Genomic DNA, 252,571 nt, shown 5'->3' on the forward strand with positions numbered 1-252,571 from the left:
GCTTAACCCCTTTTAGCAAATGGGTCAAGTCCAAGTGTGCAGACTGTTTCCGTTTACTTCAGCTCTGAAGCAGGAGACCGCTGCTACCTGAACCTTGAGGGACAACCCTTTCTTCATACCGTCCTGTAGGAATTCCAGAATCATGGGGATCTTGGCCGTTCGTGGGGGCACCCCACAGTCCTCGCACCAGGCTTTGAATATTCTCCAGATTGGTATGCCAGGGAGGTTGAGAAATTCCACACGAGGAGCAAGGTGGCAATCACGGCCTTCGAGTAACCATGTTTCTTCAGGTGAGTCCTCTCAAGGGCCAGACTGAGAAAGAGAGAATTGAGACAGATCTTTGTGAAGTATCGGGCCCTGCTGGATATGGTCCCTGTGTGGAGGGAAGTACAGAGAGCTCCCCGTAAGGAGTCTTTGCATGTTTGCATACCACGGGCGTCTGAGCCAGTCCAGAGCCACTAGGAGGACTAGCCCTCTGTGGTGTTCTATCTTGCAGATGATCTTGCCCAGTAGAGGCCATGGAGGGAAGGTGTACAGTAAGTCCTCTTTGGCCAGCTCTGGACGAGGGTGTTGATCCCTTGGGAGTGCTGCTCTCGTCTGCGGCTGAAGAACCAGGGGACTTTAGTATCGCAAGATGTGGCCAGTAGATCCATGGCCGAGCAGCCCCAGCAATTTACTATCTGCTGGAAGCCTCTGGTCGACAGCGCCCACTCCCCCAGGTCCAGGCTTTCCCTGCTGAGGAAGTCCACTGAGACGTATTTTCCTGCGATGTTGAAAGCCGAAATCCCTTGTAGGATTACCTCTGCCCATTCCATGAGGGGGTCTATCTCCAGAGACACCTGCTGGCTCCTGGTTCCTCCCTAGCGTTTGATGTAGGCAACCGTTGTTGCTTTGTCTGACATCACTCAAATCGCTTGCCCTTGGAGCCTGTAGCTGAACTGCAGGCACGCTAGTCTGACCGTTCGAGCTTCCAGGTGGTTTGTGTTCCATTTCGCCTCTTCCTTGGTCCATTGTCCCTGGGCCGTTGGTTCCTAGTAGTGGGCTCCTCACCCTCGGATGCTCACGTCTGTAGTGAGTACAATCCAGTTCAGTGGGGATAGGCTTACGCCTCTGCTTAGGTGGTTTTCCTGTAGCCACCACTGGAGGCGAGAGCATACCTCTTTTGGTAGGTGGAGACGAATCGAGTAATCTTGGGACAGTGGGTTCCAGCAGGACAGTAGGAGCATTAGAGTGGCTCCAGGTGAGCCCTTGCCCATGGTACTACTTCCAGAGTTGATGCCATGAGGCCTAGGACCTGAAGGTAGTCCCATACCTTGGGTTGCGATCTGGTATCAATCTGCGTACTTGTTCCATCAGTTTTCTCCTCTTGGGGGGGGGGGGGGGGAGACCTTGTTCTGCTTGGTGTCGAACTGGGCCCCCAGGTACTCTAAGGACTGAGAAGACTGTAGACTGCTCTTGTCCATGTTTACGACCCAACCGAGTTCCCGAAGGAGGGTCCTGACTCTATTGGTCACCTGAAGGCTCTCTTCCGGTGACTTTGCGCAGATCAGACAGCCGTCTAAGTAGGGGTGTACTAGGATCCCTTCTTTTCTCAGTGTTGCTGTCACGACCACCATAATTTTGGAGAATGTTCTGGGGGCGGTTGCCAGGCCGAAGGGTAGAGCCCGGAACTGGTAATGGCGGCCCAGTACCGCAAAACGTAGAAAACGCTGGTGGTCTTGATGGACTGGAATGTGAAGGTAGGCTTCAGAGAGGTCCAGAGGTTAGGAACTCTCCTGGTTACACTGCCATTATTACGGACCAGATAGTTTCCATGCGGAAGTGTAGTACCTGTAGATGACAGTTGGCGCTCTTGAGGTCCAGGATGGGTCGAATGACCCCTCCTTCTTGGGCATGATAAAATAGATGGAATAATGCCCCGTATTTAGCTGGGATGTAGGCACCAGCATTATAACCTTCAGACTGAGTAGTCTTGTCAGTGAGGATTCCACTGCCAGTCTCTTGAGGTGGGAGTGGCAGGGTGATATCAAACTTGTCTCGAGGGATGCTGTGAAACTCCAGTGCATAGCCTTCTCATATGATCTTTAATACCCATTTGTCCAACATGATCTCGACCCATTATTGGTAGAAGAGGGAGAGTCGATCCCCTATTTCCTCTTTCTGTGAATGGGTCCGCCCATTCTCATTGGGAAGTTTGGGTTGAGCCTGCACCCAGACCTGTTTCTCTTTTGGGTTGTTGGTTCCAAAAGGACTGAGACCTCCGGGAAGGTCATGTTGTCTGGAAGGATGGGTTTCTGTAGGGCTGGAAGCGTTGGGAGCCCCTGCCCCGGGGCCTCCTGGGAGAGGGACGCTGGGATCTCTTTTCTCTGTCTTCTGGTAGATGAGGCACTGGCGATTCGCCCCACTTACTGGCTAGTTTCTCCAAGTCGCTTCCGAATAGGAGAGCTCCCTTAAAGGGCATTCTTGTGAGGTTCGCCTTAGAGGTTGCTTCTGCTGACCAGCTGCGCAACCATAATTACCTTCTGGCCGCCACTACTGAGGCTACTCCTCTGGCTGAGGTACACACTAGGTCTGAGCTTGCATCTGCCAGGAAGGCTGCGGCAGGCTTGATCACCTCTCCGGCGTATGCTCAACTGTCTCTCTCTCTCTCTCGAAGCAAGTAACCAGAGCACAGCAGGAAGTGATTTGCAGTGTCACTGCTGTCACGTCGAAGGCTTGCTTAAGGATGGATTCTAATTTTCTATCTTGAGCATCCTTCAACCATCCTCCCTCAACGGGCATGGTTGTTCGCTACGAGACGGCACAGACCATGCATCCACTTTCGGGAAACGCAGGCATTCCTTGGTCGCGGGTTCCAGAGGATACATGACTTCCAAGGCCCGCCCTCCTTTAAAGTTAGCCTCCAGGGCATCCCATTCCAGGTCAATCAGTTCCTGGATGGCTTCCAGCATCAGGAAATAGCAAGAGGCCTTATGAAGGGACATCAGGATGGGGGTTCTTCTTTGGTTTCACCATAGGGTCCGTGCCTGGGATCCCCAGGGTCTTCACAGTCTGGGAGACAAGGGCTGGCAATTCATCCCTGTGGAAGAAGCGAAGCATAGTTCTGTATGGTTCCAGGCCTGGAGGTATTTCTCCTTCCTCCAGTGAGCCCTCATCGTCATCTGTGGTGTCTGGGTCCCTGTCAGGGATACTCTTGGTGAGGCGATGCATGTCTCCAGGCCCCTGCACAGGGCCAGGGAGATCAGGTGCCCCCGGCTGGGGTTCCACCCGGGTCGTGACCAGGGCTGACTGCGCCTGAACGAAGGCTTGTGGCCCCTGGAAAAATTCTAACCAGAGAAGGCCCCTGGGTCCATGTTTATCCCTTGGGGAGTCGGAATAGGAGTTACTGAAGAGCCCTCTTGCGATGACACCATCTCAGAATTGCTCAGTTCTGGGGAGCTGTCGGATAAGGTAATTGCAGACCCATCCTCTGATTGGGATGGACCAGACTTTGAAAACTTTTGAGAATCTAGTCCTCCCTGGGCTTCCTCAGTGTTGATACAGGCAGAACTCCACATCAGGCTGTGCTGCTCTGATGTGGCAGGCCACGCAAAGGGAGTGTCGTCTTAGCTTCTTTGCCACCGGGGCCATCACCTGTGTACTTGGATCCAGCACACACAGGTAATGTGCCTGGATATGTGTGCGCGCGGCTATGCACTTGCAAATGTGCACGTTGTGTGCCCAAGAAGCCAGCCTGCCCAGCGAGTACTGACAGTCGAAGGGGGGGGGGGGGAGGGAATGGCACCATAGCCCACCGTGTGCAAAATGGCACCGCCAGGGTTGCCACATGGCTGACTCACCGAACATGGGGCCTAGCTCATCGAAGGCTGCTCAACCCATTTGGAGCACCCCCTTTTTACCTCGCCGGGATCAAGACATAGTCGGTACGGCACATCGAGCAAGGAGACCAGAGAAGACTCGCCAGTCCTTCTCTGGATTTAAGATTTTAAAACTTACCTGGTTTCAGCACTTACCGGCAGAGTGCAGAGACTGTCTCCAGCTGCGGCGGGGCGGGGGGAGGAGGGCTTTGGCCTTCACTGCCATGCTTAGCTTTGCACCCACTGCTTTTCAGCCGCTTCAGCAGCTAAGTCCATGCCAGGAGCCGGCTACCGGACCAAGGCACATCTAAGGGATCAGAATCACCTCAGGAATTCTTGACTGGGAGAGGGACCCTTAGTTATCAGGAGAGCAGGGCTAAATATTAAGGTAAAATGCTTCTTTCCTTTTTTTTTTTTGGTAATCCCACTAGCGAGGGGATAGTGTCTGCATCTGCTAGGGAGAGGGAGAGATACTGAGGTCACAGCAGGGGTAGATCTAGGGTGACGTCAGCTTTGAAATCTGACTCAAGTCACCCATCTGCTAGCAGAGGAGCACATAACCCACTGGTTCTGAGTCTATCTGGCTGCACACCAGGAAATTTTGATTAATATCCTCCACTAAATCTCTCCATTTCTTCTGCCTGCAATGGAGCTCTGTTTATGGGAGACCATGTTTTGTAAAGACTAAAGATTAAGTATGGACCCTTGATAATGTGTTTTATAGACTTGCCAAAGTGATACTCTGGAAGATTGCTTTGTGCATCAGTAATTATCACCATAAAGTTGGAATGCTTATAACTCTCGTTCTGGATCAACAATGTTGAATTTGTGACCAGCACCTATTACCAGGATTCATTTATAATTTTATTCCTCACACTTCCATTCTGATTTGTACAACATTGTGAGGTAGCGATATCCACTTTGGAACTTTGCTATTCCCATTCTGTATATTAAATCAATATTACAAATGTTCCATTTCCTGTCCAGATTAACGCATAATGCTGCTTCCTTACCTTGTAAGCCTTGCAGTTGTTGCTTTAAATTTATATATATATATATATATAACCTTTAGCTCATGCATTTTCATTAGTAGCTCAAGACAAGTTATATTCAGGTACAGTAGATATTCCCCTTTCCCCTAGAAGACATACAATCTAAGTTTGTCCCTGAGACAATAGAGGGTGGTATGACTTATCCAATATCACAAGGAGTGTCAGCAGGATTTGAACTCTGACTTCCATGGTTCTCAGTTAGCTCTAACCACTTCTTCCTCCACTTCTCCCTTTCTTCCTATCCTGTTTTTTTTTTTTGTATACCATCTTTATTGAAGGGTTCTATACACCACAGACATAGCAAAGGAATAGACAAACATATAAGATTCAAAACACATTTTGAAACAGCACCGATTCATCAGTGTATTAATTCAAACATTTCATGTAACTGTCAAGAGAATGTATGGACACTGATCAGAACATTTCAACACAGCGTGTGTGAGCTGTGCAAAGGCTATGGCTGTCTGCGCCCCATTTTCCAAATCGTACAATATAACCAACTAGTTAAACCCCCCCCCTCCAGTTCTCTTCCCAACCCCCCCCCTCCCCACTGTTACAGAAATACACAAATTTAATATAGGTACAATTATTTTCAATCCAAGTTCAATAATTGTGGTAGTCCATCAGTACACAAAGACAATAACCATTCAGCACAGTGAGAAAAAGATACTCCTTGTGTATAAGGTGGTTCACAGGTGTTTTTACTAGTATTGTGGTAATACAGAAATCAGCTTTGGGTCACTGAACAATTTGGACAGAGATCTGCATGATAGAGAGTCTTCAGGAATGTGCAGAGATTGCCCCCAATTGTTTTTCTATGGAGCCTGTGTGAATTCCCTCTGATGCAGGCTAAAGACATTCCTTAATAGAACCAAGTTTTGTCTTATCACTAACAGGCCAAAATTGAAAAATGGGTTCGGGCCTCCTACTCTTAAGATATACGGTTTATTACTGCTACCACAGGGTAATAACTAATGGATTAGAACTCTGGGTTAAGTTTGGAGAGGCTCTTGGCAGAATCAGGCAACAAAGAGGTAACATAGGGCAGCCATATCAGCCATGTTTCCTCTCGCTTCTGGCCATAGAGAGCCTTGCTGTCACGCATTCCATATTTAGTTTTAATAATTTCTGTTCCCATAAAACAATGGAAGGGGGATGAGGGCCTATCCAGTGTGCAAGAATGGCTTGCTTTGCAGCTAAGCTAACCTTGCCAATGAACTGGTGGGTGACCTTAGCCTCTGCAGCCATGTGTGGCTATTCTTTGCCCATCAACCAGATAAGAGGATTTAGAGAAACGTCGGTTCGTGTAATACAAAAAACCCTCTTTCTCATTGCTTCCCAAAAGGCTTGTATCAGAGAGCAGGCCCAGAAGCTATGAAAATAGTCATTAGGAGATGCGGAACACTTTTCACACATTAGAGAGAGTCACAATTTGGATTTAAATGCAAGTGTTTGGGGTAGATATAATTGCCAAATTAACTTGTATTGTAATTCATGCAATAGGGTATTCTCAGAAGTTTTCAGGATTTGAGTGAAACATACTTGTATGTCAAATATAGAGGTAGAGGTGGTGGTCCAGCGAGCCTATCGTGAATAAACCAGAGGTAGGTACAATGTGGAGATTAGGTTTCATAACCGTTTTAGCAAAAACTGCACAAGAGGTGTTTTGCGACATGAAAAAATGAAGATAAAGCCCCGACATCCCCAAAACTAGGGTTTGTTGCCCTTATTGTGTTAATTTAGTGGTGAACCTGTAAATAAGCAAAAAAATCCTTGTGAGGTATATGGTAACTAGCTTGCAGCTCTTCGAAACTGGCCACAGTAGTTGAGTGGAGTTGAAAAATCTGATGAATGTGAGTAAACCCCAGACATCTGGGAGAGAAATCAGGGTTGGAGCATATTTCCAGTAATGCTGAGCACTGATTGGAGATTTAATTTTTTGCACAAAGCAGACCATGCTGTTCTGCAAGAAGCTAAAATGGAGAAAACTGAAGTGAGACACGAGATAGTTTTATCATTGCATTGAAGCAATGCCACAAGGTCAAAACCTCCGAGCCAATCCCTAAGTAGAGCATATGGAGAGTATGTGGATGATTTATGGAGCCAGTTGTGAATAATGCGCAACATACATGCTAAATTATACTACCTAAGATCCGGGCAATTTAAGCCACCTTTAGACCATGGAGCCTGCAATATATGGTGGGGGCCGTGCTCTTTTCCCTTGCCAGATAAAGTGGGAGTATTCTCTTTCTATTGCTCTCAAATGCTTTTGGAAAGCCAAATTGGTGCCATGTGTAGCAAATATAGCCATTTAGGGAGCTCGATCATTTTTAAGAGATAGATTCTGCCAAAAAGAGAAAGAGGTAAGTTCATCCACCTTTTAACATTTTGGCATAGAGTTAAATAAAGTGATTGGACATTGGCTTTGTAAAATTACAAGAGGGGTGGGGATATGGATGCCAAGATATTTCATACTAGTAGAGACCCATTTAAGAGGGAAGGTTCCAGGCCTGGAAGATTGGAGTTTGCCGGTGACATCTGGAGCCTCAGATGTGTCCTGATTCATTTTCAAACCGGCGAAACTTCCAAATTGCCTTTGATGGGTCAATATTTTCTGTAGGGTGTAGATGGGTTTATTAAAAAAAATAAGATCATCCGCTAATGCAGCTACCTTAAAGGAGGCGGATTCATGCCCTAGCCCTCCAATAGAGGAGGCCTCTGCTAGTTTCCTGAGAAGCAGGTCAATGGAAAGGCGATACTGTAAAGGGGAGAGCGGACATCCCTGACGCACTGTGAGACCCACTAAAAATGGCTCCAAACAGTCCCCATTAGCTAAAATGTAGGATGTAATGGATCTATATAAAAGAGCGATATTACGGATAAAGTCTCCTAAAAAACCAAAGTGGTTGAGGGCGGAAAACACGTAAGACCAGGAGACCCGGTCAAACGCCTTTTCTGAGTCAAAGCTGACCGCTAAGGCCAGAATCTCTTTGTGCAGTATCTTGTATAGCAGTGATGAGTTTACTAATATGGGATCCAGCTGTCCTACCTTTCAGGAAACCTACTTGATATGGTGAGATAATGGTAGGTAATACTAGGCTTAGTCTGCTTGCCAGAATGGCGGAGAAAAGTTTCAGGCCACAGTTTAGTAAAGAAATTGGTCTGTAAGAGGCAGGGAGAGTAGTGTCCTTTCCAGGTTTTGGAAGAACTGTAATATGGGTGTCCGTAAAGGCAGCCGGGAACCTTCCCATTGAGAAAGCCTCTTGGTAAAGAGCCTGTAGAGGAACTGCGACTTTTTCTTTTAACAACTTATAATAGTCAAAAGGGAAGCCATCTGGGCCTGGTGCTTTGCCTAGCTTGCTGTTGGATATGGTTCTCAATATCTCATGGGTTTGGGTGGGTCCATTCAGATATTCTAGTTGTTGCGTTAAAATGTGAGGTAGAGTCAGATTTTGAAAGAGGACTTCCTCGTTTTCCTGCGTACCTATCTATCCTCCCTATAAAATTCAGTGTAGAAATCTTTAAAAGCATTACATATATCTTTAGGTTGGATGGCCTGTGGGAAATATGCGCTTGCCAGCAAGCCATTTCATCAGGGTTAAACACTAACTTCCCTTCTCCCTGACATTTGCCTGAATAAAAGCATCACTTGTGCTTAAGCCTCTCTGCCTAGGAGAGGATACCTGACCATGTATTTCTCTGGCCTATAATTAATCCTGTTAGCCTGAAAGAAGGGCTGGGTTTTCCCTAGTCAGAGGCAGGACAAAGTCAGGAGGTATAGATTTCAGCAGCCAATGATATGATCCGTGCACACCCCCTGAGCCAAAGCCAATGGTGTAATGACTCTTCTGTTGCTATGGGAAAGTAGCCAATCATGTAATGACACATCATCTGCCTTTGTATGAATGTACAATAAAAGGAAGAGGCTCGTGAGGGCAAACCCTCTTTGCCCTCTTTGCCTTCTCCCTCTTCCTGCCTGCCATGAAAGCTGCCTGAGGCCTATTCATTACTCCTATATCTGGTGACCCCGACGTGATGATAAACCCCATGCTTATTTCGGCTGGTCATAGCTTAAAGGTACGTACCGTTCAACAGATCTGCTAATCGTAAGTATATTAAAGTACTTTTTAGTATATTTAAGTATTTTTTAGCAAGTTTGTTCCCCACACTCGTGAGCAATGGGAAGTGATTTATCCATGCAGCAGAGGCTACATGCCAAGCAGCTGCAGAAAATCATCAATAATCATTATTTCATCACCAGAAGAAAAATAGCGCAAGTCAGCCTGGGGGACTTAGAAAAATTAATAAGTGAAATAGCTTGCCGTTGCCCTTGGTATTCGATGGAGTCTGGAACTCTAAATACCCAGAATTGGATTTCAATCGGCAATTATCTTCATACGGCTCCCAGAGCTCCCATAAAGCTAAGATTAATCTGGCAAAAATGTACAGAAGCTATCGAACGCACAGAAAAAAAAAAGGTTTAAAAACAGCAGTTTCAAACCATGTGCTTTTAGAAGCAGGCAGACATACCCTTCCCCCATCTTCTCAGTCTTCCTCAGAGACAGCAAATTCTTTGTATCCTCAGCTCCCCATACCTACACCCAAAGCACAAGCAATTCACACCTTCCCCATCTCTTCAGAAAAGCAACCCTTGAGAACAATAGAGCCACCACCTGGCCTGGGTGGGGTGATTAGCATTGAATTTCAGCAGAAACTGCAGAAAGAAAACTTTACAGAAAAAGATTTGTTAGAAGGACTTCAAGCCTTCCCCATCACAGAAAAGAACCATGAACAAAGGGGGACAGAAAATGAAATAGAACATCTGGAGACACACACTCACATGGCTCCTGTGGCTTCCTCTGCATCCACCTCAGAGAAAAGACCCCAGGAAATAGAAAACACTGAGGTCAGAAAAACTAGCCTTCCTCCATCTTGCCTGCAACCCCCTTCCCCCACTAACCACTCCCTGAACCCTCATTTGCCTTTGCCTGAGACAGTCATTAATTCTGCATCATCAATTTGTGCAGGTAAATTACTATCTCAAACCACTGCTCCCGGTAACAATTTATGTGCAGCGGTCAGCATGGGATTCCACCTAGAACATGGAAATCTCACAAGGGAGGAATTATTGAAAGGGATTCAAGCCTTTCCCATTACAGAAAGAAACAAAGAACTAGGTGTGGCAGCAAGTGCCATGTGCAGTGGCTATGCCCCCAGGTCTTCAAAGAAATCAGCGTATAAGACCTTGGGCCAAGCAGCTGCACTCCTGCGTTACAAGCAAAGAAAATATCAATATGAAAAAAAGGATTTAATTAGACTCCTGCGTTACAAGCAAAGAAAATATCACTATGAAAAAAAAAAAATGGTTTTCTCTTTACAAACAGTACAAATTTGGAAAAAATGGTTTCTCTTTACAAACAGTACAGATTTGAAAAAAAATGGTTTCTCTCTACAAACAGTACAAATTTGGAAAAAATGGTTTCTATTTGAAATTCAGTTACAAAAAATCTGCATACTTTGAGAGTATTTTCCCCCACAAAGTGTATGCACAACCTTATGATAAAACTGTACTGAGATTTGAATAATATTCTGTGTAAATTACATGTGAAAGTTTCCCTTTTGCAAAGTTTATTTGGCTCACATTTAAAATGACTCCATTTCTCTGAGATTTAAGTTTATAGTTTGAATTGCTAGCGTACAGAACTTACTGTGATTCTCCCTAAAGTAAATTAAAAAATAGTATCTGTCTGCAAAGAATCAGCAAATCCTGGGCCAGCCATTGTCTGTGGTCAATTGTTAAACAATGCTATCTTTAAGTTTCTATTGACTGAAGGATTAACTCCTTGGGTGTAGTTCTTTTCTTTTGAGAAACACTGCTCCTCCCCCCCCTTTTTCTGTAACTCTTGCTAGCCACTCAAGGGGGAGGGAGGGAGAACTTTTGAAAAGAAAAAAACTGGACTTAGTACTGCAGTTTCTCTCTCTAGTTTATATATGTTATAACTCAGACAGATTAATAGTAGTTACAGTCACTTTAGCATGCAGCAGACAGAGCTGAGCAAACAGCGTGTTTAATTTCCTATTCTAATAATTATATGAAGAAATTCTATTCTGATATTCAACATTGAATTTAAGCTCAGAGTATTATTGATTGCAACCTGGAACAATAGTTGCAATCTATAAAGTAATGATGGGGTCTCCACTAGGAGGCGCTATGCTATTCTACGAGTTATATTAGATTATTGTTTTAATAATTCTGTTGTATAATAGTTTTTATTTTTCAGGCCTACAGACCTTCTGTATTAAGGACACTTCAGTTTTATTTTCTTTTTCACAAAATTTATACAGAATTCTGAACCTTTAAATTTTTACTGACAGAGGTTGCTACATCTAAAGCAATCCCTCCCAAACCTTTTCTTGCAAATCCAAATTGATTTTATTAAATTGAATAATAGAATTGATTCTTCAAGGTTAAAAAAGTAAGAATTTCACTTTAATCCTTACCTTAATAAATTTTTTGCTGTATGCCAGTTTTTAATATTTTCCAGATTTACAGCCTTCCTGCCATGAAGAGATGTGAAGATGGACACTTTGCAGTTTATTTTAACATTTTTCTAACACCTTTTGACTTTTGATTTTTGATTCTTGATCTAATTTTGTTTTTGATAACTTTTTGGTAAGATTTTTAGCTCATATTATGTGTTATCTGTTGTCTGTCTTGATGCAAGAAATTTTTGCAGGATGGATGAATATGTGTCAGTTTTGTGTAAATTAATATTTCCAGGATGAATGAATATGAATATATGTCAGTCTTGTGTAGCATATGTTTAATGTAATGTCTAATATACTTGTCATTTGATCCTGCTTACTGCAAATGACTTTTCCTTTAAATGATTAATTTACATTTATGCTAATTTACTGAATGAAAATTGATCACTGCATAAAAAATTCTTGATAATGGGGCTACCCTCTGTCCTGAAAACTGATAATGGCTCCATTTACTGCAGCCATTCCTTTACATGAATTTTGTCAATAATTGAACATTAAATACTTATTTGGCACCCCTACAACACCACAGGGCAAGCCATTGTGGAGAGAGCCAATCATACCCTTTAGAGCTCTTGAAAACAAAAACAAAAAGGAGGGATATTGCCCCTGGATTTTCCCCTAAGAAGGACTGGCTGAACAAGAACAAAGTATTGTTTTAAATTACTTTAAATCATCTAAACATATCAAATTTAAGACCACAGCCATGAGTAATCATTATGGGACTAGGGTTAGTCACCCACAGCCATCAGTTTTGTATAGAATATTTAATGTCTGGTACGGTCCCGTCCCCTTATCAAAGGAACGAGGATATGTTTCTCTGCTTGCTTCCACAGAAATCAAGCCGTGGAAAGATGGAAAGGTGTCCAGGTCTACAGGACCCGATCCCCAACTTCTCCCTGAGCCTCCACAGCCCTCAGAAGGACAGAGACCGGACTCCTTGCAAAAAGCAGCACCACATGACCTGGGGACAGATCAAGGTCCTATCCAACCAATCTGCACAACTCTTAGAACAGCAAGGCCTTGAGAAAACTCCAGAGAACTTATTAGCCGCTTTTTCTTGCCTGAATGCCAACTCATTAACAATTGTGTTCTGCATCCTCCTCCTTTGCCTTATTTCTCCAGCTATGACGATTTCAGAACAAGGACTCTGACAGAACAACATGCACAGAACTTTTCACACCTGTTGAGTCGAACAGACTGTTGGATCTGCACACACATGCCAACCCAAGCCTGCGGAGAACTACTGATGCATGCTGTACCATTTAACCTTACAGTATGGACTGATTATCCTTTACAGAGAGGTGTTTTCATTAACTCTCCAGTTAATAATACCATACTACACATTGGTAGCTGTATTCAAGAGACTGCCGCTCTTTGTTGGGACTATGATACAGGGGATGGAAAGGGAATTCAGGTGGGAAATATCCATATTGTAAGCGAACATTTGTATTAATCACTGAACACTTGCATAGTTATACCATATATGTATGCAATTGGCAGATTTCAGGATGTGCAGTGGGAGACCCAAGCAAGTACAGAAAGTATAGAGGGGATGAAGGATTTACCCTTTGTAGTTATATAGCCCAAATGATAACCAATGACATGTCCACTAATCTGTTAGGAAACATATGGATGTTATGTGGGTGTAGAGCATATATGTACATTTCCCCAAGATGGAGAGACAGATGCACTTTAGGCTACATCCTCCCCTCATACTATGCAGTCAAAAATGTACCCAAAGCAAGGCTCCGTAACAAAAGGGAGGCGATAAATAATCCCATAGAAAAGTATACAGAAACTCAGATAGCTAGAAGCCTGTTTCCCCCAATGGGGACAGCTATGAATTACAGAGACTTACACATCTTAGCTAACTGGACTACTGCCCTATTTAATCAGACAGTCCATGCATTAAAACTACTCACAACAGAAGTTTCTCAGATTAGAGAAGTAGCATTACAGAACAGCTATACCTTAGACACTATTTTAGCTTTAACATTAGAAACCATCTTAGCCTTAAAGGGTGGTGTTTGTGCATTAATTGGATCTCATTGCTGTGTGTACATATCAGACTATAAAGCAAACCTCACACATACCACAGAGCAGATAGAAACCATGGTTGCTGATGCACCACTTTCAGACAGAATACCAACTTCTCCATGGGACTGGCTATGGTCCTGGCTCCCTGATATTTCTGGTCTCAAAAGGGTGATTTCTATTATAATTACTGTAATTATCTTAATTGTTTGCCTGTGATGCTGTATTCAGTGCATACCCAACCCTCATATCCATATTGAAACCTTGCTCTCAGCCCGGATACAAAGATGTCTTGTAAGATGCCTAATAGGGAATCCGGAGCCCTGCAGAGTTGGCACACCACCTGCACCTGCTCTGGGTGATATGGAGATTCAGAAGCTCATCGACAGCTGGCACACCACGTCGAATTACAGCTTTCTTCTCTCCATAATCCCTCTTCCCCTATTTCCAGCCCATACCAAGACACAACAGATTTCAGTAAGGGTCTAAAGCTTTACTGAGCTGCCTAAACAAAAACAGAAAGGGTGAGATGTGGGAAATATGCGCTTGCCAGCAAGCCATTTCATCAGGGTTAAACACTAACTTCCCTTCTCCCTGACATTTGCCTGAATAAAAGCATCACTTGTGCTTAAGCCTCTCTGCCTAGGAGAGGATACCTGACCATGTATTTCTCTGGCCTATAATTAATCCTGTTAGCCTGAAAGAAGGGCTGGGTTTTCCCTAGTCAGAGGCAGGACAAAGTCAGGAGGTATAGATTTCAGCAGCCAATGATATGATCCGTGCACACCCCCTGAGCCAAAGCCAATGGTGTAATGACTCTTCTGTTGCTATGGGAAAGTAGCCAATCATGTAATGACACATCATCTGCCTTTGTATGAATGTACAATAAAAGGAAGAGGCTCGTGAGGGCAAACCCTCTTTGCCTTCTCCCTCTTCCTGCCTGCCATGAAAGCTGCCTGAGGCCTATTCATTACTCCTATAATGGCCCAGTTACCCTGGCCGGTTCTTAGTTTCTCAATGTAGAATTTTCCTTTGGCGATTTGAACAGTATTAGCTAATAATTTACCAGTTTTATTTCCAAAGCGAAAGAACCTGTGTTCGTAATGGTGAAGATATTGGGCTCTTTGGTGTAAATATGTATTTAAAGAAGCAAGGACGGTGTAGGATGTTCAGTTGGTTTCAGTAGTCAATGTATTTATCATTTTGTGTTTGGCTACCTTCAATTGCCCTTCAAGGTCTAAAATAGCTTTACTGATCTTATTGTTTCAGCCTTTCACATGTGCTATAAGTTCCCCTCTAAGCACAGCTTTGCTCTCCTCCCAGAAAAGAGAAGCTTGGTCTCTATGGGCCTCATTGTGTTGTTGATGTGCCTCCCCATTTTACTAATAAGAATTTAAGATTTTGATCATTGTATAAAGAGGCGGGGAATCTCCATTGTCGGTAAGTTTTCACATTATCTGTTATAATGTCTATCCAACAGCATTGGGACCTATTTCAGTTCTAGTGACATGTTGAAAATAACAGCTAGCATCCAGTATATAGTCTATTCTTGACAGCGAATTGTGCACTCGGGAAGTGTGTGTGTAATCTATGGAAGTGGGATGTAAACTTCTCCAATAGTCTATCATTTGTAACTGTTCACAAAGAAACAGGATACTTCTAGATGAGTCAGGAACTTTTGAGAGATTTTGTGAGGGTAGCCGATCAATTGAGGGGTCTGCCACACAGTTCAGATCACCGGCAAGCAACAAACAACCAGCCTTGCTGGTAAGTCAGGAGCAATTATGATAAGGATAGAAAAAATTCCTGTTGATGGTTGTTTGGTCCAAAGACATTGCATAATGTAACTGTGCGACCGTGGATGGAACCAATCAGTATTAAATAACGACCCTGTGGGTCTTTAATCTCGAGAGACCTTGAACGCAAGAGATTTGTGGATAAGGGTAGCTACTACCGCTTTTTTACCCTGCGCATTAGAGAAGTGACAAGACAGCATAAGAACATAAGAAATTGCCATGCTGTGTCAGACCAAGGGTCCATCAAGCCCAGCATCTTGTTTCCAACAGAGGCCAAATCAGGCCACAAGAATCTGGCAATTACCCAAAGAGCCAACCCAATCTCTCAAGTTTTTTATGTTCCAGCTCTGAAAGGTGAGTTTCCTGGAGGCAAGCTATATGTATTTTGTGCCTTTTTAGAAATTGTAAAATTTGAGCCCTTTTTATTGGTGACCCCAAGCCATTTACATTCAGAGAGGCCATTCCTAGAGGATCATCCATGAACACCAGATAAAATCCATGGACGAAATAGTTTACTAATGTAATACCATCCCTGGGTTTCCCAGCTAGAACTCAGGGAATAGTATGCCGAGCACAGGTTAAGGATATACTGAATTTTCCAAAGGAGCAACAGTAAAGTATAACAAAGTATTGAATGAAATACATAAATCTTTTCTTATGGTACTGAGAGTAACAGTCATCTTACCCCCCCCCCTCCCCCCATTCCCAATGTGACATTTTCACCATGAGCTAAAAGGCTCACAGAGAGGTACTTTAATGTGTGAGCACCAGCAACCAGCAACCTTGAAGGTATAGTCATTGTGTCCAGAACAATTGACTCAGGTTGATTCTTTACACCTGTTTCTCCCCCCCCCCCCACCCCTCCATTTCACACTTCCTACCTTCTTCTTCCCTCCATCATAAACCCGTACCTCTATCATACCACTGCAGAAATGGTGTGAGGTTTAGCGCTCTTATGTCTCCTGTCCCCACTCCCCCTAAGAGAAAAGAGAAACCCAATTAAAGATTTTGAACCCGGCATCCAAAGCAGCCTGTAGCCCTCACGGAGACACAACGCCAGCGATTGTTAAGAGTATGAAAGTTCAAGCTGAGTCTTCCCGTTCTGAAGTTATTACTAAGCTAGAAAGCAGGCACTGCAAAATAACTCGATCAGTCCAAAGTTGGGGAGGTGCCTGGACCACCTCCGGATTCTAAGTGGTAGACTACAGGGACTTCACTGGTCCTTTGAATAGAGGGCGGTCATCACGTCAGCGTCTGACCCACTGATGCCGGGCTTGAAAAAAAAAGAGAAAAAGGAAGTTCAGGGAAAGGTCCCATACTGCCGAAGAAGAAAGGCAAGGGTTGGGGCTTCCTCACTTTGGGCTGCAGCGCCAAAATTACATCATTGGGTCACAGGTTAATGCGGCAGAGGGAACGTCAGGATGAGATCAGGAGAACTTTATTAATACTTGCCATAACAGACAAAGATACAGTCTTTGCTTTGGGTTAAACAAACGCTTTTTCTTTTTTTTTAAGTTGTGAATATGAATGAATAACCACATTTCCCATGGCCCCTAGAACTCACTGCGGGACCAGTGAGTGGCCGGATGCACCAGCGACCCACAATTCGCTCCCTCAGGCCAGTCGATCCAGGAAAGCTTGTGCTTGTGAAGGTTCCTCAAAGAAATGAATCTTGTTTGTATACCAGACCTTTAATTTAGCCGGGAACTGCAGTGTAAATTTTACTTGTTTGGCCACTAATGCAGAGCACATTGGGGAAAATAGTTTCCGGCTGCTAGAGACAGTGGCTGAATAATTCTGAAAGAGCCGTACCGTATTGCCCTGGTAGTTAAGCTCTCTACACTGTCTGTAAGCTTTCAAAATTTCCTGCTTGTGAGCTCCATTTAGAATCCTGGTGATAATTCTAGGCCGGGGGTCATCAGGCTTTTTGTTGCCTAGCCTATGGGCTCTCTCAATAAGGAAAGAGGTTGCCAGAGAAGTCAGATCTAAGGCTTCTGGTAACCATTTTTCCAATTCCGTAGCCAGGGCCGTCTCTAACAGACTCCGGGATTCCTGTAAAACGCAAATTATTGTGTCTAGATCTGTTCTCTAAGTTGTCCAATTTTGCTTGGCAAGTTTTAAGTTGCTTTTCCAATGCCTCTAGCTGCCTTGCTGTCGTGTTTGAATCATCCTCGAGAACTCATCCATAGCTTCCATTCTGGGATGTAATTCATCCAACAAATTTTGTAAAGTAGTGATCTGAGAGGATAGGTTATCAGATTTGACATTTAGAGCAGCTACAACCGCCATTGTGACTTTTTCTGTGAGAGCATCTTCAGCAGCCGGAGATGGGTCTACTGCCACTAGGCCGCCTGACTCCTGGTTTTGTCTGTCTGGTGCAGGCCTCATTTTTTCTTTATCCTTTTTGCCGCCCTTAAGTGCCATGGTACTTGGCGATTTGTTCATATATCTATGGACATAAGTGTAACAGAGTCCAGTACAAATCGAAGGTGAATTAGCATGGATGGCTTTGATAAATGTGGATGAAAGGTTGCTGGTACTTGGAGCTCAGGAAGACACGTCTTCTTAATTCATCACTTCATGTTACCTCCCAACCTGTCCTTCTTGAAAAGATTGAAGCAGATATAACTATATTGCTGTCATTGATATCCTTGTACCATATCAGCTACTACATCTAAGTCAGCCTCTAGATCCTGGACTTTATTTCCCATACTATGCATTAGTATACATAGGTTTCCAGGGATTTTCACTGTGCAGTCAGCTTTACTTTTCTGTTTTTTGGATTTTAGGGACTAACCAAGATTCAGATTCAAGAAACTTATTCATGAGTGGGTAAAGCAGTAAAAGGAAAGAAAACCAAATATACATACATACATATATATATACACACACAAACACATACTCTTCTCATTAGTAACCCTAAGGATGTAGAATGCATCCAAGCCTGCTGCTGAAGCTCAGAATAGTGATGAGTTTGTGTTAAAAAGCCATCACTAGGGCAGAAAAATCTACACTTACTGCAGGACCCCACTATAAGCTACATTTCTTACAGGGAAGACTTCCTTAAGCTTAAAAAGATAACAGAGCACTGTGTGCCAAAGATTTTAGAAAAAACCTTGCAACTATTCTGCAGAAGTTTACTGTTTGATTCCATATTATCAATTATGTTCTTTATGTACAGAAATATCAATTATGTTCTTCTAGCCTCTGTTTTCATTGTGAAGTTGTATGTTCAAATGTTCCTGCCATCTTATTTGGAATGTATTTCAAACCAGCTTTACCATTTAAATGCTAATCCCAGGAAGCATTTTAAACAAAAAAAAAATTCACTGCCATGAAACCAAATGTAAAACAGTGAATAAAAATAACTGTTTGCAAGAGATCAGTATGATGGGAAGTTGAGTTGATAAAACAGAAACCCCAAATTTTTTCCACTGGCTTACATACTGCTATGGACCTCATCTTATTCATTTGCTGGTCCTTCAATATTTCCTTTTAGTTTCATATGAATATTATATTCTGCCTGAATCACATCTTACATGAGTAAGGACACAAAGGCAGGTATTCGCAATCCAAATGGATTTTTCTTTATTCAAACAGGGGTAATCACTGGTTAGTGCAAAATGCACTCTTGCCTTTACCTGAGGGAAATCTACATCTGAACAAGGCCTCCATGAACCCCTTGTGGAAGCGGCATTCCTCCATTTGATGCATGGACTCAGAGGTCCAGGCCTGCACTCCTACCATATCTAGTGTCAAGTAACAAAAGCAAAAACTATACTCAGTAGAATTTTTTTTAACTCCTAAAATTTCTGGTATGATCCCCTTCTATCCTCTCTCCCAAAACAAAGAACTATTTAGGAGCAAGGAGTTCAAACTACCCCTCTTCACTCCCCCAGTGCCAACAATAACCCTGTTCTTAAATTAAAAAATAAGCCAGCATACATAGTAGAAAATTTCTCTTAAAAATTTCACAATTTGTAAATGTATATTTTTATCTCAACATAAAAGTTTACAATATATGGTAAAAGAAAAGGCTCAGGGAAATATTTTTCAAAACAAAAAAAAAAAAACAAAAAACAAATGAGCCAGGAAACCTGAAGTGTGTAATTAAAGCTGCAGACAGTTTTAAAACCCTGTAGTTTGGAGCCAGTGACTTTGCTGATGGGTTAGAGAAAGAAAGATTGAAAAACTGCAGTCCAAACACCGACAGTCTTTCCTTCAAAATCCATCCTGCCCACAATGGTTTCATCTGGGCATGCCCATCAAGTAGGTGATTGTCACAAGTTCCCAGCTTTGGAGTTATTGATGTCAGCTGTTCCCAGATCTCCTACTGTGGACAGAATTCCCTGAGGTGCTGCGCTTACTAGCGTCTGTAGGGGTGAAATCCTTGTACATTATGGTTCTGTCCTCGCCCAAAACCACTGCCCCCTGCAGGTGGGCCACCCGATGCTGGTGCAGAGGGTCCTGCTGTGTATGAGGGGGGCTGCTGGCTGGCATCGGTGAAACTTTGTCCAAAACCACTCATGTCTTGTCCATAACCTGCTAAAAGAAGATACTAGAATTAAAATCAAACTACTATAATACAGGAAAGCATTAGTGATCCTGTATTTTTGGAATCTGCCATGAAGATACAGCTATCAAACTCAACAATCCCAAGTACACTCCTCCCTCTAATCCAAAGGGTCAGCACTACCCCATACAACTAGGAGATGCAGCAGTTTCTTTCGTTTGATCCAATAAAGGTATTCCATCTTGCAAAGAATTAAGGGTTCTCTCTCATTTTCATTCCAGCTATTTTCCAGTTTATCAACCACTTTCCCAGCCCCAAAGGACTGTCCAAAGCTGTGTACAACAATGTAAAAATATAAAAACATACATACATGATGCATAATAAAACCAAAACATACAAAAAATAAATTACCAAGAACAACAGATCTGGCTGCCAAAGAGACTTTACCCCACAAGTCATATTCAAATCTGTAACTGACCAGTAATTATAAGCAGAAACCACTGAAAACCTGACAGCTATCATTAAAAAACAAAAAACAAACGTGTTGCAGTGAAAGCTGGAAATGCCTGCATTGTGAATATCTGTGTGACTTAGCTGTGACAAAACATTTCTTTAATAGAAGACAAAAACAAAGTACTCTGGTACAGTCCTATCCAAGCAAGCAGTACTGCTCAGGTGTTTTCCCTGTCCTGACAAAGAAGAAACTGAGCACAATAGAGCATGATGCATTTCTTGTCATGTTAAGAGATACAGACAGGAATCTGGGTGTCCAAATGATCAAAGTCTATCCCATCAGGAATGAACTGTGTGCATCCCAACTCTGTCCTGTGTATCTAGCACAAGTTGTTTTCTGCAAGTCTCAGAAAATATGCATGATGCTGGTATACAACAGTGCAAGATTCTACGCTTGGGTCTGACTAGACAACGGTGCACTGCTGACTGCATGAAGGTATGAATTGGCATGCTCAGTTACACTTTAGATCATTTTATCTTTTGTACTTTTCTTCCACCTAGGACACTGGATGCCCAAGGATGAATACCCCCTTCCTCAACTGATCACCTACAGACTTGTGGCACTAATGGGTGCAGAAGCAAGGAAGACATAAATAAGAACCTATGGGAACTTACAATTACATATACTATGGGCAAAGAACTCATTTTGAATAAAAGTTCATATAATCAGAATCATTTCTGTAATCTGTAAAAATGTTTTAAATCAAGACAAGTATACCCACTGGAAGGACTGAATTATTCAATGACAGTAGCTCCAGCGAATAGTTTGCTACTATTCGGGTAGCTAGGCTCATCATATGAAATGTCACTGCAAGGATAAGAGCTTACATCTTGGTTGGCCTGGTGACTCAGTGATAGTGCTATGCACTGCCATTCAGGAGACCTGGGATCAATTCCCAGGTCAGGCTTCTGTGTATTGGGCTGGAGTTGCTGCAGAGGAAGTGTTCACAGCCCTAGGATGTTCTAACCCACCACAAAACAGCAATACCTAGTGGCTAATGTTAGCCAGTATCCAGAGAGAAATGCCATTTGTGGCCCTGGGCCAAGAAATATATTGACTGTCTGTGCCAAATTGAGGGAGGGATATAAAACTATGGTGAAGATCCTTGGGTATATATGAATAAAGGCTCATGATGCTATATCCCAGCTCTGGCTCCAACTGAGCTGGAAACCTAAAGGAGCAGAAGTAAATTGCCAGACAGGAAAGAGCATTCACCTCCAGCAAGGTTTCCTTGGAAACTCTCTCATATCTCTCAAGATCTTAATAGGTGTTAATATGTAGTCTCCCAATATGCACAGAGAGACTGACTTCTTAAATGTACAGCATGCTTACTACATATGTACTTCAGAAAATGTAAGTATTTCTCTGTAAATCTCTCCATATATTTAGCTAGATTATCCACTTGGTCAATCCTTAGCCTCAAGCAGGTGGCAACTCCCTGACGAGCTTCATAGTGAGCTGGTATACTGCCAAGAAGGGATTACAAGTTCTCTCAAGTCTCTCTCTGATGGTATATTGTAATGCTGTATACCTATGAGAAGTACTGAAACCATGCCCACAAGCAATGGCCAAGGCTTTATTGATAAGAGCAGTATAACCCAAGCTTTAACTCAGTCAGCACTTTGAGTAAACATTAAGATAGCCCATTTTCTTATTACTGTTTTCTTCCCAAAGTAAAATCAATACTTGAGTTGGAGATCTGCAATTCTATAGAATGGGGTAAATACGAGTTCTTTCTTTATATAATTTTCAGATGATTTTGTGTGTGTTTTAACTTTGTAAACTGACTAGACCCACTATGTGTGTATATGCGGTATATAAAACTCTTAAATAAATAATAAAAATAAGTACTATGTTACTTATCCAGTACCACCCACCAACAAAGTCAGAACACAAGGGTCATACATTTTATTTAAACAAATGTGAATGCCAGATATAGAATCTTTGTAGGGAAAAATAGGAAAACTAGGGAAAGGAAAAGATCAATGGGGGACCAAGCAAGCTGCTACTTTTACCAGTGTTGCTGCTTTAATTTTCCTAGTAACATGTCAGACAGCTAAGCTCTCTCACTGAAGGCGCTCTAAAGTTACTTCACAGTAAACCTTTTTTGGATCTGGTCTAGAAACTGCTCTACCTCCCGGAGAGGCATCCTGGAAATAAGAGGGAGTACAGTATTAGCCCAGTAAGAATACATTAATTAAAAGAAAACCAGTAAAGTAGCTGGGGGTAGCTGGTACATTTAAAAAGCTAATCAATGTTTAAAACTGCAAGTTCCAGGGCTGCCAAGAGCTTCACTGTACTGCTACTGTTGGAACTATAGCACCCCCGCCCCCCCCCATTAAATTTGGCAGGCTGATTATTAACACCCTTTAATCAAATGACAGCATCGGATCACTCATCTGCTGAAAGGAAATGACATCTGTTATGCCAGATAATTAATAAACCAACCCTAACCATGTGACCAAAGTACTGTTAATAAACATTTGTATTTGGACATAAGAAATGCAAATCAAAGGCATTCACCACAATTAGATCATCCTTGTACCAGCAAAAAACAAAACATATCACATATGAGCCCAACTTCTCCACAGTATGCCCCTTCTTGCCCTCAGAAAACCCCAACCTTGCAGGATCACTGGCATGTGCTCATAAAACAATTCTGTCTACCTTCAATACAGCTGGCTGAATGCCTGGTAAATGTTGACAGTGGGATAATTAACCCTATAAGAGCCTGCAGCAGAGTGTTCTGGGGAAGGACAAGAGATACAAACCATTTCAGCGACATTCAAGGACAGAAATCCCAGCAAATGAACCTGGCTCCAAACTCTTGGATTTTTAAACACAATATTCTCTGTTCCCTTAAGTACAGTCAGAACTAGGAAGGAGGCCTCAGTGCTTACTGTAAGTTAAGAGATCTCCTGAGACTTGTATATTCAAATCCTGTTCCTCCAGTGTGACCTTAGGCACAGTCTCAGATTACCCAACTGTAACTGCTCAAGTGCCCCACTTTGGTTTGGTTTTGTTTTTAGCTGTACGGCAACATAAATTTGTAGCCTCACTTTAGTAAAAAGACAGCTGCATGTGTTTCATGTTATTTTACCATTTCAAAACCTGATGGAAGACATCTGGATTAGAAGGCATTATTTCAATCTAAATCATTATAGAACTAGTTAATGGACACTTTTCAGCAAAGCGATAAAGGAACCACTTAGTGCAGTGCTCAAGGCTCAGATCAGAGAGCTGAGAGAGGCTTGGGCATTTATAGCAGGGGATTCCCTCATGCAAACTCCACCTGCATGGAAAGCTCTAAAGATCTTAGAAAATAATGGAGAAAAAGTAAAACCAATTTGTGGGGCTTTGGTTTAACACCTGTGACAAATGATCCTCTCTCTAACTTGCTACCTTGCAAATACTCTTATCACATCCTCGGCTACCATAAAGGAAGAATTTAAAAAGAAAGAAACTAATAGCCCTCCTAGGATTAGAAAGGAGTAAAGTGTAAGAAACGTGCTGTAGGAGAGGTGGGAGGCAAGTACAAAAGTGATAGATGGAGGATGCTTTAATTTATTTAATTTGCATTTATAAGCCGTTTATCAAATCCAAACCTCTTTAAAAGGCTTTGGTTTAGGAATGGAATCCTGACTTCCCAGGGCCATTTTCCTAGGTGGTCCATATAATCTGAATTGAGGTTTTCAGGTCCTTCATTCACATTACCAGATGGAAGTGCCTTGGCTTTGTATAGTCTATACAGTTATCCTAGATAATCCTGGAAAGATTTCTTTGGACGCTAGAATATACTGATGGTGTAACCAGCTCCCGTTAATACACTGTTAGTGGACTGATGGCTCTTAAATAACCATTTTACACTATGTTAGATTAAAAAAGCAAACAACTGGTGGGATTACAGCCTGCAAATTAAAGCAAGTCTGTGTTTACCCCACACAAGTTGTAAACTGCTGGTAGTTTTTAAAAAGCAAATAATTACTATCCTCATAATTGACAGAGCAGCAAATGGAAGCTGCCTCATCTAAGAATATTCTGCCAACTACCTCAAATGCATAGGTCACCTACAGTAATGGTTGCCAACATAAAACAGCCCCAGTACCCTAAAAACTACATTCTGCCCAAACTGGCAGGAACGTTCTGCTTCTGTGTCTGGGGGTTTTCTGCAGCCTTTCAGCATGTGCTAGCTCACTATGCTAAAACAGACAATGATCATCAGTGGTGGGCTAGAAAGGATGATCTAATTCTACCTACCGTCTCTTACCTTTTTTGGCCTTCTTGGCAACTTAGAGATCAAATCCATTCGGATAATTTCACAAAGCAGGCATTTCCTAGAAAGAGTGATTTCTTCAGGCTTTTTATGTGGGAATGGATTAGGCATGCACTACAAACGCCCGCCATGAACACCCACTCCAGGCTGTGATGCTACTGTTTCCCCAACCCAGTGAGAGAGGAAAGAAAGCACACTGTCCCAGCAGCAGGACATAGGGCCCCTGGTCTCCAGGGAGCCAATGTCTGGGGGCTAAGGCTGTATCACGTGCAGTGCCCAGACAGAACCAGATCACAACACACACGCTCTGCAGTAACTGAAACGGGACTGGCTGTGAATTACTACCAAAGTGGCTTTTCATATTTGACCCCTCTGAACCAGAAGGTCCAGTGCTCCCGTTGTTAGCGCAGATGCGTTCCACAGGAGGCCAAGTCAGGCATCCCTGGCTCCCAGTAAGTAAGAGGTTTCAGAAAACAAGTTGGGATGGACGCATTCCACTATATCTTTCCTCTGATAAGAATACATACCATATTGGCTGAAGGGGAATTCTGGCTGAGCTGTTGGGGGTTTGTTCATGTCCTGAGCTTGCTGAGATGCTGGGGGGTAAGCCAAAGGTGTTGCTCCAGGAGTTGCAGGTGGAGGAGGAACTCCAGGGGGGGCAAACTGATCAGGTGGAGGAGGTGGAGCGCCATAACCAAAACCTGAGAGACAAACAAAGGTAACTGCATTACAAGCTGAAATCACTTTTCTCCCTCCATTGCAGAGGCAGAAAGATTCCACAAAGCTAACACTGGTTGCAAGTAGAAAACTGGTGTCCCTCAGGGCTAAAAGGAAAACTACTGGATATAGTACAGTGCTTTTAAGGATCGGAAACAGGCAGAAACAGTTCCTGTATCAATTACAGTTTTCACCAAACCTCAAAACATTCACCACTGATTCTAAGAAAGGATCCCTTGAGCGCATGTCCCACACTACAACATATAAAGAGTCAAACACCGAAGGCAGTGTGTAGGTCCACATCTACAGAGCTTTGATGTGCCTGAAAAGTGGAATATAAAGCAAATATAAAAAATAGCATCAAACTTCAACTATCAATAGGACTAGAAAATCAGGGCTGTGCAGGACATGGATGGGAGCTCTGTAAATAAATAGCCTTATGACATCCACAATGGCGTACTTATAGCACTATTCTGTAGAACTGTAGTGTAGTAGCTTAAGAAAGTTTTAAATAGAACAGTGAATGTAACAGATACAGAAAATATTAGTTAGCTGGTCACTGATTTAAGGGGCTGAAGGTCTGGTTTTCCTTCAGCTATGCAGCCAACACTCAAAACAAAGAATGGCTTCTGGACGAGGACTCAGAACCAAACCAGTTCTATCCTGTTCCATTGCATTCTGAGTCTTGTTTCTTTTTTTGATACCATTTCTTAGGAAATTATGCCAAGGATTAAGGCCTGCAGTAAGTTGGAGAGGAGATAGAGATGGGCAGACTGGATGGGCCTTAAGACCCTTATCTGCTGACATGTCCCATACCTTCTCTATCTTTTTCCTTTATGTTAAACATCTAGAAGACATAGGTCTACATACAAATTTAAATTCTGGCAGACTCAGTACAGATTCATCAGTGCAGGTTGATAAGATTCCAGACTGAAGGGGAAAGGCCATAAAAATCCTGCGAGGGCAACACTGGCACAGTAAGCTGTCAGCAACTACAGCAAACAAGACCACGGAACTGAGAAAGCTGCAGCACAAAGCTCAAGGATGGACAAGATTGTCAGCAGAAATCAACCTTATTAAACTGGGCAGAAATTAGCCATGCATTTACTAAGAAACCATGGATAACATCTTCAGAGAAAACACACCCAAACACACCTAGAGCAGAGAAAACTGTACTGAACAAAGACAGGTTTTCTATTGATAAGAGCACTTACTGAACGGTGGAGGGGTGCCATAGCCTTGAGGGAAACCTTGGGGTGGAGCAAATCCACCTGGTGGCGTTGAAACTAGATAGGAGGCAAAGGGTGGTGGAGGTGGGGGTGGTGGTCCTCGTCCTGCGGGTGGTCCAAACCCACCTAAAGACATTTAATAAAATATTAAGACTGCATATTCACAGCAAGGAAAGCAAAGCTTCACAGAATCCAGCTAGGGCACAAAAACATTATACAGAAAACTTGTCCCATAGTGCCCTTGGTAGAACATACATCTGCAGGCTGTAAATAAAACTGTTCGAGGCAATGACAAATAATAAAATATGCATATAACAAGTTCTGCAAGCAACGAAAAAGATACAAATTTAAAAAAATGTATAGCAAGTATTTGCTTTTTCACTGCTCTACAGTACTTACCAATAGGCTGTGCTGCTGGCATCCACATTCCTAAAAGAAAGAAGAATAATTTATGAAAGCTGCTCACGAGAAAGTGAAAAGAAAAAAAAAAGCTGGCCTTAACTCCTCACCACCAGTAACCACACCCTATCTCTTGGACACAGGGACTGAGGGAAACAGGTGTACCCTGGGTTGCCCCAGCATAGCATTTGCTTGTCTTATCTGGCTCCCCATGACCTAGCCCTCACTGATGAGACAAACAGCACAGTTTTCAGGGGAGAAGACAAGAGAGATCAGCAGTTGGAGTGGGGGGCTGAGAGGGAGAGGATGAGAAGCCTTAAGGGATACAACAGAGGAAGAACTATTTTTTTAAACAATAAAATAGAACATCTCTTCATGTTCTATAATAAACTAACTTCTTTGGTGACTTTAAAGTTGAATACATATTCACTTAATGGAAAGCAATATTCAAACTGGAGCAAAGATATTACCCTGTGGACCAAATCCTGGTTGCCAAGGTGGAGCAGGCTGCCCTGGCCAGCCATTGGCATTTGGCATGGCCCTGCCTCCCCACTGGCTGGCACCTTGCTGGCCTGGAGCTTGGCTTTTGCTATCTCGAGGCTCTGCTCGCTTCACCTCCACCTAAAAAAAAAAGAGGATGCATTTAGAAGTGGAGTCACTTGCTATGCATCCCTCCCCCCCCCCACCCTCCTGCATCCCCATAGTTTATTCTATACTTAGCACCTTAAGACTTAAGACTAAATACTTAATTAAAAACTTATTTAAGCTAGTAAAATTTAATAAAATGTTTCTCAGGTACAATAGTTAGCAACTATAAGACACCAGAAGCCCTACGTGTGGACACATATACAAAAAAAGTTATGTTAAATCCATTACTGGAAAAAACCTCTTCATATTAAAGCTGCAGCACCCTCTTTAAAGAACTGGTGCCAAATTACATTGCAGCTAAATGCCCCCCCCCCCCCCCCCCCCAGAGTATCCTTAGGACAACAAAAGCAATGTTTTGGCTAGGTTTATTCCTCTCCTCTTAGCTACCTAAAAAGGGAACCAATACTTTAAGTGTGCTGTTTCATTATGGAGTCTTCTTTAAACCCACCCTATTATCAACATAGTCAGCTCCTCTCATACCTGAGAAACACAGACTCTCTTATTTGTTTTGTCTTTTTTTTTTTTGTTTACTTTGATTTTATTTAAATATCTAAATGGAAGATAAAGACTTACCTTCCCCATGCTAACGCTTAAAGAATCTCAATTTAATTAACTCGAAAATAATGTCAGAGGGAATGGATGTGGTAAGAGAATCTTACATTACATCTAACAAAAAAGTAAAAACATGCAAGTAATACAAAAAATGGACAGTTTCAATCAATAAGAAGCACAACTTCATACTGTGTTGCAAGTCTGTGACCCAGAATCCAAACACTTTCCCATCAAAAACATTTCATGTACAGTGACTGGCTTTCATTTCACAAAATCCTCAAGTTCATTTGCTCTGTCCTCTCAGGCAAATAAGCTCTTACTAGCACTTTCCAGTCTGATTTTGGGCCAGTTTTAAACAGCATGACTCAGAAGTGACTCAAGTGCTAGAAAACCTAATTGCTCCCATTCATATCAAAGCACAAACTGGGCTTTTCTCTTTTCTGCAGATCTGTCTAAACTGAAGGCCTTTCTAACAAGGTAATCATAAACTGTCAAAGTCTCCACTTAAATGTTTTTCTTCAGTTTATAAATTGAAAGTTAAATTTATTATAAACATATTTGATTATTATAGGAGTTAAAACAATGCAACTGTCATCTGTTCTAAAGGGCCCAAGATAACCTGACAGAATACTGTGCTCTACATCATGGGTAGAGGTGTTGGTGTTTAACTCCCTAAATGAAACAACCAACACCCCCAACTTCATATCTTATCATGCTGGAAGATCAGTGCACTCTGCTAATAAAGGCCTTTTGGATGCTCTGTTCTTTATTTTATTTTTGAGCTTTTATTTTATGAAGATATTTTATTTATTTTGTTTGACTGTCTTAAATTTCTTTATTATGATTATGCATGTTTCACTGATCATCACCTAGGCCTTTTGTGTTGGGCGATTCAGAAATGTTAATAAATGTAAAAATGTAAATGTAAAACCATCATTATATGATACGCAGCTAGATGATATCAGGGATCGGGCCTTTTCAATTGCAGGATGGATCTATTCTTTGGAATTTCCTCCTGAACAGTTACATCTAATTAACTGTTCTAGCCAACTTCAAAAGCAGCTAAAGACATTTGTTTAAACAAACCTACTCCATATGATAGATTTATGTTATGATTTTTCTTAAATTTTATCTGTTTAATTTGTCATTGTATTCTATTATGAATATTTTATTTTAATAGCCACTATAAATACAGAGATATGTGTAGGATATAAGTTTTTCAAAATAAATAAATACATTATGAACATTAGCTAGTCCACTTTTGGCCAGGTTTGGCCTCAAAGTAGATTACAGAAATTAAGACAGACAAGTATAGCATAGTTGAATGTAGTTAAAACTGAGTGTACTGTATGGCATAAGGACCAAGTGTGGGAAAGTAATATTCCTAATAAGCCTGGTTGAATAGTCATGCGTTGGCTTTTTTTTTTTTCTTTTAATCAAATACTATGGAGATAACCCTCTACTAATAAAGCACAAAACCACCACCCATATCTACCTGCTTCTTTATATACCTGGGCAAGGGAAGGCACAGGCCAGGCTGCTCCAGCATCGCTTTCCTACATTAGTTTCAGACTGGATAAAAGGACTGTATTGCTACCTCTACAGGGAGTGGACTTGGACTGCTGCATACCATTCACTAAGCCCTGAGGGAAACCAGAAACTAGAACAGCCAGAAGTTCTTTTTCTGCTTCAATACAGTTCAATTTCTATTTGACACAACCCTGATGGAATGAAGACCATGGGAAGACCTGGCACAAACTTCTGGCTGTGCTATGAGATAGACAGCTTTGTGCTAAATGGAATTGTTTGGCAGCATACAGAGTTAGATCGGTGTATGTTCTTAAGGCACATATTTTCTCTCCCAGGCATATACTGGGAGATATCCATATGAAATCTAGGACATGTGATACTGAATACATTTCTGGTGCAGGAAGGTGTATTTGTCATATAGCTCAACATTTCATAAGCAGCAATTATAACCATCAGTGCAGACATCAGGTCTGAAATTTTTTAAGCTCCTCCCTTGTACTGCTGGAGGTACATATGTTAGCAAGAGTCACACAAATCACATCACACACTGCACCAAATGGCCATGCTTCAGAAGAGTCACACAATGCATAAACCAGTCTCATACTGATGTGCAATGTAGTATGTGAAACTCTTCCTAACATCTTCCAGGAGTACAAGGAAGCAGCTTCAGGGAATCAAACAGTAACTCAGGGCAATAGTAAATTGAAACAATGAGAGTTATTGCTTGCTGCAGCACATACAGCTTATGGGAGAGTAAGATTCTGCTCAGAGTCTTTGTACGTTTTCAGTGGCAAGTGAAGCAAGGGGTCATGTTATCCCTCTCACTTCTAGCTGCCACCATTTCTTGAAACTATACTGACTTCTATACTTTGTTTCTTTGTATTTAGTCTTGCCACTGGCCTTCCTTTATCCAGTATTAACTGGCATTTCCAGAGGGGTAAAAATCCCTTCAGAACCTACAGGAAGGTACATAATTTTTCACCCTCTTGACCTGACAACACAGTATGAACAGGAGGTCACTTAACTGCATGGTAGTTTAATACTAAGAATATGTGGGTTCATACTAAAGTTTCACAGTAAGTGACCCAATTAAAAATATTACCACCAATCCTTCATGATGTATTTCTATATTCTTTTTTTCTGATTTGATTTGTAGATATGATTGTTTAAAGAGGTTCACCAAGGGTAAGTTAGGACTACAATTTGGGCCTGAACTGCACATCTGAAGGAGTGGTACTTTAAACCAAATCTTAGGCAGCTTAGTAGATTTTCCTGGTTATACAGAAAAAAGTTTCCCCCAAAAGAGGCATCTCCACAGCAGCAAAGTCCCAAATCAGGGCATTCTCACAATCTGCTCAAACCGGAGCTCTTCCAGAATCAGCAAACATCAGCAGAGGAGTAAAAGTACTCTCTGACAAGACCACAGGGCCTCATGGGAGCCATCATGTCTGCTGGAATAAGCAATTAGAGACTCCAAACCTGATGCATCCTCCCCCCAACTCACCCGAAACAGATTACACTACAAGTACAGCCCACATCAACTAATTGTTCTGAGCCCTCAAATTCTACCACTGACTGCCAGTGAAATCCACAGATGCCCCAGACTTGGTTTCATCTTAAGATAAAATAAAACTACAACTACACACTTTTTTGCCCATGATGTCGTGAAAATGCATGTTGACAGCCTGGTCCACTGATTGTTCGTCCTCGAAAGTTATAAATCCAAAACCTAGCCAACGACGAAGAGTGAATCAAGGTAGCAGGGTGTTGTGACACAAAACAGGATGATGAACAGTATTAAGGGCAGACCAAGGGTTCAAAATGGGTTTCAGATATAAGCCATACAAAGAGTTAATCTTGGAAGCAGCAGTTGCAGTAAAGAGCTCCCCAGTCACAATATACTCAGAGGGCAGGCATGGATGTGACTTACAATCCTGAAGCTTGGATAAATACAACAGTTACAATGTATCTATCAACTAGTTCAAATCTGTAATACAGCTGGAGGTGTTGTATGATAAGCAAACCAGTGGCTTCTTTTTTCTTGGGGGGAGGGGCAGGCAGGGAGGAACAGATTTGCTATTTCACACCACCCAGAATTTACATTATAAAACACAAGGCTCAGATTAGAGGAAAAAACTTGCAACTTAATGCACGGAAAAAAAAAAAAAATCAGACCCAATAAGGGCTGCATATTCCACTTCAAATCTTTAAGAAAAGCAGCTTTTCTGAAAGTCCACATTTCCCCCTTGGTTGTCATTTTGCTTTGCAGCTAGTGCTGACAGCAGCCATATATTGCTCTAAAGCGTTAAACAGAAATACAGTACTTCTAACAGTTAGTGTCTCTAAACTTATCCAACAAGGTTGGGTAAGCTCAAAGAGGCCTATGGAGAGGATTATATATAATACACAAAGATACAGGCCAAAATAAATTCCAGCAGCTCAAATTCTGCTGTCAGCAATAAGAGCAAGAGACATCACTGAAAGAAATTGTCAAAAGTACTAAAGGAAAAAAAAAAGGAGAAAAACCTTTTACATTTCCCAGGCAGGACTCCAGCAGTGTAAACGAAGTTCTTTAGGAATGCGACTAAAGGGGACAGCAGCCCTCCATTGCACTCTCTGCTGTGAAGACAGGCACCTAATCTTTCTATTCAGTCCTTACAAATACAGAGATCCCACTTCCTTTCTATGGAATACCACTTCTTGACAGATGGGGTGATGGGAAATTTGTTGAGACTGGGATACTAAAATAATTTAAGCAATGGGCACACAGAATTTCAGATCTCACAATTACCACCACAAAACGCAAGGTCATTCCTCTCCATGGTCCTTCAGTACCATAGGAAAGTGGGGACGCTGTAGCCCACTGCCCTTTGGTGGTGGTTGGGAGGGGGGGGGGGGGGGCGCAAAACAGTTAATCAGGGAGTATGTCCCTGCACCTTTCACTGCTCTATACCACTAAGCAAGGCACTCTCTGAAGTTCTTCAGCAAATAACTACCTTTTACAGATTAAAAGTTACACCACCTACAGAGAACTACTTGTTGCATTTCAATGGACATTGTATATCTGATCTTAAAATGGTCAAGGCTCCATGTAAATTCTTCTGTCTGAACAAAGATAACCCATGGTATCCAAAACTATCATGGAAAGAAAACAATGAAGAAATACTGAAACTTCGTTTACACCCTCACTGGATAACAAAGCCTGTCCCCTCCTCTGCCTCTGGAACTGGCCTGTACCTGTGTGATTTTGCTTATCAAATACCTAAAGAAAAGAAATCTAAAGAGAGATCGTTAATCACAGTCAAACAAATCACAGAGAAAAGAAAATACTTAACATTACTGTACTTTACTATGAAACACTTAAATATGGCCTTAAGGATGTTATATGTCTAAATAAAATAAAAAAACAACCAAGACTTAATAGCTTAATAAATATGGAGTGAAGTTTATATTTCTTGATAATGGCATCAGAAAAGAAATGAAAGCTTAGATGGCAAACTATTCTGCAGCATGTAACGTGGCAGAGGATCAGAGCAGCTCCGAGGATTCCAATGTTCTGGGCAAAACGTGAGGTGCTGCAACAAATGTGTATGGAAGGTGGAGAATGCGGGAAACCATGCAGCAAGTCAAATCAGTTCATAAATGCAGCCACTATTAGCAGATGTAACTTGTTTCTTTGAAAAGCTGATATTGCACAGTTTAAGGGATGCCCAGTTTCAAGTGCTTACTCCTTTTATCCTGCTATACAAAGATTTGCTGCTGTGTATGCTTATATCTGCATTTCCCTGCAGTTGCAAGTTTTAAAAAAGCACAGCTATATTTTGTAAGAAAGCTGCACCCATATTTGAAATACTGAAAAACGAGAACAGCGATATACTCTTCCTCTTCACCCTAAACTGGAGCATGTGTTTCTTCTGCCAATACATGCCATGCTGTGAAAGGCTGTGGGGAAGCACATGTCTGTGACAATGTACAACATGCTCGGAAGCTTCATAGGCAATGCTCCAGAAAAAATTATGCCCTTTTAAGAAGCTGAAACATTTTCCCCCATCAAATCAGTCAAAAATGCAATTCATGGTGACTCATCTACATTCTCTGCTGATGTGAAACTATGATCTACACAACCAGCACAAGCAGACAAGAGTGAGCAGACCGAGAGCAGATATACAGGCAGGAAAGAGCGCTAACAGAAGTCATAGGTTTCCAATACCATAGCTAACAGGAAGCAGACTAAGAGCATGCAAATTAATGCTGCAATATAAAACAGACATACCTAATCAGAAAATTAAAAGCTCAATGATGAACTTTTTACAAGAGACTTTAGATATGGGAACACACACCTTGAATAAAATGTGCAAATTAGGAAAAAAGAAGGGAGAAAAATCACCCTAGCAATACAATGTGCTATTAAGTAGAAGGCTGATTGTAGGAGAATGGGGGACATTCCATGGGGCTGGATGAAAAGTCTAATGGACTACTCAAAACTCTTTAGAGTCTTCACCGATGCAATGTAAAAAATAAACCTTGCAAATTTTCTGATGGTGTAAAATAGTTTGCCATCTAAATAGAGAAGAAGAAGAAATTTTAAGGACAAACTGGTTCAGCATTTACCTCGAGGCCTCTGTTTCTCTGCATCATAGATCATTACTACTTCAGTGACCTGGAAGAGAGAAGGGAAATTCAGCAATGCTGATGGCAAACAGCAGGATTATTAGTGACTGTAGAAACCCCCCAACCACCACCACCACACTTGATACAAAATAAAAATGCAAAACATAAGCTGGAACAATTTTTTTGAAATAATAGATTTGCTTATATATATTTTTTAAATAAAATATGCAATCCGTTTTGTATTTTATTGATCCAGGAACATGAGTAGTTATTATAACAGATTCTCTGAGGAAGACGTTATATTTTATGTAATATGAATGTTAAGTTACATGTAAGTAATGCCAGGAAAACCACAAGGGTAAAACACACAGTATTAAAAAATTACAAGAGATCACAGAAAGAGTAAGACAGGCAACAATATCTGGAGGAGCTAAGGGAAATTGTAAAAGCAGTCAGGAGAGCAAAGGCAGAAATGAAAGAAAAATAGCTAATACAGTAAAAAAACACCAAACAAAAAAAAAAAACGACAACTAAGATGTGTCAGGCAGAAGTGAAAAAAATGAGATTTTCCTTACCTGTTCATTTCCTTTTCATCAGTTCTGCTAAATCAGCCCAGGCAATGTGTGGGCTGTTTCCCCCCTATCAGCAGAGAACACTTTTCCCAGTATGACATTCAAACTGCTTAGGGTTGATGCAGCTTGTGAAATTTCCAGTACACAACTGTCAAAGCTCCAGGATCAGACTAAACATCTTTAAAAGAAACTGGACCATAAAAAGCCTTTTTTTTTTTTTAAACAGTTAAACCTGGGAAGCAAATTCTCGGTCTCCTCGCCCCCTAACGGAAAGGAAAAAAATTATAACAGTAAGGAGGACAGAAGCACAACTAAACACATCTAGACAGCAATTAGAAGACTAGTTGTACATGACCACAACCAAATACACCATGTTTCCCCGATGGGTCCTGGACTGGTGTAGCAGGATTAATGGAAAGAAAATTAACAGGTGAGGAAAATTTCTCCTTCTATGTTATCCTGCTACATCAGTCCAGGTAACACGTGGGCAACACCAAAGCCCTACTAACTCGGGTGGGAAGAAGCAAGGGCCTCCTTGAGAGCACCAGCCCTTAAAGGTCGTGTCCTCCTCAGCCAAAACATCAGCCTTTAAATCTTAACAAAAATATGCAGGGAAGACCAAGTGGGCTGTCCTGCAAATGTCCATAGTCATTACTACATGCACTTTAGCCCAAGATGAAGACTATGCTTGGAGGCCCACAGGAGGCCTCCTGTCACAGATGATGTGGTCAGAGACAATTGTCTCTTTAATCCAACAAGCCAGGGTGGCCTTGGAAGTGCCATCCCCTTTACATGGTCCCCGAACAAGACAAAGTGTCAAACTTGCGAAAGTCACTGGTCACTTCTAAATAATGAATGAGCAACCGGCGGACATCCAAACATCTCAGAAATCTGATTTCATTCCTGCACTCTTCCCAAGAAAACCTTGGAGGAAAACTTCTTCTTAAAAGGACATAATTTTTTCTGGAGTATTGGCAGAAAAGGCAGCAAATGATTGCATTTGAGGAAATCACGAGGAAAGGATCAGGGCAAGAAAGGGCTTGAAGCTCCAAGATGAGTCTAGAGGAACAAATCGCTAATAAAGACTGCCTTCAGAGAGATCTGTGTATGAAATATGCTTCAAGAGCTCAAAAGCAGGTATCACTAGTGCATTCAGCACCAGATTAAGATCCCACTGAGGAAAGAATGGATGGAAAGGTGGGCACAACCTCAACACTTTGGAGAAAATGAAGAACATCAGAATGTGCTGCCACCAATATGCCACTTAGCTGTCCTCTGTAGCAAGATATGGCGGCCTCCTGCACCTTTTGATAACTGAGGGTCAAACCCTTCTCCCAGCTATTCTGGATGAAGGCCAGCATACAAGAAATCTCTGATCTCCAAGGAGAGACTGAACACTTTCCACAAAAATTCTCAAACAAGTGCCAAATTCAGATGTAGGCCAGAGAAATGGAAGTCTTCCTAGCCTTCATGGATATCACAGAGGCGGAATATCCCCTTCCACACAAGCATCTCCGCTCAAGAGCCGAGCCGTAAGACAATATCAAGCTGGATCTTCCATAATCACCGGGCCCTAAATTAACAGACCTGGAGCCCCTGGAAGATGCAGGGGGCCTCCTTGGCCAATCCAGAACTATGAGGATACCTGATTGTTTTCCATCTCCACTCTGCATAGAACCCTGCCTATAAGATGCCGTGGAGGAAAGACTTAAAGGAGTTCCTCTGCTAGCCATGACCGAAGCAGGGCAATGATGTCTAGTTCACTGAACTCCTTTCAGCAGACAGAGCTTGGAGTGTTTGTGGGTCACCATTAGATCTATGTGGGGGGAGTCCCCACTATTAAGTGATGAGTTAGGCGGCTTCCTGATTCAGCTCCCAGTCCCCTGGGTCCAGAAGAGTCCTGCTGAGGAAATCAGCTTGCATATTTTTCGACCTGCAATGTGGACCACAGACAGTAGCCGAAGATTCTGCTCTGCCCATGAGAAGAGCAAGCTCATCTTTGCCGACATTCCACAACTCCTGGTGCCGCCCTAATTATTCACATAAGCCACTGCTGTTGCATTATCCGAGAGAATCCTTACCGCCTTGTCTTTGAGGATAGGAAGAAAGTGCTGTAACACTAACTGGATTGCTCTTGCTTCCTAGTTGCTGACAGACTATGAAGCCTCCACCAGAAACCACGAACTCTGAATTACTGCTGCATGCAATGAGCCCCTCAACCTGTCAGGCTTGCATCTGTCATTACCACGTTCCAGGTAGGCGTCAGATTGATCCCCCAGAGTACATGAGAAGGCACTATCCATCAGCAGAGGGAATCTATCCCTGATGCCGGTAACGGAAGCTGGACCCTGTAAGCCTGTGACTGAGGAGACCATTACTAAGGAAGGGAGGCTTGCAGAGGTCTCATAGGCCATGGCCCATGGAACGAGGTCCAATGTCTCAGCTCATTAGGCAGAGAATGTGCAGATAGTCCCAAGTCTTCAAAGCGTGTTGAGTAACGAATGACTGCTGTACCAATTTGCTCACTCTCAGTCACATGACCTATGTGTATTGAAATGTGCCCCCAAATACTGCAGAGATTGGGTGGACTGGAGATTGCAAAATTGATGAACCAGCGCAAATTTTCTAAAACTTGAACCACTTGGCATGACACGTGAAAGGCTTCCAGATAGGTCTTTGCCCGAATCAGCCAGGTGTCCACATATGGCTGGACTATAATGCCTTTGCACATCCAGAAGACGTCAACCACCACCATTATTACCTTGATGAAGATCCGTGAAGCAGTCCAAAAAACAGCACCCAAAATTGGAAATAATCCTGCAGAACACAAAAACGGAGAAACTGCCGATCCTCTAACTGGATGGGAATGTGGAAATAGGCTTCCAACAAATCCAGAGAACACAGGTAATCTTCCAGACTTACTGCCATGAAGACAGACCGAAGTGTTTCCATCCAAAAATGGGAGACATGCAGACAGCATTTCACCCTCTTTGAGATCTGTGATTGGCCAGAAGGTCCTGTCCTTTTTGGGTACCACAAAACAAATTTGAGTATTGGCATGTGTCTCACTTGGAGGCTGATATTGGGATCAGTGCCTGCAACAGCTGTAGTTTCAGAACAGTCTCGCTGACTGCCTGCTGCTTGATCGGCAAGGAACAGGGAGAAATCAAAGGCATCAGGCACTGGGTGTCAAGTCCAGAGAATACCTGAAGCGGATTATTTCCAGAAGCTACTGATTTGAGGATAATCGGGCCTACTCTTGGTAAAACCCCTGTAAGCAGCCACTTACTGCAGTTACCAGAGAGTTAACCCACCACAACTGATTGCAGGGCTCTTCTGGACCCCAAGGCAGGGTTTGAGTCTAATCTTGGCTTCTAACCCTGGAAGACTGAAAAGCATAGGGCGAATAAGGAATAAGATTGCTTTCCCAGCCTATAACATCTATAATCCCAGAACTGAGCTCAACCCTTGCTGGCTCTATAAAAAGAATACCCCTTGTGCTCCAGAAGACATTGTGGCTTTAGATCTCCCAAATTCTTCAACAACTGCTCCAACCATCCCTGAACATCAGACTACACTTGAATTATAGCTTACTCAAGTGCACCTTGGACCAAGAATCTGCCTCTTAGTTGTGTAGCCAAAGGAGCCTCCAAACCGCAAAATACAGGGCCACAGACTGGGAAGAACTACAGAGCAGATCATACAGACACAGTCCACCAGAAAAGCTGCAGCTGACTCCATTCAGGCCACCTCCCCACTTTCTGGGAGTTGTTGAATTCAACACAGAAGGGTCTGTATCACCAGGGCCAAACAGAGGGGTGGCCAGAAGTGCTTTACCCCTTTTAGAAAATGGGCCATGTCTGGATGCGCGGAGAGGTGGGTTCCATTCACCTCGCTTCTGAAACAGGAGAGCGCTAGTACTTGGACCTTCGAGGAGTTAAGGGACAATCCTTTATTCAAGCTGTCCTGTAAAAATTCCAGAACCAGAGGGATTTCGGCTGTCAAAGGGACAACAACGCGTTCCTCACACCAGGCCTCAAAAATACTCTCCAGATCCGCACATATGCTACGGACACAAAGAATTTCTGTGCTTGTAGCAAGATGGTAGTTACTGCCGCTGAATATCCCCGCTTCATGCATAAGACAAAATAGAGTCGGATCCTCGTGAAGGACCGGACCTTGTTAGAGCAGGTCCCTATGTGGTGGGAGGTATGGGGGCTCTGCACCAGAAGTCTCCGCTTGTCTGCATACCACGGGTGCCTGGACCAATCTGGAGCCACTAGAAGGACTAATCCCGTGGCGCTCGATCCTGCAAACGACTGCCCAGCAGTGACCATGGAGGGAAGGCATATAGCAAGCCCTCTTCTGGCCAAGTCTGAACAAAGGCATCAATCCCCAGGTATTGCTGATCTCTTCTGCGACTGAAGAATTGAGCAACCTTCGCATTGTGAGATGCGGCCAAGAGATCAATGGACGGGAGGTCCCAGTGATCTACCAGCAGCTGAAAGGCTCTGGCGGACAATGCCCATGCTCCTGGATCCAGACTCTCTCAGCTTAGAAAGTCTGTTCTGACATTGCCATTTCTTGCGATATGGGAGGCAGAGATCATCTGTAGATTCAATTCAGTTCATTCCATAAGGCGATCTATCTCCCGAGACACTTGCTGGCTCTTGGTTCCTCCCTGGCGGTTGATGTAGGCTACCATTGTTGCGTTATCTGACATCACTCGGACCACCTGACCCTGGAGTAAGTGGCTGAATTGTAGATATGCTAATCTGACCACCTGGACTTCCAGGCGGTTTATGTTCCAGAGCGCTTTTTGGTCCAATGTCCCCGGGTCGTCAGTTCCTGATAGTGAGCTCCCCAACCCCGGAGGCTCGAATCTGTCGTGAGTACCAGCCAGTTCGGCGGGGACAGGTTCCCACCCCTGCCCAAATGAGCTTCCTGAAGCCACCACTGGAGCTGAGAACGTATTTCCATCAGAAGGTGAAGGTGAATCGAAAAGTCTTGAGACAGTGGGTTCCAACATGACAGCAGGGAGCGTTGAAGTGGCCGCATGTGTGCCCTCGCCTACGGTACTACCTCCAGGGTTGACACCATCAAACTGAAGACCTGAAGGTAGTTCCACACCATGGGGCATATTGTGTTCGTCAACCAACACACTTGGATATCAACTTCCTTATCTGCAAAGACAGGAGGAAGATCTTGCCCTGCTTGGTGTCAAACCAAGCTCCCAGATATTCCAAGGACTGGGAGGGCTTGAGGCTGCTTTTGTCCACATTTACGACCCAACCAAGTTCCTGAAGCAGGGACATCACACTGCTGGTCACCCAGAGATACTCTGCCCATGACTTCGCCCGGATCAACTAGTTGTGCACCAGGATTTCCTCTTTCCTACAACCACCATTATCTTGGAAAATGTTCTGAGGGTGGTGGCCAGGCCGAAGGGCAGCACCCGGAAAAGAAAATGGCGGCCCAGTACAGCAAAGCGTAGGAAATGCTGATGTTCTTGCCAGATTGGAACATGAAGGTAGGCCTCGGAGAGGTCCAGGGAGGTTAAGAACTCTCCCAGTTGTACGGCCATTATCACGGAGCGCACAGTTTCCATGTGGAAATTAATTACATGTAGGTGTCTGTTGACACTCTTGAGATCCAGGATGGGGTGAAAAACTCTCCTTGGGCACGATGAAATAGATGGACTAATGCCCCATATTTCCTGGGGCACAGGTACTGGGATTATAGCCCTCAATTTGAGGAGTTTTATCAAGGTAGACTCTACTGCCTGCTTCTTGTGCTGGAAGTAGCAATGAGACATCATGAACATGTCCCGAGAAGTGCTGCAAAACTCCAGTGAATATCCTTCTCATATGACATCCAGTACCCATTTTTCCAACGTGATCAACATACCACTGGTAGAAGAGGAATAGTTGACCCCCATCTCCTCGTTCCGTGGATGGGCTGGCAAAACATTTTTGGAGAGTTCGGGCTGAACCTGCCCTTCTCTTGGGTTGAGACCTCCCTGAGGAGAGAGGCCTCTGAAATGTCGAATTTCTGTAGAGCCGAAAGCATTGGCGGCCTCTGGATCGACTCCTCATAGGCGAGGGGCGCTGTGACTGTTTTCTCTTATCTTCCTGTAGGCCAGGGCCCTGGAGATTCACCCCTCTTACTGGCCAGCTTTTCCAATTCGCTTCTGAAAAGGAGTGATCCCTTAAAGGGCATCTTTGTGAAGTCTGCCTTAGAGGTCACATCTGCTGACCAATTTCACAACCATAGCTGTCTTCTGGCCACTATCACTGAGGCCGCTCCTCTGGCTGAGGTATGGACTAGGTCAGAGGCTACATCAGCTAAAAACGCAGCGGCAGGATCCATAGCTTCTCTGGAATATGCCCGAGCCATCCACCTCTCTAGAGAGGTGCAGGCAATGGCGAGCCACCAGGGCACAGCAAGAAGCCATCTGTAAGGTCATTGCTGTTGCATCAAAGGCTTGCTTAAGGATGGATTCCATCTGCCTATCATGTGCATCCTTTAAGGCTGCTCCTCCCTCCACGGGGATAGTTCGCTTCAAAAACAGCACAGACCAGCGCATCCAATTTAGGGAAGTGCAGGCGTTCTCTCATCGCCGGATCCAATGGGTATAGAGCTTCTAATGCTCGACCACATTTAAACTCACAGAGGTGCGCTACTGATGTCGCCATGGCCCTGACAGAGTGCTTTTACACGATCTTGCAGCGGAATGCCTGCTTGCAGGTAGCAAAAAGAAATGCAGTCCGCTAACCAGGAGGAGAGGGTCTGCTTTCCCACAGGATTTCCCAATTTGATGGTATCGAAAGAAACAAACAATTGAGTGGATTTCCTATGGGCCGACGTGCAGTCTAGATAGAAGGCTAGGGCATGTTTGCAGTCCAAGGAATGCAGAGCCTGTTCTCCTGGGTTTGAATGGGGCCTGGGAAAAAAGGTAGGTAGGATAATAGATTGATTGATATGAAATTCCGACACTACCTTTGGTAAAAATTTAGAGTGAGTGCGGAGCACTATCCTGTCATGCAGAATTTTAGTGTAAGGCGGGTAGGTAACTAATGCCTGCAATTCACTAACTCTGCGAGCAGATGTGATAGCGTGAAGGAAAACTACTTTCCATGTGAGATAACGGAGATCACAGGAGTGGAGAGGCTCAAATGGAGGTTTCATGAGCCATCCCAAAACCACATTAAGGTCCCAAGCAGGGGCAGGAGGGTGCAGTGGAGGTTTTAAATGGAACAAGCCTCTCATGAAATGTGATTCTTTTTTTTTTTTTTTTTTATTACATTTTATTTTTATTGAAATTTCAATTCAGATTACATTGGAAAACATTCTCACAGAAAAAGAAAGAAATAACAGGCATTGCCCTTCATAATTATATCCCCAAGAAAAAAAAAAAAAACCATCCAATTATATTAAAGGCAATATGGGGGGGGAAACACTTATTAAGCGGATAAAGGAAAATATCTTATCAAACCAATTTAACTGTATCACCGTGTATGCTCCAGATTACATTTATAAACACCACCTGGATTTAAGTAGACGCGCAATTGTTCTGGCTCTGAAAAAATATATCTATCATTATGAAACACCAAAATGCATCTACAGGGGAACCTTAAATAAAATGTGGCTCCCCGAGAAATAACTTCACCCTTCATCATCAAGAAACTTTTTCTTTTCTCCTGCATTTTCTTAGTTATATCTGGGAATATCCTTATTTGTTGGCCATAAAACAACAAGGACTGCTTGCGAAAGGAGAGTCTTAAGATGTTATCTCTATCTGACTGTTGTACAAAAGTCACCATCAGTGTAGCTCTGGAATCTATTTTGCATTCAAATGACTTTTCCAATATCTCTGTGAGATTATCAGGAGAAGTATTATGGTTATCCAATTTTTGTAAATTTTTCTCCTCTTCTTCCTTTCTTCCCGGTAAGTAGAATATTTTAGAAATCGATGGTAATAATGTCTCTGAGAGACCCAGAATATTTGTAAGATAACTCTTAAGCAAATCTTTAGGTGTTATCCATCTGGTTTTGGGAAAGGTAAGTAATCTTAAGTTGTTTCTTCTTAAATCATTTTCTATTAGATCCATTTTTCTCAACATCATATTCTCAGATTTAATCAGGTTAACTTGAACCTCCTTTACTTTATTTATTTCAGTCTCTGCCTTTTTCACTGAGCTTTCCACCGATTGGATCTTACTGTCCAACCTATAAGTATTTTCCAAATTCTGTTTTACAGCGTTTGTTAAATCATTAATAGCACTGTTCATATTCTTTAGCACCTTCCAGACCTCTTCTAAGGTGATCTTATCAGGAGTTTCCAATACCGGGTTCAAAATTACACGTACCTCCGACTCTTTTTCTCCCTTCTCCAAGGAACCAGCCTCTCCAATTACCGAACGTTTAGCCTCCTCTTGCTCACCCTTGGAGCCTGGACTCAGCAGGCTCACCGAAGACGACGGCAGTATTCCGTCTCCTCTCGGGGTTTCACAAGCCGTTAAGGGAGCTGGTTTCGGAGGCATTAACGAAGGCTGTTGTCCCGGTCCCTCACTTCCAGATGACTTGTATTGGAAGGCTGGTGCTATCGGTGTGCCGGGACGGGGGAATATCTCCTCAGCCATGGCGTCTGGCGACCGCTCTCCACCATTAACACCAGCGGCTCCTCCCTCCGGCCTCTGGGGCATATTTCCAAAAGCTTCGTCGATCCGTGGTTGACGATTCGGAGTGGAAGTAAGGTTTTCACGGATTCGCGCCTTCCTTTTGGTGTGAGGCATCGAGGTAAAAATATTTTTCAAGAAATTTGAGAATATTGGAAGGGCTACTAAACGTTCACCACGGAGCCGAGCTGCTTTCGGTACTCACGGTGTGGCAGCCATCTTGTTTCCCCCTGTGTGAAATGTGATTCTAAGGGTTGTATTGAAATGGAGACATCTCCTATACCCTTATGGTATGCAGACACTGGACTAACATGCACCCTGATAAAGGAGGTTTTTAGGCCTAACTGACAGGTGCCAGAGATAGTCTAGGAACCTTGCAGTGGAACAAGTGAAGGGGTCTATGGACATGGAAGTGCACCAGACCGTAAACCTCTTCCATTTCGAGCAATAAGACCTTCTCGTTGAAGGCTTTCGTGAAACCACCAGGACTCGGGATACCGACTCTGAAAGGGTAAGAGGTTGGAGTATTAACCTTTCAACATCCAGGCCGTCAGACAGAGCCTGGAGGTTGGGGCGATGCAGGTACCCTTTGTTCTGAGTTATTAGAAGGGGATCCTTTCCCAGAGGAATGTGCTGGCGTACTGATAGGTCCTGGAGGATTGGAAACTACACCTGGCGTGGCCAGTGGGGAGCTATCAGGATAATTAATCCCTTGTCCTGCTGGAGTATCACGAGAGTTTTTGAAATGAGAGGAAGTGGAGGGTACGCATAAAGGAGACCGCTGGCCCAGGAGAGGGCAAAGGCATCTCTTGGTTGCAAGTGGTGACTGCGAATGAGAGAGCAGAAGTTGTCTACTTTGTGGTTGTGGGCCGACGCAAAAAGGTCTATGCGAGGGTAACCCCAGTGTTGGAATAGTGTGTCCGCTATTGTGGGGTTGAGAGACCACTCGTGCGGATGGAAAGTGTGACTCAGCTTGTCTGCCAAAAAATTGTCCACTCCCGGAACGTAGGTTGCTTTTAGGTACATCGAGCGGGAAAGAGCCCATGCCCATATCTGTGCAGCTTCCTGACACAGAAGGTAGGAGCCCGTTCCTCCTTGCTTGTTGATGTACCACATCACAACCTGATTGTCGGTTTGAATCAGGATGGCCTTGTTTGATAGGCAATCCTGAAACGCCTTGAGGGCATATCTGATCGCCCGTAGCTCCAGGAAATTTATCTGGTATTTGGCTTCCTCTGGAGACCAGGTTCCCTGAGTCTGCAGGTCGCCTACATGTGCACCCCATCCGAGGTTGGATGTGTCTGTTAAGGTAATTTGAGGTTCTGCAGCCTGAAATGGAAGGCCTTGAATGAGATTGGCGTGGTGCATCCACCAGGCTAGTGACAGACGGAGCTGTTTGGTAACCTGGATAATGCTGGATATTAGATGACAAGCTTGAATCCACTGGTATTTTAAGGTCCACTGCATCACTCTCATGGCTAGGCGAGCCATTGGAGTGACATGCACAGAGGACGCCATGTGACCCAGCAGTATGAGGAAGTGACGAGCAGTTAAGATACTAGAGTCTGTAGGTGATGCGCCAGAGATGTTATGGTGAAAGCGCGATCCTGGGGGAGGAAGGCTTTCGCCTGTATAGTGTTTAGGTTGACCCCTATAAAGAATAGGGTTTGGGATGGAACTATCTTGGATTTGGGATAGTTGATTAGAAACCCTAAGGAGATCAGGGTGTGGATAGTGAGATGCAGGGAGTCTAGTGCGCCCTGCTGAGTTGGAGCCCTTATATCAATCAGGTCGTCGAGATAAGGGTAGACAAGCACACCCTGATTCCTGAGGAAGGCTGCGACCACCACCAGGCACTAGGTGAATACTCGTGACGAGGGCCGACCAGGAATCACAGGTACTTGCGATGAGATGGAGTAATTGAGATGTGTGTGTAAGCGTCTTGGAGATCTAGAGAGCATAGCCAATCTCCTCTTTGTAGAAGGGGAAATAGAGAGCCCAAGGTTACCATTTTGAATTTTTCTCAGCAAGAATTTGTTTAGGGCGTGGAGGTCCAGTATCGGGTGCATGCCACCTGACTTTTTTGGAATTAGAAAATACCAGGAATAAAACCCTTGTCCCTGCTGGGAGAGGGGCACTGGTTCTATTGCTCGGGATTTGAGGAGGGATGAGATCTCCTGTTCGAGCAAGGGAGAGTGGTCGGACATCCTCCACGTCAGCCGATGTGGAGAGTCCTCTGGAACAGTCAGGAAATTTAGGTGGTAACCCTGAGTGACTACTGCCCGTACCCACTGGTCTGTGGTGACTATATGCCAAAACGCTGTTGAAGTGGCAGAGCCGGCCTCCGACCGGTATGGATGGAAGAGGAGGTTGGCTTACACTCTCTAGGAAGGAGTCAAAACCCTGATGCTGGTCAGGCTGAGACTTTTGAGGCAGAGTCTGCTTGGATTGACCTTTTTGGTAAGGCCTGGAAGGGCATCCTCTAGAAGCCAGAGGATAAAATTTCCTTGGCTTGTAGGCTGGCCGCTTAAGAGTCACGCCTGAAAGTTCTCTTAGGGGCGGAAGGAAACTCAGACGGCACAGAAGAAAGCTGGCGCAGCGTTTCATGGTGGTCTTTCAACTGCGCCACGGTCTCTCAGATCTTTTCCCCGAAGAGATTATCACCCACCCAGGGTAGATTCACTAACCTGTCTTGGACCTCTGGTCTTAAGTCCGAGGATTTGAGCCAGGCCCATCTTCTTGCACTAATCCCCACTGCAGACACTCTAGAGGCAGTGTCAAAGTTATCATACACAGCGCGGACTTCGTGCTTTCCAGCATCCAAACCTTTTTGAGCCAGAGTATGAAGTTGAGCCTGGAGTTGTTCTGGTAAAGACTCAGAAAAATCCTGGATCCTCTTAAAAAGGTCTCTGTTATACTGTGTCATGTATAACTGATAAGAGGCAATGCGAGATATGAGCATCGAGCCATGCCAAAAGCATCCAGGGAATTTTGTTCTTTCTCTGGAGGTATGGAGGAATGAGGTTTTGAATGTCATGCCTTCTTCTGGGCTGATTCAACAACAGAGTGATGATCCAACTGTGACTTTTAGAATCCAGGAGCTGACTGCACAAGATAGGTGGCATCTGCCTTGCGGTTGACAGGTGGAACCGAACCTGGGTGTTCCCAGTTTCTCTTCAAGAGATCAAGCAGGATTTTCATGAATAGGTATAGACATGATTTCCTTAGGAGCATCTAGAAATTGGAGTACTTCCAACATTTTGTGCCAAGAGTCCTCTTCTGCCTGAAGTTGAAAAGGAATGGTTTCAGACATTTCCTTGATGAAATTAATAAAAGAGATCTTCTGGTGGAGAACTTCCAACATGGGGGAGAGGGCTCTGATGGTAGATCATCTGTATCTTGGGACGAATCATCGGTCCAAGGATCACTGGGCTGATCTCCAGCATCTAGTGGGTCTCCAGCAGGGAGAAATGGTGCTAATCCTGAAGGACCAGTTCTAGGCATCAGTGACACCGGAGGTGGCACCGACAGCATCAAAGGAGGCACCGAAGGGGCCAGTGACATCGATGGTGCTCTTGGTTCCAACAGTGGAAGGGCACCGATCAATACATCCAAGTCTACCCAGTAGCGGTGCGAGCACTACGGGAATCGGATCGGTGACTGGCACCAGCATCGATGGAGGTTGGAAGCCCTGAAGTGCTTTGATCATCCGATCCAATTCCTCGCGGAAGCCTGAGGCGTGGAACCCTGGCTCTGGAGTAGAGGCAGCACTGGTGTAGCTGGAGGGTCCACCGTTGAAGGTGGAATCGTGGATCCCGGCACCACTGAAGGTGGGGGAACGCCTTGGTGACCTGGTCATAGAAGGGGATGGGTCCTTTTCTGGACAGGGCTTCTTTGCCTAAGGCTCTGTCAATGCCGATGCCAAGGGCTTTCCGGGATCGGCGGACTGAGCCTTGCAATGATGGTGTCGACGGCTGTCTCTATCTCCTCGGTCCTTTTCTTGAGAAGGCAAGGAGGGAATTGACACCTTTGGAATCGTTGACGCCGATCGGGCAGCAGCGGTGTCCCGGTGCTGGCGAGGGGGGTCGATGGCACCGGCTCAGACGAAGTTGAAGCTATTGATGGAGACGCGGTTTTCGACTGAAAGAGAAACTCCATTTTCCCTAAACGAGCCTTACGGCCCTTCGGTGTCATTTGGGCACATTTGGTGCAAGTTAGGACATCGTGGTCAGACCCCAAACACATAACAGACCCCATGCGGGTCAGTTATGGACATTGTTCGAGTACAGTTGGGGCACTGCCGAAAACCCGACGCCATGACTCCATCAAAAAATGTAGCCGTGGTGCAGTTGATGGCCAGTAGGCCCCGAAGGGATAACTCGACAGGAATCGACCGCAAGAAGGGTAAAACCTTACCTTTCGACCGCGAAGTATGGATATCGACAGGGAGACCCCTATGGGGTAGAATTTTTTTTGAAATTTGTGAAAGAAGTTCCGTGAGGAAAATTCCTGTCAGGAATCTCAAGAGAGCTCCTTAACCCGCGTGGCTACTGCTGCGCAGAAAAAAGAAGACTGAAGGGGGACCCCTGCTGGATGCAGGGTCAGTGCATTGCTGGGCATGCCCAGTAGGTGCCAGTCAAAATTCTAGAAACTCTGATAGTGTTCCGTGATTGGGCTCCATCCTGATGATGTCACCCATATGTGAGGACTACCCATCCTGCTTGTCCTGTGAGAACAGAATATATAGGAACCCTTACTGTTCCATAACATCAAAACTAAAAAATACATATGTTCACCAGTTAAGTCCACAATATAGATCCCAGGTAATTTTTGTTTATACTATATTACTAAGGAAATATAATTGCAAAGATAGCAAAATTGGGAGTAATATCCATATACATAAGGTAGGACAATCTTAAACGTATTTAAGGTTTCTAATCTGAGACAAACTAATCTATCTTAATCAACTAACACTTTTATCACTTAAAACTGTATTAATTGTGGCAGGTGAAAAAATAGAAAGGATTTATCCCTATATAGCATTTACAGGGGAATTTAAGCATGAAAGCTGCCCTGTGATCTAAGTGTCAAAAATTGTTTTCTTTTCTTCTGTGTAGTTTTCGAAACATCAGAAAATATCCTAACTTGCATTCCCATAAAATTTTCCATATGATGTTCAAAGAAGAGCTTTAAAAGCCATTCCTTATCTGACGCCAATGCTAACGTCACAATCAAAGTTGCAGACACTGCTTGGTCTGTAGCTGATGTTTCAAGAAGATCAGTCACATTCAAATTATTTTTTCAGCTCTATCTCCCCCGGTACTTTCTACAGATCTCAAGATTTTTTGCTGTGATTCTCCAAGGAGAGTTCCTTTCATTCTCTCATCCATCATTACATAAAATATTTGAACTAATGGTGGAATTAGCTCTTGCCTCACTTTCAAAATTTCAAAAAGATATTTATTAAACATATCTCTCTGTAAAATATATGGAATTCTGGAAAATTCACCAAATTTAGATTTCTATTTTTTTGTACATTCTCCATATTTTCTATTTTATTTAATAAGGCTAAATTATCTTTAACCATAAGATCATTTTTACTCTTTACATAATTCACTAACATTCCTAATTCAGAATTTTGTTGATACAAAACCTTCGTTGTGTTTTCCAAGATTTTTAAACGATTTTTATGTACTTCCATTTTTTTCGGCTACTGGTTGCAGTTGAGTAATGATCAATTTCCCAAGTCCCTCAATAGCCTCCCAAAGGGATTCTAAAGTTATTAAGTTTGGCTTAAATAATAAAAAAACCAGGACTTATCTTATGTGGTGTTGAAGAACTATCTGGGATACTCAGATCAAGTCCTCCTCCATTTGAGCTGCCGGCGCCCTCCTTAAGGAAAATTAGTTTCTTACCTGATAATTTTCATACCTGTAGTACCACGGATCAGTCCAGACACCTGGGTTGTGACTCCGCACCAGCAGATGGAGACAGAGCAAGACCTGTCGGACTCCCCTACATATAGTAAGGCGCCACCCACAGCCCCTCAGTCTTACGTAATGTCAAAGCAAAATTGAACAACCAGACTATCTAACTAGACCGCCCTAAACCAGGGCCGATTCAAACAACCCCCAGCTGGAACAGAACTCCCAGAACCAGAGGAAAACACAATTACAACCAATTTCAACAATTGAATCCAACCGAGCGGACTCTGTTACTTCAGAACAAACAGTACAGACAACACAGACTACGCGGGCGGGCTCCTGGACTGATCCGTGGTACTACAGGAACGAAAATTATCAGGTAAGAAACTAATTTTCCTTTCCCTGTACGTACCTGGATCAGTCCAGACACCTGGGATGTACCAGAGCCAATTACTGAGGGTGGGAGCCAGAGAGTCTCGCTCGGAGTACTCTCTCTCCGAAACCCTCCGATTCTGAGGCCTGAACATCCAGCCGATAATGTCTAGTAAAAGTGTGCAACGACTTCCAAGTCGCCGCCCTGAAAATTTCCTGAGGGGACACCTGAGAGGATTCCGCCCACGAAGTAGCATGTGATCGTGTCGAGTGAGCCCGGAGGCCCCCAGGAACAGGCTTGCCCCGCAGAATATACGCCGAAGCAATGGCCTCCCTGAGCCAATGCGCAATCGTGGTCCGAGAAGCTGCACCACCCCTCTTAGGGCCGGAACACAAAAAGAGGTGGTCTGAGATCTGGAAAGGGTTCGTAACCTCCAGGTAACGGAGGAGAACCCTGCGGACATCGAGTTTCCGTAGATCTTTTGCCCCAGTCTCCGAACGCTCCCCTTCAGGAAAAGCGGGAAGCTCAATCGACTGGTTCAAATGAAACGCCGACACCACCTTCGGTAGAAAGGAAGGAACCGTCCTTAAGGAAACACCTGAATCCGAGATCCGTAAGAACGGCTCCCTACAAGACAGAGCCTACAACTCCGAAACTCGTCTCGCCGACGCGATCGCGACGAGAAAGACCGTCTTTAGAGTAAGATCCTTTAGCATCGCCCGCTTTATCGGCTCAAACGGCGACGCGCACAAAGCGGAAAGTACCCAATTGAGATTCCAGGACGGACAAGGATGACGTAACTGAAGACGTAAATGTTTAGCCCCCCGAAGAAAACGCGCTACATCCAGGTGAAGTGCCAGAGACACCCCTTGCACCTTTCCCCTGAGACAACCGAGTGCCGCTACCTGGACTCTAAGGGTACTACAAGACAGCCCTTTCGAAAGCCCCGCCTGAAGAAAAGCGAGGATATCGGACACGGACGCTAACATGGGATTCACCCTACGAATCCTACACCAGTCCTCAAACACCGCCCAAACCCGAACGTAGGCTAAGGACGTAGATTGTTTCCTAGATCTCAACAAGGTGGCTACCACCGCATCCGAATACCCCTTATCCTTCAAGCGTTTCCTCTCAAAAGCCATGCCGCGAGAGAAGTGATCCGCATCCTCCAAACAGACGGGTCCTTGACGGAGGAGAGCCGCGGACCCGTGAAAACGAAGGGGAGGTTCCACTGCTAAGTGGAGTAGATCCGCGAACCAAGGCCACCGTGGCCACTCCGGCGCTACCAGAATCACAGACGAATGCAGCTCTATCCGCCGAAGCACCTTGCCTATCAGGGGCCAAGGAGGGAACACATACAGTAACACGTCTGTGAGCCAGGGAAGCACCAGCGCATCGACGCCTTCGGCCCCTCGCTCTCTCTGTCGGCTGTAAAACCGTGAAGCCTTTGTGTTCTGAATGGTGGCCATCAGATCCATGTGTGGCGGTCCCCACCTTTTGCAGATGAGGTGATAAGCGACCTCTGCCAGTTCCCATTCTCCTGGATCCAGCTGATGGCGGCTGATGAAGTCCGCTTGGACATTGTCGACTCCGGCGATGTGAGACGCCGCAATGTTGCTGAGATTCCGCTCCGCCCAGCGCATCAAGCGCTGTGCCTCCTCCGCCACTAGCTGGCTCCTCGTCCCACCTTGGCGATTGATGTAGGCCACGGTAGTTGCATTGTCCGACAACACTCGGACCACCTTCCCCCGAATCAGCGGGAGGAAGGATTGCAGCGCTAGTGTCACCGCCCTGGTCTCCAAGCGATTGATGGACCACTGTGACTGAGCCCTGGACCACTGTCCCTGCACCGAGCGTCCCAGACAGACCGCTCCCCAGCCAGAGAGACTGGCGTCCATCGTGACTACTGTCCAATTGGGCATGAGCAGGGATACTCCGCACGTCAGATGGTCGGAATTGAGCCACCACTGAAGACTGGACCTCGCCTGGTCCCTGAGCGGGAGGTGAAATTCTTCCAACGCCGGCTTCCATTGGGAGAGCAATGCTGATTGCAATGGACATAGATGAGCGAAGGCCCAGGGAACCAAAGCTAGCGTTGATGCCATAGAGCCTAAAACCATCAGATAATCGCACACCTGAGGACTCCGTAGGGACAATAACGTCTCACTTGACTCTGAAGCTTGCACACACGCTCCTTGGAAAGAGAGACCTTGCCCTGCTCCGTGTCGAATAGCGCTCCCAAATACTCCAAGCACTGGGTGGGGTCCAAACGACTCTTGGTGAGATTGACCACCCATCCGAGGGAGCACAAGAGCTGTAGGACTCTGGCGACAGCCTGTCGACACAGTATCTCGGACTTGGCCCGAATGAGCCAATCGTCCAAGTAGGGGTGCACCAGAAACCCCTCCCTCCGGAGCTGGGCTGCCACCATTACCATCACCTTGGTAAATGTGCGCGGAGCGGTGGCGAGACCGAAGGGAAGAGCTCTGAACTGATAGTGTCTGCCCAGAATGCAAAACCTGAGGAACCTCTAATAGAACGGCTGAATGCCAATGTGAAGGCACGCTTCCGTGAGGTCCAACGAAGCCAGGAATTCGCCTGGCCGAACCGAGGCTACCACCGACCGAATCGTCTCCATTTTGAAGCGTGGAATGCGAAGACACCTGTTGACCCCTTTCAAGTCTAAAATTGGTCTGAATGTGCCCTCCTTCTTTGGTACGATGAAGTAAATGGAGTACCGGCCCTTTCGTTGTTGCCTCGGTGGCACGGGCATTATCGCGCCCAGGTCTTCCAGCCATCGAAGAGTGTCCCTCACCGCTACACACTTGACTTGACCCTTGCAAGGTGACACGAGAAACTTGTCCGCCGGAATCCGTGCAAAATCTAAAGCGTAACAGACTTATCACGCTGAGGACCCACTGGACCGATGTTATTTTGGTCCATTCCTCGGAAAAAAGCACCAACCTGGCTCCTACGTTTGGCATGACCGACGGGATCTGCCGCGAGGAATGGACCGTCCGCGTTTCATTGGGAAGCCTTAGACCCCGCTCCTGACGAGGGTCCACCTTGCCTCCCAAACTTTTCCCCCCGAAAGGACTGAGGCCACGAGGACGACCTGGAGGAGCCGGAACGATAAGAGGAACCGGACGATCTCTGCGGACGCGATCTTCTACTCCCCCGAAAACGGGACCTATTGGTGAAAGAAGTCTGAGCTCTGGGCCTGTCCTCAGGCAGCTTGAAAGCCTTGTTCTCTCCGAGCGACTGCATCAAGTCATCCAGCTGTTTACCAAATAACTTCCCTTTAAACGGTAACGAGCCAAGGTGAGCCTTAGAAGACCCATCTGCCGCCCAATTGCGGAGCCAGAGGAGACGGCGCGCGGAAACCGCTGAAACAACCATGGCTCTGGCCGACGTCCGCAGCAAGTCATTCAAAGCATCCGCACTGTAAGCGATCACCGCCTCCAGGTGATCTGCCTGCGTGGATTCCTCTTCTGAGAGACCTGCATTGGCCTGGAGCACCTGAGCCCAGCGCAGCCCTGCTCGCAGGGCAAAGTTACTACAAATAGCCGCGCGGACCCCCAGAGCCGAAACCTCAAAAACCTTTTTAAGTTGTAGCTCCAGCTTCCTATCCTGAATATCCTTGAGTGCCGTGGCACCTGTGACCGGGATCGTGGACCTCTTCGTTACTGCTGACACCACTGCGCCCACTCTGGGGAGGCGAAGGAGTTCCAGCGCGTCCTCTGGCAGTGGATACAGCTTATCCATAGCCTTACTCACTTTCAGGCCCAACTCCGGGGTATCCCATTCCCGGAATAGAATGTCCGACGCCGAGAAGTGGAACGGGAAAGCCACTGCCGGACCCGTAAGGCCCAACAGCACCGGGTCCATTTTGGCCCCCGGCCGGGACTCCACAGGTGGAGCATCCACACCCAGCTCCGGAAGAATGGCTGGAATAAGCGGTGCTAGTTCATCCTTCCGGAACAAGCGTACCACTTTCGGGTCATCACCATCCACCGCCTGCGTTCCCTTGCCGGTACCCAGGTGGACTGGCTCCTCTTCTTCCTGCCCGCTGGCCCCCCCCAGGGGCCCTGCGGACGGATCCGCCTCATCTGAGGATGTAGAATCGGTGTCAGTGTCCTGCGGGATACCCCGTAAAGGGCGCTTCTCCCTAGACGGGTGCGAGGGCTTCCGGGACCTATCCCTAGCTTTCCTCTTCCGGGGTTCTGACTGACCGTCCGAGCCCCCCGTAGACAACGCCCTCCCCGCCTTCCTTCTGGATTTTTTATACTTCAGCACCTTGCTTAGAAGAAGCGCAAAATCAGAGGAAAAAGAGGCCTCCGAACCCAAAGATGCCTCCTCTAGACTCTGTTCCGCAAGCGATGCAGACCCCCCGGGGGGCCGCTGCTGTGGGGAAAGCGTGGGAGGCATGCCGCCATTACCAGCGGAACTTCCGCATGGCCTCCCGAACTGCACCCAAAATGGCCGCCGTTCCCGCGCTGAGCGGGAACGGCTCAGCACTGCCTTCCTCGTTCTGCCCGGCGCGTGGCGGCGATCGCGCCGGCCAAGACCCGCCCCCCCCCCCCCCCCACAACCTCAGACGGCCCCTCACCGCCCGACACACAATTTGAACAGATACCATCGCGCGGCAAGAAGATCCTCTCAGCATCCGCCGACGCGCCAAAAGCAGAGTAGAATTAAAATTAAAGGCCCCGAACAGCGAAAGGACGACGACAAAGTACGGAGAGTCGGCGAGGCTAAGAATAAAAAGCACAGTACTTCATTTTGTTTTGTTTTTTTTTCTCTACTTGCCGCCGCTGTCCCTGGTCCTGATCCTCCTGCTCCAGCGGGGGAGAGTGAACCGGGCTCCCCGGTGTCACCCCCGACGCTGCTACCAGAAGAGGGCCGGGTCCTCGACCCTTAGCAGCGGCCTCAACCAGTGGGGGGATGGTCCCCTCAGAACCTTCCAACCCCCCTGGGAGGCTCCCAGGACGAGGGAGTCTTTTTCTTTACTTCTCCTCTTCTTGTCTTCTTTTGTCTATATATTTTTTTTTTTTTTTTAAACTTGTCACCAAACCAATATTCCTGACTAACTAACAATGCTACCCAGGGATCCCAGAGGCTGTGGGTGAACCTGCCCCATCTGCTGGAGACAGAGTAAGACTGAGGGGCTGTGGGTGGCGCCTTACTATATGTAGGGGAGCCCGACAGGTCTTTCTCTGTCTCCATCTGCTGGTGCGGAGTCACAACCCAGGTGTCTGGACTGATCCAGGTACGTACAGGGAAAGCCTCACAGGCTGATGTTCCGAAGTGTAGTCATCCGGAGGCAAACTCCCTGTCCGGCTTCCCCCTTTTGCATCTCCAATCTGAGTCATCGGGTTTTCATCCAAGATTCTTAACATTGCAGGGTTCGTCTGTGTCTGCCTCACCATCGGGGATAAAGTTGTTTCAGAGTCTGGCATGGAACCTATCTCCTCCTTTGTGGTTCCATGCCCCAGTGACTCAACTCCCGATGTTAATACCCCCCTAAGAACTTGGCTATCCATAGGGCCTGTCCGAGGCGTCTCTGGGAGAGCCACAGGGATGGCTTTTTCCCTTGCTCGTCTCTTCCTGGCTGTATGGGGCATTAAAGCAAGAAAAATAAAGCTTAAAAAAAAAAAAAACCTTCCACAGAAAAAAGTGCCACTCTTCTAATAGCTATCTCTCCACTCCAACTTGGGATCTATAATGGAGGCTTTAAGATCCAGAGAGAGAGAGTCAATTTTCATAAAAATAAACAAAACTGCTTAGCAAAATTCCAATTAGGCAGAAATTGTAACAAAGCCCCATACCCCTTTGGAGCCAAGCCACAGGAAGGTCTGTTTTATGGGCCTTTGGCATCCCTTGCAGATGACGTCAAATTTCGGGACCCGGCTGTTACCTCCGTCGGGGCTGTGTCTTGGCGCCAAAACCCCCGGATTAGGCCTCCTGGCTCTCTCCTCTCTCTCTGTATCCTCTGAGTCTCAGAAACTCTCCGCACGAAGGCTGGTTTTATGGGCCTTTGGCGTCCCTTGCAGATGACGTCAAATTTCGGGACCCGGCTGTTACCTCTGTCGGGGCTGCATCTCGGTGCCAAAACCCCCGGATTAGGCCTCCGGGCCCTCTCCTCTCTGTCCTCTGAGCCTCCAAATCTGGGCTTTTTCAGCTTTTACAAACTCTATTGGGATATTGTAACTTACTTGATTTGTCATATCCTTTGAATATATCTCTCTCCAAACCATGCACCGCTGATAGACTATTTGCTTTCCCCCCCATGTTCTAGTTTAAAAGCTAATTCTCCTTTTTAAAAGTCAGCACCAGCAGCCTGGCTCTACTCTGGTTGTAATAGGCTCCCCCTTTCCCCATAATATTCCCCTCATCTCACATGTATTGAGACTCTGGAGCTCAGCCTGCCCTGGAGTCCTGTGCATGGAACAGAAGCAATTCTGAGAATGCAACCCTGGAGTTCTGGATTTCAATTTCCTACTTAAGAACCCTATGCCTAGCCTCCAGAACTTTCTTATGTCATTGGTACCAACATCTACCATAACAGCTAGCTCCTCCCAAACACTTTCTAAAATCCTATCTAGGAGTCGTCTAAGGTATGCTACCTCTGCACTGGGCAGGCAACTTACCAAGAAATCCTCATGCCTATCAGCCACCCAGATATCTATTTTTCTAATGACTGAAACACCTACTACACTTCCCACCTGTGCATGGACCCCTAAAGATACATTATTGGTGCAAGAGGTTAAAGCATCACCTGGAGGGAGGGCAGTATCTAGCTACGGATCACTTCCTGCCATACCAAGAAGGTGGTCTCCTCCTAGATTAGGCTGCTAAAGTTTGGAACCACTCTATATTGATCCTGAAGGTCTCCTACATATTCTTGTCTGACACACCGCTCCTCTAGGTCTGCCACTTTGACCTCCAGAGACTGGACTCATTCTCTAAAAACCAAGCCCTCTTTGCACTGGGTGCAAACATGAACTCTCTCATCAGCAGGTTTCATGTATGTACCTGGTGCAAAAATCTGGAGAGAGTCTCCATTTTGCTGCTGGGCTTCTATCTTAATTTGCTGAGTAGCTAATATCTTAAAAGCTGATTAAGGAGTATGTCTCAATTTAAGGGTTAAATTTGAGTAGGGGTTTTTAAAATGTATTTATTATGTGTCTTAAACCTATGGTTTTAAATTTGATTACTAGATGACTGTTAGTAATGAAGACCAGTAACAGGGCTAAAATCAGGGTTAACTTTCATTTGCTGTTGGTGAGGTGGACTTACTTTAACCCTCCAAGAAAAAAATTCTCTCAATTAAATGCTTTTTCCCCAGTAAGTCCACCTCACCAACAGCAAATGAAAGTTCCATTGTCAGCACTCCCTCTGAACTGAGGTTTACTCCGTTCTTGCTTTCTGATATATCTCTGTTTTGAAGGCAATTACTTCAAACAAAAATACTTCAAAAACAATCTCCTGAGTGATTCACACTGCAAGTTGATTAAACTCTGCTCTCTCAGCTAATGGGTCCATCCATTCCTGATAACATCTTTGTAGGTGATCGTCTACCGAGACCACCATGAAGGGGACCTGCTGACCTTCACTGTGAAGACAGGGTAACCCCTAGTTATGTGTCATTCCTTGGCTTTCTGGTCCCATGAAAGCAGATTCCTTCCTATGAATTTGTCAGTCTGTATCTTCTGGCCTCCCTAATACGACCACTTCCTCTATTGGCCTGTGAGGATGAACAGACTATGTTCTGGAAGCTTCTGACTAACTTTCTGAAGTCTTCTCCAAACAATTTCCATTTACAAATAAGCCTTGAAGACCTTATTTTTCAAGCAGGCCTTTGATATTGCACATTAGAACCTTCAGTAAGTTCAGTCTTATTGCTCCTGGATTCCACCTAACAGCACAGAGAAATTAGTTTGTCTTGCTATATATTATCTATGTTTTATTATGCTTATTATATATATGACTTGTACCCCACCCTGAAGTATTCTGCGGGTGTGGGCCATAAATATTAAATAAATAAAAAGTTTGCTAAGTCAGGTTCAAGATCAGTATCTGTTGCCCAGCTATGCAGCCATAGTCTTTGAGCAAAAAAAGGGAGGCTACTGACAAAGAAAACCCTGATGAGGTCATACAAAGCATCAGCCAGAAAGGCAGTCCCCTGCCTCTTAAGCAAGCTGCTTCCAGACTTACTGGCAGATGTAGTACTCAGTGCCGTGCTGTCTGAGCCACATATCCCTCACAAAAGGACACTTAAATACATTTTTTTTTTCTTTTCAAGAGTTACTCAACCTACCCTATCCTGCAGATCCATAAGGGTCATACCCCCTTCCACTGGGAGAATCTTCTTTTCTTTTTTGCCAAGATGGAGACCAGGGTGTCAACTCATGGCATCCTGAAAACAGCCTCAGATTTCAGCTGGCAGAGGACAGAGCTTGTTCAAGATCTTAACATCTTTGTGGGGCATGCCCCCCGAGAATCCCTTGCTGACCAGACCATACTTTGCACTTCCTGATAGGGAAAGTTTTAGATGGCTTATGGCCTCTTTCAACGACAGAATCTCATACAAGAGTTTCAACTGTGGAATGAGAAATTACTACTTAACTGATAATTTTTAGACCAGACAGATGAATTCAGAACCAGTGGGTTATGCACCTCTATCAGCAGATGGAGACGGAGCAAAGTTGACATCACAGTATAAATACCCCTGCAATGACATCAGCCTGCCAGTATTCTCTTCAAAAACCAACTGTGGACAAACTAGCAAAAAACTTGATTAATAACACTGGTAAACAAATTTCGGGGAACATTTTGTTTCCTCCACAACCTTTGGTGAAACAAGTAGATTTTAACAAGCTGAATACAAATATGCATTTAGTATGTCTGTATCACGTACCGTTTGGCAGAAAAGTGCAACATACATTCAACATTGTTACGTGTCTGTAGCGACAGGCTATAATGGCAATGTTGGCACCAGAAATAGTTATATGATCTTTCTGTTCCCTCCATATCATTGGGATGGCAAAACGGTATGGATGGTCGCACACCTTTCAGCCAAACTCGCAGACTACTGGTGCAAGATGCGCATCATATATGAGGTGTTGCGTTGGAGGTGGACCCTTGGGCCAAGGTGGGGTTGACGCAACCCATAGGTGAAGACTACGGGTCCCCACAGTCGGCAGGCGGAGTGGGCTGAGACAGAGGCCAATGGAGCTTCACCTATACCAGCCCTCGTTCCCCGCGGGTTGAGCTTTTGGCTGCTGAGGCCGGCATGATTTTAGGTGGGCCTCTGTATGTAGTCGAGGTATGAGTTGGTTCAGCCCAGAGACAGCAGGTGATAGTACAGTCTTACTCTGGACAAGGTAGTGTCCTGGAAATTAGGGCGCCAAATGGAACAGAGGCAGACAGAGAGCGCTCAAGCAAGAGCAGGCCAAAGCTTGAGTAAACCATGTCCAGGAAGTACGCCGGAGAGGCGAACAGGCTTGAGTCAGGGCTGGCGACAATCCAAAGGCAGTGGCAAGCAAGGCTGAGGTCTGATCACAGAGATAGTCAAACGTAATCAAGCGAAGCAAAGGTCAGGGTCTGGCGATAGGTAATAGCATAGTTAGAAGAAGCAGAGGTCTGGGTCTGGAGATAGGCAGTAGCGTAGTCAGGCAAAGCAGACGTCCAGGCTTGGAGAAAATCAATGGCGTGGTCAGGCGAAGCAGAGGTCCGGGCTTGGAGAGAGTCAGCGGTGTGGTCAGGCGAAGCAGAGTCAAGTCCATGTAATCAATTCGAGGAATGAAGCAAGGTAGGAACAAGGAGACAGGAACCAGGAACAACGAGGAACAGGAACGTAGAGACGAGATGAATCTCTAGGAGGCAACAAGTACTCGACCAGCGAGGAGACCTGTTGCAAAGGCAACGCTAGGGAGCGGAGCCTGCACTTAAAAACTGTAGCTGAGTTGACATCATCCGGGGCCTCAGCTAGGTTTCCGCCGCAGTCCCTACTTAAACATCAATGGTGCGAGCGCACGTGCCTAGGGAGGGGTGCGGCGCGAGTAACAGCGTCTCTCTGCGGGCCACGCGGAGAGGCCAGACGAGAAGTGGTGGCTGAGCCAGGAACACCAGGAGCTGCGGCAGGGCCGGCAGCACTGAGAGAGGCCCGATGACAGAGCTGACAGCCCACTGCCAGCAACGAGGAGAAACCAGGAGCTGGAGCCAACTTAAAAAGGTGAGGGGCTGTGCCGCGGACAGCATGCGTAACATGAGGAGCCCATGCTCTGTCCTGGTCACCAATTTTACACCCGAAGTATAACTCGTATGCCTTTTTAATGACTGCAGTCATACTCCTTTTCTGTGCTTTCAGAGTAAACTCACCACAGATTAACAAAACGTGCCATGGCTATTACGGCATTGGTGCAACATTTCATAAGGTATATAAAATTAAATCCACAAGCTTTAAACTCAACAGTTTTAGCAATGATTCGCTCATTCACACAGACGTTGCATAGGAGACTACTCATTGCTGCTGCTTATATAAGGCTGCATCGTCATGGAAACAAGTTGGAATCTTGCAGCCGAGCTGGGGCTTGCCCAAGCAAGTTCTGGCATGATCAGGCAGAGTTTCTTGGTGTATTTTTAAAAAAGTTAGTAGTCTTTGTTACACGTTATGTTGCTTATGGCCGTCAAATATGACATGAATTTTAAAAATCATAAAAACTACTGTCCAGCAAGAAAATATATGTACGTGAGATTGTTTTAAAATTTCACAATTATTGTAACACAAAACTGGCTGTTTCTCAAAAACCTTACGTGATGTACAAATTTCGAAGTAATATCTGTGATCAGCATCAAAAAATCTATTTGGAACACCAAAGCCAGAAGGAAACAAAAACTTTATTTACCATTGTAACAGATAACCATTTCCGAACTCAGCAAACAGGAAACACGGTCCACACAGATGAATCCAGATCCAGTGGGATGTACCCAAGCTACTCCTGAATAGGGCGGGAGGCTGCCTGCAGTCCAGACAGAGCTGCAGGTGCAAAGGCTGCGTCCTCCTGGGCCTGCACATCCAGATGATAATATCTGGAAAAGGTATGTAAGGATGACCATGTTGCAGCTCAGCAAATGTCGACTGGAGACAACAATCTAACTTCCGCCCTAACCTGACTAAGTAAAAGCTTTTCAGCATCCAAATACGTGGCTGTGACTACCTATTGTAGTCCGCGAAGCTGGCTCGCCCTATTTACCTCGACCATAGAGGAAACAGGCGATCCATCTTCCAGAAAGGTTTAGAAACCTCCAGATACCTTACGATAATTCTCTTGACATCCAAGGGCCGCAACAGGCGATATTCCTCCACATCTTTTTTCCTATCCAGAGACAGCAGGGATATGGACTGATTCAAGTGAAAATCCAAAACCACTTTTGGCAAAAAGGAAGGAACAGTAAAGCAGCTGTATCGCCCCTGGAGTCACCTGAAGGAATGGCTCCCGGCAAGACAAGACCTGCAGCTCGGATATTCTATGCGCACAACAAATTGCCACAAAACACAGTTTTCAATGTCAACAACTGCAAGGAAAGGTTACCCATTGGTCGAAACCTAGGGCCCGCTAAGAAACCCAAAACCAGAATAAGACTCCACAAGGGCACAGGTAACTGCAAGGGAGGACCAAGATGTTTCACTCCTTTCAAGAAATGGGCGACATCTGGATGAGCTGACAAGGGTTCACCATTCACCTGACTCCTGAAACAAGCAAGAGCCGCCAACGCTTTATTCAATCTATCCTGCAAAAAATTCCAAAATGAGTGGGATGTTAAACAAGGAAGCACCCCCTCAATCTTCACACCAAGCCTCAAACACTCGCCAAACCTGCACATAGGCTAAGGAAGTGAAGAACTTTCTTACGCGTAGCAAGGTGGCAATCACCGCAGCAGAATATCCAAGCTTCAGCAAGCGAGCCCTCTTCAAGGGCCATACCGTAAGACAAAATAGTGTTGGATCTTCATGAAGAACAGGCCCTGCCGCAATAGATCCCTGTATGCCAGAAAATGGAGGGGGGGAGTACACCAGGAGCCTCCGCAATCTCCATACCATGGTCTCCTAGGCCAATCTAGTGCCACCAGAAGCATCATCTCTCTGTGACTCTCGATCCTCTGATCCATTCTGCCACACATGGGCCATGGAGGAAAGGCATACAAAGCTTGCCCTCCGGCCATTCCTGCATGAGAGCATCGATGCCCGATGACTTCAGATCTCTCCTGCAACTTAATAATAATAGAGGAACCTCCACACTGCGAAAAGTCATCAGCAGGTTCAGAAACAGAAGGCTCCAGCAATCCACTATTAACTGAAAATGCCTCATCTGACAATATCCCTTCTCCTGGATCCAGACTCTGCCTGCTAGGAAAGTCTGCTCTTAAACTGTCTTTTCCTGCAATGTGCAAGGCTGAGATCTCCTGAAGATGCACATCCACCCATTCCATAAGTTGGTCTATTTCCTGCAACACTTGCTGGTTCTTTGTTCCTCCCTGCCACCTGATATAAGCCACTGTTGCATTGTCAGACATTATCCGGACTGCTCGACCCTGCCGAACTGTAAGCATGCCAAGCGGACCGCCCGGGCTTCCAGCCAATTGATGATGTTCAAGAGAGACTCTTCTGCACTCTATTGCCTTTGTGCTGTCAGTTCCTGACAATCAGATCCCCAATTCTGGAGACTCACATCTGTCATAAGTACTAGCCACTCCAGTGATTTTAGGAAAACCCTCTTTCTTAGATCTGTTTATAACCACCACTGCAGTTGAGAGCAGACCTCCATTGGCAGGTGGAGCCAAATCGAACAGTCGCAAGACTGTGGGCTCCAACAAGACAGCAGGGAGCGTTGAAGAGGATGCATATGTGCCTTCACCCATGGCACCACTTCCAGGGTTGCCGCCAAACTGAGGAGCTGTAGATAGGACCACATTGTCCGGCTTAGTGTGTTCAGACGCACCTGCACCAACAACTTTTGAATACTCCCCTCCAGCAGGAAAACCCTGCCTGTTTTGTGTCGAACCGAATACAGAGATACTCTAGCAACTGGGATGACTGAAGATTGCTCTTGGCCAGGTTCACCACCCAACCAAACTCTTGCAATAAGGAGAACACATTGCGCATCACTAGGAGGCTCTCTTCCACAGACTTGGCCCGAATCAGCCAGTCACCCAAGTCTGTGTGTACCAGGATCCCATCTTCTCTCAACTCTGCCGCCACCACCACCATAGCCTTGGAAAAAGTTCTGGGCGCAGTGGCCAGATCAAAAGGCAGTGCTCAAAACTGACGACAACCCAAAACCATGAAATGCAGAAAAAGTTGGTGCACTAGCTGGATGGGAATATACAGAACACCTTGGACAGATCCAAGGAGGCCAGAAATTCCCCTGACGTCATGGCCATTATCACTGAACGCAATGTTTCCATGCAAAAATGAGTCACCCACAAATGATGGTTGACCCCTTTGAGATCCAGGATGGGAGTCCTCCTTCTTGGGCACAACAAAATAAATGGAATATCAGCCCATATTTTCTTGACACGGGCACTAGACTGAGGAGCCTTGACAAAGTACACTCCACCACCTGCCTCTTCTGCAGGGAATGGCAAGGAGATACTATGAACACGTTCTGAGGAACGCTGCAAACCTCCAGCAAATATCCATCTCGTATCACCTCCAAGATCCACTGGTCTGATGTGATTTCGACCCACCTCTGATATAAGAGAGAGGCAACCCCCTATCGCTTGGTCCCAGGGGTAGGTCAGCACACCTTCATTGGGAGGTTGTGCTACCCGAGCCTGCACCCCCGACTGGGCTGTCTGGGACGAAAGAACGGAAATAATATATAACAAGGTAATGATGGCAGAAAAAGACCAAATGGTCTAGCCAGTCTGCCCAGCAAGCCTCCCACGGCAGTAAATGCCACTCTGTGCAGTTACTCCCATGATTCTGTTAAGGTTAGTAACTGCCACTCCTTGCAGGTTACCCCCTGGCCCATTACCCCTATGCTCTTTTTTTTTTTTTATTTCTCACATTTTCAAATTTTACAATCAAGCATTCCTTGATTACATTACTGACATATTAATATACATTAGGCATCATTTGCTATACCTATAAGTAAAAAAGAAAGATTAAAGAATTCATCTGCTATTCTAAGTCCTCAAAAAGTGGGGAAATGAATACAAATATTTTAAAGGCATACTAATCCAAAAGTATCAAGAAAATAACAGACGGCCTAACTAGGATAACCAATTATCTATTTCATAGAGTTCTTTGTTATTTCAATGAGTTGTTACCTATAATTTTTCTTCTACATTTTGTTTTTCAATTATAAATCTATGTAAATGCGACGGTTGAAAGAAACAATACTTCATCTTTTGATATACAATACATTTACATGGAAATTTTAGTTTATATGATGCTCCCATTTGCAACAACTTTGGCTTTAATATAAGAAATTCTTTTCTCCTTTGAGTTTCCTTTGTAACATCTGGAAACATTCTTACTACCATCTGACAAAATTTTTCTTTAATGTTCCGAAAAACTTTAACCCATTCTGTAACTGATTTTAATAAAAACGAAATTATCATTGTGGCTGGTTGAGCATCTTCTAAACTAGTGGATTCAAGAATTTCAGTAACATTTAAGGGTCTCAATACTTGATAAGGATCTTCTTTTTCTGATATTTTTTTCCAAGAAGTGCATAATATACTTGTGTTAACGGGGGTAACGCTTGTTGTGGAATTTTAAGAAATTCTAAAGCAAATTTGTTCCACATTTCCTTAGCTGACAAACTTACCATTTTAGGAAAATTTATCTTAAATTACTCCTTAATTGATTTTCCATCCTTCTAATCAAAAACTGATTTTCTCTCATTATTAATCCATTTTGGTTACTTAACTTTTTCAATTCTTGAGAATTTCTTTCAATCTCCGGATCTCTCTTTAAATCACTTATCTTATTAACCTTAATTTCCATTTCTTCCATGTTTTTTACTATAGGTTTTAATTGGAGTGATACATTTTTATTTAACACAACTAGCGTTTCCCATATAACTTCCAATGAAAATGTATGTGGCCTTACAATAGGTACCATTTCAAACTTCTCACCATCTAACAGATTCTTGAGATAACACCCCTTCCATAACCTTCCCCTCTGACCCACTAGAATTCCTAGTCTCCTCTGCTACTAGGACCCCAGATGTTTCCAGAGTTCCTTCTATGTCATCACATTTTCTCAAAGGTGACAAGGTATTCTCTATAGCAGTGGTTCTCAACCGGTGTGTCGCGACACACCAGTGTGTCGCCAAGCACCAGCAGGTGTGTCGCGGCTCCCGGTGTTCCACTGCCCCGCTTGTGCTTCCCTTCTCCCCAGGGGCGGGGCTGAAGAATGGAGAAACACTGCATGCCACTGCTGGAGCCCAGCCCGGCAGGGCCGAAGAAAGAAGAGATGCTGTGTGCCGCTACCGGCAGCTGAAGAGCGGAGAGACCTGCGCCCTGACGCCAGCGGGGCCGAAAAATGAAGAGACCTGCGCGCCGCCAGCGGCGGCTGAAGAGCGGAGAGACCTGCGCGCTGACGCCAGCGGGGCCGAAGAACGAAGAGAGCTGCGCACCGAGGCCAGCAGGGCCGAAGAATGAAGAGACCTGCGCACCGAGGCCAGCGGGGCTGAAGAGCGGAGAGACCTGCGCGCCGCCGGTGGCGGCTGAAGAGCAGAGAGACCTGCGCGCCGACGCCAGCAGGGCTGAAGAATGAAGAGACCTGCGCACTGACGCCAGCGGGGCCAAAGAACGTAGAGACGCTGTGCGCCGCTGCCGGCGGCTGAAGACGGAGAGACCCTGCGCACCGTGGGAGGTGGCTGGAGAGACGTTGCGCACCGCGGGAGGTCAGGCCAGAGGTGGCTGAGAAGTGGAGGCCAGGCTTATTGGGCCAAACAACGAGAAGAGCCTCCATGTGAGCTTGCGTGCCTGTGGTAGAATGGGTGCATGAGTGAGAGCGTGTGTGGTAGAATGGGTGCCTGGGTTCGTGAGTGAAAGCTTGTGTGCGTGTGTGGTGGAATGGGTGCCTGGGTGCGTGAGTGAGAGCTTGTGTGCGTGTGTGGTGGAATGGGTGCCTGAGTGCGTGAGTGAGAGCTTGTGTGCGTGTGTGGTGGAATGGGTGCCTGTGTGCGTGAGTGAGAGCTTGTGTGCCTGTGGTAGAATGGGTGCCTGGGTGCGTGAGTGGGAGCTTTGTGTGTGCCTGTGGTAGAATGGGTGCGTGAGTGGGAGCTTTGTGTGTGTGTGTGGTAGAATGGGTGCCTGGGTGCGTGAGTGGGAGCTTTGTGTGTGTGTGTGGTAGAATGGGTGCCTGGGTGCGTGAGTGGGAGCTTTGTGTGTGTGTGTGTGTGTGAGGTAGAATGGGTGCCTGGGTGCTTGAGTGGCAGTTTTGTGTGTGTTAGAATGGGTGCGTAATTGGCAGCTGTGTGTGTGTGTTAGAATGGGTGCATGAGTGGCAGCTTTGTGTGTGTGTGTGTGTGTGTGTGTGTGTTAGAATGGATGCCTGGGTGCGTGAGTGGCAGCTTTGTGTGTGTTGGGGGTGTGTGTGTGTTGGAATGCATGCCTGGTTGCATGAGTGAGAGCTTGTGTGCCTGTGGTAGAATGGGTGCCTGGGTGGTGAGTGGAAGCTTTGTGTGTGTGTGTAGTAGAATGGGTGCCTGGGTGCATGAGTGAGAGCTTGTGTGTGTCTGTGATACAATGGGTGCATGAGTGGCAGTGTGTGCGGTTGTAAGTGACAGAGTATGTGTGAGATTTATGTAAGTGACAGAGTATGTGTGTGATTTATGTAAGTGACAGAGCATGTGTGTGATTGAGAAAGACTAGTCAGGGAGGTGACTGGTGTGTGTGTGTGAGACAAAGACTGGTCAGGGAGGTGACTGGTATGTGTGTGAGAGATAGAGACTGGTCAGGGAGCTGACTGGTGTGTGTGTGTGTGTGTGTGTGTGTGTGAGGAAGAGATACTAGTTAGAGAAGTTACTAGTCTGTGTGAGACAGAGACTGGTTGTGACTGGTTGTGGGCCTTAAGGAAGAGGACTGTGAGGACATAGCTTCAGCAGCCACTGCTGCTTCTAGTGAGTGCTATTGATCTTCAAGGGAAAGGAGTAGGAGAGTTGCTGGAGAGGGTAAGTAAAGGCAGCTTTTTAAGTTTATTTTTCTTGATTGACTGCCATTTTAATTATTGGGTATTATGTGATGTCTGCTGTTTTGAAATATTTTGATATTTAGACAATTTTTATTAATTTTTATGAGTTTTTAATTTTTGGATGTTATTCTGTTCATCAGCTGTTTTGTAACATTTATTAGAAAAGTTTTACAATTATTTCTGAGTGGGGATCTATCTATAGCAGCTTGGCTTGCTCTGTTTTCCCAATAGGAGGTGTATTAGTGTTTAGGGCCTGGTTAAATATTTGTAGTGGTAAATTACTGTTTTTTCATAAGGAGGGGTATTGTGCCTGGCAGTAAAGAGAGTTTGTTTTGCTTTTACTGAGATGTCATCAGATCCAGAATATCTTTTTTTGTATGGTGAGCTGTATGGGTAATGCCCTAGTTCTGCTCTGCACCCATTTTTGGGGGTCGATGTGGATCCTGAGGATGCAGAATGTATATTTACATTTTGTCCCGTGACGGTCACAAGTTCAGTGTGTCACGCACTTGAGAACCATCTGTGTCCCAGCCGAAAAAAGGTTGAGAACCACTGCTCTATAGGCTCAGATCTCAATGTAGCAGGATTCTCAGGGGGTACTCTATTGTCCGGGGATAATGAAATTTCCAAGTCATGAAGGTTTGCATTGCCTTCCTGCAAACCCTCAAGCGACATTTCATTCGGTCTTGTGGCGATCCTTCTGATACGGGCATCCATAGGGCCCAATACCAGACTAGCTAGTGCACCCTCTATAGCAATCCTCTCTCTTGCCCTGCGTTTACGGGTCGAGTGAGACAATCTTAATAAATAAAGTCAAAAGAAATTAGAGGGGACTTAGCTGAGTTGGTCGTCTTTTCCCATTTCCCCACGTGGGGGTTGTGAGGTATGAAGGATCTTCTTATAGTCAGAAACTTCCTAGCAAATCCTTGCGAATCCCTGCAAAGCCTGATAAACTGCGCGCGCAGCTTTGGCGGCACGCCGGCTGAGCGCCACAAGCGGCCCGATGTTATAAGACCACTTCCGGGTCCGCCCTCTGCGTTGCAATAACCACGTAGGAAATGCCATCGGGGCACTGAGGTACCTCTTACCCCCGGTATCAGGCAAAGTTAGGCCTGACCAGGCCGCTTACTCTCCCTGCGGGTTTGAGAGGAGAAGGACTGCCTAGCTTTGCCTGATACCGGGGGTAAGAGGTACCTCAGTGCCCCGACTGCGTTTCCTACGTGATTATTGCGACGCAGAGGGCGGACCCGGAAGTGGTCTTACAACATCGGGCCGCTTACTCACCCCTATGCTTCTCATTCATTCCCATCCTCCAGTCTTTAGGGTTCCACAGTGTTTATCCCATGCCCCTTTGAAATCCTTTCACGGTTTTAGTCTTCATCATTTCCTCTGGAAGGTCAATCCAGGCATCCACCACTCTCTCTGTGAAGAAATATTTTCTGACATTGGTTCTAAGACTTCCTCCCTGGAGTTTCAAATCGTGACCCCCAGTTCTATTAAATTGTTTCCAAAAGTATCTGAAGGTCTGTATCATATCACCCCTGCTCTTCCTATCTACTGAAAGGTCAAGCCCTCTGAAAGGTCGCTCCTCTGTAGGGTCAAAAACGCTTGGATCCCCTAGCATAACCGTTCATGCCAAAGGAGCACGGTGTCTGCTTCTTATCCTCCAGCAACCGAGGAACCAGGGATTCGTTCCATTTATTACCCATCTTCTCAAACTCGCTCCCAAATAACAGCGAGCCTTTAAAGCATAATTTCTTAAGCTTAGTCCAGGAGGTTGTATTGGCCGACCAATTTCTTAACTTTGACACCAGGCTGCTATTTCCAAAGCCACCCCTCTCTGGCTAAGGTGTGACCAAGTCAGAGCCCACATCTGCCAAAAGGCAGCTGCTGGCTCGATAACTGCCCTGGAATTCCCTCCAAATCCATCAACCTCCTGAGAGAGAAGTAAATAGGAGCAAGCCACCAGGAAACAACAAGATGCTATCTACAAGGTAATTGCCACTGCTTCAAATGTTTAAGGATGGCCTTAATCCTTCTATCGTGAACATCCTTCAAGCCCACTCCTCCCTCCACAGGGACTGCTTGGAGTCAGCAAGCCTTCAAGCCCACTCCTCCCTCCACAGGGACTGCTTGGAGTCAGCACAGTCAAGCATGTCCTCTTTTGGAAAACACAACCACACTCTTGCCACTGGATCCAGGGGGTACAAGCCTTCCAAGACTTGACTCCCTTTGAAATTAGCCTCCAGGGTGCCCCACTCAAGATCAATGAATTCTTGAATGGCATCCATATCAGGGGAAAAACAAGAGGATTTACCTAAAGAAACCAAAATGGGATTTTTCTTTGGTTCAGACATGGAATCAGCCCCAGGTATTCCCAGCATCTTTAATGTCTGAGAAATCAGAGCCAGTAACTCATCTCTATGAAAGAACCGCAATATAGTCCTATATGGTTCCAATCCCGGAGGAATTTCCCCATCCTCCAGAGAATAAGGATCAGCTTCATTCGTGCCATCCGGATCCCTATCGGGAAGACTGGCTACCGATCTAGATGTACTTTGGCGCATTAACAGCAGTACCAGGCATGTCGGAGGTCACGAAAATGCTGCCGCAGCCTACTACACAGCATACAGAGAGCAGCCTATGAGTGGGGCCTAGTCCAAAAGGGCTGCTCAACCTGCCAGGCTACCCATGTCCCTTAAATCTCCCTCAGGGGTGGAAACGAAAGTAGGATTGGCGAACCAAGCATGGAGACCAGAGGAAGCCCCATAAAACCTCTCCTCTTGTTTTTTTTTCTTATTTAGCTTTACTTGACAGTCTCCGGCTGCGGGGGAAAGGACATATACCATCACCACCGTGCTCTGCTTTCTGCACCCACTGCCTTTCAGCTGTTTCAACAGCTAAGTCCTTGCCAGCTGAAAATACCAGCTACAGGACCAAGGCACTCATTGGAGGGTCCACAGAAGTCATCTCAGGAATTCTCAACTGGGGGAGTGACCATCTGGTAACACTGCAGGAGAGGAGAGCAAATTAAATTTCCTTCTTTCTTTCTCCTTCTAAAACTTGAAGGAATCCCCAGTAGGGAGATGCATGTCCACCATCTGCTGGAGATGGAGAATAGTGGCGGGCTGATGTCACTGCAGGGGTATATAGACTGATGTCAGCTTTGTTCTGTCTCAGTCTGCTGGTAGAGGTCCATAACCCACTGGTTCTGAATTCATCTGTATGGATGTTGAGAAATGTAACATTCAGAGACAGGTAACAACCTGGAGCTCTCATCCTTGAAAAATGCCAAACAACCAACTTACCCCTTCTCCTTCCGATGTTAACTTCCCTTCCTCCAGGGATGCTAGTCGGCTATCTGCCTCTAAAATCCAGGGGAAATCTTGGGGAGGATGGTTGCTCCAAAAAGCCAGATGTCTCCCTTGAAAATCTAAGGTATTTAGGGGCCAAACCAAGCAAGGAGCCCTGCTACGCATGATCTAGGGCCCCTTCCCCACTATGTCTCTGCAGTGCAAAGGTGGCCTATTGATACACAATGAAAAATACCAGAGGGAAAACATTCCTGGAGGGGAAAGGAGGAGACCCTACCTATTTCAGTTAATTTGTAACCTATCATTAAAATCATCCATTGTGAGATCCAAAATGGCATCTTGAAAGAAGGCTGCGTGAGGAAGCGCTCCTGTGCTGAGAAATTTCTTCAAAGAAAATGCCTCATACGAAGAGAAAAGGGAGAGTCCGGGTTGAAACTCCGACAACCCCGATTTCTGCCTTATCTCAATCTGTGATAGAAGGCTTCTTCATGCGGGTGAACAGATCTCCGGGAGATGAGTCTGCAGTAGCCGCTGGATTGGAGCGAATTCCAGCAGCTTTAGACTTGAATACAACTCTAAGTCCCGGAGCTCCCGTGGCTCCCCTGCCGCCAACCCATACACAGCCCCTGCTTTCGGGTCATAATGCTCAGCCCAAAGAGGCTGTAGCAGAAGGCTCTTTCGGTGTGGAAATGGGGGAGAATGATGTGGAGACCGGCTCGGTTTTGGCGACTCCCGGGAATCCTCGGTGGCAACAGCTGAGTGAGGCCAGAGAAAAAGTTCTAATCGCCTCACCGACATCAACGCCAGAGGAGCAGGAAGGTATGGCGGCGACCTTAGAAATTAGGCTTGAACACCATCAAGAAGCTCCTGTAAGCGCCATTTTACCTTCTCTTGCGGACCAAGTGCAAAAAATAACTTTGGAGAATGTTTGGACCGTGTTATTAGAGCTAAAAACCTCGATAGTGAATATGTCCAATATTATTTCAACTACACAGACTCAAATACAAAGATTGGACCCTGTAGTGATTCAACATACTGAAAAGACTGAAAGCTTACAAGAACAAATTGCTCAAATAAAGGAAGTCCAGGTTGGACTAATAAGATCTAATAAGAAAAATTGAGAATATAGAGAATCAAGCTAGGTATAGAAACCTAAGAATATTGAATTTTCCTCGTGTAAAGTTGATCTCTCCCTTGGAACAACTTAATAAGTTCCTACAGGAAAATTTGCAAATATCTTCAGATGGTATACCTCCTATAGAGAAGATTTTCTATATTAATACTGGGAAGATGGCAGGAAAAGGCCAACAGAATATAGAGATCCAGTCCCGTAGACTGTTCCAGAAACCCTAACAGGGTTTCTGGAACAGTCTACGGAAGAACAAATAGAATTTCGGGGAACTCTTTGTATAAGATTTGTTTTTTCTTCGGATAGAGACGCTATTTTGAGGCTATTTCTTCGAAATAGAGATAAACTTTATCTTGGTGAAAAAGTATGGGTCTATTCGGACATAACAAGGGATACGCAACTGCGCAGAAAGCAATTTCTTCAGATGGCCCAGGAAGTTAAAACCTGGGTGCATATATGGTGATTCGATATCCTAGTAAATGCGTACTAAAGATAAATACTCAAAGATGTGTATTTTGACCCGCAAGATTTACGTAGTTTTCTTGATTCACGTATTTCCTTAAATAATGCTACCTGAACTTCCCACGGGAAATAGGGATAATGATGTACCTTCTTTGTTTTCTTTTTAATTATAATTTCTTGCTTGCCTAATTTTGAATTTTTGGATCTCCCATTTCCTTATAAATTGAATGTATAATCAATAATCTGTATTATTTCTTTATGTAAACTGAGTCCAAGGATGCTAATTACTTGTTTGATTATGATTATACGAATTATTGCATTGGCATGCATTTTCTTAGTTCTTTTTTTGCTGTTTATGTAAGCTGAAAATTAATAAAGAATAAAAAAAAAAATCATCCATTGTACTTGAAGATTGGAAGATGGCCAATGTAACCCTGATATTTAAAAAGGGCTCCAGGGGTGATCCGGGAAACTACAGACCAGCGAGCCTGACTTCAGTGCTGAGAAAAGCCGTGGAAACTATTATAAAGAATAAAATCACAAAACATTTAGATAAACATGGTTTAATGGTTTTCTTATGTTCTAATGGGACACAGCCAGCATGGCTTTAACCAAGTCTTGCCTCACAGATTTCCTACATTTTTTTCTTTTGAAGGGGTGAATAAACATGTCGACAAAGGTGAACTGGTAAATGTGGTGTATTTGGATTTTCAGAAGGCATTTGACAAAGTGCCGCATGAGAGGTTTCTAAGAAAACTAAAAAGTCATGGGATAGGAGGTGATGTCCTTTTGTGGATTGCAAGCTGGTTAAAAGACAGGAAACACCGTAGGATTAAATGGTCTGTTTTCACAGTGGAAAAAGGTAAATAGTGGAGTTCCTCAGGGATCTGTACTTGGAACAGTGCTTTTTAATATATTGGAAAGGGATACGAGTGAGGTGATCAAATTTGCGGATGAAACAAAACTATGCAGAGTAGCTAAATCTCAAGCGGATTGAGAAATTGCAGGAGGACTTTGTGAAACTGGAAGATTGGGCTTCCAAATGGCAGGTGAAATTTAATGTGGTCAAGTGCAAAGTGATGCATATAGGGAAAAAAAAACCCTTGCTATATGTAGTTAAAATGTTAGGTGTTACCCAGGAAACAGATCTAGGTGTCAGTGGATAATATATTGAAATCCTGTGCTGTGGCGATCAAAAAAAGCAAACAATGTTAGGAAATATTAAGAAGGGAATGGCAAATAAAACAATGGCTGTCATAATGCCTCTGCATTGCTCCATGGTGAGACCGCATCTTGAATACTGTGTGTAATTCTGGTCACCGCATTCCAAAAAAAGATATAGTTGCACTGCAGAAAGTGCAAAGGACGACCAAAACGATAAGTGGCAAGGAACAGCCGACTATGAGGTAAGGCTAAGGAAGTTAGGGCTGTTCAATCTGGAGAAGACACACCTGAGGAGGGATATGATAAACGTCTACAAAATCATAAAAGGACTTGATCAAGTTAATGTAAATCATTTATTTACTCTCAGATAATAGAAGGACTAGGGGGCACTTCATGAAGTTAGCAAGTAGCTCATTTAAAGCAAATTGAAGAAAATTCTTTTTCACTCAGTGCATAGTTAAGCTCTGGAATTATTTGCCAGAGGATGTGGTTACAGCAGTTAGTGTAGCTGGGTTTAAAAAAAGGTTTGGATAAGTTCATAGATGAAAAATCCATAAACTTCTATTAAGTAATTTGGAGCTTGAGCTTTATTTAATGTTTAGGTACTTTCCAGGTACTTGTGACTTCGATTGGCCACTGTTGAAAACAAGATACTGGGCTTGATGGACCCTTTGTCTGACAGTATGGCAACTCTTATGTTCTTGTGATAAAATCAGGAGCTCCTCTCTACAAACATCAGCCTGCTCTGCAGGTGGGAACAAACTATGAAGAGAATCCAAAATGGTGGCTATGCCCACCATGGCACAGGCCTCTGCAGGGGCAGATGCAAGTTCAGCAGAGCAGGCTGATGTTCGTAGAGGGGCGCTCCTGATTTTATCACAAGAACATAAGAATTGCCATACTGGGTCAGACCAAGGGTCCATCAAGCCCAGTATCCTTTTTCCAACAGTGGCCAATTGAAGTCACAAGTACCTGGAAAGTACCTAAACATTAAATAAAGCTCAAGCTCCAAATTACTTAATAGAAGTTTATGGATTTTTCCTCTATGAACTTATCCAAACCTTTTTTAAACCCAGCTACACTAAATGCTGTAACCACATCCTCTGGCAATGAATTCCAGAGCTTAACTATGCGCTGAGTGTGAATATGCTGCATTGTTGGCTGGACGAATGTGGGGAAATCAGAAGCTGTCTTAGCTAACTCTCCTGCTGCAAAAACAATACTCCAGAGGTGGGACAGTAGAAACAGACCATGCTGGAAATTTTCTGGTTGCAGCAGATCCAGCCACAGTGGCCGCACAAGGCCATTCTCTTCCCTCTGCCATGTGCCAAAGAAAAAACAGAACTGGAGCACCTGCCTGACACAGGAAAGGCCAGAGGAAGTGGAATTTAATCCTAGGGAATAAACTCACACCCAAAGGGAAGCCTCATGAGCTCATTCACTGCCTCTTACACAACCAGGCCTGGAAGAGAGTCTGGGAATCGGCTAACAGGGCTCACTCAAACCAGCCCACATGGGAACTTGAGTCTGGCCCAAGCCTACAAGGCTGGGAAAATAGGTCAGAACTCTTGTTTTAAGAGTCCAATGCTTCAGTCTTCTGATAATTTTTTATCCTGGTTGAGCAGTTGCCTTGGGCGCAAGCTAAAATCTGCTCTAGCAGGGGAGGCCATAGGCTGAAGCCTGGGAGGTAGAGATCCTGAAGCACCAGTTCAATACTGCTACTATCTGCTGGAGACAGAATATTGACTTTGACTGTACTATCATATACGTTAATGCCACACAAAAAAAATATAAATAAGTGTCCTTTGTTTCCATCTGCTAATAGGTGAGAATAACTCAAGCCTCTGGACTTCAAATGTTTGGCCTTCCTAAAAAACAAAAAAGGCAGACTGAATCACATTGGAAGCTCGAGTTCTCTTGGTTAGTTTGCTGTCCAACCATACTTCTAGGCTCTGGATAAGTGGTAAATCCATCCCATTGGCATCAGTAACTGTCTCTTTGGCTAATCCAAAGAGTTCAGACTTAGCGGGCTCAACATAATGCTCTCTGTGGACAGACAGCATGACAAATAGCCACACAAACCCACCCTCCTCTCTGGAAATTTAGTTAAAGCTAGGTATTAGATTAAGGCAGTTTGCACACTGGCGCAGGAAGGACCACAAATGCTCAGGAAAAGTTCTAGTTAAATCCTGAGCTAGGAGAGAGAAGTCAGATGTCTTCACTCTGTTGTGTCACTGTTTGGTCTGCTGTCCACAGAGAACATTGCTGCAGGTAAGCAACTCAGGACCAATTAGATACACAAAAGCTACTCCCGAACGAGTCAAGAGGCTGTCCATGATCCTGTTAAAACTGTCCTCACAAAGGCTGTTATCCTCCCAGGCCAGGACATCCAGCAGTAGAATCTGGAGAAGGCGTGTAAGGAGGACCACATCGCTGCTCGACAGATGTCGGCAGGCAACAGTAGTTTAGCTTCCGCCCAGGATACTGCCTGGGCCCTGATAGAATGAGCTTTGACCTGTAGAGGTAAAGGATTCCCTGCCTTTATGTAAGCTGTCCTGATTATTTCCTTGACCCAGCAGGCTATGGTAGCTCACGAAGCCTCTTTGCCTTGTTTCTTCCTCCCGTGAAGAACAAACAAGCGATCTGTCTTGCGCACTGGTTCCAAATGTTCCAGATTCTGCACTAAAAATCTACCAACGTTTACATGGCAAAGAAGGCGGTAGTCTTCCATGTCCTTATGTCCATCCGGGGATGGTAAGGAGATGGATTGGTTCAGGTGAAACTCAGAGACTACTTTTGATAAGAAGTAGGGAATGGTGTGAAGCTATACTGTTCCTGGAGTAAATCGAAGGAACGGCTCCTGACAAGACAGCCCCTGCAGCTCAGAGATGCGATGAGCCGAGCATACCGCCACCAAGAATACAGTCTTTAGTGTCAATCGGCATAGTGACAGACTGCGCACTGGTCTGAAGGAAGGCCCTGCCAGAAAGTCCAATACTAAGTTGAGATTCTATAGAGGAACCGCCAACTTTAAGGATGGTCATAGATGTTTAACCCCTTTTAGGAAATGGGCCAAGTCTGGATGTGCCACCAGACGGGTTCCGCCCACTTCGGTCCTGAAGCAGGAGAGGGCTGCCACCTGGACCTTCAGGGAGTTGAGAGATTGTCTTTTGTTTAGGCTATCCTGTAAAAGTTCTAGGATCATGAAGATCTTGGCCGTTCGCAGGGGCACGCCGTGCTTCCTGCACCAGGCCTCAAACATTCTCCAGGTTCATATGTACAACAGGGACGTTGAAAACTTCCACTCGCAGAGCGATGTGGCAATTACTTCCGAATATCTGCACTTCGTCAGGCAAGCCCTCTCAAGGGCCAGACGGTAAGAGAGAATAGAGCTGGATCTTCGTAAAGAATCAGGCCTTCCTTGAGAAGATCCCTGTGCAGAGGGGAGGAAAAAAGGGGACTCTCCACGAGAAGCCTCTGCATGTATGCATACCACGGATGTCTGGGCCAGTCCGGGGCCACCAGAAGGACTAACCCTCTGTGGTGTTCGATCTTGCGGATGATCTTGCCCAGTAGAGGCCACAGGGGGAAGGCATACAGTAAGTTCTCCTCTGGCCAGGTCTGGACAAGGGCGTCTATCCCTTGCGAGTGCTGATCTCGCCTGCGACTGAAGAACTGGGGAACCTACGCATTGTGATATGTAGCCAGTAGGTCGAAGGATGGAAGGACCCAGCAATCTACTAGGAGCTGGAAGGCTCTGGTCGGCAGTGTCCATTCCCCCGGGTCCAGGCTTTCGCTGATGAGAAAGACTGCTCGGACGTTGTCTTTTCCTGCGATGTGGGAAGCAGAGATCCCTTGTAGGTTTAACTCCGCCCATTCCATAAGGGATCTATTTCCAGAGACACCTGGTGGCTCTTGATTCCTCCCTGGCTATTGATGTAGGCCACCGTTGTTGCATTGTCCAACATCATGTGGATTGCTTGCCCCTGGAGCTTGTGGCTGAACTGCAGGCATGCTAATCTGACCGTCCGCACTTCCAGGCAGCTTATGTTCCAGTTCACCTCTTCCTTGGTCCATTGCCCTGGGTTGTCAGTTGCTAACAGTGAGCACCCCACCCCTGGAGGATCACGTCCGACGTGAGGATAATCCAGCTTGGTGGGGAGAGGCTTACACCCTTGCTTAGGTGAATTTCCTGTAGCCAACACTGGAGCAGAGAGCATACTTTCATCGGTAGGTGGAAGTGAATAGAGTAGTCTTGAGACAGTGGGTTCCAGCGTGACAGAAGGGAGTGTTGGAGCAGCCGCATGTGTGCCCTCACCCACAGTACTACCTTCCAAGGTTGATGCCATGAGGCCGAGGACTTAGAAATAGTCCCACACCTTGGAGCGAACTGTGTTCATCAGACATATTTGGTCCATCAATTTTCTCCTCCTCGAGGGAGGGACACCTTGTCCTGCTTGGAGTTGAATTGGGCCCCCAGGTATCCTAAGATTTGGGAGGGCTTGAGGCTGCTCTTGTCCATGTTCACAACCCAACCAAGCTCCTGCAGGAGGGGCCTGACCCTGCTGGCCACCTGAAGGCTCTCTTCCAACGACTTCGCCCAGATCAGCTGGTAGTCCAAGTAAGGGTGCACCAGGATATGATTCCTTCTTTCCTCAGTGCCGCCGCTACGACCACCATAATTTTGGTGAACATTCTGAAGGCGGTTGCCAGGCCAAAGGGTAATGCCCGGAACTGGTAATGTTGGCTCAGTACTGCAAAGCGTAGAAAATGCTGGTGGTGTTGATGGACTGGAATATGGAGGTAGACCTCAGAAAGGTCCAGGGAGGTTAGGAACTCTCCCGGTTGCACTGCCAATATGACGGAGTGAAGAGTTTCCATGCGGAAGTGAAGTATCCGCAGATGGTGGTTGATACTCTTGAGATCCAGGATGGGTCAGTATGAGCCCTCTTTCTTGGGCACGATGAAATAGATGGAATAGTGCCCATATTTAATTGGTGTGTAGGTACTGGAGTTATAGCCCTCAGATTGAGGAGCCTTATCAGTGTGGATTCCACTGCCAGTTTCTTGTGCTGGGAATGGCAAGGTGACATAGTTACACAATGTTAGGTTCCATATTAGGTGCTACTACCCAAGAAAGAGATCTAGGCGTCATAGTGGATAACATTGAAATCGTCTGTTCGGTGTGCTGTGGCAGTCAAAAAAGCAAACAGAATGTTGGGAATTATTAGAAATAAAATGGTAAATTAAACAGAAAATGTCATAATGCCTCTGTATCGCTCCATGGTGAGACCGCATCTTGAATACTGTGTACAATTCTGGTCGCCGCATCTCAAAAGAGATATAATTGCGATGGAGAAGGTACAGAGAAGGGCGACCAAAATGATAAAGGGAATGGAACAGCTCCCCTATGAGGAAAGACTAAAGAGGTTAGGACTTTTCAGCTTGGAGAAGAGATGGCTGAGAGGGGATATGATAGAGGTGTTTAAAATCATAAGAGGTCTAGAACGGGTAGATGTGAATAGGTTTTTTACTCTTTCGGATAATAGAAAGATTAGGGGGCACTCCATGAAGTTAGCATGTGGCACATTTAAAACTAATCGGAGAAAGTTCTTTTTCACTCAACGCACAATTAAACTCTCGAATTTGTTGCCAAAAGATGTGGTTAGTGCAGTTAGTATAGCTGTGTTTAAAAAAGGATTGGATAAGTTCTTGGAGGAGAAGTCCATTATCTGCTATTAATTAAATTGACTTAGATAATAACCACCGCTATTACTAGCAACGGTAACATGGAATAGACTTAGTTTTTGGGTACTTGCGAGGTTCTTATGGCCTGGATTGGCCACCTTTGGAAACAGGATGCTGGGCTTGATGGACCCTTGGTCTGACCCAGTATGGCATGTTCTTATGTTCTTACATGTCCCGAGGGATGCTGTGAAATTCGAGAGCATACTTTTCTCATATGTCCAGTACCCATGTCAGACATGATCTCAACCCACCGCTGATAGGGGGCCGACTCTCCTATCTCCTCTTCCCAAGGATGGGTCAGCCCAACTTCATTGGGTAGTTTGGGTCGAACCTGAGCCCAAACATGTTCCTCTTTTTGGCTGTCTGTTCCAAAAGGACAGAAACCTTCCCGAGGGCCGAGTTGACCGAAATGATGAGTCTCTGTAGGGCCGGAAGTGCTGGGAACCCCTGGCCCGACCCCTCATAGGTGAGGAGCGCTGTGACCTCTTTCTTATTTTCTAGTAGCCTGGGACTGGAGATTCACCCCACTTACTGGCTAGCTTCTCCAACTCACTTCCGAATAGGAGGGATCCCTAAAAGGGCATCTTTGTGAGGTTCGCCTTAGAAGTTGCGTTCGCTGACCAGTTTCACAACCATGGCTGTCTTCTGGCCGCCACCACTGAGGCTACTCTTCTGGCCGAGGTACGCACTACGTCAGAGCTTGCGTCCGCCAGGAAGGCTGCGGCGGGTTCAATCACATCTTCGGCATGCACCCCGGAGCTATCTGCCTCTCTCGAGAGGAGCAGACAGGAGCAAACCACCAGGGCACAGCAAGAAATTATCTCCAATGTCATTGTTGTCGCGTCAAAGGCTAGCTTAAGAATGGATTCTAACCGCCTATCATGAGCATCCTTCAAGGCCGCCCCTCCCTCAACAGGAATAGTTCGCTTTGAAATGGCACAGACCATGGCGTCCACTGTCAGGAAATGCAGGCGTTCCTTGACCAAAGGATACAAGACCCTCAAGGAACAACCTCCCTTAAAACTTCTCTCCGGGGCATTTCATTACAGGTCAATCAATTCCTGGATGGCTTCCAGCATCGGGAAATAGCAAGAGGCTTTCCATAGACACACCAGGATGGGGTTCTTCTTTGGCTCCGACATAGGGTCCGTGCCCGGAACTCCCAGAATCTTCAGGGTCTAGGAGAATAGGGCCGGTAATTCATCTCTGTGGAAAGACAGAAGCATGGTCCGGTATGGCTCCAAGCCTGGAGGGATTTCCCCGTCCTCTAAGGAATCCCCGTCATCGTCCGTGATCTCTGGGTCCCTATCAGATACCCTTGGTGAGGCGAGGCATGTCCCGCTGTCAGGACTGGGAGGGCAAGCCCTTCCCAGCTGGGGCATTGCCCAGTCCCAGGCAGGGGCTGACTGCGCCTGAACAAAGGCTTGAAGCCCTGGAAAAATTCCAACCAAGAGAAGGCCGCCGGGTCCATATTTGGCCCTGGAGGAACTGGGGTAGGGGCAGTTGAACTGCCCTCTCCCGGGGAGGATGCAGCCCCGGAATTGCTCAGGTCCAGGATGCTGTCAGACAAGGTCGTGGCTGAATCATCTGCCGACTATGATGGACCAGACTTGGAAACATTCTGGGAGTCCAGTCCTCCCTGGGCTTCCTCTCAATGCTGACAAAGGCAAGATTCCAAGTCAGACTGTGCAGCCCTATTATGGCAGGCAGTGCAAAGGGAGCATCATCTGAGCTTCTTTGCTGCTGGGGCCATAATCTCTGTAGCTTGTGCGTTTAGCCGATTAATGCTTTTTGAGCACACACAAGACTCTCCTCGATGTGCATAGAACTAAGCGGCCTGTCGTGTGTATGCTTATGTGTATCATTATGCGTGAGGTTATGCGCGCGTACAGACAGCCGAAGGAGGAAAATGGCACTGCACTAAACCGCATGCAAGATGGCAGCATCCTGGATCGCCACGTGGAGTGTCCACAGAGCCTGAGGCGGGGCCTAGCCCCCCGGCGGGACACCACTCAACCCGCTCTGAAACCCCCTTCCCTCGCCTGCACGAGATCAGGAACGATATTGGTACGGCACACTGAGCAACGAGACCGGAGGAAAGACTTACCCAAGTCCTTCCCACGTCTCTGGCTCGGAGGAGCTCTTCTCTAGTTACCAGGTCTCAGCGCTTCCAGGCTGAGTACAGAGACGGTCTCTCCAGCTGTGGGGGGAGAAAGCTTAGGCCTTCACTGCCGCACTCGGCTTCTGCATCCACTGCCTTTCAGCTGCTTCAGCAGGAAAGTCCACAGAGGGAGCTGGCTACTGGACCAAGGTACACCTCTGAAGGATCTCTGAAATCGCCTCAGGAATTCTCAACTGGGGGAGGAACCCTTAGGTATCACCCACAGGAGAGCGGGACTCGATCTTTTCAATTTGAAGGTAACGTTTTCTCCTTTGAATTAGTGCTACAATCCTGCTACACACCGCTGCTGGTGTGGGGATAGCATCCACATCTGCTAGGAGACAGAGAGACTGAATGGCTGAGGTCACTGCAGGGGAATATCTAGGGTGATGTCAGTTTTGAAACCTGATTCCGTCTCCATCTGCTAGCAGGGGAACACACAATCCCATTGGTCCTGTCCATCTGGCTACACACTAGGAAATTAGCTTCCCCCCCCCCCCCCATGGCTATGGTAATATTGCACTGATAAGAACATAAGAAATTGCCATGCTGGGTCAGACCAAGGGTCCATCAAGCCCAGCATCCTGTTTCCAACAGAGGCCAAACCAGGCCACAAGAACCTGGCAATTACCCAAACACTAAGAAGATCCCATGCTACAGATGCAATTAATAGCAGTGGCTATTACCTAAGTATAATTGATTAATAGCCATTAATGGACTTCTCCTCCAAGAACTTATCCAAACCTTTTTTGAACCCAGCTACACTAACTGCACTAACCACATCCTCTGGCAACAAATTCCAGAGCTTTATTGTGCGTTGAGTGAAAAAGAATTTTCTCCGATTAGTCTTAAATGTGCTACTTGCTAACTTCATGGAATGCTCCCTAGTCCTTCTATTATTCGAAAGCGTAAATAATCGATTCACATCTATTCGTTCAAGACCTCTCATGATCTTAAAGACCTCTATCATATCCCCCCTCAGCCGTCTCTTCTCCAAGCTGAACAGCCCTAACCTCTTCAGCCTTTCCTCATAGGGGAGCTGTTGCATCCCCTTTATCATTTTGGTTGCCCTTCTCTGTACCTTCTCCATTGCAACTATATCCAATTTTTAAAACTGTTAGCTTGAGGCATGTGAAAGGAAGCTTCTGATGATCAGAATACCAGAATTTAATATGGTTGCTGGAGAATAGCATTATTTTGGTACACACTTTACTTTCAATTTTGTCATGTAAATAGTATGTCTGTTGATACTTATGCATGTACTTACATGATCCGCACTGGACAGATTTTAAATTTGGAAGTTGTGGAAAGGAAAATTAGTTTCTTACCTGATAATTTTCGTTCCTGTAGTACCAAGGATCAGTCCAGGACACCTGGGTTGTGACTCCGCACCAGTAGATGGAGACAGAGCAAAACTTGTGGGCGGAGCCATATATGCCCCTGTGCCGGTCACAGCCCCTCAGTCATACGTAATGTCAAAGTAGAAAATTCCAAAAGGCAACCATAGCTAACCATACAAACTTGCTATGGAAACGGAAATAATTCCATCACCCCTACAGGAAACAGACTCCCCAACCGGGAGAACGAATAAACAAGGGGTCAACTTACCGAAAACAACGATGAGCGGACTCTCCGTCACTTTAGCGTAGCACTGCGGGCGGGATCCTGGACTGATCCTTGGTACTACAGGAACGAAAATTATCAGGTAAGAAACTAATTTTCCTTTCCCTGTACGTACCAGGATCAGTCCAGGACACCTGGGATGTACCAGAGCAAACTTACCTAGGGTGGGAAGCAGAGAGTCCCGCTCGGAGTACCCTCACCCCAAACCCCGGAAGCGGGAGCCCGGACATCCAACCGGTACTGCCGGAGAAGGTATGCAACGAGTAGCCGCCCTGCACATTTCTTGAGGCAACACCTGAGAAGCTTCAGCCCATGACGCAGCTTGAGATCGAGCGGAGTGAACCCGAAGACCCGCGGCACCAAGTACGCCGAACCAATGGCCTCCTTGAGCCAACGGGTGATCGTCGTGAGGGACACTGCGGCCCCGTTCTGTGGACCAGGACCAGAAAACAAAACAAACAGATGATCAGTGACCCGAAAACGGCTAGGAACCTCCAGATAGTGAAGGAGGGATCTCCGCACGTCAAGATTCCTAAGCGCCCTCACTGTTGAATCAAAGGACTCCCCGACCGCGAAAGCGGGCAGCTCTACCAACGTATTTACGTGGACAGACGACACCACTTGGACAGACGACACCACTTTCAGGAACCATCCACGAGGAAACTCCGGCCTCGGAAATACGCAAGAAGGGTTCCTTACAGGACAAGGCCTGCAACTCCGAAACACGCCACGCCGGGGCAACCGCCACCAAGAACACCGCCTTCAACGTAGTCGTTGCGTGTTTCAAGGACTCAAACGGCGCCGCGCATAAAGCGGAGAGACCCAAGAGAGGTTCCAAGCCGGACAGGGGAGACGCAACTGAGGACGAAGGTGCTCAGCTCCCCGAAGGAAACGGGAGAAATCCGGGTGAAGAGCCAGAGGTGATCCACGGACCTGACCTCGCAAACCACCAAGCGCCACCACTTGGACCCGTAGCGAACCGCACGCCAGACCCTTGGCCAGCCCTGCCTGTAGGACCGCCAGAATGTCGGACCTGACCTCGCAAACAACCAAGCGCCACCACTTAGACCTGTAGCGAACTGCACATCAGACCCTTGGCCAGACCTGCCTGTAGGAACGCCAGAATGTCGGAGACGGAAGCCGCCGTGGGGTCCACCCCACGCTGTACGCACCATTCCTCAAAACCACCCAGACACGGACAAAAACCAGTAACGTCGACTGCGTTCTGGATCGTAGCAACGTGGCTACCCCAGCATCTTGAGTAACCTTTTCCCTTCAGGCGCTTCCTCACCAAAGCCATGCGGCGAGACAGAAGGGATCCGCCTCCTCCAAACAGACGGGTCCCTGATGGAGTAGACCCGCCGGTCCCTGGAACCGGAGGGGTGACATTACTGCTAGCTGGACGAGGTCCGCGAACCACGGTCGGCGCGGCTACTCCGGCGCCACCAGGATCACGGTGGCCAGGTGCAACTCTATGCGCCGCAGAAGCTCGCCAAACATCGGCCACGGGGAAAAGATGTACTGCAGAACATCCGACGGCCAGGGGAGTACCGACACATTGACGCCTCCTGCCCCCCGTTCTCGACGTCGAATGAAGAATCGCGGAGCCCTCACGTTGTGCCACTTGGCCATCAGAGCCCTGTGGGGCACTCCCCACGTTTCGCCAATGAGAAGAAATGCTTCGTCCGCCAGCTCCCACTCTCCGGGACCCAGGCGATGACGGCTGAGAAAATCCGCCCGAACGTCGTCGACTCCTGCAATGTGAGAGGCTGCTACGGTGCTGAGATGTAGCTCCGACCAGGCCATCAAGTTCTGAGCCTCCTCCGCCACCTGTGGGCTCCTTGTCCTGCCCTGGCGGCTGATGTAGGCCACGGTGGTCGCGTTGTCCGACAACCCTCGGACCGCCTGTCCCCGCACTAACGGTAGGAAGGCTTGCAGGGCCACTTCGGTCCCTAGACTGTTGATAGGCCACTGGGCTGGCGACACCGACCATAGGCCTGGGACTGAGCTTCCGAGGCAGACCACTCCCCAACCGGAGAGACTGGCATCCGTGGTCACCACCGTCCAATTTGGCACCAGAAGAGACACTCCCGAAGACAGATGACCGGAATCCAGCCACCAGAGCAGGCTGGATCTCGCGTGTCCTGCTAGTGGAAGCGGTAAGTGGAACTCCTCCGGAACCGGCACCTCGCGGGACAGTAAGGATGACTGTAATGGTCGCAGATGAGTGAACGCCCAGGGAACCAGCACTAGTGTGGAAGCCATAGAGCCCAGGACCGTAAAACAGTCGCAGACCCGCGGCCGGCGGAGAGACAAGAAGCGCCTTACTTGAGCTTGTAGTTCGTATCTCCGTTCGTGTGACAGGAACACCTTGCCCTGCTACATGTCGACAACGGCTCCCAGATATTCCAAGGTCTGCCAGGGTGTCCGATCACTGTTTTGAAGTTGACCACCCATCCTAGGGACTGTCAAGGTGTAGGACCCTGGCCCACTGACAACCGACACTGATCCTCGGACTTCGCCCGAATCAACCAATCGTCCAGGTAAGGATGGACCAGGAGACCTTCCCGGCGCAGCCGCGCCACCACCGTGACCATGACCTTCGTGAACGTACGGGGGCCGTCGCGAGACCAACTGGGAGCGCTTGAAAAAACTGGCCATGCCGTCCTAGAACGCAGAACCTGCGGCCGGCTGAATGCCTATGTGAAGATAAGCCTCCGTGAGATCTAGGGAGGTCAGAAACTCGCCTGGCCGCACCGCAGCCATTACCGACCGAATCGTCTCCATTTTGAAGTGAGAAACGCGAAGGCATCGATTTACCCCACCGAGATCCAGAAAAGATCTGGCCGTGCCGTCTTTCTTTGGGACGATGAAGTAAATGGAGTAACGGCCCCTGCCGTGTGGTTGACCGGAACGGAGGAGGTAGCCATGTCTGATCACGTTGAGGACCCACTGGTCTGACGTTACACCGGCCCATCTCTCCACAGCTGACATCAACCGCGCCCCGGGGCTGCGGTGAGAGAGAGAGACCGACCACCTTTCATTGCGAAGCTTAGGCCCCTATACGACTGACCAGACGACCTTTGAGGACGCCACGTCCTGGGATCACGAAAGCGGGACCTGGCCGAAAACGAATCCCGCGCCCTGGATTTATCCTTGGGCAGCTTGAAAATCCTGTTTTCCCCTAGGGAAATCTTCATCCTCCGGCAAGGGAGAGAGCTTACCCATAGCCTTCGTGACCTTCAGGTTCGAAGCCGGATAATCCCACTCTCGATAGAGCCGGGCTGTCACAGAGAGGTGAAAAAGGAACGGAGCCCAGCCGAGACTACCCCAGGCGGGGTGTCGATGCCCAACTCCTCCAGGATGGCGGGAATCAGGGGCCAGCTCCTTCCTGATGAAGAGGCGGATCAAACTCGAGTCATCCCCTTCCGAAGCCTGTGTCTGCCGTGCTGCCCCCTGCGGCGGCGCGCCATCTCCCTTAGCCCCCCTCGGAGGCGGGGAGGGCGCCTTGGAAATCTCTGGACCCGACGATTCAAACGTCGACATCTCCCTCAGCCCCCCTCGGAGGAGGGGAGGGCACCTAGGAAATTACTGGATCCGACGAGTCAGAGGTAGGGACCGTGCCCAAACCAGGCGGTATGGCCCGCAACAGGCTTTTGGCTATGAATCGCCCCGCCGCGATCTGCGGCCGAGTGTGCGTCCGGTCCAACTTAATTGGCCTCTCAGGCCCCCCGCCTGGCCAGAAGGTCGCTTGTGGGCTCTGCGGCCTTAAAGGCCCTATGCCTGGCCAAAAGAAAACCAAGAGCAAAGAGTCCCTCAGAGTTCGTGGCGTGCCTCCCCCGGCCCTCCCCCCCACCGCCTCCGATGGCAAACAGACCGCGGAGCCGGCCGCTTGGGGGCAGGGGGGGGGGAAACGAGGGAAAACCCCTGGGGCCTGCTGCGCTTGGTGTCGCGCTCGACGCCACACCAAGATGGCCGACTTTCCCGCCAATTTCGCGCGAGAGGTCTGTGTAGAATTTTTTTTTTTTTTTTTTTTTAAATCTTTGCCCACGGCAGGCAGAAACTGCTTGGGGAAGGCGGCCGGACGGTCCCCGACCACAGGAGCGAAAGGCCGCCAAACAAGCACCCCCCCTGTGCCCCCCGTTTCGCAGCCTGAGGAGAGCCGAGCTCGCTAGAGGCGCGCGGCGCTGAAGCCGCAAGTCGAGCAGGCCGACCCATGCGGCCTGCTCGGAAGAGGGACGAAAACGCAAAATAAAAAATGGAGAAGGGGAGGGGGAGAGAGGAAATGCCGAAAACGACCGCTGCCGAAGAGAACCAGGCGCGCTGAAAAGAAAACTGCTCCTTTTTTTTTTTTTTTAATTACCTGGAGCTGTCCCTCGCAGCGGTCCGGCCGGGGCGAGGGAACCGGGCTCCCCGGTATCACCCCGGCTGGGCAGTAAACTAACCCAGGATCCGCGACCCGTAACCCAGCAAGTGCTCTACCAGGGGATATGGTCCCCTCAGGACCTGGTAACCCCCTGGGAGCAAACGACCCGAGCCGCAGGGCCGACCGGACAAGCCACGAGGCATGCTGGCGAAAACGCGGTGAACCGGAGAGCCACGCGAGTAACAAAGGTAAAATTAAGGCGACCGACCTCCCCCCTGCCAGCAGCGCCCCCCCCCCGGAGCCAACACGGAGCGGCGATGCGAAGGAACAGAGCCGGAAACAAAATCAACAACTTTCAATTTTTTATTTTTACAAAAAACCTGTCACTGTCCACCGTCCTGGAGCCCTAATCCAGCAGGGGTGAGTGAACCGGGCTCCCCGGTGTCACCCCTGATGCTGCTACTGGTAAAGCCGGGTCCTCGACCCTAGCAGCGGCCTCAACCGGGGGGAGGTAGTCCCCTCAGGACCTCTCAACCCCCCTGGGAGGCAGGGCAGACGGGACGTCAGTGACAATTTACAATGCAAAATTCAAATTCCCAAAAGAAAACAACTGTAGCCTAAAACTGGCCTAAAACCAAGAAAAAGAACCAACCCTGACGGAGTACCAGAACCAGGGCAGGCAGGAGCTGTGACCGCACCTGCACCATCTACTGGAGACAGAGTAAGACTGAGGGGCTGTGACCGGCACAGGGGCATATATGGCTCCGCCCACAAGTTTTGCTCTGTCTCCATCTACTGGTGCGGAGTCACAACCCAGGTGTCCTGGACTGATCCTGGTATGTACAGGGAATGTAAGTATTTTTAAATAAAATATAACTTCAGATATCTTGAATAAATGTTGGATACATATCTCTTTGTGGTTTTGAGGCTCTATCTGGTTCTGGATACAGGTCCGATGGAGTTCTGTCGTATGGCTTCTGGATATATATACTGTATGCTACCGAGTCATAGAAACCTTGAGAATGCTCCAAATGAGATAAAACAAATGATGTGATCGTGATTTTTTTTCTTCTTCTGAAGATCTCTCAATAGGTTCCTACAGTAATCTATTCTCGGGTTTCAAGAAACAAGACAATGTAAGCTTAGATTTCAGTTCTTCTCTTAAGCGTTCCAAAACGGGCTTGTGGAACATTGTTTTCATATCTAGTAATTGTTTAACTTAATTCTTAACAAAATCTGTCTATAGTTTCTGTACAAAAGAATGACAATCCAGTAGTTAAGAAAATGGAAATTTTCATTCCTTTATGTTCCTGGAAGGGATTCTTTCTAGTTCCAGTAGAGGCACTTACAGAAGCAAACACTCCTGTAGCATGTTCATGCTTACTGGTTGTTTTTTGTGCGGATTCTTCCGCACCATTCTTTCAGCGCCAATGAGTGCCATGTATCATACATGCAGAAGTCTTTGCTCAATGTGTTCTCTTGTACAGTTGCCTTTGTGCCATTCTTTGGAGCAGATGATGTTGCTTGTTTTGAGATCTCGGTGCAATATGATCTCTACACAGTTTCAATTGCCTCATTCTAGATTAGGTCTGTGTGCCATCAGTCCTTAGCATGGATTATCTATACACCATTGATTTAGGATGTTGACTGTCATCGTGATGCCTCCACACAGGGGATCTAGTTCATCGACTCTTCTGTGCCGATGATTTAGTTTATGATCCCTTCGAGCCTGAAGATTTCGAAGGGGATCGTTTTGTGATGTTTAGATTTTTTTGTGCTCTGTTGAGCAATTAAGTTCATACTTCAACTTCATGTCTCGAAAAACTAGCGCTCTTGTGGACATTTGAAATGTCTCCAATGCAAGTCAGTCAGTTGCAGCAGCACTCAAAAGAAATTACAAAAAAAAAGGCGGAAGACACTAATTTCAATTCATCTATTAAATAAAAAAAAATAACAGACTGAGCCATGACACTGGATTCACACGACTCCTTATGGTAGCCTTTAACATCCCGAAGGGATACAAATCGCTCTGTTCTTAACAGTCCTTATAACTCCAGTGAATAAACTGAAGTCAATCTGACTCCTTTGAAAACCTCTAATGTGGCAATTCCCAGCTCACATTCTCTATTATTCACTCTTAGGGGCTGCAAACAGGTTGGATTTCCAGGATATCCTTAAAGATTATTCATGAATGTGCATGCATACTGCCTACATTGTACACAAACCTGACAATCATTAGGGATATCTTGAAAACCTGACCTGTTTGGGCCTAGAGGGCTAGGAATTAATATCTCTGCTCTAGACAGAAATGCTTCCCTCCTTCAGCCTAGCAGTACATTTGAAATAACCACCATGGTATCAAAAACTCATTTACTAGGATACCTTATGACTATTATTACTGGTCTAATAAAAGTATCGGTCAATTAAGATTCTAGTGATAGAGAGGGAGAGGATGGAGACAACAGCTGTAATAACTCACCACTCCAAATCGTTTGAAGTATTCCCTGAGTTCTGTTTCACCACAGTTGTGAGGGATTCCACCAACAAAAATTTTATTTGATTTATTATGGTCACTCTTGGATCCTTTTTGCTGCATCAAAAGGAAAAAGCATTATTCCATCTGTTTAAAAATAATCTATCAATTTCTATTAGCATATATCATCTCACTTTATAAAAATGCAAACAGATATGCTACAGAGATACCACCACATCCACCTATTACAATTTTATATTCCATTCTTAAAATATACCGGGGGTCCCAGCACCACTAACGCACAGCACTGTAGCCCTTTTGCATCCACCACACAAACAGCCTGCATTTCAGGTCAGTCTGACCACCACATATGGTACCGTAGCCCCTTCCCTACCACAGAATTTGACCCTTTCAACACAAACCTTGTGAGAGCAGAATGGTCTATCACACCTTGACATGCTGGGCAGCTCTGCATCAACAGTAAACCCCACAGCATGCAAGCATAGGTTTCTAGAATCAATTTTGCAGTCTAAAATATATAATCAAATTTCTTTTGACTTGGGGGAGATAAACTGACTTAGCCTACGAGTAGACCACAAAACCTTTTAGCAATTTGTGCACTGCTTTTCCAACAGTACATTTTTGGAAGAATTTCCATACTCAGCTGCTTTCAGGGGGCATTTTTTTTATTTTATTTTTTTTTAATTCAGTAGGGAGTTGCAGGTACAGTGAGTACAAAAGTACTCACGAACTTTGGACCTAGTTTACCATTCTTACCCATCCATCCCTGGGCCTTGTTCGTTCTGGTTGCATCCCCCTTGGTGTACATGGTTTTGGATCAATCTGCAAGAAGATTTAAAATCTGTCAGCACTGAGCATGCACAATGTGTCTAAAAGGGTTTAACAGCATTAGCTTCAAGCTAACTCATGCAAATGTGTTGCAAGACATTAGTTTGCAGAAAAGTGCAGGAAAACCATGTGTATCAGTGATGTGGCAATTTCATTTCAATCACAAAATAAAAAAAACTGAAAAAGATACATTATATAATTCAAACTTTTACAAAATAGCTGCATCTAGAATGCAGAGAGAGGTGATACAAAGTGTAAAGAATTGTGGCATTTTATAGAAAATTTCACCAGAAAGTAATTTCAACACTTTAAACAGACAGACAATCACAATATTCTTGTTTTCACTCCAAGTTATACAATTACAGAACTCTTAATTTAATCAACCTTTGCAAAACATAACCAAGTTATACCAGAAGTGTCACACAAGTAACAAAGAGTGGAATAAAATACAATTCTGATGATCCATCCAGAAACATTTCTGATATTTATATACTCTCATATCTAAAAGTATACACTACTTAATATGTATGTGTATATACCAAGTAAGCATCTAGCTCAGAGCCCGAGCGGCAATAGTAGCTAGGTGCCTTTCTGGGCGCCCGATGCCATACATTTGCAACCAAGTTAAAGCGCCTAGCTCAGAGCCCAAACGGCAAAGGTAAGCTAGGCGCCAAGGTAGGCGCTTCCCTGGGCGGACAGATACACGGCCAGAAGAGCGGCAAGATTGTTGTGAATTATCACCCATGAAAATATTTGCCTTGTTTTCTGCAGCACAGTTATTGGAAATATTAAAAATACTTTCCAGGGTCCTACTTTCACTTAATGGGGAGATCCGTTCGCTCACTCACTCGCTTTTATGCGCAGATTATTGATGCGGGTTTTGAGCGCGGATGTGGCCGCTTATTACATGCTTAGGTATGCACATTTTTCCATATGTGCACGGATTTCTGTGCACAAATCATTTGCATAATTTATTTTTTACATCCCGCAGAAGCATGAGCTTCAGCCACTCACGGTTATTAAAACCTGCACACATAACGAGCGCCTGTTTTGCCCCTGGTCTATTTCATTGACCACATAGAAATCAATGAATATATAACGTGAAGCATCTTTAAACCAACTAAATCAACTAGTTTTACCCTAAGAGGAATCTAATCAGGAAAAAAAGAAAAATCTAAACTAATAAAACTTTGCGATAAATGATAAAGAACTGAGATCTCCATGCCAAACAACTTACATTTCGACCATCCAGTGTATGCGGCCTGCTAGCCAAGACTGTTCCAACGCAGTTAGGATCTTTAAATTTCACAAAGCCAAAACCTCTAGACTGGTTTGTGGTTTTATCTTTCATTATAACACAATCAACGACTTCTCCATACTGGGAAAAATAGCCACGTAGAGTTTCTGTTTAAAAAAAAATAAAAAAAAATGAAAGGAGATTATGCAAGATTGACACAATCACTTAGGTTGTTGGCCCACTATACCTGCTAAGCTACCTAATGTCAGCACAGGCTAAATGATCTCACCCTTGCTCTTACCATCTTTTCTCTATATCTATCCCAACCATTTTATTATTAGTTTGGTTGCTACTGCCTCTGCTAGTTGGCAAGTCTAAGCATCCACAACTCTAAGTTAACAACTATTATCTCCGAACATCCCACCAATTTTGTTGCTGAGCTTCTTCTTTTAGGAGAAATGCTATCTTCTGGAACATTATGAAGTCTACCATATATCTGAATCATTATATAGAAAATATATAGGTGACAAAAATGTTTGCTTACCCAAAATGATAATTCCAGTAGACAGCAAGATGAATTAGTCATGACATATGGGGTGACATCTGATGGCGCCGAACGCAACCTTCTCTCTAATTCAGTAAAGTTTTTTTACACTCTGAGCGTGCACGGGCATCCCCATGCTCACGCTGCCTTGGGAGCCCCTCAGTCCATTTGCAGCTTAGCTTTAGCAAGGTAGTTGACTCTTCAGAGAGCCAGGAAGGTATTAAGCATGACTAATTCATCCTGTTGTCTATAGGGACCACCAGTAACTATAAGCAAATATGCTTTTCTCCATCGACAAGCAGGGCTTGTTCCAAACTGAGGATTGGGACTCGCTACGTGTCCCAACCCTCAGCTTGAGACACGTAGCAAATCCCAAGCAAAAGACTGCAGTGGAGCCCTTACTTAAAAGTAATCCAGAGCCCACCATGGAGAGAGTACTACTGGGTGAACAGGCTGTGCAAAACTGCTTGCCAAAATTTGTCACTTCTTGATAGATTGTCCAGGCAGTAATGTGACGAGAAGGTGTGAACTGATGACCAAGTTACAGCTTAGCAAATGTCCTCAATAAGCATGGCTTATAGATGAGCCACTGATATATCCATGGCTCTCACTTGACAAGCTTCGACAGTCTCTGTAATCTGAAGGCCTGCTAGCAAATAATGCGCAGAACAGTCTGCTAGCCAGGAGGAAACGATACGTTTTAGCAACTGCTATAAGACAAATAGCCAAGAAGCCAGACTATATGGTTATGTTTGGGGAGAAACTCAATAGGTACAAAGCACCACTCTGTTGTGGAAGAACTAAAGATACAGGTAGTACAAAACCAAGGCCTGAAGTTCGCTAACTCCCTAGCCAAAGCAATGGTAACATCACTTCAGTGATGAGAAACTTCAGCGATGCCAACTCTAGGGGCTTGAAAAAGAGAGGTTTCATCAGCTGCGCTGACATTAAGATCCCATGGAACAGCGAGACTCAAAACTGGCGGCTTAAGTTTGTAACAAATATTTTATGAACTTGGAGACCAAAGGATAACAGAAATGGGCCTGGTCTTCTACCAGGATGTGCTAAACGGCTATATCACTGAAATGAATTCTCACGGACAAAATACTGATTGCAGAGGTAGTCAAGGAGAGCAGATATCTGAGTCAGTCCTTCGGGTCACAGGTAAATGGGTCCAGAGAACTAGTTTGGCACCACAAAGAAAAGAGTTGACATTTGAATCCATATGGTCTCCTGGTGGATGGCTTTCGGGTTGAAATCAAGATATTCTCAATCTGCTTATAAAGCACTAGAGAGGACACTGAGCATTCAACATCCAAGATGTCAAGTAGAGAGCAGCTAGGCTTGAATGCAGAATATGGTAGTCCTCCTTTATCTAATACCCACAAGAAATGAGGAATATTGTACCACTTACAATATATTCAAATCTAATAATCTTTTTAAACAAGATTAGATTTAAAAAGATTATTAGATTTGAATATATTGTAAATGGTACAATATTACTCATTTCTTGTGGGTATTAGGTATAAATATATATAGTGAGGCAGTAATAGCCTTGATAGAAAAAGTATTTAGTCCTCCTTTATCAACAGTAATGGGTCTGTTCCCAGATCAATTGATGATTGAACAGATAACCTGATGAGACAGGAGAACTACTTATCTTAGCCAAGCTAGCGCAATGAGTATGAGGTGTGCTCTTTCCTCACCACTAGGGGAAGCACAGAAATGCAAGGAGTACATTTGCATCCCAGAGGATCAGGAAGGCAAACAAACACAAACCTGAACCTGCTTTGATGAACTGAACAAAACTTCGACTTTTCTGTTGCTCTCTGAAGTGAACAGGTTGAAGGAGGGACAAAGACTAGGGGGGGACGGGGGGGTGGGGGACGGACACAATGAAGTTACTACATAATACATTTAAAACTAATAAGAGAATTTTTTTTTTTTACTCAATGCATAATTAAGCTCTAGAATTTGTTACCAGAAGATAGCAAATGTTGCTTACCTGATGTAACAGGTGTTCTCACAGGACAGCAGGATGTTAGTCCTCACAAATGGGTGACATCGAGGATGGAGCCCACCACGGAAAACTTCTGTCAAAGTTTAACAGAACTTTGACTGGCCCCTACTGGGCATGCCCAGCACGGCACTGACCCTGTAGCCAGCAGGGGTCTCCCTTCAGTCTGATTTTCAAAGCTACAGGCAGTGCCTAAAAAGTAAAAATAAAACGAACCCAACACCGCGGGGTGGCGGGCGGGTTTCATGAGGACTAACATCCTGCTGTCCTGTGAGAACACCTGTTACATCAGGTAAGCAACATTTGCTTTCTCACAGGACGGTTGTCCTCACAAATGGGTAAGTACCGAGCTGAGGATGTCCTGACTTGCACCAAATGCACCCAACGGCGTGCAACAGGCACAACAACTGGGGTGGATTTTTGGAAAGGGCATCCGCACCCTACCGGGCAGGTGGAAGGGTGTTGGTACATCACGTTGGAAAAAGGTTACGCAAGACAGATTGGCCGAAGATGGAGTCCTGTCTTCCAGCTTTGTCCAAACAATAGTGGGCTGCAAATGTATGGAGTGAACTCCAGGTTGCAGCTTTGCAGATGTCAGGAAGCGGCACCGATCGAAGGTGTGCTACTGAAGTCGCCATGGCCCTCACAGAGTGTGCTTTAACACAGTCTTGAAAAGGAATGCCAGCTTGCTGATAGCAAAAAGAAATGCAGTCCGCCAACCAGGAGGAAAGAGCCTGCTTACCCACAGGTTGTCCTAACTTGTTAGGATGGAAAGAGACGAATAATTGAGTGCTCTTCCTGTGAGCAACTGTACGGTCTAGATAAAAAGCTAGAGCTCGTTTACAGTCTAAGGTATGCAGAGTCTGTTCCCCGGAGTTGGAGTGGGGCCTGGGAAAAAAGGTGGGTAGTATGATGGATTGATTGATATGAAACTCCGATACTAGGTAACTAGGGCCTGCAATTCACTAACCCTGCGAGCTGAAGTAACAGCCAAAAGGAATAACACTTTCCAAGTGAGATATTTTAGGTCACAGGAGTGCAGAGGTTCAAAAGGTGGTTTTCATTAGACGACCAAGAACCAGATTAAGGTCCCAAGATGGGGCCGGAGGACGTAAGGGTGGCTTCAGATGGAGCAAGCCCTTAAGAAAGCGTGTTACCAGGGGTTGTACTGAAATAGGGACACCCTCGATACCTTTATGGAAGGCGGCTACCGCACTGACATGCATCCTTATAGAAGAGGTTTTAAGACCTGATTCCGATAGATGCCATAAATAGTCCAAGAATTTCGAGATTGGACAGGAAAGGGGATCAAGGGACTGAGAAGTGCCCCATGATGTGTACCTTTTCCATTTGTATGAATAGGACCTCCTGGTGGAGGGCTTTCGTGAAGCTATCAGGACACGAGAAACTGAATCCGAAAGGTTAAAAGGCTGAAGGACTAACCTTTCAACATCCATGCCGTCAGGGACAAGGCTTGGAGGTTGGGATGGAGGAGGCATCCGTCGTTTTGAGTGAGGAGATGCGGGTCCTTTCCCAAGGGAATGTGCCTGCGGATGGAGAGATCCTGGAGTATGGGAAACCATACTTGGCGTGGCCAGTAAGGTGCTATCAGGATCATGGTTCCTCCATCCTGGCGTAGCTTCACGAGAGTCCTCGACAGAAGAGGAAGTGGAGGGAATGCATAAAGCAGACCGGTTGCCCACTTGAGGGAGAAGGCATCCCTGGGCCGAGAGTGTTGGCTCTGAATGAGAGAGCAGTAATTGTCCACTTTGTGGTTCTGAGGGGACGCAAAGAGGTCTATGTAAGGATAACCCCACTTGTGGAATAGAGAGGTCGCTACCAAGGGATTGAGTGACCACTCGTGTGGTTGGAAGACACGGCTCAGTTGGTCTGCCAATACATTGTCTACTCCCGGCAGGTAGGTGGCCCTGAGGTACATAGAGTGGGAGAGGGCTTCCGCCCAAATCTGCGCAGCTTCCTGACACAGAAGGAAGGAGCCTGTGCCTCCCTGCTTGTTTATGTATCACATGGCCACCTGGTTGTCTGTTTGGATCAAGATTATCTGATTCGATAGGTGAGCTTGGAAAGTTCTGAGCGCGTAGCGGATTGCTCGCAGTTCCAAGAAATTTATCTGGTGTTCGGCTTCCTTTGGAGACCAGAGTCCTTGAGTTTGGAACTCGTCCACGTGGGCCCCCCAACCGATGTGGGAAGCATCGGTGGTTAGGATTACTTGGGGATCTGGTGGAAGAAAAGGTAAGCCCTGAAGGAGGTTGACTTGAGTCGTCCACCAGGTTAAAGACAGGCGTAGCGCTTGTGTAATTGTGACAATGGAGGACAGAGGCTGAAGAGCTTGAATCCATTGATGTCGCAGAGTCCATTGGGTAACTCTCATGGCTAGTCGGGTCATGAGAGTGACGAACCGAGGATGCCATGTGTCCTAGGAGAACGAGGAATTGGCGAGCCGTGGCAGTGTTTTGAGACTGGAGCTGGCGAGCTAGGGACATGAGAGTTTGGACCCTTTGATGCGGAAGGTAGGCCTTTGCCTGTAAGGTGTCCAAGTCTGCCCCAATGAAGGATAAGGTTTGAGATGGGACTAAGCAAGATTTCTCGTAATTGACAAGAAACCCTAATGAAAGGAGTGTGTGAATTGTCAAGTTTAGGGAGGATTGAGTAATCTGTGGGGTGGAGGCCCTGATTAGCCAATCGTCCAGGTAGGGGTAGACGTGGACACCTTCCTTCCTGAGGAATGCTGCTACCACGACGAGGCATTTGGTAAAGACTCGTGGAGCAGACGCCAGACCGAAAGGTAGTACCCGGTATTGATAATGGTTTCGGCCCACCAGAAAACGCAGATACTTGCGATGGGATTGTGTTATCACAATGTGGGTATAAGCGTCTTTGAGGTCGAGAGAGCACAGCCAATCCCCCCTTTGCAGCAGAGGGAGAAGCGAGCCCAGGGTTACCATCTTGAACTTTTCTTTTTGAAGGTACTTGTTGAGGGCTCGAAGGTCCAAAATGGGACGTAGCCCCCTGATTTCTTTGGTATTAGGAAGTACCTGGAGTAGAATCCCTTCCCTTGTTGAGAGGAAGGGACAGGTTCTATAGCATTTGATTGCAGAAGAAGGGATACTTCTTGTTGTAATTGAGTCAAATGGCTGGTTAGACTCCATGCTTGAAGAGGCGGGGAGTCTGCCGGAAGAGCAATGAAGTTGAGGTGGTAACCCTGTGCGATAATTGCTAGTACCCACTGATCTGAGGTGATCTGTATCCAGTGGTGTAAAAAGTGGTACAGTCGACCTCCCACAGGGATGTCTGGAAGAGGGGTTTGGCATGTGCTCTCTACAGGGAAGTCAAAGGCCCGCCGCAGGCCCAGGGGGTGGGGCTACAGCAGGTCTTTGCTTCCGAGGCTGGCGTGGCTGAGCTCTGTTGGAGGACCGTGCAGGTCGAGGCTTAGCCGATGGAGGATAATAACGACGTGGCCGAAAGAACGACTTTTTAGAGTCCTTCTTAGATGGTTGTTTGGAGGACACCTCAGATGGAGTGGATGAGAGTTGTTTCAACGTCTCGTGGTGATCTTTTAATTCAGCTACAATTTGCTGAATTTGTTCTCCAAACAAATTGTCCCCTAAGCAGGGTAAATCAGATAGACGATCCTGGACCTCTGGGCGAAGGTTGGATGACTTTAACCAAGCCCAACGTCTGGCCGAGATGGCTGTGGCTGAAACTTTTGTGGAAGCATCGAAGATGTCATAGGCCGTTCTAATTTCGTGCTTCCCTGCCTCAAATCCTTTGTGAAGAAGGGCTTGAAGCTGTGGTTGGTATTGTTCCGGCAAGGTGTCCGCGTAGTCTTGCATCTGTTTAAGGATGGCTCTGTTATATTGAGTCATGTAAAGTTGATAAGAAGCTATGCGTGAAATCAACATAGCTCCATGATACACTTTCCGTCCCACACTATCTAGGAATTTGTTGTCCTTGGTAGGTGGAGTGGAAGAGTGTGGCTTTAGACGCTTGGCCTTCTTTTGCGCGGACTCAACCACAACAGAGCGATGATCCAGTTGAGGCTTCTGAAATCCTGGTGCTGACTGGACAAAATATGTGGAGTCAGCTTTCTTATTAACTGGTGAAACAGATGAAGGAGATTCCCAGTTTTTCTTTAAAAGATCCAGAAACACCTGGTGAATAGGGATGGAAGCGATGATTTTAGGAGCATCCAGAAATTGGAGCAGTTCCATCATCTGGTGCCTGTCATCGTTTTCAGACTGTAGCTGAAAGGGTACAGTTTCCGACATCTCCTTCACAAAATTAATAAAAGAGAGATCCTCAGGAGGAGAACGTTTTCTACTCTCTGTAGGAGATGGTGGTGAAGGTAAATCTGTGTCAGAAGATGTATCATCACCCCAGGTATCGTAGGGATCATGTGGGGCTTGAAGCCCTGAAGGTCCTGGTTGAGGATCCGAGGACATCGAGCGAAATCTTGATGGCATCGGTGCTGCAGGCGCAACTGGGAATGGCATCGAGGGCTTCGGTGCTGCCGATGGAATCAGTGCCGGTCTTGGAATCGATGGAGCCGAAGGATAAATCGGTGGAGAGAGACGAGAAGGCACCGATGGGACCACCCCGGAAGGGGGAATCAGGAACGGTGTTTCTCCTGCCGATGAGAATCCTGTCGGAGACGGTGGTGTTGTCGGTGCTACTGGAAGCACTGATGGAAGGGCCGTCATAAGCGCCTCCATGCGGCGCAGTAGCGGTGCTAGAGCTTCCACCAGAGGCTCGGTGGTCGGTTCCCTCCTCGGTGGCGGAGTCTGTGCCGGAATCGGTGCCGGTGGAGGTTGGAACTTCTGCATCGCTTTCTCGATGGCCTCCTGGACCAGCCGGTCCAGTTCTGCCCGGAGACCAGGGGTAACGATACCCGGCTCGACGGGAGAGGGAGGCTGAGGCTGAGCCGGAGGGACCACCATAACCGGTGGGATCACGGCTCCCACACCCGGAAGGGGTGAGGGTTTCCTCGGTGCCTGCGAACAAGACATGGACGGTGCCAGGTCTGACCGAGGCTTCTTAGTTGGTGGCTCGGCCTGTACAGAGGTCGATGGTTCTGGATCCTCGACGGGCCGAGACTTGTGCCGTCGATGGCGATGTTTGTCTTTCCGATCTCCTCGCCCATCCGGGGAGGGGACAGGAGTCGACAGCCGAGAAGTCATCGATGGTGGACGGTCACCGGAGGGTTGACTGTGATGGTGCACCTTCGACGGTGCCGGTTCCGATGACGTCGATGCTATCGATGGCGTTGGGGTGCGAGCGTGGAAGAGGAGCCCCATCTTCTCCATCCTGGCTTTGCGACCTTTGGGTGTCATTAAAGCACATTTGGTGCAAGTCAGGACATCATGCTCGCTACCTAAACACAAAACACAAACCCTATGGGGGTCTGTGATTGACATAGTCCGGGTGCAATCCGGACATCGACGGAACCCCGTCGCCATGGCCTTGGGCCAAAATTTAGCCGCGGGATCGGTAATTGCCAACAGGCCTCGAGGGCCAAAATCGACGGAAGTCGATGAAAATCGGCAAAAAACTTACCGGATTTCCGTGAAGTTGAAAAAAATTTGTCGAAGGGAGACCTCTGAGGGGCAAATTTTCTTCGGAAAGAAAGAACCGAATTCCTGTCAGGAACGTGGTAAGAAGAGCTCCTTTCACCGCGTGGCAACTGCTGCGCGGAAAAAAGAAGACTGAAGGGAGACCCCTGCTGGCTGCAGGGTCAGTGCCGTGCTGGGCATGCCCAGTAGGGGCCAGTCAAAGTTCTGTTAAACTTTGACAGAAGTTTTCCGTGGTGGGCTCCATCCTCGATGTCACCCATTTGTGAGGACAACCATCCTGCTTGTCCTGTGAGAAATGATGAAAGCTATTAGTTTAAAAAAGGTTTGGATAAGTTCCTGGAGGAAAAGTCCATTAACCATTAAGGTAGAGCCGCAGATATCTACGGCTTATTCTTGGGATAAGCAGCTTAGAATCTATCTACCTCTTGGGATCCTGCCAGGTACTGGTGACCTGGATTGGCCAATGTTGGAAATATACTGGGCTTGATGGAACATTGATCTGACCCAGTATGGCAAGTTATGTTCATATGACCCCAAAGATCAAACAGCCTATTTGCTACTGACTGGCCCAGGGACCATTCATGAGGAAGACTTGACTGAGGCGTCCACCATATTTGTGATCCCTATGAGTTAAGCTGCTTGACGTGAAGCTCCATGGCTTGTCGCCCACCCTATGTTCTTTTGGGTCTCTTAACATAGCACTCATGTCACCTTACCCTACCCTGTGTTGACAGAGAACATCGCCACTTGACTGTTTGAATCAGAACTCTCATCCCTTGGGGAAGGCGAGAAATAACGAAGCTCATGTTTAATGGATCAATTCCAACAAATTGATAGGAAGCAGAAACTGACAGACCACTTTCCTTGAGTTTGAGTGGGGCCAGTGTGTGCTCCCCAGCCCTCAGGGGAAACATCGATGACCAGCATCACTTTATATGGTAACGGTAGAAGAGGAGAACCCACCTCTAGGACCACAGGGTTTGTCCACCAACAGAGATGTCACTGGGTGAGAGAAGGGCTACGTTAACTAGTCCCTTTGTAACCGAAAACTTCACTGGATAGGCCTCATGTGGAGATAAGCAAGAGACTCTACATGAAGTGCTGCAGCCACGTAGCCTAGTACCATCAGAATACAGTGAGCCAGAACCCAAGGACACCTAAACAGCTCAAGGACTAAGGGCTGTAGACAGAGGGCTGTCTTCGAACGGAATAACATCTTTTCGACAGAATCTATCCAAGCCCCAATTAACTTGATTTGTTGAGACTGGACCAGACTGGACTTATAATTGATCAGGAAACCCAGGGACTGTAAGCAGGTGAAGGTCTTGTCTCGGGGATGTCTACGACTATCTCGAATGGATGCCATCACAAGCCAAGCCAATCATCCAGGTATAGGAAGATAAACCTTTTGGCAACACAGGCATGCTACCACCACACCATACACTTTGTGAAGACTTCCAATGCTGCCGAGGTGCCAAAAGGAAGGACCTGATATTGCTAATAGGTCTTATTCACCACAAACTAGAGGAACTTCACAAGATGGATCATGATGTAGGTGTAGGCATTCCAATCCCCCACTAAATGAAGATGAGGATAGTGTGAAGGGCGTTCATACTGAACTTCCCCTATAGCAGACTCATTCAGTCTTCATAAATATAGGATAGGCATTGACCTCTCAGACTTCTTGGGGATAAGGAGGCAGCGGCAGCAGCAGCAGAATACCTGGCCACATTCCTGGGCTGGAAATGGCTCCATTGCTCACTGACAAAGTAGCAACTCCACTTTGAGGCGAAGCTGAGACCCATGTGATGGATCCAAATTGAAGACTGGACATGTGAATAAACTAGAGTTTGGGTGAAATGCAAGTGGTATCCACACATCTGTGAGATGTGCCTATCGAAGAAATCTGCAAAGTTGCAACTTGGTCATCAGGTCACACCTTCATATCTCATTACTGTCTGGACAATCTTTCAAAAAGTAATGGTAACTTTGAACAGGCATTTTTGCGCAGACTGTTCACCCAGTAGTCCACTTTCCTCTGTGGGATGAGGGTTGCTTTTTCGGTAATCACTCTGCCCTCAGCTTAGGACTCACCACATATCATCACTAATTCAGCTATGTTCATCAATGGAGACAGCACATTTGCTTACCATTCATAAATAAGTGGATTCTTCCTCCCTCTGCAGGAGCCATATCCTACCACGACTGGCCCATCGGAAACTAGGACCTAGCTTTGGCTGAGTGAGTTGTTGCTGTTTTGGTTGGCATTTTTCTCACTGGCGCCCTCATGCTAGAAGCTGCTATTGAGGGAGGGAGGGAGGGAGGAGCTTGGTATCTCTAGCAAAGACAGGAGTATCCCTGAAAGAATGGGCACTTAGATTAGAAGTGGCACCTTGACCCAGACAGTTCTATCTCCTCCCAAGAACAACTGAAAAGCTGCATGCTCTTTGATTCGAGCAACTGTGTCCCTAACCTTGTCCCGGAAGAAGCTGTCTCTAGAATAGATGGCCAACTTCTTGTAGACATCCTTCCAAAACCTGCTGGCTTAGAATCAGGCCATTTAACATGCTCCAATGGCGGCTTCCGAGGAACAATGGATGTGTTGAGAGTTTTGTACACTGACCGAATAAGATGACACAGACATCATTACACCTCCAAGCTCTCTCCTGCTCCGCTTAGCAGAAAGCACTAATGGCTTCAGTATTTCCACGGTCTCAGCTGTCCAACAGCATTGGGTCTTTGCCCGGAGGAGTGTTAGATAAGGTCTTATTAGACTGCTTCAAGGCTGACTCCTCTACCAGGTGCTGAATCATTTCAAACTCCAGATCTTGCTAGACTCTATAATTAAGGTCCAACTTACTTGGCGACCAGTAAACAGGATAACAGATTATTTATTTATTTATTTATTTTAAGTTTTTCTATACCGGCATTCGCGATAAATATCGCATCATGTCGGTTCACAATTAACAAGTGGATAGGAACAAAATAAAAAAATAACATTTAGTAATAAATAATAATAATAATAATAGTAGTAAAAAACATAGATCAAGAGAAGGCTAAGGAATGCAGTTACAATAAAACAAGGGAATAAAATAACTTGGATCTGAGAAAAGAAGCAGGGGTTTAAATTAAAAGAATATATATGCCAGTCAATGTGCTTATAGCATTGATGAATTGCCCTTATGAGGTAGGGATGTTAATTACCATGATTAAGGCAAAGTTTGGGCGACTGGTTGATAATGTAATAAGTTCAGTTTAGTTCAGGAAAAGCTTTCATGAATAGCCACGTTTTAAGTCTTTTCCTAAAAGTAGGAAGGCATGGTTCCTGTCGCAAATCTGGTGGGATAGAGTTCCACAGAGTTGGTCCTGCAGTGGAGAATGCCCTGTCTCTGGCGGTTATGTGCTTCATGGTTTTGGAGTGTGGTATTTGTAGGGTTTCTCTATAGGACTCTCTGATTGGTCTTTTGGACGTGAATTTTTTGAGAGGAATTTGAAGGTTGAGCTGAGATTGTTGATGTATAGCTTTGAAAATAGTGGTTATGGACTTATATATGATTCTGTAGTGAATTGACAGCCAGTGCAGGTCTTTGAGGATTGGTGATATGTGGTCTCTTCTCCGTGTGTTTGTTAATATTCTCGCAGCCGTGTTTTGGACCATCTGAAGGGGTTTAGTGTGAGATGCTGGAAGACCTAAAAGCAAAGAGTTGCAGTAATCTAGTTTAGCAAATATTATAGATTGTAGAATAGTTCTGTAGTCATGAAAATGGAAGAGTGGTCTTATTCTTTTTAGGACTTGGAGTTTATAGAAACAGTCCTTAGTAGTTTGATTTATGAATGCTTTTAGGTTTAACCTGTTATCCACGATGGCTCCTAAGTTTCTTACTTGTGGCGTTTGTAAATTGGGTGGAGGATTTGTGTCAAAGTTACTGTTTTCAGAAGAGATTAGGAGGAGTTCACTTTTTGAAGAGTTTAGTATTAGATTGAGGTTTGAGAGGAGACCATCAATTTTTTGAAGACAAGTTTCCCAGAATTCTAGAGTTTTGGTGTAGGATTCTTTAACGGGTATGACTATCTGGACGTCGTCTGCATACAGAAAGTGTTTAAGGTTTAAGTTAGTTAGCAGTTGGCAAAGAGGGAGCAGGTATACATTAAATAGCGTTGGTGAAAGGGAGGAGCCCTGTGGAACTCCCGTGGATGAAGAGTAGTGTTGGGATTCTTTGTTGTGGATTTTGACTTTGTATTTTCTGTTCCCTAAGAACGATTTGAACCATGATAGTGCTGTTCCGATTATTCCGATGTTTGCTAATTGAATTAGTAGGGTGGAGTGGTTAACCGTATCAAAGGCAGCTGATAGGTCCAGTAGGATCAGTAAATAAGTGTGACCTTTATCCAGGCCCATGATGAGGTAGTCGGTCAAGGAAATTAGCAGTGATTCAGTACTTAGAGCTTTTCTGAAGCCATATTGAGATGGGAACAGAATGTTGTGTTCTTCGAGGTAGTCTGAGAGTCTGGAGTTAACTAATTTTTCCATTACCTTAGCTATGAACGGGAGATTGGATATAGGATGGAAATTGTTAGGATCATTAGGATTTAAGTTGGGGTTTTTTAGGAGCGGTTTGATGGATGCAATTTTCAGGTCGTCCGGGTAGATTCCTTGTGCTAGGGAACAGTTAATAATGACTGTCAGAGCATTGGAGATTGTTTCTGGTATTAGCAGGAGAAGTTTGGATGGGATGTGGTCTAAAGGGTGAGATGAAGGTTTCATTTTCTTCAATAAAGAGAGAATCTCAGAAGTAGTGATGGGTTCAAATGATTGTAGAGAAATGTCTTCGTTGTAGTGGAGGTATGTGTTGGATGGCGTTGAAGTGTTGGTTCTCAGCTGAGTTATTAGGTTGGAGATTTTGTTGCTAAAGAAGAGGGCCAACTCCTCTGCTTTTTCTTGAGCTAGGTTGGCAGGGATGTCAGGAGTCATAGTTTGGGTTAAATTAGATACATAGGCAAAGAGGGCTTTGCCTATGTATCTAATTTTGTCTGCAGGTCTATGGGATGACCAAAGGCTTTGAAGGCAGCCAAACACTTCTGCATCTGGATCTGTGTATCTGCGAACATAGCCTTACCCATTTTTCCTCAAAACGAAATAGGAAAGGTCTTCCGGCATACAGGAGTGTTCTGGAGAGTCAGGTACAGAGAGTCAGATGACTTAGATTTGGTTAGGAACAGTAACCCAGACACAGATGAAGAGGAAGGTAATTGGGGCAAAAGTCTTGGCTGTCTGAGGGGAAAAAAATCCCCAAGACAGGTTTGTGTCACCTCATCTCCTCTCAACTTCCAAAATATCACCAGATCCTTCTCAGCAGGAGAGCTGCCCAAAATGCCCAGGCTGGAGAACCTCACTGGGGCTGTTGGTAGAAGCCCCAGAGATAGCAATGGGACTCCCATTTGGGAGCAAGTCAGAATCTTTGACATGATCAGCTGAAGGATATTTTTATCAGTTTCTATTAAGGAAGAAAAAAAAGATTTCACCAATTCTGTAATCTGGTCCATGGATTACTGGATCATCGGGGATGATGTTGAAAAGACATCCTCTTCCGAAACTAGGATTGGGTTATTTTCCTGGGGAAACCCCCATAAGACCCTAGGAAGGTCCTTCTGTAGCAGCTCCCATAGGAGCCCAAGGCAAAATTAGATGGGTTTCAGGGTCTCCAGTTTCAAGTCCAAATGTCAATTCTGGTCCTCCATTGGTTTGCAGTCAGAAAGAGGTGGTGAAAGGGCAAGAGTTTTGTAGGACAAGAAGGAAGAAGGGACCTGGAAGGAAATTCCTCAACATATCCCCATATCTCAAGACCCCACAGGGAACCAATGCCTCGAGTATGTTGCTGATAATACTGATGTTGAATGCTATAGTGCTCAGTGTGCTGGAACTGCTTTGACAGCACCTGATGCTTCTTGGGGCCCTCCAAAAGGAGTGTGGCTCATTTTCTTGGATACCTTGGAGCCCCACTCCTGTGGGGGATGGGGTCCAGAAATGCAACATGGAACCAGATTCTGGTGCCCCACATTTTTGTATCTTACTTGACTCCAAATGATGGAAGTCCCTGAGGGGCCAGACTTGAAAAAGAGCTCTTACCAGACCCGAAGAATGCGATGAAGAGTAGCTCTGATGACCAGATGACTAAGGTTCCACGGGAACATGCATTCACAGTAGTAATTGGGTGAGTTGTGATCCAGATCCTAGGTACTTGTAGCAGATTGAGTGCCTATCAGTTATGGATATAAACTGGCTACAATCACATGCCCTAAACAGCTAGAGGTGGTGCCCTTATCTGGCATAATTGCTGCTTTTTTCTTTTTTGTACCGCATTGAAAAGTACGTCTGAAGAGCTGCCAAGACAGCTGGGCAAAAAAAAAATAAAAAAAACCAGAAGAAACTCAATTAGGTAACTGACAAAAAATGGAAAGAGGTTATACTTTAAGCAGAGCAGAGCAGGCAAAAAAAAAGACTAAGAGGCTCATGTGGCAGCGCATGGGGGGGGGGAACTCCCATGAATGCTCAGAGTGAAAATGCTCTGAGCTAAAGAGAAGGGTCTGTTCAGTGTCATTGGATGATATCACCTCTCGTGTCATGGCTAATTCAGCCTTTCTTGGTGACGGACAATCAGAAGAACTGGCTTCAAATCCTGTTTCTGCCACTGACATTTTGGGCAAATTACTTTTTCCTCAATACCTTAGGTATCCATGTAAGGCAGGTTTGCTTACCAGAAATGAAGTTCTCTATAGTCAACAGGTTCAATTAGCCGTGTGTGGGATGCTGAGTCCATCTGTCTACACTAAGGAAAATGAAATTATCAGGTAAGTAATTTCTCCATTTCCTAGCATGTAGCAGATGGACTCAGGACCAATGGGATGTATAAAAGCTACTCCCGAACCGGGTGGGAGACTGCCCTTGCAAATGCTGTGTCCTCCCGAGCCTGAACATCCAGGCTGTAAAACCTGGAGAAGGTGTGGATGGAGGACCATGTCGCCGCCCTGCAGATCTCGGCGGGTGACAGCATCTTTGTTTCCGCCCAGGACACTGCCTGGGCTCTAGTAGAATGGGCCTTGACTTGTAAAGGCGGTGGCTTGCTTGCTTCCACGTAGGCCGCCTTGATGACTTCTTTGATCCAGCTGGCTATGGTTGCTCGCAAGGCCGCTTCCCCCTGCTTCGAAGGACAAATAGATGGTCCGTCTTTCGTACGGATTCCGACCTTTCCAGGTCGGAGCCTGCCAGCGTTGAGATGTCGTAGACTTCGAGCCTCTTCCGAATTCTTATGCTCATCTGGTGATGGTAGCGAGATGGTTTGGTTGAGATGGAAGTGAGACACCACTTTGGGGAGGAATGACGGAACTGTGCGTAACTGGATGGTTCCTGGGGTGAGTCTGAGGAACAGCTCCCAGCAGGACAGTGCTTGAGGCTCGGATATACAACGAGCTTAAAAGACTGCCAGCAGGAAGGCTGCCTTCAATGTTAATAGTTGGAGAGACAGGCCACTGAGAGGTCTGAAGGAGGTTCCTGCTAGGAAATCTAGGACCAGGTTGAGGTTCCAAAGATGCACCGGCCACTTTAGGGGTGGTCGGATGTGCTTGACTCCTTTCAGGAAGCGGGAGACATACGGGCGAGAGGCTATGCTGCCGCTCTCACTCTTGGTTCCGTAGCATGATAAGGCCGCCACTTGTACCTTGATGGAGTTGAGGGACAATCCCTTCTGTAGTCCATTCTGTAGGAATTCCAAAATCGCAGGAATTTTGACTGAGTGTGGTATGATGTCGTGGTCCTCGCACCAGGATTCGAATACTCACCAAATTCTTATGTATGTTAGGGATGTGGAGAACTTGCGTGCTTGGAGTAGGGTGTCAATTACTGCCCCCGAGTATCCTCTCCTCCTTAGGCGAGTCCTCTCAATGGCCAGACCGTAAGAGAGAATAGAGCTGGATCCTCATGGAGGATCGATCCCTGTTGGAGCAGATCTCTGTGTGGAGGTAGCGGCAGCAGGTTCCCTGCCAGCAGTCTTCGCATGTCTGCGTACCATGGTCTTCTTGGCCAGTCTGGGGCCACTAGAAGTACTGGCCCCCTGTGGTGTTTTATCTTGTGGATGATTGCGCCCAATTGGGGCCACAGCGGGAAGGCATAACAGAGTCTCCTGTGGCCAGGTCTGTACCAGGGCATCGATTCCCTGGGACTGGGGTTCCCGCCTGCGGCTGAAGAAACTGGGTACTTGGGCGTTGGACCAGCTTGCCAGGAGGTCCATGGTTGGTGTTCCCCAATGGTTTACTATCAATTGGAATGCTGTGGTTGACAGTTTCCATTCTCCTGGATCTAGACTCTCTGCTGAGGTAGTCCGCTGCGACATTGTCTTTCCCGGCAATGTGGAGGGCAGAGATCTCTTGAAGATTCACTTCCACCCATGACATTAGGGGGTCTATCTCCAGAGACACCTGTTGGCTTCTGATTCCTCCCGGACAGTTTATGTAGGCCACTGTTGTGGCATTGTCTGACATTACTCTGACAGCTTTGCCTCTGAGTCTGTGACCGAACCTTAGGCAGGCTAGTCTGACTGCCCAGGCTACTAGGCGATTGATATTCCATCCAGACTCGTCTTTGTTCCATTGCCCTTGGGTGGTTAGCTCCCGGCAGTGTGCTCCCCATCCTCGTAGGCTGGCATCCGTGGTGAGTAGGATCCAGGTTGGGGAGGATAGTCTCGTTCCCTGGCTCAGATGGGTTTCTTGTAGCCACCATCGTAGTTGGGCCCAAACTCTGTCTGGGAGCTGAAGCCGTACGGTGTAGTTCTGGGACAGTGGATTCCATCGTGATAGTAGTGAGCGTTGTAGGAGTCTCATGTGAGCCCGTGCCCATGGGACTACTTCCAGTGTAGATGCCATGAGGCCGAGGACTTGTAGGTAATCCCATGCTGAGGGGCGAAGTTCGCTCAACAGGGTTCATAACTGGGTCATCAGTTTTGATCTCCTTGTCTGTGTCAGGATGACCTTGTCTTGTTTGGTGTCGAACCGGACTCCCAGGTATTCTAGAGATTGGGAAGGCTGCAGGCAGCTCTTGTTTGTGTTGACCACCCACCCGAGGCTCTCCAGTAGAGTTTTGACTCTGTTGGTTGCCTGGTGGCTTTCCTCTGGGGATTTCGCTCTGATCAGCCAATCGTCTAGATAAGGGTGCAAGCGGATTCCTTCCTTCCTCAGTGTTGCTGCCACCAGCACTGTGATCTTGGTGAACGTCCGGGGTGACGTCCAGGATCGAGAAGCGTAGAAAACGCTGATGCTCTTGATGGATCGGAATGTGTAGGTAGGTTCCCGACAGATCCAGGGAGGTAAGGAACTCTCCCGGTTGTATCGCCCTTATTACCGAGCATAGGGTTTCCATACGGAAGCGGGGAATCTTGAGGTAACGGTTGACAGCCTTGAGGTCCAGGATAGGTCTGAACATTCCTTCTTTCTTGTGAACGATAAAATAGATGGAATAATGGCCAGTATTTATTTGTTTTGGAGGCACCTGTGTTATAGCCTCTAAGGCTAGTAATCTGGTCAGTGTAGCTTCCACTGCCATTCTCTTGGAAGGGTCGTGGCAGGGAGATTCCACAAACTTGTCCGGAGGGAGGTGGTGGAATCCAGGTAATATCCCTCTCGAATGATGGATAGGACTCACTTGTCCGAAGTTATCTCGATCCATCTTTGGTAGAATAGGGTCAGTCTGCCCCCTATGGCTTCTTCCGTTGGATGGGTCGGCTGATCTTCATTGTGGGGTGCAGCTGGGGCCTGGGCCAGAGCTGGCTCCCCTTTTATTGTGCTTGTTTTGAAAGGACTGGCTCCAGCCTGCGGGGCGGGCCACTTCATATGAGCTTCTATATAGGTTGAAGCGCTGTGATCCTCCAGGGGCAGAGGAAGAATTCCACCCAGGAGATAGAAGCTGGGTCTAGGACTAGGGGGCACCGTGTCCCTGGGGAGCCCCGTTTGAGGGGGGGTCCCGCTGTGTGATGCTAGGTCCGGCGTACAACTCGAGAGGCTGGGGTCCGGTACCGGCAGGGGAGGGGCTATGAGTTGGGTCCCCTAAGGCCTCTTCGCACTGTATACACAGGGCCATGGCCTCCTCATGCTGTGCCGCTCTAATGTGGCAAGCTGGGCAAAGGCCCTGAGCTTTGAGCTTATTTTCGGGTGGAGGCATGGTTTGTGCACATACAATACAGTTGTGCGCTCCGGTGTGCGAACATGCACGTGTAGGTTTGGTGCGTGCAGAGCGATATGCGTACTATTGTGCGCACGGGTCGAAGTTATGCACCCAGCACAGTGAGCGCATGACTATGCGCTTCGCTTGTGCGCACAAGGTATGTGTGTGCATGGCTCACCTCTGTGCGCACGGATCGAGATGGCGGACAGGGCGGCGAACAGGGCCAAAATGGTGACCGCGACCACAAGGACAATATGGCGACCACCTCGGAGGGTCTCCACGTGGGAGGACCCTCTGATCTGACCGGGGTCTAGCCCTGCAAGGGCTGATCAACCCGGTGGCACTGGTACCGGCTGGCGACCTGTGTGTCTCCTCGAGCTTTGGAGACCGGAGACTTTTAAATAGATTTCTACCGTACCTTGTCCCGGCGCTTCCCGGTTTCATTCCGGGCAGTCTCCGGCTGCGGGGGGAGAGGGAAAATACCTTCACCGCCGCGCTCGAGGTTGCACCCGCTGCCTCTCAGCCTCACCCGATGTCGGGGGCTAGGTCCCTGCCGAGGGTCGGGCACCGGACCGAGGCTCGCCTCAGAGGGATCGCGGAAATCACCTCAGGAATCTCAACTGGGGGAAAGACCCAACGGGTGTCACCGCAGGAGAGCAGGGCTCGTCTGTAGAGGTAAGATTTCTTCTTAATTTGGATTTCTTTGGTAAAATTTACTCTAACGCTATGCTAGCATGCATAGAGTCCCTAACTGCTATGGAGACGGAAAATACTGGACAGCTGCACTTCCTGCAGGGGTATATGTACTAGGGCTGACGTCAGATTGAAATCTGATCCGTCTCCAACTGCTATCAGGAATTCACTATACCCATTGGTCCTGAGTCCTTCTGCTACACGCTAGGAAATGAGAGTTACACAAATACGAGGGATGGAAGCCTGGAGAAAAGCAAATAATATCCAGACCACATGATCCTGAGGACCCAGAGGTCACTGTTTATGTGATGCCACATTTCTAAGGTGGTCTGGATTCTTCCCTCCACTTTAACTGAAGGGAAAGAATTGTTCTGAGTAATCAAAAACTGGGCCCTGGTATGGGTTGGGCCTGTTGAGTGAATTTCGACAGACAGCAGTCCCACTGTAGGGGTCTGCCTGGAAGTGACTTGACAATGAGCCAGAAGAGGCAACAAGTGGCACTACTGAAAAAAGCAGCAGGGCTGTCTGCGGTAGAATGGACATATAAAAGAAGGACATCTCGAAGTAGAGAACTGCTTGGGAGCTGTTGAAAGATCACACAGCCAAATTGCGATCTTTGTTTGAATGTTTCACTGAGCTTTTTGCCAAACAGGTTCTCAGTTAAGCAAGGGATGTCTACCAACTTCTCATCTTCAAGTATGCTGCTCAGAGAAGAAATCAAATTGCTTTTCAAAAAGTTGATTACCCAAACCAGCTCCTGCAAGAACTGTACTACTCTCTGGATGGCCCACAAACCAGCCAGACATCTAGATAAGGGAGAATCAAAATGCCTTCTTTCCACAGTGCCGCTACTACCACTATCACCATAAAAATGGATCTTGAAACCTTGGCCAACCCAAATGGAAAAGCATGGAACTGCTTACCCAGCACTGCAAAACGAAAGAATTGCTAGTGTTCCCTCTGTATGGGGATACAAAGACCTGCCTCCAAATGTTCCAAGAAGTTAGAAAAGCCTCCCCTATCTGACACCATAATGATTGATCTCATGTTTTCCATACTGACATGCAATAACTGCAGGAACTTATGACTTCAGTTCCATTTTGGTTTTGAATGAAGACTCTGTCCAGGAAGGGCATCAAGAAGTAAATCAAATAGCGTCCCAAGCCCCACTGTATCACGGGAACCAATACAAGTAACATCAACCATCCAGTCCTTGCAGCTTCTCGCATCCCACTTCTCCCATAAATTGCCAGAAACTGACCGGATGAATTTAGGGTGTAGCTCTCTCCAATAACCTCCAGAACCAATTCTCAGAAGTGATTTGTGCTCATTCTAGAAATCCCCTTTTTTCCAGAACAGAGACTGGGTCCCCAAATGATCATAGGGAGATCTGAGGGATGACTATCCCAGAGGAGCCATTCTCATCTCTTCTCTTGGGTAGAATGAAAGTATTGACATATATTAAACAACCAGTATCTCTGAAAACCCATTAACTGCCATTGCCTAGAACATCCAGTCATGAAAAATTTATTTGGGCTGTTAAAGATCAGGAAATACTCCTGGGTCTGTGTCCCAAGCTTATCTCCAAAGAACAGCTATCCTTTAAAAGGGTAGCTTGGTCAGATGAGACTTAATAGAATCCGCAGACTTAATTACGCAGCCAAATGAGCCTTCATGCTACCACAACACTGACACCACTCCCCTGACCACCACATCATCAAAAAAATGTGCCAGATGTGCTGCTCCTGACTCATCCACCAAATCCTCTGGAATGCGCTGCACTGGACAGAAACCAGACCTAGCCGCAATCAGCAGCGCAATGCTGGTGGCCCCAAATGCCTGCCTTAAGACAAATGCTGTTTTGCATACCAATCAAGGCAGCTTTACTATCCACTGGAACAGTAGTTTACTTGTGACCAAACAAACTACAGCGTCTGAAGTTGTCCCTGTCCTTTAAAGCCAAAGGACAGAACTTGGCCAAGATGTGTCCTCCCTTAAAATTGGCCTCTGGAGCAACTCACTCCAGAATCACCAAATTTAAACAACCTAATGTAAGGGAAAGACCTGGGGGGGGGGGGGGGCGCCCTTCCTTATACTGTGCAAAATAGAATCATGTTTCCTCTGCTACATTTAGCACACAAGGACTGTAGAATTAGGACGCCAATCTTCTCTAAGATGTAGAACCAGCATCTGTGAATTTGTCTTTTATATTTTTAACTCATCCAGAGAAAAAAGTAAAATTTTCTCCAAAACTCCTAAGATACCCATTTCACTTTTTTTTTTTTTTTTTAATTTTAAGGCCTCAGACCCTGCAGGGCTATGAAAAACCTGAAGTGGATCTAAGGAACTGACTGCATAGCTAAAAGGCTTGCTGAAGGCATTTGAACATTATGGCCTGCCCAGCTCCTCCACAGCTGGAAGAAAAGCAAAAGTAACCCCCTACAACCAACCATCTCCTCCACTTCAATGCCATTGTGGACTGCTGCGGTCCCACAGCTGCAGAAAGACTGCAGTGCTTAGAACTTCCTGTGCCTCTTGTTTTTTTAACCTTATAAACCAGCAAAGCAATCCCAGTCAGAAGGGAAGCAAGGGGCAATGCTGGCATTAAGGGGCAGAAAAGGAGGATGGGGAAAATAAACCAGAATGGCTAGAACAATCCAGTTTGGAAGCCCCCAGGTCAAGGCTTGCTCAACCGACGGACAGTGCTTACAGCTTTCACCTTAGGCGCTGCCTACTCTTCCTCCTCTTTTTTTGTTGGACTTACCGCCCTAGAATACTGCTCAAAGGAGGGAGGGAGAACTGGTCTTTCACCTCATGAGCTGCCCAAAACAAATTTCCCAATCAGACTACTAGACCTCAGACAACAGCATGGAATGCAGATTTATACCATCTCCCACAGACAGAGAATACTGCAAACTGAGGTCAGCATGGATGCTTAAAAGGGGTGACATCAGTGAGCCTGCGTGTCTGTTTCCATCTGCTGGTCAGGGTACATAACCTATTCATCTGGACTGGTCCTACTGGATAATGAGGAACCAAATATTTGACATTCAAAACTGAAGATAGGGCACAGAAGGCTCAGAATGAAAATGGGTTTTTAAAGAGACCTGTTGGACCTCATTTCCCTATATATATATGAACCATGTTATCTCCTATTAGACATGCAAAGTTAGCTAATGTCTGCCTCCTAAAGAAAAAGGCAGAGAAAACATTAAGCAAGATTAAGCTATGTTATCAGCACAATCTAAGGAGAACCATCCAAATATGCCTTCTGTACACCATCGTGTTTGCCTAATTAAAATATCTGACCAGGCTACAGAAGAATCAAATGGAAAAATACCAGCATTCCCAAACATTTCTGTATGCACAAAAGCATAAGGTAAAATAGCCCAGCCACTGGAAACTGTAAACATCATCACTATACCAGAAAAGCAATGGGATCACAATCTTGACAGAATTGTAGAGAAAGAAGAAATGTTCACTTGGGACATTGCAATTGATAAAAAGATTGATGCAAGTAAACCAAACAGCGGTAAAGGAGAAAAACACAAGAACAGCTTTGCTAATAGAAGTCTAGGTTCCAAATTATTCCATACAATGTATGGAGAAACAGAAGATCCTAAAGTACCAAATGATGCTATCAAATATGTGGCAGAAAGATACAGAAATTGTGCTGATTGACTGCAACCAGCCTGATTAAAAATCTCCCAAGTGTACGTTGCCTATACATATTTCATCTTATGAACTCCAATAGGAAGTTCTCTTTGGCACAATGCAAATGAGGCAAGCACAAACAAATTTGAGAGATTGAGATCAATATAAAATACCCAGGCTTATGAGAGATCTTTTGTTGACATGGTGTGCACAAAACAAATCTGTTTTGAGACATCACACTAAGGGGAGAGAAACACTTAAGTCACAAAACAAACCAGCAAAGCCCTAGCAAGCTGCGGGATATGAGAAACCAGCCACATGCAAGGTCAGAAGAAAGCAGAGTTGCTTACCTGTAACAGGTGTTCTCAGAGGACAGCAGGATGTTAGTCCTCACATATGGGTGTCATCATCAGATAGAGCCCTGATGCAGAAGTCTTATGTCAAAGTTTCTAGAACTTTGACTAGGCACACCAAACTTGCCCAGCATGCCCTATACCACATGTCCACTCGGGGTCCCTCTATACTCTTGTGCCATAGAATTATAATTAAAATAAAAAATAAGAGAAACCCAACTCCACAGGGTGGTGGGCAGGTTTCATGAGCACTAAGATCCTACAGTCCTTGAAGAACACTTGTTACAAGTAAGCAACTCTTTCGCCAAGGACAAGCAGGATGGAAGTTCTCACACATGGGTGAATCCCTAGCTGCAGGCTGCTCCCAAACACAAAAGGGGACCAACAGACACCCAACCAGGTGTCAAGAGGCATAACACCAATGCTGCTGGTAACAGAGGGAGAGACAGTTTGAACCCAAACAGGCCCTAGATCAGAGAGTTGATTTCTATACCTCAAAAAGGTTCCTAAGGACAGACTGGCAGAACCTACTGCCAGGTCATCATCCCTATTCAGACAATAATGAGATGTGAATGTGTGGTGAGAACTCCATGTCACAGTCTCACAGATTTCCTCCACAGGAACTTCTCGCAAGTGGGCCACCGACATTGCCAAGGCTCTGACAGAATGAGCCTTGACATGACCCCCAAGATGCAGTCCCGCCTGGGCATAACAGAGATGCAATCTGCTAGACCAGTGGTCCCCAACCTTTTTTGCACCAGGGACCGGCTTCAAGCAAGACCATTTTTCCATGGCCCGGCAGGGCGGGGTCAGGGTGGAGCTTTGGTCATATGGGGCGGGGTTATGGAGGGGGTTGGATTTTAGTGCATACTTATCATTTAATTATGACATTTATAATGTGAATGTGACTCAACTCACCATAGGTTCAGAATGAGTGGGAGCACTAGGCTTGTTTCCCTTGTTTTCCAAACGTCACACCTCTCTCCTCCACCCGACACCTTCCCTCTCATGACCTCCCCTGGCTGTGAGCACCAAACCAAGCTCCCAGTCATTTTCACACTGAACCCCAGGCAGGCTCTCATTCATTTTTCACACCACTCCCTCCCCATCCCCCAGGCATACACACATTCATTCTCACACACTCAGACCCCCAAGGCAGGCACCAATTTATTCTCACACACATACACCACACACAGGTAGGCACCTATTCTCATATACACACACCCTCAGGCAGGCACCCATGCATTCACACACATACACCTCCAGGCAGACTCCCATTCATACACATGCACACACTAAAGGCAGACCCCCTCTCTTTCTTTTGCCAGCAACCTCAGAACCTCTCTCATTCATCTGCTGCCACTGTCACTGCTGCAACATGGCTATTGGGGAGGCGCTGATTGCTGCTACTAACACTGAAGCCCATTCTGCTGCCTCCTCTGTGCAGGCCCCGTGGGTTTCCACTTCCTCCATGTTGATCTCGTGCATTGTGAGATCCGCATAGAGAAAATGCTATTCTTGCACATTCCCAAAGATTACATGTGCCAATCACTAAAAAGTAATTTTTTTTTTTTTACCTTTGCTGTCTGATCTTAGTTTTCTAATTGGTGGTCACAGGCTTTTTTTTGCACCTTCCCTTTCTTATTTTTTTCCACCTTCCCTTTATTTTTTTTGCCAATTCCTTTTATATTGTCTTTTTTTCTATTTCTTTTCTCTCCATCTTCTTCCCTCAAACACAGTCAGGTTCTCATTCTCACATGCTTTCTCTCTCACACACACAGGCTCTCACTGTCACAAGCTCTCTCATACAATCATTTATACACACAGTCTCTCACTGGCACATGCTGTGCTGACACACACAGGCTCTCTCTCACTCCCACATGCTGTCTTGCTCAAGTACAGGCTCTCACTGTCACATGCTGTCTCTCTCACACAGAGGCTCTCACATTCTGTCTCTGCAAACATTCAGGTCCTCACTCCCACACACAGTCTCTCAACTCATCTCGTACACGCACACACACACTCTCTCTACAGACCCTCAGCCTCTCTCTCACCACTGGGCCTCCTCTTCGTGGGTCGCCGCAGGATGGGCTCTGCAGCAGCCCTGCTACCGGGCCTCTTCCTCTTCTCGGGCCGTTGCGACTTGGGATTCGTGGCGGCCCGTAAGCGCTGCTCCTCTTCTGCACGCACTGATGCTCCTCCTCCCTTCCCGCGCGGTTCCGGCAACGTTTACTTCCGGGGCCGCACAAGCAGGATGGAGGAGGAGCATCAGCGCGTTTTAAACGCGATCTTTTTCTTCGGGCCGTGGTGACGTGAGCTCCACCACGGCCCTGCCGATCTGCCTGCAATATGCGTGTCGCTGCTCAGCCGCCAGTGGGATGAGGTCAACCTGCGGCCGCATGAGCCTCCCCTCGTGATACCACTGCTCGCGGCGCCCCCTAATACTCGGCGCCTGTGCTTCCACCGGCCCTGGTGCTGGTCTGCAGTGGCGCCATGGACCGGCAAAAACCCCCAACCACCGGTCCGCGGACCGGTGGTTGGGGACCCCTGTGCTAGACAACTGGATAGTGTGTTTGGCAATGGCAACTGCCAACCTATTCTTATCAAAAGAGATAAAAAGTTGGGTTGTCTATAGGCTTCTGACCGCTCCAGATAGAAGGCTAAGACTTGCTTGCCGTCCAAACTGTGCAGTGCTTATTCGCCTTTGTGCCACTGGAACCTGGGAAAAAATCTTGGCAGGACAACTGATTCATTAAGATAGAAATCCATCACTACTTTAGGCAGGAACTTAAGGTGTGCATGCAAACACCAACCTGTCATGATAAAACTTAGTATAAGTTGGATAAGTCGCTAAGGCCATGAGCTCGCTGACCTCTGCACACTGAAGTAACCAACACCAAAAATATGACCTTCCAATTTAGGTACTTCAGGTCACAGGTATGCAGCGGCTCAAAAGGAGCATTCATCAGCTAAGCTAACACCACGTTGAGGTCCAAAGACAGCAGGGGGCCTTAGGAGAGGATTCAACTGAAGCAGGTTCCACCTGAAGCGTACAACTGTAGGCTATACAGAGATGGGCTTACCATCTACACCTTGGTAATATACACCAATTGCACTGAGATGAAATCTAATTTGTTGGTCTTTAAGCCAGATTCTGATAGGTGGGTACTTTCAAATCTGGAACAGGGGATTTTGTTTTGAAGTCCCCTTACCTTAATTGTCCTAACCACAAATGCATCCACCTTGGGTGGGCAGCTCATGTAGATGGACTCAGAATTAAGGGTCTCTGGTCCGCACAAGAATGCTCGTCAAATCAACTTCTTGGAGCTCTGGGCGATCATGTACGTGCTATGGGCTTTCAAAGATTGGCTGTCCAAGAAAGTTGTCCTGATCCACACTGACAGCCAGGTAGCTATGTGGTATGTCAACAAGCAGGGAGGCATGGGTTCATACATCCTGTGTCAAGAAGTGGTCCAGATCTGGTTGGGGGCCCTATTCCATGGGATGGTGCTCAGGGCAATGTACCTGGCCTGGATGGAGAACGTGGTTGTGGACTGGCCGAGTCAAGCCTTCAGACCCCACGATTGGTCCCTAGACCAGGGAGTAGCAAATTGGATATTCTGCCTCTGGGAGAGCCTGGAAGTAGATCTGTTAGTGTCCTCCTGCAACAGGAAGGTGCCTCAGTTCTGTTCCCTGTACAGGGCTGATGGCAAACCAGCCTTGGATGACAATGCCCGTCACTGGGGCAAGGGTCTTTTGTATGCATATCTTTAGATTCCTAATGGCCCTAATGGTCAGTTGGACCATTAGGGGTTAAAGGAAAATTAGTTTCTTACCTGATAATTTTCGTTCCTGTAGTACCAAGGATCAGTCCAGGACACCTGGGTTGTGACTCCGCACCAGTAGATGGAGACAGACTAAAACTTGTGGGCGGAGCCATATATGCCCCTGTGCCAGTCACAGCCCCTCAGTCATACGAATGTCAAAGTAGAAAATCCATAATACAACATAGCTAACCATACAAACTTGTGAGGTAAACGAAAACCAACTCCAACACCCCCACAGGAACCAGACTCTCCAAACCGGGAGAGCGAATAACAAGGGGTCAGCGTACCGAAGACAACATTGAGCGGACTCTCCGTTACAACAGCGCAGCACTGCGGGCGGGATCCTGGACTGATCCTTGGTACTACAGGAACGAAAATTATCAGGTAAGAAACTAATTTTCCTTTCCCTGTACGTACCAGGATCAGTCCAGGACACCTGGGATGTACCAGAGCTAAATTATCGAGGGTGGGAAGCAGAGAGTCCCGCTCGGAGAACCTTCTCTACAAAACCCCCGAAATCAGTAGCTCGACCATCCAATGGGCATTGTGCAAGGAAGGTATGTAACGACTTCCAGGTAGCAGCCCTGCAAATCGCTTGAGGCGACACCTGTGAAAATTCCGCCCAAGACGCCGCTTGAGACCGTGTCGAGTGAGCCCTGAGGCCCCCAGGAATCGCTTTTCCCAGTGTACGAGGTATGCCAAACCCATGGTTCCATTTAGCCAACGGACAATCGTTATGCGGGATGCCGCGGCCCCGCTCTGTGGACCCGAAAAGGAAAAGAAATGAGCTGTTAACCGAAAGGAATTAGTGACCTCCCGGTAGCGTAGAAGGGAACTCCGCACAATAAGTCCCTTGACGTCCCTCGCTGGAGGATCAGAGGAGCACCCGTCCGCAAAGCGAGCAGCCCCACTGACGGATTCCGATGAAAAAAGGAAACGACCTGAAGGAGAAAGGTAGGGATCGGCCGCAAGAATACCCCCGAATCGGAAAGACAAAACGATTCTCTACAGGAGAGAGCCTGCAACTCAGAACAGCGCCGCGCCGAGGCAAGCGTCACCAAGAATCCCGTCGTCAAAGAGAGATCCGTAAGAGTTGTGCGCTTCAAGGGTGCAAACGGTGCCGAGCACCAGGTGGAAAGAACCGAATTAAGGGTCCAGGACGGGCAGGGGAAACGCAATGGGGGGACGGAGATGCTTAGCCCCCCAGAGAAAAATGGGAAACATCCAGACCCGCAAGCCACCAAGCGCGGACCCGCCGGGAACTGCATGCCAATCCTTTGGCCAGACCAGCCTGGAGAAGCCAGAACATCAGATACCGAAGCGGCAGTGGAATCCACACCCCGCTGCAAGCACTTTACTGCAAAGACCACCCAGGCCCGGACGTACGTACGCCAAGGATGGAGACTGCTTCCTGGAACCTCAGCAGCATAGCCAACAGCGCGTCAGAGTAACCTTCCCCGTTTAGCCGATTCCTCTCAAACGCCAGGCCGCGAGACAGAAGGGATCCGCATCCTCCTAACAGACGGGGCCCTGACGGAAGAGCCCTGCGAATCCCTGGAGACGGAGGGAACGCATGGGAGCCGCCACCGAAGGTCCGTGAACCACGGACGGCGCGACCATGCCAGAGCCCCCATGATCACGTTGAACACGTTGAATGGGTGCAAATCTACGCGGCGCATAATCGTGCCGAACATTGGCCACGGAGGAAAGACGTACAGCCGGACATCCACATCCGGCCAGAGAAGCACCAAGGCGGCGACTCCTTCTGCTCCTCCTCCTCGACGCCGACTGAAGAATCGCGGAGCCTGCGTATTGTGGCCTGTGGCCAACCAGCCCACGTGGCCAGTGGCCCACCTGACCATGTGGGGAATACCCCACGTCTTGCAAATGAGGCGAAAAACTTCGACCGCCAGCTCCCATGCCGACGGCAGAAAAATCAGCCTGGACGTTGTCGACCCTGACGATGTGAGAGGCTGCAATGTATGTGAAGCTGCAATGGACGTCGAGATTTTGCTCCGACCAAGCCATCAAGATTCGCGCCTTGTCTGCCACCTGTGGACTTCTCGTCCCTCCTTGGCGAGTGATGTAGGCCACTGCGGTTGTGTCGTCCGACAAAAACACAGACTGCCCATCCCCTCAGCAGAGGTAGGAACGATTGCAGCGCCAGACGGACCGCTCTGGTCTCCAGTCGTTTGGTAGCCCCTCGGGCTTGAGACGCTGACCGTAGGCCTTGAACCGACGTCCCTAGTCAGACTGCTCCCCCTCCGGAGAGACTGGCATCCGTAGGCACCACCGTCCGGTTGGGCACTAGGAGAGACCCTGGAGAGGTCAAATGACTGGAAGAGAGCCACCAGGACCGACCGGATCTCACCCGGCCTACAAGTGGAAGTGGACGGTAGAATGCTTCCGAAACCGGCTGCCAGCGGGATGATAAGGACGCTCGCAATGGCCGTAGATGAGCAAACGCCCAGTGGACCAACACGAGAGTGGAGGCCATAGTACCCAGGCCCATGAAGTAATCGCCGACCGCGGTAGCCGGAGCGACAGCAAGCGCTTCACGTGAGCCAGCAGTTAGCACCTTCATTCCTGCGATAGGAACACCCTGGCCCGTTTCGTCGAAACGGCTCGAAGGCATTCCAGGGTCTGTGTGGATACCGGCGTGGGTCCCAATGGACTTCTTGTTGAACTCGACTAGCCGGCCGAAAGACTGCAAGAGTTGTAGGCCCCTGGCCACTGACAGCCAACACTGATCCTCGGACTTCGCCCGAATCAACCAATCGCCCAGGTAAGGATGAACCAGAAAACCCTGCCGGCGAAGTTGCGGCACCACCACCACCATCACCGTCGTGAAAGTACGAGGCGCCGTTGCGAGCCCCAACCGGGAGAGCCGTGAAATGATAATGCCGGCCTAGGAAGCAGAACCTTAGGCATCGCGGAAGAGACAGTGGAATGCCTACGTGAAGGTACGCCTCCGTGGAACCTAGTGAGGCCAGGAACCCACCTGGACGCACCAAGGCGATCACCGACCGCAATAGTCTCCGTTGGGAAGTGAGGCACACGCAGGTATCTGTTCACCCCTTTTAGATCCAGGAGTGGTCTTGAAGTGCCGCCGTTCGTTGGAACAATGAAGCAAATAGAGTGACGTCCTTCGCCGTGCGGACTGATTGGAACGGGGAAAAAATGGCTCCCCAAAAGTTCCATGCGCCGGATGGTGATTAGCACTGCTGCCTTCGTTTCGGGAGCCTTGCACGGCGAGAACAGTGTGCTGGGGAACGACCAAACTCTAATGCGTAACCGTGCGTCATCACGTTGCGGACCCACTGGTCCGATGGTATCCTGGCCCCCTCGCTGACGGGGCTCCACCCTGTGTACCCCGAAAGGACTGCCGCCATTGAAGGTGACGGGAGGAAGCCAACCTATAAGAAGGACCGGTAGACCTTTGATGACGCGAATTCCTGGGCCCTCGGAACCGGGATCTGGCCGAACAGACGGAGCGCGCCCTGAATCTGTCCCCAGGCAGCTGCTTTGAACGAACCATCTGCAGCCAGGTTGTGTAGCCACAGCAGGCGACGCGCCGAAACAGCCGCCACCCCGGACCTAGCAGACGTACGCAGCAAATCGTGGAGAATATCTGCCCCATACGCTATCGCTGCCTCCAACCTATCTGCCTGTGATGCCTCTTCTGCGTTCGCCTGAAGAATTTGGGCCCAGCGCAGACTCGCTCACATAGCGAAGTTGGTACAGTTGGTACAGAAAGTAGCCCGCACACCCAGGGCAGACACCTCAAAATCTTCTTGAGTTACACGTCCAGCTTCCTATCCTGTATATCTCGGAAAGCCGTGGCTCCCGTAACCGGAATGGCCGACCTCTTCGTAACCGCAGAGACTGCGGAATCCACCTTCGGTAGGCAAAGGAGTGCCCGCACATCCTCCGGGAGCGGGTAAATCTTATCCATGGCCTTACTGACCTTCAATCTCAAGTCCGGCGTATCCCATGCACTGAACAGAAATCTGTCGATGAAAATTGAAAAGAAAAGCCTACAGTCGGCCCCGAGAGACCTAAGAGCACCGGATCCATGATTGCCTCTTGGCGGATCCATGTTTGCCTCTCGACGGGGCCCCCCCCCCCCCCAGCGGAGCCTCCATTGCCAGTTCCTGAAGAATTGCTGGAGTTAGCGGGCACAGTTCCTCCCTGCGAACTAGCCGTACCACCTGGGGCCATCCCCTTCCACGGCTAGTGCCCCTTTGACTGTGCTGGGCTGGGCCGTCCGCAGCCGCCTCCTCGGCCCCCATCAGGGACTCCTCTGGAGACTGAGTTAACTGCCGATGAAGAATCCGTTTCAGACTCCTGAGGTACGCCACATGGCGGACGCTTCCACCGCGGGGCTCCCGAGAGCCCCCCGCAACATCCATAGTCTTCTAGCCTTCGGAACAGACCTGCGGGTGGCCCCCCCCCGCGCGCGACGCCCCTCCGGCAGCGCTAAGTACGCTTATATTTGAAAAACCCCGCGCACCAGAAGCGCAAAATCAGATAAAATCTGAAGAACCATCCGCGGGAGCCAACGGGGAACGAGGCCCCTCCGTGGGGGCCCCCCCCCCCGCCGGATCCCGCTGCGGGGAAAGCGCGGGGGGCGGGGCTGTATCCCCTGGCGTGAACAGAGCGATTTCGCGGCCGAAATTTAAAATGGCCGCCACGCGCACAGAGCCGGAAAAAAACAGCTTGGGGCCTAGTCAGTCGAGCCCCCCCCCCCCCCCCCCCCCGCGCGCGGCGGCGATCGCGCGGTTCTGGACTGGGCCCCCCCGAGGGACCCTCCTTCTCTGCCCGTGCGACCGTAGCTGCAGCAGCCCTGCCACGAAAAACATGCGCGAGCCGAGCCGCAGGCCCGGCAGGCCGCGAGTGGGCTGCCGGCGAACGCGACGAAAAAACAGGCGGGAAACGCGGCGAAAACGCCAACTAAAATAAGGATTCAAAATCGGCGACCTCCCTCCTGCTACCGGCGCCCCCCCCCCCTAAAACGGAGCGAGGACGCGAGGAAAACGGAGAGCCGCACAACGAAAACAAAAACCCTTTTTTTTTTTTTTTTTTTTTTTAAACAAAGCTTACAGCTGTCCTTGGTTCTGAAGCCCTTTTCCTGCAGGGGTGAGTGAACCGGGCTCCCCGGTGTCACCCCTGACGCTGCCACTAGCTCAGCCGGGTCCTCAACCCTGGCAGCGGCCTCAACCGGGGGAGGGTAGTCCCCTCAGGACCTCTCAACCCCCCCGGGAGGCAGGGCACCCGGGACTAAAATTAAAAAACAAAACCCAATTTGCCAAGAATACCGTCGACAAAAACAATCAGGCCTAACAAAATAGCCCCAAAAAACCAAAAACTGACTAACCACCAAAATCAGATCAGGCAGGGCTGTGACTGGACCTGCACCATCTACTGGAGACAGAGTAAGACTGAGGGGCTGTAACTGGCACAGGGGCATATATGGCTCCGCCCACAAGTTTTAGTCTGTCTCCATCTACTGGTGCGGAGTCACAACCCAGGTGTCCTGGACTGATCCTGGTACGTACAGGGAAAGTCTGGTTTCCACTCCTGTGGGAGGTATCCATCTGGAGACAAATCAGTCTGGGGACTTCCAGATCTCATCACACAAGATCAGGGTAGACTGCGGCATCCCAACCTCCAGGCCCTGTCGTTCCCAGCCTGGATGATGAGAGGTTAATCCTGCAGTCGTTTGATCTTTGAGGATGTGTCTCGGGTTCTGGTGGCTTCTAGAAAGCCTTTCACTAGAAAGTCCTATGGACTGAAGTGGAAGAAGTTTTATGTATGGTGATCAGCCTTTTAACTTAAATTCAGATATTTCCCATCCCTTATCAATAGTTTAATCATCCCCTTGTAGGTCACTACAAGATAAATAGTGAATACACTAATACATTTAAAGGACCTAATTGTATGCATTCTTACTCCCATAGCAACCTAAACTTAACTAGGAACTCAACAAAATTAAGATGAAGTCAGCAGTTCAGCAACAAGGGGGGGGGGGGGGGGGGGTAGCCTCCCAGTCTTTTGCATTGAGTGTCACATTTATGATTTTTTTTTACCCTCCAGTGAGAGGTGGTATGTGTGCATCCAGTGCAAAGAGCTCCTATCTCAGAACGAGTCCAATCTCTGGAGGCTAGAGTGGCAGACCTGAAGGTGCTGAGGCAGACAGGTATATAGATGAGACCTTCAGGGACATAGTAGCCAAGTCCCAACTCCAGTCTGGCAGCAGTGTGCTGCCTTGAAGGAGTATGGTCTCCTTCCACGGAAAGCATCAACCTGGTGCAGTAGGAAATGATCGTGTTGCAAGGACCTGCTCTCCAGGTGATGCACAGTCCTCTCACACCAAGAATCTCTCTCAGGGCTACTGCCCAGGAGGGAAGGGTTAGGTCGGAAGTCATAATTGGTGATTATTAGGAATGTAGACAGCTGGGTGGCTGGTGGGTGTGAGGATCGCCTACTAACATGCCTACCTGGTGCGAAGGTGGTGGACCTCAAGCATCACCTAGATAGGATTTTAGACAGTGCTGGGGAGGAGCAGGCTGTCGTGGTACATGTGGGCACCAACGACATAGGAAAATGCAAGAGGGAGGTTCTGGAAGCCAAATTTAGGTTCTTAGCTTAAATCCAGAACCTCCAGTTTAGCATTCTCTGAAATGTCCCCTGTTTCACACGCAGGTCCCAAAAGGCAGGCAGAGCAAATGTCTCAATGCGTGCATGAGACGTTTGCTCATGCACGCATTGCAAACGTGTTAGTTAGGGCTTCCCAACAGAGAGGTTCCAATAATAAGAAAAGTAGTCCATGTGTCTATAATTAAAAACTCACCTGAGCTAAAAGATTCCAGTTTATCCCTGTCAACTGAAAAGCAGAAAGTTAATACAAAACAAAAGAAGATTGGGGGAGGGAGGGGGGGAAATGTATAGCAGTGAATGACAGACTTAATTGGCATCTCCGAGACATGGTGGAAAGAGGATACCAATGGGATAATGCTATACTAGGGTACAAATTATATTGCAATGATAGAGAGGAGCAACTTGGTGGTGAGGTGGTGCTCTGTCTGTGATGGCAGAGAGTACAACAGGATAAAGATTCTGCAAGAGACTAAATGCACAATCAAATCTTTATAGGTAGAAATCCCTTGTGTGTTGGGGAAGAGTATAGCAATAGGAGTATACTACCACCCACCTGGCAAAATGATGAGCGGACAGTGAAATGCTAAGAGAAATTAGGGAAGCTCACTAAATTGATAGTTCATTAATAATGGGAGATTTCAATTACCCCAATACTGACTGGGTAAATGTAACATCAGGACATGCTAGAGAAAGCGAGTTCCTGAATGGAATAAGTGACAGTTTTATGGAGAAATTGATTCAGGAGCCATTGAGAGGGAACAAATTTATATCTAATTCTCAGTGGAGTGCAGGATTTGATGAGAGAGATAATGGTGGTGGAGCCACTTGGCAATAGTGATCATAATATGAACAAATTTGAATTAATGGCTGGAAGGGGGACAGTAAGTAAATCCATGGCTCTAGCACTAAACTTTCAAAAGGGAGCATTTTTGATAAAATGAGAGAAATTGTTTAAAAAATAAATGAAAAGTGCAGCTACAAAGGTTAAGAGCATGCAACAGGTGTGGACATTGTTTAAAAAAAAACAACCCAAAACCATCTTAGAAGCGCAGTCCAGATGTATTCCAAGCATTAAAAAAAAAAAAAAAAAAGGTGAAAGGAAAGTAGTTTGACAGCATGGATAAAAAGTGAAGAGGAAAGAGTATATTAGCAAGAAGATCTTAATTCAAAAAATTGGAAAAAAAGGATACATCAGAAGAAAATAGGATAAAGCAGAAGCATTGGCAAGATAAATATAAGACACTGATAACACAGGCTAGGAAAGAATTTGAAAAGAAGTTGGCCATAGAGGCAAAAACTCATAATAAAAATGTTTTAACACATATCCGAAGCAGAAAGCCTGTGAGGGAGTCAGTTAGACCATTAGATAGATGACTGAGGGGATGAAAGGGGCACTTAGGGGAAGATAAGGGCATCGCGGAAAGACTAAATTAATTATTTGCTGCAGTGTTTACTGAAGAGGATGTTCGGAAGAACCAAATTACGGTGAACCTGGAAAATATGCTAGGCCTGATTGACAAACTGAAGAGTAGTAAATCACCTGGACCAGATGGGTATATACCCCAGGGTTCTGAAAGAACTCTAAAATTAAATTTAAGACCTATTGCAATTAAAATTATCTGTTGCACCTGAAGACTGAAAGGTGGCCAATGTAGCATATTTAAAAAGGGCTCCAGGGATGATCTGGGAAACTATAGACCGGTGAGCCTGACTTCAGTGCTGGGCAAAATAATGGAAAGGGGAAAAAAAAAAAAAAATCACAAAATTTATTTATTTTTTTGTGTGCTTTTATATACCGAAGTTTGGTACAAGCCTTCACTCCGGTTTACAGGTATAACATATTACAGTAAATCATAATTTTGTACATTGGTAACAGATAAAGATTGTGCTTTACTAACAGTAAAATAACATTTAACATTGATAACATTTCCTATTTTACATTTTAAGTGTTAATTGTCTCTTAGCATGATTAGATTATAATTAGGTTTCACTGGTTAGGAGTGTCATGGAATGCGTCATTATAGGGAAGGTTTGAGGGGAGTCATGGGTGACATGTAGTGAGAAAATTTAGCTAGACATGGTTTAATGGGACACAGCAGTGAGGTGATCAAATTTGTGGATGACAAAATTATGAAGAGTAGTTAAATTTCAAACGAGTCGTGATAAATTGCAGGAGGACCTTGTGAGACTGGAAGATTGGGCTTCCAAATGGCAGATGAAATTTAAAGTGTGCAAGAGCAAGGTGATGCATATAGGGAAAAATAACCCTTGCTGTAGTTACACGATGTTAGGTTCTATCTTAGGAGTTACCACCCAGGAAAGAGATCTAGGCATCACAGTGGATAATACATTGAAACTGTCGGTTCCATGTACTCTGATGGTCAAAAAAGAAAACAATGTTAGGAATGGCAAATGAAACTGTGGATGTCATAATGATCTGTATCGCTCTATGGTGAGACTTCACCTTGAATACAGCAAAATTGCTTACCTTGTAATAGGTGTTATCCCAGGACAGCAGGATGTAGTCCTCACATATGGGTGACATCGGTAATGGAGCCCTATGTACGGAAAACTTCTGTAAAAGTTTCTATGAAACTTTTGACTGGCACCAGAGTGCCTACTGAGCATGCCCAGCATGTCATGATATTCCCTGCCACAGGGGTCTCCCTTTAGTCTTTGTTTGTAGCAAATAGCGTTAGCCAAAAATAAAACAATAAAACGTATCGGACCCAACTCCGCGGGGTGGCGGGTGGGTTTCGTGAGGACTACATCCTGCTGTCCTGGGATAACACCTATTACAAGGTAAGCAATTTTGCTTTATCCCAGGACAAGCAGGATGCTAGTCCTCACATATGGGTGATTAGCGAGCTAGAGGCTGATTCATTCGGTGCTGAAACGACTGTAAGGTATTGTTATTGGAATGAATCAGTCGAAATCCCAGCAGGTTGGATGAAGAAGGAGTTGGGGTTAAACTGGAAACAAGTTCTTTAAGACAGATTGTCCATATGCTGAATCTTGTCTTCCCTCTTTGTCTAGACAGTAGTGAGCTGCAAAGGTGTGAAGAGAACTCCATGTTGCTGCTTTACAAATGTCCAGAATAGGTACAGAGCGAAGGTGTGCTACTGAGGTTGACATTGCTCTGACTGAATGTGCGTTTACTCGCCCTTGGAGAGTAAGGCCTGCTTTTTCATAACAAAATTGTATGCAATCTGCTAGCCAGGTTGACAGAGTATGCTTACCCACTGCTTTACCTGGTTTGTTTGGATCATAGGACACAAACAGCTGATTTGATTTTCTTTGGGCTGCAGTGCGGTTTAAATAGAAAGATAACGCACGCTTACAGTCCAAAGTGTGTAAGGCTCTCTCTCCCTGGTGAGAGTGAGGCCTAGGAAAAAATGTAGGTAAAACTATGGTTTGGTTTAAATGAAATTCCGTGACAACCTTAGGAAGGAATTTTGGATGTGTACGGAGGACTACTCTGTCATGAAGGAACTTCGTGAAGGGTTCGTAAGTTACTAGGGCCTGCAGTTCACTGACCCTTCTAGCTGATGTAATGGCTATAAGAAATACCGTTTTCCAAGTAAGGAATTTAAGGTCACAGGTATTTATGGGTTCAAATGGAGAACGCATAAGCTTGGTTAAAACTACGTTCAGGTCCCATTGAATGCTTGGGGAATGAATTGGAGGTTTAATGTGAGTTAGGCCTCTCATGAATTTACTGACGAGAGGCTGCGTGGAGATCGATGTATCTCCTAGCTTGTTATGATAAGCTGAGATTGCACTTAAGTGTACCCTTACAGATGACGTCTTAAGACCAGAGTCTGAGAGATGGTAAAGGTAATCTAGTAGCGAGGTAGTGGGGCAAGTGAAAGGATCTAAATCTTTCTGAGTGCACCATAAAGTAAACCTTTTCCATTTGTAGGAATAATTCTTTCTAGTGGAAGGTTTACGTGCAGCTATAAGTACCTGAGATATATTAGTTGAAAGGTTGAATGGTTGTAAGATCAGGCTTTCAACATCCATGCTGTCAGGGACAGGGATTGAAGGTTGGGATGGCGCAACTGACCCTGTTCCTGAGTTATGAGATTGGGAGCTACTCCCAGGCGAATGGGATCCCTGACTGAGAGATCTAGCAGTGTGGGGAACCATACTTGTCGAGGCCAATATGGGGCTATGAGTATCATTGTCCCCTTGTCCTGTTGTAGCTTTACTAAGGTTTTGGTTATGAGCGGTATTGGTGGATACGCGTATAACAGGCCTGAGTTCCAATGGCGGGCAAACGCGTCCTTTGGTAAGCTGTTCTGCCGGAAGAGGAGAGAGCAGTAATTGTTCACTTTGTAGTTCAGATGTGACGCAAAGAGATCTATTGTTGGTTGACCCCAGCGTTGAAATATCTTGATTGCTAACGCTGGGTCGAGGGACCACTCGTGTGGTTGAAAGTGACGGCTGAGGCGATCCGCTACTGTGTTGTGGATGCCTGCTAGGTAGGTGGCCCGTAGTAGAATTGAGTGTGCTAGGGCCCAGTCCCATATTTGAGCCGCTTCCTGGCAAAGGAGGTACGAGCCCGTACCACCCTGTTTGTTGATGTACCACATGGCTACTGTATTGTCCGTTTGGATCAGAACAGTCTTGTGTGAAAGGCAGTCCTTGAATGCATATAGAGCATAGCGTATAGCTCGAAGCTCCAGGAAATTTATCTGAAAGGAAGCTTCTTGCTTTGTCCACTTGCCCTGTGTTTTCAGATGAGCAATGTGCGCTCCCCATCCCAAGGTGGACGCATCTGTAGTTAAAGTCACTTGTGAAACTGGTTGTTGAAAAGGTAGGCCTTTGAGCAAGTTGAGTGGTGATGTCCACCAGAGAAGGGAATACTTCAGCTCTGGTGTTATCTGGATGTGAGTGGACAGTGGTTGAATGGCTTGAATCCATTGAGATTTGAGTGTCCATTGCATTAGTCGCATGGTCAGTCTGGCCATGGGAGTGACGTGAACTGTTGAGGCCATGTGTCCGAGTAGGATGAGGCACTGATGAGCTGTGACTGTATATTGATTGCGAATAGAATGTACTAGGAGAACGAGCGATTGAGCCCGGTCTTTCGGAAGAAAAGCCTTTGCTGTGATGGTGTTGAGATCTGCACCTATGAACTGCAACTGGTGAGATGGTGTGAGATGGGATTTGTCGTAATTGATGAGAAATCCCAAGGAGTGAAGCAATCTTATTGTGAGATGGAGAGAAGTGACAGCTCCGCTCTGTGTATGACTCTTGATGAGCCAATCGTCCAAGTAGGGGAACACATGTACTTGTTGCTTGTGAAGATGTGCCACCGCTACTGCTAGACACTTTGTGAACACTCGAGGTGCTGAGGCAAGGCCGAAAGGTAGCACCCTGTATTGGAAGTGTTGACCTTGTACCAGAAATCGTAGGAACTGTCGATGAGGTGGAAATATGGGAATGTGAGCGTAAGCGTCTTGAAGATCCAGAGAGCAGAGCCAATCTCCTTTTTGAAGAAGAGGTAGCATGGTGCCTAAGGACACCATCCTGAATTTTTCCTTCTTTAAAAATTTGTTGAGATTTCTTAGGTCCAGGATAGGACGTAGACCCCCGGTTTTCTTTGGAATGAGGAAATATCGGGAGTAGAATCCTGTGCCCCACTGAGGCCTGGGAACTCTTTCGATGGCCCTGGCAGTCAGGAGGGTAGATAATTCTGCTTGCAGGATTGTGTAATGATGAGACACTGTCCAAGACGGAATAGGGGGATTGTCTTTTGGTACAGTGAGGAAGTCCAAGTGGTACCCCTGAGATATGATTGAGAGTACCCATTGGTCTGTAGTGATGGAGGTCCAAGTTTGAAGATGGTGAGCAACTCGGCCTCCAACCGGTACTTGTGGATAGGGATTTTGATAATGACTCATGCCCTCTGGTTGAACTTCAAAATCCGGAAGTGGACGCCGCAGGCGGAGGTTGTTGAGGCCTAGCAGGTCTTTGGCGAGGCTGAGGCCGTTGAGCAGGTCTTTGTTGTCTGGGCCTGGCTACTGGCGGATAATACCGCCTAGGGCGGTAATATGGCTTTCTTTGTTCCCTTCTTGGAGGCCTCCTAGAAGGTTGATGTACCTCTTGTGGCAGCTGAGAAAGCTGTTTGAGGGTTTCTGTATGGTCCTTGATGGTGGCTACTGCCTCCTTGACCTTATCGCCAAAGAGGTTCTCTCCTAAGCAAGGCAGGTCCGCCAAGCGCTCCTGTACTTCTGGTCTGAGCTCTGATGATTTAAGCCAGGCCCATCTTCTCGCCGTTATTCCAGCTGCAGACAATCTGGAGGTTGTCTCGAATGAATCATACGTGGCCCGAACCTCGTGTTTCCCCGCCTCTAGGCCCTTATGTACTAGGTTTTGAAAACCTTCCTGAAGATGGTCAGGTAACTGCTGAGACAGGGATTCAACTTGCTTCCATAGGTCACGCTGGTACTGGTTCATAAAAAGCTGGTATGAATTTATTCTAGCTACCAGCATAGCAGCTTGGAAGATTTTTCGACCAAGATTGTCCAAGAACCTATTATCCTTTCCAGGAGGTATGGAGGCATGTTGCTTTAATCTTTTGGCCTTCTTTTGGGCCGACTCGACCACCACTGACTGATGCGGTAGTTGAGTTTTTTGGAACCCCGGGATGGGTTGTACTAGGTAAGTGGCATCCGCCCGCTTATTAACAGCTGCCACCGACCCAGGGTGTTCCCATATCCTGTACATAAGTTCTTGTAAAACTTCATGAACAGGAATAGCAAGAATTTCCTTGGGAGGGTCTACGAATTGAAGCACCTCCAAGGTTTTTTGTCTGCTGTCCACTTCAGAGATGAGAGAAAAGGGAATTGTTTGAGACATCTCCTTAATAAAGTTGGAGAAAGAGAGATCCTCCGGTGGTGACTTTCTTCTATCTTCTGGAGGAGAAGGCTCAGAAAGGAGGTCTTCATCCGAGGAGAATTCTTCGTCACTATCATCCAGAGGGAGCTCCAACGGCCTAGTAGGCTTAGTTGGCATTTCAGAAAGTGGAGTCTGAGGTCTGAGGGGTGGTGGGACACCCGAAGGACCTGGTATTGGCTCTTGACTGTCATCTACATCTATAGGATGTGGTAGAGATGAGAAGCAATGTATTAATGAGTCCAGCTTGTCCATCAATGGTTGAAAAATGGACTCTTGAGAAGGCATCGAAGGTGCCATCGGGATCGATGGCCGTGGTGGAATCGATGGTACTCGGGGAATCGGCAATGCTGAATCCGGTGGCTGCGGCCTAGGTAGAACCGGCAATGGAATCGGCGCCATCGAGGAGAGCGGTGATTTCCTTGGCATCGGTAGTGAAGGAATCTGTGATGGAACCGGAGATCCTCCTATGACCGGTGTCGATGGCAGAACCGGAGTGGCAGGCCGTGGCATCGCCTCGATAAAGGCATCCTTAACCGCTTGACGTATGTAACTGTCAAGTTCCGCCCGCATGGATGATGTGAACAGAGCACCCATGGGGGGAGGCGGTGGTGGCGACAGTAGTACGACCTCAGGGCCCTGAGGAGGTACGATTCCTTCCGCCGGAATCGGCGAGGGTTGGCCTGTCGGTGGCTCGGAAGCCTTACTTTGGAGCCGGGCTTTCTTACTCGGTGCCCCGTCTTCCGCCGATGGCTCGCCGGGTATCGGAGCGATGGTTGCTGGTTGCGGCCTGCGATGCCGATGGCGATGTTTATCTTTTTCGCGCCCTTTTTCGCTACTCGATGTGGACGCTCTGGACGATGGTGAGGGGGAGGAAAAAGGAGCGTCTCCCGAGTCACCGGAGTGACGTTTCTTCAAGACCACTTTCCTAATCGCCCCAGCCGGAGACGATTGTGTGGAAGTAGATGGAGCAGTAATCAGTTGAATTTTGAATAATTGCTCCATCTTGTCCATCCGTAGACGTCGACCTTTCGAGGTCATCGTAGCGCATAAGGGACAATTTTTTACATCATGACCTTCACCAAGGCAAAGTACACAGTCTTGGTGAGGGTCTGTAATAGACATATTTCTCGCGCATTTCGGACATTTTTTAAAACCTGTAGCCATTTTGTGGCCGGGCAGCCGTCGACGGCCTAAGGCTCAGGTAAATTTTGTTTTTAGTCAAAAAACGGCACGGAACCGCGAGAACGGGAAAAACTCACCGCGATGATCAAACTAAGGGAGACCCTCTGCGTTTGAAGTTTTTTAAAGCTTTCCGTAAGGAAAATATGTGGAGAATCCCACAGGACTCCTGATAACCGCGAGGCTAATTGCTTCGCGGAAAAAAGAAGACTAAAGGGAGACCCCTGTGGCAGGGAATATCATGACATGCTGGGCATGCTCAGTAGGCACTCTGGTGCCAGTCAAAAGTTTCATAGAAACTTTTACAGAAGTTTTCCGTACATAGGGCTCCATTACCGATGTCACCCATATGTGAGGACTAGCATCCTGCTTGTCCTGGGATAATGAGTGCAATTCTGGTCGTCACAACTCAAAAAAGATATGGTTACACTGAAGAAAAGTGCAGAGAAGGGCAACCGAAATAAGTGGCATTGAACAGCTGCCCTTTGAGGAAAGTAAGGAAGTTAGGGCTGTACAGTTTGGGGAAGAGATGACTGAGGGGGGATATGATAGTCTTCAAAATCATGAACAAGTTAATGTAAATTGGTTATTTACTTTCTCAGATAATAGGACTAGGGGGCACTATATGAAGTTGGCAAGTAGCTCATTTAAAACAAATTGAAGACAATTCTTTTTCGCTCAGCACATAGTTAAGCTCTGGAATTCATTGCCAGAGGATGTGGTTACAGCAGTTAGTGTAACTGGGTTTAAAAAAGGTTTGGATAATTTCCTAGAGGAAAAATCCATAAACTGCTATTAATTAATAAGCAATAGTAGCTTGAGCATTATCTAGTGTTTGGGTACTTGCCAGATACTTGTGACTTGGATTGGCCACCGTTGGAAACAGCATACTTGGCTTGATGGACCCTTGGTCTAACCCAGTATGGGTTAGACCAAGGGTCTAACCCATACTGGGTTAGACCCATAAGGGTCCAGGAAGACCCTCTGAGCCTTCAGAGGATGACGCCAAAGCGTCCTCCCCCCAGGGGTTATAGAGTACCTCATCCTCACTGTAAGCCACAGATGGGTTCCTAGGTGCATGGCCTTCGTCCAGGGGTACAGGCACCGGTAGAACTGGCCAAAGAGCTGTAGGCCTTGGCAACCTTGCCTGCCTTGGTGGAGCTTCCTCCTCAGAGAAGCCAGCAATGACCACCATATCGGTAGGGGGAGGCCTCAGTGTCCTGCTGGACACCAATACTGTCCCGGGCAGATTCCAGCAGGGTTGGTAACGCACCAATGAGCACACAGCTTCTTCAGATGCGGTACGAGGACGGGCGGCACCGGGTCTGGTGCTGTCTGTGCCACAGGACCAAAGCTCTGCAGCACCCAGTCGCCCGCTAGTTGGACTCGGCGCTCCAGCTCCTCCTCAAACGCTGCCGATGCCAACACTGACTGGGAGGATGGAGGAGTGGCCAAATCCTTTTGGGACCCACAAGGTGAATCTGTGACTGGCATAAGGACTGGTGGAGACCAACGAGGACCTCTGCCATTGATGGAGGATTGGCACTCTTTGGCACAGGGTCATTTTGGATAGATCGCAGCAAAAGCCGGTGCATCCCCATGCATCAATGGGGACCAGTGCAGATGCTTCTTCAGCTTCCCTCATTGCTCAGCCCGGTCTTTCCCCGATGCTGCGGACGATGACAAGGAACCCAATGTCCTCGGCCTGGAGGAGACTGATGATGGTCTGTCTCTGGCGCCCCTGCTAGCAGCATCAATAGAACTGACAGTCCCGCCAATGCCCTGATGTCCATCGGTGCGGCTCCTTGTCCTCTGATGCTGATGGCTCTGACTTCCTCGACCCGAAAAGCTGCTCCATCTTGTTAAGTCAAAGCCGATGTCCCTTCTGGGTCATCTGAGTGCATAATCGGCAACCCCGGATGTCATGCTATGCCCCCAGGCAGAGGACACATCTCGTGGATCTGCATCACGGAAAACCGGATGTGGCCATGACAGACGAAACTAAAGGGGTACAAACCAAAGGCGATGGTGGCGGGGCGTTGATAGTCTGTGGGCACCGATGCACTGCCGCCACAAGGCATCATCTGCGAAAGGAAACTTACAAGAATTGCCAAAAACTCTGACTAGGAAATGCTACAGGAGGGCACAGAGGGATCCAGTGACCCAACAATGAAAAACCACGAAAAGTGTGAGAAAATTAAAGTTTTCCACAATGCCCAAATTATCCAAAATGAGCTCACTCACACCGCAAGGATTACAGTTCTGCCGAAAAAGAGACTGGAGAGGGAACCCACTTGGACGCGTGGTAGAGGGCATGGCTCAGTATGCCTAGTCAAAGTTCTAGAAACCTTGACATGTTTTCCACAATGGGGTACCATCTGATGTTACCTATGTGTTTGGACTACCATCCTGCTTGTCCTCAGAGAAAAAAATAAATCCAAATAACTTGTTCCCTTCTACACAATACATTCTCCATATCCTCAACTTCTGTGTTCTCCACAGCCGAGTTAAGGATATAAATGTATCCTACACAAAGGGATACCATTCACAGGATACTAGCCATTTTATCATGCTCATATTATGCACCATCAATCCTGGTATTACTGTTATAACATCATGATCTTGCAACTCTCTTTCACACAGGCCAGCGGTACTGAGCACTGAAGGGCTCCATCACTGCATATTCAACATTCATGTAATAACAGAAAAGGATCTGCCATTATAAATTCCACTCCTGAAAGCACTTTACCACCTTCTACAACAGCTGCCATTCATACCCTGCTATTTACCTTTTCTACAGCCTGTTATACAAAGAGCACACGTTGCTGCTCAACTGTGCCTGGGCAGCAGACTAGATCCTATAAATGTTAGTAATATTTTTGGTCTAGTCTCCATCACCGCCCCAACCCTTCCTTTCTTTTCAAACAGGAAAATTCACAAGAGGAGGCAGGGGTGCCACGGATTTTACAAGTCCTCAGTGTCTCACTCAGTAGAACTGCCCCCTTCCCTTCTCAGCAAGAAATCTCTCAATCTTAAGAGATGTGTAAGAAAGCTGGTGATGAGTCTCAACTGCATAACATTTTAAACTGTATACATTCAATGGAGATGAGCTCAATTTCACATGAATCTTCCCTAAAATCATTTTAGTTTTTCCTCTGAAATTTCTTCTAGCTTCCTGAGGCTCTCTCAACCATAATCCTTCAGAGTTCTCCCTTCTGCCATCTATTCTACATAAGTACATAAGTTTTGTGGGTCAGATCAAAAGTGCATCAAGCCCAGCATCCTGTCTCCAACAGTGGCCAATCCAGGTCACAAGGACCTGGCAGGACCCTAAGGGGTAGATAGATTCCATGCTGCTTATCCCATGGATAAGATGGGGATTTCTGCAACTCCAGCTTAATAAGGGTTTATGGACTTTTCCCTCTGGAAACTTGTCCAAACCTTTTTTTTTTTTTTTTTTATAAACACAGCTACACTAATAGCTTCCACCAGATCCTCTGGCAATGAATTCCAGAGCTTAATTATGCATAGATTAAAAAATATATTTTTCTCTTATTAGATTTAAATGCATCACCTAGTAACTTCATTGTGTGTTCCCTAGTCTTTGTACTCTTTGAAAGAATAAACAACTGATTAACGTTCCACTCATCATTTTACAGACATCTATTATATCTCCCCTCAGCCGTCTCTTCTCCAGACCGGAGTGCTAACCTTTTTAACCTTTCCTCATAGGGGAATTGTTCCATCCCCTTTATCATTTTGGTTGCCCTTCTCTGTATCTTTTCTAATCCTGCTACATCTCTTTTGAGATGTGGTATCCAGACCTCAAGATGAGGTCGCACCACGGAGTGATACAGAGGCATTATGATATTGTTTTATTCTCCATTCCTCTCCTAATAATTCCTAGCATTCTATTTGCTTTCTTTGCTGCTGCTGCACACTGAGCAGTGACAATTCTTGGTCAGAGGCCACAGATTATAGCTCCCTAACAAATTAAGCCTGTCCTATAGGTACTGCTAGGTCTCCTGCACGATGAGAATGTTGCCACTGAGCCAGCATCTCCAAAATAGCTTCCAAATTTATATTTAGTTTAACATGCCTTTCTTTCCAGACTTTCAATGTCTTCTACACATGGAACTTACCTTGTGTCGTGCTCCAGTCTAGGCCCCCTACAAAGAGCTTTCTGAAATTTAAAAAAAAAAAAAAAAAAAGGAAAACTGCTTAAAAGGATGAAGTATGCAAACAGTACTTTTCATTCACTTCACAAATAAATTAGAGAATTATCACTAGAGTTGGGAGAGCCACCACGAAAATCCAGATACTGTAGGCTGCTAAAGACAACGGCAAACCTCAGCAGTATTTCACCAAGAAAAGGTCACAACATCAAACATCAAGAAATGGAGATAGAGGATTTTGATTTAGCAGAAGATTCACTTTCTCCAGGTAATGTACAAAGTATCAATAAAATACACAATTCCATACAAAAATACACCATCACTCAAAAATACAATACAAATTAATTGCACACATTTTAAAATCAAAGCCATGTTATTCCTTAAAGCAAGACCAACTAAAGAAAGCCTGATGTGTGGTGTATTTGGATGAAAAATCTTCTTATCCCATTCTAAAATACCTGGGTGGAAGTGCCTTTGACATAACATTTTGAGGGGAATACTCTTTTTTTAAATATCTATCTATCTTTTATTGGGATAATGAATGTTTCATACATGCTTAAGTAATAAGTAAGGTGTACAGCTATTTGAGTTCCAAAATATAATGCTACTCATACATGAGAACAAGAAAGAAAAGCGTAATCGGTCATGTCATTTTCAAACTAGGCATAATAGTATATAGTAAGTTGGAACATGTAGCTGAACATAGCATAACATAGAACATTTTCAAACGAGCCACCAAAAAACGCTTACTAACCTAGACGAAAGGAAATATCCAAAGTCACATCGTTTGTAAAGGTAGAACCATTGGGTTAATTTGACTTAGAGTACATATAAATTCGTATAAATTCAACTTTTAATTATCCCATTATGTTGAGAGCTGAAGGTCCACCTCCCCCAACCACCCCCCTTAACGTCCAATCGGTAATGTTTTGTAAAAGTGTGAATAGACGACCACACCGCCACCCTACAGATCTCCTGAGGCGACAGTAACTGACACTCTGCCCAGGAGGTAGCCTGAGCCCTAGCGGAATGAGCTCTGAGACCCAAAGGCACCTGACATCCTCGGGCTATGAATGCCGCACAAATGGCTTCCTTAATCCACTGAGATATGGTCGCCTTTGACGCTTTGTCCCCCTTCTTTGGGCCACCAAAGAGAATGAACAAATGATCAGTACGACTGAAGTCATTGGTAACCTCCAGATAAAGCAATAAGGTGTGCCACACATCCAAAAGATGAAGGTCTCTGTTCTGAGAAGACTCCAGGGACCAGTTAGGGAACCCCGGAAGCTCCACAGTTTGATTGACGTGAAAGGCTGAAACCACCTTAGGGACAAAGGACGGAACCGTACGTAATGATACCCGATCGTCGTAAATCCGAAAAAAAAGATCCCGACAAGACAGCACCTGCAACTCTGAGATCAGACGGGCCGAGCAAATGGCCACCAAAAAGACCATTTTCAAAGTCAGATCTTTCAGGGAAACTCCACGAAGAGGCTCGAAAGGAGCGCCACATAGAACTCGCAGGACTAAATTCAAACTCCAATCTGGACACACCAAACGGATGGGAGGGTGCAAATGTTTGACCCCCTTAAGAAACCGAGCAATATCCAGATGCGCTGCCAGCGACAGCCGTCAAAGTTTCCCCACAAGGCACCTAGAGCTGCAACTTGTACACGAATGGAATTGAATGCCAAGCTCTTAGCGAGGCCCTGTTGCAGAAAGTCAAGAACCCGAGGAACATGCACCACTAAAGGGTCACAGGAACGCTGATGACACCACGTCTCAAAAAGCTTCCAAACTCTCACATAGGCCATAGAGGTGGCTGGATGTCTCGTCTCTAGGAGGGTGGAAATCACTTGTTCTGAATAACCCCTCAAGCGTAAACGTCGCCTCTCAAAACCCAAGCTGTGAGACAGAGGCGATCCTCCCGATTCGAAAATATAGGCCCCTGACGGAGCAGATGCATTAGATGAGCCAGCTGAAGTAGACCCTCTAGAGCCAAGCGTACCAGATCGGTGAACCACAGACAACGTGGCCACTCCGGCACCACCAGAATCACCCTTCCCGGGTGCCACTCTATGCAACAGAGAAGCCAACCTATAGGGCCAGGGCAGGAAGGCATCCAGCAGAATCCCCATGGGCCAAGGACACATGAGAGCATTTATGCCCACCGAGCCCTTATCTTGGCAACGGATGAAAAAACGAACTGTTTTTGCATTAGTCTGCGTTGCCATCAGATCCAGCTGAGGAGTTCCTCATCTGGCACAAATGAGATTCCACGCCTCGAGAGATAGTTCCCATTCCCCTGGGTCTAGTTGCTGTTGGCTGAGATAATCGACTTTGAGTCCCGCCTTGCCGGTTGATGTATGCCACCGTTGTTGCATTGTCCGAGAAGACTCGCACCATTCTGCCGCCCACAGGGCCAGACATACAGCCCTGTGGGCGGCAGAATGGTGCCGCCCACAGGGTGGCACCATTCTGCCGCCCAGGATCTTTCCATCGCCGACCAGAGCCCTTGGGCGGACCTGTCTGCACACACCGCCCCCCCAACCTGAGAGGCTGGCATCGGTGGAGATTATCAGCCAATTTGGAGTGTCCAAATCCAACCCCTGTTCCAGATTATCCAGTGAGTCACCATGATAGACTGGCTCTGGAAGTAGAGGCATTGGTAGATGGAACTGCTCCGACACCAAGCTCCAGCAAGACAAAAGCGCACGCTGTAAAAGTCTTAAGTGAGCGAACGCCCAAGGAACCAAGTCCAAGGTTGAAGCCATGGAGCCCAGGACCTGAAGATGTTGCCACATTGTAGGATTGTTCCTTCGAAGAAGGGAATGTATTTGTTCCTGGAACTTCGCTATTCGGTCCACCGCTAGAAACACTTTGCCCAGCAAAGGGGCGTGGGATAAACATTGTGGATCCATCAGGTCCAGAGGACACGTATAAAATAGCAGGTAGCAAAACACTGCACGGAGCGGCAGTAGCCACAGAGGCATTCATGGAGCGGGATGCCAGTGGCCAGTGGTAGGTGTTCCACCTTCATGGAGCAGAAGGATGGAGGGCTGTCATCTTCCAATTAAATTAAAAAAAAAAAACAAAAAAAAAAAAACAGGGATGGGATCCATCAGGTCTAGAGGACGCATATAAAGAGCAGGTAGTAAAACACTGCACGGAGCGGCAGTAGCCACAGAGGCATTCACGGAGCGGGATGCCAGTGGTAGGTGTCCACCTTCACAGAGCGGAAGGATGAAGGGCAGCCATCTCCCAATTAAAAAAAAAAAAAAAAAAAGGGATGGGTTCATGGGCTATAGGTATTACCAATTATTAGGCTTTTCAATATTTGATGATAGTTAATGTGACTTTCAAGGCATACTTCACTTTCAATGCATATCCAGCATAGCTCCCTGCTTCAACGACAGGGGAGAAGAAAAACTAATACTTCACTCATATCCAGCATTGCCCTCTGCTTCATGGCAGAGAGCTATGCTGCCGCTTACCCAACTAATCAAACTTAATATTTCACTTGGAAGCAGCTCCATCACTGCTCTCTACATTAATAGTGGGGGTGAAAGGGAATTAGAACATAAGGTTACTAAGAGCCAAGAGAAACAGATAAGTATGAGAAAAAATAAGTGTGAAGCTTGCTGGGCAGACTGGATGCACCGACTGGTCTTCTTCTGCCGTCATTTCTATGTTTCTATGTTAAGGTATCGAATTGTGCTCCGAGATAAATCAACTTCTGAGTGGGTTCCAAGTGACTCTTCTGCACATTGATTTCCCAACCTAGGCATCGCAATGTGAACATCACCACGTGCACCGATCTTTAGCAGTCCTCCCAAGACTTCACGCGAATCAACCAGTCGTCCAGGTACGGGTGGACCAAGATTCCCTCCTGACGAAGGAAGGTCGCTACCACCACCATCACCTTGGTGAACGTGCAAGGAGCTGTTGCGAGACCAAATGGGAGGGCTCAAAATTGGAAGTGTTGTCCCAAGACCTTGAACCGCAGAAACCTCTGGTGATTCAGCCGGATCGGAATGTGTAAATACGCCTCCGTGAGGTCCAGAGAAGCGAGAAACTCCCCTTTTCGAACCGCGGCCATCACTGTCCTCAGGGTTTCCATACGAAAGTGAGGAACCCGAAGGCAACAGTTCACCTTCTGCAGATCGAGGAGGGGCCGAAACGTGCTCTCCTTCCTGGGGACCACAAAGTACACGGAGTAACGACTTCGGAACTGGGACAGTAGCTTTGAGCTCGAGAAGTCATTGTAGAGTCACCCGGACTGCCTCTCGCTCGACACTTGAGGCCACTCGGGACTCCACAAAAACCTCCCGGACCGGGCGCGAGCACTCCAGTGCATGCCCGTCTTTGATCACTTCTAAGACCCAGGGGTCTGATGTAATTCTTGCCCATTCTGTGTAAAAGTTGGATAATCTGCCTCAGACAGCTTCGACGATGGAATGGGTGCTCGTGGCTTCATTAGGGGTTTTTATTACTTCCTGCACCAAGATGTTCCGAATCTCTTCCGGGCCGGCGACCCCCCTCGAAAGGTCTGCTGGCACCCCGAAGCAGGTTTAGAAGCAGGAGGTGTGGAGTATCTACCTGCTCTAAATTGGCAAGAGTCCCAAAACCTAGCTCGAAGAGGGAAGACTTTCTTAGAAGATCTTATCTTCCGGCAACAGATTGCCCTTTGATTCGGCAAGCAGCTTTACTAGCTGATCCAGATCCTCCCCAAACAGGAGCTTGCCCTTAAACGGTAGATTAAAAGTTGGGACTTGGAGGACAAATCCGCCGCCCAATTTCGCAGCCAGAGGAGACGCCGCGCTGACACCAAGGACACCATACCTCTCGCCGAGGTCCTCACCAGATCATACATCTGCAACATAAGGATGCCTGCTTCTAGGCAGGCGGACTGCAGAGCCCCACTGTCGCCCGTACCGGCCCTGGCAGCCGACTCCTGGACCCAGCACAGACAGACCCTCTGCATGAGGCTAGCGCAAACCGCCGCCCGAAGCTTAGCGCTGCAACCTCGAATGCTCGCTTCAACTGATCTCCAGCTTGCAGTCCTGTATATCCTTAAGGGCAACTGCCCCAGCAACTGGGATAGTGGTCTTTTTCGTGACTGCCGAGACCACGGCGTCCACCTTTGGAATCTTCAGTAAATTCAAAACATCCGACGATAACAGGTACAGTTTCACCATAGCTCTGCCCACCTTCAAGTCGGAATCCTGAGCCTCCCACTCCCAGGTCACTAGTTTGCAAACCTTTTTAGGCAGAGGAAAAGATGTTGTGGGACCCCTAATGCCGTCGAGGACTGGATTGACGTCCTCACTGTCAGACTCTTCTTGAGAAACCTTAAGTCCCAGAACTTCAAGGACCTGGGGAATAAGGGGTCTTAACTCATCCCGTTTGAACAAACTCACCACGCTGGGGGTCATCCCCCTCCGCAGGAGGGTCATCGGGCTCATCCGGATCATCAGTATCCACATCAGGCGGATCTGGGTCTGCCACCCCTACTACCCCAGAAGCCGGTGTCGCCCCAGACCCCGGGATCGGATCTCGCGTACCCTGGGGAGAATCCCCTGTGGGGTGAGCCTGATCAGAGAGGCGCTGATGAGGGTCCGTACCCCTACCTCTTTTCTCAGGCGGGTCCAAACCTGCCCCCAGGAGACCGGGCCGCTTTATTGCCGAGCATTTCCTTGCCAGGAAAGCCTGGTGCATAAGGTGGCCAAATTCTGGGGAAAACCCCTCCGGGTTCCCCTCCCCCACTGGATAGTCAGCTGGGGTGATATCAGTTCCCTCGGTGAGGTTCTCCTCACTGGGGCTAGAACAGGCAGAGAATCCTCCTCCTGCGAAGCCGAAGGTGAGACAAACGTTTCCTCCCCAAGGGAGGAGGCAAGAAGCCCTGAAGAGCCCTCTAACCCCGGGAAACACGCTGCGCACAAGGAGGCCGCATCTAACACTTGGCTGCGTGACCCACACGCACGGCAGGCCTGCAAATTCTGTTTTCGGTCCCATCCACAGCAGCACGCAGATAGTCTGAAGTGAAATAGAAAAGGGCGCGAATAAAAAAGAAACACTCTGAGCCGCAACGCGGAGAAAATTTCAGTCAGGCAGGACCAGGAAAAAAAAACAAACTTTTCGTGCTGCGGGCTAAGAGACTACCGGTTGAGGAGAAAAAAAAACGCGCGCAGCCGTGCCGCGGGAAATGAGCCTGTCTATAGTGAAATCGCAAGGTCCCCAGCAGGGAAGTGGCGAGTAAACGAGGCACACAGAGAAAAACTCACCCTTGCCCTCAGAAAACAACTCGGAGCCCCAGGAGCTGAGGGGAACACTGCTGACAGCTTCCCCGGCCGGCCTTAAAAGACCCGGTCCCTCCTGCACCTCTCCTTACCTCAGCACTGAAGACTGTCAGTCAGCTGCAGTGAAAACAGTTTTTTTTTTTTTTTTTTTTAATTAAACTTTACCAAGACACAGAGAAAAGCTGTTGCAGGAGACAAGGGAGCAGCTGTAGCAGAGACGGTGGTGAGTAGCCAGGAGCCCCTGGTTGTCAGACACCGAACTGTGGCGGGCAAAACTTGACAGGAATATCCAATTCCCCGGACGCCCGGCTTCTACTGAGGGATGGCCCACGAAGGTGCCTAACACCTCAGGAAGCGACCATAAACCAAAAAATTTAATTCAAACTAAATAAAAAATATAACTAAAGACTGCAGGTGTGCATCTGTACCACCCGCTTGAGTCAGAGAAATACTGAGTGACTGAGGAGGCACTCTCGTTATGTAGCAGTGCCCAAAGTTCTAATTGTTCTCTGACTCCACCTGCTGGTAGGGATACACAACCCACTTTTCTGGACTGATCTGGGTATGTTCAGGTAGAGCAGTTATATATATTCACAATACTCACCCAAAACAATGGGTTCAATTTGAACAACGGTTATTAGATAACCTCCCGCTCTATGCATTACTATGGCAACCGCAAGGCACTTGGCCCAAGATACGCTATCTATCCTTGCCCTTACTAACTACACAGGGAGTGTGGGACACGTGGAAAAAGCAAAATTGCTTACCTTGTAATAGGTGTTATCCCAGGACAGCAGGATGTAGTCCTCACATATGGGTGACGTCATCCACGGAGCCCTTAAGCGGGAAAAACTTCTGGCAAGTTTCTAGAAGCTTTTAACTGGCTGCCTGAGGCTACTGAGCATGCCCGGCATGCCATGATATTCCCTGCCACAGGGGTCTCACTCCAGTCTTGTATGTAGCAATAAGCATAAGCAAAATTAAAATAATAAAGTCTGAAGCCCAACTCCGCGGGGTGGCGGGTGGGTTCCGTGAGGACTACATCCTGCTGTCCTGGGATAACACCTATTACAAGGTAAGCAATTTTGCTTTATCCCAGGACAAGCAGGATGCTAGTCCTCACATATGGGTGATTAGCAAGCTAGAGGCTGAGTCATTGTCCGTGCAGGTAGCAGTGATGCTTTGTTGAGGAAATGATGCAGCCGAAGTTCACAGCAGGTTGGTTGTAGAAGGAGTTGGGATTAAACTGGAAACAAGTTCTTTAAGACAGATTGTCCATAGGCTGAATCCTGTCGTCCTTCCTTGTCTAAACAGTAGTGAGCTGCAAAGGTGTGGAGAGAAGTCCATGTTGCTGCTTTACAAATGTCAATGATTGGTACTGAACGAAAATGCGCTACTGAAGTTGACATTGCTCTTACTGAATGTGCCTTTACTCGCCCTTGGAGAGGAAGGCCTGCTTTTGTATAGCAAAATTGTATGCAGTCTGCTAACCAATTGGATAGAGTATGCTTTCCCACTGCTTTACCTGGCTTATTTGGGTCATAAGAGACGAAAAGCTGATTGGATTTTCTGAGGGACGTAGTGCGATTCAAGTAATAGGACAATGCACGTTTACAGTCCAAAGTGTGTAAAGCTCTTTCGCCTTGATGAGAGTGAGGCTTTGGAAAGAATGTGGGTAGAACTATAGTTTGATTTAAGTGGAATTCCGTAACTACCTTGGGAAGGAATTTTGGATGTGTTCGGAGAACCACTCTGTCATGGAGAAACTTTGTATAAGGTTCATATGTGACAAGTGCTTGTAATTCACTAACCCTCCTAGCTGATGTAATGGCTATGAGGAAAATAGTTTTCCATGTGAGAAATTTAAGTTCACAGGTATCTATGGGTTCGAAGGGAGAACGCATTAATCCTGTTAAGACCAGATTCAGGTCCCATTGCGCAGCTGGGGGCCGAATTGGTGGTTTAAGTTGAGTTAGACCTCTCATGAATCTACTGACGAGAGGTTGTGTTGAAATTGGTGCATCTCCTATCTTGTTATGATAAGCTGAGATTGCACTTAAATGTACTCTGATTGACGATGTCTGAAGACCAGAGTCTGAAAGATAGTACAGATAATCTAGTAGAGTAGCTGTGGGGCAAGTGAAAGGATCTGTATTGTTTTGCTTGCACCAGGAAGTAAATCGTTTCCACTTGAAAGAATAATTCCTTCTTGTGGAAGGTTTGCGGGAAGCTATAAGCACCTGAGAAACATTAGTTGAGAGGTTAAGTGATTGTAAGATCAAGCTTTCAACATCCATGCTGTCAAGGATAGGGATTGAAGGTTGGGATGGCGCAACCGGCCCTGATCCTGAGTGATGAGAGTGGGAGCTACTCCCAGGCGTATTGGATTCTTGATTGACAGGTCTAGCAGTGTGGGAAACCATACTTGTCGAGGCCAATATGGGGCTATGAGAATCATGGACCCCTTGTCCTGTTGTAGCTTCACCAGCGTCTTGGTGATAAGCGGTATTGGAGGATATGCATACAGTAGGCCTGAGTTCCAAGGGCGAGCAAAGGCGTCCTTGGCTGGTTGGTGCTTCTGGTTGTGTCGAGAACAGAAGCTGTCCACCTTGTGGTTCAGATGCGATGCAAAGAGGTCTATTGTTGGTTGTCCCCAACGTTGGAATATGTTGGTCGCAACAGAGGGATTTAGAGACCATTCGTGTGGTTGGAACTGGCGACTGAGTCGGTCTGCTAGTACATTGTGAATCCCTGCTAGATAAGTGGCCTGTAGGAACATTGAGTGGTTCAAGGCCCAGTCCCAAATTTGTGCCGCTTCCTGACAAAGGAGATACGAGCCCGTACCTCCCTGTTTGTTGATGTACCACATGGCTACAATATTGTCTGTTTGGATTAGCACAGTCTTGTGTGAAAGGCAGTCCTTGAACGCATGCAGCGCATAACGTATAGCTCGAAGTTCCAGAAAATTGATTTGGTAAGTGGCCTCGAGTTTTGTCCAAGTCCCTTGCGTTTGGAAAGAGTTCACATGAGCTCCCCATCCCAAGGTGGATGCATCTGTAGTTAATGTTATCTGAGGGATCGGTTTTTGGAAGGGCAGGCCCTTGCGCAAATTGTCCTTGAGTGTCCACCATCGTAGCGATGAGCGCAGCTGGTGGGTTACTTGGATGCGAGAGTGAAGTGGTTGAATGGCTTGGATCCATTGTGATCGAAGAGTCCATTGGGTTAGTCGCATGGCAAGTCTTGCCATAGGAGTGACGTGAACCGTTGACGCCATGTGGCCTAGTAAGATTAGAAACTGATGAGCTGTTGCTTGCGGTTGTATGGACATGGAGTACGCCAACCGGGACAGTGTTTGAGCACGATCTTCTGGAAGAAAAGCTTGTGCAAGGTTTGTGTCTAGTTCTGCTCCTATGTACTGTAGCAGATGAGACGGCTGAAGGTGGGATTTTTGATAGTTTATTAGAAAACCCAACCTGTGAAGCAACTGTATTGTGTAACGGAGAGACGTTAGTGCTCCTTGATGCGACTGGCTTTTTATTAGCCAATCGTCTAGGTAAGGGAAGACATGAACACCTTGTTTGTGTAAATGTCCTGCTATTACTGCTAGACATTTTGTGAATACTCTGGGAGCTGAGGCAAGGCCGAATGGTAGGACTCTGTATTGAAAATGCTGGTGTCCCACCTTGAATCTTAGGTACTTGCGATGAGGTGGGAATATAGGTATATGAGTATAAGCATCTTGAAGATCCAGAGAACAAAGCCAATCCCCCCTTTGTATGAGAGGAAGCATGGTGCCTAATGATACCATCCTGAATTTTTCTTTCCTTAGAAATTTGTTGAGATTTCTGAGATCTAGAATGGGACGAAGTCCTCCTGTTTTCTTTGGAATGAGGAAATATCGGGAATAGAATCCTCTTCCCTTCTGGGAGTGTGGCACGTGTTCCACAGCCTTTGCTTTCAGAAGAGTAGATAATTCCATTTGTAATTGAGGAATGTGTTCGAGATAGGAGTTTTGTGGAGGAAACTCCTGCGGGGAAGTTGTGAAGTCCAGATGGTAACCTTGTTGGACTATGGATAAGACCCATTGATCTGTGGTGATGTTTTCCCATTCGTTGTAAAATTGGGAAATCCTTCCCCCTACTGGTAACTGTGGAAAGGGGTTTGGTTGGCTCCGTTCTCTGGTACTGCTTTCAAAAGCCAGAGGTGGAAGCAGTTTGGGGCGGAGGCTGAGGTCTTGCCGCTCTCTGCTGTCTTTGTTGAGGCCGTTGTTGAGGCCTTGTAGAGCGTGGTCTAGAAGCCTGAGGGTAATATCTCCTCGGCCTGTAGAAAGGTCGTCTTGTATCCCTACGCGGAGGCTTGCGGGCAGGATGAGTTGCAGGATCATGGGACAAAGTGGAGAGCTGCTTTAAAGTTTCAGAGTGCTCTCTAAGCTGTGCCACGGCGTCTTGTACCTTTGTTCCAAACAAGTTGTCACCTTGGCAAGGCAAGTCTACCAGCTTATCCTGGATTTCTGGACGCAAGTCCGAAGCCTTCAACCAGGCCCATCTACGGGCACTGATACCAGATGCTGCCGTTCTGGAGGAAGTCTCAAAGGCATCATACGCCGCTCGCACCTCATGTTTGCCCGCATCCAGTCCCTTCTGCACAATCTGTTGTGCTGCCTCTTGGTGTTGTTGGGGGAGAGATGGGAGAAATTCCTCTATCTGCTTCCACAGATTTCTTTGATGCTGCGTCATATATAGTTGGTACGCAGCAATTTTGCCAGTTAGCATCGCTCCCTGGTAAATTTTCCGCCCCATCAGGTCCAGGAATCTGTTATCTTTCCCTGGAGGGATAGAGGCGTGCGTCCGAGATCTGCGTGACTTTTTCTGCGCAGATTCTACAACTAATGAGTTGTGTGGCAGTTGTGGTTTCTCGAACCCTGGGGCTGCTTGGACTAAATATGTAGAGTCCACTCTACGATTTACTCCAGGTGTTGTACACGGGTGCTCCCAAATCCTTTGCTGAAGTTGCAGCAGCACTTCATGCACTGGGATAGCCAAGTTATGCTTTGGGGGATCTACAAACTGTAGTATCTCCAGTGTCTGCTGCCTTTCATCCTTCTCTGCTTGAAGTTGAAAGGGGATGGATTCTGACATTTCCTGCACGAAGGAAGCAAAGGATAAATCCTCAGGAGAGGATTGCTTCTTGGCCTGAGGCGGAGTACCTTCAGATAAAAAATCCTCCGAAGAGTGCTCTGACTGTGTATCAGACCATGAATCTGTTGGGACCTGGTGTGAACGATGGTCTAGCTTTGCAGATGGTGCCATCCCAGATGGTCCTTGTAGAGGATCTTGAGTGTCCGGCTCACCCTCACTGGTATCACTCTGTCCCTCAGGCTGTGCAGGCAAGGAAGCTAATAGATCCTGGTATCTTTTTGTTAGCAGTGCATGCAGTCTTCTGTCAGAAGAAACTTCTGTAGCCTGCAGGGATGTATGTTTAGATTTCCCTGATGCCTTTTTCCCTTGTCCTGGAGTTCTGGACGGGGCTAGGGTGTACCGAGGTGCTACCTGTGCAGCAGTAGGCAGTGCTGTAGTCAGGAAGGAGAACATAGAAATGGGAATCAAGGAGGAGATAGGCCTAGGGGCCATTGCGGACACCGATTCCATCGATGGATCTGACAGCTGTATCGATGATGAAGCTGCAGAGATCATCGGAGTAGCAGGTATCGCTGAAGAGCAGCTGGCCGCATCCATCGGCACAGAAAGTGCTGTTTGCGGAGATGCTGCAGTCGTCCTCGGCATCGAGATCGATGATGGCACCGGCAGTGGCATCGATATCGACGATGGCACCGGCAGTGGCATCGATATCGAGGAGGGCATCGACTCGATAGTCGGCATCGATTGAGTCATCGGCATCGGCCCGATGGCCGGCATCGACTGAGAAGTCGGCATCGACCCGGAGGTCGGCATCGGCCCTAGGGTCGGCATCGGCGATGTCGCCGGCATGTTTTCCTTGAGGGCATCGGTGACAATTTTCTTAATTAACGCCGTTAAATCTGTCACGGAAGTCGATGGAATCTATTCCTCTGTCGGTGCTGCGGAGGTCGATGACAATTTCCGCTGCTTAGATACCGGTTCCTCCGGCGGTGGTAACGGAGGGATGGAATGATGTCTGCGGTGTTTGTGCTTTGTACGAACCTCAGACACGGATTTTGACGATGCCACTGACGGTGTTGGCGATGAAGCGTCTCCTGAACCCTCTGGAATTCTCGTCTTGAGAAGTATCTTCTTCGATAAACCTACCGGTGAAGATTTTGTCGATGACGAGGGCGACGGCGATGGCCGGATTTGAAAAATCTGGGCCATTTTTTCCTGGCAAAGTTTCCTACCCTTCACCGTCATTTCTTGACACTGGGCACAGGAGGCGATGTCATGGTCTCCTCCCAGGCAGCGGACGCAGTCGACGTGCGGGTCCGTGATTGACATAGTCCGGTTGCAGGCCGGACATTTTTTGAATCCGGAAGTTTTTTCCGTCGACATCCGTCGATGATTCCGGATTCCTTTTTCACAAAAAATTATGTGATGTTTGTCACCAGCCGGTGACAAACCGAGTAAGACCCGAAAGGGGTAAAAATTTGTAATTTAAAGTTTGTCGTTGTGAGGTAACTCACAGGGCTCCTGGAAGCCGCGATGCGGATAGCAGCGCGGAAAAAAGAAGACTGGAGTGAGACCCCTGTGGCAGGGAATATCATGGCATGCCGGGCATGCTCAGTAGCCTCAGGCAGCCAGTTAAAAGCTTCTAGAAACTTGCCAGAAGTTTTTCCCGCTTAAGGGCTCCGTGGATGACGTCACCCATATGTGAGGACTAGCATCCTGCTTGTCCTGGGATAAACAAGATGTTTAGTGATAGAGACTATTTTTACTCGTCTTATCTATATCAAGATAACTTCCCTATGGGATATCAGAATAAGATTTTTAAAATGGAAGGACAAGGATATAACACATTTTGAACATCTATTGTCAGGCGGCACAATAAGGCCATTATGAAGTTTTTGTGGAAAAGTATGGAATCGGGACAACTGATATGCTAGCCTATGCCCAGATGAGACACTTTTTATCATCAAATAAGGTACGGGCATCTCTAACCACTGGTAAGAACACTATTCGAACACTACTGTTCTGGTGCCGCCCACCTAAAAGGCTTATCAAAACTTTATAACATCCTTAACAATGATTCCAAAACCATATTCCCTTATATGTCTGCCTGGGAAGCGGATCTAAACATCATAATCGATACTGGGGTGTGGGATTATATTCACACCTCAGTCAGCAAATGCTCTAACTCGGCACAACAGCAGGAAAATTGCTACAAATTATTAGTGAAGTGGTACATTACTCCAGCCCATATCAAACGTATGTACCCTTCTGCTAGTGATTGCTGCTGGAGACAATGTGGAGATGGGAAGATTCCTCCACATATGGTGGAGCTGTGCAATTATCTCTGTACTTTGGAAAAAAATTATTTGACTGAATACAAGATATTCTAGGCGTAAAGGATCTATGTAATGCAGGCTTGGCCTTGCTCAACATAACCCTCTCCTGACTTGGATAGGTCCCAACAACAGCTATGCCATGCTGTTCGCTGTGAGATAGCCAGGAGATAGAGGTGTATTGACCGCCGCCCCCCCCCCCCCCCTTGCCATCAGTAATCATACAAAGGGTACGCCATAACAGCTTCCAAAAATGACAGCAAACAGGCCTTCTTGAGGATTTGGGAACGCTTTACAAAGTGGGATTAGGCAGGCAATACATCTACCTGAAGTAAGGGGAAAGATTGCTTATTCACAACAATCTTTTAGTTTAAGCACTTGTACTATATATGATCACTAAGTGATGATTTCTGTGTGGTACTGCAGCATGGCAGACCGTGAACGGAAGCCGACGTGATAGCGAATATATTATGTTCTTTGTAACAGGTGGTAGGGGTGGGACGAGATGGGAGACAATTCACAGACAACAAATTTTGAATGTCAATGTTCACATGTAATAATTTTTTCTTTTCCCTTTACTGTGTTAAACTAATGTTAAGTTACGTGACTATTGGTTTTCAATTAAAATTTTCAATACAATGAGGGGGCTATGAGAAGCTTCAAGAGTCTCCGTCACTATGGGAATCTGAGGCTATGCATACAGAAGACCCTTGCACCTGTGACGGGCAAGGGTGTCTGAGGCTGGTTTGCCATCTATCCTGTGTAGGGAGCAGAACCAAGGCACCATCCTGTTGCAGGGGAAAGTGAACAGATCTACGTCCGGGTTCCCCCAGAGGCAGAATATCTGATTTGCTACCCTCTGGACCAGGGACCGCTCTTGGGGTCTGAAGGCTCAACTCCGCCTGTCCACCACCATGTTTTTTTTTGTCCCGGCCATGTACATGGCCCTGAGCACCATCCCATGGGACAGGGTCCACAACCGGATATGTACAGCTTCCTAAAACAGGAGTTACGATCCCATGCCTCTCTGCTTGACGATATACCACATGGCAACCTGGTCAGTCTGCATCAGAACAACTTTGTTGGACAGCCAATCTCTATAAGCCAATATCATGTACATGATTGCCTGAAGCTCCAAGAAGTTGATTTGACAAGAACATTCCTGAGCAGAACAAAGACCCTGGGTACCAAGCCCATCCACATGAGCTCCCCAACCCAGGGTAGATACATTTGTAAGCGCCGGTAGCCCCTGTCACATGGTAAGGGCAAAGGGCCACCGGCGCCATTTTGTTTACTGGCAGCCGACGGCCCAGGACCCCTGCTGGACCACCAGGGATTTTAGGGAAGTTTGGGGGTTGTAATTAACTAAATTTGAAGGGTTGGGATGGGTTTGGGGTTTTTTGTTTTATTTTAAATAAATGTGCCCCCCCCCCCCCCACGCTAACCCGAACAACGAACTTTCCCCGAAGTTCGAATTGGAAAATTTCAAAGAAATAGTCCAATTCGGCAAAAACGATTGCACATCCCTACTCTTTACTGAGAAGGATGCTGGGGAGATTCACAACAGAAATGTTCTTTGATGATGATTCGGAGAAATTGAAGGAAATCACTGTGAACATGGAAGATGTAACAGCAGACTGACAAACGAAAGAGTAACAAATCATGGGGACCCGAAGATACTCATCCCAGAGTTCTGAAAACTCAAATATGAAATTGCACACCTACTACTAGTAATCTATATCAATCATTAAAAACAGCCACAGTACCTTGAAGGCTGAAAGGGGGCCCAATGTAAGCCTTTTTTAAAAAAAGGGCTCCAGGGGTAATCCAGGAAACTATAGACCAGTAAGACTGTTTCTAATGAGCAAAATGGTAGAAGCTATTCTTAAAAACAAAATTACTGGCTATATGAATAGACATGACCAAATGGTGGCAGAACCAACATGGATTTAGCAAAGGGAATCTTGCCTAAACCAATTTATTAGATGTTATTGGAGCTTTATAAAATCTTTGGATAAGACAGAGACCCCTCAAGAAATTAAAAAGTCACAGAATAGGAGGCAATGCCCTCTGTGTTGCTGGGTAAAAGACAAGAATCTGAGGACAACAATGGTCAGATCTATTTCTTATTTTTTACTCCCAGGAATAAGTACTGGCTTTCCCACGTCTACTTAACTAATAACTAGTTATGGACTTGAACTTCAAAAACTTGTCCAATCCTCTTTTGAACTACCGTATTTTCCGGCGTATAAGACGACCCCCCCTTTTTTATACATATTTTTAAGAAAAAAAATAATTTTACACTCAAACAGGAGCAACCCTATCTATGAAAAGGCAACACTACAAATACTGTATATCAGGCCCTAAAAACCAATATACCTCTTATTAGGAAAACAGAACTAGCAAGCAGCTATAGATCCCCACACATAAATAATTGTAAAACTATACTAATAAGCAGAATAAATGTTTCAAAACAGCTATGAACAGAATAACATCCAACAATTAAAAACTCATAAAAACTATTAAACATTCTCCAAACACCAATAAAATATTTCAAAAAAGCAGACACATCACATAATATTAAATAATTAAAATGGCAGTCAATCAAGAAAAATAAACTTAAAAAGCCACCTTTCCTTACCCCCTCCAGCAGCTCTCCTATTCCTCTTCCTCTGGGCCCATGTCTCTCACACACACACACCATACCAGTCATGCCCCCATGACCAGTTTCTGTCTCTCACACACCAATCATTTCCCAAACAGTCTTTGACACACACACCAGACACCTTCCTGAACAGTTTCTCTCATGCCATACACACACACAGGCTTCCCACTCCCGTGTTCTGCTTACCGTACATATACGGGCTTCTCTCTCTCATAATCACTTTCTCTGTCTCACACACACACACCAGTCTCTCTCTCATTTCCATGCTCACTCTCCACGTGCACAGGCTTCTCATTCCCTGAATCACATTCTTTCTCTCACATTCACACACACCAGTCTCTTTCTCTCACACACACAGTCACCTTATCAACCAGTCTCTCTCCCATGCACGCGCACACACACACACACAGCCAGCCCTCCCGCTCCCATGCTCTCTCTCACATAATCAGGCTTCTTACTCCCATGCTTTCTCACATACCCAGATTTCTCACTTCCATGCTTTTTCTCTCTCTCACACTCACATACACATCAGTCATCTCTCTGAGCAGTCACTTTCATTGTCTCTCACACAGGAGCTCTCTGACCAGTTTCTCTCAATCACACACATGCTCTCAATCAAATGCATTCTCTCACTTACACACAGGCTGGCTGCTTCTCTCTCTCTCTCACTTCCACTCCCCCCGAGCACAAATAGTAGCTGCAGCAGCTTCCTCCTCCAGCCCCCGCAGGCCAAGAAAGAAGAAACCCATCGGCCGCGGGAGGCTCATGCTGCTGTCTCCTTTCCCGATTACCAGCTCCTTCGACTGCTCGGGGCCGTTCCTGCTGTCGCCGCTGCAATTTTTTCACGCAGCACGGCTCTTTCTTCCCGCGCATCACTTCCTGTTCCGGTTCAAAGGGGGGGGGGGGGGGGGGGGGGGGGGCGGGAAGAAGAAAAGGGCAGCCGCGGATGCCACAGCTTTTTTTTTTTTTTTTTGCACCGCTGCCGTTCCCGCTGGGCTTGAACGTGCTGATAGCCCAGCGGCAACGGCAGTGCGGTGCGCGGGAAGGAGAAAGCCGTGCCGAATGAAAAAATTGCAGCGGCGATAGCAGGAACGGCCCCGAGCAGTCGAAGGAGCTGGTAATCGGGAAAGGAGACAGCAGCATGAGCCTCCCGCGGCCGATGGGTTTCTTCTTTCTTAGCCTGCGGGGGCTGGAGGAGGAAGCTGCTGCAGCTACTATTTGTGCTCGGGGGGGGGGGGGGGGGGGGGGTGAAAGAGAGAGAGTGAGAGAGACAGCCAGCCTGTGTGTAAGTGAGAGAATGCATTTGATTGAGAGCATGTGTGTGTGATTGAGAGAAACTGGTAAGAGAGCAGGTGTGCCCTATAAGACGATACCCGGTGTATAAGACGACCCCCGACTTTTGAGAAGATTTTCTTGGGTTAAAAAGTCGTCTTATACGCCGGAAAATACGGTAGGTTAGTTGCCTTCACCATGTTCCTCGGCAACTATTTCCATAGCTTGACTGTGCACTGTGTGAAAAAAACGTTTTCTATAATTTGTTTTATATTTGCAGTTGCTAGTTTCAAGTGTCCCCTAAGCAAAGAACTTTCATTTAGTTTTTCTGCTATGGCCTTGTCATCACTAAATGTTCTTTTTACCCTTGATCAGCTAGTAGTCCAAATGACTCCCTCAGGCTTCAAATGTGCTTGAAAAACTTTAGCAGTTTTTCATCTCTATGGCAAGCTTCTTTTCAAAGTCTCTTGGCCTGCCTTATTAATGTTTTTACATCTAACTTGCCAGTACTTACGTTCTTTCCTATAGTCCTCATTTTAATCTGTTTTCCACTGTCTCAAAGATATCCTTTTGCCTTTAACTGCCTCTTTCATTTCACCATTTAACGGTGCTGGCAGTCATCTGGCCTTTTTTAATAAATGGAATACAGGTCTGGGCTTCCATATGGTATTTTTTACAACTCTATACCTCAAGAAAACTTATTCTTTGTAACCACTCCTTTTAGGGTTTTTTTTTTCTTTTCACATTTCCTCAATTATCATATCTCCCTTTTTAAAATTAAATGTTTCTGCAGTAGTTTTATTTAATGTCATCCCTTCAGTGATATTAGGTTTGATTGCGTTACGATCATTCTTGCTAAGTGGCTCCATCACCATTACCCTTTGCACTATGACCTACATTCCAATGAGGACTAGAACTAAAATAGCTCCTCCCTCACGCATGCTCCAGGACGCAGTCATTTATGGCGTCCAGAAACTTTACCTCCTTATGTCCTGATGAGACATTTTACCCAATAAAACACTGGGGTAACAAAGGTATTTTCCTAATTTCAGCTAGCATTTTATTTAAAGTCATTTATTAAACGTTTTACTGATAAAAATGTATCGCCCAAAGCAATTTACAAAATTAAACAAAAACATACACACGCAAAAACTAAAAATAATGGAGAAATTACTTACCTGATAGTTTTGTTTTCCTTAGTGTAGACAGATGGACTCAGGACAAATGGGTATTGTGCTCTTCTGCTAGCAGATGGGAGACGGAGTCAGATTTCAAAGCCGACATCATTCTAGATATATCCCTGCAGTAACCTCAGCTTTTCAGTATTCTCTTCGAAAAGCCATTGTGGATATAGCTTTGCTTAAATAACTTGATTCAACTTGAGTAAAAGTTGAACTGGTTCAACTAATTTCCAAACTGGAGACCGCCAGGGAATCAATTAACGCCGACACTAGACAAACTGTGGGTGTCTTGAACTAGGGGTAGGCCGCGGCTTACCCGTATTTGCTTAGTCTCGAGGTTTGTTATCAGAGGTTCTCCTTTTCCGGGGCAGCCGTGGGGAGGATGCTGAGTCCATCTGTCTATACTAAGGAAAACAAAATTATCAGGTAAGTAATTTCCCCATTTCTTAGCGTGTAGCCAGGTGGACTCAGGACCAATGGGATGTACAAAAGCTACTACCGGACAGGGTGGGAGGCTGCCCGTGGCCCACTTAATACTGCCCTTGCGAAGGCTGCGTCTTCTCGGGCCTGAACATCCACATAGTAGAACCTGGAGAAGGTGTGTATGGAGAACCATGTCGCCGTCCAACAGATCCCGGCAGGCGACAGCAGCTTGGTTTCTGCCTAAGAGCCTGCCTGGACCCTCTTAGAATGAGCCTTAACCTGTAGAGGTAAGGGTTTTCCTGCCTCTATGTAGGCTGCCTTGATTACTTCTTTGATCCAGCGGGCTATGGTCATCCGCGAGGCTGTTTCTCCTTGTTTATTCCCGCTGTGAAGAACGAACACGCGATCCATTTTGCGCACCAGTTCCGATCTTTCCAGGTATCTCACCAGGAGTCTACCAACATTTAGATGGCGAAGAAGGCGTGAGTCTTCGAGTCCTTATGTTCATCCAGAGATGGTAGCGAGATGGTTTGGTTCAAGTGAAACTCGGAAACCACTTTCAGGAGGAAGGAGGGGACAGTGCGCAATTGTATAGTTCGAGGCGTGAACCTAAGGAACGGTTCCCGACAGGATAGTGCCTGTAGTTTGGAGATGCGACAAGCTGAACATATTACCACCAGGAATGTCTTCAATGTTAAGAGGTGTAGTGACAGACCACATGTTGGTCTGAAGGAAGCCTCAGCTAAGTCGTCTAATACTAGATTGAGATTCCATAGAGGCACCGGCCACTTTAGGGGTGGTCGGAGTTGTTTAACCCCTTTCAGAAAGCGGGACAAGTCCGAATGGGTTGATAGCCGGATCCCGTCCACTTCTGCTCTGAAGCAGGCCAGTGCGGCTACTTGGACCTTGAGGGAGTTGAGAGACAACCCCTTCTTCATACCGTCCTGTAGGAATTCCAGAATCATGGGAATCTTGGCTGTCCGCGGGAAAATCCCACGGTCCTCACACCAGGCTTCGAATACTCTCCAGATCCATAAGTATGTGGAGAACTTGTGTGCTCGGAGCAGGGTGACAATCGAGGCCTTAGAGTAACCACGTTTCTTCAGGCGAGTCCTCTCAAGGGCCAGACTGTAAGAGAGAATCGAGACGGATCTTCGTGGAGAATCGGGCCCTGCCGGAGAAGGTCCCTGTGTGGAGGTAGGCACAGAGGGTTCCCCGCAAGTAGTCTTTGCATGTCTGCGTACCATGGCCGTCTTGGCCAATCCGGGGCCACTAGTAGAACTAGTCCCTTGTAATATTCTATCTTGCGGACGACCCTGCCCAGTAGTGGCCATGGGGAGGAAGGTGTTCAGTAAGTCTTCGTCTGGCCAAGTCTGGACGAGAGTGTAGATTCCTTGGGATTGTGGCTCTCAGAACCCAGGGACTTGGGCACTGAGACGGGTGGGCCAGCAGATCCAGTAGATCCATGGCTAGGAGGCCCCAGCGATTTACTATCAGTTGGAAGGCTGTGGTCGACAGCGTCCATCCCCCCGGGTCCAGGCTCTCTCTGCTGAGAAAATCTGCTCAGATGTTGTCTTTTCCTGCGATGTGGGAGGCCGAGATCCCTTGTAGGTTTATCTCCACCCATGCCATGACAGGGTCTATCTCCAGAGACACCTGCTGGCTCTTGGTTCCTCCCTGGCGGTTGATGTAAGCCATCGTTGTCGCGTTGTCAGTCATTACTCGAATTGCTTTGCCTCGCAGTCAGGCACGCTAGTCTGACTGCTTGAGCTTCCAGGCGGTTTATGTTCCATTCCACCTCTTCCTTGTTCCATTGTTCCTGGGCCGTCAGTTACTGACAGTGGGCTCACCACCCTCGCAGGCTCGCATCCATGGTGAGCAAGGTCCAGTTCGGTGGGGATAGGCTTACTCCTCTGCTTAGGTGGTCTTCTCAATCACACACAGCTGAGAACGTACCTCTACTGGTAGTTGGAGGCGAATTGAGTCCTGGGACAGTGGGTTCCATCGTGACAATAAGGAGCGCTGGAGTGGTCGCATATGGGCCCTTGCCCAAGGGACGACCTCCAGGGTTGATGCCATGAGGCTGAGAACTTGAAGATAGTCCCATATCTTGGGCCGTGCATTGGTCATCAATCGTCGTAATTGTTCCATCAGTTTCCTTCTCCTCGGAGGAGGAAGAAAGACTTTGTTCTGTTTGGTGTTGAAATGGGCCCCCAGGTACACTAGCGATTGAGAGGGCTGCAGACTGCTCTTGCCCGTGTTCACGACCCAACCGAGTTCCTACAGTAGGCTCTTGACTCTGCTGGTCACCTGCCGGCTCTCTTCCTCAGACTTTGCCCTGATTAGTCAATCGTCCAAGTAAGGGTGTACCAAGATCCCCTCCTTCCTCAGTGTTGCACCACGACCACCATGATTTTGGTGAAGGTTCTGGGGGGCGGTTGCTAGGCCGAAGGGTAACGCTCGGAACTGGTAATGGTGACCCAGTATCGCAAAGTGCAGGAAATCACTGGTGATCCTGATGGACTGGGATGTGAAGGTAGGCTTCGGAAAGGTCCAGGGAGGTTAGGAACTCTCCCGGTTGTACTGCCATTATTACAGAGCGAAGAGTTTCCATGCAGAAGTGTAGAACCCGCAGATGATGGTTGACATTCTTGAAATCCAAGATGGGCCAGAATAATCCTTCCTTCTTGGGAACGATAAAATAGATAGAATTGTGCCCCGTATTTTGTTGGGGCGTGGGAACCAGAGTTATTGCCTTCAGACTGAGTAGTCTTGTTAGAGTGGTTTCTACTGCCAGTTTCTTGGAGTGGGAGTGGTAGGGTGACATCATAAATTTTGTTTCGAGGGATGCTGCAAACTCCAGAGAGTAACCTTCTCGAATGATGTTTATTTCCCATTTGTCCGACGTTATCTCGACCCATCTTTGGTAGAAGGCGGCAAGTTGACTTCCTATGTCCTCTTCCTGTGGATGGGTCGGCCCACTCTCATTGTGGAGCATGGCTGGGGCCTGCCCCCCTCTTGGTCTGTCTGTTCCGAAAGAGCTGGGACCTTCCAGAGGGATGAGGTACCTGGAACTGCGAGTTCCTGTAGTGTCTAAAGCGCTGCAATCCTCTGCCCTTGTTCCTTCTGGGGGAGGGAAGCTGAGATCTTTTACTTCTATCTTCCGGTAGCCGAGGCACTGGGGATTCGCCCCATTTGCTGGCTAAAGGAAAATTGGTTCTTACCTGCTAATTTTCGTTCCTGTAATACCACAGATCAGTCCAGAGAAGCGGGTTTTATTCATCCCTACCAGCAGATGGAGGTAGAGAACAAAACTTTGGGCACTGCCACATATACGAGAGTGCCACCTGCAGTCCCTTAGTATTAATTGATACCCAAGCCAAGATAAGAAAAATAAAGAGCGAACGAGGCTCCCAATATGGATACCCCTGACCAACTAGATAACCATGCAGAAATCGCTAAACCTACAAACTGAAGCCAAAAAATGGCAAATCTGCTTTGCAAATAAATACAGCACTAGACCAAGCAGTCTTTCGGCAGAGATCTTCAGGGCGGGCCTCTGGACTGATCTGTGGTATTACAGGAACAAATATTAGCAGGTAAGAACCAATTTTCCTTTCCTGAACATACCCATATCAGTCCAGACAAGCGGGATGTACCAAAGCACTCTTACACTGGGCGGGAACCCGAAAGACCCACTCGAAGAACACTCTCTCCAAAAGGAGGCCGCCTCCAGGGCCCGCACATCCAAACGGTAATGCTTGGTAAAAGTGTGCAATGAAGATCACACTGTGGCTCTACAGATCTCTTGAGGAGACACCAGCTGACACTCAGCCCAGGACGGCGCCTGAGCTCGATTCGAATGTGCTCTAAGACACTCTGGAACCGCTCTTCCTTTTGATACATAAGCTGCAGAGATAATCTCTTTCAACCAATGAGACAAAGAAGCCTTAGACGCCTTTTCAACCTTTTATGCTCCCCCGAAAAGGACGAACAAATGATCAGAACGACGAAAAGCGTTACTTGAAAGTCACTAACGTAATACCACCCATCTCACATCCAAAAGGTGAAGTTCTCGTCCCATCGAGGGATCCTGAGCCCAATCCAGAAACCCGGGCAACTCTACTGATTGGTTTACATGAAAAACAGACACCACCTTAGGAAGAAACGAAGGTACCGTATGCAAGGACACCGTATCGGACGATATCCGGAGAATGATCACGGCACGAAAGCGCCTGCAATTCCGAAATCCTTCTAGCCAAACAGATAGCTACCAAAAAGACCGTCTTCAGAGTCAGGCTCTTCAAAGATACCAGATTCAGAGGCTCGAAAGACTCCTCACAAAGGACTCTTAGCAGGGGATTAAGATTCCATTCCGGACAAATGCGACGCAGAAGTGGATGGAGATATTTGACGCCTTGTAGAAAACGCGCCACATCCAGATGGGATATCAAGGCCTTCCCCTGGACTCTCCCTCTGACAACCCAAAGCGGAAACCTGGACCCGAAGGGAACTATGGGCTAAATCCTTTGGATAAACCCACCTGCAAAAAAGACAAAATATGGGACACAGACACCTGAAGAGGGTCCAATCCCTGTTGTCCACACCAGGTCTCAAACACTTTCCATACCCTGGAATAGGCTAAAGAGGTAGCAGGGCGTCTCGCTTGGTGCAGCATGGTAATTACTGGTTCCGAATACCCCCTCTCGTGCAATCGCCTCCTCTCAAAAGCCAGGCCGCAAGACAAAAGCAATCCTCCCGGAAAATATAGGACCCTGACGCAGGAGATCTGGTAAATGGGTCATGCGTAGCGATCCGTCCACTGCCAGCCGCACCAGATCCGAACCACGGACGGTGAGGCCATTTGAAAGCCACCAGAATCACTGACCCCGCGTGGCCCTCTACACGCCTGAGTACCTTTGCTATCAGAGGCCACGGAGGAAAGACGTACATGAGGACTCCGGTCGGCCACGGACATACGAAGGCATTGAGTCCCACTGCCCCGGACTCCCTCCGGTGGCTGAAGAAACCTTTGCGTCTGTTATTGAGACTCGTTGCCTTGAGATCGAACTGCGAGGTTCTCCACCATTCGCAGAGAAGCTCCCAGGCCCTCAGAGAATTCTCCCTCTCCCAGATCCAAAAGCTGCCGGCTGAGCTAATCCGCCTGGACGTTGTCGACTCCTGCGACACGGGGGCGGCAATTCCTTCGAGATGAAGCTCTGCCCTTTCGAACAGCAGCTGAGCCTCCTGCGCTACCGTGGGACTCTAGGTTCCCCCCTGGCGGTTGATGTAAGCCACCGTGGTCGAATTGCCCGAGAAAACTCGCACCATCCAATCGCGGACCAAGTGTAGAAACTGCTCCAGAGCTTGGCACACCGCTCTAGTCTCCAAGCGATTGATGGACCATGTCTGTTCCAACATTGACCAAAGGCCCTGAGCAGACCTGCCCAGACAAACTGTTCCCCAGCCCTGAAGACTTGGATCTGTGGTGACCACCACCCACTATGGGACCTCAAGAGGCATCCCCCCCTTCTCCAGATTGTTCCATGTCATCCACCAGGCCAGACTGGCCCTGGCTGACTCCATCAGAGCCAGGGGCGGGAAATATGTTGTGACAGAGGATTCCAACGGGACAACAAGCTCTCTGCAGAGGCCTCAAATGGGCAAACGCCCAGGTCACCAGTTCCAATGTGGATGCTATCGAGCCCAGGACCTGTAAGTAATCCCAGACCTTCGGCACCTGTAGACGAAGCAGACACCGCTATCTGCCCCTGAATTTTGTTCACCCCGTCGTCTGTAAGGAACCCTCTGCTCTGCTGGGTGTCGTAAGTCCTAGGGCTTGATAAAATGGGCATTCTGGGGGCGGGGCCGGGTCGCCGGCCCGGGACTGAGGCCTCCGGAACAGCCACCGGGCCGGGGGATGGAGAGCCGGCACGCGCAAGTTACGCCACCCGGAGGCAGGCGAACTTCAATAAAGGTCGGGGGATTTAGTTAGGGCTGGGGGGCGAAGGGAACGGAGGCATGCTGCTCGGCTCAGTGCGTGCAGGTTGCACAATTGTGCACCCCCCTGCGCGTGCCAACCCTGGATTTTATAACATGCGCGCAGCAGTGCGCACGCCGACCCTGGATTTTATAACATGCGTGCAGCAGTGCGTGCATGTTATAAAATCGGGCATAGATTTATTTGCGCCAGGTTGCGTGAACAAATCTACGCCCGCGCACATGTTAGAAAATCTGACCTATAGTATTTACAGCATGCTTTTTATTTTTATTCATAATCAAATTATTTGTATCAACTGCTAATAAGCAGGTTATCAGTCTGTGCGCTCTTCAACTCTACTTTGGCTGCTTCGACCTTTACTACAATTCCTCTATTGGGATATTCTAACTTCAGCAGTAAATTCAATTCCTAATCCACAATACATAAAATGTGCACTTTTTCAAAGATGAAAAATAAGCAACTAGGAAAAGCTGAAAGGACTTCTTTCTTTTCTTTGTCACCTGTCAGCATGCAAATCAAGCCCTAACTAGACAGAGCTAAAAATATTTCACCGTAAGTTGGTTATCCTAGTGAATATATTTCACATTGGGCAAATATCATGGATTAGAATGTCTCATAAATGCAGAGAATTATTTTATTTAGACATTTTATATACCGTTGTTCCTTGGATAATTCACAAAGGTTTATAATGTGACATTCATAATTATAACTAAAACAAAGATTGGTTATAGATGTGGTTTTCATTAGCAGGCATTATCAAGTCACGTTTTCTAGGTCATATTAAAACTGATCTACTACACAAGACAAATTATGGACAGTTGACGTGAAGCAGGCCACTCTGAATACTATTTTACCCAACTCCAACTCTCTCTTTTTTTAAGGGGGAAAAAAAAGGAAACTACAGCTTCTACCAACTGCTTTCATGCATCAAAGATTTTTCTTCTAATTTTTGGGTAAAATGAAAAGCAGGTTATTCAGATACTAAAAAAGTATGCAGAGCAGTTAAACCTCAAGTGGATTGTGATGAATTGCAGGAGGACCTTGTGAGACTGGAAGACTGGATTCCAAATGGCAGATGAAATTTAACATGGACAAGTACAAAGTGATACATATAGGGAAAAAATAACCCCTGCTGTAGTTAAACAATTAGTCCTGGAGGAATTCTGCGCTACTGCGGAATGCAGAATTTGCACAGAATTCTCCCTTCCCACAAATATCCTCCCTCGCCTAGCATAGCAGTCTTGGCTACACTGCCGCCGAGACTGCTATGCTAGCATGCTCGCCCGCCAGAAAAGGAAGCATTAACGGAAGTGCGGGGAGCAGAGGCAGCGTGGCAAGGGTGAGGTTTGCGTGTTCCACTGCGCAAAGGCCAGGACTATACAATTAAAGGGGGAGAGGGAGAGAATTTGTAGTGGAGGCTCGAGGTATGAGGGGAAAGCAGGTGAATGAGGACAAGGGCAGAGGTCAAGTGGAGATTCATATTTCCATTTGTTCTGGGCCAGAGGTCTGCAACCTTTTACATGTGTGCTCTGGCATTGGACAGCTGAGCGGACTTTGACTTCACCCACAGAGGTTGCGTTTAACCAAACATCTCCTGCTGCGCAAGTCCGGCCCCACAGAAGCTGGAGATGTTTGGTTAAATGCAACTCCTACTGCTGCATGTGAGGCTTGGAGCTAGTTTTCTGATTCAGTAGCAGCGGAGTTCACTGTCTGCTCAGCTGTCCAGTGCCAAGGGTTGCTGCCCCTGGCCTAGAGCAGGTGGAGATAAGAATATAAGAAATTGCCATACTGGGTCAGACAAAGGGTCCCATCAAGCCCGGCATCCTGTTTCCAACAGTGGCCAATCCAGCCTATAAGTATCTGGCAAGTACCCAAACACTAAGTAGATCCCATGCTACTGATGCAAGTAATAGCAGTGGCTATTTTCTAAGTCAACTTGATTAATAGCAGATAATGGACTTCTCCTCCAAGAACTTATCCAATCCTTTTTTAAACACAGCTATACTAACTGCACTAACCACATCCCCTGGCAACAAATTGCAGAGTTTAATTGTGTCTTGAGTGAAAAAGAATTTTCTCCGATTAGTTTTAAATGTGCCACATGCTAACTTCATGGAGTGCCCCCTAGTCCTTCTATTATCCGAAAGAGTAAATAACAGATTCACATTTACCAGTTCTAGTCCTCATGATTTTAAAGACCTCTATCATATCCCCCTTCAGCAGTCTTCTCCAAGGTGAACAGCCCTAATCTCTTTTTCTTTCCTCTTAGGGGAGCTATTCCATACCCTTTATCATGCTGGTTGCCCTTCTCTGTACTTGTGCCATCGCAACTATCTTTCTTGATTTGCGGCGACCAGAATTGTACACAGTATTCAAGGTGCAGTCTCACCATAGAGCGATGCAGAGGCATTATGACATCATCCTTTATGAATCCTCCCTCTCATGCCATCCCCACCATGGTGAAAGAGAGAGGCTCTAGGGGCTGCCAGCAAACCTCATCCTGCTGGCAGTTGAAAACGAGGCCCAGGCCCTGAGAGTGTACATGTGAGCCTGTGTGTTTGTTATAAGCTGGTGTGGGTGGGTGTCTGCTTGAGAGTCTGTGTACGTGTGGAGAGAGAGAGTTGTATGTGGGGAGACAGAACGTGTGTGTGACAAATGGTATGTGCAAGCATATGACTGAATTTGCAAAAAAGTTATTTTAATAAATGTGCAGAATTTAGAAAATGTGCGCGCAGAATTTTAAATTTGTTGCAGAATTCCCCCAGGAGTACACAATGTTAGGTTCTATCTTAGAAGTTACCACCCAGGAAAAAGATCTAGGAGTCATAGTGGATAATACATTGAAATCGTCAGCCTAGTGTGCTTAGGAATTATTAAGAAGGGAATGGAAATTAAAACAGAGGATGTCATAATGCCTCTGTATTACTCCATGGTGAGACCGCAGCACCTTGAGTACTGTGGCAGTTCTGGTCACTGCATCTCAAAAAGGATATCGCTGCTCTGGACAAAGTGCAGAGAAGGGCGACCAAAATAAGGGACATGGAACGGCTGCCCTATGAGGAAAGGCTAAAGAAGTTAGTGCTGTTCAGTTTGGATAAAAGACGACTGAGGGGGGGATATGATAGAAGTCTACAAAATCATGAAAGGATTTGAACAAGTTAATGTAAATCAGTCATTTACTCTCTCAGATAATAGAAGGACCAGGGGGGCACGCCATGAAGTTAGCAAGTAGCTCATTTAAAACAAATCGAAGAAAATTCTTTCACACTAAGCTCTGGAATTCTTTGCCAGAGGATGTGGTTACAGCAATTAGTGTAATTGGGTTTAAAAAAAGGTTTGGATAAGTTCCTAGAGGATAAATCCATAAACTGCAATGATGGTAATTAATATGCAACAGTAGCTTGTGATCTGTTTGGGTAATTGCCAGTTACTTGGATTGGCCACTGTTGGAAACAGCATACTTGGCCTGATGGACCCTTGGTCTGACCCAGTATGGCATATCTTATGTTCTTACAAAATGTCAGAAACAGAAAAGCAGAGCAAATAAAACAGAAGGAAGCTCTTTTGCACTGAACAAACATCTCCAGTAAAAATGTCAGTGAAAATATATGAAATCAAGAATCCAGGCTTGTCCCACTTGAAGTCAAAATGTATAGACTCTTCTACTGCCTAAGAGACACATTTTCTGGTTTCACTTATTGATATCCTGACTCTCACTTTAGAATACACTGCAAAGAATAGAGCGTTTATCCTTTTGTTATTGCACTGGCGGTGAAGAAAATACCCTCGAAGCTCCATAGGGAGCTGATGATTTCCAGAAAAGGACACCAAAACTTATCTTCATTACATAATTTGAATTGCTATCTGGGTGCAAAAGCCTATCAGTCTTCAGCGTAAGACCTGCCACTGAATGGTATGTCCACTTGAACCAAAAGGCAAACATGCCTTTAGAGATGACGATTTAGAAAGTTTTTTTGTCTAAAGAACAAAGCACTTTAACCTCCAAAACCAAAATGTTCCACCCATGAATAGCAACAGACCATTAAGAATGTTTTCTACTACCTGTGAGCAGCCAAATCTTTTATACACCGGGTTAACCAGTAAAACTAGTTTTAAATAATAACCTGACCTGTTAAAGGAACAGAGAAAAAAAAAAAAACATGTTTTGTACCACAGAGTTGAAACAAACAGTTACTAAGCAGCTAGAAAACTAATCCTGGACTGGCCGGGTGGGTCAATGGCAGTGCTGTGCATGGACATGAGAAAGACCAGCTTCACAGGAAACTCATAAATGGAGGGAGATAAGGCTGAAGGGGTGACTAAGCACATGCTGGCTCAGTGTCTCATGTTCAGTACAACCTTCCTTGACGGTTCTACTCCAGAGCAATGCCCTGCATACCTCTGAGATATGCAAAGCCATCATTGCATTTCAAGCAATTTGCAACTGGTATGCTTCAAGCTGAAAATAACAATATAAAGGCTCTATAGAAAAGACCCACCTGGAGCCTCTTTAAACAGGCAGTAAATACAATATTAAAGGTTAAATTAATATATCATTTGAGCACGATTCTTTAGACCCATGAGAACTGCTAAAGTATACGAGAACATCTTCCATACTGGCAAACTGGATTCTCCTTTCTGAAGCTGGATTAATACATACTATTTCACAACAAACACATCAACAATCCTGTCACTGGCAACAAGTCAATGGTGCATGCTTCCTTAATTTATGAAGGGCATAGAATCCTAAGCAAGAAAACTGATAAACATTAAATTGTTACTGTAAAGGACTCTACAGATGAAAATATTGCCCACGTAATACTAGGCTAAATTTTAATTTTGTTAGACTGCAACTGTGATCTTTATCAATTAAACAGCAAAGGAAAGAACTTTCATTCTTGAAATCTAATGAATTTAATAGTCATCCTCAACAAATGAGAAAATACCACCCTGTACTGACTGGATAAAGAAAATATACAACTCTGGAAAGCTGGTTAAGAGGGGAGGAGCAGCCTAGTGGTTAGAGCAGCAGGTTGAGAACCAGGGAAGCTAGGGTTTAAATTCCACCAATACTCCTTATGGCTTTGGACAAGTCACTTTACCTTCCATTGCCTCAGGTACAAACAAATTGAAAACCCTCTGGGGACAAGGAAATACCTACAGTACCTGAATGCAATCTGCTCTGAAGTGTCACAAAAGGCGGAATATAAATTTAAAAAAAATATTAAATATGTATCAAATATACTGAATTAATCCAATGAAAAGTTATCACCTACAACTTATTTGACTTATTTTGGATTTTCACAGTCTGTACTTCACTAGGACCAGTTAATGCAGAATTCAATTCTGGACTAGTCTAGTCTTCTCACACCATGGAACTACTCCAGGACTCAATGTGGAACAGTTTGTTTATGTTCAAATTTAGTTCTGGAATTGTCAACCAAGCTCCATTCATATACATATGAATTTAAGATTAGTTGCTACTAGAATAATGAATCCAGCAGGAAACTTACATCAGAGAAGGAATAACATGATGAATGCACACTCACTCCCTATACACAGTGTAAATGCAACCAGGGAGTGAGTCTAGCTCAGACTTAATGAAACAGTAGATGGACACTAAAACAGCAATTTCACTACTTTACAAAGGGCTGGGGGAAAGGAAGTGCTGATGTCAGGGTTTCATAGGCTACCCCCTACTCAACAGGCCCTGTACTAATGTGCTGAAAATATTGGGGGAGGGAATACCAAGAATTTGGAAGTGGGGATAGTGCCTGGAATGAGGGGAAGGGAAGGAGAGAACAAAGAAAGGTAAAAAGCAAAATAAAATAAAGACATAACAGCAAAATAGGAAACTAAAACAAGCAGCAAAAGAAAAAAAATAAAAAGACTTAAAAAAAGGAAAATTCCATGGCTCCTTATGCTGTTTGGCTGATACTTAGCTTTTCAAATATTTTTCTACCCTTTACTATAAAAGCAGCTATATGGCAACGGCCCCAGATTGGCTACTGCAGGTCTACATTCCAATTTCAAAAGTTAAAAAAAAAAAGACGACAAATGCACAAAAATATTTTTATAAGACTAAACTATTCAATATTTATACATTAAAAAATTGTATAGGTTCAATTACTATTGGTCAAAAAGACCAATATGAATAAATAATCACTAGGATCAGATATAGGGAAATATTTGGGGATAGTGTTTTGTTATGTAAATGGTAGCCTTGTCTATATTCTCACAAATTATGTTTTTATGTTATTTTATTACATATGTCTGATGTGTAATTTGTTGTGAAATGTGGAAACATGGGGAATAAAATTAAAAATTTAAAAGTGTCTATTTACACATTGTAATACCCTTACATCCAAATGTTGGCACAACGTCCTGCAGCATCTTACTTCCTGGCTAGAACTTTCTGCCACCAGGACTACCTCTTACAGGCTCTGCTACTGGGACTACCTGGGATGCAGGCTGACGACATCACATTCTATTTTGTATTTAAGGAATTAATTTACAACCAGCCAGCACCTCAGCAAAAGGTCTCCTGCCTGAAGTGTGTGTCATGTTCCAGCCTTGCCTTCCTACCCGTTCCCACTTCCTATCAGGGCTCACCCCTCCAGCTCGTGACACATGCATATAAGGAAATAAAACCCCTAAATATATATATGGAAGTATATCAGTCTTGATTTCATCCCACTGTCTGATCCCCTGATAATGGTTTATTTTTTTCATTCATTTGGTTTTTGGAAAATAAGATCAAGACCCCACAGAGGGTTTGGCACAAATGTCAAAGGGACTCAGGCTTTAATTCTTTGGTATATGATGTATTACTTTGCATTGGATATTTTAACATTTAATATAATGAAAATTAGCTCTGTAGTAAAAGAGCTAACAAAGTTTCAACCTGAACTGTACAAAATGGCCTATCTTATGGCTCTTGGTTGCAAGGTAAAAAAAAATAAATTCTTACAATACTATAAAATTGTAAGTGACCTTCAATGTTACTGCAACTGCTTGATTTAAGTATGTTTGTAATCTGCCCTGAGCCCACTCTTAGAAAAAGACAGAATATTAAATGTTTATAAATAACAGCTTGTTATGCTATGTTAGGTGCCAAAGAGAAACAAAAGATGTTGGCAGGAAAAAAAAAAAAAGGCATGTATTCCCAAATGTGCCCATTTAAACAGGCCTACAGTGCCGTCATAGGTTTTCCTCTGTCTTTGGTCTGCTTCCGCCTAACCCCAGCCACTAAGATACCTTTTTGTCTATCCCATAAACAGTGCTGGCCTTTGGGTAGGAAAAAGAGGATAGTCAAATGGAGCAACTCAGACGTGCAGCAGCAGTTACAGGAAACGAGATACCTGGCAGAAAGAAAGGGGAGGAGTTGGGCCACAGCTGCTGTAACCTGCAACAAAATCTTCTTCCCTCCCCTCTAGGGATCTCCTGCCAGCTGGAGGAGTCACCAAGCAGTACTTCTTACCTGCTGCTACCTCCTCCTCTGCTGGCTTCCCTCTAAAATCACAACGACAAAGGGCAGACAGACTAGCTCGCAAAACTATGAGGCCACACTTGATTCTGACTTCACAGGGAAGCTGGCAGAAGAAGACACTTGCAATAGGTAAACACATCTCACCTAAACTCTTCTGCCAATCAGAGGCAATCCTGAAAGGGAATGATTGCATGAGGATGGCTGTGGGGAGAGAAGGATTTCATAGAAAGGAGGCTATGTCTCAGGTCAGCTGAGAAAAAGATGGGACTTTGGAGTAGGTCTCTTCTCATTTCTTTCAATGGGTACCAAAGATCCCAAAAAGATCAGGATGGTTGGAACATATTATATGATACCTGCTGCCATGATTATTACTTCTGAATCTGTCCTAATGGATATCCTGATCCCTCTAAGGAATCAGTTTGATTTGAAAAATGCTTGCAGGTTGACTCACTTAGGAAATAGGTGGCAGAACAGAGGAGATGGTGAAGCTTAGAAGTATCTAAGAGGACTGCATTGATGAAATGCTTCTTGAAACATCTAAACTCAAAAATTCCACTGGAGGAGGAGAAAAAACAGCTGAGCACAGATTACCAAAGCCAAAAGAATCCTCATCCCAACCCCACCTTCAACGTAGAACCAAAACTCATGAGCACCAAAGCTGCAGGACCAGCACCCATTGTAATTAGGAAGCAAAGGGCAGTTGTAGTTGATTCTTCTGAGGGGCATGGAGGGAACCAGATATGCTGTCTCAGGTGCTATGTCAATATTGCCAGGTGCCAATATCCGATTAGGGAGTGATGCTGAGAATCATCAAGCCTACTGGACTATTATCCAATGCTGCTCATCTATGTTGGCACAAATATTTACATAGAACTTTGGTTCTATGTAAACCGACGTGATATGTACCAGTACATGAACATCAGTATATAAAAGCCTTTAAATAAATAAAGAAAGAAAGAAATATTACTGGGAGGTATTGTGGCTGTTTTAAATGATAAGTTACAAATTACTAGCAAAAGGTTCAATATTTCATGTTCTTTCAGGATTCTGGGGTGGATACCATCCAGTCCTGGCAATTTGTTACACTTTAGTTTGTTAATATGATCTAATACATCTTCCATTATCAAAGAGATTCACTTTAGTTGCTCAGAAGCATCACCATAAAAAAAAAAAAAAAATGTTTTCGATGTGGGTAGTTCCCAACATTCTCTTCATTCAGTTCTTCTGCTATTTCTTTATCTTCCCTGAACTCTCCTTGGTCAACTAAGCCAGACTCCCTCACATGCTTTTTGCTTTCAATATACTTGAAGTTTTTGGGTTTGGCCTCTATGGCAAATTCAGCCTGGCCTATTTTACTTATGTTTTACATCCAATACTCCTGGGGGAATTCTGTGCTGAATTTTCAAATTTTGCACAGAAAAAAATGTTAAAATATAATGTAATCACGTCTTTCGAGTAGTAAACAAATTAAACTCCAAAACAAAACAAAAGTTCTTACTCAAAGATCCAAAATGTTTTTGGTGCATAATTCTCCCAGGATTGTAGTAATACTACACCAAATCTAGGGTTTCTGAGGCTTTTACATCAGCAATTGAGAGCCTAAGGGAAGCTCATAACCAAACAGTGCTAACTTCTTACAGCTATTGATGCTTCTGGCAATACAACAGTGTTGTTCCGCTTGCAGCTCCTCTTGGGCTCTACTGATGCTCAAATTAAAATCCCTGAAATCCAGCAGCCCTAATCATAAAGCATTAGTTACTCCTTCTAAACTCTTCCCCCTCCCTCAGTTTTTCCCCCCTCTTTGTCCCTTTCAACACACTTCCCCATCCCCAAATTCACCTCAACACTTCTCCAACTTGCCCCTTCCAAACACTTTCTCCCAGCTCATCCCCTGCAATACTTTCGCTCTCTCCAACTCTTCCCTTCTCTCTCCCCCCCCCCCCCCCCCCCCACAGCTCATCCCTTCCAACACTTTCCCTCTCCCCAGTTCACATCCCTCAATCAAATATCTCCCAATTCCAAATAGGTCCCTTCACCTTGCACACTCTCACCTCCCCCAATTCATACCCCAGTTTCTCTCACCACCTATCACAGAGAACACAGCACAGTCTTCCTCCACCCAAGCAGCTCTCAAGAGGGAGGTGCGAGGCCTGAACTCTCACACTATCCACAATCTCATGAGAACAGCATAAGAATATGGGCACTGCACTTTTCACACAGAGTCCTTGCGAAACCGGAAGATGGTGGCAGATGCTCCGCTTCTGGCTCCTCCTCCTCCCATTTTCTATTGTTGGCTTAAGAGTCAATTTTGCATAGAATCAAGTAAACTCCACACCTTGGGGGGAATTCTGCACAAATTCTGCATTGCACAGTTGTGCATAATTTCCCCAGGAGTAATAACTTGCCTTACATAAGTTCTTGTCTATTTCCTTCATTTGTGTCTGCTTTCCATTTTTTGAAAGATGCCCTTTTGGCTTTAACTGCCTCTTTCGGCTCACTATTAAACTATACTAGCAGTCGTCTGGTCTTCCTTCAATCCTTTTTAATACCTGGAATACATTTTATCTGGTTTCAAAGATGATATTTTTAAACACGTCCATGTCTCATGCGAACTTTTAAACTCTGCAGTTTATAGTTTATTAAAATTTATAACCCACATACATCAAATTTCGTAGCGACAATCATTTACATGCATAATAAAAGCATATATTACAATCAATGTACAGAAGTGACAATAGAATTCAAAAGTCCTTGCTCATTAATTTAAAAAGGCCTTCCTAAATAAGCTTTTACCGAGTGTGGTAAACTTGTAGTCGGGGATGGAGGGAGAGCAAAGGCGGACTGCAAGGTGTCAAAGAACACCCCCCCGAGAGCGCTTCAAATTAAGTGTGAAAAGGCCTGCTGTGCCTGAGGCGGCATGCGAGGCTTCGATTTTCTTCAATGACGTGGCGATATAGCTGCTGCCAAGATATCTTCCTTTTCCTTTCCCACCTGTTGTGGTTGTGGAATTAAGTCTGCAGACAATTTCCTCTTTTTGGCAAGAGGCTCTTGTAAGCTCTGGTCTCGCTCACGGTGCGATGTCCTCGAGGAAAGTTTGGAGTAAACCCGTGAGTTTGATGAGAAAGAGGAAGACCGAGATGGTACATCAATACATTCTTCTTCTGATGTTGACACCTGTGTAAGTTGTCCCTTTGAAGAGGTGGACGGACGCAACGACTGAGGACTTGAAATGGGCGAGTGTTGTCGCACGGATGCCCTTGAGTGTTTCTCATGATGGTCCTGAGACCTGGGCTTACGGTGTTCCTTTGGGAGATTGGTCCCCATGTCTGCTAACTTTGGCGGCACCTCTCTTCCCAATTTGGAAGTGGAATGCGTCAAACCCCTTTTTTATGAGTCGACTTCGACCCTTCTTTCATTGATGGTAATGTCTTTTGCCGAAAGACCTCCGTGCGTCGGCTTCTGCGTCGCACCCTGAACCTGCGCCTTCTTCGGTGCCGCAGCGGAATCTTACGTCGAGACTTGTGTCGTGTGCGCGCCGTGCTTTGGTTTCTTCGGGGTGTCGACACAATGCGATGGTTGCGCCGTCTTCGACGCAGGCTTTGTATGACTTGGCGCCGACGGAGCATGCTTCGGCATATCAGTTGCTTGGGTCGATTCAGGCGCTGTCGGCCAACTATGCATCTTCACAACCCCGATCGGATTTTGGTTGAGACCTATGGGTTTCTCTGCCCCTGCTGGTCTCTTTAAGGCCTGTCCTGCCCTCCAGTCCTGGAAGGGGGTGGGACTCCATGGATGCGGCTCTTCTTACCTTCGGGTCTATCGATTTTACCGGCCTTGGGGAAGAATGTGCCTCCAAAGGTGGGGCATAAGAGGCCCAAGCCCGGTCCTTAAGATCCTCCATCTTCTGTGTCTGTTGCCAAGAGCCCAAAGACAACGTTCTCCCACAATGTTCACAGGGGTCTTGAATGTGGTCTGATCCAAGGCATCTATAACATCGATCATGTCCATCCGCAATGGACATGATCTTGTCGCATAAGCAAGGCTTGAAGCCCGAAGGACTCAGTGCCTTTTTCGACATTCTATCTTTTGACTTTAAAACTTTTTCTGAGGAGTGTGAAGCTCCACGTGCGTTCCCGCATGCAAAAAGAAACAGACTGAGGAGATTTCTGTTTCCTGCGTGGGAACTCACGTGCAGCCGCACAGAGCAAAGCTCTGCTTCCTTCTTAGGAAGCTCCTCCTCCCAGGCCCCGATTGTCAGTTCCCATGACAGCATGGCTAATTCAGCCCAGCTACCGACGGGAAAAAGCATATATTACAATCAACGTACAGAAGTGACATAATAGAATTCAAAAGTCTTTGCTCATTAATTTAAAAAGGCCTTCCTAAATCAGCTTTAAAAACTTTCTTGAAAGTTTTTATACAAAGCTTTGTCCAGATGTTATCTAGAAGAATGCCACAAAGTAAGTCCTGCTGCTGAAAAGGCCTCTGCAAAAGTACCCGGTGAGACAATTTGGAATACTGTGTACAATTTGAGAGGCTGCATCTTCAAAAGGATATAAACCTGATGGAGATGGTCCAGAGGATGGCTACTAAAATGGTCAATGGCATTTATTCTAAAGCATATTTTATTTGATTTATATTTTGCCTTTCAGGCACTTCAAATGTCAGTAGAAAGATCTAAATATCTATACCCTACAAGAAAGGTACAAAAGGGGGGATATAACCATCAATTCCTCCACAGTTACACACAAGGACCCTCCCACCCTCATTTCATCATACAAATGGTAATAAAAAGGCCTTAACTTGTTTTTAAAATGTTTAATAGTTTATCTCTGTCCTAACCATAACTGGAAACGTATTCCAAAGTTGTGGCATTATGCCTGAAAAAGCCTACTTCATGTAGCAACATACCAATGTCAGCAACTTAAATTTTATTCTCTCGTAAGGAGGATGATAGCGGACCAGTTTTTTCATATCTGTTTTTACCACATTCAAGTCTGGCCACACTATTTTGAATAACAATTTTTCTGTTCATGACTAACATCTCTACCAGCAGAACATTACAATAATTTAGCGCACCCATAAGCAAAGTTGACACTGTTTTTAAGGCATAGTAATCCAAAACCAGCTTATTGATAATTGTAAATAAGCACAGCCTATAACTTGCTGACCATAAAGCTCTACTGCAAAACTGGAGTCTAAAACAATTCTCAAGCTTTTTTACCTTACCAGAAACACTAGTTACACAGTCACCTAATACAATCCATTCAATCCCACTTACCAGATGATCAAATAAATCCACTATGCCCAAAATCTTAGCTTTGCCTTTATTCAACATTAACTTACTGGCATTCATCCACTTCAAAATTTTAATAATAATTTACATATTTAAGTCTCATCCGCATTCAGATTTATAGGGACCAAAAAGTGGCTATCTGCACCAAGTTCATGAAAAAAAATCTGCCAGCAGAAGCATAAAAATAAACAGTGGAAAAAGACATGAAACCTGAGATACTCCAGTTCTTACTGGCTGAGAAAGAGAGCCTGCTTTCTACACTACTTGCGTTCTTTCTTTCAAAAAGGAGGCAATCCAATCTAATTCTCTCTCACAAACCTACTTGTTTACATATTTCCAAAAGCAACTGATGATCCACTAAATCAAAGGCACTGGACAGGTCCAATAAAATAGAAAAAAAATCACTGTCTAGCATCTAAATGACAGAAGACATTATCACTCAATGACAGCATAACTGATTCATTGCTGTGTCCAGGTGTAAAGCCTGACTGCATATCAGACAAACTACCTGTATGTTCCAAATGTCCTGACAACTGACCCAGTACTAATTTTTCTATGATCTTACCTACAAAAAAAAAAAAAAAAAGTTTGAGATAAGTCTTTAGTTTTTGCACTCAGATAGAACTAATTAGGATTTCTTCAAAATCAGCCTCACCACTGTTATAAAAATCAGAGGAAGACATCCCCCCCCCCATAACAAAGCAAATAAAATCCCAGCTAACCACTCTAAATCATCTGACAGGTACTTATATAAATGCAAGGGGAAGGGGCAGGGATTCATCGGGCTACCTGAAGGCCCCATGTCAGATATCTTTTGCACCCCTAATCCATTAATTAGCACAGAAACTCAACTGCCTAACCTCAAGTATCTATTCCATATTCCTACCCTCCTCCTGGTATTCCCTAGAATTAATTGAATCTAATAGCATTTTAATCGTCATGGCATCCTCCCACATAGGCCATGTTTGTGGAATAATCTTAAAATTGACATTCTCCCCAGGCCCAGCCATAAACTTCTGTCGTTCTTGTAAACTAATCTTAGACTTCACTGCCACTTGGTTTCAGGTTTTAGCGTCACATGCAAAAAACACTTTTCTTTCTAACCCTTCTACAATATTGCTCACAATAATATTGAATAGAACCAGCCCCAGAACACTCCACTAATTACCTCTCTCTCCTTAAAGTGAATTCCATTTACTACCATCCTCTATTGTCTCAACCAGTTTTTAACCAGTCCTCTACCTTGGAGCCCACTCCCAGACTGCTCAATTTATTCATGAGCCTTCTATGTGGGTCAGTATCAAAAACTGTGGCAATGCATGACCCTGATCTACTTTGTCACCAGTTGAAAAATGGGTTTATTTGACGTTATCAGACACTAGTGAAATCTGTGAACTATTAAGAATATAACATAAGATTTGCCATACTGGGTCAGACCAAAGGTCCATCAAGCCAAGCATCTTGTCACCAACTGTGGCCAATCCAGGTCACAAGTATCTGGCAGGATCACAAGGGGTAGAGATCCATACTGCTTATCCTAGGGATAAAAAATGGGTTTCTGCAACTCCACCTTAATGATGACCCTTATGGACTTTTCCTCCAGGAACTTGTCCAATGAAGTTACTAAGTTGTACATTTAAAATTAATAAGAAAATATATATTTTTTTTTTACTCAATGCATAATTGAGTTTTGGAATTCACAGCCAGAGCATGTGGCGAAAGTTGTTAGTGTAGCTGTGTTTAAGAAAGGTTTGGGTGTCCCTAGTCTTTTTACTTTTTTCATGTTTACTCTTCCCTCTTCACTCTTTTTATAGATCACTATCATATCTCCCCTCAGGTGTCTTCTCCAAGCTGAAGAATCCTGAACTTTTTAGTCTTTCCTTATAGGGGAACTATTCCATTCCCTTTATGATTTTGGGCTTCTCTGTACCTTTTCTAAATCAGTTATATCTTTTTTTGAGATATGATGACCAGAACTTCACACAATGCTCAAGATGAGGTTGCACCATGGAGCGATAGAGGCATGATGATATTCTATTTTATTCGCCATTCCTTTCCTAATAATTCCTAGCACTCTAATTGCTTTCTTAACTGCTGCTGCACATTGAGAAAATTTCAACATAAAGGACGACGCCTAGATCCTTTTCCTGAATGGTGACTCCTATTATAGAACCTCACATTCAGGCCGATACAGAAAGAAAAGCAGGAGAGCGCCCGCTCTCCCGGCGCGCGCACAGGCCAGTGTCCTGTGCATGCGATCCAGTAAATAAAAATATGCTAATTAGGGCCCGCGGTAAAAGGAGGCACTAGGGACACTAGTGCGTCCCTAGCACCTCCTTTTTGACAGGAGCAGCAGCTGTCAGCGGGTTTGACAGCAGACACTCAATTCTGCCGGCGTCGGTTCTCGGTCACGCTGACAGCCACGGGTTCGGAAACCAGACGCCGGCAGGCTGATTTTAAATTTTTTTTTATTTTAAATTATTTTTTTACTTTTGGGACCTCCGACTTAATATCGCCATATTAAGTCGGAGGGTGTACAGAAAAGCAGTTTTTACTGCTTTTCTGTACACTTTCCGGGTGCTGGCAGAAATTAACGCCTACTTTGGGTGGGCGCTAATTTCTGAAAGTAAAATGTGCAGCTTGGCTGCACATTTTACTTTCTGAATCGCGCGGGAATAACTAATAGGGCCATCAACATGCATTTGCATGTTGCGGGCACTATTAGTTTCGGGGGGAATGTGCATTTTCGATGCGCTTATTACCCCTTACTGAATAAGGGGTAAAGCTAGCGTGTCGAAAACGCGCGTCCAACTGCGGGTTAACAGTGCGCTCCATTGTACTCTATCGGCCTGATTGTGTAGCTATAATTTGGGATACTCTTCCCTAAGTGCATCACTATGCATTTGTCCACATTAAATTTCATTTGCAATTTGCATGCAGTTTTTCAAGATAGTCTTGCAATTTCTCACAATCCTTTTATAATTTAACAACTTTGAATAAGTGTGTGTAATAGGCATATCTGATCACCTCACTCATTCCCATTTCCAAGCCTTTTTTTATAAATGTTAAAAAGCAGTGGTCCCAGAAGAGAAACCCTTTATTCACCTTTCTCCATTGAGAAAATTTGACCATTTAGCTCTACTCTCTGTTTTCTATCTTTTAACCTGCTCCCAATCCTTTATAAAATATTTTCTGGAAATCCAGATACACTATATCAGCTGACTCACCTTTATCCATATGTTTTACACACTCAAAAAAATGTAGATTGATGAAATGATTTTTCTTGGCTAAATCCATGCTGGCTTTGCCCATTAAACTATGCCTGTCTATATGTTCAGTAATTTTGTTCTTTATGAGTTTCTATCATTTTGCCTGGCACAGATGTCAGACTCTCTGGTCTATAATTTCCTGGATCACCCCTAGATCTCTTTTTAAAAACTGGTGTTACATTGGCAACCCTCCAGTCTCCAGGTACCAGAGACAATTTTAATGATAATTTACAAAATTACAAATAGCAGATCCGCAATTTAATTTTTCAGTTCTTTCAACAGGCTGAGATTTATACCATCTGGTCCAGGTGATTTGCTTCTCTTTAGTTTGTCAGTTTGCCCTATTACATCTTTCAGGTACACAGATTTCAGTCCCTCTGAATCGTCACCTATTCAATATCACTGCTGACAAAGGCATCTCTTATCTCTTCCTCAGTGAAGACAGAGGCAAAGAATTTAGTCTTTCTGCTATGGCCTTGTCAACCCTAAGTGCCCCTTTTACCCCTTGATCATCTTAATGTTCCCACTGAATCCCTCGCAGGCTTTTTACTTCAAAATGTACCTGAAAAAGTTTTTATTGTGTTTTTTTTCTTTCACAGTAAGCTTCTTTTCAAATTATCTTTGCATCTAACTTGTCAGAACTTATGATCTTTCTTCTTTTCTTCATTTGGATCTCTTTTCCACTTCTTGAAAGATATTCTTTTAGCTATTATAGTCTCTCTCAACTCAACTTTTAATCATGCCAGTAAACATTTAACCTTCTTTCCGCCTTTTCTAATATATGCAATACATAAGGTCTGAGCTTCCAAGATGGTATTTTTAAACAAGGTCCATGCCGGATATAAACTTAACATTTGCAGCTGCTCCTTTCAAGTTTTTTCCTAACAATTTCCTCATTTTATCATAGTCATCCTTCTGAAAGTTAAATGCTGCCATCCTTTTTTATTGCCATGGTACATAGATCTCTGTTCTTTCCTTCAGGAGAGTCTCCATTTTCCTACCTTTGAGGTGTAAAATTAACCAGCCTGAAGTTTCCAACTGCTTCTCTGCTACACTTTTATGAAGAGGGGTTACCATCCACCCTTCTCCTGGCCTGTGGAATCACTCCTGTCACCAAAGATCTATTGAACAGATCTTTCAGTAAATCCTCTCTGAACTCTTAACATTCTAGGTGCAGTGTGCTGCAGCAATCAAAAAAAGCAAACAGAATGTTGGGAATTATTAGAAAGGGAATAGTGAATAAAACAGAAAATGTCATAATGCCTCTGTATCACTCCGTGGTGAGACCACACCTTGAATACTGTGTACAATTCTGGTCGCCACATCTCAAAAAAAGATATAGTTGCGATGGAGAAGGTACAGAGAAGGGCGACCAAAACGATAAGGGGAATGGAACAGCTCCCCTATGAGGAAAGACTAAAGAGGTTAGGACTTTTCAGCTTGGAGAAGAGACAGCTGAGGGGGGATATGATAGAGGTGTTTAAAATCATGAGAGGTCTAGAATGGGTAGATGCGAATAGGTTATTTACTCTTTCGGATAATAGAAAGACTAGGGGGCACTCCAGAAGTTAGCATGTGGCACATTTAAAACAAAGTGGAGAAAGTTCTTTTTCACTCCACGCACAATTAAACTCTGGAATTTTTTGCCAGAGGTTGTGGTTAGTGCAGTTAGTATAGCTGTGTTTAAAAAAGGATTGGATAAGTTCTAGGAGAAGTCCATTACCTATTAATCAAGTTGACTTGGAAAATAGTCACTGCTATTACTAGCAACAGTGACATGGAATACTTAGTTTTTGGGTACTTGCCAGGTTCTTATGGCCTGGATTGGCCACTGTTGGAAACAGGATGCTGGACTTGATGGACCCTTGGTCTGACCCAGCATGGCATGTTCTTATCCCATCTGGCCCCATGGCTTTTTCAACTTTCAGTTTTACTAGATGTATGCAGAAACTTAAATAGATGGTATGGTGTTGTATCCACCCCACTCCCCTTGTACTCTTGCCAGCAATCCATGGTCCTTGCCCAAAGCCATCTATAGTGAATACTGAATGGAAATATTTAACATTTCTGCTTTGTCCGTATTCTCCACACACTGCTATTCATCTCATCAATCTTATTCCACCTTTGGTCTTCTTCCTTCCTCCAAATGTCTTGTTTCCTTGCTTTATTTCTTTAACTGTTCTTCAGCTTGTGCTTCCTGATGTATTCTGGTACATGGGTAGTTTATTTGAAATGGTAAATGCATGGACTACAAATATGATGATGCACTGGGTTGTAAGTTTGGGGGGGGGCGGAGCCAGAAGTCTCCCTCATTGAACTAAGTTGAAAAGGAATTTGAGAGAAAACCTTTTACTGAAAGGCTGGTCAAAACAGTGACAGAATTCAAGCATGCAAGGGCAAGGCCAGCTCTAGAGTAAACTGTGCCATGAGCAAAAGTAATCAGTGGTAACCTCTTCCTCCCCTGCCCTTGGCATTAGCTTCTCTGTCCTCATCCTCCTCTCTTTCTCCCCTTGCCTCTGCCTCTCTCCCCCTTACACACACTCACCACTGAAACCTGAAGAAGAAAAAGACCATGTGGCCTCCCTACTCTGCTCACTCTACAATTTCTACCACTCCCTCAGAGATCCCCTGTGCTTGCCTCATGCTTTCTTGAATTCAGATATGGACCTAGTCTCCACCATCTCCACTGGGAGGCTGTTCCATAACCCTTTCTATAGATAAATATTTCCTTAGATTTCTTCTGAGTCTACCCCCTTTCACCCTCATCCTATTATCCCTCATTTCAGTGCCTCCTTTCTGTTGAAAGAGACCTGCCTCCAGTGAATTGATACCCTGGAGATATTAAAATCTATATTATGGGTAGGTGAGAAGCTGAACAGTGCGCTGGCGTTGATGTTTGTTTTGTTTTTAATGATTTGTATGCTCATATGTTTTTTTTTATTGATATTTTTGTAAATAGATTTGATAGATTTGCTGAGTGGATGGTATATAAACTTTTAAAATAAGAAAAGTTTGCAAAGAAAAAATTAGGGAATACTGCATGATTGTGGGAGAAAGTTATTAACCAGGTACACTTGAGGATACACTTTGAAAGTATACACTCTGTGTTGTGATACCACGTTGGTTATCCCTAGGTGTAAGCAGCATGAAATCTATATAATATTTGGGATCCTGCCAGGTACTTGTGAGCTGGATGGCCACTGTTGAAAACAGGATAATGGGCATGATGGACCCTTGGGTCCAACCCAGTGGCTCTTATATTCATCTAAGAGACATGATCTAGAAAGACAGAGTGGTCGAGTGCTTGCAGTTGAGATTCAATACAAAAGAGTAAAAAGTCAAGCATTCAGGTGCAGAAATCTGAAGCTGTATGAGATAGTGTGCACCAATCAGGAATGGCTAAAGCCAGAAGAATGCTGGGGGCACACAGAAACCTAACCAGTAAAAAAAAGGAAGCAATAATGCTCCTGTATAAGTCATTGGTAAGACCTCACTTGGCGTACTGTGCTCAGTTCTAGAGACTACATCTCAAAGGACAGAGCGAGGCTACAGGCAGTTCAGAGAAGGCAATTGAAATGGTGTAGGGTCTGCATCAGGAACCATATGTCTTGAAACTTGAGATCTAAAAACATCCCCCTTGCCTCTCCTCTAGAATGTATATGATATAGACTTAAAATACCTGAAAGGTATTAAAAATGCATAAGAGGCAAACCTTATTTAATGGATTAAGTTCAGGAACTAGGGGGCATGATATGAAGCTCCAAAAGGGTAGATTCAGGACCAATGAAGGAAAGGGTGGTGGATACCTGGAATGCCCTCCTAGTGGAGGTGGTTGAGAAAAACAGTACTGAAATTCAAGAAGGCATGAGAAACACAAAGGACTCCCTTGGATGGCAATGAAGCACTGGGGTAACATGCATGGAGAGGTAGTTATAAACCACCATGCAAAACCTTGTTAGGCAGTCTGGATGGGCTATTTGTGAGTAGAGTAGTTTAGGGGTTAGAGCAGCAAGCTGTGAATCCCGCTGCCACTCCTTGGGAGCACTGGCAAGTCACTTCACTCCATTCCCTCAAATATGAACTCAGATTGTAAGCTCTCTAGGGACACAAATACCTACAGTAACTGAATGTAATTGCTTTGAAATGGCTAACCAGTCACAAAAGGCAGAATATCAATTTTAAAAACATTAAAATTAATATTTCTGACATTTATAATGTTTCTAAAGGATGACCCCCTTGTTCTTAAGGTTTTCTTTCTATGGAAAATGCTTCCTTCTGTATTGAAGCCTGCCAGAAGTTTGAGTGTTTGTAGCCTATCACCCCTTTCTCCTAGAGAGTACTTTAGTTCTTTTAGTTTCTGTATATGGCTTATAATGCAGGCAATGCAACATTTTTTGGTGGCGCTTCTTTGAACTGCTTCTACTTTGTCAACATTGTTTTGAAAATGTCTTCAAAACTGAACAGTTCTCAAGGTGATACTGCCTCAGAAACCCACAGAGAATATTTCCCTTCTAACAGCAATACCTTTGTACACCCATGTATACTATTAGTAAAGGTGGTAAAATCTCAGGTGCCTAATTGTCTAGATCAGCGCTTCTCAACCGGTGTGTCGCAACACAGTGTGTCACCATGCAGCGGCAGATGTGTCGTGTGCTACCGGTCTCCCGCTGCTCTTCCTCCTCTTCTTTCACCGAGCAAGAGGCAGGCTATCTTCCACTGCTGCCGCTCACTCCTGGGCTATCAGCACGTTCAAGCCTGAATGGCAGCAGTGTTAGTAGTCTGGCAACTGCAGCTGGGCCTTCCCGCACCTGCCCCCACCCTGGCCCAGAACAGGAAGTGATTGCAGTGGGGTGCGCAGGAAGAAGAAAGAGCCATACTGCACGAAAACGTAGCGGCAGCAACAGCCCCAAGCAGTAGCATGGGCTCGAAGCAAAATCAGAAGCAGCCAGAAATCAGCACAGGAGACAGCAGAATTAGCCTCCCGTGGCCGATGGGATTCTTCTTTCTTGGCCTGCGGGGGATAGAGGAGGCGGCTGCTACAGCTACCATTTGTTCTCGGGGGGTGGCAGGAAATGAGAGAGATAACCTGTCTATGAGAGCATGTATGTGTGATTGAGAGTGTGCACTTGTAACTGAGAGCCTGTGTGTAAGTGAGAGCATTTGATTGAGATCATCTATGTAAAGTGTGAGAGAGCATGTGTGTAATTGAGAGAAACTGGTCAGAGGTGATGTGTGTGTATACAGGAGAGACAATGGAAATGATTGGTCAGGGAGATGACTGGAGTGTGTGAGAGAGAAAGTGATTATGGGAATGAGAAGCCTGTGCATGTGGAGAAAGCTAACATAGGAGTAAGAAACCTGGGTGTGTGTGAGACAGCATGGGAGTGAGAAACCTGTATATCTAAGATAGAACATGGAAGTGGGAAGCCTGTGTTTGTGTGTATAAGAGTGATCGGGAAGGTGACTGGTGTGTATATAAAGAGAAAGACTGGTCAGGAGATGATTGGTGTGCGAAAGACAGAAATTGGTCATGGGGGTGTAACTGGTATGTGTGTGTGTGTGTGTGTGTGTGTGTGTGTGTGTGAGTGAGAGACTGGTCGTAGGCACTAAGGAAGAGGACCATGAGTACAGAGCTTCAGCCACTACTGCTTCTGGTGTATGCTACTGGCCTGCATGGAAGGAGTAGGAGAGCTGCTGGAGGGGGTTAGTAAAGGTGGCTTTTTAAGTTTATTTTTCTTGATTGCCATTTTAATTACTGAATATTGTGATGTGTCTGCTGTTTTGAAATATTTTATTGGTGTTTGGGGAATTTTAAATAATTTTTATGAGTTTTTAATTGTTTGATATTATTCTGTTCATAGTTGTTGTGAAACATTTATTCTGCTTATTAGTATAGTTATACAATTTTTTCTGTGTTGGGATCTATAGCTGCTTGGCTAGTTCTGTTTTACTAATAGGAGGTGTAATGGTGTTTAGGGCCTGATTTATTATTTGTAGTGTTGCCTTTTCATAGGTAGGGTTGTTACTGTTTGAGTGCATTCCATAATACAAGTGTAACAGTGTGCAGATTAGTTTATGTGCATTACTGCAGATCCTGGGAGTATGTTAGGTCGGTTCTGTGTATGTGACTGAGGTGAGGTATTTTACTGTATCAGTCTTATTTGTTGTATTTTCTCAAGAGGACATGCATTAGTGAAAAACTGCTGTCTTTTCATAAGTAGGGCTATTGAGCCTGGTTTTTAGAGTTTGTGTTGCTGTTACTGAGGTGACAAGAACCAGAAAATATTTTTTGTAAGGTGAGTTGTATGGGGAATGTCATAATTCTGCTTTACATCCATAATTGTGGGTCAGGGGGGTTCCTGTGGATGCAAACTGTGCTTTTACATTTAGCCCTATGATGATTGTGTGTTCAGTGTATCACACATGTGAGAACCATCTGTCAGGTGTGTCCCCACAGAAAAAAAAGATTTAGAACCACTGGTCTAGATAACCAAGTTTTCAGCACTGTGATGGCATATGCCAGGTCACATTCAGCGCTATTGTCCTTCTGTAGCCTAGCTCAGAGCCATGAGAAGCAAAACATATGGCTCAGACTATCAGTACCAGCAATAGCAGGCATAGGCCCAGAGCACCCGAGCACCAGGAGGAAGAAGCATAGGCCTACACTGCCGGCAGGAAGCAGTGGCAATCTGTGGGTCTGAAACACAGCCACTAGGAGGATCAGGCCAAACTGAGGGCTGAAGAGAACTCCACCAGACCACTAGAGGTAGAGAAAGGGAGAAGCTTGAGACAGAAACAAGTAGATAGAGAAAACGAAGAGGAATAGGATGGACATAGAGCCTGAAAAAAAATATGACTGAGAAAATTAGGATAGATAAGAGAAGTCTAAAGACTCCAGTTTTGCTCCTGACATTTACGTTTACCTATTTCATAAGGACAAAGAGCCACTACTTAAAGATAACTTGCAAAAATAATCTTTCAGACTCCTTGTTTAAGCATTAAAGCCAGCAGTTTCTAGCTAGGGCTCACAGTACACAGCAGCCATCCCCGCTTACGAATAATTTCCTCTAGTACCTACAGGAATCACGGCACATTAATGCGCCTCTGTGAGACTAAGCTAGTCCATCTGCCCTCCCCGGAGGCAGGACCAGGCAATAGAGCAGGTTACTACTGCAACATCACCTAGAGTGAAATCAGGCTAAGAAAGGAACATACATACAGGAAAAGCCAGGCTGGACGAAAAACGAGCCAACAAAAGGAGGAGGAGCTGTGGGGAAAACAGAGCATCCCCAGAAATGGGGGGAAAAAACACAACTCTAGTTGTAGAATCCCTCCTGGTACAAGTGAATACCCCTCCCCCTCTGAAGGCCTACTCCCACCCCCACAAGGTAAGGCAGCCTAAGCGCCGCTGCCGCTCCAACAGACGAGGGCAGGCAAGGCTCACTCCCGCTCCCATAGCCGAGGGCAGCCCAGGCCCGCTCCCAGCCTGTAAGACGAGGGCAGCCGAGGCCATGCTTCTTACTCGCAAGAGAGAACAGCTCACAGGCCGCTCCCTCTCCCCCGGAAGAGTAGGCTGTAGTTATTGCTGACACTCACCCGATCTCGTCTCCTCCCACGTTGTTCATGGCGGCGGGGTGTGGGTGCTTTAGACCCCGCCGTGTCGCCGCCGCGGTCCTGGGAAGGTCACGGTCGCCGCCGCAGCCTGTCCGTCCTCCTCCCGCGCGCGCCCTCACCAACTGAATCTGCGCAACGGCAGCGCCAACCCAACGGCACCGCGCCGGCGCGCTACGGGGTCTCCCAGCTGCAGGGGTGTTTCGTCAACACGCACAATTGCGAATAGGCGCGGCGCTCACGGGAAACGGAGTCTTGCGTGTCCAGTTTGGAGTGGTGTCATAGAAAGGAAGAGTTCTAGAGCAGACATGATATCTGCTTTCTGTAGTCAAATTAGATTTTGAATTGGCATTAGCAAAATGCTCTGTGGCGCTTGTCCTGTTTGAAATTAGCACCACCAGAGCAGTTGTTTGCAAGGTATGCAAAATATCTTATACTATAAACGACAGTTTTAGTCTGAAACACACCTTTGCCTTTTGGTAAGAAAGAGTACATCATAAAACACTGGGCTTTGAGGACGGTTTCTTCTTAGTCTTTTGGCTGAAACGGAATATTGTTGATTATGGGGTCTAGGAGAGGAATGTTAATACCATGACGCCCGACCCCCATTGGGGATATGAGAATGTATGAATTATTGCCAAAGCAAGATGATTAAACCTGTTGAGAAAAAAAATTACACACCTTTCCCTAAGAGGAAATGGAACCCGCCTCTAAACTCCTACATCAAGCTAACTCTAAGCTCTGAATGGGGAAAACAAAATGGCAACCTCAGCTCTCCTTGAGCTGTGGCTAGTCCTCCACCGACTGGTCTCTCCACCCCCCCCCCTCCCACTTTGCCCCCAGCACATTCAACAGTCTCACCATGCTGACACTGAAGTTAATTTTTGTCTATAATCCAGTGGGTTGCAGGATCTGAGACAACTGGAGGAAGGGCGTGTAAAATTAATCTGATTTTTTTTTATTAGGTGACTAAAGAAATAGATCAAAGAAGATTAGTCAATGTGATATACTTGGATTTTAGCAAAGCTTTTGATACTGTCCTGCAGAGGAGGCTCCTGAATAAAATGAGAAGCCTAGGAGTAGGACCTTTACTCCTGGGGAAATTCTGCACAAAAAAATTAAAAATTCTGTGCACCAAAACTTTAAATTCTGCAAAATTCTGCAAACTTTATATTGGTCAAAATAACACAATTTATATGACAGTCTTTAAGTAATTAAATTTTAAATTAATACAGAAAAAAAGTTTATTACTTAGAGATGCAGAATTTTAAATATTTTGAGCAGAATATCCCTAGAAAGTCACTGTAAGAGTGTCCCTTCCACTCACTCTCCCTACTCCCCTGGCCACTTTGCCCTCCTTCAAGAGGGCAAAGTGGCCCCAACTCCTCCACCTGCCGGTATCTCTCCCCTCCACTCCTAGGCTCAACCCCTTCCACTCTATCGCCAGTCCCAGAGTTTGACCCAATTCTCCGTACTGCCCCTCACACAGGCTCCCTCTGTCCCTCCCTCTCTCATACACATGCTCCCTTTCTCTAGTGCACATACACACACCCTCATACAGGCTCCCTCACTCTCTCACACACATACATCCCCTCATACAGGGTCCCTCTCTCTTGCATACACAACCAAACAAGCTCCCTTTCCCTCTCATGCATACATCCTCACACAAGCTTCCTATGTCTCTCTCTCATGCACCCCTTCACACAGGCTTCCTATGTCTCTCTCTCATGCACCCCTTCACACAGGCTTCCTATGTCTCTCTCTCATGCACCCCTTCACACAGGCTTTCTCACACATACACAATCCCTTCACATAGGCTAGCACCCTCACACAGGATCCCTTTTTCATGCGCACCAGCTCCCAATCTCTCACACACATACACATTCCTTCACAATCTCCTAATATAGGCTCCCTCTTTCTGGCACCCACATTCAAGCACCATCATCCCCCCCTATGCTCTCTCACCCCCCTGCTCTCTCTTTCACACCCTCCCCTCTCTTTCCCACCCCTCTCCCTGCTCTCTCACCCTCCCCTTTCTCACACCTCCTCCCCTTTCTCACACCTCCTCCCCCTCTCCTCTCACACACATTCACTCTCATCAGGGCCTTCATTTTCACCGTGAATGGCGCACATCCCGCGGCACTGGGGGCCTTCATCTTCACCGCGAGTGCAGAATTCCCCCAGGACTACAAGGTGGAGAAATGGATTGCAAATTGGTTGACTGACAATTAACAGTGAATAATAGTACATGGAACCTACTCTGAAGAGAGAAGGGTGATAAGAGGAGTGCCTCCGGGATGGGTTCTATTCAATATCTTTTTTAGCAATATTGTGGCGCAAAAGGCAACCAAAATGATTTGGTGTCTGCCCCAAATGACTTCTAAGACTAGAGAACCTAAATCTGTATACCTTGGAGGAGAGGAGAGACAGATGAAATATGATTCAGATTTTAAATGTCTGAAAAGTATTAATAATGCACAGGAATCAAACCTCTTCTTCTGTGGGACTAGGGTCATGATATGAAACAAGAGGGCAGACTTAGGAGCAACATCAGGAAGTATTTCTTCACAGAAATTGTGGTGGATGCATGGCATGCCCTCTTGGAAGAGGTGGAGAAGGCAAGAATGGAGTTCAAAAGGGATAAACACAGAAATTCCCTAGTGGCTAGAGGACGGAAATTAATAAACAGAGTATCCTGTGGTAATTTTAGGTGTTGTGAGTGTAGGAGAAGTAAAAAGTTCACACATAAAGCAGCAAAACAAGAGATAGATGTGTGAAATGAGGTAAAACTTGTTCACACCGTAAATATTTAGTAAAGACAGAAACAGTTTTCAAACTAGATAATTTAATTACTAAGAGACAGGGGCTGACGGGGCTTGGCATCGGGGCCTACTGGAGCAGGTAAGGAGAGCCGGCTGCGGGGGACTGCGGGAGGGATTCCCAACATGACATTAACACAACATCCTTTTAATGGGATTAGTATTATAATTTTATCCAATATATATTCATGAGCTGGGATTCTTGCAAGTCATGATTACTTGTAAATTGAGTCCAGAAGGCAGGAACGAAACTTAGGAACAAAGTTTAAGACTGAACTCAACATACTTTCTGACTTTTGACCTACATTCTATCATTTCAGCACATTATCATGACAGCAACCTTATATTAGTTTTTACAAGTCTGATCAGTGTGATTTTCACAGTTCAGTGACAACCACTTCAAACCTTTTCAAAGCACCCTAACAGCACAAGAAATCCTGATATTATTGCATTATACTGGCTCATAGTGCACACATTCGAACCCAGCTTATAAAATATTACACAAAAGAAAATCTTTGCACATGTAGCTGTCAAAAATTAAAAGAAACAATGATCAGCATTTTTTATTTTAAATAAGATTCTTTCCTTAATTGGTAACCAGTGAAGCTCTTTAAGCACTGATGTAATATGTTCTCTGTGGCTCAGGCCAGATATCAGATGGGCTGCAGAGATTTGTAAAACTGGCATCATCTGCAGGGCATTTGTTGATAGCCCTAAAAATAGGGATGGGCATTTCAACTTGTTGATTATAACCTGCACACTGAGCAGAAAAAAGGTCTCCAGTGGGAATATAGAATATTAGGTGCTACAACCCAAGAAAGAGACGGGATCTAAGGAAACTGGAAGAGTGGTCGAAGATATGGCAGCTGAGATTCAATGCCAAGAAGTGCAAAGTCATGCATATGGGGAGTGGAAATCCGAATGAACTGTATTCGATGGGGGGGGGAAAGGCTGATGTGCACAGAGCAGGAGAGGGACCTTGGGGTGATGGTGTCTAATGATCTGAAGTCGGCGAAACAATGCGACAAGGCGATAGCTAAAGCCAGAAGAATGTTGGGCTGCATAGAGAGAGGAATATCGAGTAAGAAAAGGGAAGTGATTATTCCCTTGTACAGGTCCTTGGTGAGGCCTCACCTGGAGTACTGTGTTCAGTTCTGGAGACCGTATCTTCAAAAAGACAAAGACAAGATGGAGGCGGTACAGAGAAGGGAGACCAGGAAGGTGGAGGATCTTCATCGGATGACGTACGAGGAGAGATTAAAGAATCTAAATATGTACACCCTGGAGGAAAAGAGGAGCAGAGGTGATATGATACAGACTTTCAGATACTTGAAAGGTGTTAATGATCAAAAGACAACGACAAACCTTTTCCATAGGAAAAAAATCAGCAGAACCAGGGGTCACGATTTGAAGCTCCAGGGAGGAAGATTCAGAACCAATGTCAGGAAGTATTTCTTCACGGAGAGGGTGGTGGATGCTGGAATGCCCTTCCGGAGGATGTGGTGAAGACCAGAACTGTGAAGGACTTCAAAGGGGCGTGGGATAAACACTGTGGATCCATAAAGTCAAGATGCTGCCAATGAAGAGTGGGTGACTCGCCAGAATGATGGCTACTGCCTGGAGTCAATACCCTTATTAAATAAACATACACATGCTTACTGTGACTCCAACATCGCTCTAAGCTTCAACAACAAGAGGAAATGTGGAAAAAAGGATTTGCACTCACAAAGAGGGGAGTAGCTGGCTTGTTACGGCGGTTACTACCCCAAATCAAAAAAGCCTGATACTTCACTTTCAATGCATATACAGCATAGTTCTCTGATTCAACGGCAGGGGAGAAGAAAAAACTGATACTTCACACATCCAGCAGAGCTCTCTGCTTCAACGGCAGGGGAGAAGAAAAGAGGGTTCGCACTCACAAAGCGGGGAGTAGCTGGCTTGTTACGGCAGTTACTACCCCAAACCAAATGTGCCTGATACTTCACTTTCGATGCACATCCAGCATGGCTCTCTGCTTCAACAGCATGGGAGAAGACTGATACTGATACTTCACGCATATCACGCATATCCAGCATAGCTCCCTGCTTCAACGGCAGGGGAGAAGAAAAACAACCAATAAGGGCTGTATAACATAGTCTGGGTAAAACAAATAAGCATGGGTGTAGCTTGCTTATTGCGGTGGCTACTACCCCTAACGAATCAAGCTAGATATTTCACTTGGATGCAGCTCCATCACTGCTCTCTACATTAAAGTTGGGGGTGGAAGGGAAATAGAACCAAGAGCTAAGAGAAACAGATAAGTATGAGAGAAAAAATGTGTGAAGCTTGCTGGGCAGACTGGATGGGCCATTTGGTCTTCTTCTGCCGTCATTTCTATGTTTCTATGTTTCTATAGTGGATAACACATTGAAATCGTCAGTGCAGTGTGCTGCGGCAGTCAAAAAAGCAAACAGAATGTTGGGAATTATTAGAAAAGGAATGATGAATAAAACGGAAAATGTCATAATGCCTCTGTATCGCTCCATGGTGAGACCGCACCTTGAATACTGTGTACAATTCTGGTCGCCGCATCTCAAAAAAGATATAATTGCAATGGAGAAGGTACAGAGAAGGGCTACCAAAATGATAAGGGGAATGGAACAACTCCCCTATGAGGAAAGACTAAAGAGGTTAGGACTTTTCAGCTTGGAGAAGAGACGACTGAGGGGGGATATGATAGAGGTGTTTAAAATCATGAGTGGTCTAGAACGGGTAGATGTGAATCGGTTATTTACTCTTTCGGATAGTAGAAAGACTAGGGGGCACTCCATGAAGTTAGCATGGGGCACATTTAATAATCGGAGAAAGTTCTTTTTTACTCAACGCACAATTAAACTCTGGAATTTGTTGCCAGAGAATGTGGTTTGTGCAGTTAGTATAGCTGTGTTTAAAAAAGGATTGGATAAGTTCTTGGAGGAGAAGTCCATTACCTGCTATTAAGTTCACTTAGAGAATAGCCACTGCCATTAGCAATGGTTACATGGAATAGACTTAGTTTTTGGGTACTTGCCAGGTTCTTATGGCCTGGATTGGCCACTGTTGGAAACAGGATGCTGGGCTTGATGGACCCTTGGTCTGACCCAGTATGGCATTTTCTTATGTTCTTATGTTCTAATAGATCGGCTGGAGAGCCAGAGCCAAGCTGACGTGATTTTTTTTAAACATTTTGTAGGCTTTCACATTATATAAATATGTGTCTGTAAAAATCTGATAAACTGTCCATGAAAATATTTCTTGAGTTGGCAAACCTGGTCATCAGGACTCGTTTAGGAAAGTGCGTGTGGCTACCTAATATACAAGACTGGCAAGTAAGAAAGACACAGCATGTAAAGCTATCACTAAAGGCTAGAGGACAGAAATAAAGAAAAGAGTGCATATGGGAAAACTGCTCAGTGTGACAGTTGCAACCCTTAGCAGAAGTATGGGAATTACTACCCTCAAACAATAAGCCTTGATACTTCTGACGCAACTGCTTCATCACGTTCCGCTTTGATGGCAGGAGGGAAAAAAGGGTAATTGGATTCAGATAGCAGCCAACACAGGCCCTGACTTTTACAGTCTGAGAATACTGATATGCAGACAAAAGGGAAAAAAAACACAGGACTGCTTCTATGGCTAAGTCCAAAAGCAAATCAAGTCAGCATAGCTGGAATTCTCAGGAATGCTCCTCACCCAGTAAAAATGTTGCTAGCAGTAATTTTTTATGGGTTTGACAGTTGCTTGGTTTTTGATTGCAAATATTACTGCCCTTATTATAAGGCTTGGGGTAACTGCATGGACTACCTTTACGAAAAACCTGGGGGTGACTTACACGGCACAGTAGATATTACCATAAGAAGCTTGCTGGACAGGCTGGATGGACCATTTGGTCCTTTTCTGCCATCATTACTATGTTAGACATTACTATATAAAATAAACCCAAGTAGTGAAAGAATGAATATATCAACAATAGCATATATATCTCACTGCCAAAAAAAAATTGAGATCAGAAACACTCACAACTCAATGGAATTCAAATCTTAGTACCTTCATATAGCACCAGGCCAAAAGGATGATTATCGTGTCTTCAAGCCCGATTTTTGTGCTGTAAAGCCAGACATAGTGTGCCGACCAGTTATAATCAACGGTTACTAAACCACCAAGTGAGTCTCTGTATTAAAATAAGAGTCCGATTTTTCAAAACATTTTTTTTTTTTGTATTTTAAACATTTGTTCATGCACAGGACAAAAATGTATATATCTTGAAAAAAATCTGGGAACAATTACTAAATCCATTGTAATGGCCCGGTGCTATATGAAGGTCACTAAGATTTGAATTCCACTGAGTTGTGAGGGTTTTTGATCTCCATGTTTTTTGGAAGTGAGAGATATGTGCTATAGAAACTATGTTAGGCATTGCATTTGTTCTTGTAGGTTTCACTTAAGTCTTTAAAAACCAGAATATTTTTTACATCAGGCATTCCTATTAGTAGTTTGTAGAAATAAGAGTCAATAAAAAAAACTGTAGTGAGACCTTTTTATTTGATAAATTCAGGGCATCTGTGACAAGCTTTGGAGCGTTATCCTCCCTTCAGCAGGTCACTCCATTTAAATAGCAGGGTCAAGCAGACATGAGGTTGTCTGCATTGTCGAGCCGATACAGAGTGGCCTGTGTGCTCTCCCGGCGCGCGCACAGGCCACTCTCTTGTGCGCTCAATTCAATAAATTAATTTATTTAAATTAGGGCCCGCGGTAAAAAGAGGCGCTAGGGACACTAGCGCGTCCCTAGCACCTCTTTTTGGACAGGAGCGTCGGCTGTCAGCGGGTTTGACAGCCGACGCTCAATTTTGCAGGCATCTGTTCTCAAACCCGCTGACAGCCACGGGTTTGGAAACTGGACGCCGGCAAAATTGAGCGTCTGGTTTTCAACCCGCGAGCCCATTTAAATTTTTTTTTTCTAAATTTTTAACTTTTTTTAACTTTTGGGACCTCTGACTTAATATTGCCATGATATTAAGTCGGAGGGTGCACAGAAAAGTGCACAGAAAAGCAGTTTTTACTGCTTTTCTGTGCACTTCCCCGGCGCCGGCAGAAATTAACGCCTACTTTTGGGTAGGCGCTAATTTCTTAAAGTAAAATGTGCGGCTTGGCTGCACATTTTACCTTCTGTATCGTGCGGGAATGACTAATAGGGCCATCAACATGCATTTGCATGTTGTGGGCGCTATTAGTCTCGGGGGGGGGGGGGGGGGTTGGATGCACGTTTCGCCGCGCTATTACCCTTTACTGAATAAGGGGTAAAGCTAGCGCGTCAAAAACGCGCGTCCAAATGCGGGTTAACAGTGCGCTCCACCGGAGCACACTATACTGTATCGGCCTGTATGTTATTTCAGCTCAGTAATGGGAAACAGGGATGGGGAAAAAGAGGGTTTTGATAGAGGTGACAGGCAGTAAACCTTTACAGCTCAGAGGGCCTATATTAGGTAGTGAATGAGAAAGCAACAGTCCTTATTAAGTCCTTTTGTATCTGTTTCAAAGGGCCAATGCAATACAATGCGCTCAGATGAGCGCACTGTTTAACCCGCTGTCAAACGCGGGTTAAACAGGCGCTAATCCACTCCCTAATGCAATAGGGGGATTAGCGCTTATTTAACGCGCGTCCGACAGGGAGTGAATGAGTTAGCGCTCATCACATGCAAATGCACATGAATGAGGCTATTACTCATTCACTCCACATGCAAAAAAATAAATGTGCGTCTCAGACGCACATTTATCGCTCAGACATTAACGCCTGCCTGGAGTTAAAAAAAACAAACTCTGCTGTCTGCTTTGAAGACTGACGCAGAGCATATCGGCGTCAGTTTTCATAACCGGCCGGCTGCAGTAATGGAAACCGACGCCGAGTTTATCTGCATCTGTGTTCATAACCGGCAGACCGCCGGTAACTGCGGGGTCGTGTTAGCAAGGAGGCGCTAGCGTGACCCTCTAATTTGTTTATTGCATGGCGCCCCCCCTTGCGGGCACCATGCGTGCGCTAAGAAAGCGGGCGCTGAAAGGTCAGCGCCCGCTTTCCGCAAATTTTATTGCATTGGCCCCAAAGTGTTTGGTCATCCTAATTTCTTGCTCACTGTCCGATATAAACTCTTCAAGCTGTAAAGGATGCTTCCCCTTACTGCTCACACTACAAAAAAGAATATTCATATTCTAGCATCATCTCAATAGCAGTTACACAAACTCCCATTACCGGGCACTCTGCGAAGTAACACAAAACCCTAGAAAAAAAACAAAACAAAACACACAGCACCTATTTGCAAATCTGCTATACCACTCCAGCACTAATTCCTGGAACTCAAACTTCAACCCAGCCTACAAAAAGGCTGCTGCGCTGGGAAGTGGACCCTTGGCCTAGTGCAGGATTGGTAGGCTCCCTGGTCGGACCCAGAGAGCGCCTGCCACCAGGAGGCGGAGCACAAGAGGAGACAGAGGCTAGCTGGAGCTTCGCCACTAGCAACCCGGGGTTCCCTCAGGTTGAGCCCTTGGTTACCCGGACCTGCCTGGTCTTAGCTGGGCCTCGCAGGGTCTCCTTGAGAGAAAGTTCAGAGATGTGCCCACCACGGTCAAGGGTGCGCGGTCGATGTTCAGGTTAGAAGTCCGGGGTGCCGGAGAAGGCCAAAAGAGAGTCTCTGAATGTATGGCAAGGATCAAGGCCACAGTCAAGGTAACATGGTCAGCCAAAGCAAGGGTCAATACCAGTGGTCAGTCCGTGGATAGTCAGCCAAGCAGGGGTCAGGTTCCAGGCAGCAGTCAGACGTAGTCAGGGATCAGGCAGAGGTTGGTTCCAGGCAGCATGCAGACGTGGTCAGTAATCAGGCAGAGGTCAAATCCAGCGGCGATCAACGTAGTCAGGAACAGGCAGAGGTCAGTACCAAAAAGACAGTCCGAGAGGTACTACCTGGGGAGACGAAGGAACAGAAGGAAGCTGGAATAGAAGGATGCTGGAACAGGTCTAGAACGAGACTGGAACAGGACTGGAACGAAACTGGAACAAGGCTGGAATGAGACTGGAACAAAGACTGGAAACGCAGAGGCAAACTAGAAATCACAGCGTGATCGACCCGATTGCCAAGGCAAGGAAGTGATGGCAGGGGCTTCCTCTTATATAGCGTTCAATCAGGGCGCGCCGCGGAGCTGGGACCCGCCCCTGGCCCTTTAAGGGATCGGGCGGTCCGCTCACGCCTAGGGGCGGGGCTGACGCCACGGAGGAAGCCGAGCCCCACCGTGAGGCCTGGCTGGAGGTGGAAGTCCCGGCGACCGCCACCGCGGGACACCGAGGCCTGGCCGTGCTTGCTGCTGCAGCTGGGGAGGAAGACCCGGGACCCGTGGAGGAGTTAGTGAGGTGAGCGAGCCTGGGCGCAGGCCGAGCACAAACGGGACGCACAACAAAGGCAGCACTACAAATATTGCAGCATGCCCTAGAACACCAATATACCTCTTATTGGGACGAGCAAATTGGAAAACAGAACAAGCTAGACTGCGCCAGTTCTCTACACAGACAATATGCACTAGCAGAATACATCACTTTTGTCACAAATGCAAAACATAGGCAGACTCTCATCTAATGAGTGGAGGAGTACCCTGGTAGTTAGAGCAATGGGCTATGAACCAGGGAAACGGGGGTAAGTAGGGTTCAGATCCCTCTACTGCTCCTTGGGAAACTCACTTTACTCTCCATTGCCTCAGCTACAAACTTAAGGGTCAATGCAATATCAGGCACTGAACTCAGTGCCCTGCTAAACATGGTTGGATGCACATAGCTAATAGCACTTATCACATGCAAATGATGTGGTGATGAGGCCATTAGTTAGTACCCCTGATGTAAAAAAAAAAATGTGCACCTGATACATTTTAACCCTCAAAAATTAATACCAGCCCAGAGCTGGTGTTAAGTTGAGGCATCTCAAGCCATGCTCAGAAAAGCAAAAAAATGCAGCTTTTCTGTGGCTCTTCCTACTTAATATTGTTGCGATACAAAGCAGGAGTTTCACAGAAAGCTGCAACATGAAAAAAAAAAAAATCTTGACAGCAGTCAGGTTAGGAAAAGGACAATTGTCATGTTAATAAGGTTTTTTGAATCTGTCCATGGTTTCTTCAGCGGGGAAGGAGGTCTGAAGTCAGACAAGTAACCTTCAGCATATCTTATGCAAATGCAAACTTTGTGCCCTCCAGTCTGCAACCCATTCAGTCACAAGCCTATAGGACCCCATGACCTCTGGGGGGGTAGGGGGACTCCCTATATTCCCAGACATACAGGCCGATACAATAAGAAGCTTGGGAAACCGGGCGCTCCATATTGAGCGCTTGCTCTCCCAACGCCACCTCTCCTGGGCACGTGATCCTGTATTTAAATGAGGGGCGAGCTAAAAAGGAGGCGCTAGGGACAATAGTGCATCCCTTGCGCCTCCTTATTAACAGAAACCCAGGAGAGGTGGCTGTCAGCGGGTTCAGGAAACAGACGCTCAATTTTACCGGCATCCGATTTCTTAAACAGACCGGCTTGCACGTTTTTTGTTTTTTTTTAACATTTTTGGTTCCTCTGACTTATTATTAAATTGGAGGGTATAAAGCAGTATTTTCTGCTTTTGTGTACATTTTTTCAGGATGCTCAGAAATTAATTTCTGAGCATAAAATGAGTGTCTTGGAGGAGAAGTCCATTACCTGCTATTAATTAAGTTGACTTAGAAAATAACCACTGCTAATACTGGCAATGGTAACATGGAATAGACTTAGTTTTTGGGTACTTGCCAGGTTCTTATGGCCTGGTTTGGCCACTGTTGGAAACAGGATGCTGGGCTTGATGGACCCTTGGTCTGACCCAGTATGGCATGCTCTTATGTTCTATTTGGGAATATTATTTAGTGTGTTTGTGTGTTTGTGCCTTTAATAGTCAGTCAGTAAATAAAACAAGTTAGACTGTTTGCATTTTTAAATAGTCAGTCAATAAGGTAGCAGTAGGTAGTGTGTTTATTTTTTAAAAAGTCTGCCTGACTATTAAAGTGTCCTCCAGACTTTTAAAGAGCTAAGTGTTTTATTTAATAAATAACTGAGTGCATTGTATTGAAAAACAAAAATAATCCACAAAAAAAAAAAAAAAAAAAACCCAACAAAAAAGTAGCCAGAAGCTAGAAATAAGCTAGGAGCAGTATATACCAAAGTAAAAAAGTTGAATATTTCAGCTCAGTTACTCACCTTGGAAAGGTGTTGAGGTAGTGTGATTAGGTTTGAATAGGGAACAACATTTGTTAATCAAGGGAGCTGTGAGTCACTCAGGCTGACTAACTAAAGTTAGACTGTTTGTAATTCCCAACCCTCCCACCCCTTGCCCACCCACCCCAAGCTCATCCCTTAATTTATAGGCAGGTGCCACTTGCACAAAAAAAAACCCAAAAAAAAAAAAAAAAAAAAAAAAAAAAAAAACCCCATCAACAAAAACTTTATTGAGAATTCGATCAGACCCCAGTAGGCCACTACCAGACATATAGTGAATTCACTAATACATTTAAAGGAACTTAGACACATTCCTAATCCCATAGCAACCTAAAACTTAACTAGGAACTGATCAAAATTGAGATGAAGGCAGCAGTCCAGCAGCAAGAGGGGGGCTTCCCAGTCTTTTGCATCGAGTGTCACATGTATGATTTTTTACCCACCGGTGAGAAGTTGTACATGTGCACGCGATGCAAAGAGCTCCTGGCTCTCAGAGAACGAGTCCGATCTCTGGAGGCTAGAGTGGCAGACCTGGAGGAGCTGAGGGAGACAGAGAGGTATATAGATGAGACCTTCAGGGACATAGTAGTCCAGTCCCAACTTCAGACTGGCAGCCCTGGTGCTGCCTTGGAGGAAGAAGGTCTCATAATGGGAGAGCACCAACCAGATGTAGCAGGAAAGGATCCTGTAGCAAGGACCTGCTCTCTAGGTGATGCATTGTCCTTTCGCACTGAGGATATCTCCCCAAGGCCTACTGCCCAGGAGGGAAGGGTTAGGTCGGCCGTCATAGTTGGTGATTCGATTATTAGGAATGTAGATAGCTGGGTGGCTGGTGGGCGTGAGGATCGCCTGGTAACATGCCTACCTGGTGCGAAGGTGGCGGACCTCACGCGTCACCTAGATAGGATTTTAGACAGTGCTGGGGAGGAGCCGGCTGTCGTGGTACACGTGGGCACCAACGACATAGGAAAATGTGGGAGGGAGGTTCTGGAAGCCAAATTTAGGCTCTTAGGTAGAAAGATTAAATCCAGAACCTCCAGGGTAGCATTCTCTGAAATGCTCCCTGTTCCACGCGCAGGTCACCAGAGGCAGGCAGAGCTCCGGAGTCTCAATGCGTGGATGAGACGATGGTGCAAGGAAGAGGGATTCAGTTTTGTTAGGAACTGGGGAACCTTTTGGGGAAGGGGGAGTCTCTTCCGAAGGGATGGGCTCCACCTTAACCAGGATGGAACCAGACTGCTGGCGCTAACCCTTAAAAAGGAGATAGAGCAGCTTTTAAACTAGAACAAAGGGGAAAGCCGACAGTCGCTCAGCAGCGCATGGTTCGGAGAGATGTATCTTTAAAGGATACTAATGATGCACTAGAATTAGGGCATCCCGACAGTGAGGTTCCAATAATTAGAAAAGTAGTCCAAATGCCTGTAACTAAAAACTCACCTGAGCTAAAAAATTCTAACTTATCCCTATCAATTAAAAAGCAGAATAAAAATACAATCAAAAAACAAACTTTGAAATGTTTGTATGCTAATGCCAGAAGTCTAAGAAGTAAGATGGGAGAATTAGAATGTATAGCAGTAAATGATGACATAGACTTAATTGGCATCTCAGAGACATGGTGGAAAGAGGATAACCAATGGGACAGTGCTATACCGGGGTACAAATTATATCGCAATGACAGAGAGGAGCAGTCGGGAGGAGGTGTGGCGCTTTATGTCCGGGATGGCATAGAGTCCAACAGGATAAACATCCTGCATGAGACTAAATACAAAATTGAATCTTTATGGGTAGAAATCCCTTGTGTATCAGGGAAGACTACAGTGATAGGGGTATACTACCGTCCACCTGGTCAAGATGGTGAGATGGACAGTGAAATGCTAAGAGAAATTAGGGAAGCCAACCAAATTGGTAGTGCAGTAATAATGGGAGACTTCAATTACCCCAATATAGACTGGGTAAATGTATCATCGGGTCACGCTAGAGAGATAACGTTCCTGGATGGAATAAATGATAGCTTTATGGAGCAAATGGTTCAGGAACCGACGAGAGAGGGAGCAATTTTAGATCTAATTCTCAGTGGAGCACAGGACTTGGTGAGAGAGGTAACGGTGGTGGGGCCGCTTGGCAATAGTGATCATAATATGATCAGATTTGATTTAATGACTGGAAAAGGAACAGTGTGCAAATCCAAAGCTCTCGTGCTAAACTTTCAAAAGGGAAACTTTGATAAAATGAGAAAAATTGTTAGAAAAAAACTGAAAGGAGCAGCTACAAAAGTAAAAAATGTCCAAGAGGCGTGGTCATTGTTAAAAAATACCATTCTAGAAGCACAGTCCAGATGTATTCCACACATTAAGAAAGGTGGAAAGAAGGCAAAACGATTACCGGCATGGTTAAAAGGGGAGGTGAAAGAAGCTATTTTAGCCAAAAGATCTTCATTCAAAAATTGGAAGAAGGATCCAACAGAAGAAAATAGGATAAAGCATAAACATTGGCAAGTTAAATGTAAGACATTGATAAGACAGGCTAAGAGAGAATTTGAAAAGAAGTTGGCTGTAGAGGCAAAAACTCACAGTAAAAACTTTTTTAAATATATCCGAAGCAGAAAGCCTGTGAGGGAGTCAGTTGGACCTTTAGATGATCGAGGGGTTAAAGGGGCACTTAGAGAAGATAAGGCCATCGCGGAAAGATTAAATGATTTCTTTGCTTCGGTGTTTACTGAAGAGGATGTTGGGGAGGTACCCGTAATGGAGAAGGTTTTCATGGGTAATGATTCAGATGGACTGAATCAAATCACGGTGAACCTAGAAGATGTGGTAGGCCTGATTGACAAACTGAAGAGTAGTAAATCACCTGGACCGGATGGTATACACCCCAGAGTTCTGAAGGAACTAAAAAATGAAATTTCAGACCTATTAGTAAAAATTTGTAACTTATCATTAAAATCATCCATTGTACCTGAAGACTGGAGGATAGCAAATGTAACCCCAATATTTAAAAAGGGCTCCAGGGGCGATCCGGGAAACTACAGACCGGTTAGCCTGACTTCAGTGCCAGGAAAAAATAGTGGAAAGTGTTCTAAACATCAAAATCACAGAACATATAGAAAGACATGGTTTAATGGAACAAAGTCAGCATGGCTTTACCCAGGGCAAGTCTTGCCTCACAAATCTGCTTCACTTTTTTGAAGGAGTTAATAAACATGTGGATAAAGGTGAACCGGTAGATATAGTATACTTGGATTTTCAGAAGGCGTTTGACAAAGTTCCTCATGAGAGGCTTCTAGGAAAAGTAAAAAGTCATGGGATAGGTGGCGATGTCCTTTCGTGGATTGCAAACTGGCTAAAAGACAGGAAACAGAGAGTAGGATTAAATGGGCAATTTTCTCAGTGGAAGGGAGTGGACAGTGGAGTGCCTCAGGGATCTGTATTGGGACCCTTACTGTTCAATATATTTATAAATGATCTGGAAAGAAATACGACGAGTGAGATAATCAAATTTGCAGATGACACAAAATTGTGCAGAGTAGTTAAATCACAAGCAGATTGTGATAAATTGCAGGAAGACCTTGTGAGACTGGAAAATTGGGCATCCAAATGGCAGATGAAATTTAATGTGGAAAAGTGCAAGGTGATGCATATAGGGAAAAATAACCCATGCTATAATTACACGATGTTGGGTTCCATATTAGGTGCTACAACCCAAGAAAGAGATCTAGGTGTCATAGTGGATAACACATTGAAATCGTCGGTTCAGTGTGCTGCGGCAGTCAAAAAAGCAAACAGAATGTTGGGAATTATTAGAAAAGGAATGATGAATAAAACGGAAAATGTCATAATGCCTCTGTATCGCTCCATGGTGAGACCGCACCTTGAATACTGTGTACAATTCTGGTCGCCGCATCTCAAAAAAGATATAATTGCGATGGAGAAGGTACAGAGAAGGGCTACCAAAATGATAAGGGGAATGGAACAACTCCCCTATGAGGAAAGACTAAAGAGATTAGGACTTTTCAGCTTGGAGAAGAGACGACTGAGGGGGGATATGATAGAGGTGTTTAAAATCATGAGAGGTCTAGAACGGGTAGATGTGAATCGGTTATTTACTCTTTCAGATAGTAGAAGGACTAGGGGACACTCCATGAAGTTAGCATGGGGCACATTTAAAACTAATCGGAGAAAGTTCTTTTTTACTCAACGCACAATTAAACTCTGGAATTTGTTGCCAGAGAATGTGGTTCGTGCAGGTAGTATAGCTGTGTTTAAAAAAGGATTGGATAAGTTCTTGGAGGAGAAGTCCATTACCTGCTATTAGGTTCACTTAGAGAATAGCCACTGCCATTAGCAATGGTTACATGGAATAGACTTAGTTTTTGGGTACTTGCCAGGTTCTTATGGCCTGGATTGGCCACTGTTGGAAACAGGATGCTGGGCTTGATGGACCCTTGGTCTGACCCAGTATGGCATTTTCTTATGTTCTTATGTTCTTATGTTCTTATGACTTGGCCACACATTTTTTATCTGTATCCTGGATGCATAGCTAATAGCCTCATCAACATGCATTTGCATGTGATGAGCGCTATTAGTTTCGGGGGAGGGGGGTGTGGGGGGCGTTGGACATGCGTTTTCGACTCGCTAAACTCCTTACGGTATAAGGGGTAGTGGACACGTATCGAAAACGCATGTCCAACCGCATGTTAAACAGTGCGCTCGGCCAAGCACACTTTACAGTATTGGCCTGATATAGAGGCCGATGTAATAAAATGTGTGCAGCAAACACACACCGAAACAGAGCGCCTGTTTTCCTAACACACGAGCAGCCCTATGCAGTATTCAAACTATATTGTAATCAGAGCAGTGTAAAATTGGGGGTGCTTAGGGAGAAATTTGCGTTTCTGGCACTCAGGAGTTTATTACATACAGCGTCTAAATTGTGTGCTAGTAACAAAAGTGCACTTCTTTTTGGTTACATTGCTGAAGTTTATAGGTTTGCTGATTTTAATGTTAGAAAAACACATTTTGAAAAGCTGTGGTACGGGAAGCTTTCAGGCTATATAAAGGGCTGTTGGGAGACAAAGCTTCCTTTGTCTGTTTTGTGCTCAGTACAGCTGGGGTTCCTGCTATACTACAGGCATTGCCATTTTTAAGGTACTTGTAAGATCCTTGTCATTGCTTATTTTTCTGTCTAATCTACCTTGTGCTTTGTTTATTCCTGAAAAAGTTTTTCTTTTTCTGTTTTGGTGGGTTCCTTTTATTCATTTGGCAAAGTTTTGGGTTTTTTTTTCTTAAGGAATCTATGAGATGCGTTATAAACTTTTTTTTTTTTTTTTTTTACATTTCATTCTTTTCTTCTTAGCTGATTTGTCTGGTCATTCCTCCTTATCTGTGCTTTGTTTGATCCTTTTTCTTCGGCGTGCCTTTGTTTGGTTCCTGTATTTTTTTTAACCTTCAGTCTATTCATTTCTTCTTCTTAGGTTCATATAAGCCTCTAAAGCGTCCCCTTTCTCCCCGGGGATAGTGCACAATGACCTCTGGAGCTCCCAGGCATACTGCGGCCCCTATAGTGGGATTACTCTCTTCCCCCGTCTGCTCCTCCCTAGGCGGCCTCTCCAAGTCCCTCCCACCTTGCGTTTGCCCTGCGTCTCCCCTCCCCTCCCCTCCCACTCTGCCTTCCCAGCCTCTCCTCCCTCCTGTACCTTGCACTTCGTCCTGCCCCGCAGTGGGCTCCTGCTCCTAGGGTCTGGGCCGCCTCTCCTCCTTCCTCTCCTCGCCTGCGCCGGATAGCTATGAGCTCTGCCGCCCCCATCTTCTCGCAAGGCGAGAACTGCAAACCCTCCTGGAAAGAGGCGACCGCCGGCTACGATGAGACGGACACGCACTTGCAGATCCTGGGCAAGCCCGTGATGGAGCGCTGGGAGACCCCCTACATGCATGCCCTGGCCTCGGTGGCCGCCTCCAGAGGTAGGTCCGGGGAGCACCAGAGTTGCTTTTTATAGAATTACTGAAATCCTCCCTTAGGAAGCAACCCCTTTGATTTTGGGGCACTACCCCGCTTCCCCTCGATATGACCAGGTTCTAACCCTTGAATGTACCTTCTTCGGTCCTAATGTAACAAGACAACATTTTCAGCAAGGAGCTGACCTGCGCCTTCTCGTTTAGTGTTACAGATAGCATAGTATAAGATGGTATTTTGTAGATTCTTCACTATCTGCATTTGACACGTGGAGGGACTCGATGCATTTCTGCTTGACTACTTTCTTTATAAAAAAAAAAAAAATGGGACTAGAAATCAAAGTGCAAAACGTTTGCAGCTTGACAGATCCTTCGGTGGGATCTAGATCTATTTAGCTGCTTTAGACAGACATATAGCTAAAACTATAATTAAAAAAAAATTTGTGCCAATGAAAGTATTACTTTATATCTTTCTCCACCCCGATTCCAGTCCGGAGCCTAAACCTAGTCTAACCTTACTTGGAAGCACGTGACAAGTAGTCCCATAGCTCTGCATTCACAGCAGCCAGAAGAGACCCCTCCCTCATTGCCCCCCTCGCTCCTCCAGTTCCCAGTCATTATAGTGCCAGGCTTCTAGGCCCCCTTCTGCACTTGTGTGGTTGCATCGAAACTGTCATCTATTAAACGTTTCATTGCTGGGCTGGCTACCACCCACTACTATAACTTAAAACGTTTATGTAACTTTGTGATGGGGGGGGGGGGAAGGTATAAGTTTTGTAACACACTGGGTACGATAGTTATTACTACTTATCACAAAGCTGTAGATAAAGCTCCACTGAGCAGGGGCTTGTAACACAGACACGACGAATAGATTTCTATTAAAGTGAGAATATTGAACAGCGAGGGGTTTTTACGTCTTAAGTTTAAATCTGTTTTATTGTGAAAGCGAGTTCATCGTTGGGCAGGAGTTGAATATAGCTAGGAGAGGGAACAAGCTGTACCGACTCAGGAAGGCCATTCGAGGCATAAGGTGCAGAAGGGCACAGATAAGAACAGCTTGCCTGATAAATCGGGAGAAAGGAGGTAGCTCAGCGCTGGATTGCTAGTGTAAACTGACCCTTCAGTTTTATAGGATCCTGGAAAGAATAGAGAAGGCACTCAGGGGAGGGAAGAGAGGAGTTTCCTTGTCTTGCCTAGAATGGTCAGTAGTCATGTCTAGCCAGGAAAAGGCTCCTGCAGAAGGGATAGAGTACATGCAGGCATAGAGGGAGCAGAGACTTTGCCCCTCCATCGATAAGGCCAATTGCACACCCTTACCCTACCATTTGTACTGGAATTAAGCAAAATGATTGGACTGACCAAGATCCATAAAGTACATTCGGGGAGAGTATGTCAGAGCATAGTAATTTTTGTTGGGTTGCTTGCTTTAAAATAACTTGACAGGCCTTGTTGCAGCCTCCTCTTCACTTTTTAAAATGTTGAATCTTTGTATAGCCATTCTATCTGGGTTAAAATGCTGCAACATGAAGAGGCGCTATAACTATCATAGTGGGTTATTAGAAAAAGAAATCTGGGCTAGAGTTAAGAATAGAAAATGGAAGAACAGCTGCTGCTGCCACCTTCCTTAAACATTTGCTCTCATGTCACAAACTTTTTAACAGGTGCTGCTCAATCTATGAAAAAGGGTGCAGTCCTATCTCAAGGCAAGGCTGAAGTCCCACCCTGCCCTGGTTCCAGATCAAGGGATTTCACAGCATTTCTTTGCTGCAGTCAAAGTCCAGGCAGCATTTAGCAGGATCTCATAAAATCTGGTAGAAGGGTCAGAAATCATTAAAGTAGTAGTGCTTTCTAGAGACTTGTTCTAAAACACTTAAGTATTTTTTTTATTGCTTTTGAATTTGTAAATTTTACAGTACTACTTTTTTTCCTGGTCAGTCTCACAAGTTTGGGACTTTTGTGCTGCTTTATCCCTCTCTACAAAGTGTATCTTCAATGGCTCTTCAGCCCTCTTCTTATCCAAGCTGGCTTTACAAATAGGAGTGCAAAAGTCTAAGCAGGATACTGCTGGAACTATTTACAGTGGAGCCCCTACCACTTCTGAAAAGCATTAGCTGTTTTGTTTTTTTTAAACCAGATGAATACTGTATACCTGTATTTTCCCCAAATTGACAAAAGTGACATCTGAGTTCAACAAGAATGGTTCTGCCCCCACTACAGGTTTAACACCAAAGCCTGGTGCATCAGGCCCAGGCATTCCTAGTTCTACAATGGTGGCATCAACTTCATAAATGATTATGATTTGCACCCAATGGAGGCAGTGTATGTAAATCATGATATTGCCATGTATGATATCATATGCATATTCATTGTGGATATGCTGAAAGCCAGAGTAGCTAAATGTGTTTCAAAGGACTAGGCTGAGAACCACTGCACTATAGTATTGAGGTACAGAGTAGGAGACAGAAGAAAAAGACCAGTTAGCCCAATTCTTCCTTTCCATGCTGCAAAGAAATATCTCCAGTACCAGCCACAGGGCAGGACCCACTTATTAGGGATGCTTAATATTAAATGATCAGTCTCCCATTTACTTTAATACAATCCAGTCCAGTATGCTGCAGGGACAAGCAGCAGCAAGTCAGAGCAGGGTGGAGATTGGCAGTTCCTGTTCATACCTTCTAAACCTCAGTCTGAATTTCTCTGCCCTCACATTACCTCTCAAGGCAAAAATGTGCCTCATCTCCCCTTATTTAAACAGTTACAGGATATTTAAATTTTATTGAGTCAGGCTTGATTGCATTATTTGACTAATTTTGTGTTTATCATCCACATACCATGGTTTTTCTATTGGCCGTATATAAAAACATTTAGTAAATAGATAAATATTCACATCCTCTTCCTCCAGGACAATCCTGTCATTTGTATTCTACCCTTTTAAGTAGATGAACATACATACACTCCCTTAGTGCAGCCCTAGCCCTCCTCCCTAGACCAGGAATATAGCCAACCATTTTGGAAGGTGGAAGAGATTGTTTTGATGTACTACATGTGAGTTTAGTATTAATAAAAACAATGCTTTACTAGAACACTTTACATTCTGCCTGTAGCATCAGTGACCGAATCCATCTCATACATATGATGCTTCTCATGCTTAGCTTTCTGCTCTTATATTCTGCAGGTGGACGTGTGCTGGAAATTGGTTTTGGTATGGCCATTGCAGCCAGCAAAGTGGAGGAGTTTAACATCGAGGAGCACTGGATTGTTGAGTGCAATGAAGGCGTGTTCCAACGACTTGTGGAATGGGCCAAGGAACAACCCCATAAAGTACAAACCACAAACCCTGTCTGCCCTAGACATCTATCTATAAGCTTTTCCCTATCATTCATAAAATTTCACTATTGATCAACAATACATATCATGGCCCAGTTCTGTCACATTCTTCTTTTAGTCACCGCACCTGTTCTCCTGGTTCCTTTCCTCATCTATAGAATAATGCAACTTTACCTCCCATCTCTAATTGTGTTGTCCTAGACCCGGTCACCTACCCTATCCATGAGTTTTAGGTCTGCAACTACATTTGTTTGAGGTTCACATTGCATTTCCATATGTGTATGCGTTAGCGACGTTTCTGCTCCCTTTTGTGAAAGCACGAGTCTGACGCCTCCCTTTCCTGTGTCCTCATTGCCTTTTTTTTTCTTTACCAGATCGTCCCCTTGAAGGGATTATGGGAAGATGTTGTGCCAACATTGCCAGATGGACATTTTGACGGTAGTAGAAATGCATAAACCCCCCCCCCCCCCCCCCCAAAAAAAATCCAACCCACAAACTGCCCACAAAAATGTACAGAACCTTTTATGTAATACATAACTGTCTACTGAAATGCATCAATACACAAGGCATGTGGATGGGGGGGGGGGGGGGGGGGGGGCGCAGGAAGAGCAGAATACCACGCTACAGGGCACAGAGTGGCTGCACTATAGGCAGATAGGAGGAAAAGAGGAGAGATATTGAGAGAGAAAGCAGGGTGGGCTTCTGCACCATGCAGCAACACTATATGCTTCCTTAAATTAGATTTGCAAGAACCATTATTGGACTTTTCAATTCAGGAAAATGAAACTGATCGCGTTTGACAGTACTTCCTCTAAAGGATTTTTACATGAGACTTAGGAGGTGGTGGTATGTTGACTATCACTGCCCATGGGGTGGTCCTTTGTACTATGCCTGCTTGGGACGTAGCCAGTATATTAAGAGGTTTTTTAGCTACATCCAATGAAGCCCTGAAAAAGACTGTTCTGTCCACTCTTTGCCTTACACATACTGTAGCTTGCTCTCTCTCAATGTTTCTCTGAACAGGAATCCTTTATGATACCTACCCTCTCTCTGCAGAGAGCTGGCACACTCATCAATTCAACTTTATTAAGGTAAGCAAAATCAAAATTGGGCTTGGGCTGGTAGAATGTGGCTTATTGTCTACAGAAAATGTAATCACTCCAGCTACCAACAACTAAAATCCCTGCACATGATCTTCAGAAGCATGCTGTCTTGTAAAGCTCAATTCCCTAAATATTTTCTACTATAAGAACATGCCATACTGGGTCAGACCAAGGGTCCATAAAGCCCAGCATCCTGTTTCCAACAGTGGCCAATCCAGGCCATAAGAACCTGGCAAGAACCCAAAAACTAAGTCTGTCCCATGCTACTGATAGAAAATAGCCACTGCTATTACTAGTAAGTCAACTTGATTAATAACAGGTAATGGACTTCTCCTCCAAGAACTTATCCAAACCTTTTTTTAAACACAGCTATACTAACTGCACTAACCACATCCTCTGGCAACAAATTCCAGAATTTAAATTGTGCGTTGAGTAAAAAAAAGAACTTTCTCTGATTAGTTTTAAATGTGCCACATGCTAACTTCATGGAGTGCCCCCTAGTCTTTCTATTATTCGAAAGAGTAAATAACCGATTCACATCTACCCATTCTAGACCTCTCATACTGTAACTATGTACATAGCTAAAGGAATGAGAAGTATCCCTTCATCTTTATTACCATCGCCCCAGCAACTTGTTGATTTTTCCCGATGCAGGATCATGCTTACCGTCTGCTGAAACCTGGGGGTGTCCTTACCTACTGCAACTTGACATCGTGGGGAGAGCTCCTTAAAGCTCAGTACACAGACATCCAAAAGATGTTTCAGGTGGGTGGAGAGCTGTTCAAACCTGGCAAACCCTTTCCAGAGCAAGCATGGACTTTGCTTCCCATGGCCTTTTTGCAATTCATAAAGCTTTAACCTCGTACACATTTTGTAAACTTTGAAAACATGGCTGTTGCCACATTATAATAAGAGAATCAGATTAAGAAAAACAAAAAACCCTTTGATCTTCTTTTCTCTTCCCCTCAGGAGACCCAAACTCCACACCTGCTTGAGGCTGGTTTCAGGAAGGAGGCCATTAGCACGAACCTGCTGGAGCTGATTCCACCAGCGGACTGCCGATACTATTCCTTCCCCAAGATGATCATACCAACAATTCTAAAACATTAAACTAAATTGGTTTGCACCTCCCAGCAGCCAGAGCTGCACCTAAAGGGGAAGGCAGGCATCTGCAATTCCTGGAAACTGTCTCCCTCTTGGAGGAAGTTCGCCACCCAGAACACACTTCTCTCCATTCATGAGGGAGAGTTGGCAGCGTAAAGCACATTCCCAGCTCATCGCCTCACTGCATGCTGGCTGAACACAAGCCACTGTGGTGTCTTCAACTTGAAGATGGAAAAGAAGACTAGAAAAGATACCAGTATTTGTGTTCTGTGTACAAATAATGCCTCTCACCCACCAGACAGCCCGATCCAGTAAAGTCCGTGGGAGAGCGGACTAACGCCCGCTCTCCCGGCGCGCGCACCGGCCCCTCGCCGGTGCGAGCGATCCAGTATTTAAATTAGGCGACGCGGTGCAAACGAGGAAAAGGAGGCGCTAGGGACACTAGCGCGTCCCTAGCGCCTCCTTTTGGCCTGGAGCGGCGGCTGTCAGCGGGTTTGACAGCCGACGCTCAATTTTGCCGGCGTCGGTTCTCGAGCCCGCTGACAGCCACGGGCTCGGAAACCAGACGCCGGCAAAATTGAGCGTCCGGTTTTCGGCCCGACTTCAAAATTTTTTTTTTTTTTTTTTTCCTTTTACTTTTGGGGACCTCAGACTTAATATCGCTATGATATTAAGTCGGAGGGTGCACAGAAAAGCAGTTTTTACTGCTTTTCTGTGCACTTCCCTGGTGCCGGAAGAAATTAGCGCCGACCTTTGGGCGGCGCTAATTTCTTAGAGTAAAATGTGCGGCTTGGCTGCACATTTTACTTACTGGATCGCTCGGGAATACCTAATAGGGCCATCAACATGCATTTGCATGTTGAGGGCACTATTAGGTGCTGCGGGTGGGCCGCGTGTTTTCCTCCCCTTACTGAATAAGGGGTAAGGGAAAACACGCGTCCAGAGCAGGGTGACAGTGCGCTCCGACGGAGCACACTTTACTGGATCGACCTGAAAGTCTGGAAGCGCTAACAAATGCTCAGATAAATTCAAAATCGTCCAAGAAGTCTACTTCATATTTCCCACATCACTCAAGAAAAACTGTTTCCTCATGAAAGCAAATGAATAAATTGCTTTTTTGGATTTATTTTTCAAAGCCAACAGAGCACCCCCCCCCCCCCCATGGACTTCATCCCTTGTTACAGGGTTCCAACCAAATAGGTTTGGTTTTTTTTTAGCATTTTCCCTCTTGATAACACCAAGGGCCTGACTCAGGAATAATATAAAAAAAATATATCTTCAGAGTAAGGACAGTGGATGCATGGAATCATCTCCCCAGTGGAGGTGGTAAAAATACAGATGGAAAACAATTTTCAAGAAAGCTTGGGATAAGCACAGAAGATCCCTAGTTTTGAGGAAGTGAAAGGAAAGCCAGAGATCAATTGTGCTCTTTGCTACTGCACCAAGAAGTGAATTGGGCATACTCAAGGGGCCTTACCATCTTATTTCCATACCCTATCCCTTTAACTCTTAAGACACATGCTTGGGTAAGATAAGTAATGCATGCTGGAAGCTAAGATAAACACAGGCTATGTACTGGGTAAAATGAGTACTCCATGCTGAGGTTGTTTAAAGTGAAACCATCAAGCATTACTCTCTGCCATCAGGGGTTCTCCTGAAGCACTGAATCCCTCCGCTGCAATATAATTTACCGTATAAAGGTCTTAATTCAGGTCTCCTACACAGGAGCTAGGCTCCAGAGACCACAAGTTATCTGTGCTTTTTCCAAAGTCATGCAAAAATTACAAAGGGGCACAAAATCATTTTATCTTCAAAATCAATCTTTATACTTTATTTCTATAGACAACTGTCAAAAACAAAAATCAGCTGTATCCTTGTTGTGCCCCCACACAAGCTGATGTGGAAAGGACTCCCATAGGGTACACCACACAGGTCCATATCAAGGAACACACCAGCTTCATCAGGATAGGTTTGAACACAGAGCTAGGACTGTCATTCTAGCATCCTGCAGCATTGCTACAGTACCAAGAGCATGGACTCATTTCCGGTACCAGATTCTCAGTCTCTTCTCACGTTTGATTTTCTTTTGAAGCTGCAGGATTCCGTAGAGCAGGGCCTCTGCTGTGGGTGGGCAGCCTGTGGGGAGAAACTACATCTGTAAGCAGATATCCTTTGTTGCCACCTCTCTGCATCCCACTACCATTCAGCACTACACATTACCTGGGACATAGATGTCAACAGGCACGATGCGGTCACATCCTCTCACCACTGAATAGGAGTAATGATAATAACCCCCACCATTGGCACAGCTAGGGAAAAAAGAAAGCCCACAGGTATGGGGCAGTTACTTTGCTTTTGTTTCAACCCTGTCCTAACTATCACCCACCATAGAGTGTACCCTTCTCTGCATGTAGTCAATCCTGCAAAACATTCTCTGTACACAAGAGGCCAGGTCTACTACATTGTATAAGAGTACTTTACTCCATGCACACATGAACATAGTCTGCTACACCTTATACAGGCCTTCCCTTTGCTCAGTCAAGTTCATTACACCATAAACACCACCCAAGCTTTCTGCCTTGCATTGAAGAAGAAAGCCAAATGATCCAGGATTAATTTGTAGACAAACAGGTAACAGGACTGTGGAGCACAGGCAAGGAGATCAAGCCATGTGAGGAAGTGAGGCCAGAATTGGAGATGAACTCGCCCAAACACACTTCATCCTCTTTACCCCAATGCTATTCCATTCCTAGCTCCCACCAGTGCTCAACCCCCCAGCCATCCTTTGCCCACCAGAACTGCTTCACACTATTGGCTCTACTCCATGTCCCTGTAGAACAAGAGAGGCAAAGGCTGAATTACGGAGCAGAATGGCTGCTTTCTGCTTCAGTCTCACCCCCCTCTTCCATGCAGGCTGCCTGGAGGGGAGGGGCTGAAACAGAACACCCCAGCTGCTCTGCCTCTTAGTCTGAAAATACATGGTGGAACTCTGTTCCCCCACAGATTAAGAGCTGCAAGTCATTATTCATCTGCAGGAGAAAAGAATCAATCCTTGTGGGGCAGAGGGAAACACACCAGCAAAATATCAGTAAGTAAGCAGAAACCTCCCATGTACCAATTAGCAGGAACACAAATATCCTCATGAAAAAACAGAAGAAAGTAGGAGTATATCAGAGTAGCACTAACCTCCCCATGGAGACCACATACCGAGGTTCTGGCATCTGATCATACACCTGAAAAGAAACATCATTCATGACGTACAGCTTGAGAATCGGAGACCATAAATCAAGCATTCATTCAATTTCCTTTTCCTAGAGTGTAGGCAGATGGACCCAGGACCAATGGACTACGCTTGGTTGCCAACAGATAGCGACGGAGTCAGGTTGCAAAGCAGACGCACTGGGTGTACCAACATTCTATGGAGGGCAATATGGTATGCAAAGACGCACACAAGATGACGCCACCACAGCCTACCACTCAGTGTGCAGACCAAGCTGAAAGCAGGGCCTAGGCCACCGGGATGGGGGCTGCTCAACCCGCACGGAAGCTCACTTCCCCTTACCCCAATGTGGTCAGGAATGACATCTGTATGGTCTGCCAAGCAAGGAGACCAAAGGAAGTCTTACCAAAAACTCTGATTCAGAGATGTTTGGAGGGAGGTCTTTTTTTTTTTTTTTAAACTTACTTGGGTTCAGCATTTACCAGCCAAGTACAGAGTCGGTCTCGGGGGGGGAGGGGGGCTTTGGCCATCACTGCCACGCTTGGCTTCCTGCATCCGCTGCCTTTCAGCTGCTTAAGCAGCAAAGTCCACACTGGGAAGCAGCTACTGGACCAAAGCACACCTCTGAGGGATCTCATAAATCACCTCAAGAATTCTCAACTGGGGGAGGAACCTTTTAGGTATCACAGCAGGACAGCGGGGTTCAGTTTTCCTTCAATTTAAAAAGTAGATTTTCTTCTTCCAAAAAGTACAACAATCCATGTAGGGAGAAGTACGTCCACCATCTGCTGGAGACGTAGAATACTGGAAAGCTGATGTCACTGCAGGGCTATATGTACTGTGACGTCAGCTTTGCAACCTGACTCCATCTCCATCTGCTGGCAGGGGAGCATAACCCATTGGTGCTGAGTCCATCTGTCTACACTAAAAAAAAATGAAATTATCAGTTAAGTAATTTCTACAATATTCTCCAAAGGCAGGAGGGCTTACACACACAGAGCAAACCATGGCATGGGCCTTAATCACATGTAGCAAATCATGCAATGGGATTTGCGTACTCACACAGGTCAATATCATGACTCCTTACGTGCCCTAACGTGTACACACAGTGAATCATATAGCCCAGGCTATGGACATTAGTCAGAGAGAACAGGAAGGACTAGTTCAGTTCATTACACATGATGGGAAAGCCTGGTTGGGTGACAGAGGAAAATTGGATCTTATCTGCTAGTTTTCATTCCTGGAATGCCACAGATCTGTCCAGACAAGTGGGTTTTGCAAACCTACCAGCAGATGGAGGCAGAGAATAAAATCTTTTCAGGCACTGTGACATAACCGAGAGTGCCATCTGCAGTCCCTCAGTATTGACCAGTATCCAAGCCAAGACATAAAATTAACACTCCAACTAAACTCTAATTTGCCCCCCCCTCTAGGGCAAGAAGAGAAATAAGTTAGCACCCTCTGAACAGGGAACCCTCATATCTAGGATAGAACTAAAAGAACCAACCTATAAATAATTTGAAAGTTCTGCAGTATACACATCTGCTGGAGACAGAAATACTGAAGGTCTGCAGGTGGCACTCTTTATGTAGCAGTGTCTGAAAAGTTTTTATTCTCTGCCTCCATCTGCTGATAGGGATGCAAGCGCCACTTGTCTGGACTGATCTGGGGTTATGAACAAGAACAGGACCAAAAAAAAAATCATACCTTTCTAAGAGCTGGTGCCATTTTGTTAGTGAGGGTACCAGCAACTATCATCACGTCAGCCTGGCGTGGACTGGCACGAAACACCACACCAAACCTATCCATGTCGTAGCGAGGAGCAGCCATGTGCATCATCTCCACAGCACAACATGCCAGGCCAAAGGTCATTGGCCAGAGGGAACTCTGCAGTAGAAAACCAGCAACCAGCAGAAATGAAAACAAAGTATTTCCACCACATCCTAACTGCCTGTCTGTACCAATAAAGGATCTCTGAATTTCAATATGCCTGTGCTTGGGAAGTGATCCTATGTCCTTCAACTCCCAATAACGGAAAATGGAGCCGTCACTGCTGTGCTGTGAGGCTCTCCATGCTAGGATTGCTATTAGAAGTGTTACATGGTCTTCTGCTCAGTGTCCTGCATTCTGATGTAGGAAGCAAGGACTGAAACTGTCAGAGTGACAACACATTGCCCATTCTTGCATGAATGGATCCACATAACCAATGATTATCTTCTGTTCTTTACAAGTCCAGCTCAAGGAGTACTCACCCTGCGAGCCCAGTTCACCAGATCATCTAGCTTTGTGATGACAAACTCCCCTCTGCTGCTGGGCAGGGCGGGCTTCTGAGAGACAACAGCAGGGCTCTTCTGGCTGCTGGGAGAGCACAGTCACCAGTATACACACACTGCATCCTTCCCACTTTCTCTCTGGACAGAGATTCAAAGGCACAAGTTTTCACAGTTTTATCCGATGCCTGTGTCGTTAACTTTCACCAAGTTACTGTCGCAGTATGACATTTTGTTTGAAATCACAGATCCTTGACTGTGACTGTCAGGCACTGTACAGCTCTTCTAGCCAGGTCCCAAGGAACAGGAATTGCTAGGATTTCTACAGCGATAGTTGGAGCTTTCGGTGCTAATTCCACTAAGCTTATCACATCAAGACAATGGTGCAAAGAAGAGAGTTTCAGATTTGTTAGAACTGGAGAAGATTCTGGAGAAGGGGGAACCTATTCCACCAGCATGGAACCAGGCTGCTGGCGATAACATTTAAAAAGGAAATAGAGCTTTTAAAACTAGACCATGAAGGAAAGCAGTCTGAAGCATGTATTTTGGAGGGATATACCTTCCAAAGATAGTTGCAAAAACAGGGAAGTTAGAATATCCCAGTAGAGAGTTTGTGATTAAGGCTGAAGTTATACAAATGGACAAAGAGCACCCATATGCAAATGACTCTAAACTGCCTGTATCATTTGCTGATAAATTATGAATACAAAGAGAAATGAAAGTACAAATTTAAAAAACCCATACCTTAAGTGTCTGTATGCGAATGTCAGAAATCTGAATAGTAAGACTGGCGAGTTAGAATGTATAGCATTATACAAAGATACATACCATGATAGATTTGTATGCAAATCTATATCATGCATATTCACTGTAGTCATCCTGAAAACCTAGCCTGTTTGTGGCTCTCAAGGACTGGAGTTGGCCACCCCTGATATAGACATTATAGGCATTTTAGAGATGTAGTGGAAGGAAGATAACTAATGGGACACCGATGCCAAGGTATAAATTATGTTGTGATAGGGCAGATCAAATTGGTGGAGGGGTGGCACTAAATAAGTAAAAGATGTCAGAGTCAAGCATGATAAAAATCCTGCTGGAAACAAAATGCACTGTGGAATCCCTAAAGAGAAAAATTCCATATGTGATGGGTAAGAGTATAGCAGCGGGGTGTATGTTACCAGCCACCTGGCCAAAATGAACAGACTTGAAATGCTAGCTGAAATTATAAAGGCAAATACATTTGGCAACATTAATAGAAGATTTCAATTACCCCTGTATTGAATAGGTCCAATGTCTCATTGGGACGTGCTAGAGGTTAAGTTTACAGATGTCATAAAGGACAGCTTCACTGAGCAGATGGTCCTAGAACTGATGAGACGGGCAGCTACTTTAGACCTAGTCCTCTGTGGAACGCATGACTTGGTGCAAGGGGTTACTCTGGTGGGGCTGCTAAACAATAGCAATTAGAATGCAACTGAATTTGACAATCAATGGAGAGATGACATGAAAGGAAAATTGGTTCTTACCTGCTAATTTTCGTTCCTGTAATACAGCAGATCATTCCAGACCAGTGGGTTATGTATCCCTACCAGCAGATGGAGTCAGAGAACAAAAACTTTGGACACTGCTACTTGCAGTCCCTCATAATTGGCCTGTACCCAAGCCCATGAAACTAAACTTCAACCAAGGGTGACCAATCCCTCCCAATTAACCAGAGGTCTAGGACACCCGAAACCAAAGAAACATACACTGGTAAGCCACCGGCCCTGTTTAATAGAAATCCAATCATTCCTTCAAAAGCTCCAGATTGTCTTTCGGAGTCAGAATGGGGTGGGCCTCAGGAATGATCTGCTGTATTAGAGGAATGAAAACTAGTAGGTAAGAACCAATTTTCCTTTCCTGTACATACTCAGAACAATCCAGGCCAGTGGGATGTACCCAAGCCATCTTATACTGGACGGGCCTCCGAAAGACCCGCTCACAGAACACACTCACCAAAAGATGCCTCCTCCTGCACCCTGACATCCAAACGATAACTTAGTGAAAGCGTGAAGGGAAGACCAGACAGCCACCTTTCAAATTTGCGGAGAAAGAAGTTGACACTCCGCCCAGGAGGCTGCCTGTGCCCTTGTGGAGTGGGCTATCAACTCCACATGAGCCTGCTTTCCTTTAGAAATGTACGTGGAAGCGATAACTTCCCGAATCCAGCTAGAAATGGTAGTTTTCAATGCTTTGTCTCCCTTCTTGGCCCCGGCAAATAAGACAAAGAGGTGGCCTGGCCATCGAAAAGCATTAGAAACCTCCTGATAGTGGAGAAGGCCGTGCCGCACGTCCAACAAATGCAGCTCCCTCTCCCGAGAGGAATGACAGGACCAGTCCGGAAAAGCTGGAAGTTCCACCGTCTGATTGACATGAAAAGAAGAGACCACTTTGGGCACGATGGAAGGAACTGTTTGCAAGGATACCCTGCCCCCAGTAAATTCTCAGGAAAGGGTCTCTCCAGGATAAGGCTTGCAGCTCTGAAATCCTCCGTGCCGAACAGATAGCCACCAGGAACACAGTCTTCAGAATCAAATCCTTCAATGATGCCCTCTTCAATGGTTCAAACGTTGCTTCGCATAGAGTGTGGAGTACCAAATTTAAGCTCCACTCTGGGCATACTTTGTGCCCTGGCGGACGCAAAAGCTTCGCTCCTCCAAGAAACCTGATGATATCCAGATGAGTCGTCAGCTTCTGACTTTGAGCAACATCTAGGAGGGCTCCCAAAGCAGCTACCTGAACTTGAAGCAAGTTAAAGGCTAAGCCCTTAGCTAACCCCTGCTGCAGGAAACCCATAATCTGGGACACCCCCACAGCCACTGGACTCAGGTTCCTCTGCAAGTACCAACCTTCAAAACACCTGCCAAACCCTGGCATACACCATCGACGTAGCAGGTCTCCTAGCCTGAAGAAGAGTGGAAATTACAGACTCAGAATACTCTTTCAAATGTAACCTCCACCTCTCAAAAGCCAAGCCGCGAGATAGAAGTGATCGACCCAATCCGAGAATATAGGCCCCTGACGTAGAAGGCACGGAAAATGAGCTAGACGAAGAGGTCTGTCCTCTGCTAGTCGTACCAGATCCGTGAACCAGGGATGCCTGGGCCACTCCAGAGCCAAGAGCACCACGGACCTGCGATGCGACTCTGTCCACCTGAGAACGCGGCCTATGAGAGGTCATTGGGGGGGGGGGGGGGGGGGGGGAGATAGAGAAGAAATCCCATTGGCCATGGACACACCAGAGCTTCGAGCTCCACTGATACGTGTTCCCTCTGACTGAAAAACCGAACAGTTTTCGAGTTGGCTCAAGTCGCCATCAGGTCCAACCGCGGAGGGCACCATCTGGCGCAAATGTGATTCCACGCCTCGGAGGACAACTCCCACTCTCCGGGATCCAAGCGCTGTCGGCTGAGAAGTCTTCTTGTACAATTTCTGTGACATGGGATGTGGCGATGCCCCCCGAGAAGAATCTCTGCCCAGGCGAACAAACGTCACGCTTCCAGCGCCATCGCAGGGCTCCTGGTTCCTCCCTGCCTGTTGATATATACCACTGAGGTCGTGTTTTATTTATTTAAATACTTTTCTATACCGAAGATCATGTACAGGTACATATCGGTTCGGTTGCTTGTCTTGTTTGACAAGACACGCACCATCTGACCCCTAACTAAGGGGAGAAACACCTGAAGGGCCTGGCGAACCGCCCGAGTTTCGAGTCTGTTGATGGACCAAGATTTCTCAAACATTCACCACAGTCCTTGAGCAGTATTGTCTTGACACATCGCTCCCCTTCCGGAGAGGCTGGCATCCTCAGAGTTGACCACCCAAGCTGGGGGGGGGGGGGGTGTTGGGGTGTTACAACTTCATCCCTTTCTCCAGGTTGCGACGCAACAGCCACCAAGAGAGACTGTGTGTTCCTGAAGAAGAGGCAACGGAATATGGAACTGCTCCGACAGAGTGCTCCACCTGGACAACAGCACACGCTGTAAAAGTCTCAAGTGCGCAAAAGCCCAAGGTACCAGCTCTAAAGTGGACGTCATGGAGCCCAGGACTTGGAGATAAACCCAGGCTGTTGGCACCGTCAAGCGAAGAAGGCCTTTCACCTGAGTCTGTAATTTCCACACTCTGTCTGTCTTAGTGTCGAACTGCGCACCTAGGTATACCAGGCACTGAGTGGGCACCAACTAGCTCTTCTGCAGATCGATGACCCAACCAAGAGAGACTGTAGGGTGGTCATCACTCTGTGGAGAGATCTCTCGCAGTCCTCCCAAGACTTCGCCTGGATGAGCCAATAGTCCAAATGTGGATGCACAGAGATCCCTTCTTTGTGCAGAGCTTCTGCTATTACCACCATCACCTTGGTGAACGTGCGAGGAGCTGTGGCCAGCCCAAAGGGAACAGCCTGAAACTGAAAATGCCGACCCAGCACCTTGAACCTCAGGAATCTTTGATGGTCCTGCCGGATCAGAATTTGCAGATAAGCATCCGTTAGATCTAAGGACACGAGGAACTCCCCTTTGCACACCGCCACAAGTACTGCTCGGAGCGTTTCCATGCGGAACTTGAGAACTCGTAGGCACCAGTTCACCTTCTGCAAGTTGAGGATAGGACGAAAGGACCCTTTCCTTCTTGGGAACCAAGAAGTACACCGAGTACCGACCCTGGCCCTGCTCCGCAGGAGGGACTGGACAAATGGCGTTAAGATCGAGTAACCTCTAGAGAGTCGCCCACACGGCCTCTCGCCTGCGCGAGAAATCACACGAGACTCTACAAAGGTGTTCTGAACTGGAAACAAGAAATCCAGAGCGTAACTGTGCCTGTCTGAGGTAATCTTCTCCCACTCCTTGTAGAAGCTGGATAATCTGCCTCCTACAGCTTCTATATGGGAGTGGGGGCCCCTGGTCTCATTGGGGAGGCTTACCACCTCCTGAACCCTGACCTGTACCATCTCTGGGAGTCCGACAACCTCCACAAAAGGACTGCAGATAACCAGAGCCTTGCCTGGACCCAGGGGGAGGAACAGGTTTACCAGAACGAAAACACTAAGAAACCCTAAAACGAGCTCATGAAGGAAAAACCTTCTTACTCTGCTTCCTATCTTCTGGCAACCTATGGCCCTTAGTCTCTCCCAATAGCTTCACCAACTGGTCCAAATCCTCCCCAAACAGCAGTTTTCCCTTGAAGGGCAGATTACAGAGCTGCGCCTTAGAGGACAAGTCCACTGATCAGTTCCGTAACCATAAATGTCTGTGAGCTGCCACAGAGGAAACCAAACTACGCGCAGAGGTGCGAACCAAATCATAGAGAGCATCAGCCACATAAGCCACTCCCGCCTCAAGGTGAGCCGCTTGCAAGGGCAAAAAGTTGCCCGCTGCTACTGCCTCCACAACCTTCTGTACCCAACACAGACAGACACGCTGCATCACGCTGGCACACACCACCACGCGCAGGCCGAGCTCAGAGACCTCAAACAAACACTTCAGCTGAATTTCCAGTCTGTGGTCCCGCATGTCTTTCAAAGCAGCCACTGCCGAAACAGCTGCATCCGTGCGCGGCACTTTCAGAAGGTACAAGGTCTCCAGAAAGAGGAGGTAAATTTTTACCATTGCTCGGCCCATCTTCAAACCGGAATCAGGAGTCCCCCACTCCCTTGCACCAACTTTTTGGTCTTCTTGGGCAGAGGAAAGGCAGTTGTCTGTCCTTGCAGACCATCGAGCACCGGATTGACCCCCTCACTATCAGACTCTTCCTGGGAGACCTTAACTTCAACTCTTCTAAAACTTGGGGAATCAATGGGCACAGCTCCTCCAGCTTGAACAGCCGGACACCTCGAGGGTCATCCCCCTCCTGGATTGGGAATCCATCCAAGGCCGGGTCATCCGTGTCGGGATCTCCCAGGTCTGGGGAGTGATCAGATCCTGGGACCATCCCCTGCGTGTCTAGAGGGCCACCTTGCAGCATCCCCAAAGCTTTCCCACTGGAGGCCAGATCACCCTGCGCCTGACAGAGACCCAGGGGATCTTAAGAAGAACATTTGGATCCCCCACTGGATGTGTCTGCCGACTACTCCGCTGTCCTTTTAATTCCAGATCTTTGATTGGCCAAAAAGGCCTGATGAAGAAGCAGCACAAATTCAGGAGAGAAGTCCACAGGCTGCTCCCCCACCCCCTGCGGGGGCTTGGGCTGTACGTCATCCAGAGGCATGCAAACCAGGTCCATAGGGGAAAAGGGGGAGGGGGAGGGGAATTCCCCCCCTGCACCATAAGGTCAGAATCTGACTTCCAAGGCAGAGGCTGGAGGCCCGGCCGAACGGAGGCTTAGTCTGAGCGGCCCCCCTCTCTCGACTCACAATTAATGCAGAGAGCACGCAAATCCAACCTGCCCCTGCCGCACCACACATGCGGCAGGTGGCCATCTTGGATTTCGGCGCCATGCAGCAAACCACAGGAGAGCTCCAACGAAAATGGCACCCGCCGAAAAGGAGCCACACTCTGCCACCCACCGGTGGACCAAGGCACCGGAGCCCGCAGCTGCCTTCCGCGAAAGCGTCACTCACACTGCGGGACGTGAGAAAGAACCAGCGTGCGCCCTGAAATAGCAAGCAATCGCGTCTGATGTAGCACCAGCCTAGAGCCCCTCACACTCCAGTCACTGACCAGTCTCCTCCTCGGGCTGCAGTACCCACTGTCCCAGCTGGGCCCTAGGACCAGAGGCCTACCTGAGGAACTTATTAGGTTTGTGAAATCACTTTTTTTTTTTTTTTTTAATAAAAAAAAAACTTTAACTTCAGCAGGACCAGAGGAAACCAGAAGCCTCTGGTTATCAGGCCCTCCGGCGGGGTGCAGGTGAAATACAGTCAGGGGTATCTAACCTCCCGGACGCCCAGCTCCACTGGAGGGATGGCCTGCAACGGTGCCTAACACCTCAGGGAGTAAAGTCTCAGCTGATCTAAACTAACTACACTTTTTTTTTTTTTACTAAACCCTAGACTGCAGGTTTGCATCTCTACCATCTGCTGGAGTCAGAGATACTGAGGGGCTGCAGGTGGCACTCTCTCTTATGTAGCAGTGTCCAAAGTTTTGTTCTCTGACTCCATCTGCTGGTAGGGATACACAATCCACTGGTCTGGAATGATCTGAATATGTACAGAACTAAGACTACAACAGCAGCACATAACATTAAAAAAAAAAGGGAGACTATGAAGAATGAAGGAATTAGAGAAAAGCTAAAAAAAAGTGGTTGCAAGGATAAAATGTGGACATTGTTTAAATATACTAATTTTGGAAGCCCAGATAAAACATTCAATGCATTAAAAATTTTCAAAAGACCACCAAACAACTGCCAGCATGATTTAATGGCGAGGTAAAGCTAAAGAAAAGCACCATTCAAAAAAATGAAAAGCAGACCCAAATGATTAAAATAGGCAAGATTATAAGCACTGACAAGTTAGATAGGCCAAAAGAGACTGAGAAAAAGTTTACTAGTGAGGCAAAACTTTTTAAAATACATTCAAAGCAAAAAGCCTATGAGTGTGTCAGTTGGGCTGCTGGATTACCAAGGGCAAAAGGAGTGCTCAGGGAAGACAAGTAAACAGCAGAAAAACAATGAACTCTTTGCCTCAGTTTTTAGGGAGGAGGATGTTGGGAATATACCCAAATCTGAAATATTCTTTAATAGAGATTCTGAGCAACTAATACAAAATATTTGTGGCAATGGAGGATTAACAGATCAGATTGTCAGTAACAAATCACCAGGACCAGATGGCACCAAGCCAGAGTTCTAAAAGAATCAAAACATGAAATTGCTAACATGTTACTAGTAATCTGTAACCTATCTTTTAAAACAGCCATGATTCTTGAAGATTGGTAGGTGGCCAATGTGTTGCCGATTTTTAAAAAGGGCTCCAAGGATGGTTCAGGAAACAATAAACCAGCGAGTCTGTTGGTGCTGGGCAAACAGGTAGATGCCATTCTTAAAAACAAAATCAATGGCCATAAAAATAAACCTGGCTTAATGGGGAAGAGTCAACATGATCTTAGCAAAAGGGTCTTGTTTTACCAATCTTCTAGAAATTTTTGAAGGTGAAATAAAACATGTAGCTAGAAGATGAGTTTGTTGATATAGTGTATTTGGAGTTTCAGAAGGCATCTGACTAAGTCTCCCATGAGAGACTCCTCGGGAACTTATAAAGTCATGGGATAGGAGGCAGTTTCTATTGTGGAATATTAACTGGGTAAAAGGCCAGATAGAGAGGGTAGGACTAAATGGTCAATGTTCCAAATGGAGAAATGTCGTTAGTGGAGTACCACAGGAATTGGTACTTGGACCTGTGCTGTTTAACATTCATAAATGAGCTGGAAAAGGGAATGACGAGTGAAGTGATCAAATTTGCAGATAACACAAAATTATTCAAATGTCTTAAAACAGCAATGGTTCGCGAGGAACTGCAGAAGGACTTTGTGAGAATAAGAGACCAGGCAACTGAATTGCAGATGAAATTCTTTATTGGGAATCACCACCCAGGTAAAGAACCTTGGCGTCCTTATGGGCAATATGTTGAAACCCTCTGCTCAGTGCAAGGCAGTGGTCGAAAAAGCAAATAGAATGTGAAAGATGATCCAAAAAGGAATTGAGAATAAACTAGAAAATATTGCCTCTGTATCGTGCAACTGCACCTCGAGTACTGTGTACAGTTTTGGTCGCCCCCAACTCGAGAGACATAGCAGAACTAGAAAAGGTTCAAAGGAGGATGACAACAAAAAAAAAAAAGAAATGATAAAAGGGATGAAGCTGCCACCATCAGAGTTGGGATGCTATGCTTGATGGACCTAGGTCTCACCTAGTATGGCACTTCTTATATTCTTAAGAAACTTATGCTCCCCCTTCCAGCTATCAAACATATTCAGATTGTAGTGTAACATCTGCATCTCTAAACTTTGGACAACATAAGCCAATCAGCTGCCTAGCCGTTGGTACCTCCATTCCTCCCACCTGCACAGGAACCCAAACACTTAATCTGCCTCTGATGTTCTTACAATCTAAATATATAACTATGTAAAGAGCAGTGGCCAGACATTAACTATTACCTGGGAGCATTTTCTGTCACTGAGCTCTGATGCAGGACCCGAACCTGAAGAGCAGCCAGGAGTGTGGGCCTATGAAAAAAAAAAAACAAAACAACCCAATACAGAGTGTGAAGAGAGTTGCTGCCTGAAAATATAAGACATTGTCTGTACAGTTACAGAATAATAATTTCAGCAAGGCAGTAAAAGTTGGGGTGAGGGGGATTTCTGCAGTTCAATACCGAACTCCCAAAGTAGACAGTGCTACTAACTTTAATGCTCAAGTTACGACATCTCGCAAACTCTCTTGGCCCAAGGTCAGCAAGACCAAGAAACAGTATCCACTGTAATCACACACTCAGAAAGAGCAGGTTCTGTAAATCTCTACAGAATGACAACCTTAGCAGTAGAATAAATTCTATCAGTGTCATATGTCATAAAGCTACTCATAAAACCCACTCAGTGTTAACCCTGTGGACACTTAGAGGGCCCTGCCAAGCACTGCTCAGACATGTCTGTACCTGTGCATGTGCCTTTACACTTGCAACCTCCCGTTCACCAGCTGGGTTCCTGCTCGTCTTTGGACAAGTACTCTGCAAACAAGCTATTATCTGGAGATTTCCAATGATACTAAGACACCACAAAGCCCAAAGGTTACACAGTTCCTAGAAGTGCATCTATAAACCATATAAAATATTAGGATTGTCAATCTGTCACAAGGACAGAGTTAAACTAAAGTTTATTAGCACTGCAGATAAATCATTTTTTCTGTTTACCCTTCCCAAACAGCCAACAAGTAAAGTAAGTCTAGATGGTGTTAACACTATGAATGCAAGTTTCACTGTATTCATCCAGTGCCCAGGGAATTTCAGGTTAGGCTGTCTTCAAGGATGTGTAGCTCTGGGACCGGGCGCCTTGGCACAGATCTAGTTTCTCTGCACTTTCAGCCAAGACTGGAGAGTTCCGTAATCAGTATTGGGGCTAGTTCTCTGTTGGCTGTGTCAGACATTCCAACTGGGACTCAAAATAATAGCTCTCTCAATGACACTGCAGAATTTTACAGTTTTACAACTTCTTGAGGATCCTGGCAAACATGCTTTCTAAATCTGACTGAGAGGAGCAGGTATCCCAAGATTCAGCTTGAACCACAGACTTGTAAAAGGCCAAAACACCACCTGCAGGCTAGCTTAAGAGAAATGGGTTCTCTCTGGGGAAAACAGAGCTCCCAGGGCAAAACAAGATTCTCAGTGCACAAAAAAATCCCTGTTTCACCACAATCAGTAATTAAATCTCTTCTTCAGACATTGTTTTCTGAAGATATGGCCTATCTGGTCCTAATGGTTTCCTTTACCTTTGTGAAACAAACAAAAAAGTTAACAAACCCTGTTCATATGCTGGAGATTACTGAATTCATGCCATGAAGGAAAATGATTGTGTTTTAATATATGACTGCTAAAAGGAAAATCAGTGAATGTAAATCTTCCCTCTAGCAGAAAGTCAGTTTCTCTTAGATGAAGGAAGAATAACTGCAGATATATGTGGTAAAGCTGTCACTGCAACCAGGAGTAGAGTTGGACACACTACTTACCGCAAGCTGGAAAGCCTGCAGCGGGTTAGGCGAGGAACTGCAAACAAAATCCACAAAAAAAGTTTAGTTTTAACAGAAGCTGAAAAAGCTATAAAAGTGCAGAGTTCTGAAGACAGCCTGTCCGTGCATTTCTCAGCATTGCATTAGAGAGAAACATGGCACGTGAAAGAAATAACATTTTATGACAATGGAAAGAAAGCGTGCCATAAATTATCCTAAATGGAATTTCTTAGACTTTACTGAACATCAATATACTTATAGTTACAAAGCCTGATGGAAAACAATAGCAGAATGCATTGTTTGTAAATTGAGGATACATAAAAACACATGGAGGGTAATTTTGAAACAGCCTGAATAGGTTCAAGTCTGCATGCAATATTTATCTTAAATTTTCAATATGGTTTTATGAGCATAAATCAACAGGTGCAAGTATACACAAAATTGACACCTGCACAAGAGTATGCAAAAGCAAAGGTATTCATAGAAAAGCTAAAGACATAAGCAAATTCCTTGGACCAGAGGTCAGCAACAAAACCAAGAAACAGTACTCACTAATCACATTCTCAAAAGCAGATGCCCCTTTGTGTGTGTGGATTTACACACATACTTTCAAAAATCAAAAGTACACATGTAAATCCTGATCCTGCCTCAACTCTGCCTCATGTAAAAGTATTGTGTTCCATGCGTATTTATTTAAATCATTTTTGTAGCCCACCTATAACGAACCTGCCAAGCTAAGCAGGTTATAACAAACATATAAACAGCATTAAACATTAAGACCCTTCCCATTATTATCCACTGAATAAGACTGCCTAATGGTTACGAAAACTGTAAACATCTTACCTAATCTCATTATCAATGTCTCCAAAAGCTTCTTTAAAAAGTAAGGCCCTCACCTATTTTCTGAAAATCTTTAACATTAATAGCTTGTATTGATGCAGATAATGCATTCCACTGAAAAAGCCGGGATTCTGCAACATACGTAAAGCTTGTATGCTTGAGGCTGGGAGGCCAATGAAAATTAACTTAACTGCAGCAAGAACTGTTAGTGCATGAATAAAAAAAATGGGTGAACTTGAATACAGCATTAAGCTTTTGGAAAATTGCATTACAGTAATCAACTGTCAAGAGTACAAATGACTGTACTAAGATGCAGAAATGTTTTTTATCCAAAATATATTTTTACATGGCACAGCATCCATAGCTTAAAAAACAAAACAACCGCCCCCCCCCAAAAAAAAACAGGATTTAAGAATTGCCTGCAGGAGGGGGTAAAAGGGTCAAATGTGGATCAAAAAGCACCCAAACTTTTTTTTTTACTACAGTTTGCACTGGAATTTGGACCCCATTAACACAAATAGGGGGAACCTCAGTTTCGGGCAGAAACCTTATCTTGCGGATAAAGCAAATCATTTGCAGTAAATTGTTTTGTTCCATCCAAAAGTTAATTTTAGCCATACAAATTCAAAATACAAGTTATTGTGCTCTCAATGAAGCCTGCTATTGGAAAATACAATTGAATATTGTCAGCATATATTCTGAACTCAATCCCTAGCTCTTCAATTAAATCACACAAGGAGACCAAATAAAAAACAAGGCAGCTGAAAAGATGGATCCCTGGGGGACCCCTTGTTGAATCTCATACCAATTGGAATGTGACCCCCTACAACAAACCTGCTGTTTTCCTGAAAGATATGATGTGAACCACTAATAGACTACACCTTCGATTCCTACCCATTTAATAGTTTAAATAAAATATCATGTGCTATAGGGTCATAAGCGGCTGTTATATCTAAATAAACAGCTATAACTGAGCAGTTCTTATCTAACTGGCCAAGTATAAAAGCCAAGGTAAAAAACCAACAGAGTTTCGGTGCTGGGATTCTTTCGGAACCCAGACTGAAAACAATGCAAAATTGTATTATCCATTAAAAAGTCATTCAACTGCCTATAGGCTATTTTTTCCAATAGTTTGCCTAAAGTGTTTAAATTGGAAGTTGGCCTATAGTTAAGTGGGTCCTGAAGCATATTTACATGCATAACCATTGAAGCTAGAAGTCTAAAAGGAAGCACTATGATCTATTTTCCCTTGTCTCCACCAGTCAGTACATTTTGTCTTCCTTGAGCCTGTGTACGGCTTATGCTGCAGATCTCATACCATTACTTAAACAGATAATTGCAACAGAATTATGTGAATACAAAGAGTATATTTCCCTCTGAACCCAATACAATAACAAAACAAACAGAGGTCTAATATATGGTCCAAATTATTCCTACACAATTATTCAAAAAACTATTACAATCCACATGTTGCATTTATTACGTCAGTATTCAAAAATACAAAATCAGTACAAAATATCTGAGGTGCACCCCAAATAGTAAAATCCTATGTACTATATGCTACACCATCTCATTATAAAACCCATCCATCCATCAAACCCTCCAACAAATACATACATACATACTCATTAAAACAATACCATCACTCTGTACACCACAAATCTTTTATAATGTGTTATAATATCCTTCTTATATATTAACTCTACAAGGCCCATTGTTTCACCCTCAAAAGGGCTGCTTCAGGGGATATATTTATATCACCACTCAACACCAATTTAAAGAAAACGTTCACAACTGATCTCCGTTGTAAATCCAATAAAATATCTGAGGTAACTCTGAAGAATATGTGACCATAAATGCTATTGCTGACAAGTGATGTGCTACCGTCCTGTTGTTGCTCTTATTAACAATAATACAAACTGTGACACAATTAGAGTGGGGCGTGAACCTCGGCAGAGAAAGTTCAGCTATGTATAAAATGGCGACATAGACGTATGTAGGTCAGAAGAAAAAAAAAAAAGCAGCCCTTTTTGTTGGCAGCCCACTTTATTAATGCTGCCTGCTACAATACTTCTGCATGAGGGTATTACTGAGCAGCCACACTGCGGCGCTCCGCTGAAGGAAATGAGGGGAAGCCCATTCCCACCCAGCACTCGAGCTCCGACCTGTACTCACCCACCAATGCCGCCATCTTAAAACCGGACTGCAGCAAAACATCCTTCCGCCGGAAGCAGAAACTGCGAACAGCCCCCTTTGAATATCCGTCCGCCGGAAACAGCCACAGCCAAGGGCTCCCTGCCGTATCGACAGCCGTCCGGCGGAAGCAGTAACCACGGCCTCCCTGCGCTAGCTTTCTTCCGGAAGTAGGAATGACGAGCGGGCGCCTAGAATATGTGCGTCCGCCGGAAAACGCAACTGCAGGCTTTCCTCCCCTTCCCCAGTCTGTGTCACCTTTCTCCCCTTCAGCTCGGAACAGCTAATCCGGGGCCCCCCTGAACGCAGGGCATCATAAAAGCCCCACGGAGCAGCCCCCTTATCTCTTAAGTGCTGTGGGGGAGGGGTTTGCTATCCTGCAGTCGGAGCTAACTGGCTCTGTCCTGCAACCTCAGCTGCTGTACGGCTACAAATTGTTTTGTGCGATCGCTGGCTTGGATTTGAACTGATATGGATAAAACAGATAAGGTCTTCCCAGGCAAGACTTAATTCTGTAAAAAGAGTAAAATAGTCTATAATTCTAAATAAATATTTATAGTCACCTAGCAAAAGCTTTAAACGCTGTACAAAACGGTAGATATTCTTTCCCATCTACTTTTGTGCTCCACGGGCTGTCTGAAAATTATTACCGCAGAAAGTAATTTTAAGATAGTATAAATATGTATTTTTTTTTTGTAACAAATTACAGGCATACTTTTGAAAATACAAAAGTTATGTGCCGTGGCAGGTGCTTCAGAAAGATTCAGTAAAAGGAGCGGGCAAGCGCCCGCTCTCCTGTGCGCGCGATTCAGTATTTAAATGAGGGCCCGCGGTAAAAAGAGGCGCTAGGGACACTAGCGCGTCCCTAGCGCCTCTTTTTTGACAGGAGCGGCGGCTGTCAGCGAGTTTGACAGCAGACGCTCAATTTTGCCAGCGTCTGTTCTCAAACCCGCTGACAGCCATGGATTCGGAAATCGGACGCCGGCAAAATTGAGTGTTCAGTTTTCGAGCCGCTGGACAATTTAACATTTTTTTTTTAATTATTTTTTACTTTGGGACCTCCGCCTTAATATCACCATGATATTAAGTCAGAGGGTGTACAGAAAAGCAGTTTTTACTGCTTTTCTGTACACTTTCCCGGTGCCAGCAGAAATTAATGCCTACCTTTGGGTAGGCGCTAATTTCTGAAAGTAAAATGTGCGGCTTGGCTGCACATTTTACTTAGTGAATTGCGCGGGAATAACTAATAGGGCCATCAACATGCATTTGCATGTTGCAGGTGCTATTAGTTACTGAATAAGGGGTAAAGCTAGCGCGTCAAAAACGGGCGTCCAAACGCGGGTTAATAGTACGCTCCACTGGCGCACACTGTACTGTATCGGCCTGCTTCAGGTGAGTGTGGCTGTCATGCATGTGGAGGTGAAGGCAATGTAACTGCTCCTCCTTCCTCCATATGCCTCTCTCAGCAGATGTGTTTTCTATGCCTTCTCAGCCAGATCACTCCTGCCACAATTGACTGGCTGTTCATTCCAGGTCCAGAATTTAAGAGAAAAGACAGTGGCAAGGGAAGGGGAATGCTGGCATGGCCCATGCACACAATTTTTTTTCTAGCACAACAGGGAAAAAAAAAAAAGTCCAATTAGTTATGAAATACCCACTGTTGCCAGATTGGACACTCAATCTGACTGAGTGGGAGAATAGTGGATTGCCCCAAACTATCACTGAGGCTCCTTCGTAGAGTGGGCTCAGTGAGATGCACCTGGCCCAGCACCAAAAGCCTAATGCTGTATTCAAGTTCACCCATTTTTTTATTCATGCACTAACAGTTCTTGCTGCAGTTAAGTTAATGGTATGGTAATGCACTGGGATTGAAAAAAAAAATAAAAGCACACACAACGACATGCTTAGGCACAAAAGGAATATTGGTTCTTGCTAATTTTCTTTCCTTGAGTCTGACCAGATTAGTCCAGAGCATTTTTCTCCCCTACCAGCAGAATGAGACAGAGATCAAAGGCTTTACTGTATTCTTGGTACTTAAGTTAGTGTGGCAGCTGCAGTCTCAGTAAACCTGTAACAAACCTAAAATAATCCCCACCCCTTTCTTCGAGCAGGGGAAATGTAAACGTCAATGAAACTAGACTTGCAAACCCCTCCACCATGAGGAGCTAAATTGCAGAAACAATATAAAGTACAAACTGACTATATATTTACATATGTACACACACACAGGGGGAAGAGCTATCTTCAGATTCAAAAGGGTGGGATTCTGGACTGGTCTGCTCTGACTCACGGAAAGACAATTAGCAGGTAAGAACCAGTTTTTCCTTTATCGTCCCCCAGATCAGTCCAGGCAGATGGGATGTACCCAAGCCTCTTTGAATTGGGTGAAAACCTGAAAGACCTGCTCAAACACTCATACCAAATGCCACAGCATCTGGAACCCGAACATCCAACCTATAATGTTTGGAAAAAGTATGCAATGAAGTGCAAGTCTTGCCTTACAAATCTGCAGCAAAACCAACTCACACTTGGCCCAAGAAGCTGTATGTTGACACAATTGTCTTTTTAAACCAACTGGCAATAAACACCATTTGCTCCTTATTGTGACCATTGAATAGGCCAAAAAGATAGTTTGATCTTCGATATTCATTCATCTCAAGAGAGTCCTACAAACATGAAACTCCTGAGCTTGCATAGTAGAACTGAACCTTGGCTTCTTAAATGCAAGCAACTCAACTGATTTAAATTAAATGCAGAAACCACATTTGGTAAAAAAAAAAAAAAGATGGCACTGTATAAATAGAATCATCCATCCTCCAAAAGTTGAAGGAAAAAAACATCTCTACACGACAATGCTTGCAGCTCCAAACTTTATCTCACTGAACAGATAGTCAAGAAAAACTCCACTTTCAATGTAAGATGCTTCAAAGACGCATTCCTTAGTGGCTCAAAAAGAGGCTTGCCCAAGGCTTTCAAGACTAAATTGAGATCCCATGGTAGGATCCCACACCGAACTGGAGGACACAAATGCTGTACCCAGGGCCGGAGAGAGCAGGCATTAGGCCCGTGCCAGCTAAGAAAAGTAGGCCCCTATGTAAGGTTCTGATGTGATACTTAATAAGAGAAATCGTTTTCTAAATTTCCCAAATCATTTGTATTTATTTAAGAAGGCTTTACAAGCTTTTTTGTTAGCAAATTCTTCAATTACAATTGAAATTTTTATTTATAATTGTTAGAAATAGATATATTTAGCTTTTTTTTTTTTTTTTTAATTTTGCCCAACAAAAGTAGGCCCCTCGAACATTGTAGGCCCTAGCCAAATGGCCATGCTGGCACCTCCTCTCTCCTGGAGTGGCTGTACCCCTCTTAACAACCTTACCACATCCAGTTGTGAGGCTGTGGAAGATCTGTGCACCTTCTATTATTTATTTGATGGATTTCTATCCCACACAATCCCATGTTTTCAGCAGGTTAAAGAACATTCATAATCAGAAATTAAAAATCAAAATGAATCAAATCAAATATACAATAAAATAATTTATAAAAGCAACTAAAGTACATAGATAAAATATTAATAACAAAATCACACCAATAATCAGTGTTAGGGCCTATTGTTATCAAAAGCCCTCCTAAAAAAGTATACTTTCACCTGTTTTCTGAACGTGGAGTTGCACTGATGCATCTCATCTGGCAGTGCTATCCATAATGTCGGGCCAGCCACAAAGAAAATTCGTTCTTGGGTCTCATCTAGCCATGCCTTTCATATAGATGGTATCTCAAAAAGGTTTCAATCAGCTGATCGCAATGATTTTTGAGGCTTATATATTTTTTAGTTTAAATCTGTTTAACAGCAGCAGGAAACAAATAACACAAGTACAGTTAAAAACTTTCCAACAAGTGGCAAATCGCCCATTATTACAGATTCCTCCCTTTTTAATTTTGTTCCCTCCTTTATGTCTTGAGGGCTTTAGTCTTAAAACACCCAAGAAACATAACACGAAAACAAGTAGAGAGAAATCCCAACCTCCATCATCCCTTACACTCTCACCCTGAATATCAAAACATAGGTAGTGGGTATTGGAACATTTATATACCATTTCTCTATTGAAACTATGCTAAATCTGCCACGGGTTTTGTGCAAACTTGTGTGGGTTTTTGCACACATTTTTCCCATGCTAGTCTTATGCGTGAATGTAATAACATGTTCAGTGCAGGAAAAACGTGTGCATAAACCCACTTAAAAACCCGCAGCTGGTTCTGCACAAGTACATGTAAATGGCATGCAAAGGAGGCAATTAACTATTCACAGACTATGCAGGGAGCCGCACATTTATTTATTTATTTATTTATTCAAAGCTTTTTTATACCGAGGTTCAGGTAACAGAGTTACTAACTAATCACCTTGGTTTACATTTAAACCATCAAATAAATGACATGAGATATGTCTTACAGTGAACAAGGAAGAAAACAACTTGGAAACAAAATAACATGGTAGAACAAGGAGTGACAAGGTGAGGGAAATGATCCAGTGTGGCCTAAGCCAACTAGAATGAGGAAGGTTGACTGCGAGAGGGGTGGAGGGAAAGTGCAATTATAGCTTTATAAAATAAGTTAACGGGTACTTAAGGGGTTGCTCTGGGTAAGGGCGGTCCGAGGGAGCTGTGGAAGCTGAGTATTGTTAAGAGAAGGCTTGACAGAATAACCAGGTCTTGAGTCTTTTTTTGAACGTGATTGGGCATTGTTCCAGCCTGAGGTCAGGTGGGAGCGAGTTCCACTGTTTGGGACCAGCCGTGGAAAGAGCTCTTTTACTTAATGTCGTTTTGATAGGTGGTGCCTGTAAGGTGCCTCTCTGTGCTAATCTCAGCGGACGGGAGGAGACATGAGATTGTAGAGGAATCCTAAGGTCCAGTGGAGTGATGTTATGAATGACTTTATGGATGATTGATAATAGTTTATAGCGGATTCTGAATTTGATTGGGAGCCAGTGGAGATTCTTTAGAATAGGTGTTATATGGTCTCTTTTGCTGGACTTTGTTAGAATCCTTGCTGTTGAGTTTTGTAGCATCTGAAGAGGTTTTAATGAGTTGTCTGGAAGTCCGTGTAGCAGTGAGTTACAATAATCGATTTTTGAAAAAATGATTGATTGTAAAACAGACCTAAAATCGTGGAAATGGAGGAGGGGTCTTAACCTTTTTAAGACTTGGAGTTTGAAGTAGCATTCTTTTACAGTGTTGTTGATAAAACCACTGTAGTTCAGTTGATTATCCATGATTACCCCTAGGTTTCTGACCCGGGGTGATAAGGCTGGGAGCATAGAAAGGATTGAGTTATTTATCGGGAAGTTGCCATCTTGTGAGATCAATAGAAATTCTGTCTTGTCGGTGTTTAGTATCAGGTTGAGGTTTGAAAGTAGGTTATTGATGGAGAGAAGGCAGGAATTCCAAAAGAGTAGTGTGTTGTGCAGTGAGTCGGTGATAGGTATGAGGATTTGGACGTCATCTGCGTATACGTAATGGGTTAACATTGGTGTGGTTGTGTGTTTGTGTAGCTGAGGTAATCATGGATTACCTTCACTTTGTCCGGTTACTATGGCACATTTCCTGTGCTTACCGTAGAGCTGCTACATGGTCAGAGATGGAACCTGAAGGGGTTAAACATTACTCTATCCACCTTCAGTCCCACTCCCAGACCACTAACTTCTTCATTATTTTATGAAAGGAGAAGGCTTTCACACTGAGAATCACTCACAAGTCACCACATTAATGCAGGTTTCTGTGGGGTTTATTGCATAGGGCCTTGACCACGCGTTTTTTGTGTGTATTTTTGCATCCTTTATTACATACTGCAGAGATGCCAGCTTTTGCTGCGCGCTTTAAAAAAAAATATATAAGCAGACAACTAGCGCCGATCTCACCATAGGTCTTATTACATCGGCCCAATGGAGCGCAGGAAGTGGTGTGGAGCTTGTGAGGATTGCCAGGCTAAGGTCCTTCCCTTGTGGCTCTATAAATTTTGCATGGGTGGCAGGAAGGTCTGTTGAGGGCTCTCCTTGTCTGCTGCAGAGATTAAATAGGCTGCCAAGAAGCAGCCGCAGCAGCAGCAGGCTTTCAACTGTAGCTCTACTGAAGATTTAGGAAGAGTAGGATTGTTGGTTATTATCCCCTTTTTGCTGCAGTGCAGGGGGATACAGGGATGACTGCAGCGGGACCCCCCAAGTCTTACCTCAGTTGCTGGGGGGAGTAAGGGGTAAATGTGCTGGGGGGGGGGGGGGTGTTCTCCTATGCAGGATTTAAAGGAAGAGGATACTGCAAATCCTTCTTCCCCTGAATTTGTGCTGATTATGCTTAAGGCATATTTAATGAAGAAAGGGGTTGGTTCCAATGGGTCTAGTCAAAAGGGAGCTGTTTTAGGGAGCCCTGTACCTCTATCCTGTCCCTAGAAGCAGAGGCTGGAGGTTGATCTGGATTCTGACATGGAATCTGAGGTTTCTGAGTATGATTTATAGGAAGGTCTTCTTACAGGTCTTCCAGAAGACAGTGATGAAATGATCGGAAGATGATATGTAATTGGCTGTCATCTGCAACATTTGACTGAAACTCTTATTGGCCACTTGTGATCTGTTTAGATGAGGTCTCAAGAAGCCAACTAGCTATACACATTGGTGGTGATGGACATCTCCACCCTGTTCGATATTGTAAATCATCAGCTATTGCTATTATGTTTGAGAGATATCAGAATTGCTGGCCAATCCTTATAATGGTTCTCTTTTTGTTACAAATCGTTCTATTTTGGTGAGAGTGGGGCAGCAAACCTCCCAATAGTACTCTATTCACACTGAAGTACCCCAAGCTCAGCACTCTCCACTCTTTTGTTTAATATGTATCTGCATTTGGTCTGTAGCTTACTCACTACTTTAGGGGTGGGCTACAGACTATATGCAGATGACATTTAATTCTTGTACACATCACAATTTCAGTTTCACATGTACTGGACTATGTTAGTAAATGTTTGTAAGCTGTCTGCAAATGGATGTTCCTTAATACACTCTCATGCCACATCAGCAAAACAAACCTGATAATCCTTAGTAGAGTCCCTCTAAAAGATAATCCTGTTCTCTTCAAATTTGAAGATAAGCTGGTAAACATCTCATCAGTTGTAAAAAAAAAAAAAAACAACTTAGGGATATACTTAGTTTTGGATTTATCTTTGAAAGAGCAGTTGCTGAGTGCTTTTAACAAACTACACTTACTGCACCCACTTAAACATTATCTAAATGAATCTGATTTGCATACTGTCCTGCAATTGCTGGTTATCTCAAAACTGGACTATTGCAATTCCCTGTACATTGAACTACCTGGATATATGTTAAGATGTGTACAGACAGTTCAAAATGCAGCAACATGGCTCATTTATTGGAAACATAGAAACATTGAATCATAGAAATGACGGCATAAAAGGACCAAACGGTCCATCCAGTTTGCCCAGCAAGCTTATGGTAGCATCAAAGGTATCAGGCTTATTGGTTAAGGAAGTAACAGCCGCATCAGCAACTTACCCCAAATCTTATTTGTTTTCCCAGATTTTAAAATGTAGTGTCCTTGTTGATTGCTGTCTGAATCTGATTCCCCCCTTTTTTTCCCACTACCGTTAAAACAGAGAGCAATATTGGAGTAGTATCAACAGTATGAAGGCTTAGTGGTTAAGGGTAATAACCGCCAAACCAGCAAGTTACCCCCATGCACTTTTATCTTAATTTCTATCCTTTAATCTTTAGGGATCCACAGTGGTTATCCCATGCCCCTTTGAAATCTTTCACCATTTTTGTCTTCACCACCTCCTCCAGAAGGACATTCCAGGCATCCACCACCCTCTCCATGAAGAAATATTCCCTGATGTTGGTTCTGAGTCTTCCTCCCTGGAGTTTCATTTTGTGACCCCCTAGTTCTACAAATTTCTTTCAAACGGAGAAGGTTTGTTGATTTTGCATAATTAAAACCTTTCAGGTATCTGAAGGTCTGCATCATATCTCCCCTGTACCTCCTCTCCTCCAGGGTATACATATTTAGGTCCTTCAACTTCTACTTATAAGTCATTTGAAGGAGACCCCCCCCACCATTTTTGTTGCCCTTCTCTGGACCATTCTATCTCTGTCCCTCTTAAGATACGGTCTCCATAACTGAACACAATACTCCAGGTGAGGCCTCACCAAGGACTTGTACAAGGGCATTATCACCTCCTTTTGCTTAATGGTTTTTCCTTTCTCTAAGCAGCCCAGCATTCTGGCTTTAGCTATCGCCTTCTCACAATACTTTGCCGTCTTCAGATCGCTAGACACTATCACCCCAAGATCTCTCTCCTGCTCTGTGCCCTTCACCCCCCATCACATACAACGCTTTTGGATTACCACACCCCAGATGCATGACTCTGCACTTCTTGCCATTGAATCCCAGCTGCCATATCTTTGACCATCGTTCAAGCTTCCATAAATCACGTCACATTCTCTCTGCTCCTTCCGGTGTGTCCAGTCTGTTGCAGATCTTAGTATCATCCGCAAATAGACAAAATTTACCTTCTATCCCTTCCGCAATGTTGCTCACAAAGATGTTGAACAGAACTGGTTCCAACACCAATCCTGTGGCACTCCGCTTAACACCATTCTCTCTTCAGAGTAGGTTCCATTTATCATCATACGCTGCCTTCTATCCATCAACTAGTTTGTAATCCACTCCAACACCTTGGCGCACAGTCCCAAGCTTCTAATTTTATTCATAAGCTGCCTGTGCAGGACTGTATCAAACGTTTTGCTGAAATCAAAGTAGATCACATCGAGCACTCTTCCTCAATCCAATTCTTTAGGCACCAAATCAAAAAAATCAATCAGATTTCTTTGACAGGGAATACAAAACATTAACATTTTATTTTCTGTATCCCGCGCGCATACCTAATAGGGCCATCAACAAGCATTTGCATGTTGAGGGCGCTAATAGGTGCCGTGGGTTAGACGCGTGTTTTCCTCCCCTTACTGAATAAGGGGTAAGAGAAAACGCGCGTCCAAGAGCCTGATTGTTTGATCTTTTATTGAAACCAGTTTAAGGGGGCGATTATCTAATAGCTTGTTTGCTACCAAATTAAAATCTCCCCCTACTACCAATCTAGAGTCTGAAAAATCAGCTAACTGACGCACCAGGGAAGTGAAAAAGGCAGGAGAGTACACATTGGGAACTTAGACATTGCAAAACGCCAGTTTCTGCTGATATAATTGGCCCAAGACAATGACATATCTCCCTTCAGGATCTTGAAGGGTTTGTGCAGGTTGAAACGGCAAATTTTTATGAAGGAGGATGGCCACTCCCCTCTTCCTAGAATTAAAAGTAGAGTAGTAGCATTGACCCACCCACTCTCATCGTAATTTAGCATGTTCTTTGTCACCCACATGGCGTTTCTACAAGAAACGCCATGTGGGTATGCATACGTTTAAACAAAGTAAATATCTTTTTCCATTTGATTGGGGAGTGGAGGCCATCCACATTTAGGGAAACGATTTTAACCTGCACCATTACATACATATGATAGAAGACATATAACAGCAAAAACATATATATACCAATCTCTAAGGCCCCCCCAGCCTGGGCCTCGGAGAATCCTGAACCATATCCCATGAGCAGCCAAACATAAACGTCCAACCTAGCCCCACAGAGGTTCCCCATGCATTCTTCCCTCCCCCCCCCCATCCCATGTGCACACATACCAGACAAACCAACAATCATTCCAACCATCCACACCCCACTCTCCCCTGTCTCCACCACACACCACCACTCCAAGAGGCATAAGGCCAACCCCAGCCCGATTAGTATCATCTGGGTCTGGGGACACCCTCCTCCAGCCCCACTCCCTCCCTTTAGGTTCTCCTCAATCAACACTGCAACCAATAATATCTCTCAGAGCCCCAACTGAAAGAGCAACTAGCCCCTGCAACACCTCCCAGGAGGATCCACTTTTGGCTAACCAGCAAACGTCCCACAGAGCAAAAACGAAAGGTAGCCACGACAAAAGTCCCAAGTGTTGACGCACACCAAGCACGAGCTATGTTGCAGGTAGCTTGGGGGAGTAACATCGCTCCTGTAGGACCCCAGCCCCATTTGAAATGGTCTACTTCATAAGAATGTGCAAACAAGGGGCTCAGCGGTCCCAAAGGCAAAAGACACTGAACATTTAGGCGCAGAGATAGAGGCAAACTGTAGCCCTTTGAACTAGGCGAAAGCAAGCTCTTTTCTCTAGATACCATAGATCTAAATGTTTCATCCTCACTACTCTCCATCTCTAGGCAAGATCATGATGAAGCAATCTGCCTCTTCCTTAGAAGTGAGAAATAAGACCCGGTTATCACGTAACTTCGCAGGGTATAGCAGCGCAAACTTGATGCCACGTCTGTGGAGTTCCGTGCAGGCCAGTGCTAGAACCTTTTGCTGGGCCGCGGTACTGGCCAAAAAGTCATTAAACAGCAAGATTCTGCAGCTCTGGTTCTCCAGAGTGGTTTTTTGACGATATGCCCGCAATAGTTGGGTTTTCTGTTCCCTGTTCAAGATACGCGCCATAACTAGCCATGGCCTACCACCGCCCTCTCCCAGAGAGCCCAGCCGGTGTACCCGCTCACACTGTAGTTTCTCGGTATCCAGAGCTAGGCCCACCTGACCTGGGAGCCATTTTTCCACAAAGTCTCTTAGCTCCCCCTCTTTTACCGTTTCAGGCAATCTGATGATCTTTAAATTATTGTGCTGCCCGCAGTCCTCCTGCGCAAGTTTTGCGAGGAGCTCGCACTGTTGGGTTCTCAGGTCCGCCACCTGCTGCTCTGCCTCAGCCAACCGGTCTCCATGGTCTGAGGGTGGTTTCCGCCGTGTCCAGCCGCTTGGAGTGACCTTCCAAAGCCGCCTTGATATCTTCCATGGAGGTCTGTAGTTTAATAAGGCGAGCATCTAGTCTAGTGTCTAGGGCTTCCGTAACTCTTTGGGATAATTGCTGCAGTGCATCCTCCATGAAGGAGGTCAGCACTTTTTCCCCAGCGGGAGCCTCCGCCATCTTGGCCACATGTGGTCGACAGCCGCTACGATCCAATACACAGCGGGAGCCGCAATTTCACATGCCCCTCTCCCTGCACCATGGGGCAAGTGAAGGGGTAAAGCGGGCAGCCAGCAGACACCCCAAATTGGCCGGTAGGCAGTGCGTTCGTCCGCGCTAGGAGCGCTGCACCTCCGCCATTTTAATTGTGCACAGGCGACAGACGTGGCAGGCAGAGGTGCAGGAAGCACTCCGATTGTGCCTCACCCGCTCAATTTCGGCGCATCAGTGCCGGTCAGCAGCAAACCAGGATACCAGCAGCAGGTATGGGGGTCCAATTTTAATCAGCGCAAACAATAGTTTTTTTTATGGTGCTAGGGAGTGGGACTGCAGAGCTCAGTCCCTTCGCTTCCATCTCCCTTTACGTCATCGCCGGAAGTCAGCTTCATTTTCTGAAGAAACCATAATGTATTTCCAACCTGATCCTGAACTTGGCATATAACCTGGCACCAAAGGAGTTCCCCTCCGTCAGCCTAATCCAAGAGAGCCTAAGCATCAGATTGGGAATCTAGAAACTGTTGAGCACTAGATGCTGTTTCGAACGTGCACTGGGTTCCTTTATGCTCCAGCCGTAGTGTCGGTGGATACTGTAGGGTAAATTTGATGTGTTTTTGGAACAGATTGTTGCATATCGCGGAGTATTCCCTCCTCTTTGTGGACACCGCAGTGGAAAAGTCCTGGAAGATTAAGATTTTAGTACCCTCATGTTCCAGGGCATCTTTTTTCCTGTGGGCTTGCAATATTGTCAATTTATGAGCATAGTTCAAAAAACGGGCTATGACAACTCTGGGTCTGGAGTTACCAGGTAGACGTGCCCCCAGTCTGTGCGCCTGTTCCATATTGCACTGACCTCAAAAGTTCTGGAGCCCTAGTTCATCCTGTAGCCAGCCCTCCATTAGTGAAGTCAGGTCATGGTCTGATAAGGATTCAGGGAAACCTATGAACCGCAGGTTATTCCTGCGTGACCTATTTTCTAGGTCTTCTACCTTCGCCTCCAGCGCCCTTACTTGCTGTGCTAGAGTTCCATGTTGCTGTTGCAGGGCCTGCGTCTCCGTTTCAAGGCCCACAATCCTGGTCTGGGTGTCTTAAACTTGTTTTTTGATTTCCAATAGGGTTTCATTTCCTGCAGTGGTTTGCTGGGAAATAGCTTGAAAATGAGTGTCCAATGCTTGCACCACCGCCCTGATGACTTCTTCCACCAAAGCTCCATTGTTGTCGGTCCCGCGCTGATTCAGGCTCTGTGGCCAGTCGGCCATTTTGGATTCTGCCATCTTCCCCAGGAGCTTTTTTTCGCGCTGTGGCTTGCTTGACATGTCGCTACCTCTCTGCCAGAAATAGTCTAGGTTTCGTTGGGAAGCCAGTAGGGAGGCGATGTGCTACTTCAAGCGCCAGAAATCCACGATAAAACGGACCGATTCAGAGGGGGGACCGGGAGCAGGTCAGGCAAGCGTCCTACCCGCGCATCGGATCACATGTTCGCCCTAGCATTATAATTATCACTTCCTCAGAGATCCTCTGTGTTTGTCCTATGCTTTCTTAAATTCAGATACTGTTTTTGTCTCTACCATTTTCACTGGGAGACTGTTCATACATCCACCACAGCCTCTGTAAAGAAATATTTCCTAAGATTATTTCTGCATCTATCCCCTTTCAACCTCATCCTATGACCCCTCATTCTAGAGCCTCCTTTCCATTGAAAAAGGCTCATTTCCTCTGCATGGAAACCTTTGAGGTATTTGAATGTCTCTATTGTATCTCTCCTATTTCACCTTTCCTCTAGGGCAGTTTCCCAACCTTTTCAAGCCCACGGCACACCTACATTTACAAAATTGTTGTATGGCATATGATCCTGCATGGAGTAGGCAGTGAAGATATGGAAAGGACTCATATTGCCCAAAGAAGACCTAAGGAAGCACTGAAAGTCCCACCAGTCTCTCTTTCCAAATGTTTATAATAACAGAAGAAGAGAGAAAACAAAAATGCATATGAACTCATCACAATGGATTAGTTCATTCTATATACAAGTGCAGGATAAGGGCAAAATTAGTGTGGTACAGACAGCTGCCAACAACCTAGACCCTTATTTACTAAACATTTTTCTCGTAGAGAATGGGAAAAAAGCCTTAGTAAATGAGGCCCTAACTTAGTTACTTTGACTGCCACCTGCAGCTGCTAGAGCTCCTTCACTGCCTCTACTCCCAACACTCAGGATATGTCACATCCAATGCTCAGTGCATGCTTTCCCCATCTCAGTCGGGTTAGGGATTGGACAGAGGGTGGAAGTACACAAAGGAGAAGGCTCAGAATGGAGAAGATGAAGAGGTGCTCTGTGCAGGGATCAGCTAACCATGCCCTGACATTGCCCATTAATTACCACACTCTGGGCTCATGCTGTAGCTAGAAAGAGGCATGTATAATTACACGTTCTCACAAGGGAGTTCCTAAAAACATAACAACATAAGAAAATGCCATACTGGGTCAGACCAAGGGTCCATCAAGCCCAGCATCCTGTTTCCAACAATGGCCAATCCAGGCCATAAAAACCTGGCAAGTACCCAAAAACTAAGTCTATTCCATGTAACCATTGCTAATGTCAGTGGCTATTCTCTAAGTGAACTTAATAGCAGGTAATGGACTTCTCCAAGAACTTATCCAATCCTTTTTTTTTTTTCCTTTATTTATCATTTTCATTACAATCTTAACAAAAAGAAATAACTATATTTTAACAATATAAATGAAATTAATATCATTAATTACAGAAATAAAATGAAAATAAATCATTCGTATATTTAGTATGTAATACTTCAATACTATTCGCCACTTTTAAAGGAAACCTTCTTTTATTTCCATATTATGAGTTCTAAATATTTTTAAGACTGTCAAATAAGTACATATATTTGAAATAAACCTTTAATCAGAGAAATAGAGAGGCTGAATTTTTTAAGGACTTGATAATCTTGGAGATTCAATATAAGAATTATAACAAAACAGAAACTCCAAAAATTTCCTGAGCCAACTATCTATACTTTCCAATCCTTTTTTAAACACAGCTATACTAACTGCACTGACCACATCCTCTGGTAACAAATTCCAGAGTTTAATTGTGCATTGAGTAAAAAAGAACTTTCTCCGATTAGTTTTAAATGTGCCCCATGCTAACTTCATGGAGTGCCCCTAGTCTTTCTACTATCCGAAAGAGTAAATAACCGATTCACATCTACTCGTCCCCCCTCAGCCGTCTCTTCTCCAAGCTGAAAAGTCCTAACCTCTTTAGTCTTTCCTCGTAGGGAAGTTGTTCCATTCCCCTTATCATTTTGGTAGCCCTTCTCTGTACCTTCTCCATCGCAATTATATCTTTTTTGAGATGCGGCGACCAGAATTGTACACAGTATTCAAGGTGCGGTCTCACCATGGAGCGATACAGAAGCATTATGACATTTTCCATTTTATTCACCATTCCCTTTCTAATAATTCCCAACATTCTGTTTGCTTTTTTGACTGCCGCAGCACACTGAACCGACGATTTCAATGTGTTATCCACTATGACACCTAGATCTCTTTCTTGGGTTGTAGCACCTAATATGGAACCCAACATTGTGTAATTATAGCATGGGTTATTTTTCCCTATGTGCATCACCTTGCACTTATCCACATTAAATTTCATCTGCCATTTGGATGCCCAATTTTCCAGTCTCTCAAGGTCTTCCTGCAATTTATCACAATCTGCTTGTGATTTGACTACTCTGAACAATTTTGTGTCATCTGCAAATTTGATTATCTCACTCGTCGTATTTCTTGCCAGATCATTTATAAATATATTGAAAAGTAAGGGTCCCAATACAGATCCCTGAGGCACTCCACTGTCCACTCCCTTCCACTGAGAAAATTGTCCATTTAATCCTACTCTCTGTTTCCTGTCTTTTAGCCAGTTTGCAATCCATGAAAGGACATCGCCACCTATCCCATGACTTTTTACTTTTCCTAGAAGCCTCTCATGAGGAACTTTGTCAAACGCCTTCTGAAAATCCAAGTATACTATATCTACCGGTTCACCTTTATCCACGTGTTTATTAACTCCTTCAAAAAAGTGAAGCAGATTTGTGAGGCAAGACTTGCCCTGGGTAAAGGACCTATACAGTGGCAATCTCTCTTGTTTCTGCTGGCCATTCCTCTCCCAATGCAGCCAAGCATCTTTCTGGCTTTTACCATTGCTTTACCCATTTAGTTGGCCATCTTAAGAGCAGCAGATCCAATTACCTCAAGATCCCACTCTTCCTTTGTGCTTTGCATTTCTCCTCCAATACTGTACCTTGCCTTTGAGTTTTTGCAGTCTAAATGCATTACTCTGCATTTTTTAGCATTAAATTTTAGCTGCCAGACCTTCGACCATTCCTCACGCTTTGCTAGATCCCTCCTCCTCTTTTCCACTCTTTCCTGACTGTGCACCCTGTTACAGATTTTGGTATAATCAGCAAAAAGACAAATCTTCCTCCAACAAATCTGCCATGTTGTTGCTTATAAAAATGTTGAAGGTGGGGGGGGGGGGAGTCAAAATGGCCGCAGCTTGAAGATGCTGAATCGACCTGCTCCGTCAATCGCTTGTTGTTTTTTCCTTTTTTCTTATCTACTCAGATTAAAATTTTTCCTAAAATGCCTCACAAGCGAAAGGGTAAGGTGAGGGTCTATCCTCCAGACCTACCTAGCCCAGCGGGGCAGTGGTACATCACAGATTTCGCGTCAGTCTCTCCTATTGTGGGAACTCTGAATGCCGTTGCGGGAGAGCCGAGAGAAGCGGCTATCTCGCCAGGCGCAATCACCTTGAGCCCATCAGAACCTCGAGGCCCGCTGAGCAGCTCTCCCCTCTGTCTCAGCAATGGAGCTGGACTCACTGACGCAAAGTTAGTCGGGGGAGAACAGCGTGGATGACCCGTTGCTCAGACTGGAGCAGGGTCTACCCCCCGTTGGAGGCTCAAGAATTACCCGCGAGGAGTTTGGAGAATGCGGGAAATGAATCTCTGGGAACATCGAGCGAGAAGCCACAAGGGGAGGTAGGAGAAAGCAGCTTAGGACCCCTGGAGTTTGAAAAACCAGTGGTAATAACTTTGGAAGCCATATGGGATCTTATGGCTACCATGGCCCATACCCTGAAGATACAATCTCAGCAGCTGGGTAAATTTGAAAGTAAATTGGACTCTGTGGATAAAGAGTACTCACAGAAAATTCAAGACCATACTAACAGTATACAGGATTTGACTATAAAGGTAAACCAGACACAGTCATTTAATTCTTCTTTAATGAAGGATTGTATTACATCTCAGAGAAGGCTGGAGTCAGTTGAAAATTATCTTCGCTGTTTGAATGTTAGACTGGTTAATTTTCCTAAAGTAATGGGTGAACCAGTTCTGGTGACTTTCAAACATTTTGCAATTGAATCCCTAAAGATGGAAGCTGAAAAGGTGTCGCCTGTGAAAAAACTTTTCTTTCTTAAATCAAGAAGAAATAGTTAACAGATTACCTCTGGAGGAGAGAGGGATGATTTAAATAATTTAACACAATATTTGGAAAATTCTGAAATGGAAGTCACAGAAAGGGCAACCCTCTTTGTCCAATTCTTCACGGAAGTAGAAAAAGGACTGCTGATGAAAGCATTCTTTCAAAATATTAATAATGTGTTTATGGGAGGGGTAGTGAGGGTCTATCCAGACCTCTCGCGTCCTACTCAGCAGCGTAGGAAATTGTTTATAGCTATGCGCTCTGAGGTCTTGGCTAAGGGTGCTACCTTTCTCCTCCGATTTCCTTGTAGATGTATTGTGAAATCAGCTGGTAATGTATATGTTTTCTTTATGATATCAATCACACAATATCAGCTCTTCTATACCTTATGTATTCCGGGTACCCAAATTGTGAACAATATCTCAAAAAATTGGTACACCTGGTATTTTCTTTAAATCATTCAAATATAGCTACTCTATATATTTGTGGGACCTCTCCTCACAGGGTCAATGGTATTTTTACCAGACTCTCTCTTATGGTACTAGGTCCTTTTTTCTTTATATTTTTTTCAAGCATTTTTCAGACATTTTTTCAAACTCATTTCACCTCACATTTTTAGTAAATTAAACCTTCAATGTTGGAAAAAGTCACTTTTCTCATTTGCCAAGATCAATGTATTCAGCAGTACTTATCTGCATAACCCAATGCGATCGCGTTTCGGACCCCCGCTCTTAAGGTCCTGCTTCAGGGGACAAAAGTTTCCATCTTATTCTGTGACAAAAACAACCAGTAAGAAGAGTTCAATAGCTATATTCTATCATTATATTTTTTAGCCGCGACCCCAGAGTCTGGTAAAAATACCATTGACCCTGTGAGGAGAGGTCCCACAAATATATAGAGTAGCTATATTTGAATGATTTAAAGAAAATACCAGGTGTACCAATTTTTTGAGATATGTTTTCTTTATGCCAGATCAACTGAGACAGTTTCTGGATGGGAGGTCATAAGTTGATTTAACTGAGGGTAATAATGAATGAGAGTTTCAAGCCTTTTCTGTAAAAATATATTTCATTGAGAACTTCTCTGTTTTCTTTGTTCTCCTCCCCTCTAATTTCCAATGAAAAAACAGCTGATTATGTGATTGCAAGCCACCATATATATATATATTTTGGGATTGTATTTAATTTTCCTGCTAACTTTTTTTTTCTGTAATTTCTGGCAAGGTATGTTCCTTGTATATATTTTGAAAAATTCATAAATAAAAAAAAAGAATGTTGAAAAGAACCGGTCCAAGGCACATCGCTAGTAACAGCCCCCTTCTTAGAGAAAACTCCATTTAGAAGTACCCTTTGTTGCCTCCCACTCAGCCAGTTTCTTACCTAGTTACTATAAGATCCATTCCAGGGGCGACCAATTTATTTGTAAGTCTTCTAAGCAGAACCGTGGCAAAGGCCTTGCTGAAATCCAAGTATACTACATCTTCCATTCTTCCTTGCTTCAATTTTCTGGTCATCCCAACAAAGAAATTGAGCAGATTAGTCTGACAAGATTTAGCTCTGGTAAAACCTTGTGGCTTTGGATCTTGCAATCCATTCGATTCCAAAAATTGTACTCACCTCTGTTTTAGCAGCAATTCCGTAAGTCTGCTAACCAGAGATCAAACTGGCCAGTAATTCCCAGCCTATTCATTTCCACTTTTATGAATAGGAACCACAGTGGTTCTATTCCCAGTCCTCCACCAACAGTGATCCCGTGCCTGTTCTAGTCAAAAGAAAAACAAAAAGCAGGGTGGATTGTCTATGGACTTCTGTCCACTCCAGCTAGAAGGCTAAGGCTTTCTTGCAGTCCAAATTGTGCAGGGCTTGTTCATCTTGGTGAGCATGAGGCTTAGAAAAAAAATGTTGGGAGGACGGTAGACTGGTTAAAATCAAAGTCCAACACCGCCTTTGGTAGGATCTTAGGCTGCATATACAAGACCACTCTACCATGAAAAATTTTGGTATAAGATGGATAAGTCCTGCTTACTGAAATGACCACCACAAAAAATACAACCTTCCAGATCAGGTACTTCAGGTCACAGGAACACAAGGACTTGAAAGAAGATTGCATCAGCTGAGCTAAAACTACCTTGAGGTAACAGGACACAGCAGGAGGCCTTAGGGAATGTTTCAACTGAAGCAGACTCCGTATGAAATCTACAACTATAGGCTATACAGATATGGACTTACCTTCTACACCATGGCGATATGCGCCAATCACACTGAGATGAACCTTAACTGAGTTGGTCATTAGGCTAGTTTCAGACAGGTGTAGAAGGTAGGCAAGCAGGTTTTGTGTTGAGCAGGAGAAAGGGTCTAGGGCCTTTTGCTCACTGCACATGGAAAACCTCCTCTTCAGTCCATAGGACTTTCTTATGGAAGACTTTCTGGAAGCTAGGAGGACACAAGAGAGACTGACGTGTTGCATGATCAACCTCTCAACAGCCAAGCTGTGAGGGACAGGGCTTTGAGGTTGGGATGCCACAACCTGCCCTAATCCTGAGTGATGAGATATGGGGAAGTTTCCAGTCTGATCAGTTTACAGATAGACAACTTCTGAAAGAGCAGAAACCAGACCTGCCTCGGCCAATGGGGGGCTATGAGAAACAAAAGTCTTTGCCCTTATTGGACCTGGAGGATACATGTTCAGGAGACCCTGGGCTCAACACAGGTTGCCACAGAAGGCAAGAGCCTATCCCTCCCTTCTTGCTGAGATAGTACTTTCACACCTGGGAAAGGCCAAGATGCTTGCCCTATTGCCCGGAGCTCCAAGAAGTTGATTTGTCAGAGACATTCCTGGGCAGACCAGAGACCCTGGATGCTGAACCCTGGGATGCACTTCTCAGCCCAGGGTGAACACATCCATTGTCAAGCCAATTTGCACCTGAGGAATTTGAAAAGACTCCCCCCCCCCCCCCCCATTCCAAACTGGAAATTTATCACCAGCAGGCAAAAGAGTCTTGGAATGATGATGGGGTGACCGAGATGCAGTCCCACAGATCCCGAGTGACTTGAAACTACTGGGATGTTAGGGTCCATTGGATTCTTTGCATGTGCAGATGTGCCAAGGGAGGAACATGGACAGTTGCAGCCATGCAGCCCAACCACCTCAACATGTGCAATGCTGGCCTGTTGCCACGACAGGAAATCCTTGACCTCAGCCATGTCTAGCAGGGCTCCGAGGAACTCCAACTGAGGTGACAGGGTAGTGGATGATTAACCCTAGCAATGCCAGCACCCACATGATCGAACACATGGACTCTGGGGGTCTCTGCCCAAGAGGTGCTCCTGAACAGCCCATCATCCTGAGAGGGGAAAACATGTATTCCCAGTCTGCGAAGGTGCGCTACTACCACAGCCAAGCATTTCATAAAAAGCCACAAGGCAGATGCTAGCCCAAATGGCAGAACATAATACTGGAAGTGCTGTTTCCCACCACAAATCAGAGATACTTTCAAAGGCTGTGGAAGATCTCGATATGAGTGTAGGCCTCTGTTAGATCGAGAGAGCATTGCCAATCCCCTTTTTCTTGAAAAGGGATCAAGGTGCCCAGAGAAATCATCTTGAACTTTTCTCTTTTTAGGAACTTGTTCAAGGCCCTTAGGTCTAGGATAGAATGGAGTCCCCCTGTTTTCTTTGTATTCAGAAAGTACTGAGAGTAGAATCCTCTTGCTCTCTGCCCCAGTGAAACAGGGTCAACTGTTCTGGCTCTTAAAAGGGAGGAGAGCTCTGAAAAAAGTACATCCCGATGAGCTAGTGGTCCTTAAAATAGTCTGAGGGTGATTTGGTGGAACACCCACTAGGTTTAAATTTGTATTCTCTGCAACTGATGTCAAGGCCCTATGGAGGTTATATTGGTCCTTCGGCATGGGTAACAGGATTTCAGCTACACTCCCTCTAATCCTGTTAAACAGTGTCTGTGGCTGCTGTTGTTGCCGGGAACAAGATGGTGGAGCATAGTGTCTCAGGTAGAAGAAAGACGTCCTTGGGCTCGCTTTTGAGGTACTCCTAGATGAGGAGGTTGGGGCTAGAGTGCTCATGGAGAGCTACTGGAGTATTGTGCAGTGATCTCGAATCTGCGCTATTGTCTCCTTCACATGGTCTCAGATTCTCTCCCATCATGGCATATCAGAAAGGCTTTCCTGCACTTCTGATGGAGATCAGAAGATTGCAGCCAGATGAGTATGCAAGCACCGATCCCTGCAGCAAAGACGCTGGATGTCGTCTTGTAAACACTGTAGGTCAATTGGACCCAGCATTTTCCACACTCTAGCACTTATGTACCAGTAAATGGAAGGTGGCTTGCTGTTGCTGAGGCAGTTGCTTGGCCACTTCCTGCACCTGCTTCGGGATGTCCTGTATGTATAGGGCTCATGAAGAGCAGGTAGGCTGCTATGTGGGCAATGAGCATAGCTCCCTGCCTCTGAACCCTCCCAGGGGCACCAAGGAGTTATGTCTGAAGGTACTTGGCTTCTTAACAGCAGATTTGATCACAACAGATTGGTGCGGAACCGGATGCCTGTCGAATCTAGGAGCCTTCTGGATGAAGTAGACCATGTCTGCCTTCTTGTTAACTGAGCCACTGAGAGGGGGTTCTTCCACCTCATCATCAGCAACTCCATAAGGATTTTGTGGACTGGGACTGCCACTATCTCCTTAGGAGGCTCCAAATACTGAAGAATATCCAGCATCTTGTGGTGGGTAACCATTTCCAAAGTAAACTGGATGGCCTTAGCCATCAACCAGAGAAAACCCACAAAGGATAGGTCTTCCAGAGAAGACTTCCTTCTGCTGACAGGATGAAAAGTGTCAGAGGAGAGGCCATCCGATGCTTCATCATCTGAAGCTTCCAAGGAGCCGCCCCTCCCCCTACAAGGATCAAAAGGGGTCCTTCTCACTGTTATAGACAGCGGATGGAGCCTGTAGCACTCGGTTCTTGGCTTGTGGTGCAGGCCCCAGAGCAACTGGGCAGGTGGGTCTGGACACTGAGGCCACCCCGGTCTTCGGAGAGCTTCTTTCTCCAAGGAACTGTGGACAATCACTGGAACAACTGGCTGCGGTTCCAATGCATCGACAGGAGTTGATGCCACAGCAGGCTCATCAATGAGTGCTTGGAGGGAGCAGAGTAGTGGCTTGAGGAGGAACAGTGCTGGTGCTGTTGGTGCTCTGACAGCTCCTCCTTGAAGATAGCTGATGTTGACTGGGACCAGAAGGCATAACCAGATCCTCTTCAGGACAGATAGGAGGATCAGTGGTGGACATCTGGACCTGCGGAGGCCATGGCGAAGCCCTGGAAACCGTGAAGGGCTGGTTCTCCTCACCATGAGGTCACTTTGGGGGCTTCACAGGTGAAGCTGGAGCATTCCCACACTAGGCACCACATAATCGACAGGGATCAGTGCCAATGCTTCTTTGGCCTCTCTAGATGCTTGACCAGGTCATTCCCTGGTGCCAAGGCCGAAGACAATGAACCCAGTGTCTTCAACCTGAAAAAGGTGGAATATGTCCCTGACAGTCATCGATGTCAACAGTGCCGCTTACCCTGATGACATCGATGGTTCGAAGGTCATCGGAGCAGCTCAGAGGTGCCTCAATGTCGATGGATCAGTCTTCCGGTGCCTGAAGAGTTCATTTTCTTCAGATGGTCTCAGGGTCCTTTGGAGGTCATTTATTTATTTTATTTATTTATTTATTGTTTTTGTTATACCGAGTTTCATGATAGGCATCACATCAACCCGGTTTACAATTAACAGAGTGTGTAAAGCATAACATAACGTAAAACAATGTTCTCAATAAGAACTTTGAACTTTAAATACAGTGAATCAGATAAAGGATGTGAGAAAGTTACAATAAATCAGGGAAATCAACTTGGAACTGGAAAAGGGGAGAAATTGTACAGAGCAATATTTACATTTTGGCCTATTAATGTAATAGAGTAGCATAGTGAGTAAATAAGAATATGTGAGTAACTGTGGCGATACATCACTATGAAACGGTACATAAATAAGCAGATGCATAAATACGACAATGGTATGATAAAAGCTCAGCAGGTATTGATGAGTGTCAATTTAAGGTTTGTTGAACTGTATTTGGTCCAGTTATTGAATAAGAGTTTGTGCTATTTAATGAAGGTTTTATTCGAGGCTTGGAAATGCTTTTTTGAAAAGCCAAGTTTTTAGTCTTTTCCTAAATGTTAGAGAGCATGGCTCCTGTCTCAAATCTGGTGGGATAGAGTTCCAGAGAGTTGGACCTGCTAAAGAGAAGGCTCTGAGACTCAATGATTTATGTTGGTAGGTTTTGGCCTTTGGAATTTGGAGTGACTCTTTGTAGTATTCCCTGATGGGTCTGGCGGAAGTGTATTTTTTAAGAGGTATTTATGTGCATTTACACCTCCCCCCCCCCCCAGACATCATGGGATGCCTTCAAGCAAAGGACATATCTCTCAGTTTTGATCCATGATAGACACAGTGCTCCCACATGGCATAGCAAAAGAAAAGGGATTCAATATTGAAAATGATGGCAGCAGCCCTAGCTGGCTAGCAGGCACTGAGCACACTGGGGATCAACTACAAGAAACTTACTGACATAAGTTTCTCAGTTATCTAGGGAGATAACAGGGATAACAAAGGGGACCCCATGTTGATCTGCATGCTCCTGCTGAGAACGCTAGTGAAAAAAAACATCACTTAAGCAAAAAATTAGAAAATGAGGCTCACTCAACTGTGAAACACCAAACTCTGTGGAAAAAGAAAGACTAAAGGGTCCCTGTGTGGCCTCATGGTATAAT

General features: G+C 45.7%; 3 protein-coding genes across 13 annotated transcripts; 1 reads left to right on the forward strand and 2 right to left on the reverse strand.

Moving 5' to 3' along the window:
- Window positions 1-18,847: 18,847 nt before the first annotated feature.
- DAZAP1 (DAZ associated protein 1) lies at window positions 18,848-186,596 on the reverse strand. 7 transcript variants are annotated; one of them, XM_029613219.1, is made up of 13 exons: window positions 186,331-186,595; window positions 137,336-137,376; window positions 91,560-91,726; window positions 90,251-90,316; window positions 89,480-89,590; window positions 34,272-34,320; window positions 31,307-31,389; window positions 27,401-27,551; window positions 26,931-26,960; window positions 26,517-26,657; window positions 25,113-25,286; window positions 24,580-24,646; window positions 19,691-19,827 (listed from the first exon to the last, which is right to left on the reverse strand). In XM_029613219.1, exons 1-12 carry the CDS (start codon window positions 186,357-186,359, stop codon window positions 24,609-24,611), a joined length of 1,080 nt encoding a protein of 359 aa, XP_029469079.1. In that variant the 5' UTR covers window positions 186,360-186,595; the 3' UTR covers window positions 19,691-19,827; window positions 24,580-24,608. The 7 variants fall into 7 exon arrangements, with proteins under 7 accessions (XP_029469077.1, XP_029469076.1, XP_029469082.1 ...); XM_029613220.1 differs by having other exon boundaries at window positions 19,693-19,830; window positions 24,570-24,646; window positions 186,331-186,596; XM_029613218.1 differs by having other exon boundaries at window positions 19,694-19,830.
- A 17,506-nt stretch (window positions 186,597-204,102) lies between these two features.
- On the forward strand, window positions 204,103-210,178 carry GAMT (guanidinoacetate N-methyltransferase). Its single transcript, XM_029613597.1, has 6 exons — window positions 204,103-204,404; window positions 207,571-207,716; window positions 208,097-208,160; window positions 208,746-208,813; window positions 209,480-209,590; window positions 209,795-210,178. Exons 1-6 carry the CDS (start codon window positions 204,230-204,232, stop codon window positions 209,933-209,935), a joined length of 705 nt encoding a protein of 234 aa, XP_029469457.1. The 5' UTR covers window positions 204,103-204,229; the 3' UTR covers window positions 209,936-210,178.
- A 1,550-nt stretch (window positions 210,179-211,728) lies between these two features.
- Window positions 211,729-229,323, reverse strand: NDUFS7 (NADH:ubiquinone oxidoreductase core subunit S7). Of its 5 annotated transcripts, none has more exons than XM_029613224.1 (8): window positions 229,121-229,323; window positions 226,106-226,142; window positions 224,542-224,610; window positions 215,402-215,504; window positions 214,857-215,036; window positions 213,116-213,162; window positions 212,150-212,238; window positions 211,729-212,065 (listed from the first exon to the last, which is right to left on the reverse strand). In XM_029613224.1, the coding sequence occupies exons 1-8, from the start codon at window positions 229,134-229,136 to the stop codon at window positions 211,968-211,970; spliced, it is 639 nt and encodes a 212-aa protein (XP_029469084.1). In that variant the 5' UTR covers window positions 229,137-229,323; the 3' UTR covers window positions 211,729-211,967. The 5 variants fall into 5 exon arrangements, with proteins under 5 accessions (XP_029469084.1, XP_029469083.1, XP_029469085.1 ...); XM_029613223.1 differs by having other exon boundaries at window positions 215,402-215,507; window positions 229,121-229,291; XM_029613225.1 differs by lacking the exon at window positions 229,121-229,323 and adding an exon at window positions 226,949-226,973 and having other exon boundaries at window positions 215,402-215,507.
- Between the last annotated feature and the right edge of the window lie 23,248 nt (window positions 229,324-252,571).

The sequence above is a fragment of the Rhinatrema bivittatum genome, chromosome 8 (genome assembly GCF_901001135.1).
Source record: "Rhinatrema bivittatum chromosome 8, aRhiBiv1.1, whole genome shotgun sequence".
NCBI classification, from domain to species: Eukaryota; Metazoa; Chordata; class Amphibia; order Gymnophiona; family Rhinatrematidae; genus Rhinatrema; species Rhinatrema bivittatum.

What these genes read in the sequence shown, in the direction of transcription:
- DAZAP1 (XM_029613216.1), bottom strand. Translation starts at nt 186,359, where the DNA reads ATGAACAACGTGGGAGGAGACGAGATCGG. An exon ending in ACCAGGATTTGGTCCACAGG is followed by an intron (nt 26,961 to 27,400) that starts GTAATATCTTTG and finishes TCTTTCTTTTAG; the next exon opens with GAATGTGGATGCCAGCAGCA. An exon ending in TGGCACCCCTCCACCGTTCA is followed by an intron (nt 25,287 to 26,516) that starts GTAAGTGCTCTT and finishes TTTGTCTCTCAG; the next exon opens with GTTTTGGTTATGGCGCTCCA.
- GAMT (XM_029613597.1), top strand. Translation starts at nt 204,230, where the DNA reads ATGAGCTCTGCCGCCCCCATCTTCTCGCAAGGCGAGAACTGCAAACCC. An exon ending in CTCGGTGGCCGCCTCCAGAG is followed by an intron (nt 204,405 to 207,570) that starts GTAGGTCCGGGG and finishes TATATTCTGCAG; the next exon opens with GTGGACGTGTGCTGGAAATT. An exon ending in ATCAATTCAACTTTATTAAG is followed by an intron (nt 208,814 to 209,479) that starts GTAAGCAAAATC and finishes TTCCCGATGCAG; the next exon opens with GATCATGCTTACCGTCTGCT.
- NDUFS7 (XM_029613223.1), bottom strand. An exon ending in TGCAGGCTTTCCAGCTTGCG is followed by an intron (nt 224,611 to 226,105) that starts GTAAGTAGTGTG and finishes TTTTTTTCATAG; the next exon opens with GCCCACACTCCTGGCTGCTC. An exon ending in TGTTGACATCTATGTCCCAG is followed by an intron (nt 212,066 to 212,149) that starts GTAATGTGTAGT and finishes TTCTCCCCACAG; the next exon opens with GCTGCCCACCCACAGCAGAG.